Consider the following 288358-nt stretch of genomic DNA (forward strand, 5'->3'; position numbering starts at 1 on the left):
ATGAACTAAAGATATGAACCACCAGCTTAAAGTGTCTTTATTTGTAGTAACCTCAGTTTTTTATAAATGGTTTTCAGATGTTTGGGAATAGCTTTCGCTCTCAGTCACTCTGCCTGCAGCAGAGGAATGGGGGGGAAAAGGAAGGAAACCCCTCAGCCCTTCCCCCCCCCCAAACCTGCTGGAAACTGGCTTCTGTGTATTTTGTTCTCGAGTCATCGTGCCCCTGGAAGATTAACAGATACTTATTTAGAAAACCGTGCAAGGCATCCAGGAACTTGACACTTGATGAAAGGGAGAGTACGTGCTGCTGAACACCTTCTCTCCTCAGCGCCATGCAGCAACTGTCGCTACATTCTTGGAGGAAAGGAAGGAAATGTTTCGTGTGCCTATTATTTAGGATGTTCTCCCGTCTCTGTCACGAACGAGCCAAACCAAATACACACTCTCCTCTGAGTCATGCACAGTCTACGACGTAACACTACCCGTGGAAGGGAAAGAGTTTTCTTTCCTGCGAGTAGTCATTGTTCAACCATGTACATTGTATGAAGAACCATAACTGTGAATTTCCTTTCAGAAGGAAGTTGCAGATAAATAAAGGTTTTTGAATATTAAAGAGTATTTATTGATGTAAGCTGAAATTCAAATTCTCATGTTCTTTTTTTTAATAAAAATATGTATCTTTATTGATTTCAGAGACAGGAAGGGAGTGGGAGAGAGTGTTGAAACATCAATGATGAGAGAGTCATTGATCGGCTGCCTCCTGCACGCCCCCGACTGGGGATCGAGCCTGAAACCCGGGCATGTGCCCCGACCGGGAGTCAAACTGTGATCTCCTGGATCCTAGGTCGATGCTCAACCGCTGAGCCGCACCGGCGGGGCTAAAATTCTCATATTCTAATCTTCCTTTTAAAACTCCGTATTAGGGTGGGCTAGATTACTCTGTAGTAACAAACAACCCCCCAACCATAGTGGCTTAAAAAAGATGTATTTCCCAGTCAAGCCACACATTCAGTGGGGATTGTCAGCAGGGTTTGGCTCATTGTGTGTGCTCACGAGTCCACGTTGACAGCAGCTGCATCTCAGCCGTGTGCTTCCATAGCTGCCAGGCTGGGAAGGAGAAGCCACTCTGCCTCCCCCTGCCTGTTACCTGCTATCTACTTGAAGTGGCAGGTATCACATCTCACATTTTAGTGGCCATATCAAATTCGAGAAGGTTGAAAGTGTACTGATTTCACAAACCCAGAATGTTCTCTTTCCTGCTTTGGTTTAAACCTCATTAGCTTTTCCAAACTTCTAGGCTTCCAAGATGTGGCCTAGATGTTTAATGTTTTTGACTGTGTTCCTTATATGTGACTAGAGGTTCTCTGGCATTACTGTAAAACCATTTAATGTTATCTTTGACTTACCCATTTAAATTTTTAAAAATTTATAATTGGTAAAATATACCTGAAATTTACCATCTTAACCATTTTAAGTGTATAGTTCAGTCGTGGTAAGTGCATTCACAGTGTTATGCAACCAATTTCCAGAACTCTTTTCATCTTGCAAAGCTGAAACTCTATAGCCATTAAATAATAACTCTCCATTCCCCTCACCCCTGGCAATGACCTTTCTACTGTTTGTCTCTATGAATTTGACTCTCCTAGGTATGTCATTTATGTGGGATCATACAGCATTTGTCTGTTTGGTTCTCTTAGCCTAATGTCCATAAGGTTCATCTATTTTGTAGCATGTGTCAGAATTTCCTTCCTGTTTAAGGCTGGTTAATACTCTCATTCACCACATTTCATTTATCCATTCACCTGTCCATAGACATTTGGGTGGCTTCCACCTTTTGGTCACTGTGAATAATGCTACTGTGAACACTTGTGTTCCACCTTGTTTTATCTATGCTTCCTTTTCTGTATAAAAGAGAAGCAACACTTTCTTCTACAGACATCTAACTTACTATTTGAGAGGCCCAGGAAACAGTTATTTAAACGGTGGACTAACAGGCTCACTTTGGGAACCTTCTGCCAATGGTTACAACAAAAGCTGAGCAATATACCACCCACCTCCTGTGCATTTAACTGAACCAACAGAGCCAACTGACTCCTGGGCTTGGTCTTGTATGTAACCTGCAAATCTTGACATTTTCCAAGATAGGAGACAGTATGTGCTAGCACACTATTTTTCCTCTTAAGACCTAAGAGCATGGCAAAAAGAAATTATTTTCTTCCTTTTTGTACATCTGACTCAAATACTGTGTGAAGGGAGGTCAAATATGAACCAATATGTAAAATGTAGGCATGCAAATTAATTGCATGCATAGCACAGATGCGTGGAGGGGCAGGGTGGAATTTTGGGAACAGTGTTGAAAGGAAAGGAAGTAGAACAGGATCCAAACTCTGCTTGCTACTTGCTAATTGCATGATTTTGGACAAATTAGTTACATAGCCTTTCTGAGTTTCATTTCCTTCCCCCCTCCCAACCTCTGGAATGGAGAGCTTGGATTACATGCTCTTAGTGGGTTAATACCACTTAATCATAACTTCTAAAATGAATAGGGGTTTCCAACCTTTCTAATGTGAACACTTTTTTCAACACAAAAATATTAATAGGTCTGTTTGATGGATTTTTTAGAAATGAAATCAGAGTGTGGCAACTCCCCTTAACACCTTCAGTGGCTTTCTGTTGCCTTTAGACTTGTATTTCTGAGCATTTTTTTCATTATTGCCTCCCTTTTTAGACATTTAAAGACATTTCGCCCTAAGCCACCCCCACTTCCATGAGATTTGAACACCATAAGCTGTTTACATGTGCTGTGGCCCTTCGAAGGGCCTCAAACCATTGTTATTATTTAGGCCTCCCCTTTCCCACGGACCAGTTTCTCACCATCTTGAGGGCATGATTGCCCCCATCGAGAATGTGTGCTTTAGACTAAGATGGAAGATCCTTGTTAGTCGTCTAGGCCCAGCATGATCCATCGCCTGGCTAGTTCTCCAAATTCCCCTCCCCAGTTCCCTTGCTCACTACTGTCCATCCAGTCCACTGGCCTCCTTTCAGTTCCTCAACTGCATCAAGCTTGTTCCTACTTCAGGGTCTCTTCACAAAGTTGTTCTTTTTGCTGGAGGGCTCTCTCTGTATTTTTAATTGATTAGTTTATGCTCATCCATCTGTTCTCCAGCTTCAGTATCACTTCCCCAGAAGAACCAGTGCCTCTAGCTCACGTTGTCCCAGTCTAGATCAGATCTCTCCTGTTATTTTCTCACAATGCCCAGCTTCCTTCAAGAACTGGTAATGTGTAATGATACTTATTTGTGTTTTTATTATATGTCTCCCAATACATTGTAAGATGGAGGCCAGAGACTTATTTGCCTCAGTACATGTCACGTCTAGCTCAGTGCCTGGAACTGTTGAAAAAAGACTGAATGAAGTGTTTTTGAGAAAACATGCAGTGACAAAAACGGCTCTGAACTTCGTATTGCTTTTCAGTGAATGCATACACTCATGTTAAGTGTTCTTAACAAAATAAAAGTAAAATAAAATTAATTTATAGGTTGTTAATTACAGTAGCACCTGCGTTCCATGTATTAGGTAAGGAACCACTAGCTGCTAAAGCAATGAAATCCTGAAATACCAGCGTTTTGACAAAATAGTTTATTTCTTGTTCACATAAAAGTCCAATTGGCAGTGGTGAAGTGTAGGGAGAGGCTCTGCTCCAAGCAGTGATTCGGGGACTGGGCTGATGGAGACCATGCTGGCTTTGCTATATGGCTTCCAAGGTCACCCTGGTGCTGGTCTGAATGACAGAGGGGGAAGAGAATGTGGAGAATGGCATGGGCAGTTTTCTTGGGGGTAGTCTTGGGTGTGGAATGCATCACTTCTGCCCACATCCATTTTCTGCATTCCTGACCAGACTCAAATCTCCAGTAGAATCCCAATTCCTATTACCCCACTACAAGAACTCAGTCACACGGCCAGTCCTCCTAGCCAGGGAGGCTGGGAGGACAGCTGCTCACTCAGGAGGTAAGTTGGCTTCTTCCATCACACACTTACAAAGTCACACACACCTGCGCAAATTGATGTGTAGGTGTATATGGATTTTCAAATAATTTTCAGTAACATATGGGCCCTTGTGGAATCCAAGACCTGGAGAATGGGAACCACTAAAAACAGGAGTATGTGAGTTTTATTTTAGGAGAGGTTTTTGTCTTGTTCATCATTTTTATATTAAAAGGAGAGAAAAGGTGGATTGAGTTGGGGTTAAATGGCTGTTCATTAGAAATGCACGATGTTTATCTAACTTGGGTGGGGAAACTTTTTTCTGCCAGTGGCCATTTGGATATTTATAATATCATTCTTGGGCCATACAAAATTATCAACTTAAAAATTAGCTATGAAAAAAGCTCCTAGATTTATTGAATTTTGAGTCCTGCCTGCAGTTGCCTTGGCAGGGCCAGACCAAATGATTTCACGGGCCATATAAGGCCCACGGGCCAGACGTTCCCCACCCCTGACTAACTGAACAAAATTCATCGCCATAAAGCAACTAATCTTCCCAGGTTCTTCTTGTGTAGCTGTGTTCAGAGAGTGCAGATTAGCATCTTGTCAACTGAATGTCAGCCCAGGTGGGGTTCTGGTTGGGCTGCTGGCAGCATTGTCATTAATAAAATGAAGGTTTTTTTTTTTTATATACCAGTGGACTGTTTTCAGTTCCCAAATCACCTGATAAGCCCTCTTCTTTTGATGAACTACAAATAAAAACTAGTCCTCTGTCCCACGAGGCTGTTAATCAAATAGTGTCTGTTTGTTTAAAGAAAAAATAGAAAAAGGCCTATTGCATGTCTGGCTCATAAGAACACAGGGCAGTTGTAATTGAACTAGGAAATCATGATACTGTGCTTTTATCTGGGCTGAAGCTTACCTGGCCATCCTTCTGGGTTGCCATTCTTCCCCATGCCATGGGGTGGGAGTGGAAATATGATCCTGGGCATTTCTTTTGTGCACAGCTTGTGAGCCTTCTCAACTCCTCTCCTTAGCAGGGAAAGAAAAAAAAAAAATCTGAGCTTGGCGGGTTAGGTGGGCTGCCGTACTACTTCAATTTCATTGTCCTGAGGAGCTTTTGAAACCGGCCCCTTTCTTTCCCCTTCTGTCATCTATCTTACTCTATAACCTAGAGATCCCTTTAGAAAAGTTGAGAGAAGCAAACAGCATTTGGTGACCAATGGTAACCTCCAAATCAAAAAATATTACACGTTTTAAATTCTAAAATTTCAAACAAGTTAATGGGCAAATTGGATGTTTTTTAACAAGTATAAACATTTCCCACCTCCTGCCCCTTCCAGCAATTTTGCTTTTCCCTTTGCATAAGGTACAGTTTCAGATCAGCGTTGTCCTCTCTATGCTTTCGATGAAGCTGAAAGATGTTGCATGGACGTTATCGGGAAGTTGTGGCAGTTGTGAACAGAACCGCAAAGCAGGTTGGCGAGGTCCCACGGGCATCCTTTTTGGTGCCGTAGTAGGATTAGTGAAGAGGCCTATCCTAGTTCCAGCCAGGGCCAGGCCGGACGAAGGACCTCCCCATTGCAAGGGTCTGCAGCTTGGCAAATTTCCGAGCGGTGCTGACTTGCAGCAAATTGGTGGATAATCATCTTCTCCTGCGTATTATGTAACATGGTCTCATTTAGAGCAGGACAGCAGTGGAGAAGCTGGGCAGGAACAGCTCGGTGGGACTCCTGCTACAGCAGGAGTATTTGAGTTACATTTCATTCAGATCCTCCCATGAACAGCTTTAGGTGTCCCTGTGTTTGGCAGCATGCCATTTCCTGCTGGATTTTGTTCTAGGTCTTCCCCCAAGTAGAAGATGGCTGTTCAGAGGAATGCTTATTGAGTGGGAATTTGGGAGCCTGTCAGCCAAGCATGAGCTCAAGCACTTCTCCTTCCTTGCAGCTGGAGTCGATTATGTTTTTAGCTGCCACTGTTAATGAGTCAAAAGCAGCATCTGCGGAGAGTGGGGTTGGCACTTCCAGGGCGGTCTGCCACCCTGCCATCCATTACTCCAAAGCAGGTCCAGGGTGTAGAACCGGTAAAACTGCATGTATGGTGGGTGGTTCTTTGAGGCTCTTTTTGAGGGAAAGTGGAAATGATGGAATTTGGCACTGAGCGACTTGCCAGTTACAGTTTATATCACTTATGCTTTCTGTGTTCCTGTTGCTTTTGTTTTAATTAGAAGGTCTTCGGGTAGTAAACTTAGTTGGGGTTGAAGGTGCAGTAGAGTTCTCTCTGAATTTTAAAGGCTTCTCCTACAGTCATTAATTTTTGGGTAATTTCTGAAGCTGAGAATTTGGAACAGATGACAGGAAGTCCTTTCACTCAATTTATTTCATTCATTTTGTAAACCTTTTCTCTGGGTTGGGTGGAGATAAATATATTCCCTTTAGTGCAGGCTATCCCAGAAGATGTTTTCATTTTAAATCCAGTGAGCTAAGCAATCAGGTTATTACAACAGATTACTCTCCATGTTGTATTTAAAAACACACACACACACAAATAAAAGTAAAGCTCAAGCTCTTTGGAATTTATTCAGGAACCCATAGTCTAGATCACTTTTTTTTTTTTTTTTTTTTTTTAGGAGAACATACTAAAAACATTTTCTTTCTTTTTATTGTTTAAAATATTACAGATATCCCTCTTTCTCCCCCATTGACCCCTTCCACCCCTCACCCACTCCCCTCCCCAGGCCTTCACCACACTAATGTCTGTTTCCATGGGTCACTCCTTTTGTATTGTAACCTGACGTGATCTTTCCCCTACATTTTAGGACACATTTCTTCAAGTGATTTTATTTTCTGGATTTGACTGAGCACTTCTTTCAGATCAATTAAACTAGATAGTTAAAACCTTCAAGGAAAGGATTAACCCCTGTGCATCTTGAGCTGGCTCCCCAAAGCTCAGTGTAGCACCCTGTGGAGTAGAGACACTCATTAGGTTAAGTTTCATGCCTTTCCTTTGGCTGCTGCAATAAAGTGCCACAAGCCAGCTGGTATTTAAAAAGAGAGATAGTTATTTGTTTGCATTTCTAGAGGCCAGAGATCAGAAATCAAGGTGTCAGCAGGACCATGCTCCCTCCAGAGACCCTGGGGAGAATCTGTTCTTTGCCTCTTCTAGCTTCTGGTAGCTGCCAGCATTCCTTGGTATTCCCTGGCTCTAATCTTTGTGTGTCAAACCTGTCTGTGCCTCTCTCTTGTGGTGGCATTTAGGACTCACCTGGATAATCCAAAGTAATCTCCAAACCCTTAATTTAATCTCATCTGCAAAGACCCCCTTTTCCACACACCGGCCATGGTGGCATATCTTTGGGAACCATGATCAAGCCTGCTGTACCCATGCGAGGTTTCTGCATAGGCCAGACACTGGATCTTCACCTAAAGCACTTAACCACAAGGATATTTGCTTGTTTTATTTTTGGCGGGCTGTTGGCTCCAAGTCATTTCTGTTTTAATACTCTCTTGCTCTTAATTCTGTTGTCTTTAGGACATCAAATTATTTGCAGTGAAAATGGCTTTCACGGAAGGGAGAATGGCTCTGGTCTTGGTAGTCTGTGTCATTCATAGTGAGTGTCACATGCTGTTTGGCACTGAGGACAAAGCATTCTAGCTATTACCATGGAAACAAATGAAAAGCTGGGCGTGGTGTTCAGAGCAGGTTTATTGTGCATATAGAGGTCAGAGGGCATTAAAGTCTTGTCGTTAGCAGTACGTGTAATTCCCCCATAATCTCATTTTGGAGCATTTTACTAAGATTCACTCCTATTTTTTTCACAATTCACTTCCTCCAGATTACCCATCTCCATGATTCTTCAACTCTACTGGGATCTACAAGCCCTTTTTGCTACCACCTTTTCACTTACCTCACTCTCCTCCCTTCCCTCTGTGGCCAGTTTATATATCTTGGCCAACCATTATAACCACCCCTCAATTTCTTCCCCTCTCTTTGGTGCCCTCACTTGGCTAAACCTTAATCAGAGTTAGTCCCACCTGTGCAGCTGAATGCACTTGCTCTAAATTCATGATCACTGTCCTCACATGGGCTAACATACTGCTCAGCAGTCACAGTGTATTTTCCTAGTGCGTGCACTTTCTCTCTCCAATGAATGTGTTGTTTCTATTCTCTGAGTAAACCTCCCCTTCACAACTTCCTACTTGAGAAAACAAAACCTATCAACAGAAAGCTTCTACATTTTCCCACTTAGCTGCACCTAGTTCACATACTTGACCTCTCTCCAGTTATGATGAGTAAACCATCCATTCTCCTAACAAAGGTCAATCTTCCCACTTGGTGCCCCGGATCCCATCCCCATTTGCCTGTTCAAGGATACCGTCTAATAGTTCTTCCCTCCTTTTCTGTGTCTTCTTCTTCCCTTCCTCCCCCCCTTCCATCTCCTTCCCAGCTCCCCCTTACTGTGCTCTAGCCAATGAACTTTTGCCATCCTCCCGCGAGCATGCTCTTATTTCTGCTATCGTAAAGCTTTCTCTTGATACTACTCGCCCCTTCATTTACCACTCCAGCTTCCAACTCTCTTATACACTGAAACTCTTTGAAAGCATCGCCTATATTTGTTCTAATTATTCCTTGAGTACAGTGTAGTCAAGCGTTCCCGCCATTACGCCTCTGACACCCCTTTTATCAAGGCTGTCAGTAGCCTTTATAATACCAGATCCAGTGGACAGTTCTCAGTGCTCATTTGACTTGACTTATCACTTAACACAAATGGCCCCTCCCTCTTCCTATAACATCTTTTATCGCTTGGCCTCCAGAATGCCACACTCACCTTTCCTCTTGCATTGCAGGCAGCTCCTCTACTGTCTCCTCTGCTCCCCAAGGATTAGTTCTTGGACTCTGTTTTTTTTCTACACTTAGTCCTTGGTAATCTCATCCAGTATCATGGTTTTAAGTACTAATTAGATCCTGATACCAGATTTGTATCTACAGCCCTTGCTGCTTCTCCTACAGTTACCCCTCTCTCATCGAAAGGCAACACTTCCCTTTGCTCAGGCCAAACACCCCGGGTTGTTCTTGATTCCTCTATTTCTGTCACACCTTACACCCAATTCACTAGCAATGTTCTAAGCTCCTCCATCTATAGGTTCACAAGAAAGTCACTTCTTATATCTTCAGTGTCATCATCTTGGTTCAAATGACCTACCTCTTATCTGGATTGTTGGGAAAGGGCTGTCCACTGGTCTCAGCTTCTGCTCTTATCTACCTTTAGTCTCTGCTCAGCACAGCATCCTGGTGATTCTGTTAGCTGAAGTCAGGCCGTGGTACTCCTCTACTCAGTAACCTCCCATGATCTCATCATTTCCTCCTTTTCATCTTAGAGTCAAAGCTACAGCTTCAAAATGGCTTATAATTCCCTGTAAATCTGGCGACCTCTCTGATCCTCTCTCCTTCCTGTGTTCTGCTTTCTGTGCTCCAGCCATGTCAGCCTTCACACTGTTCTAGAACATGCCAGGCATGCCCCACCTCAAGCTTTTGTATGTAGTATTTAGTTCTTTACAAAAATAAAACAAAGTAAAAATGATGTCTTTATTTATACTCATACTTCTCTAGTTTAGGAATAAATATGCATGTGGATGTGGTTTTTCTAAGCATAATTTCCTTGCCGTTTGCAAAACAAAATCTAATTCTGTGTGAAATGTGTTTACATATACAGAATCTTGTGCTTTCTGTTATTTTATAGACTTATCTCTCTCTTTTGCAACTCCACAAATTAGTTGAAATCCTCATTGTCTTATGCATTTTTTTAACCACTATGACTAATTTCTTATGGTTCTCTTATGTCTAACTACTGTGGTTCACTCAGAGCTCATTGCACCATAGACTTGGAGGATTGAAGGTGCCCCTGACATAAGTAGAAGTTCACAGATGATAGAGGCCATGGTCAGGACAAGTCTTCTCTCATTTGGGGCCTTTGAGGGAAAGAACACAGGCTGGGCGATGGCTCAACCACATAATTGGCAGTGTGACCTCAGGCAAACCTCATCATCTCTGTGGCCTTTGTTTCCCATCTGAAAAGGGAAAGATGTGGAACCAGTTACTCTCTGAGGTCCTTTGTAGCCCTAGCAATCTGGGAATGTAGGCAGGGGCGCCACTCAGGCCATAAATACCTGCTGGATTATACGGAGATCTTTCCCTTTTCTTACCTGTGTTTTTGCCAGCTTTCATGTTAAAATTTTCCACCAAACAGCCATACCAGAGGCAGAGGACTCACAGAAAGTACCACCTCTGCTGACTGCCAAATATCTCCCCAGCTTAGCCACTGCCTGCATGGATGGACTTTTGCTAGAAGTTGGCCAGCTTGAGTCCCCTTCCACAAATAAACTTTAAAGTACTCCCTTGAACAGTGAGGAGCTGCCAGTGGTACTGGCAGTGAGATTTATAATTATTTTTTGATGCTTTCCATGTGACTTTTGGTCTGAGGACTGTGCGTTCGGTTGGGTTGTACTGACAGGTTTCCCATTGACATGCTTTACACCTGCCGGCCATGCAGGAAACAGTGTCATAGTAGCTCCCTGTTCCTCAGGCCCCCTGCTAGCCTCTCTGCAGCCTAACCTTTGCCAGCCTGTCCTCATGCATGCCTGCTGCTGAGGAAAGCCTGGGACTGCTCAGCTTCGACTTGCAGAGTCCCATCTTGGAAAGCGTTTCCCCTAAAGTGCTGTTGCAGATCATGATGAGGGGCAACCACACAAGCACATTGTTGTCAGCTAGGCTTTGGGTTGGGGTTATCTTTAAACCTCACAATAGCCTTTCCAGGGAGCCTTTATCTCCGTGTCAGGAATGATGAAAGTGAGCTAGGTGTTAGGAGTTGAGATAGATTGGAACCCAGACCTTTCTGACTTCACAGTGCATGTTCTCTGTACTGCTCTGAGCTCTCTTAGATATAGCTAGTGCTAGTCTTAGATCCTGTATTGTTAAGTAGGCTTGATGGGTTGATCAGGAACACAGATCTTCAATCTGTATCATTGTTTTATAGAAAAAAAATGAATTTCTATTTTTAAACTAACTAAAAACTTTGGTAACCCTTTGTAGGTTGAGAGGCGTGGTTTACTTGTTGATATAAGTGCCATTTTTGATAGGTACTCAGATCTCTCTTCTAAAAGATTAAGACATTTGCGGTTTGTCCAGAATTGGCCTACTGTATGCCATCATCCATATTATGTTTTCTTATCTTACAATAAAAAATAAAACCTTACCTCCACTAACAGAAGCACACAACTAGAAATTAAGAAAAAAGGAAGACTCTAATGCATTCTTTTAAAACCTGCATTTTGAGGTTGGAATCAAAATGATAGTGTTTTACAGCTCCTATCTGTTTAATTGTGACACAGTGCACCTGCTTGCTTTTAGGAAGAGAATTTTAAGGAGGAGAGAAAGGGACTTGGACACCCAATAACTCCTCAGTGATATCCTGATGAGTTAAGCACAAATGAATCAGAAACAGATGGATATATTTTTTCCCCTCTTGAAATACACATGGGTTTAAAAACCAAGGGAAAATATGCTTGGGGAAAAATGTTTTCTGTTAAAGCCCAAGTGTTTGAATTATAATTTTGAGATTTTCCTAGGTTCCAGCTAGTAGTTGTGTGCACTCATCTCTAATTTAGATGGGTGTGTGCATAAGTCGAGCATTTAAACTATTCTGTGGAGCTGCTGTCAGGGAGGCATAACAGTCCTGTAAAATGACATCAGGCACAAGGGCCTTATGTGCAAACTCGTTTCACATGGGTTCTTGGGTATTGAGTAACATGAATTTCATGTAATTTGATTCTTGAAAATTTCATAAGGTTTACCTCAATCTTTGTGTGAAAGTGGAAACAGTTTCAAAGGGATACCTCCAGGTGCTGTGCTGGGCATGGTATTCTCCATCCTCCTGCCAAGGGTGGAGTGTCATCTCCATGACCTTGTGTTTAACTGATTCGCCTTCAGTTTCTTTGGTCATTGTTTCAGGTTCAGTTGGAGCCAGTATTCCCCATAATTTGTTCCACTAGCTGCAGGTGTTCCTATGAACTTTGACTTAACTTTGACTTTACTGTAAACTGGAATATTGCAGAAAGGTGTCGGTTGGAGATCGGGAAACCCCCTTGGCCATACAAAAGCTGAGCGGGGACTGGCAGAGATTGCCCAGTGGCCCTCCTCTGATAAGATCCTTCCTTGTTCACTGGCTTAACTTGCTGTGGTGTTTTTGAGGAACTGTGGGAATGGTGGCCTTTTGAGAGCACAGTTTTCCAAATTATGAAGCTGTTAACTCAGGCACATCCATTGCTTTTCCTCAGTGTCCTCTGGGTATCTTGCCGCTCTGTCTTAACCTGGGCATGGAGAAGACCCATTTATTTGGCAAATTATTAAATATCTTCTCTGCCTAATCCCTCAGTCCCTGCTAGAAAGGAAAATATCCTTATGCTTATGCTCATTCCACACCGAACTTACAAATCTTTTCATTTTTCCCCCCTCAAATATCCATCAGTTCCCACTTTTACTCTCCATTTGTAGAGCTTGGTACCTTCTGTGTGTAGTTTAGTAATCTGGTTTCACAAAGACTGCTTTTCTTTCCTTCAATCTCTGGAAGATTCTACATCTCCAAACCATTTTTATGTTGTTTTTTACTTGTTCCCTTCTCTTTCTCTGTTGAACTTTTTAAAAAAGCATAAATGTAATGTTACTTAACCTTGTAAAGCCTTCCTTCATTAGGTTTTTAAAAACTCCTATGACCACCATTTGGTTTCCAGTTAGTTTCTTTTGTTCTAATCAAACTAGAGTCTTCTTGGGTTCCCTTTATTTCTTTGTTTACTTTGATTTGTGTTCTGTGTTAACTCTAACGTCTAGCATACTGACTTTTTTTAACCTCATTATTGTCTTTACATCTCATTCAAAAATCTTCACGATTTTCTTTAAAAAATAAAGTATACTTTACGTGTAACAATGATTTATGACCGTTAATTTATAAAATTCCACCTCAAGGGAAGCTTTAGCTTATTTAATGAAAGAATGATTATAATGTTCATAATGAATCTTGCTGGAATTTCTGTTTTTTCACTTGGTGTTTGATGTTCTGTATCATTCATTCATGTACTTACATAGAGCGCATGTATTGAACACACACCATATTCTACTATATTAAGCACTGGGGATAAAAACACAAATAATACATTACTCTGCCCTTGGAAAGTACATAATCGGAGGAAGACAGACTCATATAAATCTATAATTTTCTTGCAGTAGACTGTATCTACTATGATGAATGTTTTGAGTCCTGTGGGCACACGGAGGAGGGAGTAATAAAGTTGCCTCAAGAAGGGGAGGGTGTCACTGAGAGAGTGACATTGGACTTGAACCACCTTGGCTGAGTGGAGGAATGGGGAGAACCAGGGTCTTGTTAGAGAACAGCATTGCAGAGACATGGAAGCATGAAAAAGAAGGGTGTGCTGGGGGTGGGGGAAAGAATGAAATAATAAGATTAAAATGTAGAGTCTGGTAGGTCCAAGAACAGGACATAGGCAGGGTGGTAGCTTTGATTAGAAAACTCTTTAAACCTTTATAAGGAAATTAATGTTAGACCAGAGTTATTGGAGTTTGTTTCATGCTTTTGTGTATTTTACCACAGCAAATTGATCTAAATTGTTTTTAAGATTGTAACCCTTACACACATCACATCGTGGGAGATGGGTTTGAGAAGACAGAAGACTCCAAATGGGGAGATAAGTTGGCATATGTGTTTCATGGAACTGGGTGACAGTTAATGAGGGTGTAAGACTTCTTGCAATAGAATTTGGTAGCAGATTGAATTGAGCTGCCAAGTAGAGAGGGAGGAACAGCTGATGACTCTTAGATCCATAGCTTGTGTAGAGGGAATGCAGCTTACTGAGATAGGAGTACGGAAGGAAAACACAATTGGGGGTGGGTAGGTAAAGAGTTTAGTTGTTTACTGGTGGAATTGGAATTGGCTGGAGGGCATCCGAGTAAAGCTGCCTGGTAGGCATTTGGGATGCAAGATGGGCCTGCCAATGAGGGACTATGCATCAGAAAGAGCAACCTGTCCTGTCCTTTGGCTTCCATGGCCTGAACAGTGGTCCTTTTTATATACACTTAAAAGTTCTTAAGGACAGTACTGCTTATGCCTACATTGATGTTTTTTCTCTTGGCCATTTTTAAATTTCCTTGACAAATTGTTCCATTAATATCTCTCTGTGGCTCCAGATTTTGATGCTGATTTTTTTTTTTTTTTTGAGAGTTGTTATTTTTGGCCTTAATTTCAGACCCTTTGGAGAGATAACAGTTTCATTTCTTTATACCATTTTGAAGCTGCATTTCTTCAGCCAACCATGTTATTGTCTGTATCATAAAAGGGAGAAGCCAAACATTTTTTTCTTGGTCTACACGTTTCAGACAGGTGATTTCCTAGCTGTTGATTCTTGGAAATCTTTCTGTTCTTTTTGTTATCTCATTGAACAACATGGAAACTCTCAAGGTCTGTAATTTTCAATTTGTAGTTACAGAAACTCATGGTTTGGTTGCCAACCAAAGCCGCTAGTGACATAGTTAGCCAGTGTACTTAAAAAGGCTTCAAGCACTGATCAAATTTTTAAATACTTATAACTTATTCCCTAATTGAGGAGACCACTTTTTATACAATTTTACTATAGAACCTGGAAATTTTCTTAGTTGATGCAATCTCAAAAATTTGCCCCATCACTGGGGAGAATTTCCTGTTTGCTGCTATCAGACATACATCAGACTTCATTTTTCAAAGATCCTGAGCTTTGAGTTGTAGAGTCAGGGGTGATATTAAATACTTAATAACTGGCAGAGTAATATGTGCTATATGCAAATATGTAAATGTTTATGTTTATTCAAAAATATTGTATGACTCCACCCACCTATATAAGGTATATAACAGGCAAAGTGACAGAGACAGAACACAGAACAGAAGTTAACAAGGGGCTGGGAGAAATGAAAAGTTATTCCTGAAATGGAGAGTATTGTTGAAAACATTTTTGCCAGGATGCTATATTCTACCAGATCTGTTTGTACTTACATCACAAAACAAATGCTTTTATCTTCGATGATAACCTTTTAAACTGAATTTACAATAGTAATCCCACTGTTGTCAGCTGTTTCACTGAAGACAGTAAACTTCCCAAAGCTTTATGTTTCCCAGGAAGTGAGAAATCAAATGATTATTGACATATGCTCTCTTCAGAGCATCTGATGACAGTGATCATTTAACTGTTTGCAGTCATGTCCTTAGCAACTGGGACATGTGGTTGTGCTAATTACTAGTAATTCTCTCTACAGGGTCAGTATTATTACCCTATTTTACATTGGAGGAAACAGGTAGATTCTTATTTGGGATCATATTGCTACTTAGAAACATCTGTATGATTCTAGGCTTTTATCTCATCACAAATCACTGCCATTCTGACAACCTTAAGTATAAAATGAAGGTACAATGTTCAAGATGTTTACTGGGAGATAGATGTCTAATTTGCTTTTTCCCATGAGTCACCACGTGGCTAGAAATTCAGCTTGTTCTTACTGCTGCTATTGATGTTCTTACAGTGCATTTGTCACAATGTACACAAGTGCACTTGTCCATTCATTCATTTATTCATTCCATAACCTTTGATTGAACAAGAGCATGCTTCAGGCACTCTGCCTGGTGAGGGAGGTTGTATGACAACTGTGGCAAAAACCCCATCCTTGGGGGATTCATACTCTATTAGTGGAAATAGTTAAAATGCATGGTGCTCAGGGACACTGGGGTAATTCATCCTACCTGGCAGAATCTTGGGAGATTTCACAGAGAAGGCAGCAGTTGAGCTTGGCCCTGTATTTTAAAGGATAGATAAAGTTTCCAAGGGAGAATGGAAAACTGGCTTCACAAAAGCAAAGTGTTTTTGATCTGGACATTTCATGTATAGTAATTTGTCTTACAGATATAAATGTGTACAAAGATTTATTCATGAGGATGTTCATTCACTATTGTTCGGAAAAGCAAGGTAATGAAAATGATTTAAATATCCATTATTATGGGACTGGTGTAATAGTCTGAAAATTTTAACAATATTAAGAAAGTTTGTATGCATGCATTTAGAAAAATATTACATTAAACTTGAAAAAAAATCCCTCAAGACTCAGAATAAAACATGTAGAAATAAAAAGGATATGTTTATATATGCATAGAAAAATTCTGGAAGGATACTGTTTTAGTTATCTATTCCTGCTAAATCACTCCTAATCTTAGTGGTTCAGAACAACCAAGTTTTTTAAATTTTTAAAAATTTTTTATGCTCTTGACTTTATGCATGAGGAATTTAATCAGGACACAGCTGGGAAGGCTTACTTCTGCTCTGGAATAACTAGGGTCTCAGGTGAGGTAGCTTGAATGGCTGGAGGTGGCTGGACTGCTTGAAGGGGCCATATATCTGGCTGTTGGTTGGGTTCCTTCATTTCCACACCACATTCATATTTAATATGGCTTCTTTAGTCACTAGTCTGGTGTCTGGGCTGAGATAGTTGGAATACCTGGGGCTAGCCATGGTGATCAATCTCTCTCCTCTTACCTCTCTCCAAGTGGCATCTTCTTGTGCAAGCATGGGCTTCCCCACAGCATGGCATCTAAGGATAGTATGACATATAAGGCAGCTGGCTTCCTCCACAGTGAGCATTCCAAAAGGTCCAGGTGGAGGCTGCAAGGCTTCTTACAACCTGGCCTTGGAGGTTCCAGAACATTACTTCTATTGATCATGCAAGTCACTAAGACCAGCTCTCCTGATCATTCAAGTCACTAAGAGAACCTGGCCTTGGAGGCTGCAGAACATTGCCTGTATGGATCGTGCAAATCACTAAGACCAACTCAGATTCAAGGGGTTGGGTGCCACCTCTCAATGGAAGAGCAAAGAATTTGCAGCTATCTTTAATCTTTCTTAAATCTATATAAATTCAGATATATCAGAAGTTTGTTAATAAAAGAAGGATATTAGGGAGACTTAAAATTCATTGTATATTTTCCAGAACTGTTTAATATGAAAAAACATCATCATTATCTGTATGATGTTTTCAATAGAAAAAACAGTCCCCAAACCTAGCTATTCTTGAAAAGGTCAGGGAGTGTAAGATTGCGTGACTTGTGGAGGCATGACAGGGAGCTGTGCTCATTGTTTAAACTGTCCCTCAGTGTGCCCATGAAGCTTTTGCTCTCTTGCACACATAAGGGAGTTAGATCCTGAGAATAGGGGAAGTAGAGGGATAGGGTTGTAGTCTAAGTTAACAACCTTAAGTTCTACAAAGAGGAAAAAAGTTAGACACAGGTCTGTTTAGGGTTTTCACTTAAAGTGGAAATCACTCTGTACAGGAAGGGTTCATGTTTCCTCTAAACTTCCTGAATTCCCACTCCTTCCACTTCAGCCATCTGATGCTGCTGGACCTGGAGTCTGTCAAGCCAAAGGTGAAAAGGTACTGGGCTGCTCTTGAACTCCCGAGGCCCCTTAGGCAGTACAACAGTAGCATCCAGGGGTTAGATGCTAATGGATGTGGCCTCAGTTAAAAACCATGAAGAACTGGTAAATATACATATACACGTGTATATTTAATGTCGTCTGTGTATGTTTCATCTTGTGGACAGAAAGCCTTAAAAAGATTTATTCTGCCACCTTGCATACACATGCTGTGGCCCTCTCATATAGAAGTTGCCTCTCATGTGACCGTAGGGCCTGTTCCCTGGCCCTCCAGTTCTTGGCAGCCTTTGAGGCTGTTTGGTCACCAAAGTGACTCATCCCTTCCTGGGACCCAGAATAGGACCAGCAAAAGTAAAGGAAGGCTTTTGCTTTCTTAATTTGCTTGGTTTGCTGAAGCATGATCCCTTTGAAAAATTCCAGATTTAGGATTGTGGTTATAATGTCTTTTGGGCTTCTAATTTATGTTTATATATTCAATTTTATTTTGGGATTTTTATTTTATTGTAAAGCTTTCAAAGGAGAAAAGAACTTTAAAAATATTTGCTGAAGTTCTTATAAATGGCAGCCAAATACAATGGAAAATATGAATATTTTACTTTTTAATCAAATATGCAGTTATCCATGAGACTAATATCACATAAATATTTACTTGAACAGAAGTTTACAGTTTTCATGAACACATTTTAACCTATGTATAAAAAATAGTTTGAACATTCAATTCTGATCTCGTGTGGCTGAGTTGCTTGGTACAAATAACATGGATGGTAATATTGCTAGATCATTGGTAGTATTGCTAGAGTTGGTAATATTGTTAACAGTGTGCTCTTCTTTTGATATAAAACAATGAAAATCTCTAATGGGTTTTATGTGATTTAAGCAAATAAACGCTTGAAGACTGCAAAGAGTTTCAGAGTAAACGTATGATGGGAAACCTAGATGCCTGTAACAGTTTCGGTAGGTTTAGGCGCTGGCAGGCCTTTGTGTCTGGAGCATGACTCAGTTTCCCTGATCACTGTCTCCATTTGGACTACAGAAACCTCCTCTGTACAGTATTGCCGCAGTGAGCTGTTGTCCTTCCCTAGGCTTGAATGTGAAAGTTAAATATTGAGTTCACTGCTTTTCTTTTTATCATTAACCTACAACAATTAAAACCATCCTACTTGAGTACTTCCTTAATTGTTACCACTGACATGGGTGCTAAAATGGCACAGCTATCAGATGATTCAGAGCCTATATATTTTTTTCATGAAAAGGAAAACAAAGAATTTAAAAATGTTCTAGTGTTCTAAAAAAAACACCAGTATTAAAAAGATGGATTTGAATTCAAAGATAAATCAAACGTGTATACCTCTGTATGTGTGTGTATACACATATATACTTAAACATATAAAAATAAATGAAATGTTCCCGAGAAACTCCCCCATGGGCGCCCTCAGTTTGACACAGGCTGGGAGAATAGAGGAGCACGTTGTAACCTTAGAATATACTGTCGTTGCTTCTTTCTTTAACCCCAACCTTGTTCGTATTGCCGAGCAGTGTGCCTTACACGGCTGGCCTGTGACAGGCAGTAGGGCCAGGGCACGGCTGCCACCCGCCCCGCGCAGCCCTGTGGGCCTCCCCGCTCCGCCCTGCAGCCCTCATCTCTCCCGCCCCAGCTCCCTTGCCGGCCTGCTTTTTGCCTCTCCGAAGACCAGCCTCCAGTGGGAGGGGAAGCAGTCGCTCAGATTTGGCCTTAGTTCCCCACTGTAGTGGGCTGAGTAGTGTCCCCCCCAAGTTCATGTCCACCTAGGATCTTGAAATGTGACCTCATTTGGGATGAGGTCATACTGAAGCAGGGCGGGTCCTGAATCCAGTGACTGGTGTCCTTATAAAAAGAGGAGAGGACAGGAGACCCGGAGAGGATGGCCAGGAAGGGGAGCGATGCGGTTATGAGCCGAGAGTCACCGAGGGTTGCCGGGGGCCTCCAGGACCTGGGGAGGGGCAAGGAGGGTCCTGGCCCACATCCCGCAGAGGGGGTGTGGCCTTGCCAGCACCTCGATTTCAGACCTCCAGGACCGTGAGAGACTCAGTGTCTGTTGTGTTAAGCCTCCCAGGTTGTGGTGTTATGGCAGCCCTAGGACGCTGATGTGCACCCACCTACCAAAACATACTGATGGTTCTACTTTGTTTCACTTTTCTCCTTTTGCTTTTTCCCCCTAATCCTCCCTACAACTGCCTCTTTCATTCTTCCTCTTTCTCTCAAGTCCTTTCACCTCCTTCTGGTCAAGTCCACTCTTTGAGAAGGCATGAGTGAGACTGAACGATAGAGGGAGAGCCGGTTTTCAAACGAAACCCCCTTCCTAGTTCCTGTTGACAACAGTGTCGACAATAGAGCCACAACAAATGGCGTTAAGATTTATTTGTCCGCTAGACATTCTGATGAGATAATGGGGAAAAGAAGCTACTTGTAGAAACATTCCCTCCATCTTGGGAAATACTTAGCAGTCTTGTTTTTCAGAGGCTCAAGTTTTGTGAGCAAGTTTATCGCATTAATTTTTGTTACAGGAAGATTATTTTAGCCGATGCTTTGCTTCCAAGTAAAATTTGTGGAGTGCTAACAATGTCTTAGGCTGGATCCCGAGCCAAAATAATTTGCTTATCCCTTGCTGAAGAATGGCTCATTAATTGGGCATTGGACAAAATGTTCTTTCCATCTGCTTGGCCTTAATTACATTAATTAGCTGCAATTTCTGTGGCATTGTATGCTTGGTGCATAGCACATTCCAGGGCAGTTCAAGTAAGGTGATGTAAAAATTGGATTTGTGTATCAAAACCGAAAGCCAAAAACTAAACCCAAACCCACATTTCTGCCATGCCAATGAAAAGGAAAGACTTAATTACATTTGAAAACATAGGAGATCTTGCCTGCTATAAACACTATGTACTATTATAGAAAGATAACCCTATTAAATTCCATAAGAAATCTGGGTTTGTCATAACTCCAGGCAGTAGTTGAGAAAAGGAAAAAAAACTTATATCAGTTTGGTATTAATACTGCCATATGTAAAATCAGGGCTAAACAAAATTCTGACTAGACAGAAATTTAAATTTTTTATTTTATCAGGGCCCTAAAAGTATTGGGTTGAGTATTTCACAGATAGTTCCAGATTTTAGAGACTTTCTGAAAGAAAAAAAGTCCTTTTTAAAATTATTCTGAGGTTTTCTGTTTGTGGGAATATTATCTTAAAATAATTACTACTATAATGCATTATAATATTCAAGTGCTAACCAAAATTGTATTCATAGTTTAGAATGTGCAAAGTAAACTCAAAAGGGTTTCTAAATATCTTGAATATGTTTACGCTCTCGAAGGTAAAGGAAAAGTTAAATTTGTGTCTAGGATTTGCTGAAAAGCACTCGACTTTAGTTACATGATTAGTGTTATTTTCCACTCAGTATATGCCTTAATGTCATGTGTTCTCATCTTCTACTTCAGGGTTTGCTTCTTTGGGCTTTTCTGCATGATTACTTAATTGATACTGAGAAATAGATGACAGTGTTTTCGCCTTTTTTCCTACCTGCTTTACTGAGTATTCGATACGTATCACAGCCATGGTTACATTTTTAAGCTTACCAGCTTTTCCTTTTTATATTTTCTTTCTTTTACCCTGACCCCTGCATCCTGTCCTAGAGTATGCCTTTTTCAGTTTGATTTTCCAAGTCCAACCTAACTAATCCATGAAATGGGTCTTTAAGACCTCTGCTAGCAGTTGTTTGGACACTGCTTATGTTGCAGTTCTATCACAGGATAAATTCTAGCTGTCAGAGAACCCAAAGTTACAGAGCTTTAAACAAGATCCAAAAAGGCATTTCTCTAATCATTCTTCATTTTATAAACATGAATTGATCTCTGCTTCCTGCAGAGCACTGTGCTCAGTGCAAAGTGGGTAAGAAAGCACATAGCATTGTCCTTTCCCTTAAGGACTAACAACCTAGTGCTCACTTCAGCAGCACGCTTTCTAAAATTGGAAAGGACTAATAACCTAAATGGATGGGAAAGATGACCTTTTCTCTCCTTCCCTGTGCTCATCTCAGATTTTGTATTTAAATCTCACCTGGTGACGCATCGTCACCTCCACCTGTACTTTATAGACTTCTTTTGCCTTTTCAGAGTCCTTCATTTCCATTCTGCATCAGGAGCTTGCACAGTGACTGGCATGTAGTAAATGCTCAATGAACAGTAGTTATGTCAGGTATATGGACTGTTCATCCCTTCTCCTTTCCTGATCCTAAATTGGCGTGATTCTGGTTTACCTGTAGAAATCTTTACTAAGTTAATAAATATTTCAACCAGGCTAGAAACTGGTTTTAAAGTATACCTTATATCATTTACTGTGATTTAATGTACTTAAATCATTTACTGGAATTGTGTTTTAATTCCCTTTGGAATTTAGACCACCCTCTAGGGTAGGGACAAGAGAGCTTGACCCAAAAATGTTACCCACAGGAATTTCCTTCACTGTGCGCATCACAAGATACCTTCTGAATACCTTCAGCCTTTTTACATTTTCATCTTCTTGGTCTTTTGTTCAATGTCAAGTGTTATGATCTTTGTGTAGGGAAATAAGGCCTGGTTAGTGTCAATTTTCTGACATCTCCCATCTCTCAGTAGTCCTATGCTTTACCTTATACTTCCAATGTTAGAGCAAAAAATCCAGGACCTGCTTTTTATGTGTGAAGAAAACCTCCTAGAGAGCATGTTATCATAGTCACTCATGGCTGGAACGGTGACACAGCAGAAAATGATGAGGTCCTGGTACAAGCAGAGCTCCAAGTTCAGAAGTTCTCAGCTCTAGGTCTGCTGCTGATTCTTTTTGGAGGTTCCTTGAATTAATTACACAATTTCCCCCATATGATATTTTAAAAAATTATGATTCTTGATATAGTTGTATATTTTCAAATTTCAAGTATGTTATCTGTTTTTTAAAGAAATATGTTCAGTTTTTTTCCCTTTGATGACAACCTTGCACAGCATGTAATTTCATTGGCTCAACAGTGATGTCATACTCAAAGTACACAGCCTCGTAGCCAAGTTTCCTGGTGAAGTAATTGTCGGTTGGTATTTAAGAACCCACATCAATTGAAACTATTTCTCATGATGTCACCCTGCGTCAGGGCAGGGATCCAGAAGATAGGTTTCCCTCTGACCTGCAGGGCACAGAAACATGCAATTAGCTACCTTCTGGCAAAATGTTCTTGGAGATAAGTAAATGAGATTAAGAGATCCATTTGAACAATTCCATAAAAGTACTTTTTAATTTTAAATTTATGATATTCCCAATTCTGTCCAGCTTCCTTTCTGAGGCTGAATTTTTTCCTTTTATTATAAAGCATTCCAACCACACAAGAGTCAAATGTACAGAAAAGTACTGTGAAAACCCATAGCCCTCTGCATAGATGCTACAAATAAAACATTTTGTTATTTGCTTTATCACATATTTATTCATCTGTCCTTCTATATGAATGGAGTTTTTAGACATCATTAAGTCCTAAGGAAGCCTAGCTTTTAGAGTGTAGACCTTGGGAAATTAAAATTTTTAAAAATTTATTCATTTTTAGAGAGAAAGAGAAGAAAACATTAATTTGTTGTTCCACTTATGCATTCATTGGTTACTTCTTATATTTGCCCTGACCAGAGATCAAACTCACAACCTTGGTGTAATCAAGATGATGCTCTAACCAACTGAGCTACCCAACCAGGGCCCCTTTGGCGGTAGTATTGTTGAAACTGATATTAAAAGTGAAAAAGTTTCATATGAAAAATAGTAGGGAGCCAAAAGAAACGAATGCATTTTTAGGAAGTGGTCATACTCCGATTGTCTGCATGCTGCTGACTGTAAAGGGGTCGACGTGCAGTTTAGGAAGCGTGAGTCTAATGGCTTCACGCGTGTGAATACCAGTCACCTCTTCATGGAGCACCAGGTAGTCCAGATGGAGATCCAAGTTGAAGGACACTAACTGTCGTGGTTCTTTATCCCTCTGGTCTGACAGAATCCTTGTTAGCAGATCTCCTCAATTTTATTGTGGAAATATTCCCAGGAATAACAGAGTTCTATACTCTGTCTCCTTATTTTCCTACCGAAGAGCCAACATTTTAAGAAAGGAATCCTCAGTGATAGCTGGACTAGTCATGCTGGCTCTCACTTCTCAATTCCCCTCAGTGACATTTAGCTGTGCCTTTGACATGCTAGTAGATTTATGTCCCACAAATGGTTATTTTTTAGTTTAGTGGAACATGCAGCATAAAAATTAGACAAACTTTTACAAAGTGTGGTTAAACAAATTGAAAACTGAGAAAATCATGTCCCCTTGACTAGAGAATTGATCAAAAAGTTTACAAGGTTAATTATTAGTGACACATTATGTATAGAAAAATAGCTCTTTCTGGGTAGTAAAAGTGTTTTGTTGGTCTCTTAACGTAACGCCATATGCTCTGTGTGCCTTTAGTTACAAATGGCTGCTGTCTTGTTCATAAGCTATGTCACCCCTGTATCTTCCATCCCTAGATTTTTGCCTAGGACTTTAAAACTATTTGTTGGAACCATATAGTCTCCAAACTCTAAACACAATATTTCATATTGTATGATTTCATTTATATAACATTCTTGAAAAGACAAAATTGTAGAGATGGAGGACAGATTAGTGGTTGCAGAGGTTGGGGAGAGGGAGAGAGGCAGGCGGTGGGTATGGTTATAAATGGGCAGCACAAGTGACCTTGTGTGGTGCTGAGTCTTCTGGGTCTTGACTGTGGTGGCAGATACATGAACACACATATGACAAAATTGCATAGAACTAAATACACATATACACACAAAGGAGTATGAGTAATACTGTGGGACTCTGAATAAGATAGATGGATTGTGTCACGTCAATATCCTGGTTATGATATTGTACTATTGTTGTGTAAGATGTTACCATTAAGATAAACTGGGTGACGGGGACATGCATGGGATATCTCTGTATTATTTCTTACAACGGCTTGTGAATCTACAATGATTTAAAAAAAGTTAAAAAAATTTATTCGGTAACTTTCATTTTGGGGGAAATAATTCTCTTGTTTAAAAACAAAATTCAAGCATTCATTTCATCCGGCTTTTTTTTTCCACTTGGCATTTTTATACAATTACAATGGCATATATAGGACAACTTAGACATTAATTGGAATCAAGATAAAGTAAAACTTAAAATTTTAGGAATCTCATGTTAGTTTTTATTTCTATTTTTGATGTATAATATTTCAGTAGAACAGTCCCATTTTTTTAATCTGTAAACATTGCATAGGAGAAAATTTCATACCAGGATAAAAGTCATAATTTATTTTTAAAAAGAAGAAACATGATACAACTGAAATTTAGCATATATTGTACTTTGTATCCCTACAGACTATACTTACATTAAATAGCAGTGAATTATTATAGACCATAAAGGCATGCATGTTCATATCTCATTGATTAAATGCTATATTTCTGGTATCATGGAATAAAAAATATTTTATCAATGTTAATTACTAACTGATGTGCTGTGTGTAGCCCGACTTAAAAAAATATTAAAGCTATCACACTACTTATTATTTTAAGTTTATCTAATCATTAGGAAGAAACCAAACTGAGCCCTGGTAAAGATTGCTATGGTATTTTTAAAGAAAGTTCCATTATGCATGATAAACTGGGATACTCGGGTTTTGACATCTTCTATGGCTAAAAGCAAATTATTTTCAGAATTTCAATTCAATGGGGCTTGAATAATTGATTCTGTAAGAGTTGGAGGCCCCAAGGGCATGCACGTTACCCATCCAAGTACATGTGGTTGACTGCGTCTCCAGGATAGGAGAATGCTGGATAGTTTTGGTCTGTTCAGCACTCTAAGATATCCCAGGCCTCTGGGTGAGCTGATCCTATACCCCAGAACTAAAGCCAAGCAGATTTTTTTCTGATGACTGCACATCTACTAGCCAGGGACTGCTGCCTGCCCAATCATGTTTCTTCTCCGCTTTGTTCTTCTCTTGCCAAAATTTGAAATAGTGAAAAGAAGAAAATTAATATCATATTACTGAGTATCAATTCAGGGGAATAAAAGCTGTTTGTTACATTGTTACAAATTTAGTGTAAAGTATACACATTTTAGGAATGCAGAGGCCCATCAAGAGTTTGTAGGGTAGATCCAGATTAAAATGGGTCCAGGAGGCCTTCTGAACATATGAAATAACACTTCAAGGCACAGCTCTTGCTTTAAGGGAAACAAACCTACAGGGAAGATGGAGAATAAAAATTATAGTCATTGCCTTGTCAGAGTGCTATGATGGATGGAAGAAGTTTATTTACTTATTGACTAATTTTTTGTTTTTGTTTTTGTTTTAACCTTTTACTATAACCACCCTCCCCTCCTCCCCGCCCAGATGCAGAAAATCACAGGAATCAAATATATGACTTTAAGGTAAACACCATCCAAGTCAGGAAATAGGACTTTACCATGCTCAGAAGCCTCTTCCATGTGCCACATTCTTGTCACAACCCCTTCCCTTCTGCAATAAGTAACAATTATACTGCCTTTCTGTAGCATTTTTTTTCTTCCTTCTGTTTTCCTTTTTATAGTTTGATCACCAAAATGTGATTGCGTAAAATATGTATCTATAGATAATTTAGTTTTTGGTCTTGCCCTTTTAGTTTTCTTTTTATCTGTACGTCACCCCCTAGTCCCCCACCCCCTTTCTTTCTTTTCCCTACAAATTTCCATTATAAAACAGGGCCGTTTGACCAGTAGAGTTTCCCACATCTGGGTTTTGTTTATTGCCCATTCATGATACAGCCCAGAATGGTCCTCTGTCCTTGGTATTTCTGCAAATTGGCCAGGAGACCCAGGGACTGGATCAGACCCTGGTGCTATCTTTTTGGCATGATTTGATCACTTGCAACCCATAACATCTTGTCTTTCTGTTTTTTTCTTTTTAGCAAAAATGAGTGCTTATATCTCTTCATCCATTGAAGGTTGCAAGTTATATTCTAATTCTAGCATTTCTTTCTCATTTATTAGTTAGATTACTTTTTAAAGAGATATTCCCTCTCATCCTCTAATTTGATTATAATGTGGTACAGACAGTTCATGTAAGAAAAAAATAAGTGCTTAATATTTTATTTAGCAGTTATCAAGATAGTGACTTAGTTTTCTATCATCTTTTAAAAGTGACCAGTGTTTTTAGATATCAATATGCACTCATGGATTTACAGGTATTTGGGTTTGAATCCATTGAAATTTTTATTATTGAAATTTAAATTGACTAAGTTCAGATGTTTCTCCAAAACCATGATTACTTTTAGTGAGAATATGTCAGGATCATAATATAGGCACTAAGGAAAGCTTATTGCTACTGGGTTGATAATTTTCTTTAGGGTTTTCAGTAGACATGGGAGACAAAAAACTAAAGCACACATACACATTCATTCCTGGAATTGAAATTTCTGGAAACTCCTTGTATATTCCATTTTAAGACTCTTGATTAAAAAAAATTTTTTTTGCCACATTTCTTTCCAGACGGCTCATACCAACTTAGATTTCCACTACCACATTATTTATAATTCTATTGTAAATTAGATTCAATCCTTTTGCCAAACCAATTTGCTATGATTTCCTATTCTTATGTTCTTAATTTAGATTGTTTCTAAGTTGCTTAGTAAATTTTTAATTCTTTAAAGATGGGCAATACTAGTAATAATAATAGTGACAACTAACTGTTCTTCAGCAACTCCTATGAATCAGGTAGGCTGCATAGAACTTGACACACAGTCTTCCAAGCAATCCAATTAGTTAAACATACAGTGGGTGGGGCTAAGTAGGTTTACAGTTGTGACTACACAAAACAGAGTTTATTCTTGTATTATTATTTATTAATTTTTGTATTCTTTATTTGTATTGCAACTGTAAACCTACTTTTGTCCACCCCCATATAATAATGACTTTCTCTCTTTTTTTCCTTTTTATTGAATTTATTGGGGTGACTGGTTAAAATGATACAGGTTTCAGGTGCACAATTCTGCAACTCATCACCTGTACACTGTATTGTGTGTTTACCGCCTCAGGGAGTCAAGTCTCCTTCCAGTATAGACTTTCTTGATGATGAAATGAGGTTTAGGGAGCTTAAGTAATCCTGATGTAGATTAGAAATCTATAATTGGATTTTTAGCTTTTTTGTGAATTTATTGTATTGTAGTTTACATTTTTATCTCAGCTTTTTCTTTCTTTATAGATTTCAGTTCCTGATTCATACGGGTCGTTTTATGTCCTATTGAGAATACCAACTGTTTTTCTGAAATATTCTTTTGGTTCCTGTAGTAAATAATTTTTAAATGTGTACACTTTCTACATTTTCTCCAAATGTTGTCTAATTTTACTTGTTTTGCCCAAGTTTTTTTTTTTTTTTAATCCATTCTAGGACAATGAAAAGTCTATCCAGACTTGGTATTTGCCAGCAAACTGGGTGTGTAGCTTGCTCTTGGCCTTGCTCACTGACCACTTGTGAACTGTCAAATCTCATTTTCTGTTGTATAACCTGGGGGCACGTTGCTCTGCACTGCTCTTACTGCAATCTTTGTGGAACAGACTTTTGTCTAATGCAGCATTAGTTGTTTGAGGAGGAATCTTACTCCCTTCCTGGTTCTCTGAAACTGAACTGATTGCATCAAAGACGGCAGATCTTAACTGTGTGCTGAGTGCATCACCATCTCACTGCGCTGTACGCGCTGATGCTACGCTTCCCAGAACGCACGTGCCGCTAGCAGTTCTGGCCTTTTTTTGTGTGTGTGTGTGCACGTTGTCTGTCTGTGTATTTCCTCCCTGAGTATTGCAGTTTCTAAATACATATCGGAAGGGAAGAACGAGGGTGTGTGTCGACGTTTCACATTGCTCACTCTTGCTCCAGAGGCATGGCTGCCCAATTTTCTGATTAGTTCAGATGCTAGTCTCCCAGCCGAAGGCCAGGCAGAGAGGGGCAGATGGAATTGCACAGTCCACTTAGATCGGGGGCGTGGGCTTTCTTTCAGCGGGGGAGGCAGGCCTTGACTCCTGATCTTTGGTTACCCCCATTAGTGATGACATTAGGGGAATTGTCTTCCAGGTCCTGGCCATGCGTTAGGCTTACTCACAGGAGCTGGTTTCACCTCACCTGTTTCTAGATCTTTATAGAGATTTTAGTGTAATTTTAGGAAAGGCTGTGTTACATACTAGCTAGCACCATGCCACTTTAAAACCAGTATCCATAGATAAATATTGGTTTTCAGTTACTTTTGCAAGAGCTTTGGGAGACTTTTTAATATGACAGTTTTTTTCCTTGGGTTTTAAACATACTTTCTTTAAATGCAGAATGGTATATATCTGTCTCAGTGACATTTCATATAGGATTTTTTTCCTAGTTCAAGTACTAGAAAAAATAAACAAAAACTACTAGTACTGGCTTTTAATCGCATTGACCCATAGGAGACTTCTGATGTGCTTCATCAGTTCTTTCTTCTAAGACCTGTTTCTGAATCCTGCTTCAGGAGGTCTGTATGACAAAGTTCTGTTCCTCCTCCCATAGCTTCGGGAACTTACCTCCTGAAATTATATCACTCCCTACCTAGAAGTATTTTCTTTATGTGTATAGATTAAACTTAACTTTGATAATTTGCATAGACGTCAACTCTGCATAAACATTAGAGAACAAATAGAACAGAAATGGAGTGTTTCCTACATTGCCAGTTAAAATCAAAACTTTCTCTTCTGTTGGGAGAAGTAAGCTTTACAGGAAATAGGAAGGACAGGTGATGCTAGAGAATATTTGGTGGGCAGTTTTGGCTCTTCCTCAGCTCTGGAGACCGTGTGGCCGTGCTCCCCGCAGCAGCAAATGGGGCCGCTATGAGGGAGGGAGCCCTGAGCCAGGCGGGCTTTGCCTTCCCAGGGGAGCTGGTTTCAGACACCACTCAGCCCCATTGTCACAAACACAAAGAAATGATAGTCAGTGAATTAACACTGTTTGGAAGGATTTGAGGTCTTATGTAGTAATACTCTTTCCTGTATACATTGTATCTTGTTTTTTAGAGCTAAGATAATGTACATGAAATTCTTGAGTATTAAATGCTGTTTAAGAAGATCAGAAAAAATACTTGTGTGGTATACTAAATGAAGTGGAACATCAAGTTCTAAAATGTATGCTTTTACTTACACACCAATAAGTTATTAGAGAGTATTTTTAATAAACCGATAGAATTTTCAAAGGCTACTATTTGTTATAGTAACAAAGTAGAAAATAATTTTCTAAAGAAGTTATTTTAGCCATATGCAAACTTTTGTCGGTGTTAAGTGTCCTTATTACACACTATATTAAAACTCTAGCTTGGCCGGCCGTGGCTCAGCGGTTGAGCGTCGACCTAGGATCCAGGTGATCCAGGTTCGATTCCCGGTCAGGGCACATGCCCGGGTTGCGGGCTTGATCAATGACTCTCTCATCATTGATGTTTCTATCTCTCTCCCTCTCCTTTCCTCTCTCTGAAATCAATAAAGATATATTTTAAAAAAAACAAAAAAAAAACCGCCAAAAAAACCCTCTAAAATGAAATTCTTTGTAAAAGTAAAATCATGAAAATAATTCATGTAGCACAGTGCTAAGATGAAAAGTCACAGTGCTGTATATTGGTTTATGAAATAAAATATATGCTTCACCCCAAGGACAAGTTACATGATTTCTGATAAAGCCCAGTCACGGCCCCAGTTTTATTTGTTGAATTAAAGGCAGTCACATAAACTCTTGCATATAGAGGATTATACTCTGTTATATCACACTATTATGTTATAAAGTACTATTTAAATAGAAAATTGTTAGATTTCTCTTTCCTCAAATGCCCTTTCTAATGTCTTTTGGTGAGGAAAGTTATGTTAATTCAAGGACCTGCTTAGGGTTCCACAGGACGGGTACGTGTAATAAAAGAACACACAGTCCTCTTGCCTATATAATGAAATAAAGGCCATGGGAACATTTGAAAACAAAGGACAACTAGAATTTTCAGGCAGACAGTATGTGTGAGAATGTGTGTCTATATGTGTATGTGGCTTCATCCATAAAAGCTGAGTGACTTGGGGTTTATCCTGTGTGGCATTGTACAACTGCAATAAATGTTAGGTTCTTTATTTTCCTGGGAACAAGGAGGCTTATATTAAAGAAAGACATGCTTTCCACATTTATCTCATATGTTCTAGAAATGGTTTACAAGAGAGTCAGTGACAAGGCAACATATTTCTCTCAAGCATTCCGGCCAGGCGGTGTTTTAGTTGCTGATTTTTATCAATGAGTCTAAGGCCCACTGGGTTTAACTCGGTTTCAGTGGCAAATGTCCTTGTATCTGGTCTGGTGCCTCTTTCTTTTAAAGTTTAGGTTTAAGTTCTTCCTTACTTTTTACCTACCTACCTACCTAGAGAAAAATAGTGATGATAATATATCGCTGTGGTAGCCTTACTCTACACCTCGGGGCTGATCTCTTTCATTAGCAGCCTTCAACTCTTGGCTCATCTCCCAGTGGTGTGTTCAGATGCCTGCTACACATTTCCACTTAGGTTCTAAGACTGACTTTTCTTACTGAATGTGGCTCCATCACCTTTCCCCAGCTCCCACTTTAGGCCACCAGTATTTTCTGCTTCAATTAATATTGTGCCATTTCTCTGATGACGTCCATGAAAATCATGGGAGCCATCTGAGACTCTCTACATGGGCTCATTATAGCATATCAAGTCCCCCAAACCATCCTCTCCCTTTACCCCGCCTGCCTTGTTCGCTGTTACTCAGATAATGGCAATCTTCTCCTTACCCGATGCAAGTATTCACATGAGCATCTGTGCCATTTTTCTGTTTAAAACCGTTCAGTGACTCCCCACTATCCTCAGGGTGAAATCAGAGCAGCTGGGCATGGAATGCAGGTCTTGTGCTGACCTGCCTTGAGCCTCCAGGACAGCCTGTCCCCTTTCTCTTACCACCTTTAATTCCATGCTTCTGTGATTCTGAGCTGTGTGGACGTTCAGGCTACTGTCCCGACCTCCCTTCCTGGCCATTGCTGTTTTCTGCATAGAGAATGACATTCCCCTCCACTACCCAACATGCTCCTCACCCTTCACTCCTCAGCTCCTGTGTCATCTTCTCCAGGATGTGTTCCTGGTTTCACTCCTCCCCACGCCTTAGATTGGATTAGGTGCTTCTGCGTTCCACTGATACCACATGTTTAATCCTGTCTTTGCAACTGTCTGGGTGTACTTCTGGTTATATTATCTGCTTAAGTGTCCTCCCTGTTTGAGGGTTGAAATAAAATCTAATGTGTCTACTACAGTTCCTGGAGCATAGAAAGTGATCAGTATGTTGAATGATGTATACAATTATAAATATGCCTTGCTTTGATTAATGCTATACTAAAAATTTGCATGTATATTTTCTGTTTAGTAAATTTGGTTATTGGACACATGGTGCACATGTACACGTCAATAAGTAATTCCGTATATATACTAAGAGTTTGATTTTTGAAACATGACCTTTGTGCTGTTTGCTGTGTGAAGGGCAATCAGGTATGAGAAAATGAAAATGTACCATAAGAACACTATTTTCTTCAATTAATTTTTTGGGGGGAATGGGGTAAAGGTGCAAAAATGTATTCAAACAAACTGCCAAGTATCTTTTGAACATTAAAATAACCTTCTTCTCTGGAGCCAGCTATTGGCTTTGAAGAATAGTGCCTTATCTTCTCATCGGACAAGAGCAAACTCCTTGGCATCTCCAAATGGGTGACTTAAATTTGTTTTGGCTTGTTAGCTTCCAAGTGCCCGATAACTATCAATACTGGTTTAACTCTGATTTGAAGTGGTTTAAATCTAGGATACACACAGTCATAGCTAATTAGAAGTCTTAGGAACCTTAGAATTGGTCCATAATTAAATTAACCTATGAGTATAAAATTTTAAAAAGAAAAAAATTAATTCACAAAATACTTATGCTGTTACTGGAAAGGTAAATATTTATATGGCTTTATTTATTGAAGTAATTTTTTTCATGTCAGTGGCCATTTTTAAAGTGTGGCCAAGCTTAAGTAGCTCTACAAATTTAAATGGGGCTTCTATTCAATTTTATCTTATAAATTTTACTTATGTTTTAGTGGTTTTTCTGACTGCATACTTGAATGTGCTTGTCCAAAGGATACATTTTAACTACTTAAATATGAACATTAATCAGGAGAAAAATCATTCTTTTGTTGCTTATTTTATGGGGGTGATAAAACCATTTCAAAATGTTATCAGGGAAATTGGGGGTCCTCTTCCCCACTAGATGCTGGGGGTGGGGTCCTTACAATATCTCAGGTAAAAGAATTTTCTGAGACTTGCACTGGAGGATTAATGATATTTATTTGACTGGAAATACATCTTTGTATTTCCAAAGTCCCATTCCAGTCATAGAAGAAGTATAGCTGGGGCTTCAGTAAAGCTAGAAACAAAGCCAGTGTCTGGAGTGTCTGTCCCATGTTGCAGCTGGGTCCAGTTCAGCATCAGGCTAGTTGCAGCCCATGAGTCCATTGTGTGTGGGGGTCCACATGTTGGGGGGATCCACATGGCCATGGGCCATGTGAGCAAATGCAGGGGAGCCAAGAGAGAGCACTCCAAACAACAATAGTCCTAAGAGAGCCAAGAGCCCAGACTTCTTTGTTCAGGGGATTAAATATCCCAGATTTTGCACCCTCATGATGACCATGGGTGTTCTGGGCGGTGATCTGTTCCTCGGTGTGGCTGACAGCAAGCACCTTTCCTGTGCCCTCCCAACTTTATTGGGCATGCATCTGTCTACCTTCCCTTTGCTCCTTTCCTGCTGTAAATAACTAGGTTAATTCCAGCGGTATCATTAGCTCACTTTCTGTGCACTCTCCTTCCTGGATTCTCATCAGAACTAGGTTAGGCCTTTCCCGTGTCTTCCATATCTCTTTGTACTATATCTTCACATCTTTTTGTCTCTTTCTGCCACATTCTGTACACTTTTTTGTGATTATTATTATTTTTTCTATTCTACCTTCCAGTTCACTTATTCTCTCTTACCAAGCTTGGCTACTGGATTCTAATTTTGATCTTTATGTTTTCCATTTCTAGCACTCGTACTTAACTCTTGTTGTAAACCATCTGTGTCAGTTTTTGTGATTCCCGGTTCCCTGGAGATATTTTCAAGCTCATCCTTTATTTCATTAAACATGGCACTCCTGGTTATTTTGATAATTTTGACACCTAAAGTCGCTGCAGGACTCTCTCTGTTTTTCAGGCTGGAATTTGCTCACACCACCGTGTTTCCTATAGGCCTCACTAATTTTCACGGCTCACCCTCATCCACCGTGGAAACTGCTTGAGTCACCTTAACGATTGAGGGTGAATGTGCCCCTCTTCAAAGATGCTTTGCGTTTCTTCTGCCAGGCACCTGGCACACTACCTTTAGAAAGCACCTCTACTGGGTGTGGCAAAAGTAGGTTTACAGTTGTTTGTATGGAAAATAATACAATACTTAATAAATAATACAGAATAAACTGTGTTTCCCGTACTCACAGCTGTGAGTACTCTTGCCCTACCCTTCCTGTGTTTATGGTTGAGCTTCCCTGACCCACTCAGGCTGTTACTCCAGGTGCAGATCTACTCGCTGTCTAATCCTCCTGCGTAGCTACACACACTTTCTGTCCATTTTCTTATGCTCTGCTCTGTACTGAGGCATCTTTCTCTTCAGCCCCTGGCTGCTAATGGGGAGGGGAGAGGGGGGATAGCAGGGCTAGTTCCAGGTTACTCTTACTATTGGGTGTAGCCATTAGGGCACCCGTTTAGTGTGTGAGACTTCCCATGTGGGTGGGCCTTGGCTTTGACTTCTACAGGTCAAGAAACAAAAACTCAAGGATGAGGGACTAGAATATGCCTTTGGGGTAAAAGTACCTAGACACTCCTAGAAAACGACAATTCATGAATAAGTTGTGATACTTGCTTGTATGTTTTCTATAACCTTAATTTTATACTTGAAATATTAGCTTCCAGTTGTATACATTCACTACTGACATGGCATGACATTAGTTTTGTGATAAGGCCATGCAAATCATACAGCTTTCAATCAAATAACTTAAATATGTATAAGAGTTGAGGCCCTGCCACACGGGAAGGCTATGACTTAGAATTAAGAATAAAATCAGGCAGGAAATAGATTAGCAAACCACATGTATGAACTTGCAGATTCAATTCAAATGGCTGAATCAGTTAACGTGTAACCTGCCTACAGGACCATTGTGTTTGTAGGGAATGAATTGTTTGCAGGGACGCACCTGTCTTAAATTGCAGGCGCATTCAGCTTCATGGCCTGCTCCCCAAACCCCACTGGAATAAGCAGTGTCAGCTTATTGCCACCATGGAGAGAGGGTAAAGCCAGTTCTTTTCAGGTTGGTATAATTATTTCCTTAGCACAGAGGTGCTCAAGCCTGGCTGCATATTCACATCACCCTAAGAGATTTTGAGTTAAGTGGGTTGGATTTCACTTAGGTTTCAGTCTTTTTTTTTCTTTTTTTTTTCCTTTAAAGAATCCTGTGTGATTAAAATGTATAGTCAGGAATGAGCACCCTTTCCATATTGGGTGTGTCTTTTAACCCTTAAAATTTAGCATTAAATATATATTTTTAAATGCAGTGTATTAAAATTTTGCATTACATTTGAGAATTCTGTATGGGGTTAGTATTTAAAGTTTTTGTTAATATTTAAGAGAATTTGATGTTTTTTAATTGACTAACCTTGTGATTCCAATTTAAAATATGTAACTAATTAGTTTTGGACTTGGGATTTTAAAATTGAAGTGTAATAAGGTAATTGGGATAAATTTATAGACAGAATTAGACGACTAAAAGAACTTGAGAGAGATCATATTTATGTCTAATTGACTAGATTTATTAGGATTAATAACCAAGGAATGTTCCGTTTGTTAGTCAGGCTTTTGAAGTTTTCGAAAAGAAAATCCCACATATTAAATTTTAAAATGTAGTTCGAAATGTTGAAGGAGGTTAATTATCTAATTTATAAATGAGACCAAATGTTAAGCATATCCTCCCTTGAAGGTGATTTTAAAATTATATATTTGGTTTAGAAATAGATAATGAGATTTATAAGTTTAATTTAATTTAAATGCTTAAGGAATATTAGAAATTTTAATTTATTATTTTAGTTAATTGAATATTATTTTGAAAGTAGTCACAGGTGGCCTTTTGTGTTTGTGTGTTTAAGAGCCATTCTTAAGAATACCAAAAACTTTTGACAATTTCCAGGTTCCTGTGATTTTTCTTTTTTCTTTCCACAATTAAAAGTTTTTTCTCTGTTTATAAAAGCGACACATAACCCAGAATGCAGAAGTTTGTAAGGAATGAAGTAAAACTCACATTCACAGCGCCCTGATTGCAGTTGTTAGCAGTTTGGTGTATCCTGCCCAATGATTGGTTTGCTGACTGATGCTTTTAGCTGATCCATGTATTTTTATCTCTCTATCACTATTAATATTTGATTGAGTAAATGAGACATTTCATGTGTCATTTTATAACTCTCTTTTTTCTTTGATAGACTCTTTTGGGTATTTGTCCTTATACATTTTACCTATAATGATAGCATAGTATTCCATTATAGAGATTTACTATAGCTTATATGAGCAATATACCAAATTATGTCATTTCCAACTTTTTTTTAATATGTTTTTCTTGATTTCAGAGAGAGGGAGGGAGAGGGAGAGAGAGAGAGAAACATCAGTGATGAGAGTCATTGACCGGCCGCCTCCTGAACGCCCCCTCCTGGGGATCGAGCCGGGAACCCTGCTATATGCCCCGACTGGGAATCAAACCTCAGTCTCCTGGATCCTGGGACCTCTGAGCCATGCCGGCTGGGCTATTTCCAATGTTTTTATTAACCTTACTATGAGGAACATACCTGATTTTTTTACATTTAGAGACTTATGTGACTATCCCTAGAGGATTTTATAAGTGGAAACTTCTCCATGAATTATGAATTTTTGGATGTATTGTCAAATTACCCTCGAGGAGGAGGGCAAGATTCAGAGAAATAAATCTATTCTTTTTCATGGTGGTATAAACTGAAGTTCCACAGGAATCTTCTGAGGGATAAGAGAGAGTTTCATCCTGATATGATCTGCAAGTCAGAGAACATAGCCTTCGGCATGAACAGAAACCACGTCTTTTTCGGAGAACAATGAGGCAAGGGTTTTAAAGGCCAGAGTCAAAGGAATGGGAAACCAGACCATAAACTTGCATCATTCATTTTCTGATTGGTGGGGGCATCTGGACGTTCATGGGTCTGCTGACTCCGTGGTCAGCAAGTAGGGTTGTGAGATAAGAACGATGGGTAGTTTTGGTTGACTCAGCAGGGATATGGCCAACAGCTGGAGTCATAAGACATGGTCAGCAGGGGAGGAGTGGGTTGCAAGGCAGATGCCAGTGCCTCAGTTTCCCTTGAAGTCTGCAAAATAAACTAGTAAAACAAGTTTTGTGGTGAAAGGGACAATGCGAGGAATGCAGTTTGTCTGGTAGACAGAGTCAGAGTTTAAACCTCTAGTCAGCTGGAGCAGGGTCAGAGACCAAATTGCAGAAGGGTCTAGATATTCAGTTACAAAATTATGATATTAGAATCCTCAGCAGTTAGGCATTTTCAGATAGTTTAAGTCTCCTCCTTTTGAAATGAATTGGTAGCTGTATTCTAGTTCTCACTTAGGCTTTGCCTTAGAGGTAAGAGTTTGGAGGCCTGCATAGAAATCTTAGCCTTAACCCCACCTACCTTTGTTATTTTAATTGTTGCTTAAATTCTCAGTTCATAAGGTGAGGGTAATATTTACCTCAAACGTTTTTTGTGAGAGGGTAGTTTTGTGAAAGTAGCTAGAATAGAGCCTGACACACGGGAAGAGCTCAGGGGTGGATATTTATTTTCATTCTATTTCAGCATGAAGAGATGGAATTCAGTTAGTTCCTGTGAGTTCCTTTCCTGTTTGAATTGCATAAGGGTACAGTTTAATTTTTCAGCTCTAGCTTGAGAATTCGCTCTGACATGTTTTCCTCTTTTCACGTAGCTGATATTTAATAAAATTTTGCATAAAGAGAAGTAATCACTCTATTTACTACATGTTTTTTTATGACTGAAATATATTTTCCCAGTGTTAAAATTTTCTTTGAAAAGATAACTAGCAAGATCATTTGAAATAGTTCCAATAGTGTTTCTTTTCCTCCACATATCATAAAGTTTAAATGGGCAGATTTAACCACAGGGAAAATAAAACCTTGGAAAACGCTTTATAGTTCTGAGTATTACACAGAGAGGTACTTGGGCTAAGAAGGAAATGGATTGATTGAATGGAGAAACATTTTGCCTTATTGAGTTTGAGTAGATGCAACTTAGTGAAAATAATTTTTCCTCTGAATGAACAAGTTAGCATACATTGCATGATTGCTCATGGGGTCCTTTAATCTCTAAGTATCACATGGGAAGCAGGTTTAGAAATCTTATAATCTTTCCCTTCATTTTATGTGAGCAAAATGAGACTCAGAGGTTCTCTGATGTATATTGGATAACTTTTTAACAGAGAAACTCCTGGATTTTTTGTTAGAATGAATTGCAGACGCCAACTTCTTCATTTTCTGCAAGAGGAAACGTACCTGGAGAATGTAAAGTGGGTCGGTAGTGATAAGCCAAAATCCAGGCCTAGAACCTTTGTTCCCGTGTTCCTCTAACAGTGCTCCACACATGTGCTAAATGGGTAAGAATAATATATGGTTTTACGTACCAGCCTGAAAATTGTGAAGGAAAATTTAAAATCTATTGAAGAGTGCAGGAAAGCAGTTGGTCAACAATTAGTCAGTTGTTTGCACAGTTTTATTGATCCTTGGCTATTTCTTGGAGGCTCTGAGTTCTTGAGTATAGAGAGATTTTCATGGGAGGTATTTTAAGGAATATTAGAATGCTAGTCTCACATTTCCAAGTGTCTCAACCTAAGGTAAATTGGTCCTTAGGAAAGACATATTTCTTGAGCTGCCAAGCTGCAGTGACTATTGTCCTTGGTGACTCAGCTGCCAGCCCTCTCTGGTTGTTCATGTAAAGGTTGACTCATTCAGCTCAAGTGTCCACATGGTTGCAAGACCAGGAATTTGGGAAGAGATACCCAAAACAAATAGTTCTGAGTACTTACCCAAGTAAAACAGCAGCAGACATAAGTGGAAAACTCAATGTGAACACATATCAGAGAACAAGAATGACCCGTAATCCACCATCATTGTGTAAATACAAGTCCTTAAGTTCCCTACTTTCTATCACCTGGACTTTTCAAAGAAAAGATGCGTGCCTAAGTTAAGACGATGTTGAATTTAAAGAGGATGGGGAAGGGGAGTCATTTAAGATTGCGCTCACCGTCCCTACAGAGGTCTGAGGTGGCAGGTGAGCCCTCCCCTTTCCCGCAGGAGCAAGCCCGAACCGAGAGTGGAGAGTGCGGCACAGTAACTTATTTCAAACTCCAGGTGTGTATGCAGAACCAGTATTTGGCCTTAAAAAAAATTTATTACAGATGTCTGGAATTGAAGACTTGACTAGCTGCAAACATTACCTCATACTTCATTTGACACTAGCACAGTTGGGGGGAGATTATAAAGGTAAATAAAAATGTGCTAAAATGTAAACGTGTGCTATTTCTTGAGCAAATTGGGTTTTCTTGTTATAGCCATTTTAGTGTTTTATGAGTCAGATAATAGAAATCCTGAAATTAGGTACAGATTTACAGCTTGTTAGGGGAGCAGTTCCCATTAATCCCTTGAATATTTGGTACTCATGCTCTCTTTCCTGGACTTAATGAGAATAGCTTCTTTTATGTCATGTCTCTTGTAGAGTTTTCAGAGTCTCTGTAAATTTTGATGACAGGCAAAAAGTGGACAGTCTCGCATTGAGAGATCTGAAGCAATGGCAGCCGTGGGCACACCTGGGCAGTCAGTGCAGACTTGTGTTTCTTCTTGTGTCCGTGTCCTGTTTTCCCATCCTGAGGGCAGATCCCCAGGTGGTAAGCACCCTATTGTCATTACTTTGGAAGGCCAAGCAGGCAGAGCACAGGGAAGAGTTGATACCATCAGATGATTATCGGCAACAATAAGTGGCTAAAGGGAATTACATGGCCCAGCAGTCTGACCTTATTGTCATATTAAATAGTTTGAAAAATGACATGCAGACCTCATCTCTACAGCAAAGGCAAAGTGGATTTAAAAGAAATATTATGCATGAAGGAGGTGCTTAAAATATCTGGATCATTTTGGACTTGTAGACTTAGCATGTTTGTAATAGGTTACTAAGCAGCCTTTTTAAAGGGCTGGGCAAGGAGAGCCTGTCTTGGCCAATGAAACCACCTGAAATGTGCCTGTAGAGGAATCTGATCATGAAAGAATTGGTTAACCACTGAATCCTGTAGAAGTCAGCTAGCAACATGCTCTTGATAGTCCTAAATGCCCCGCTTTTGTTTTGGAGCCATTGCAACCTTTTCCTATCTCTATTCCAAAAGTCGGTAGAATCAAGTTCCGTAAATGTGTTTCTTGACTGTTGGAGTCAAGTGCAGACCCAGTCATCAAGAGTTGAGACAAATGGCTCTTGAAAGAACTCCTATATTCCTGTTAATCTCTCTGTGACAACCCAGGATATACCTGCTTGCCTGTGCTGAGACCCCATCCCAGGATCCCAGCTTAGTTTCGTATCTTTCTTTTAATTACACGGGCCATGACAAGTATGTTTTGGTCCACTAAAACGGTAATTGCACAAGTGCACTCTTACTTTCAGTTCCCTGATTTTTGACTTTGCGTTGCCTGGTGTTAATCACCAGTTCCACTGTTCTGACATTTATGGCTGCGTTTCATCTGGGAAACCATGTGCAGTTGTAACAGGGAGTTGGCAGGTGCAAGAAAAGTGTAAGTGAAGCTTTATTGGCATTGTTTTATTCCTCAAGATTCCTTTCAGAAAGTGAAATAAGAAATATTGACTGAATTGGAAGGACTGGCATGTTGAAGCCTGTTAAAAGTGTGGCCTGATTCTGAGTTCATATGTTACTCTCTATTAACTTCATTGCTGTAGTGACAAATGTAACACAGGGTTTCAATTAATTATTTTTTATTTTACCTCCATAATTATTCTTTTTCATAATGAAAAGTAAGTAACCAGTTAATAAAGAAATAGAGATCAGATGGCCCCTAACTACGCCTATTGTAAGTTTCCCTAGGGATAATTACACTGATGTGAAAAATCACAAGCTCACATCACACCGGCCCATGTGTTATGAGTTATGTAATTGTTTTATATAAAATCTCTTATCAGTCTTTTAAAAAAATATCAGTTTATTGGAGGAGATGGCCAAGAGTACCATCCTCTTAAAGTAAAAGATCTGACTTCACCTGCCAACAGGAGCCAGTTTGACATTAAGGTCTGTTAATGATTTAACTTTTCTTTTGCTGATGTCAGCATGAGCATGATACTGCTTTCAATTATCAGTGAGATCTTTACCTTTTTACACAGGAAGAGAATATATATGTATTGTATATGTATAATATACATATGTTAAAATAATAATTTAGGCCTTAATTATAAATTATGATTTTGTGCTTCGTGTGCATATTTGTAACAAAGTTTCATCTTGGTCTACTTCAGTGTCTGTCAAGTTCTTTTTCATTATTTTCCACTAAGGAGCTTATTTTTAGACACTTTCCCCCCTAATTTCTCTCCCTTTCCCCTGTGTGAAATTAAATACAAAGAAGGTTTTGTTGGGTAGAGTTTTTTACACACTTTTAAGACCCAATTTTCACTCTCTTGGGAGTGACATGGCTCCCACTGAAATGAGTGGTGTATTTGAAATGAACTTATATGTAATAAAATTGTGTTCAGTGCAGAAAATCTGAATACAGAGCAAAGAGAATGTAAAAGCCACCCATAAGCTCACCCTTCCAGCCATTGTCATTGATAACTCTTTGATGTGTACCTTTGCAGATCATTGTCTTGATATATTGTGTGTTTAGTATTTTAGACAAACCAAAAAATAGATTATACTATATATAATGTTTTATAACTTGCTTTACTCATTTAATAATACGCTGTGAACACCTTTTCACATCAAAAATATTTTTGCACAGTATCATTTTCATTCATTGCTCTGTTATTTATTTAATGAGTACTCTATTATTTCACATTTTGGTTGTTTTAAAAATCATTGCATTGATTCAAAATCATTTAAAAAGCCACTGCACTTTTTTTGTAACTAAAACTTTTTGCACATTAACTTCTTAAAATTTTCCAGAAGCAGAATGAAAAGCAATGCACACTTTAAGGATTTTTTTGCAAGAGTAGTGCACCAGTTTAGGTTCCAACCAGTATTGTGCTCCAATAAAAAGATAACCAGTAAAAAACTATCAATTTTTAAAATATTTGTCATTCTGATAGGTAAAACACTTATTTTAGTAGGTATTCCTTTATTTCTAGAAAGGGTAGTCATTTTTTTAATATATTTATTGGCCCTTTGTATTTTGTTTAGCCCTTTTAAATTTTATTTTTCAATTACAGTTCACATTCAATATTATTTGTATTAGTTTTGGGTTACAGGATAATGCAGTGATTTTCAACCACTGTGCCACAAGAATTTTTAAAACATGCGATACCACCCGGCCAGGCTTGTCTTGGCAGTTGAGCGTCGGCCTAGGATCCAGGCGATCGGGGTTCAATTCCCGGTCAGGGCACATGCCCGGGCTGCTGGTTCGATCCCCGGTTGGGGGCGTGTAGGAGGCGGCCGATCAATGACTCTCTCATCATTGATGTTTCTCTCTCTCTCCCCCTCCTTTCCTCTCTGAAATCAATAAAGATGTATTTTAAAAATAAATAAATAAAATAAAACATGCGATACCTGACTATTTAGTCAGGGCCACTGACCTCTTTTTCTTTAGATTTTTCAAATAAAAATACAAAAACAGCCAATACAACAGTAGCCCTCCGGTATCAACGAATCAAAATTATACCTATTTTTTTTGTTAGATCGTCAAAAAATATATTTATTGGTTTGCTGCAGAATTTTAGTAATTAGTTTATGCGTGCCATGAGATGAACATGGTTATGTTTAGCCTTTTGCTAACTTAAAAAAATGAGTATCCGATTTTTTTCTCTTTAGCATGCAAGTAAATGTACAAGGTCAGTGTAAAATTAATCTCTTGATGTGAGAACCAGCAATTTCTGATTATAAATTCATATTAAGGCAAAACAACTATTTGTATTTATGACACAGACCTGTTCAATGAAAAGTAGGATTATTTAGACAGAACTTTCTTTGGGGTAGGAGAGGATCATGGGGACCAAGCAAGAATCACCTTCAGATTTAAGGTTTATTAAGTTAAATATTCTTTTTCAAAGCTGAGGAAATCTTCTAAGTTGCTAACATGGCACAGAGAAATTATCTTCTATCATATGTCTATAAGCTTACCTTATATGTGACAAGCTTGAGCTTTTGAGGAGTTACAGAAATAGCTCTTATATTTGGGAGATTATGTATATGACCATTTATATAGTTTAATCCACATGATTGATCCCCCAAAGTTTATGTCTTTATCATTGGGGTGTTTGGACTTATTTCATTCTATTTTTGTTTAATTTATTGACTCAATGAATTTAATCAATTCATTGCCATAGAATAGTAGCTAGTTTAACTAAGACTCAGTGACCCTGAACTTTTACTTCATAACAGGAACCTCAAGATCTATGAATCTTTCTCACATCTTTTGTAATAAATTTATGTATCAAAATATGTCATTACACACATTTTATTGACCTTGCCTTGCATCAAACTCAATAATACTTAACTTTCTGGTTGCCATATTTAATTATTAAGCTCAGTTTTCACAAACAAAAAGAACCCATAAAGCCAAATGATTTTTTAAAAATGAAATATTGAGAAATTGTTATAACCATTGCTTGTTTTTTATTTTTAATTTTTATTGATTTTAGAGAGAGGAAGGGGGAGAGAGAGAGAGAGAGAGAGAAACATTGATCAACTGATTGCCACCCATATGCACTCCGACTGGGGAATGAACTCGAAAACCAGGTATGTGCCCTGATGGAATAGAACCATTACTTTTTGGTGTATGGGACAACACTCCAACTGACTGAACCACACCAGCCAGAGTATCATTTTTTTATTTCTAAGCTGGGGCATGTCTCTTGATAATACTGTTTTACTGTGTTACCAAAGGACTGATGATTGTATTATTTCTGTCTCACACTATAACATCAGTTCCTCACTCTTTGGCACATCAGATCTTAACTGCTACACCAACTTTAGCTGGAAGGAAGGTTTAGGGTCGAAAGAAGCACGCCCTTTATCTACGGTTAGGATCCTTTTATCAAAAATCTCAGTAACAGAGTATATGGTAATACATTAAAATCAAGGAAACATTAACTCTTGACAGAAAATCCCAAATACTTAGCTTCATTAAACATTTTGCTAAGACTTTTTCTAATATATAATACAGAACATAGGCAAAAGGTATATGGAACTCCATGTGGATGTGCTTAGTCTGTCCCACTGTGGCAGGAGTTAGCTGAGTACCTTTTAGCCTCTCGACATTATGACGCCTGTTTAAATTATGAGGAAACCAAAGTGCAGAGGGTTACCAGCTTCCCGGCTGGATCTACACACTGCATGAACAGAGTCAGTGTTACTGCAAAGCTTTGCCCTTGCCATGACCATCTGCATAAATGCACAGAAATATAATATTTGTGTAAAAGCAGTGATAAATGCTACATGGTCATATATGTAGGCAGGTGGGGCTGAGGAGTCCCTGGTAGAAAGGTTCTAAGCCTCTGACTGATTGAGGGACCATGGAATTTCCACCTCAGGAGCAAGGTGAGCTGTGCTGAGATCCCAGAACCGAATTCCTTAACCTTTCTTCAGACTTTGAAAAAGCCAAGTCTCCTAAGGAATGAATGGTTATGGTCTAGCACATACCTCCCAGATTCCCTCTCTGGGTGGCCCCAGTTTCCTACTGCACTGCCTGAGACCCTTCATGGAGAACATCAGTAGTAACCTGAAAATCTTGGCTTTTACAGATACGGTTTTACTCTTGTATGAAGCTGAGAAAGTGCTCATCAGCTCCTGAGATTTGCAGTTGTCTTTTTCTGTCCTGGGCACGTATATACTTGTGTGAGTTCTGTATGTTAGCCTCACATGGTATCACAGCCTGAACCTGGGCTGTATTGGAAGGAAAGAAAACTTAACGTTCATTGAGTCTTTCTCCTGTACCAGGTGCTTTCATATTCAGGGACTCCTCGGGTTCCACAGTCAGACGGTTTCATATTCATATTTTCCTTTCATGTGACATCCCTTACTAAGTGACAGGTCGTCTAATGAATGATTCAGCCACCTCATGAGCATTTCTTGCTTACTCTTGGAGGGGCTTCCATGGGAGCATGGACAGGCCTCTACGTCTCCAGTGCCTCATATCACCTCTCTCCCCACCATTTCTCTCCTTTGAAATGGAGACACCCCCTGCCCCCCATCCACCAAGGGCTCATCCCAGGAGAGGTCCCGTTGGTATATGGCCTCTCTCTTCCCAGCTTCCATCCCAATGAACTGATGTTCATTTCTGCCCTTTCTATGGCAGGAGGCCCCACTTGCTCACAAGATGAGCAGAGTGGGCATAGAAAGCAGCAACAAAGACCCCTTTCCTGCTCCTTGGTCTAGGTTATCCTTCCCTGGTTATATATCAGACCCCTGTGGAGAGGTTGGGGGCGGGCAGAGGTAATGGCTAGAGCTGGGCACCTTTCTGGGGACCAGCATCCTGTGTGAAGTTTATCTCTACCTGCTGTGTTGTCTGCAAATCTCATGTGTTTAAAAAAGTGGGTGCCTCCTGGTATTTGATGCTTGTAAAATACATCTAACGCCATTTATAATGTTTAATCTTGGCTCTCCCCCTTTTTCTTAAATGATTTAAAAAATTTTCACCAGCAGTGGTTTTGCTAACTTTGTTCATTTCCAGAAAAAATATTTGTACTTGGTCTCTTTAACCTGTGGGAACTAAATGTTACTTTCTCGTCTCTTATGATTAATAGACTGAGAAGTCACACAAGTAGGGAGTGAAGGCAAGATTAAAACCCAGGTTTGTGTAATTGCAAAAGTCCTACTGGTTATGTTACCCGTGCTGCTATCCCACATTATCCATGGCCCATTACTGAGTCTGGAAATCAGATGGAATGGAAAATTGCAAATAGGGAGAGAGGAATCTCTATTTATTTGAATTTACATACATGATAAGTTTACTAATGTGAATAGCCAACTAATGACTATAAGTAATATATTCCATACCAGTGCTATATTCAAAAAATGACAGAGGCAAATTTTACATTCTTTTTAGCATGGGATTTGTTTCTCTAGAGATTTGCATAGAGGCTCTTAAGGGGAAAGAAGAAAGATCATAAAAAATGCGGGTAGGTTATCTCGTCGGGTGGAGTTGTAAGAATTATGAAATCATGCAGAAGGGTGTAGCACACATCTGGCCTTTTATGAACTTAGGGGAAAGTGTGACATTCATTCCTATTTGGCATGTTAAATTACATATTTGGTCATGGATTATTTCTCTTTCATTTTAAAGATTTTTCTCCATGTGTATTTTCTAAGAATAAGTGGGTACCTGGAATACTCTGGGGGAAGTAATGACTGAAGTTCATGCCTTTCAGATTGTCCATAAATAATATAATAGGGGCCTGTCATAGCTCAGAGTACTGTTCAAATAGAAATTCTTTGGCTATTGGAAATGTGTTACATTCATGTCTGTTGGTCATAAATTTCCATTTGGGGGAAATCTGTCCCAATCTAATGACAAGTGACAAGATTCCATCACCATCGGCAGTTTTAACTTGATCACCATTAATCTTTCTCTTTAGTTAATTTTCTTGCAGGAATTACATAGTTATGCTTATTAATGGTGGTAATTTTGGGTGTGGTTGATCCGTGAAGTTTTCTAACTCAAAGTGCTGTTGGGCTCCTCATTTTTATTAATGAAATTGACTATCACATTCTGCAAAATTTGTTGAGCATTTTCAGATTTCTGTTTCCTCCACTTCAAGGTTAGAAAAGTGCACCCACATCTATAGGATGTAGATATGCCTCTGCTGAAGAATGGTTGAGTCTTAGATATTCCTTAAATTCTGGATCTCAGTATTAGTAGGAATCATACATCCTCATCTTACTTACCTTTGTCTATTTTTTGAGAGATCATAGAGGCCTTCAAAAACAAATTTACATTGGATTAATTTTTTTAAATTTGATTTTTTTAATTTCCATTTTTAGACCAACCATGATATTTTTTGCTGTGCTTCCTCTCATTTGATTATTTCTCCACCTTTGCAGAAATAGCCTTTAAATTTCTAGAAAATTTTTGTCATTCTATATGGTTGGCAAGGGTGATACTCAAAATGTTTAGCCACTGGTCCATCAAGGGCACTAAACAACCTGTACAGCCACCTGGGCCAACTACAAGGGACACTGACTGTAAACAGCTGGAGTGGCTGTGCTCATGCACAAGGGTTGGGTAGTTGCTGGTTGGGGATATTCGTGGAGCATCTGTCTCAGCTTTCTTTTTGCTTTTTACTCACTGTGGCTTCAGTATCATAGATCATCGAAAACGTTGACAGAGAAACCATTGCAGTAGTCATTTCAAGTGCCACTGATGAAAGAGCAATTAGAAAATAGCTTCTATGCCATTTTCATGTGGACTGGTAATAATTAGGTGGTTCAAGGCAATTCAGAAATACATTTGGTAGATTTTTGATGTGTTCAGTTTTACTTCTGTTTCATCCATCTTCCGTCAATGCAACATACTTCACAAATATTAATTTCCAGCACTTGTACCCAATATATGAGAGTGAACTCCCCTGTATTTAAGGTCAAGTTAACAAAGCAGAGAGGTTAAATCTGAATGCTGTCAGGTCAGTGGTAAACTTGGGGTCAAGGCTCAAAAGAGACAGTTCATTTACAACCCTGATTTTTCACATTCCTCTGAAGTCCAGGCCTGGGCTCTTCTAGGTAGACAGGAATGTTTATTTAAACATTTTAAAGTGATTTATTAAAGTCGATGTATCAGTATTTTCTCTATGCAAGTGAAATCCTTGAGAGGTTACACAATTAAAAAGGAAATAGATGAGACCTCGCCCTTTGCAAGACCAAAATTCCCTTCAGCTGAAGGCACACTTGGAGAAAGAAAGAGATTCACCATTTTTAAAGAGGAATGTAACCTGCTTATGTTTGTTTCTTTTCTATACCAGAGATTCCTTCTGATAGAACATGTTGCTTGGCACTACCGAGGGAATCGTGAGCTCTTCTTCCATTTTCTTCCTTACTTAACAGAAAAAGGGAGGCGGAAGCTAGGGGCCAGCAGTGTCTTTTTATTTTTATTTTTATTTTTATTTTTATTTTTATTTTTATTTTATTTTTATTTTTTAGCTACACTTTGCATTAGTACTTGCATCTTTCCTTTCTTGGTTAAGCTGCAGGACCCAGCTTCTTTCCCATACCTCCTTTCTGAAGGGCAGGGCAAGAGGAGATGAGAAACATCATGTTCAGGTCATTCTCTGTTAGGTCTGCCTGGGGCATGGGAAATAGGAAGATGCTCTTAGGATACCTTTGAACATCTGCTTTGACCAGATACTGCACGCTGCTGGGAAGACTGCTGTGTCATCTGCGCTGGCAAAAGAAGGGCAGCTAGTAAATGCAAGGCAGGCAGGTAGAAGTGAAGAGTTAAAATGAGGCAAAACGCTCAGGAAGGAAGAACTTGCATTTTTTTTTTTTTTTTTTTTTAACAAAAGGAAGTTAAGTGCTTAAATATTACGGTAGTATCACAAAACCATTTTATTTTAGATTAATTTGGAATCGTTTAGTCTACAGGAGTGAAAAGACTGAAGATAAAATTTTAAGTAATTTCAGCTTTATTATTTAAAAAAATTGTAGTAATATGCTTTAATTCTAACTTTTTATTCTGTTCATTTCTTGTCCAAGTGTTTCTTTATTGAAGGCATTCATGAGAAGGCCTTGCCAGCAATTCTTCTATTTTTTTTAATATGTCTTTATTGATTTCAGAGAGACGAAGGAAGAGGGAGAGAGAAACATCAGTGATGAGAGTCATTGATCTAGGCCATCACCTGGGCATGTGCCCCAACCGGGAATTGAACCGCGATCTCCTGGATCCGGCCAGGCAGGAATTCTTAACTAAATAGAAGATATACATTTATAATTAGTGGTATTTATATAATAGGAGTTGGAGTGCTAAAAACTTAAACATGCTATATTATGTATAGCATAGTAGATAAAAGTGCTGGCTCTGGAATTAGTTGATCCGGGTTTCAGTCCTGACTCTCCTCCTATTGCAGTTTGGGCACTGATTTAACCCATCTCTGCCTCAGTTTCCTCATCTTTAAAATGACATAATAAGCAGCTAAGTCACAGGGCTGGGGTGAGGACTGAAGTGCCTCAAAATAGTGCCCAGCCCAAAGTAAGTGCTGGAAAAATGTGAGTTATTACTGAGTAAACATCAGTCTTTTTGTACTACTACTAATTTTATCGCTCCCTTTCTTATGGGTAAACGTTAGTCTCATCTATATTAAGTTATTGTATTCTCAATTACCTGTGTCCAAAACTTTTTTATTAAAATCTTTTGCACGTTTCCATTGTGTTTCGACCCTTCCCACTCCCTACCCACCGCAGCCCGCCGGCCTTCCTGAAAGGCGCAAGCACCGTATTAATTATGGTGATGGGCACAGACCTTGCCTTGTTTGTCACTAGATTGCTTTCACTTCCCTGGCCCACAAACCAAGATGTTAGACAAGATGGGTTTGGGGATAGCAGAGACCCTTTTAGTATAAGGTGAAGATGAGACTGATTGCGCCACAGAACAGTAGCTGCCTCTTTTGTTACTTGTTCAGAATGAGCACTGAGCTGCAGATTAAACACAGGGATCATTGGGCAAGGCCGAATTATTCTGGAGAACTTTACAACGCGCTGCACCATGGTTTTGGAAGGTCACCACAGTGCTACTTAATATAGTTAATGTGCAGGGTATTGTTTTCCATATTGAATCCCAAAAGTGCTTTCAGCTGCTTGCTAGCCGCCCTCCCCCCCCCCAAGTTTTCCTCCCCTTTCCCTCCCCCACTCCCTCCACCCCACCTCCACCTTCTCCATCTTTAAGCTCCACATCTCACTCGGTCTCTGGACTTCCCTCTCACCACCGCCCCTGTTGCATTTTTTATGGTAAATAAAATAATTGTGCCGCGTACGCCCACTGGGGTAATGGGACTTTGGTTTTTGCATCTTTTTGGTAACATAAGCCAGAGAAGGATGGTGAATATTCTCTTATTTACAAACAATATACACATAATTCCATTTAACTGGAGATAACAGCTCTGGCTGCCTTCTGATTAGCCTCCTTGCTCCTTTAGATAAAGGACCTACACAGGCTTTCATTTGAGCAGGCATTTTGCCTAAAAATTGACCCTTTGATAGTGAGCCTCTTAGGGCAGCTCTGCATTCCACTGGTGCCATTAGCCTTTCTTATGCATGTTGAGCAGTAGCATACAGAGTTGGATTTCTCCCAATCAGTTTAGAGTCTAGTTGAAACTTGCACCGAGTATAAAAGAAAAAAAAATTAAGCCAATTGGTCTAAAAATAGGTTTCCCAGTTAGAATTTGCAGTTTTGGGTTAAGAGCCTTTCTTGCATTCTGATATTAACTGTAACAAACTAGGGTGTCAGTTACAATTTTATAGAGCCCAATTATCTTGTTGAATAAAGAATGGGCTGGTATTGGCTGTGATGAAAAATTAGTGTGTCATATACATGGGTGAGAGAATACATTGCCAGATTATAAATGAGAACATTTGTCCCTCCTAAACAGTCTAGGCAGGAAATTAATTCATTGGAAATCTTATTTACACATATGTTGGTGATGTGTATTACTTGCGAATTCTATGTAAGTGGCTCTAGTTTTATTCAAGGTAAGAAATCTATTTGAAAAGAAAAATGTTTCTCAGCAGAGCCCTCAACTCTGTGATGTCTGTGTTTCACAGAGCTTTAAAAACAAGTGCTGGCTCTTGGATTAATACATGAAAGTTCTGCAAAAAAGTACTAATATCTACCTTCAAGGGTTCTTTTGAAGATCATACGTGTAATGCGTGGTGTAGGCTAGCACATCACAAATGATAGTATTATTTTAAGAAAACAGATTTTCCATGAAGATTAGAGACCTGTGTGTCGACATAAGAAACCTGTAGAGAATTTTTGTAAGAGTTTATTTGAGCCAAACTGATGACATGCACTGGGGAGCAAGATCTGAAATGCTTCAGAGAATAACAGTTCTGCAGTTTCTTTTATGCATTTGATATTAGGGAGGCCATGTAAGGAAGATTCCATGGAGGTGGGAGAGAGCAAGACAGATTGGATTACAGGACAGTTAAGATTTTGTGCTCTCCTGAGGGCGGTTACTGCTTATTTCAAAGTGTTAACCTAAATGCACAAAAACAATGGGCAGGACTTGCTTAAGACAAATATAAGCTTTTACTAAAACATTTATATGCTTGGAGCATGATTACCCACCATGACCTGCCCACTTAGGAATTTATGATCTGATCACAGATCATAATGTTACTTTCTGTAGAAAAGTAACATTACTTTCTCTAGAACTCCCTTTTTTTCACCCATACATGGAAAAAGTCACATCTTTTATACTAGATCTCTTGTTTTCAAGCTCCTCATGCTCCACAGTAGCTGCTGCCTCCAGCTACAATCCCTAGTGAAAAATGTCACACTGACAGCTATGTCTTCATGTCACCTAGAACGACTGGCCCCACGGCGTTCTCCTTAATAATAAAAATAGCATTCACCGTTAATAAAAATTGGACCACGTAGGCATCTCACATAGTCTTAGCCTTTCCATTCTTAAAAAGCTAAAAAAGTCAATTGGACCCAATGAGTGGAAGCAGACACATGTTAAAAGAGTATTTAATTTATGCACATATGCTTACAAAACTTATGCCAACACATGTCCTCACAGACCTGTGCTTGTGGGAATTCAAGTGCCAGGCCATTTATTAATGGAAACCAATTTCTCCAGAAAAGGCAAGGCATAGTACTAAAAAAGTAGTAAAAATGAGAAAAGATGACAAGAATATGGTTGGCATACACATGATAAGGGAGTCAGGGGGCTGGGGGACAAAGCTAGGTCCATAGGGGATGGCTGAAGAAACACGAGTGGCTTGCCAGCAGAGTAACCCAGGCTGCTGGCCCATGAAACCAAGACAAATGTAGGAATGGTCATCGACTCACAGATAAAACTGTATTAATCGAGTAGCCTGTCTTGAAAGAAAGAAACAAGAAAAAGAAGTGTCTTCTACATGCTGTGAGAATTTCAGTAACATCAGGGGATGCTGAGCTATATATTTTTTCTCTTAATAATCTGATATTCCCAGGTCATCTGGGGAAGGAAATGTGTTGGAAAAGGAAGTGTCAATGAGGGGGAAAGTCTTAGAAAGTCAGACTGTGGAATGGGTTGGTGGGTTCACTGTAAGTATTTGATTTCTGGCCTAGGAGGCAGATTTCTGATTTTGTGTCTTACGAATGAGGTGACCTATCAGGTCGTTGCTGTGACGTCTGCTGCTTTCCTGCCTGTTTTATCTCCTGGATGCCTAGAATAATCAGAGAGGAGACAACAGAAAGCGAGCATATGTTTAATACAAAGGCTTCGTGAAATCTGTGGGCCTGCTGTGCGTCAAAGCGATGTAATTCATTTACTTTTTTAAAGCGTTGATGATACACCCTTTCCTCTGGATGACAAATTACAGAGCACATCTGAAAAGCCCTCTCTTTGGGGAAAACGTTTTACTGCTTTTTTTCCCCCTGCATAGCATCTTTATTATGTATGGTGAAAAAAAAAGCAACATTGACTGAATAGCCCCAAAAAGAGAGAGAAAAAAAGATAAAAGCAGTAAGTTTGAATATGTGATTGTAATAATGAGAAAAAGATAATACACATACTGTATATATAGCTTTGAGCTAGGCGAAGCAGTCTGTTTATAGTTTTTTGCTACTGCCTAAAGTATGAGTTATGGCTGAGTCCTGTTGTCTTTCCACTGTGCTGGGATGAGACTAGAACTGGTGAAGTCTGTTGTAGCAGGGGCCACAGTGAATCTTTATTTCGTAGGATCTAGTAGTTCAGCTGTAAATTGTGATAACTCCCTATGAAATATACCGAGAGAATAGCTTTACTTTCCTCAAAGAACACTTTTACTAGTTATTACAAAGATGTTTGCTAGGCATTGTACATTTTTGTTATACCTTCAATGGGAAAAATTTACCGCGGATGTGTTAATATTATGATATATTGGTATTTGCTTTCAAGCTGCTCGGCAGTCCTCATCATCTTTGATTTCTCAGTGTCCTCCCCAGACAACCATTTCAGATACTTTTCCTGTCTCCTAAAAACACCTGTATTCCTCTCTTCACATAATTATCTCTTTCTCTAATAAAAATCAAGGTGATCTAGAATGATCACCCTCATCTGCTTTTTTCTTTAGTTTAAATTTTCTCTCCTATGGACCCAGAATCAGAGGAAAAGGAAGGTCATCTCTCCTCTGAGCCAAGATCCTTTGTCACCCATGACTTAGGTTCTCTTGGTACCTGCTCCAGGGGTTTTCTGTGTTCATCATCTTTCTTTCTAGGGTATGTACTTCCTCCCAAACTATTATGCTTCTAGGATTTTATAGGCCCCTTTTAATTGGGAAAAACATTCCTTTGGTTCAGACATTCATCATCATTTATCCAGTAAACATTTGTTGAATATCTGTGGATCACTTAGTGTTGGTTGTAAGTGACAGAAATAAATGCGGGTTACCTTGAACAAAGAAGGAACGTGTTAGAAGGCTGTGCTGTAACCCATGAAATGGGTGGAAAAGTTTAAGGATCTGACTTTGGAGATGACAGGTCAGAACATCTCAGGAGAATCCAGGTACAAGGACTACAGAAAAATATCTCCTGAGGTGAATCAACTTTCACCACCCTCAGCTTTTCTGTCTTTCTGAAGTTTAAATTCCAGGGAATGACTCATTCGCTTGGAACACAGTCTCATCCCTAGACCTGAGAAAGGTGGGAAACCTGGATTGACAGTCTCACTAGGACTGCACTCAGTGGGGGTTAGGTGGATGTGAAGTTTCAAGATGTGATTGCTAGGAGATGGAGAATGTGTATCTGTGAAGCAAAAACAATGGGTAGCCACTGAAGCCTGCATTGTGTCAGGCAGCCACCATGCCTGCCTTTGGAATAGAAGGACAACTAAAGGAAAGCTAGCATTTACTAAATGGAAAATAATATGACAAAAGGGATAGAATCAAATGTGAGTGTGTAATGGTCTAAAGATGAAATGAGATTGTACACATATCATGAGATACATAGGAGAAATTGTCCTCTTTAAAGATCAAGGAATTCAACTGCCAAAACAGGAATCATGGCCCAATTACACTATCTTGACCCAATGAGAAAATAAGAGACTAGAACTGGTCCCAGGTGAATAAGTACCCGTCCTCAAGGAGCCAAAGTCAGTACGGAGTCTAGTGCAAGAAGAGGTAATTTTTTTTTTTTTTTTAATATATCTTTATTGATTTCAGAGAGAGGAAAGGAGAGGGAGAGAGAGAGATAGAAACATCAATGATGAGAGAGTCATTGATCTAGCCCACAACCCGGGCATGTGCCCTGACCGGGAATCAAACCCCGATCACCTGGATCCCAGGTTGACACTCAACCGCTGAGCCACGCCTGGCCTGGTGGGAAGAGGTAATTTTAAGAAAATATAGAAAGCTTCTGATATGGGGACACTGAGAAGGTGCACCTAATCTTAGGATGGGCTGATTCTGGGGAGGTTTTCGGGAAGAAAAAAATATCTCAATTTAAGATCAAGTTGTCTGTGGTAGATAGAATGGTGCCCTGGTGGGGTGGGCATTCCGGAGAGAATAGCCAGAGAGGCAGGGAGGTGAGAAACAATGTGTGTGAAAGGAACTGTGCCACCCTGGTCAGTGTGCCTCAGTGGTTAGAGCATCAGCCTGGGATTGGAAGGGTCTCGGGCTCCATTCCTGGTCAGGGGCATGCACCTGGGTTGCAGGTTCGATCCCCAGCCCCTGTAGGGTCGAGTGTGGGAGGCAACCAGTTGATGTGTCTCTCTCACATTGATGTTTCTCTCTCTCTCTCTCTCTCTCTCTCTCTCTCTCTCTCTCTCCCTCTCTCCCTCCCCCCTTCCTCTTTTCCCCTTCCCTCCCTCCCTCCCACTCTCTAAAAAAATATCCTTGAGTGACGATTAACACATACACTGTGGCGATTTTGTGGAGGAAGGATTTGAGGGAGGGGAGGTTGGAGGTAGACTCTTTGGGGCACTGTCACACAACCATCAAGGGACATGCTAGAGAGCGCCAGTGGGATGAGGTTTGGGAAACGCCTGCTGCTTTGGGTAGGTAGGAAGTCGGTGGTGAGCTGGGAGAGGGCAGTTTGAGAAGAGCAGGGCAGGTGGAAGCCAGATGCAGTGGCCTGGAAGTGGACTGGAGGTAAGGAGTTGACAGGAAACGGAGGCTACTGTGCAGAGAGGTGTAGATGAGAGGGAACAAAGGCAGATCCACTCACAGCTGGAGAGGATTGTGGAGTGAAGGCTGTACTTTTATACGCTGCAAAGATGAAGTCAGTAAAGAGGGAAAAATTGATGATACAGAGGGAAAGTGATGCTTTAAGATCAGAGAGAGAGGAAGGAATGTTAGCTTTAAATAGATGACATCTGATACTAGAGGTCGGGAATAGGTGTCATGGGGACATCTGTGAGTCGGAGGATGGGGCTGCTTCTGAGGGACGCTTCTGCGGATAGTCTCAATAGGGACTAGACGTAGTTTAGAATGAAAAGAAAACCTGGGTTCAAATTTTGGTTCCAAAATCTAATAGCTGGGAGACCTTGGGAAAGTTACTTACCCACTCTGAGTTTCAGTATCCTCACTTGTAAAATGAGACGTTAAAAACTGTCTCAAAGGGCCATGACAACATTAAAACATGGGGTATTGTCTCTGATGCCTACCAAATAATAATGTTTTTTAAATCATTATTAGTGTAAGTATATATGAATATAGCATTAGTGAATCATGTTATAATATACATGGTCTCATGTTTAAGAGTAGACCCTGGAGCCAGCGAGTCCAAGCTCTGCCATATACCAAGCTATGTGACCTTGAGGATGATAGTAATATTTACATTATAGCGCTATTGAGGTGATTCAATAAATTCATTCATAGAAAGCACTTAGGATTCTATAAATGCTAACTATTATTGGTATTTTAATTTTTATTCAAGATCCAAAACAGCACTCTTCAGTATGTATTGTTCTCTCTACTTCATAAGGGAGGGGCTCAAAGTTCAGAAGAGCTGAATGATGTAGCAGAGCCAGATAACCGGCGAATGGCAGAGTCGGACTAACACCCGGACTCCTTGTGTCCCCACACTCTATCCGCTTGGCAGTAGCTTTGACTTTTGACCTCTCTACCTTTGACCTTCAGTACCTGTTCACCTGTTTTCTCCATTGCTTACCGTCACCTACTCTGTGAGTTCCTCTTGACATTAGCTTCCAGGCTCATCCGTGGATCTAGCCAACCAACTTTTCACCCTGCCTTTGTGACCTGCTGCTCAAGCTCCAAGTACCGACAGTCTGTGTGCCTGTAAAGAAGCCTGAGGGTAAATATAAATTCGTTTCACCCAAAGGTTTTCTAAAAATGCATAATGGAGGTTGCAAATATTTAGGAAGGGAAGATACCGTAACACCTACAAATACCAAACATTACATTTTGTTTCTGTGAGTGTCCTCAAAGACATCCGCCCTGCCAGTTGCAAAGCTGCTGCACATCTGTGCACATGCTCTGCGTCCGCATGTCTGCGTTTCTTTCGCAGGAGCGCAGCCAGTTGTTTTACTGCGGTGCGAGTCGGCACGTTGGAAACACCCAGACACTTACCATTTGGATTGTGGTGTGGATGCTTGATGATAAAAGTCTGACCCTGTTTCTGCTCTTGTAGCAAATCTGATGGGAATCTCCATTCTAAACGTCATATAACATCATGACCTCTCTTTGATGTATCGTGGTGTGGCGGACAGATGTACTTAAGCACCAGCATTCAGAGCGTTTCAAACTACCCTGGTTCTTTACAACAGGATTAGGAGGGAGAAGGGCCTTCTGTGCAATCCAGCTTTGCCATGTGAAAGAAAATGGATGTAAAAGCGGACTCTCCTTATTTAGAAACGAGGTTCTTTAGGGTCAGGCTTTATTTAATTTAAATACACTTAGGTTTTACATTCAAAATTCATTCCCACTTCATGGCCTTAAAGAGTCAAACATTAAAGACTGAAAGAAGAATTCCAATAGTATTTTAAAACAATTACGCTGCAAAATGTCAATATTTGGACACCTCAAAAGAAATATTTCTTTTAATGAGTGTTAATGTAATCACAATATACCAAAGGAAGGGTTCATAGGGATCATCGAGAATTCACTAATGTTTTAAAGAAAGGCAGTTTTAGTTCAACCGCTGAGGAAACGTTTTATTTCAACTAGGAATGAAAGGGTTTTACATACGAATGAAATGATTTTACAACATGGGAAGGATTTGGAGGGAGCAGGAGAAAACCCGAAGGACCAGAAACGTCTAAAGGGAATGTGAAGGGAGGACAAGAACAGGAGTGAAGGGAGAGGCCGCTGTGTGCAGGGGCTCTGTTGCAGATCTCTGGCTGTGTGCAGGGGCTCTGTTGCAGATCTCTGGCTGTGTGCAGGGGCTCTGTTGCAGATCTCTGGCTGTGTGCAGGGCCTCTGTTGCAGATCTCTGGCTGTGTGCAGGGGCTCTGTTGCAGATCTCTGGCTGTGTGCAGGGGCTCTGTTGCAGATCTCTGGCTGTGTGCAGGGCCTCTGTTGCAGATCTCTGGCTGTGTGCAGGGGCTCTGTTGCAGATCTCTGGCTGTGTGCAGGGGCTCTGTTGCAGATCTCTGGCTGTGTGCAGGCGCTCTGTTGCAGATCTCTGGCTGTGTGCAGGGGCTCTGTTGCAGATCTCTGGCTGTGTGCAGGGCCTCTGTTGCAGATCTCTGGCTGTGTGCAGGGGCTCTGTTGCAGATCTCTGGCTGTGTGCAGGGCCTCTGTTGCAGATCTCTGGCTGTGTGCAGGCGCTCTGTTGCAGATCTCTGGCTGTGTGCAGGGGCTCTGTTGCAGATCTCTGGCTGTGTGCAGGGGCTCTGTTGCAGATCTCTGGCTGTGTGCAGGCGCTCTGTTGCAGATCTCTGGCTGTGTGCAGGGGCTCTGTTGCAGATCTCTGGCTGTGTGCAGGGCCTCTGTTGCAGATCTCTGGCTGTGTGCAGGGGCTCTGTTGCAGATCTCTGGCTGTGTGCAGGGGCTCTGTTGCAGATCTCTGGCTGTGTGCAGGCGCTCTGTTGCAGATCTCTGGCTGTGTGCAGGCGCTCTGTTGCAGATCTCTGGCTGTGTGCAGGCGCTCTGTTGCAGATCTCTGGCTGTGTGCAGGCGCTCTGTTGCAGATCTCTGGCTGTGTGCAGGGGCTCTGTTGCAGATCTCTGGCTGTGTGCAGGCGCTCTGTTGCAGATCTCTGGCTGTGTGCAGGCGCTCTGTTGCAGATCTCTGGCTGTGTGCAGGCGCTCTGTTGCAGATCTCTGGCTGTGTGCAGGCGCTCTGTTGCAGATCTCTGGCTGTGTGCAGGGGCTCTGTTGCAGATCTCTGTGTGCAGGGGCTCTGTTGCAGATCTCTGGCTGTGTGCAGGGGCTCTGTTGCAGATCTTTGGCGGCTTCCACAGACTGCAGATGGAAACTTCTGTAGGTGGTAAGGGGATTCTCACAGATAGCCGGGGGCCACCTCACACATTGGTGTGAGCCTCACAAAACACAGGGCAAGGGAAGACACAAAATGATGGGGAGCAGAGTAGGGGACCTGCCACATGCCAAGGGGAGAGGGGAGATGCACAGAGGTAAACCACACATGTGCCACACAGAAGGTTTCTCTGATACTCAGTTATCTCAAACCCATTGATAGATGCCAGTTTGAGGCCAGATTTACTAACTTGAAGTCCTAGGATTTTTCTACAACCTTTTTCTTATCACCAGTAGGGAATTTTGATGCTCATTTATCTCAGAGGGGCTATAGAATGGTACATTTGATGGATTACATAGTATGACTAAGGATAAGAACTTGGTACCTATATTTTCTTGGAAAATGTGGGAAACTAGTAACATTTGTTAAAAGAAGAAACATTGAGACAACAGAGATTACAAAAGCGTTGATTAAAGGAGGAAACAAGTAGAAACTTGGGTACCAAAAAAAAAAAAAAAATGAAGAGATGTGCCAAATGTAACCGTCTAAAAAGATCTAATAGCATTTATTTACTTAGCACATATTTTTAAAGCACCTACTATGTGCTAAGCACTGAGCACTGTGCTGGGCCCTTCATATGCAATGGCTAGTAAGACAGGCATAGTTCTTGACCTCATGGAGCATATGGACAAATACAGATCTGTGTTCTGATGGAAGATTACACCATAACAAGGCAAAGAGCAAGAGTATTTAACTTAGTTAATGGTGTATTGTGGATGGCTCTCAGGGGACATGACATTTAACTGATAACTGAAGGGGCAAAGATAGCCAGGGAAAAACAAGCATACCTGGTAGGCAACAGCTGAGACCTAGAGAATACTCCAAAGGCACACACAGCTCACTAGAGAAGTTGCCAGGAAAGGTAGACCATTGCTCTAGGAAGAAACTGAAGGGTGAGAAGTACCATGTTTTGAGCACCCAGGGTGAGCCATGTGCTTTACATGCATTATCAAATTTAATCTTCAGTAAAGCAGGTTTTGCTTTCATTTTACAGATGAAGAGAAAACAAGTGCAGGGAGGAAAAGTGCCTTGGTCAAGGACACGCAGTTTAGTTCAACCCCATCTTTTACCCAGCTTCCACCGTTGCAGGCTCTTAACTTATGTGCTTCCCAGGTACTATCCTGTCTCCCTTGGACTTAAGGGAACAATAACCTATTGCATGAAGATAGCTATTTAAATTATAAACCAAATAGCTCTTAACCTTTAAGTAATACCAAATCTTTTCTGTGAAAAAGTTTCATATCTGGTACATAGTGACACAAGAAATGAGTGATAAGAATATGGATTATATGGTACATGAAGATAGGAGCATAAAGACAGGAATATACTGGAAACCAAATGGTCTTTAGTTTCCTTGGATCTTCAGCATATTACCTCATTATGTGAATTTCCTAAATCTAGATCAAATAGACTCTTTTTGGACGCTCTTAGTTGCCGCACAGAATTAATTGCTTCCTGCTCTGTTCATCTTGTGACCATAGGAATTTTTTGTATTATAGTTTTGCACAGGTGTGTCTTCAACGAGTCATAAAATCTGTCATACAGACTTACTTGGAAGAGTGTGTGAGATTATGTGTATGTGAATTCCTAGTCCTGTAAACTACACACCACAGTAAAGTGCACTCCATATATATTAGTTGAATACAGTGGTGAGGAGATAAATGTTGAACAGCCACCTCATAGGAAAAGCAATTGCAATTTGTAGCATTTGCCAATTTCCATACAGTAAATGCTCCCCTGACTTCAAGCTAACAATGGGATAGCTCCGAGAGCGCACTAGGGAAGGGAGGTGCCAGAGCACTGTTCTGCTGAGTTTCCACTGTGCACATACACAAGAGGTCAATAACCTCGATAGCATGGAAATGTAGTAAGACAATTAGGAAGTACTATGTTTGAGTGCTTGTTACCTTTAATTTCAACATAATTTATTTAATTGCAGTTTATATAAATTAATTTTTAATAATGGCCGTGTTCAATAATTGACTCACAAAATTCCTGAGAATTTAACAATTGGCCCTTCCTTCCAGGCTGGTAGCAGCTGGCTATAGCCACTGCCTCATGAGCGTCTAAGGCAGGACCTTTTTGGGTTCATTTTTGTGGTTTTAGTGCTCAGTACATGCCCTGGAACTCTGAAGATGTTTGGTACATTAATAAATGAAATAAAAAAATAAACAAATGCAAATATAAAACCAAGTTACTGCTGTATATAAAAAAGACCTTAGATATATCCCAGAGCCTCTCTTGGCCTCGGTTTCTTCATCTGTAAGGCAAGGGGCTTGGGTGATTTTTGACTGACATAAGGCTCCCCCCGGCTCTCACATTCTGCATGTTCTAATGACCAGAAGCAAATTCTGAGATTATGTCAACTATTTTCTTAGCTGTATGCTTATATTGTGATGACAACATTATAACTACCTCATGTAGGACTCGAGCAGTAAGTGAATGGGAGATTCAGAGCTTATTTACTTTGTCTTGAACAGAAATGAAGGCTACTTAATTTGCTTTGGTTTACTATTGAATCATTAGGACATTTGTCTAGATTTGCTGCAACAGCATCATTATGTGCTCTTGTACATTTGGATTTAATAAAAAAGTGACTATTTCTGTAAATGACAGAAAAATAAAAACAGAAAGGCCTAATTTTCAAATGTTTCATAAGGTTTAAATCCTAACATTTTGGAGCTGCGAGCTTAAGGATAATTTTGCCAAGTATTTCCTTTAAAGAGGAGATCAGAATAAATGTTAAAGGTACAGTCTTTAGCAGAGTTTAAGCCCTGTTCCTAGAACTGATCCTAGAACTACCCTTTTACCTGGAAAACACAGTACTACCTCCTGGGACATTGGTGGTTCATGGAACTCAGTTTGAAAAATGCTGCTGTTGATGCTTCTCTCTGATAACTAGCCCTGAACTGGATAAAAAAAAATGCCTTTACTACTTGTTTATGTATGTTGAATAATTTATAATTTTGAAGTTTTATGTTTTCAATTACTAATTTAGAATTCTACCTCTCCAGGTATCATATTATCAAATCCATTAACGTGATCTGTAGTAAAAAGCAAAAACTGATGGTATACACTGTGTTGACATCAGAGTGAAGGCAGAAAGACTAAAGCATTTCCTCTTCCAGATTTCCTGAAGATGTTCAGTATAATTTGCTACCTCAGTCACCTTATTTATCAAATGAGGCAGGTGGGTTAGATAAGCCCCAGAGTCTAGGGTTTATGCCATTAGCCCGTGTAACCGCTGCCTAGGGAGCTCGAGCAATGGGGAGAATTTTGGTCCTGAAGATTTAAACACATTCACAGAAGTGAAGGGGGAACCAGAAGTGAGCTTAATTAAGCTAAACGTTCTGATGTTTGAATGTTGACACACTCAGTCATACTTAGGTCCAAGAGAATTTAAAAAAATTTCCCCCGTGGGAGAATAGACTTGATTTACATGGGACTTCTTTCATTAAATTCAGTGAAGCCTGCAAAACTTGCTAATGAAGGAAAATTATGAAGTATGCTGGCTCAGTTTACTCTTTCCATAATAATTTGGCCTCTAACCATCGTACTTACATAGACTCTAAAGCAATCAGATTTCAAAGAAATTTGCCTCATTCTTTAGCTGAAAATTCAGAGAAGCATGTTTTGCTCTTATCAGAAAGATTATGAAGATATGGTAAAAATGGATAGGTAATATCACTTCATTGTAAGGTATTTGGGTTATGTCAGACATGAGATTTTTAGCATATTTTCAGAATATTCTTAAATGCCTTTTAGAGCTTTTCAAGTTTTCTGATGCAAGTTACCACTTTGTCAACTCTTAGAAAATAGGTCTGAGCCCTGGCTGGGTAGCTCGGTTGGTTAGAGTGTCATTCCAATGCACCAAGGCTGTGGTTTCGATTCCTGGTCAGGGCACATTCAGGAATCGACCAATAAATGCATAAATAAGTGGAACAACAAATCCCTCCCTTCCTTTCCCCCTCCCTCCCTTTCTCTAAAATCAATCAATACATTTTTTTCTTTTCTTTTAAAGAAAACAGGTCTGGAAGAGATGCTCTTCAGGAATTTATTTTCATATCACCCCCTCCAGTCCACTCTGTACTTTGCAGTCAGTGATCAATACTGAGACACAAATTTTATTAAAATCTTCATTAAATCCTTTATTAAAGGGTTCTCAGCATATGATACGAGCTCCTCAGTGTGACTGGCGGCTTGCACGGCACAGCTCTTGTGTGCCACTCTCATCTTGAATTTGTGAGGAAGGCTTTAGTTTGGGTGCTGGTTACTCCCTGGTATCAACAAGCTGCCGTCTGGGCAGTTTATCTACCAGATGATTTACCTACCAGAACGACGCGGGTTAGCAGTGCCGATGTGCCCATTGTCGTTCTCTCAGGGACTCAGGTGCCTGGGCGTCGCCACCCGGAGTGTTGCTGGTTGGTCAGGCGGAGGGGAGAAGAGCTCTGGAGGGTCCCACCTCAGCAGTTAAGTGCCTGGAAGTATCACTTTTGCTCACAACTCATGGCCATAACTAGCCATGTGGCCGCATCCAGCTACTGAGAGGCAGGAAGACACCCCTGCTGTGTGTCCACAGGGAGGGGGACTGCTTCTCGGTGAGCAGCTCAGATGACCACCACAGCTTCAGGGTGGAAATTTGCCTCAAGGGAGGTCCCTTGCTGTTGACTCTCCCCTGCAGAGCTGCACTCCAGCTCTGCTCGTGTGGTCGCTAAAGCGTCATTCATGTGGTCGCTCAGGCCCTCATCCTAGCACCAGATCTCTTCACTCAGCCAGCTCACCGGTGCAGCTCTTTCATTCTTCCCTCTCCTTTTCTGTCTCCTCTACTTTGCACCGATGCTCACAATACTCTTCCGCTTCATCTTTCTCTTCCTGTACAGCTCAGTGTTTTTTATCACCTTGCTCAGGTTTCTGTACCTGCACCCTGCAAAACTGACTTAAGGGTCCGTCCTTTCTCTAGCCTCACGTAAACCTTAACACACCACATTGCGAACACTTACTTACCCGTCCCTGCCTTAATCAGAGTGTAAGCTCCCTGTCTTACTCACTGATACTCTCTGAGTACCTTGCATGGGGCCTGGCAAAGGGTCAGGCAGTAAGAACTTAATTACTGTTTGCTGTTTGAGTGAATCAGTTAGAAGAGCTCCTTCCTCAGTACCATATGGATACAAGAAATTCCTTTCCTCTGGTTCTCAGACTGGTGCTTTGGTTAAAAATAATTATGCACCGATAGGCCTGGTGATGGTATTTGATGAGAACATTCAGAGAGTGAATTTTAGATTTCTCAGTGGCTGAGACACGTAACTAGTCGTTGAGGCTAGTGGTATAGGAAATATGGGTGAGCAGCAGTGTGTAAGATCGTGTTTAAATTCAAAGCAAAATGTTCTAACTTAATGGCCCATATGAACATGAGGCAAAGGGTCACCAAGCAGCTCTGCTTGTTAAAATCCAGCCTGGCAAATGTAGGTGCTCAACACAGATATGTCCGATTTCTTTACACAGGTTACTCTCCTTCTCTGAACATACAGAAAATAGAGCAGAGGAAGAGATTATATAAACATTTCTTGCTCTAAACTTCACAGTCTTCAAGAGAAACTTTTAGCCTGTGCATCAATTATATGGGAAATTTAAACTCAAAGTAAGAATAATTCTCTTTCTCATTCGACGATGGCTACTCTGTGCGGTTAAATTACCTGAGGGGGCAGCTCAGAGCATCAATCCCTGTACACTGGCCTGTTTGTTTTAAATTCTTTTTAAACAATTTGCCAGGTTTCTCAGATGAAGCTCAAGCAGCTCTGAGAATTAACACAATTGTTAAGGCAGATTCTTAAAGCATTAGGGATTAGCTCTGAGCCTTATGTGGAAGAATGGCCCGAAAAGTAAGGGGATAACAGCAGAGAAAGTTTTCTCGCTGCGCACGGGCGTACATAATCACTCACATAAAATTGTGTATGCTCTAAGGCCTGGAGAGATTCTCACTAAGGCATTAAACCCTGGCGGAAGTAATTTTATGTAAAAGGATCACAGCCAAATAAAGGATTAAACAACAACTAGCCTAATTCTGTAAAGTATTTTACTTTACAGGACCTGTACTGGTTTCCCTCAGAACTAGAACTGGGACTGATTAATAGTAAACTGCAGTAAGTTCTGAGGCCAAAATTTAACATCTGCTAGGGATAGGTGTCAATTCCACGGGGTGTTGTGGACGGGGAAGGGGAAGCCCCTGGACGTCTTCGGTGCTGCTCCTCTGCTTTCTCGGCCCAGGAAATGCCCCGGCGTGAGTGGAGCAAGCTTGGCCAAACGGGGCTCCCAAGTCTAGATTCGTTCCATTTGGGCAGCGTAATCCTAGACCTGAGGGTATTCTCCGCGTAATTACCAAATCCAAACACCACTTTGCAACGCACCCAAAGTCTTTCAACTTTATATGTCATACACAATAACGCACAATTAATTTTGCTCAAGAATTTTATGTGATCATTGTATCTTGCTATATAGTTACTTTTTGTGAATCACATTTGTTTAGATTACTTTATAATTTCTTTAGTGGGTTCTTGAAGACATGGGACATGTGCAAAATGAAAACTGTAAAATTTTTTATAACAGTGTCAAGTATCTTATGAATGGTAAAAATGTGCATAAAAATAACAATGAGGGGAAAAAAACTACTAAAAAAAAATGACATGAAAGTGCCGAAAAGTTCCCAAGAGTCTATAGATAGCCTAGAGTTAATGTTTGATTTGGGGACAAAAAAAGAAACAAGTCAGAAAAGATCTTTTTTAACTATGAAATTAAATTGAAGGTAACTTGAGAGCTCATATTTATGTAAAAGAATACCTAAACTCTTGTTTGAATTATTGTGCTAATATAATCCTCATCTCAGGATTTTAACAGAAACATGTTCAACAATTGAAATAAACTCTTACTGAGTCAGGGAGTGGGACAGGCAAACAGCCCTTGCACCCAGTGACGAGGAAGGGTGTATTTACGCCCTGAAAGGGAGATCACTTTCATGGCCATGCGGGAAGGATGGGAGATGGCAGGCCGCTGCCCCTAGTGTCGGGACTTGGATTCTCACAATTAGAGAAGACAGGCCTAGATGAGGTCACTGGCTCTGGAAATCAGCCTTCTCTCTTTCTTGACTGCTTTGCTAGATGGGTCTTGAGCTTGCCAGTGTCCAGGACCTAGCTGACGCTGTCAAATAGGGAACACACATCGCAAGGCCTCTAAAATTCAGTGTTTTATAGCTCAAAGGAGTAGTCAAGTTCACTGAGCCTGACTCTTTCATTTTACAGATGGGAAACCTGAGGCCAGAAGGGATTCTGTGACTTGCCCAAGCTCACACAAATAACCCAAAAGCCAGACTCTTGACTTCTAGCCCAGTGTATTTTCCGTGACACAACACAACACATGAGTCATAGGGAGAGAGGAGCCTAGAATTATGAGGGTGGGGCAGCAATTGAAGAGAGATTTAGGTATGTAGCTTTGGCAGAGGTCTGCCTCTTAGACAAAAGGGCCATTCTTGAGAAAATGTCCCCAGTGTTAGCACTCAGAAATCCAAAATCCCCATTGGGACCTTTAAGCCATCAGGGTAAGAAGGTTCCCTTCTAGAGAAAGAAACAAGTTTGCCCTGGCAGGCGTCCAAGCGTTGCAGGTGCTCTCCCTGGGACCGCGTTCCCGGAAGCTTGTCTTGGCTTGTCAGACGGAGCCCCACCATTCAGGGGTCTCCCCAAGGTCTCTGACCCGCAGGCCCTTGAGGCAAGTAAGAAGGGTGGCTTTGGGAAGGGTGGTGCCTTCTAACAGATGGCTCCCATCTGACCACCAAGTCAGAGCTGCTTTTACGAAAAGGCTGCTGCTTTCCAGGGTTTCTAGCGTGTGCATTCCAAACAGGATCAAGAACATCTGCAGAACTTGGAACCAGAAACACTCTGAGGTCATGCCCTCTAGGCAAGCGATCAGCAGATTGAGTCACCAAAATCTCTTTTATGAAGCATTAGCTGTAGGTCTGGAAACGGCACTTAGGCGAGCCCATGTCCGTGGAGTCGACTTAACCTCCGCCCATTTCCCTGGGCTGGGCTGGGCTTGTACCGGAGCCCAAGTTTCATATGTGAACTTTGCTTTCCAACTGAGGAATTTAAAAGCATGAGGAAGGAGAGTAGCCACGGATTCGTGGAGGTTGCTGAGACAGGTGACAGACGACCGGACCCTAGAGCCCTTACAAATGTCCACGCTGGGTATTCGGAGGGAAAATGTGGGGTGTGGGCTGCTGCCAAGAGGTTGAGAGACCTGTGCAATACTTTGATCCTTCATGGCATCTTCCACAGTTGTTTTTCTTCCTCCTCATATTTTCTGTGCCTGGAAAGAAAGAAAAAGAGAATGACAGGAAACTTAATGTGCATAACACAAGTTTTACTCAGAGATGGCATTTGTAGAAAAGTATCTCTATGGTTAGGGCTAGGAATCCAAGATAGTTATCTTAACCCTAGACAGCTCCCTACCACCGGCACCATTGACTCATGCACCAGGTCACGTCAGCACATACTTCTCTGTGGTTTTTTATTTTCTTGTTTCTGTTACCCTTAGATTCTCAGGGGGTTTATTCCATAATCCATCCATTCCTGTCCCCTTAGCACCTGGCATTGTGCTGATTAAGACCAGAAGTAATGATAGTAATGAAGTAATAATTGTCAATGAAGGTTGCAATCAAAATAACAAGTATACATGTGCAGCATTTTATAGGTAGCTTGCAAAAGCATTTTCACATATAGTATACAATTTCAAACTTTGAGCCTGTGAGGTAGAGAGGGATGGTTTCCTTTGAGGAAATTGAGCCTCAGGTGGAAGCGCCTGCTCATGGGCTCTCAACTAACAACTGATGGAACTTCGATTCCAGCCCAGGTCTTCTGACTCCAAATCAGATGCTTTTTTAATGGTCAGGAGTTTATCTAGACTTCAAAACAATGTGCTAATCAGAGTGCAGACTGACTACGGTTGATAATTTTATATGTATGCATCATGAGAGATGGATGTGTGTACAGTCTTGAGTGTTTAAGTAAAATTTAAGAGCATCAAAGTTTTGTAAGTTTTTAAATGAAATACCTCTGTGATAGTAAAGAGCCAATTCAAAAACCAAACCAAACAAACAAAAAGCAACGGGACTATAAAACCTTAAATGAGAAATTTTTATTGGTTTTCAGTCCCTATTTTTGGTGTCACAAGCAATTATGTCTTTAGTCATATCACTTAACGTTAATTTTTCCATCTGAAAAGTGATGGAATTGAACCAAATGGTACCTCCTTCGTGTCTTCTCTTAGTGTGTTCAGGCTGGTGTAACAAAAATATCACAGACTGGGTGGCTTAAACTACAAACATTCATTTCTCATGGTTTTGGAGATAAGATCAAGGCTTGAGCAGATTTGGTGTCTGGTGAGGGACCTGGTTCATAGACAGCCATCTTCTCATTGTATCATCACATATCGGAGTGTGAGAATTCTCTGGAACATTTTTTATAAGGGCACTAATCCCATTCATGAGGGCTCTGCCCTCATGACCTAATCACCTTCCAGAGTTTAAAGGCCCACCTCCAAATACCGTTACATTTGGGTTAGGATGTCAACATATGCATTTGGGGGGTGGGGCACATCCTTCAGTCCATAACACTTCCCATGACAAAATACCATGCTTCTGTTATTCTAATTATAAGAGTTGGAAGGTAAGCATTTATATAGCTATACAAAGCATGGTACTCATTTCTAGTTGGGGGACCTGCCTTGCCACCTGAGCGAGAGTTACTGCGATGCTCTAGTTAGAACTCAACAGATAAAGTTCTCCATTTACACAGTGGTTAAGAATTAGAAGCCAGGCTTTGAAAGGTTAATTTTTATCAGTCCATAATTGTGGGAAAACAGAGAAATGGGAGGGAGGGGCATGTTCCTCTAGCATTCAAAACTCACACCTCTAGAAAGTTTTCTTGTGCCACCTTCCACAGATTACCATCAGTTAAGGACACGGTCAAGGACATTTGGTGAAACTGCAGTGAAGATCATATTCTAAAAATAAGAGTTTCATTAAATATACTTTTTTACATTCTACTTACGGTGTTGCCTCTCCTGAACCCCAGGACCTGAGGCTACAGGGCTGCGTGCCACCACTTGCCAGTCACTTCAAGGACATTACTTCTAAGCAGGACCAGTGCACCACTGGCGAGATGTGGGGCTAATAAGTCACATGCAGAACCTGAAGTCCAATGTCATGTGAAGATTCAGCACTGTTTCAGTAACCTCACAGAATGGGTGTACAGTCAGAGCAAAGCCTAGTTTGGGAATGGAAGCCTGGTTATTTAGGAAATGTGAGCATAGCAGTGGTTTTTGTCCACTCACACAATTTCCTACAGGGCATCTATTTAAATCCTCTGCTGAGAGAACTCAGAACCTAAAATTATTCCAATTGTAAAATATTAAGATAGCCTAGTGAAAATGAATTCACTGAGGGCTTGTACCTCGTGTATTCAAAACTCAACAGTATTAAGGCAAGCCGGGTATGTGTGAAAGGCCCAGTAAACTGCAGGCTGAGATATTAACGCAGTCATCTCTTCCTGCAAAATCTTCTGGACGGTGGGTTTCACAGCAAAAGCTGTTAACTGTTAATGCTGGAGGATCATGTTGGATCTGCGGGAACTGCTTACAGAGGAGTAGCAGGGAGGCCAAGGCAGTGCAGGCCGATGACAGCTTGGGCCTGAATCATCCCGATTGACATTAGCTAATGCCCCCAAATACATCAGAACCATTTTCTCTGAGTTTTGAAGTCATTTCTAGGAGTGTATGGAGCTTGTGGAAAAATCACTCACTCTGTAGGGCCTTCCCTTCTCCATTTATATTTTTAATGAATAAAACCCAACTACAGTGAGCCTCAGGAAAAATCAAGATAAAATCCATCGAGAGTGTAGACATCAGGGGCAGCCTAGGTGGTCATGGAAAGAGGGGCAGAGGCAGCCTACAGTGTATGTTACTGTGCGCAGAAAGCGCGCTGCAATGTTATTTAGTTGAATCCTCACAGCACCCACATGGGGCAGGCATTCACGTTCCAATTTTATGGGATGAAGGAACCGAGACTGGGGAGAAGCAGCAGCGTGCCCTCGTCCACATGCCAGTGAGCTGCCAGTCAGGTCGGAACCCCGATGTGTCTGTGCCCATGCTCTCAGCTCTGCCCGGAGGGATCCAACCACAGGGTGATTAGGTAACGAGCCTAAGGAATTCTCTAGAGGAGAATGGGGAATTTACTTGATAATGATGATCTCATATGTTGATGAACTGAATTAAAATTTGGCTTCTAATTAATAGCTGTCTTTTCTTCCTATTCCTGTCACTGCCTTGGGGTCCCCCAGAGCTTGGACATGAGCGATGGACCGAGGCATTTCGATCCTAGAGCACATTCTGTGTAGTGCCCTTTATTCCACACTGCTGGGAGCTCCAGGAACGTGTCCCCCACTCAGTATGCATTGTTGCTGAGTCTCACTATGACCCAGCAAAATGGGTATTGCTCTCGTTTTGCAGTTGACAAAACAATCTCAGGAAGTTTAATATTTCTAACATCCCCGCCCTGTTTAAGTGCTGGGACAGGATAAGAACTGAGGGCTGCTTGACTGAGAATCTTCCCATAGGACAGGACTGGTCTTCTCAACACAGCTACTCATTAGAAACATCTAGCACTTAGAAAATAAAAATACCCGAGTCCCTCCCCAGACCAATCCAATCAGAAGATCAGGATGAGGGAGGACCTGTTCCTCAGTATTTTCCAGAAGCTCCTCAAGAGAGTCTAACGCGAGATCAAAGTTGAGAACTTTTGTTTTATGCAGCTGCTTATTATAACTCTTAACACATAGCGAGTAATTATAAACTGGTATAAAAATTCTGTTTAATAACTTAATTCTGATTAAATTATTTTGTAGAACATAACAATCTCACAATCTCTTTTAAAGGTACAGTGGCTGAATAATTAGCTTTTTTTTTTTAAGCTACTATGACAGATCTAATTCCTCCCAAATTGTCTTATATGCCACATAAACAGTGTCCGATAATGGATATAATCTAGTAAATTCTTCAACAATTTGAATAGGCAGGAATTTTCCTGGTATGGGTGTAAACAGAGAGGAGTCAGAAGAGGCACAGTGAATGTCTATCCATGCTTGATGGCTGTTTCATCTCTAAGTGGAAATATAAATGAAATTATTCACCATTGAATTCAGGACTCACGTCCCTGTGATTACGGGAGTACCCAGCCCCCAGGGCGGCTTACAGAACCTTAGGTGACTGAAGAGAGAGTTGTCATTGTCCTGGTCTTTAGCATCAGTGAGCCCCTTACTCCTGATGTCAGTAGACACAGGTAACTCTTGTGTTTTCAGGATCAGTCTTCCTTCTGCAAGATGGTCTGCATGGTATGGCATGGCTAAACTCTCTTATACTCCTGAGATTTTTAGAATCATGGAACAAAGAAGCCTATGGGTGAATAATGTCCCCGACAACATTTGCAAGATATGCGCCTGCAGAGAATCTGATGTGCACAGTATGTCTGCTGTATCTCTCTTCCCACCCCCGACTCCCATTACAACTCTTAACACATAGTAATTATAAACTGGTATAAAAATCCTGGGACAGAACTATTCCAGAAGTAAGAGACCCAGTTTTGTTTTTAAAGATTCCCCGAGATGATTATCCCACGTTCCATAAAGGTGCCATGTAGAAAAAGTCCCTCATGATTTGTGTTGGTAATTATGATGTTAAATTTAATTTCAGATGGGTCGCTGGCCAGGAGAATGTGGCCTCTGAGTTTAAATGATCAGTATTGTGTGTCAAGTTTAAAATCAGTCTGTTCAAACTGTGAGAGCTGGCTTTGCGGTAGAATTTGTGATTGAAACAGTGACCGTTTTTTCTGGGGTTTAAACGTGAACACGGTGGATGGAATAGTAGCATCGCAATTTTGCATACCAGTCAGATGGCGGGCACCTTACTCCATTCTCCCACGCCCCTGGAAGGTGTTACTAATTGATCCTGGTACTTTGTACCCTCTTTCTTTGGTTAAGCATAAGCATGGACTCAGAAACTTTTACAACACTATGACTTACACAGTGACTACCAATCCATCAGACTTGGCACAAAAGATAAAACCAAGTTACAATTTACAAATGATATTCTCGCCCCATACCTTGTTACTGTTGCTCTTCGCAAAGTTAAAAGTCCCATAAGAGAGAAGGTGGTGATGACTGTTTAAAAGACATGGAGTTCCTCACAGTGGTTCTGAGTGATAGGTAGAAACTGAAATTTTTATTTTTGAACATGTTCCTAAATCCAGCAGGGGGAGTATCCTGCTTTTCTAGACCCTGCTTTTAACACCTGCTTAGTTTCAGTGCTGACAGTTTATTTTATAATCCCCTAAAATTGGAGGAGCCAGTTGGGAAAAATCACATTTAGGCCTTGCAGGATAGACCATCAAGGAAATTAGAGCTCAGTCCCCTACAACTCACGGAGTCCTACCTGCAGCACCTCTCTTCTCTTGATTTGGCACCAAAGCCACGTATAGGTCTAATGATGTGGGCTGCAGGCATTTTTGTTGGAAGTCCTATTTTTATAATTGAACATGAAATCATGATCAAATTTTGTCTTGAGTCTAATAGTTTGCATGACGTTCTTCCCACCCCGCCCCCTGTGCTGGCTAGATTTCAACTTAGGCAATTATATCCAACTTCCCAAATTCCAATATAGTTTATATGGTTCTGTTTCTTTACTTGCTCCCATTAAAGCTGTATTGGCAAGGAAAGATTGTGGCATTCCTTATAGGAACCGGCTGGGCTGCCTTTCCCTGGCATGTGAAGTAATGTCCCTTTGCTAAAGGGCATCATACCCATCAGGTCAGTGCACAGGTAATGGCATGCTGTATCATATAATCGCATGCTGTACAATACCAATCTCTTTGTTGCCCTCAAAATTGTGCCTTAATATCAGGAATTAGTGAACTGTGGCCCATGGGCTAAATATAGCCTGTGACCTCTTTTTGTGCACCTCTCAAGCTAGTAATGGATTTAATATTTTTAAAGCATTCGTTTTTAAAAATGCACATGAAGAAGAATATGCAACAGACTGTATGTGGCCTGCAAAGCCTAAAATGTTTCGTAACTGGCCCTTTGCAGAATGTTTGCTGAGTCCTGCTTAAGATGATCATAGCAACAATAGTATGAATAACAGCTCACTTATGGAGCACTTACTTTGCACTGTCTTAAGCATTCTTCATGTTTTAACTCAATCTATAGAAACTCTGTGACTGTGGTAGGCAAGCAGGCAGGCTTAAAAAATGTCTGCATAGCCTGGGTGGGCGTGGCTCAGTGGTTGAGCATCGACCCAGGATCCAGGTAATCACGGTTCGATCCCCAGTTGGGGCACATGCCCGGGTTGTGGGCTCGATCCCCAGTTGGGGGCATGCAGGAGGCAGCGGATCATTGATGTTTCTATCTCTCTCTCCCTCTCCCTTCCTTTCTCTGAAGTCAATAAAGATATATTTAAAAAAAAGAAGAAAAAAGGAATGTCCGCAATAATCCCTACCTCTGGCACTCATGCCCTTAGTGTGATCCCTTCCCTTAACTAGCGGCTGCCTTCTAATGAATAGTGATTTTCCTCTAATGGACTGTGGCATGGGATGTTGAAGGCATACCTTGGAGATATTGAGGGTTTGGTTTCAGACCACCCCAATAAAGCAGGTCCTAATCTTTTTTGCTGGTGGAGGGTCTTGCCTTCAATTTGTAAAAATCAGAACATACATGAAGTGCAATAAAAGAAGCTATGCCTGTACTGAGGTTAAGTTACAGAAGACTGTGGCTTCCTCCTTGGATTTTCTATAGGGCTCTCCCTGGTTCCCTCCCTCCCTCCCTCCCTCCCTCCCTCCCTCCCTCCCTCCCTCCCTCCCTCCCTCCCTCCTTCCCTCTCTCTCTCTCTCTCTCTTCCTCACTCTCCTTTCTCCCTCGTTCATCTGACCTCCTCCGTCTCTCCTCCTTCCTCTCCCCTAGCCCCTTCGCCTCTCCCTCCCCATCCCTCTGATTTATTACTATGGAAGAAGCCAGATCCCATGTAGAGATGTCTCTGTGGTAATGGATTGAAGCCTGACAACTCTGTGTGGCTGAGGAACCAAATCCCCCCTCCCTCGCCCCAGCTGAGCCTTCAGATGAGACCACAACAACTTGACTGAAACCTTAGTCAGCTAAGTTGCACCTAGATTCCTGATTCATAGAAACTGAGATAATAAATGTTGCTTAAAGTTACTAAATTTTGGGGTAACGTGTTAGGTGTCAATAGTTAAATACAGATTCTGGTACCTGGAAGGAGGAGTATTATTATAACATACATAAAACGAGGGAGTGGCTCTGGAACCAGGTAGTGGACAGAAGCTAGGAAAAATGTAAGATTTTTAGGAGAGTGTTAATGAAAGTTTAAAGTACCCTGAACACATTGTTCATAGAATTTGGGACTTTGAGGACACTGAGGGTGAGAAATTATAGGAAAGTGAAGAAGGGGGAGGAAGGGGGTCTTTGTTATTCAGAGGCAGAAAGTTTAGCCACACTGTGGCCTGAAGTTCCATGGAAAATAGAAAATGTGACTATGAACCAGGTGATTTGCAAGCAAAATGTTGAAGATGCTGCCTTGTTTCTTCTTGATAATAGTAAACTGTGAAAGGAGAGAATTGGGGATAAGCAAAAAGGAGTCAGGACTTGATGGCTTCGAAAATTCTCAATCTCTTTAAATGGCACATGATGCTTCAATTAAGAAATGGCTTCTAAGCAAAGATCAAACATAGGGCAGGAAAACAGTCTAAAGGTAAACCTGAGGGTGTAACCTATAACCTTTTGTTAAGACCTCAGGAAGACAAAAAGTTGTAGCAGTGCCTCAGTGTGCTATTCAGCTACATGGAAGGCTCTTTAAAGAAGTCAAGGGTGCACCTAACACCCTATCCATGAAACAACAGAGCCTTTGGGAAGTTTTTACGGTAGTTGTCTCTTAGCCATCTTAGTAAGAGCCCAGGGAGAGAGAGGCACTAACTTGGAAGATTTGTAGGTGGGGCTTTTGTCTAAGGGAGTGAACTCAATTCGATTCACAGGAGGCTCACTAAGGTCTTATAACAGTTACATGGGCAGAAACATCACAGCTGAAACTGAGCGGAACAGAGCCCAGGCAGAACGAAGGAAAGGCTTTGAATCCTCAGAACTCCATTGGTGGGAATCAGGGTGGGTGAGCCCTTCAGCTGCAGGAGCTTGCTACCTTCCATTAATAAAAGGAAAGGACTCAAAGAGCAGAGCGAAAAGCTTGGGAGACGCAGTTGAGAGCCATGGAGAATTATTCTCGGGCCTTGAGACCCAAACCCAGCATCCTCAACATTTTTCTGGCTAGATTTTAGAGTTCCTGAGGATCAGTGGCCCCCCCCGTACGTCCCAGTTATCCCCAGTTGAACAGGAATCTGCACAGTGGTTGTCCTCTGCTTGCCTCTCCACTGCATTTTGGATGTGTGTGGAGAGGAAACTTTTCCCTTCAGTTTTGCACGTTTAGCATTTACATTGGAAGGGCTGTACTCAGGAACTACATCTGAGGAGAGTCATCTACACCTGGCCCTGATTTAGATAAGATTTTGGGCTTGAGTTGATGCTGTCATTAGATGAAACTTTTGGGAGTCATGGGAAGGGGTGAGGTGTGTTTTCCATATGGAAGGGATGTGAGTCATTGGGGGTCAGAGAGAGGACTGTGATAAGCAGCTTCTACGGTAGTCCCCGAGATTGGCATTCATGCCCTGGAGTGTAAACAGGATCCCGTGACTCATTTTTAACAAATAGGACATCACAGAAGTGACAGGTGTCACCTTCAATTGGAGGCTATGAAAAATATTGTTCCTTTTATCCTGGATGCTCTCCTCTTATTCTCTTTTGCATCCCTGGCTCTGGGGAAAGCCAAACATTGTGAAGGAGTCCTGTGTGGAGGGACTGAGGCCTGCCAACAACCATGTGATGAGTCTGGGAGTGGATCTTCCCCTCCCCCCAGGCAAGCCTTCAAATGAGACCATAGCCCAGGCCAACAGCTTGCCTGCTGAGTGACCATGAGCTAGAAGCTAAGTTAGTAGCAACTGGACTGTTGACCAAAAGAAATTGTGAGATCATAAATGCTCTCATTTTTAACTGCCAATTTTTTGAATAATTTGTTATGTATATATCATCAAATAACTAATACAGATAGGTACAATTAGAATTCACTTTTATAGAAGAATTTGAAGTATAGAAACTATCCAAGGCCATACCACTTATGAGGGGTGGAGCTCAGGTTTGAACCCAGGCATTCTGTCTCCAGAGTCTGCATTTCGAATCACAAAATTCATAAAGAAATTGAAGTAGATGAGAATGTATGTTTGCTAAATGAATGAATAGGGCACATAAGCATTGAGTCCCTTTGCTGATGTGTGTGTATATGGGTAGTGAGCACACAAACAGAGATACAGTCACTGTGAACATTCTTAGAAAGCAGGATGCTGCCCTTCCGGGAACTTCTGTTACTACCAGGTGATGCTAGGTACAAGCACATATTTGTAAGATGGTCCTTTTCTTGCAATACTTACTAAGTCCAGGCTAGCATTCTACTGCAACCTGGGGTTCCTGAAACAAGTCTTTGGCCTCAAAATTTAGGGAGAATATGTGGGAGTAAGAAAGCTTATGACAAAGGTACAAGTCCTGTAGCTGAGTCTCCCTCCACCCTCACCCACCCCTGCCATGAATGTTTGTAATATTGTATACATTATTAGTAAAATATGCATTTCAGATTACTGATTTCAGTAACTTTTGGGCACGTTTGTAAGATGATTGTTGTCAAGTAGTGGCTTGCTTAGAAAAGAAAGTCACAGCATTAATCACTTTTGTTTTTAAACTAGTATCTTGAAAATATTTTATCAATAGACTATTTTTTAGAGCAGGTCTAGATTCACAGCAAAACTGAGCAGAAGGTACAGAGATTTCCCTTAGATTTCCTGCACACACACCACCCCCCCAGCCACCAACTAATCCCTTTTCAAATTGAAGTTGAATTACCAAGTTCTCACTAGGAAATCTCCAATGCTACCATCACGTATAAATAATTTAGTCAGTTCTTCAGGTATTAATATGCCAGGGACACGTGTATTCTCTTTCATCCCAGGGCTACAATAAACTGCTATGTGATAACTTCAATTTGAAGAATTTAACAAACCACACTAATTTGCACGTTCTGTGAGTTTTCTGTTTTGTACAAAATGCCACCAGGAGTTCAGATTTTGTAGACACAGCTCAATAAATAGTTACACAGTTCCCATTCACTTCTCTTCTTCTAAAGAGGTTGAGGTGGGGGTGGCGGGACCCCAATGGGAGTCGGGGAACCTGACTGTCCGCTGGGGGCGGCTGTTCCTGTCCGACTTCTGTCTTATATTAAAAGGCATCTGTCAGTTGTCAGCTTGCTTTCCTGGGTTCCTTAGAATGTGTTGACTGACACAGAACGAACCTCTGTGTCTGTCCAGCTCATTGCTGCTCTTGAGACAACTTCGTGTTTGCGTGCCGACCAGCTACCGGTTAAAGAGCAAGCAAGGAAAGCATCGGTGTCTTAGAAACTCATGTGCACTGTCCCTTTTTCAAAGTCACGATTATATTAAGGAGAGAGATACAGATGCTCTTGGCAGTATAACTTCGACCACAGCTTGTCTTCTCAAAATGCCTAGTTTTCAGGGGGTAGGCCCTGTGACATTCAAAAGGGGGTCCACACATCAGGAGTGTCCACACCACCCGTGAACTTGTTAAAAATACAGATGCTGGAACCCCAAACAGGGGGGATGAATGGGAATCTCTGGGGCTGGGCCTGGCAAGCTGTGCTGTAACAGATGTTCTACAGAGCAAAGCTTGAGAAGCAAACTAGTAAGTCTGGACCAGAGGTTTGATGAACATTGCCACAGTTTTCTGAAGTCCGAAAAGCACAGTCTGAGCTCTTCTGGCAGGCGTTCCTTTGTTCACAGTAAATTTTTATCTCAACACCTCATTTTTTTCTCCTGTGTAGTAGGGACATTTAAGATGTGGTTTGCAAGAAATCATTTTAAAAAGGGGAAAACTCCTTAACAAGTTGATACTCATATAACTCTATTTCCCCCTGTAGACCATCCTATAATTTTTGTCTGTCTAGAGATTAATTTTTCTTTTCATTTGAAAAATGCTGCTAACTTCACTCATTGTAACAGCTTCAGAATTTAAATGTGTGGTTAGAGCTGAAATATCTACCCTTAAATCCCTTCTTTACAAAACAAGTGATTGTTGTCATGGCTTTCCCTGGGACAAATGTAAACTTTCAGTACCGTTAGAAAACAATTATTAGCAAGCTCTGATAACCGCTTATTAGAGATAAAAAGTTATTTAGTCATGTAACTTCTCAGATGACTCTATTTAAAAGAAAATAGATATCTCTTAATCTATCTGGGGGTCTTCTCACTAATTGTCAGTTGGACTGTGCCAGGAAATTATTCTGCCATTTATATAGTATTTTAAGCCTATTGCAGATGTGGAGACTCATGTCAAGGCTGGAACATTCTTAATCTCTCCTGTCTCTTCAGAACAGGAAGATAATAAACATTTCTGACAAACTAATCAGGAACTGGCCTGGTAGTTAATGAACGGGTCAGAGGTGGCCATCAGGGATGTTTCTTAAGAATGTTCATAATGAAAGCTTTTGGCTTAGACCTACATCTCCATAAAAGTGGTGATAAAAGACTTTGGGGGGGGGGATTAAAGAGGATAGGATTCTACATGGCCTCTAGGAGTCATAGTGCTCACTTTTCTCTCATTTTGCTCTCCAGATATTTCAGTGGGTTTGGGCTGTGTCTAAACCACCCATCCTGCCCCAATCACCACCTTGGAGAGAGGGAAGTTTCAGCACCTCCTCTGTGGCCCTGCGGGAAAGACCACCATAAACTAGAAGGAAAGAATCTGAGGTTGAATTTGGGTTTGGGCACTGCCTCTGCCTCAGAGTGGGCTTAGGGAAGTTGTAGATGTCTGAGCAGCTGGCTGGAAGGGCTGCCGCACTGAGGCCCTGCAGGAGGCAAGAGCTTTCGTCCTGTGTTTTCCTCCCTTAGCAGTCCCATTGCTGATCACTGATGCAGAGACCTCCAGCATCTTTGCCTCCTGGGGGCGGGGGTTGTCTTCAATCCTGCAATATTGCCTGCTCCTATCCCCACTTCTCCAGATTATAGCATAAATAAAACTTAATGTTACTATTTCGTTGAAGAGTGTTTGTGTGATTAAGTCTGAATACATGCTGAATCTGATTTTTATGTATGTCATACAAGGCTCGTGAATTTTAAGTATGTTACATAGAAATAAACATTTACTTACTCAAGGACACCATAATGAAAAAGCAATTTAAAAAAGCTAACACACCTGATAACCAAAATATGCACAGAGAATGATTTATGTATATGCTAAAATATTTCCTACTGTGAACATGAACCAGAATTGTTTCTTCTGTTTATATTTAATTAGAAAATATTTATTGAGCACCTACTGTTTGACCATTTTGGTTCTGGGACTACCATGCACGATTTGGTCTCTGCCCTCTTGGGGAGCTAGAAATTGATCAAGGTCACCAGTTTGCAGTGTCCCGAGCCTCCTTGCCCTTCCTCTGTTCCCCTCCTCTGGTCCTCTTTCCCTCTGTCTAGATCTCCTTGTGTCCTTAACATTTTTTCCTGTGACTTAGTCAGTGGTATGACTGGTTTGGAAGCCATTCTAAAGCGGTTACTTCCTGAAAGTAGTTCTTACAGCCACGGATTTCTAGATTTCTATGTCAGGATCATTTACCATGTTTGTAAATTAGCAATTTTCCTAGGAAGGTGGCTTGCAATTTGTAGGATGTGTTAGAATCATCTGGAGGGTTGTTAAAACACATATTGCTGGGTTCCACTCCCAGAATACCTGATTTAGCAGGTCTGGGGGACAGCTCAAGAATTTGCATTTCTAATAACTGTCCTGCTGCTGCTGCTGCTGCTGCTGGTCCTGGAACCACCAACTTAGGATGTGGTTTTAGGAGCAGTTTTTTTTTGTTGTTGTTGTTAATGTCTCTTTCTTTGTAGAATAATTTAAAAAGAAAATATTGTGGTATGATGTTTTCTCAGAATGAATGACCATATGTGGTTAAGACCCCCAGGATCTTCTACTTTCTCCAGACTTCCCTTAATCTCCAGGAAATGCACTGTATCTGGCTCATTAACACTTAAATTTATATTCCTGTTGGTGGAGCCAGGGTGGCGGTTGGTTTTTGGGTTTTATTTTCATTGGGTGGGAATGGAGTGGTAGTATGGAAAATCATCTTCCCAAATTTCTCCTGCTGGGTGGATTGTGGCCATCTGTGCATAATATTCCAGCTTAGGACACTTGCATACTTTTTCTGTGTTTTTGACTTTTGCATTAAAATTCCAAATAACTGCAGTTAGTCTTCAAAGACTTTTTTAATTACTTGCAATGAAAGCAGACATGAAATTTGCTAAACAATTTGGTCATTCAAACAAGTAGTAATATAGAGACTTCAGAAGAAAGTAGTTTAGTAAAATTTAATTATTGAAGAATTTCAACTAAACTGTCATGTTCAGAAAGAAAAGGGAAAACATTTACTTTTTATAATACTGATATTTAATTAAAATTCTTTTTCCTTTGTGAGTCTTTATTTAAAGGTCTTCCCTCCTTCCCTTCTTTCCTGTTTTAAATTACCATTTTGTGTCTGGTTACATCTTGTGGATCAAATACTTGAATATAGTTTACTGCTTAATTTTTTTATTGGTATAAATGGATTGATAATGTTTTTTGTCTTGATAATTTTGCATGTGCTATAATTTCTATGGTCAGTAAAGCAAAGTAATTTTGTTAAAATTAAAACAAAGGTAAAACAATGCTTTCAACTTGTACGAATATTATTATTTCCTTATTATTGACCCTAATAGCCTGTGATAAGTTGCCCATTTGACCCCTTCAAAATTAGTGAATATTCTTTTAGACTCAGGCCATGGTTTGGTAGCAACGTAGATTCATTCATATGGTACCACATTAATGATAAGAAGTCATTTACTGAGGTTGAGTTTACTAAGTGCTATATATATAATTTTGGCACATAGTTTCCACTTCTTTTCAAAGCTCCTTTAGTTGTCCAAAGTGGGCTTCACGTGCAGGGGTAGCCGGAAGGTTTTAAGGAAGGAAGCTCTATCCTGCCTGTTTCCTGGACACAAGGCTAGAAGTATGACTCTGACAGTGACCCTCTGCTAAATAAAAAAAAAAGAAACCTCTCAACATGGTGTCCGAGGTCTGAACTTTGCAACAGCGTAGTTTCAGATATAGTTGACAGTGAGCTCTTCCTCTGTTGCCCTGAGTCCCATCTTTGCATTTTGTGCTGTAATAAGCATCTGTCATTGAACCTCTGGCACATGCCCCTTAGCTTAAGTTCCTTTTGGGGAGAGACTACCTTTTACCTATGTCTGTATCCCCCATGTAACAGTGCAGAGGGGCTTCAGTATGTTTTTATTGGTTGCTTTCTTTTCACTTTCACAGAGATTATCATAAAGTCCTCTTGTCCAAGTCATGCTTTATCTGTGTTTCACTCCCTGCACTTCTCTGTCAGAGTAAGAGGCAGGAAATCAAATCTAACATTTCTTACTCACAGGGTCCTGATCCCTTCAGTATTTTATCTCTCTTCTTCAATTGCGTCGTTATTTCTATCATATTTTTTTCCATAAATGTATTTTTGTCTTTCTCACCTTTGAAACAACCACAGAAATTTTTTTTTTGAATCGCTAACTCTTTCAGTCAGCACTCTAATTTCCCTCCCCTTTACCACCTTCCTTCCTGAGGCTCTTGCGCTCCAGCATCGGCCCCAGGCCTGCACCGAAACTGCTCTTTTTAAACACTGTTCCTGACTTTCTCATTCCCACCCTGGACTCTCTCAGGCCACATTTTGTCTTTCTTGAAACTCGCCCCTCTTGGCTCTCTGGCACAGCACCGTCTTGATTGACTCCACCTGGTGGAACATTCTGCCTTTGATTCCATTGTCACCTTCTCTTGCATCATTTAAATGTGGCTGTGCTTCAAGCTTTTGCCTCCCGTCTTTTTCGGCTATTTCTCTTCTCTCTTCTGTTCATTTCGTGCGCTCCCGCGAGGCAGCTTTCACTCTGTACCAATAACTCCTACAGGTTTATCTCAACCCCACAATCCTCTACCAAGCTCCCATCCCATCGCTCTGTCTGGCTCGTGGGAATGTCCATTTGGGTTTGTCAACAGGATCGTCACTTAAGCATATGTAAACATAAACTCATCGTTTTCTTTCCCTTCCCTTAAACCAGTTTTTCCTCTTGGCTTCTCCTTCCATACATCTATGAACAAACTGTCATTCTCTGAGTGACCTTAACACGAGACTTCAGTACTACTTGGACAGTTTCCCCTCCCTCTTCATCGAAACCATCAAGTCCTGGCAGTTCTTCCTCTGTCACTCCTGCCTTCGTTTTCACTCCCACTCCCGGCTCCGTGCCACCTTAATTCACACATGAACTATTCTACCAAGATTGCATATGTGGTTTTGTTTCTATCTTTCTCTATTTAATATTCATTTGAGCCTTCCTGAAGACTTCTGCTACTCTTATTTTTATAAAATGACACAAAAGTTGTTTTCTTTGACACGCTGAAAATGTTAGTCTCTAAAGCCTGCCATTTAAATGGCCACCTTCTCAGTTATTCCTGCCATGGTCACCGTATTTAAAATTGCAACCTCTTTTCCTTGGGTGCTCCTGTTCCTCTTCACCCTGCTCTATTCTTCCCACAGTGCTCCCCACCTTCTATTACTCTTTATAGTTTACTTTTTCTATGTTGATTGTCTGCTGTCCCCACTAATATTTAAGCTGTATGAGGACAGGTTTCATTTACTGTTTATTATTATGATGTATCTAGAATGATGCCTGACATCCAGTAGGTGTTCAGCAAATATATATTGAATTAAGGAAGAAATTATTCAACAAATAATTTTTGTCATGCCAAATACATGCTAAGAACTGTACTAATTATGGGAACCTATAGTGGAAAACAAAAACAGACTTGGCCCTTGCCTTTGCCCAGCTTACAATCTAGTTAGGAAAACCTACCCCAACATTACAATGAAATGAGAGGAATGTTTTACTCTGAGAACACGGAGCTTACCCGAGGGACCTTGTTTGGGAGGTCAGGGAAGGCTTCCCTGGACAGATGTTGGTCAGGCTGTAACCTGAGGAGGATTAGGAATTGACTAGGTAAAGAATGACATTGCAAGGAAGAAACCTATTGGCATAGTTTAAAACATTGCTACTTAAAAGAATTGCAATAGGCAAATGGCTGGATTATAGGAAGTGTAAGAAAGACTGGTGCTAGAGAGAGAAGCAGGTTAGAGGTTGGAGTGGTCCTTTTAAGTTCATCTAAGGAGTTTTAACCTTTCTCAGAGGCCAGTGGGCTCTCGGTACACACTCCATTACCCCATGTAATAGAATGCATTTCAGAGTATGAACGTCTTCCAGTTAACCTTCCTTGTCAACAGATCAGAAAAATACTTTGTAAAGAAGCATGCACTTGGTCAAATTAATTCTAGGTATAATATCACATTTTTATTTTTAGCATTTGTGGCTGTAGAGCAGACACAGTTCTGACCGTGGTATGTTGGGTTTGGCATTAGCCAACAGCTTGTTGTTTAAATAATATTCACATCTTGCTTAAAACAGCATAGCACAATTTCATATAATTCTCAAGGGTAATCAGTTCAGTGACATGTATTGGGAAGGCAAAGAAAATTGTTTTAGGAGGTATCAAATATCTTTCTTGGTAAAGATTTACTGTGATATAGGTCTCTTCTAATTAATTTTGTGTTAAAATTCTGCATTCCGTATATAGGCCAAAGTCCAGACCATATTGAAATGGGTAGAAGTTTGCTTTAAACATTTTTTTATTGCTTTCCTTTTAGACCCTTTCTCTTCTTTTAGAATTCCCTTATGGACAGATTAGTGTTCTTCGACTTTCTGGTTATGTAGAGGGACACTCAACTGCCATCATTACACACTGTTATTGGTTGTTCACCTGACTGCTCTCTGCCACTAATAACCTCACAACTTACTCCTCTGTCCCATCCCTTTTGAGTCTTCCTAGGTATATTTTTAGCTACAGTTGACCCTTGAAAACAACTCAACTCAGGCATAGGCGAGTATCCATTGCTCTCGCAGTAAAAAATCCGAGTATAACAGCCCAGGCCCAGCTGACGCTGGAACCACATGTTTTAACTGTGTGGGTCAATTGAACTCTGGGTCAGTTGAAAAAAATCTGCATATATGTGGTCCCACAAAGTTCAAACTCACGTTGTTTAAGGGTCAATTGTAATCTCTAACAATGATAATTCATTCTGAGGCATTTATGATCGCTACACCTTTTGGAAGTATTTATACTTGAACAATGCAAGATGCATTAATCAATTTGTACTCATGAAATTCAAGCTTCAGTACAGCACAGTTGGGTAAATCTTGTTTCTAAGGTAAAAATAAGAGTACAAGGTGGGACTTGTACACCGTTTAATTTGATCCTTGCGTGTCTGACAGACTCTATCTAGGTGACAAAACATCACAAGAGCTTTCCCGTCTCCTGAGTGTTTGTGGCAGACTGCACTATTTTGGGTGAAGCTGCTTAGTTGTAGAGAGCAAAAATATCAGTGTTAAAGGTGGAGGAGCTCCGGTTCCTGACAATCACAGAAATTGACTTGTTGCCTAACTTCTTGGAAGCTTAATTTTTTCTTCTTTTCTAAAATGTACTTTTTTCCACAGAGTCTTAAGTATTAAATGATTATCAAAATATTTAAAAATTATGACGTGTATACAAATAGGGGGTGGTATCTAAGTGCTTTCTTTTGGTGTTCCAACGATCTGATTTGTATAAGGTTTAGGATGGCTGAGCAAATGAAGAATTCCAGCCTATTGAGACTCAAATAGTGATATGTATATAATAAAATTTAAAGGCTTATATCTTTATTTATCTAACTAGAACTCACAGTTATAACTTCTTACTTGACTGAAGTAAAATTGTTTCATATAAGAGAAATATGCTCTCTCCAAATAGAATGTGCAGAAATAGCATCTGAAGATTTATTACAGAAACAAAACAAATGGTGCACAATTAAAATAAGCATGTTCTCCAGGCAAAATGCCCCTAGCAGGCCCCAGACCCCTGACCGTACTTTTGGATTTGTCTCGTCTGGCACATATACCAAGAATATAAAGTATTTTAGGTTGATGCAGCCTTTTAGTGACCATGATACATGAAATCAAAGGGAACTCGGGAGAGTGTGATTCTAAACCTGGCCCAGCAGGAGGTGGTGTCCTTGGGCATCAGTGACCTGGCCTGACCCAGCTCCTGGGTTGCCATCATCATGGCCTTACTTGTGCCTGTCCGTCATTGGATGTGTCGGCCGCACCTCTGTCATCAGGTAGACCAGCTGGTCCTGCCCTCTGCCCATGTGAGCCTCGGTGGTTGATTCCAGGTGGTTATTAATGGGACAGCAGCTTGAGGACATTTCAAAATGGTGTTTTTGGCTGTTGTCCTTTTCTGGGCTTCTGGGGATCTTAGAATAGTTCATTCTCCATATACTCCAATGCCAAAACTAGGATCAAAACCAAAACTATTCCTGCCAACATTTCAATTAATTAGGAAATCAAGAAGTCCCTAATCTCCTTGAAAGATCAACTTGCAAAGAGTTTTTTTAAATAAGTCTGATTTCAAAAGCATTAAATGCATTGGTAATCATAATAGCTTTCAACTTGCTGGCAGTTTAATATTTTTTCATAACCTGTCACTTTTATATTTGATATCTTGCCTACAGGATTTCAAAGGGGAGAGTGTAGAGAGATGACAGAGAATAGAGACGTCAGCTGAGTGAAGTAGCATGACCTGGGGAAAGAGAATTGGCGTGCGGTTGGCCTGCCTTGGGTTTGAATCCCAGCTCCACTAGTTCCTAGTTGCCTAACTTCAAAAAGTTACCACTAATTCCTCACATAGAGTTTTGGAGAGGATTGGTTAACTAAGGAACATAAAGTATCTAACAACAAAGTGCAGAATACAGGCTAGTTCTACTTCTTCATACGAATAAAAATGTATGGAGAGAACACTGGCTAAAATGTACTGATACCCTAACACAGCAGAAGGTCAGATTTCTGACAGTGATTACCAGTGATGAAGCTATGAACACATTAGGAAGTTAAAGAGTGGATGGATCACCTGCTGTAAAACTTACGAACTCTTCATAGGAATAACAAAGCTCTAACCCTACAGCCTAACCAGATACTTGTGAAAAAAAAAGTGGAATCCCAAGGCCTTAGGGAGAATAGCAACAAGGAAAAGCTAACGCCAGCTGAGAAAGAACTTTACAGAAGAAAATATGACACTAAATTGTCTGGGTCATCATTTTAGGAAAAGTGTGTTGCTAAACTCAGCAGAATGGATGGTTATCTCGTGCCATTAAAAGAAGACTGAACTATGTTTGGTGTATTTATTTTATAATGTAATATCATGCAGTGATTCAGATTTGGACACATGCGGGGGGGGGCAAAAGTAGGTTTACAGTTGTTCCTATGAAAAATAATAGTGATTAACAAATAATACAAGAATAAATTCTGTGTTTCCCATACTCACAACTGTAAACCTACTTTTGTCCCACCCTGTAAATAGTTACATTTATTTTTCTGGAAAATGTTACCATATGCAACATCCCATGGACAGACTAATGAGATATTACTATATTTTATTATCCTCTTAATGACAAATAATGTCTTGCTGTAGGTTATGTAAAAAAAAAAAAAATCCCTCCCTCAAAGAATCATAGTAAGTTAAGAGAGTGTTCCAGTAATTTTTCTGGGCTCAAGAGTGAGCATGAGTCTATTATATTTTATAACTTTTTTGTTATGGGATGGAGTTTCTTTCTGTAGAACAAACATTTCTCACAAGGAGCTTTTCTTCTTATAATACATTGAGCTAACTTAGTTTCCAAGGCTATTACTGGTGGGAATTTAAAAAATTTATACTGGGAAAACTGTCAAGTTAACCCTATGGAGACACATACGCATAAACACCCAGAAAGAAACTTGATCATTTCATCCCATTTCTCTTAATGACTACTATAGATCAAATAGTGTTGTTAAATTAAGATTTTAGGTTGCCCATTTAAAGAAATTTATTCCTGAGTCAGAGTAAAGATTAGGGAAGGAAGGTTGATTCTGAGGATGTTTGTGTATTTAACTAGCTAATCAGATGTTAGAATCTGATTTTTCTCTCTTCTTGGCACGTGGAAACTGGCAATTTTCCTCCTTAGGCATATGCTGCTATGTATCGCTGTGACAAAATATATATGTAAAGGGTAGGGTTACCATGTTCCCCATTTCCCTGGGGCGGTCCTGATTTATGCCTCATGTCTTGGCATTTTTGTCTGGTTTAGCGTTTATCCAGTATTTATTTTATTTTTTAACTAAGTGTTATTAATGTTGTATTAAACATGAACCAGGTTGGGTTCTACCACGGTCTTGTTCAGTAGTGCGTGAGATGCGTTTCCAGTGGACAGAGTTCTCCTTTTAAATTGTGATTAAATCTGAAAGACAGCTAGTGAGGACCTGCTGCTTTTCCCCAACCATTTTCAGAAAGAAGGTAAGTAACACCTCCCTTTCAATGACAGCATGATCTCTGGTAAAAAACAAGCCCTCAAGGACATGAGTAGATAAGGAGAGCTAAGGGCTTGTGCTGTGATGGAAGCAATTCTTGATGCTACTGTCCCTGTTGGCCACTTGGTTTTCCAGCTAGTTGGGCTGTGGCCCAGGCATGCAAACTGCACAAACTTTCAGGCCATCAGTATTCCAGGGCAGTGGGAAACAGAGTAAATTACACATTAGGGGTCTATGAAATATGTGTGGGAAGTAGAGGTTGTACAGTCCCATCATGGTGTATATAGAGAGAAATCTGAATACTTCTGCTATAGTGATTTTGTCATTTATTGTATGGTACAAATCTATACCTAAGTTATTTGTTTTATCAAGGTAGTCAGGACTCTTTCAGAGTTATCAGAGGAAGTTCCTACAACCCGAATGGTTCATTGTTTCAGTTCTTCTTTGGTTGATGTTTCTTTGTGGAAACCAGGTGAAATGGAAAGTTAATTTTGGGGCGATTGGATTAATGAAAGCCTGAAAATGTAACTTCTCTGTAGGTGTCAAAGGACTGCCCAGTAAGATATCCCAAATGTCTGAGGTCAGTTTAAGTTGTCCTTTTGCTATTGTTTTACAACACTTCTGTTAAAAATATGTCAATAAACCCATTCGACTCTAGTGAGCTTTAAGTGTAGGACAATGAACATATCCATTTTTCAAACCACTGATAGATAGTAAGTGGGAAATGTGTAGAAAAAGCTTATTGACATTTAATACCCACATGGGGGGCTGTAGTGATATCAGTAACCACGTGAGAAACAAAGACACCAATCTGCTTTAGGAGCATCAGGAGCTATTTCAGAAATTATTAGTTATGTTAAGAAGATTTAGCACATACAGCTGTGGAAAGTGCTTTTATCCTCAGTCTGTGAAGCCTGCACTTTCATTTGCAATAAAAGGCTGTTTTCCTGAATTAATTTAGCTCATTTATTTCAAAATTTGTTGTGCAAAAAGGGAAGCAAAGAACTTGATAATGTGTTAATTCCATCAGCAGAAGAATTTTGCAAATATTAAATGGTGCAAATGTTACAGCAGTATCATCAGTTGCTTCCATTAGAAAAATATCAATTAAGCTAATTCCAGTAATGTTTTGATTATTTTCATTTATTTTATAGAATAGAGGTAAATATTTGGAGGTTATTCTGTTGAAACACTTGACACTATTGTAAATGCTGCTGTAGATTCAGTTAAAAATACAAACATCATGATGAGATTATTTTTTGCCATAATAACACCACTCTGCATGTTGGTGGAGGACTCAGTCATCCTCAGGATGGCCTTGTTAAAATCAGAAGAAAAATTACTTGGAATTAATTGGGTGTTGATATAACTTGTAAGTATGTCCAAACAAGTTTATAGCCTACCAGTTGTTATATTCTACCAATTGATATGAAAACTGTAACTTTTAAAATTTATAAATACAGGGTGTCCCTAAAAAAATGTGTACATACTTTAACAGCTGATAGCTCAGTTTTGAAAATGAATTGTATTTGAATAAACACTGCCTTTATAATTATTCAAAATGTGTATATACATTTTTGGGACATCCTATATTTTGTACACACACAGTTAGAATAACTAGTATAGAAAGTCAACTAATGTTGACTGTAAAAAGAGAACAAAGCATTTCAGCATGGTACTACATGCTTTCTCTCTTTGCTGTCCATAAGTCAGACTTTAGGAATGTTTGAAACTTTGCAGAACCTCATGGCATATCAACTTTAGATTCCTATAATCACATTGAAATATTTTGTAACTGAGTATTCTAAATTTGGGTTTTATTTAAAAAAAAAAAGCTTGTAAACAGTAAAAAATTGGAATTTACTTTCCCACAAATATTGGAGGTACCAAATAAATTAAACCATGAAAGATTCAATGATATACAAATTATAAATCATAGAAATAGTTACAGTTCATGGGCAAAAGTCTTCCTCACTTGACTTAAGGAAAATTGTTTAATATAGCAAATGCTAAAAACATTAAGATTCTCATTTGGATTGAACTTAGCAAAATCAATAAATTTCTGACAGAGAAAATTAAAAAAATAACACGTACTGAGTGTTCATTATATGACAGCCATGTTTCATGGGACAGCTCATGAATCCTCATGACTGCTCTCTGAGATGGGTTAAAATAATCTCTTTTTTAGATAAAGACATCAGGGGTTGGGAAGTCAAGTCACTTGTTCAAGATCATCACTGATACATGGTACCTGAAACCAGACGTACTTGATAACAAAGCACCTCTCTTCATTGTTTCTCTCTACTGCCTCTGTGTAGCTAGGATTATATCACAGTTATCACAGAAAACTCTTACAACCCCAATGGTTGACTATTGCAGCCCTAATTTAGTTTGTGTTTCTTTATGGGAATTATAGTATTTTGGAGAGATTAGACTCATGAGAGGCCGGAGTTATAGCTCCTACTTAGTTGTCAAAGGAGAGGCCAATAAGATATACTTAAAAGTTTTGTAGATCAGTTTAAGTTGTGGCTAATATATAGTACAGAAAGGCTTGTCAGGTGACATCTTTCCAAGTTTGCAGTGGTCAAGATCTCCTTACCTTAGAAATCTGCCAACCAGGAAAATATCTCCTAGGGAACCTATGTAAATGTTTTGTGATAAGGAGTGATTGAAGCCAACATTCATAGCTGGGTAATTGAGAATTCCTTCTGTGTAGCAAAAACAGGAGGAAAGAAAGTCATGAAACAAGAACTTTTCCAGTCTTGAAAACTTGAGAGGCTGAAACTGTGATAGTGGCCAGTCTTTTTCAAACATGCCATACATCAGAATTACCTGGGACACTTAAAATAGTACATATTCATACGCCCCCTTAAGGAAGACTGAACTTCTGTCAGCAGGTTCCATGTATGTTTTCATGTGTTTATAAGGTGATTCTTTTATCAACCAGGATTAGGAACTACTAGGCTGGCATATTCTCAAGCTGTTGTACTTTGGTTAGATGGGGGGGGGGGGGGGATTACCCTGGGAAAGTAGTGGAGCTCCTTCTAAAAAAATATGTATGGATTTGGAGGATATTTAGAGCCAGAGAGACCTTCTAGACTAATTAGACAATTCAAGTTACTTTACTTATGCTAGAGCAAGCAAAAGATAATTTGGATATATAAGAATAATTCCAGATTTTAGTGAATTCTCCTGAATTAGACATTAGTTTGATGGATAAGAAAGGACTATAATTTAATGATGGTGAACTACTTTATGGACTCCGATACTAACTGACCTTACGGTCATCCTCTTCTTTCACCCCCTTCATCCAATTTCTAGTGAATTTTTACAACTCCATGGTGCCCATCGTCATGATGTGCCTCCTCCCACGCAGCACCTTACTTTCTGTCATTTCCTTGGTTTGTCACCCCTGGGAACCATTGTCATCATCATGATCAACAACAAATGTTTGTTAGGCACCTGCTGTGTGTAGGCTATTGCACAGAGTATAAAAATAGGTTTCAGTCGTTTCCTGTAGAGCGTGGACTTTGATCTAGTTTGGGACAGAGGGCGCTCACCAAGACCAAGCGCCAAGTGGCTGAAGACCAGGCAGACAGATGGCAAGAAAAAAGAGATTGCAGAGGACCAGGGAGAGGCTGTGTGGAGTAGCTGGGGCTCAAGTTGGGCCTTGGAGGAAATAATCGGGACTTAGGTTGATGGAAATGAAGAGGGTATTCAGGAAAAACCCAGAGGCAGGAAGCTTAGGGGTCTCTGAAACAAGTAATGAGCCAGGTGGTAGGATGGCTGAGTTGTTTTCCTTAAGGGGAGGGTCTGAGCTAGGGGCTTAGGACTAGGCTTTGTAGCCTTTGACCTGTGTTTTGGTACAGGGACTTTAAGGTAGAGGACAGTATTAAGAACTGATCCAGCTGATAGGACTGGCTTTTTTATTTCTCTGTTTCTTTCTTTAGCATCTTATTACCAAGTAGTGAGAAATTAGAAGACAGGGAAGATGGATAAATTTGACTTCAAACTGCCAAGTCAGGGTGTGCAGTGAACTTTCTCCCAGTTCTCGAATCATAGAACCAGAGCATGTTAGGGGCCTTTAAGAATAGTATTCCTTCCCTTCATTTTACATTTTTGAATTGATCTAAGTCAACGCAGAAGATTATTAGCAGAGTTACGCCTGGAATAGAGATCGAATGGCTCACATTTCAAGGCCTTTTCCTCTGCAAAGTGTGGCTTTCCTCAACTATGCAACATTAGAAAGTTTTATTCTTTTTTCAGTTGCCAAATTGTGACTAATTTGAGAGATTCCAACTCATTTTTACTCATTTGATTTCTTTCCTGATCTTGAATGTGAAGCAATGGGGAGTGGAGGTAAGAGCTCTGTTGTAACATGGAAGGCTGGGTTCCACTGCAGGCCCTGCCTTCTACTAGCTGACAGTACCTTAGGTAAATTCTTATAGCCACAGAGGCTCTTTGGGCCTCATCAGCAGAAAAAGGAGGTTATATCAGAAGGGTGCTAAAGTACTAGGAGTCTTTAATTGCACTGAATTTAATATTTTTTCATGTTGGAAATATCACTTGCCAGAAAGTTGGACTGTGTCACAATTGCGTATATGTAGTTTGAGTATTGCAAGATTTATTCTCTTGCTAAATGTATTCTGATGTGGTGGGTTATTCTACCACTTGTCAAGTATTTCTTAAATCAGCAGTTAGAGTTGGCATTAATGAATGGGGCACCAGTGAGTATAGCTCTGAAGCCTTAGCACAAAGAAAGTGATTTTGCCTTCTTTTGCTGACTCTAGGCAAATTCAGCAAGAAAGGAAAAATCTGCAGAGATGGTTTTGACTAAAACTTGGCATTTTGCTTTGTCGGTTCACAAAGATACCCATTCATGATCAATGAATGCTTATTAAATTAAATGAATGGTTAAGTCCAGAGGGAATTTCATTGCCCAAATACAAAAGCATTGCCCCTCCATAGACATTCTCACATATAGAGTGATAGGTTGTAGCTTTTTGGAGTGATTTTAACTCTATTTTACCCTCAGACATTGTGGTTATAATTTTCCATGGATCAGGCTATCTGCCTTTTTCTAAAATCTTAGATTATGTTTTTAAGTTGTATGGTCCTTTTCTAATCTGGGTCCTGGCATCTTTATTTTCTGTGTGATATTGATATAGGTAAGTTCAAATATGTTAACAGTTTTCATCTTAACAGTTTTAGAGCCAAAAAAGCCCCTAAAGAGAAAATAAAAATAAAAAAGAGTTAGAGACATAGGGGAAGTCATTTGTAATTAAGAGAGTTCTAATACCTAATAGCCATTGTGGAGAGAGTCATCTTATTCCTGTGTGATGATTCCTGGATAATTCTTTCTTAGTGTTTAAATCCATCAAACAAAACGACAATGGATTTTTAAGGAAATGGCAAGTGGAGGTAAGTTATGGGAGGCACACATCATAAAGGAGATGTACTAGCTAAAATATAGGTTTGGCTACAGTAATGAAGAGACTCAAACAATAGTGGCTTAAATAAGACACCGATTTATTTATGTCTTACATAATAGTCAGCTAGATGATTTCAGACTTCTGTGGTGGCCCCGCAATCTTGAGGAACACAAGCTTTTTCTCTCTCGTTGATCTGCAGCCCTCAAGGAACGGCTTCCATCTAGGGGTTCAAGATGACTGTTCTCATTCTGGTCATCACATACACACGTCAGTCAGCAGGAGAAAGAAATAAAGGCAGGCAACCTCTTTTCTGTGAAGGATGTGACCTAAGTTGCAGTATCACTTTTATTCTTATCTCAGTGGCTAAAACCTAGTGACATGCTTATATCTCGCTTCAAAAAACACTAGGAGATGTAGTTTTTAGCTAGGTGACTATGTGCCCAGCTAAAAATTGTTAGCATGTTAGAAAAGAAGAACTGTCATGTCTGCCACAGGAAATTAAATTTATCGAACCCCTATTTTGTACACTTAGCTATTGACATAAATAATATTGATGAAAACTCTAAGAATAGCAATAGAATCTACCTTTTATTGGACTGTACCTGCTTTATTACTTACATTATATTTAATTTTACAACAATCCTACAAGTTAAGCAGTTATCTTACTGGGAGAAAACTGAAGGTCAAAGAAGATAATCAGCTTGCTGAAGAGTACAGAGCTAGAGTAACATCTTTGGAATTGCAGGTAAATTCTTTGATTCCTGGAGGTCTCTCAAGGCCAAGTTAAAGAAGTTGGATTTTCTTCTGTAGGTTATCAGCCATTGAAGAAAACGGTGAAAATTAGATGAGGGATGTACTTTGAGGTCAAGATGGGTTACAGAAATGAGAGGCAGAAAAATGGCTGAGGAGCTGACTACATAGGATCATTACCATTAGGTCAACTGACAAGGGTGAAAATAAAGATACAGGGACATAAATGCAGGAGATATTATAGAACTCTTTGGGGATCTGGTCAGAAGACTAAAACTACAGCAGTGAGTTGAGTGAGAGCATTTTATATAAGATATGTTAACTAGGTATAAAATTATTAAATAGGCAATGGAAGGGTAAAAACTAAAGTCTAAGATAGTGGTCCTCTACCCAGGGTGAATGCTGCTTCTCCTCTTAAAATATATAAAACAAACCTCACTATCAAAGAAATATCCAGGCAAAATATCAGTAGTGCTCAGGTGGAGACACCTGCTTTTAGGAATCAAGAGGTAGAGACTGAAGGAAGCAGCTACCACTCCAAGGGCTTTGGCAATAAAGGGTAAAGGCCCGGCCGGGCGTGCCTCAGCGGTTGAGCGTCGACCTAGGATCCAGGCGATCGGGGTTCGATTCCTGGTCAGAGCACATGCCTGGGTTGTGGGCTGCAGCCGATCAATGACTCTCAAATCATTGATGTTTCTATCTCCCTTTCTCCCTCTCCTTTCCTCTCTCTGAAATCAATAAAGATATATTTAAAAAAATAAATAAAGGGAAAAGATTGGAATGATTAAAATTAGGTGATTAGAGAATTGGCTTGTGATGCTGAAACTTGGCCCTCTGAAGGGGGGATATTGATTAGATCATATCGTGAAGGTGCAGGTGGGACCATGAAGCTAGTGTCCTAAGTGTTTAGAAAACTACCAGCTGAATCCAGTTGAACTGACAGACTTAAAATTGGCATACCAGTGTGTAATCAGATGCGGGTGCAGGCAAAGAGGAATGAAAAACGACTTTGAGGTCTAATGTTCAATATCACTAACACTGAGAGAAATATTTCCCTAACTACTTGATTTTGGGAAAAAGATGAGTTTGGGTTTTAGATTGTTGCCTGCCAAGAGAAATCATCCAGCAGGCAGGAGGAGGGCTGTGGAGGATAGGGAACGAAGATAAAGATAGGAGTCCTCAACCAGAGGTCAAACTCGTGAAGCCCCAAGAGGAGATGAGATCAGCAAGGCAGAAACTGTGTGGCAAGAGGAACAGCGTTGAACTCATAATTGTCAGAAATGCTTCATTTAGTAACAGGGAGTAACATCATGCTCCTAGCATCATCATCTTGGAAGAGTTGTTAGATTTTTTATTTGGAAATGCTGCTGCTCTAATAATGATTGTTCTGTTGGATCATGGTATTTTTCATGGAATTATTAGGCTTTTATCTTTGAGTTATTGTTGGAACAAAGTTTGTTTTTACACCCACCCATATTTTGTTTATTTGTAGTATGTACAGTCTTTTTGTTTGTTTTTTGTTTTGTTTTTGCAAGTCGCTAATTTTATTTTTAATAAACTAATTTGAACAGTTTTACACTTATAAGAAAACTGCAAAAATATTACAGGTAGTTTTATAAACCTGCACCAGTTTCCCCTGTTATTAACATCTGTCATTCAGAATGTGTTGTATTTAATCATCATTTCTCGTTAGGCTCCTCTTGGCTATAAGAGTTTCTTAGACTTTCATTGTTTTGGAGAGCTTGATAGTTTTGAGGATCACCAGTCAGGTATTTCAGAAAATTTCCTTCGACTGAAATTTGTCCGATGGTTATCTCATGAGTAGACTGAGGTAATAAATTGTTTGCGGGGGGAGAAGATCACAGAGGTTGCCATTTTTTATCACTTCATGTCAAGGATGCGTACTATCATCGTGACCTGTCAATCCTTAGGTGACTGACCGTGTGACAGATATTGTTTGTCAGATTCCTCCACTGTAAAGTTACTCTTTTTCTCTCCTTTTCATACTTGACTTTTTGTAAGGAAGTTACTATGTGTTGTCCACACTTCACTGGTAGTGAGATTCTCCACTTCCTCGAGCATGGAATATTCATAGAAATGCAGTCTTGTGATTCCATTCTGCCCATGTTTCCTTTATATGAAAATGTGTGAATACACACATTTCATGATAATTTTTATAAATATGCTTTATTTTACAAAGAAATAAAAAATGGTTGAATTTCCAATTGGTTTTATGCATATTATAACTATTGTATACTGGAACACAAAAGGTATTAGATAAAAAAGGAAATCTGAACCAAGTATGGACATTAGGTGATAATAAGGCATGGATATTGGTCCATTAATTGTAACATTAATCTAATGTAAGATGTTAATAATAGGAGACACTCAGTATGGGATATATGGGAACTCTTTGTTATAGCTTCACAATTTTCTGTAAATCTAAAACTATATTAAAATAAACATTTATTTTAAAAAGGAGATTTTTCGGAATGAAAATTTCTGTTTGAAAAGCAGGACGATGTCTCCAGCAGACATCCTTAGTTGCCCCTCTCCTTCCTTACCAGCTCTGTTCACACATGTGCTGTCTTCCATGCCAGCATGTTCTTCAGAAAGGCTAGTTCAGCCCCAGAGGGTAGAGCCTATGTATCAGCTTCTGGGGCTGCTGTGGACACAAACTGGGTGGCTTGAAATAACAGGAATTTATTCTCTGACAGTTCAGGAGGCCAGAAGTCCAAGATCAAATTGTTGGCAGGATTGGTTCCTTCTTAAGGAAGACTCTATTCCATGTCTCTCTTCTAGCATCTGGTAGTTGGCAGTCTTTGGTGTTCCTTGGCTTATAGCTGTATCACTCCAATCTCTGCCTCCAGCCTCACTCACCCTGTCTCTGTGCTCCCTCTTCCTTCTCTCATAAGGAATCACTGGATTCAGGGCAGACCCTAAATCCAGGATGATCTCATCTCAAGATTCTTTACTAAATTATGTTTCCAAGGCACTATTTCCAAATAAGGTCACCATTCAAACTTACCAGGGGTTAGGACTTGGATATATATAATAATATAATCTGTTGGGGGACAGCTCAACCCACTAGACCTCAGATGGTTAAAATTAATAGTGACCAGTGAAGAGTTTTAGCTTGTACCAGTGATCATTTTCATCATGGGAATTTGTCACAGTTCTGACTGATGAGATGAAGAGTTTAATTGGGGTTTTCTAGAAAAGATTTTATTTCTCTTAAAAAGTAACAGGGTAAAGACAGCCCCTCTTCTTTCTTTGGACATTGGAATGTATAGATATAATGACTGGAATTACACAGTCATTTTATGACCATGTGGGGATGATAAAGCCACTATATGGAGAAGGGCAGAGCCAAGACTCAGAAAGAAACAGAGTTGAGCCCTGATTGTACTATACCTGAAGCCTCTTTTTTCAGACTTCTTATTCTCTAGGAAAAAAATGTCTGTTTTGTAAGGCATTTGAGTTGTGAGCTTCTGTCACTTGCTGCCAAAGACAGTGCAATGGACACGTTATCTATATTTACATATTTCCCAAGAGAAAATGTAATGGTTTCAGTCATTTAATGCATAATTTTAGATAGTGTGTGAGTTTTTCTCACAACCTAGTATGACACTGAGTAAAGAATAAATTGGTGTTAAAGTCTCATCATATAGAAGATATAAAATATCCTGTTTAAATTATTAAAATTAAAGATATGGTCTCTTAAGCACTAATTAGTAGATTTAATATAACAAATACTTCCCTTAAGTTTACTTTTAAATTTTCTGTTAAGTGGATCATCCTTCCTATAAGCAATGTGAGAGATCTGTAAACCACTTTACTTGAGTTTTCTTATGTCTGTATCAAATTATTAAATACTTGGGTTGGGGGTCAGTAATATGCCGGCTTCCAAGTGACTTTTTAATAAAAATTCCCGTATAAGAAGAATAAAATGTAATTCCATTATTACCTAAAGGACTGTAGCATCAGTTCAGTAGTCAATTCTCTAAATTGGTACCACTGCAATTATATATTGGAAGAATCTCCTTATTCTATCAAAATAAGCCCTCTGTGAAATAATATTGGAGCTTGAAATATGTATTCTTAAGATTGTTGCAAAAAACCCAATGCTGTGGGAAGTCTAGACTTTTGTAAATCTAGTTAAGTGCTGATTTTAAGGTTAATTTTACTTAGTTTTGTTTTATTTTCAGACTGATTATCTTTTATTACTGATTATATTGATATTTACTGATTTGATTTTATTACTGATTAATTTTTATTTTTTAGAGAAAGAGAAAGGGAGAGGGAGGGAGAGAGAGAGAAACATCAATGAGTGAGAGACATTGATTGGTTGCTCCAATATGCATGCAGCCTGGGTGTGTGCCCTGGCCGGGAATCGAACCCGGGACCCTTCTGTGCGTGGGATGATGATGCTCCATCCAGCTGCACCACAGTGGCCAGGGCTTTCTTACTGATTTCCTTGATGCAAAGTTTTTGTTAGTGTGACTCTTATCTAGGCCCATAGGAACATCTAAAGTGACATTACCACAGGTGGCACAGGCTGGGAGCCTGACAAGGTGAGGGCTGCGTATTCATGGCAAAATGGTTGGGGTGCGAGTTTCCACGTCAAAGAGCTTGTTGTAGGAAAACAAGGAAATCCTTTTGTAATCCAGGTGTTGGTAATATGACCACCGCACATGAAGTGTGATGTGACATTCCTTTCTACACACTGGAACTTTACACTAGTGCTTTTAAAATTCATTCTAATAAGTGAAATCACTTTACTTAATCCTTAAAATATCCAGACTATAAAGACCAGTCGTCATTTACTGTGTTAGTTTAGGCTGGAAGCTGGTGGACCACATGGGAGGGAATCATTAATGAAGGAAAAGGTAGGAATACTTGCAACATCCGACCAGGGGGAGATCTCAAGGGGCCATTTCAGCGGCATGTGTCCTGTTGGGCTTCATGGCTTCAGGCCCAGAATTAGCTTCTCCCTGGAGAGTGAGAAAGATGAAAGAGTACAGACAACACTTTAGGATTTTTTTATATATATACAGGGAACTCCTGGATTAAGTGGGCATTCTTCAAATATAGTTAGGCTTTTGATTTTTTGCATTTTCTAATTATCTGGCACATGCCTACAAAAATCACTATATAGTATGGCAGAAATGGCAGAAATAAAATAGATGAGAAGAGGTTCTTGTCTTGAAGCTTTGGGAAAGAAGACTGACTTTGTCAGAATTTTGATTCACATTTATATTCTAAGTCAGCCACTCTATTTCTCTCCCTGTTGATTTGCCTATTATATACCTTGTCTGCTTAAACAGACACTGGGTGGACCTAAGCAGATTTTCTCACCTCTCATTGGTGGTCTGTATCTGTGGATCTAAGAAAATATGTAGAATAGCACCATTATGCTAAGTGAAAGACCACATGTTATCTGATTTGGTTTATAATATGTCCAGGATAGGCAGATCCATAGAGACAAAAAATAAGTTAGTGGTTGCCTAGTGGAGAGGGGTAATGCAGAGTGGCTGCTAATGAGAAAGGTTTTTTGAGGGAGGAGGGAGTAGTTGATATAAATGCTCTAAAATTGATTATGGTGATTGTTGCACAATTCTGTGAATATACTGAAAACTAATTACACAATTTAAAAGGGTGGATTGTATGATATATTAACTGAACCTCAGCGAAGCTACTAAAAATGTAAGGTATTGAAAAATAATAATTACCCCCCTCCCCAAAGAATAGAATAATATAGCCATTCTCAGATTTTTCTTTTAACAACCCTTTGTCCAGACATCTTACAAGATAGTTCAATATACAAACAGATGAACACTGAGCTCCCGTTTGTAGGGCAGGCAGAGTGCAAGTGCCAGTAGCTCTTTACCTCCATCTTTTGAAAGTTATTGTTATGCTTATTGGTTTCAGTCTGTGAGTCAGTCAACAAATATTCATTTAACAATTATATTTGTAGATGTGGCCCTTGCCTGTCTGGACCTCACAGTCTCTATCAGAAAGCAGGCACAAAATACATACGCACCCAGTGAATATATGTTTTGCGCTGAGGTAGATGTCCTGGAGGAAAAGAAGATGCCAAGCAGGGGAATAATGGGGTGCTTACTTTAGGGGGGTGCACAGGTTAGGCTCTTCGGAGGCAGTGGTGTTTGAGCTGCACTCTAATGGATGGGTGAGAGTCGGCCCAGTGGAGAGATGGGGCAGAATGTTCCCGCAGAGGAGCCGGTATGTGCAAAGCCCCGTAACGCAGACTGATTTGCTGGTCTTGAGAGATTTGGGGTCGGAGAGGCCCGGCTTAGATTTGCGCTTCTGGTTCTGTGCTCACAGCTCTGTGATGCTGATGAGGCCACATGCCTTCTCGGTACCTCCTGTCGCTTCAAGTGAAACGTGAGGCCAGTAATACTTTTTTGCAGTGTTGTCCTGAGGACTAAAGATGATTCCATAAAACAGTTTTCACAGTAGACACTGTATTATCATTATCGTTGTCATTGTTAATTTGTTTTAGTTTACTTTTGAGGAGTCTTTTTTACATTGTTTCGTGGTTAACCCAGTCATGTCTTTTAAAAATATATGTTTTTTATTGATTTTAGAGAGAGGAATGGAGAGGGAGAGAGAGATAGAAACATCAATGATGAGAGAGTCATTGATCAGCTGCCTCCTGCACGCCCCCCACTGGGGATCGAGCCCAAAACCCAGGCTTTTGCCCTGACTAGGAATTGAACTGTGACCTCCTGGTTCATAGGTTGATGCTCAACCACTGAGCCATGCCGCCCGGGCAACCCACTCATGTTTTGTATTGAGGTCGGGGGGGGGTGGGGTATGTGTCATATGTTTGGAACTTAGAGCAGGAAATCCTCTGTACATTTTGAAAACTATTAGAATTAACACAAATCAAAGTAAAATCTTTACAGCTCTGCCTTGGCTACCTTTTAAGCACCTAATAGGTTTGAACATGGGAACCTAATTGAGAAATGGATTCTCTTTCTTCATGTGGTATCCCTTCTGTTTCTTCAATCTTTTGAGTAAACTTTAATGAAACTTATTATTGCGTATTTTTGCCTTGGTACTACTTAGTCAGAATCAAAATTTACAAAGCTAAGGAAACACCACATATTCTGTTCTTGCACTTTTGAGTGGACATGGCATCTCAGACTTCCTGGCTTTGTTGCCTGAAGGTGCAGACTTGCCTTTAGGGAGAAGGGTCTGCAGTTGCACCTGGGGTAAGCACTGCTCTGATTTTGTCCTAGACTTTACAGTGAGACAGAGAGGGCAGGAGAGGGAGGCGGCATCTATTTCATTGCTCCTTATGTTGTACTTCTCTTTCCTCAAAAAATGTCCTTTTGGGAATTAAAATTTTTCATGTTCCTTCACAACAAAGAGATAAATTGACTCCCAGAAATTTTGAGGAAATTGGTTCAATGTGTTTTATAATACGTGACACTCTTAATTTTTAAAAACATGGGATATTTTCTGATTTCATGAAAAGTTGTATATTGTAATAATCATATAATGTACTTCACGCTCTTTCTTTTCTTTTAATCCTCTTATCCTCACCTGAGGATATGCTTTTATTGACTTTAGAGGGAGAGGAAAAGAGAGAAACACTGATGGGAGAGAGAAACATTGATTGGTTGCCTCCGTAACATGCTCTAACCGGGATTGAACCCTCAACCTGGGTATGTGCCCTAACTGGGAATCAAACGCACAGCCTTTTGGTGTGTGGGACCACACTCCATCCAACTGAGCCAACCAGCCAGGGCTCCGCGTTCTTAATTGTCAACCATTCTTGACTCATTCTGAATATATTTCTTTGAACACTGCTTGTCCAAGTCTCTTTGTTAACAAGAGAAAACAAAACATAACAGAAACCATGAGAGCCGTTATGATTATCCATCACTCCCATGCTGCTTTCATTTATCAGTTCTTTGAACAAATATTTACTGAGCACTTACAGTGTACTGGCGCAGAGCAGGCTTCAAGGGTAAAACATGGGCAAGACTCTGGTTACTCTGGTCGGCATCTTTCAAGCCCTAACAGTTATCAGACAGTGCTGTTTTGAAGTGATGTCTTTTTGTTTTTTCTTTAACTGTTGGTGTGCAGCCTTCAGTATTTGTGACATTTTGGCATTGTTCTGATGTGTTAAAAGTGTGGAACATCCCTGGCTGGTGTCACTCAGTTGGTTATCATCCCATGTACCAAAAGGTCACCAGTTGTGGGCTCGATCCCCAGTAGGGGGTGTGCAGGAGGCAGCTGATCAATGTTTCTCTCTCATATCGATGTTTCTCTTTCTCTCCCTTCCTCTCTCTCTAAAATCAGTAAAAAAATATTTTAAAAAGTGTGGAACAATGGCATGCTACTTTTTTCTTTCAGTGTCTCAGTAGCATGTCTAGCTCTAGATATAAAGGGACACTGATATTTATAATAGAAACTATTTGTACACCTTTAATTTATTTTTTAATTACAGTGGATATACAATATTATATTAGTTTCAGGTGTACAACACAGTAATTAGACATTTCTATACCTTACAAAAGTGATCTCTCTATTAAGTCTAGTACCCATCTGACACCTTTCATAGTCATTACAATGTTATTGACTATATGTCCACATCTTTTATATAGCATATTTTTTGACTACACAAGATATATACCTGTAGACAAACAAATACATACAAATACACACATATGTTGTAGGTAATTGAGAAACTTTGGAAAGTCCCAAGGAATAAAGTGACTTGCAATCCTATCTCCAAGAGACACCCTCCTTTAATATTTTGGATTATAGTCTTCACGTTTTATTGTACACATGTGTTTATGTGTTATATGTATGTTGGGGGGTGGAACTAATATTTATTGAGTCTTTTTACATTTTAGGTGCCATTATGCTTTGGTACACAGGTTTTCTCATTGAGTTATCCCAACCACCCTTGGGAGTGGAGGAACAGTGTTTCAGCCAAGATACGGTTAAGGTTAAGGGGACTTACCCATAGTCTTTCAGCTATTACATAAAAGAGTTGGGGTGGCACGCACACGGATAATATTTTACAAAACCCTTCCTGTCAAGGCTGTCTTTGCATTATCTAGGTAGTTTCATATGTATCCAGATGCTTGGCAGACTGAGGATAAAGTCAGAAATTGACATTGTCCTGGTGGTCACGGAGGGGGGCTGATTTATAATAAGTGAAGTTTGTTTGTTTGGTTTCTTTTGCTTTCTTTTACTTAAGGAAGCATTTTTTTTAAACAAACAAACAAACAAACAAACAAACAAGTCCTTCCATAGGAAAAGTAACTGCACTGGTTCAGTTGTTACTTGGAACTTCCTACAGAGGTCTGAAGGACATTTAATTTGACATCAGGGTATGTGCCTGGTCCCCCCACTGGCACTGCAGGAGAGGAGGGGATGGATTCCGGGCTTGTCAGGCACCGTGCCCCAGAAGGGTGCAGTCAGCTCGTGTGACCTGTCTCTCCCTGCCCCAGAGCTCAGATGCATCCTGTGAATGGTCTACATTGCACAGTTTTGCCAAAAGCAGGGTAAAATGACAAGACCTTTGGTATTGAAACCAAAATCCTAAGGTAGTAACAGTGTTCTTTTTAGCACCGATTCATAGGCAGTTTAGTAAAAGCAGTTATGTAGCTATTCTTCCAGACCGAGTGGTAAAATGTAAGACTTTGGGCCTCACAATCATAGGCAGTTTTACTGGTTCTGTTTTCAAAGCATTTGTCTATAATCATTGTACTTGTATTTCCTTCCTGCCACGTGCTAAATGCCGCCACACCCAAGTCAAGGGAAGTATATAAAAGTCAGGTCAATCTCATTGCGCTTTCATGGATTAACGTTTTCTCATGGAAAATCTAAAGGCTCGTCTAAAAAGGCTTTCTATAAACTATAAATGAGCCCCTAAGACCTACTTGAATGTCTACATATTAAATGCTTTTGTACATACAAAGACCAAAGTGATTTTTGCTTTTCTAGAGTTCCCTTCTAAAATTCTGCAGAGTCTTTCAAAGTTGCAGCCGCAGGGAATCCTGATGCACGCGGCCTTCATCTGCCCAGCACCTGACCGCGGGGCGCTGTCTCCGAGCCGGCCGCGCGTGCAGTCGGCGAGGCCACGCGTGCCTCTGGCAGCTTAGGCCGTTTATGATAGAAGAGTAAAGAGGTAAATTAGGATGGAGCTCTGGCTTCGGTTTTAAATTTCCTAGATTTTACAAGCACAAGTTGTTATTTCGCCATCCCAACAAGGTTTAGTATTCAAATATCAGCTTGAAGCCCTTGTGAGGGTAATCAGATTTTATACCTATGCATTCATGTTTAGTTCCTTTTTAAAACAAAGTCTTTCTATTTTTTTTTTTTTTAATGTTTAATTCTTAAAAGGTTTAAAAATACACCCAGTAATCTGAATTGCTATTATAGCAACACACATTTTTGGAGAATTTTACTGCCCGGGCTATTGAACATATAACTCTGGCAAAAGCACTTTCCCAGGATCAGCTGTACATTTGGCCCTGAGAGGGGAAAGGGGCCTTAGGAACTGTCGAATGTTTAGGAGGGGTGACATTTGTTTCTAGAGAAACAAATAGCTAGAGAAAAAACTTTTCTCTTCCTTTGCTCTTCTCCTAAAATATCAATATCATAAAGCAGTCTCTTACACTTTGAAAACATGTTTTCTTTTTTTTTTTAAGTTACGGAATGTTGATACGGAGGTGGAATTTTTAGTGAGGAAATAGGAACGCCTTCTGTTAGGAGTGTGGAGGCAGGCTTGGGTTCACCGCATGTGTAATGACCAGGACAAGAGCTCGTTTCCGATCCTTGGCCCTTCAGTGTTGGCTCCACCAGGGCCGCCTACAGCAGCTCAGAGGTTAATGCTACCCAGAGCTCAGCTGCAGGAGAGTGAGTAATTCCACCTTCCGAGGGCGACCTGCTGGCACTTCCTCACACGCTCTCAGTATAAACAACGTGCAGGGAGCTGGGTTATTTGTTGGCAAGGTATATTTCTGTGGGAGGTAAGGAGCGAAAGAAGAGGCAATAAAAAGAGACTTAGATAGTTGAAAACTACAAATCTCAACGTGGCAAGCAGTTCAGAGCATGATAGCTGGCCAAGAGGAGGAATCTTAAGTGCACAAACACACGTCTAATCTCTGAGACCCTCCAGGTAGATCTACAGCGGGGAAAGGTCCTGCTGCATTTCATCTAGCGAGTTCTCTAGACCCCACAGAGGAACCACCTCTGGGTTTCTGCTCACATTTCTGTCTTCACTTCATCTCGGCCCTTTCTCCGGTTCCCCTTCTCCACGTTCATCTGTCTCCCTATGTGTGGTTCTTTGAAGACTGGAGCCTGACCTACACATACCACTACTTTATAATATATCTGAGTCTCCTTTTCATCAACCAGGAATATCTCGGGATGGAACAGCTTTAAAGAGCATCTGGAAATATCCAGTCAGGCTTCACACTGTCCTTGTGCAGGGGAACTTTTACATCCATTAGGGCAGAGACTCCCCCCTGCCCCCCAGTAGACAGGCAGTAGCCTCTCTAGAAGGCAATGTTTTTGAGAGCTTATAGACCACAGACTTTGCATTTCTCTACACAAAGAGTTATTCTGCACTTAGTTTTCCTGTGTGTGGAACTGATGTGCAGTATTGGGTCAGATGATTTTTCCTTCCATAAAGAGTATCTTCTTGAAATACCATAAAGGAGGCTTAACTATTTCCCTATCTGAGTCATTTTGGGGAAATTGATTATATGATGTTAGTCTAAGGAATGGTTTTACAAACATCATGCATGAAGTAATATGTTTTTTAAGAAGTGCAAAGCTCATTCTGTTCTCCCAACATGACAGTAAGAAGCATGTCCCTTAAATGCCTGCAAAGACTCAGGGGAAGTTGGCTACCAGTAGATTTGCAAGTTTCCATACCCCAACTGAGGGGTATTTGTGACTCAAGTGTTAAAAACAAGGGAGAGATCATATAAGCATTTTAGTACCTAATCCCCTGATAGAGCAGTTAGAGTGATCTTTTTAAAATGAAAATCTGATCTTGGCCTGACCGTGGCCTGACCGTGGCCTATAGATCCTAATTCCAGTCCAAAATCATGTCTCCTCACTACCACCCATGTTCTCTGGGCTCCCACCCTACCTGCTGAACCCACCAAGTTCCTCTGTAGCTCAGATCCTTGTTCCTTTGTCCCTGATGGCCTTCCCAGCCATCCTTCACCTGCCGAATTCTTCCCCACTCTTGAGGATTACTTTTTTTAAAAAATATATCTTTATTGATTTCAGAGAGAGGAAGGGGGAGGGAGAGAGAGAGAGATAGAAACATCAATGATGAGAGAGTCACTGATCGGCCGCCTCCTGCACGCCCCCGACTGGGGATCAAGCCCGCAACCCGGGCATGTGCCCTGACCGGGAATCGAACCCCGATCGCCTGGATCCTAGGTCGATGCTCAACCACTGAGCCACGCCCGGCGGGGCGAGGATTACATTTTATTATCATCTTTTCTAGCAGGCCATCTTCTTTGAACCCCTAGTCTTGATTAGATTCCCACATTACCCATCTTCATTGCCTACGGTGTTTCTTCTCTAAAGTATTTATCTCAACTGTGAAGCCGTGGCCATCTAGATGGTGGTTTTTCACTGTTTCCCTTGCCAGCCTGTAAGTTACGAGGGCAGGGATGCCAATTCCATGTTCATCATTGGGTCTTTAGCTCACAGCACAGAATGTGATACATAGAAGTATCTAAATAAACGTTTGCTGGATGGATAGGTTGAAGAATGGATAGCTGGAAGAATGGATGTTTTGAAGGGTGGATGAATGGAAGAATGGGTGAAAGAATACAAAAATGTTTAGAATAGTAATCTAGAATAATGTTTTTGTTCCTACCCAATTAGCAATCTGACTACAATCACCTTAATTACAGACCAGGAGATAGACCTTCCCATCCCTAGATGCCAGATGAATCTATCTTCTTAGTACCTGAAAATAACATTTCTACATAGAAAAGAGACCACATGGGCACACTGCCTTCCTGGGAATCTTTGTTCAGTATGTAATGCCCTGTTTACTTTAGTCATTGTCCAATCATAAGATTAACCATTGAAAAGAAAATACAGCGTCTCATTGGTATGCATGCCGTTTGTTGCATTTCCGAATGTAATGCTCCAACATTATGAATGTTGTGAACATGATATTTTTTTCAATGAAAAGAACTATAAAAGAGGATTTGGGAATGAATGGCCTTTCACTGATACAATATAAATACTGGCCTTGCTGACATAGGGAAAACTATGTAAAATCCCACACCATTTCATGGGTCTTACTGATTCTTTCCAAAACAGAGAACTTGCTTTGTCCTTACGTTGTGAATGCACAGAGAGACTATATGAAAACATTTTTATCTGTACATCTATTGTATTTCTACACCATTTTATTTTATGAATAAGCCAAGGAGGGATGTTTGCCTCTCATAAATCTTTTACAAGAATAATTCTAGCGAAAGAAAGTGCAGATGTAACTGCCAGTTTTAAGTTTCTAACAAATTACTCTGCCAGCCCTACACGAGCTTCCAAATTGAAAACTTACAATGCTGGGAAATCTCATGGCAATTCCTGCTTTTAGCTTTGGGATGGACTTTGCCAGTGATAAAATCATGTTCTTATTTAAGCCTAAGGAATGATGGTGTTTAATGTTAACTTAAGATTAACCTCTGCTACTTTGTCTCTGCCCACTATCTTGCCCTCCTCTGCTTCCATCTCAGACATCCCTGGTTTTCCATTAAGTTTTATTCTCTTGGAGGGTTTTACAAACACAAGCCCCAGTGTCAAATGTAACACTCTTCATATAGTATCCCCAAAGTTAATTTTCCTGCTGGACTGTTAGCTCCTCTCGAAGGTAGAATACACATCACTTTTGTCCCTCTCAGGCTGGGACAGTGGCTGGTGTCTTAAGGATGCCCCAGGAAACATTTGTAGAATGAAGCTAAACTGAGTATCTTTTTTTGGTTGAGTCACTTATGGTACTAATTTTGTGTCATATACTTTGCAAACTTTGACATGTGTATAAAATTGCTATCTCTTAACATAGTGTGATGATGGTGATATAGAGGCATGCATACTCAAGCCTGCTAGCATTTTGATATACATTACGTACAATATAATTTATGGTATGACTTTGATATACTTCAGCAGAACATGGATTTTTTTCCTCACAGACACTAATAAAGAGGTGGATATTTTTACACATACACGCACATGACATTAGGGTCAAGGGCTATGCATAAAAGCAGGTACAAGGTCTGCTCTTAAATGATTTCTCTTGACCTTGTGAAAACTTACCAAGGGATGTTTGTGTCCCATGTTTTTATACTTTCTAAGCTATAAAAGTGGATTTCTACCTCACCTCATTAAATTTTGGACCATTATAGTTTGGAATTAAATAAAAATACAGAATTTGGCTTGATTTTTCAGCCTGTATTATAAATCTTACTTTGGTACCATTTTAAGTTCTCTTTATGTGCATTTTTTCTCCTAACTCAAAGTCCTTAACAAACCTTCTTTAAAAAAAAACAACAAAAAACACTTCACTTTTATTCATTGAATAGGTAATACAATCCCATAGCACAATCTTTAAGAGGTTCAAATAATATTTAATATGTTTCTTTTCCTCTGTTGACACCTAGCCGCCCAGTTTAGCTTTTTGGAATTAACCACTATTGACTGTGACTTATGTCTCTTTCCAGAATTGGTTTATGCTCACACACACACATACGCATTCCATATATATGAGCGTGTGTGCATGCATGGCTATGTATTTTTTAAAATGCCAGCAGGAGCATACCATACACACACTACTTTGCACTTAGCATATATGTTTAATCCTTTCTTTAACCAGGGGTCAAATATTTGTGTTTATAATGACTCTCCATTTGTGGGTTCGTGTGAATGTTTATTGCAAGTCTGTTCAGTTCCTGTTGTGTGTAACTCAGATAATCTGTAAAATGACCCCACGGACTAAGCCACCTGCAATATTTTGTTTTCTTCATTTCAAACAAGGGAAAGAATCTGGCTTCTGTCCATTGAGGGTCACAGTCTCTGTGATTATCCTTGTTACCAGCTTTAGCTTCTGACATGTTGGGCAAGACTAAACAAAAAACTACTTGAGTAAGCTCCCTATAGAAATTTGTCAAAGAAACAAGAAATACCTATTATTTCTATTATATTCTACCTCCTTAAAAATATCCCCTTTTGTTTTTGCCCTGACGTGTCTACCCTGGTTTTAGTTAGGTTAACTAATTCTTCTCAGCACCTCCACCCAACTTTTAGAAATTCTAAGGTCCTCTGTTTATGTGCTTAGAATCCCATTGCTAGCCTTTTCCCACACTTACTAGATGTACACATTACCTTATTTATTAACTTTCTGGCTTGTCCTTGCTGGACTAGAAAAAGTCTGATGGAAAAACATGTCTTTTTTTCTTTCTTTAAATTTCTTTACCACAGAAGTTAAACAGGGCCCTGGCTGGTATGGTTCAGTTGGTTGGAGTGTCATCCAGTACATCAAAGGCTGTGGGTTCAATTCCTGGTCAGGGCACATACCTAGGTTACAGATTCAATCCCAGGTTGGGGCACGTATGGGAGGCAGCTTATCAATGTTTCTCTCTCACATTGATGTTTCTCTCTCTCTCTCTCTCTCTCTCCTTTTCTCTCTAAAAAATCATTGAACATGTCCTCAGGTGAAGATTAAAAAAAAAAAAGCTAAACAGGTATTATGTCACCTAAGAAAGTGATTTAAACCAACTAGAGCAGAATTCTAGTTAATTAATAATAGCACAATAACAATTCTAACTGTGCAAACTGTTACTATTAGGGTATTAGTGTCATGTATCCTAAGAGTAGTTTTCTGTTTTATTTTATTTTTCTTGTTGTTCAGAAAATCTAAATTCTGTGCCTCCCAAGGAAGGGAGTGGGAGGAATAGAGTGATGACTTAATATCAGAAAGTCTTGATGAAATCTAAATAGTTGCACTTAACTAGTTGTGTGATATTAGGCGGTGACTTAGCATCTCGGATGGTAGCTTTGACAACTACTACATGCAGAAGAGGGGATATTAAAGTGTTTATGAAATGCTTTAGTGGTTAAGATTGGGTAGTTTTTTCTTCATGTAGCCTCCATATGTTTCGCATCAAGTTTTCATTTTTTTAATGATCTTTTGCTTGTACCAGAAATCAGAGTAGCCTCAGTTTTTACTCCCATGTAGGGTGGTACTGCTAGCCCTTTCCCTGACTGTCTTACAGGATTGCTGCGGAGATCAAACAAGGATAATATCTGTGAAATTGCCCCATAATCTTCAAAGTACTCTGCAGATGTAAAATATTAGTGTGCTATTTCTTTACACGTGGACTGGAACTGGGCTCTGAGTGCTTCATGTGAACACTCTGGTTTCCTCCACAAGGATCAGGTTAGGCGCCCCCAGAGAGGCTGGGATTGTGCTGTATGCTCTGGTCTCATTGCGTTCAATCCTCTTTGAAATGAGTTTGTCTGAAGTTGGTGTCATACCATTTGAAAACAACTTCCAGTTTTCAGTCTTGTATAAATCATTCTTTTTTTGTATTTCAAAGAGATCAGTTTGTGGTCAGCCCAGTTGAATCTGTGCAATAGATAAAATGCATTAATTCTTTCAGTGTTTCTGATAATAGAAATGCTTTGAATTACTAAGTGGCATTGGTATCTTCAGTTTTCAATAGAAAAATGACTAATTATTCATGCACAGAATCCGAGGACCAGTTAAAAACTACACATACTTGCTTTGTCATTTACCAGGAGACAAGGCTGAGGAAGTACAAGTCACAGCAGTGAGTTGGGGCCAACTACAAGCTACACCCAACAGTTCTATTCACTGCTATAGGGACACCTTCATCCTCAATGGTGGATTTATAAAACAGGAAGACTGGGCATTTTATGAACCATGTAGGTTCCCCAAAGAGATATGGCGGAGATAGGCTTGGAGAGAAGCTAGTCATTTAGAGCAACATAGGTTATTTCATCTTTATTTTCTGAATATTTTAGCATAATTTCTTTTCTGAAATGTTTCAGGTTTATAACATTTTCCTCTGAATGAAAAATGTCATGATTGACTTGTGTATGAATGTTGGAGAATATGTTCATTTTATGTGAGTCTTTTCAGATAAAAGCAAATCAGAATTTAACATTGAGTTAAAATGTTCGAATTGCTGAGCGTTAAAACAGCTTGCAGAATATTGTACTGTGTACTTGATCACTGCTGTTAATGTTATTGAGTAAATACATAATAGATATATATAACAGAATAGAATAAACATAAAAATATGAGGGAAGTTGTAGATCAGTTCTTTTACTCTGCAAATACTTATTAGACAGTTACATGATCTATCCTTAATGGTAAATGAATTAAAAAAGAAAATTAGAATTTTATAAGAACAATAAGCGATGATTTTGAATAGTCTGTAAGAAGAGTCTCAACATATATTTGGAATTAAAGAATTAACAAGATTCTAAGAATTTATAGTGCCTAATAGAATGATTGTATTTTCTCTTTTCAATCTGTGGCATGTAGTGATGGCACTTAAAAACAGTTCTTATGCTTCTAAAGATTCAACTTTTTTAAAAAAGTAGTTTTTAAGTTTTTCCTGTGATTTGTGGTTAGATACCTTGATGAAACCTTTCATTAACAGATACTTGCTAACATTACTTCCTCCTTGATTTTGCTAATTTTCTTAAATTTAGTATCATTTTGCTCCTTAAGTTGTTTACAGGGAACTATTTTGCATGGCACGTTGTGCCAAGAAAAGTTCACCTTATTAAACAAATTCATGTAATATACTGTATTCCTATTACATAAGATTTCATATTTTTAAAAAATAAGTTGGTGTGTCCGTCCTTTTACTTTGAAATAGTTAACTAAGGGCAGCCTTTACAAACCAAGAAGAAAACATTATATTCTGAAATGAGTAACTTCAATCTATTTTCTCTTTTATCTAAACATGGTTGTGAACTATTTATTTCCAGTCCTTGAAGAGGCCACAGGGACACAAAGTGTTTAAAACAGAAATAATTCTGTGCTCTTTTCTGGTGCTGAAGCCAGTGCAGGGGAAGGGCCAAATTGAGTGGGACATGTCAGAATGATGGGGACATCAACTGGGACAGGACAGGAGCCCTCATTCATTGTGCCACAGGGAGAGCTTGTGGGCAGTGCATACAGATCGTATGTCCTGATCTTGTTCACTTAGATAAATAATTGGAAAAAGTAACCTAGAATCATCTTTTGAGTATCTGCCCAGGCGTAACGTCTGTGGGCTGAGTGGCTTGGCTGTCGCAGATCGCCATGTTTCCTTGCAGCGTCTGCCTCTTGCTGTTGCAGACACGCTGGGCCCTGCACCTCCGTTATGAGCGGGTGTTCCACACCAGAGCCAGAACTCCAGTTTCCCTCTGGGTTCAGAATCGGCAACTGCAGGACTCACATTTTATTCCTCCATTGCCTCTCTTCCGACCTTTCATTTACAGCATCATCTATATTTTTATGAATCCTCTCCCTTTTTCAAAGTTAAAAAAAAGAAGTAGGGAAGCACAGATGCTCCTGCTGTAACTCCATATGGAAACCCACTTTCTAAATGAGCAAGTTGTAGATCTGGGAAGTACACTGAGCTGTCTCAAGCTTTCCCCCCGTGGGAATGTGCAGCTGGAGGGGATTCTTAATTCAAAAGAGCAAAGGAGACGGTATGTGTGTTGCAATGGAATGATCAATGTAGTCCGTAGGGACACGCAGGAGAAATCTGCAAAATGTTCATCTCTTCCAGCCCAAATGGTTCTCAGCCTACCCAACTGTAAGTTTACAGTAGCATCCTAGAGACACTTGGAATTTGAGGAGTCACTTTTAAATGAACTTTCTGTCTGTTTCTTTTACAGTTCACACCTTAGGAGCCTTTTTCATCAGAATTGATTCCAAAAGGCTATCAGTAGAAACATAAAGTGAAAGTTCTGTTACCACTTCCTTGATCCATAATTTCTATATTCACTTTTAAGAATCCAGTGTTTTGATAGAGATATAAAGTCTTTGAGAGCAGGAACTCTCTTCCCTTTTTTATATGCCCTTTAGCATGAACCTAACACTGTGAACATTCGTGAATGAATAGATGGGCCAATGAAAAAATTATTACACATTGCTTAAAATTAATGATCGGACTGGATAGCTGTGAAATCTCATTGGCTTCTTTTAATTTATAGATTCACAGACTTTTTGAGGTTTGTTAGTGGTTAATTTCAGATTATATCATTTCAGATATATATATGTAACATATATGTAATTCCAAATACATATATATTATATATAATTTCAAATATGTACGTATCTATTTGAAAATCTTGCAGAAATTAGGTAGGCTATTATTTTCTGGAGATATCTTTGAGTCATGACGTTGGAACAAAATACCAAAGAGAATTGTTGCTCATTCCCAGCAGAATCACACTGGTATTTAGTGGTTGATTCATAAAAGACAATTTGCTGTAGATTTTGTTTGGTGGGTTTGGAATAAATCTGGGAACAAGGAGAAGGTTGATAATGATAAGGAGTTTTTAGTAAATATGTTTGAAGCAATTCAGTACCCTGGGGGAAGACAATTTCAAACTTCCCAGAGCTTCTCTACAGCTGGGAAAGTGAATTCGTATAAAACCTTTTCCATGGTAACTCCAGCCCGTGAGGCTGGCTCTCTACACTGCGCTGACTCACGCTTACCCAGAGGGACAGATTCCCTTCTCTGCTGAGATGTGCCTGCAAGGATTTCCTGTGCATAGAAATGGAATAGCCATTGCCTCTGCTGGCAGTTGTAATCACAGAGTAAGGAGACTCTATGTCTTTAAGGATTTAGGTTTTCATCTTTAATTGCAGTGGGTTAACTCATGTTCTTCATCATCTCCTTCTCAAAGGTCAATCATTTGCATGCCCGCTTTATAATTATTGCTATTTTCATGTACCATTGTAATTTTGATATATTTCATTAAATCAGATCACTTTGTAAATCAATTAACTTAAAAGTAAACTTTATATCACTACTATAAATGGAAAGTCAGTGCCCCAGGCCACAGATCAAAGGTAATTATAAAAAGACACACAAAGAAAATAAAACGATGTCATTAAGTTCTACTGTGTAGTGTTGTCTGTCCAAGTCCCTGTGCTTGAGGTCTGTTCACTGTTTTCTTAAAGATAAAAAAATTACTTACTGAGCAATGAAATGTTCACTCTTCATTAAATATAAGATGATCAGTGTCTGAGAATTTAAAGACTAGGACCACCATAATGACCCACTCACTTTCACTTGATCAGAATGACCAAAAGAGAGGAAAATAATAAGCCGATGTGATGTTATTTAATACAGTCCCACAGTGTTCTTTCCAATCATCTTGTATACGCCACCAAACAGTATGAACATACCTGCAATCCTGGGTACCACCAGTGGTGAGATATCCCACATCTTGGGAAACACTGCTCTAAAATAAATAAAGGATTTCAGCACAGAAACTGAAGCAGCGATAGTAACATTACTGAGAGTATTTTTTTCATTTCTCGGGATGCTAGCATCATTAGGTAACTAGTTTTGAGTTGCATTGGGTCAGATAGTTACAAATGTTCATAAATTTAAGATTCAGGAGGTAAGATTATTTAAATCAGATTAACTTTAAAGTGACTTAATATATAATAATGACTTTATCTTAATTATTTTATGTATCTATACTCCAAACATTTTGAAAATCAATATGGTACCTTTATAGAATATGAACCTATTGTACAGAATGCATATGATTATTAAAGACTATTCTTTATTGAAATATTGTGTCTATATTTTTAGGTAATTAATGACTTCTATTCTTAGTAGGTATTTTGTTGAAATATTTTGTTACTGTTTACTCCTTTAATTTCAACAGCACTTCCTACAGATAACAAAAAATTATGGCTGTGATGCCCTAATAAGTATATAGCAGTGGGTTCAGTAAATAAGCTGTTAGATTAGAAACCAAAGTGGTTCAGAGTAAGCCAGGCTCTTTGGATTCCAATCCCAGCTCTCCCATTTACTTACCATGTAACTTTGGTCAAGCTTCTTAATCTTTTTGTGCCAATTTTCTCCTTGGCAAGGTAACAACAGTAATAGTAGTGTCTACCCCATTTGTTTTACTGAAAGAGTTAATGTATATACTATATGGAACAATACCTGGCATGCAATCAACATTGAAAAACATTAGTTGGTATCACTGCTGCTACTGCTACTACTCACCCTTGATGGCCTTTTGCCACAATATCAGGTGAGAAATATGACAGAATGAAATTCCACACACCTACATTGAACCCATAATCATTGTCATCCCATTGTTGTCCCATTTTAGTGCGCCTAAGCAGCGGGCAATTTAGGCTGAACATGAAAAAAATTCCTGGTTTTGAGAATGACCGTCCTGCTAGTTCAAGTTTTCTTGAGGGCATTACATAACAGGAAGGGTGCTATTCATAGTAAGGCTGGAGTAACACTCGGCACAGAGCTGTCGGCAGCGCGAAGCTTTACAACAGCAGTAGGACATCAGAACTTGGAGAGTCTAGTTTGGAGGCGTGCCACCGTGGTGATTAAAAGCTTGTAAAATAAGATCTATGGAGGAAGGCTCAAGAAATTTGGATCGTTTACCCTGGAGAAGAGAAGACTTAAGGGTGATTTAATGCTGTTACTGAAGCATAAGAGGGTTCTTTTTCAGAGTCTCGCGGTAAGCTCTTCTGTAGCTCTCCTGAGATCCAAACAGGAGGAGGTGGGCTGACAGTGCAGCACAGAGGATTTAGGGTAGGTAAGAAAAGCTTTTCAATAGGGAGAATCTAAAAAAAAAATCTGAAAGGGAGACCGTATGACTTTTCTCTAGAGGTTTTCATCATCATCATCATCATCTAGAATGGTTCAGTGTGGTTGTGCCTGAGGCAAAGCGGGTGGGATGTGTTGCTGGAGAAGGAGCCTTCTGCAAATCAGTAAAGGGCTGGCCTACCCAACTCTCAGAAATAGCTACTTTAGTAAGATAGCTCTTGCCATCAGTAAGAGCGTAAGGAGACCCATAGTGAAGCCCACAAGGAAGGTCTGCAACCTGGTTTAGTAAGTAGGAACACAAACACATCGGTCCTGGGGACTATGGCTCTTAACTCGAGCCATGGCTCACTGTGTTCCCCTGGATCCTTCTGTGAGTTTTCCATGTTGTGAATCTAGAAATTTTAATATATTGAACACGTTTTTGCTAAACAGTCTCTATGTGGCAGTACCTCTGCTAAGTTCTGAGGATTTTTATAGAACAAGTAAGATGCACTCTGCCTTCAGGAAGCTCAGACTCTAACTGGGTGAGGCAGCAGGAAGGTATTGCCTTAGGAGCTCTGCGCTCTGGGACCCAGGAGGGGAGCACCTAACGTGGCCTTGTTGGGGAGGGGATGTTTCCAATGGAGGTGGTCCTTAAGGTAAACCGAAAAGAACTAGTAGGATTGACCAGATGGATTTAAAAACCAAAGAAAAACATTGAAAGAGATTCCAGGCATAAGGAGCAGCATGTGCCAAGACACGAAGGTACAGGGAAGGTTTGACTGCGTAAGTAGGTGACTGTGTGTCTAGAACCGCTCTGTTAGTACAACAGTCAGTAACCACATGTGGCTGGTGAGCACTTGAAATGTGGTATCTGAATTAAGATGTGCTTTAAGTGTAACATACACACAGATTTCAAAGACTTAGTACAAAAATATATATATTTCACTAAATTTTCAAATTTATTATGTGTTGAAATGGTAATATTTTAGATATATGGAGTTAAAATATGTCATTAAAACTCATTTCACCCATTTTGTTTTATTTTTTTTAATGTGGTTACTAGAAAAATTTAAATTACACATATGGCTCACATTGGTGGTTTGCATTATATTTCTGTTGGAATGGCCTGGTCTAGAATATAAGGTTTTGGAGGAAGTAAGGAAAGTGGTGGGAGATGAAGCTGGAGCGGTATTGGTGACTCAGATTACTGTAGGGCAGTAGACTTAGAAATGTTTTTTACTGTATCCTATGGTATGAAGTACTTATTACACTGCAACCTGTTAGCTACATAGATACATAAATACACAAACACACACATACACAGAAACATGCGAAAACCGAAAAACTTTGCAAGTTTACCCTTTTGTGTTGCAATGCACTCATATTATCTATCCTATTCTACTTCTTATTATTTTATTGTTTTTTTTATCCTTACCTGAGGATATGTTTTTATTGATTCCAGAGAGAGAGAGGAAGGGGGAGAGGAGAGAGACAGAGAGAGAAAAACACTGATGTGAGAAACATCCATTGGTTGCCTTCAGTCTATGCCCAGACTGGGGATGGAACCCGAAACCTTTTTGGTGTGTGGGACAATGCTCCAACCAACTGAGCCAGCCTGCCAGGGTTCATATTCTTTTAATGCTGGTTGAAACCTATTGAAATGGTTTCAAAATCCACTAGTGGGCCATAATTTACAGTTTTAAAAACACTGAAATAGAATATTACCCACTAATCTAGGTTTCATCCTTTAGTTCCTAAAGTAGTTTTTTATCACTATTCTGATATTATTGGATTTATCTCTAGAAATTTTTCATATGTGTAGGACATATTGTGTAGAAGTGAGGAGATAACCAGAATGCAGACATGGAGTTGACACCACTGTAGGGGCCATGAGAAAGATCAGGAGGCTGTCACTGGAGCCATGGCACTGGTGGTGAAGAGAAGAGAATGAATGAAAAGATGGCGAAAGAAGGGGAAAGCTATTTAGAAGGTGTATTAATTTGGCATTTGGTGAGTGAGTGGATGTGGGAGAGGAGAGTATAGGAGTCTATAGTTGAGTCTTCGGTTTCCGGTTTGAGTAACGAGATGTAGGTTGTTCCATTTGCAGTGACAAGAAATGTAGATAGAGCCAGTTTGGGGAAGGTAAGGAGAAGAGATTTAGACATATTGGTTGAAGATGTCTGCTTGACATCTAGAGTAAACCACTGAGCAAAGTCATCACATGTGTTTAGCTTACATATGTAACTGACCCAAGGACAGTGTGTGGAGTGAGGGGAGACTACGGAAGAGGGCTGAATTCTGAAAAACATGAACATGTGAAAAGCCAGAGGAGCCATAAAAAGGGCAGCACAGGAGAGCATGGTCTAGTGAAGCCGAGGAGGAGAGAGCATTAAGAAGGAGGGGACAGCTAGTCATTCTACAGAATGGCCGGTGCTGGGAAAGGCTCGTCTGACTTGGTAGAGAAAGCTATTGGTAAGAAACACTTCCATAGAGGCACAGCAGGGCAATGCAGTTGGTTGAAAAATTAAAAGAAAAAGAAGAGAGATGATAGACTCTTATGCAGTTTTTCAAGTATTCTGGCTGGGGAGGGAATGTGAGATTAAGGAAAAGCCTGAGGGGTAGGGAATAGGAATGCATGCCTCAGAAGGATGGAGAAAGGGGCAGGTGCAACTTTGACAAGTGTTTTGGCCATGATCATTATTAGTCTTTATTTTAAGAAGGGAAATATTTGAGTATCCTGGAAAGCTGAACTAAATGAGCCCATGGGGAAGGAGAATTGGAAGATCAATCATGGGAAAACATAATGAAGCGAAGCCCCTCAGGAGAGAGGGGTCGTGTCATCAAACTAGAAGCAGTGGGACTCACCATAGCTCAGTGAAGAGTGAAGGCAGCACTAGGTATAAAAACATGGGAGTGGGATGTTTGTGGGATATGTGATGGGTTGCTGAGCAGAACAGCAGGACCCCACCCCCACCCTGGGGATCAGACTCTGGACAGCTGGTGGCATTGGATACATGGATGTGCCTTTCTTCACAGGACTTATAGACCAGATTCAGGGGCAGAGAAAAGGATGGTGGGTTGATTCAGAATGAGAGTCATGTCAGAGCTGTCGCGTCTGAGCAAGAAGGGAAGCTAAGCAAAAAGAGATGAGGGGCCGAGAAACCAAGGACCTTAGTGAGGTCAAAGATTGAATGTATTTGGAATAAAAGAGGAAGAGATCAGAATGGACAGGAGATTGTAGTCCAGATTTAAGGTTTTAAGATTCATTTTTTGAGATAGAGGCTTTATGGAGAATGGCATGTACTCAAGTTGATGATAATCCCATAAAAGCAAATGAACAGGATGTAGAACTATAACTTTTATTTGTTATTCGATGTTTTCAGGCCTAAATTATTTAAAGATTTGGTCCCTCCAGAGAATGTCCATGCGAGCACTTTAGAATTGGAGAACGAGAAGTGTGTGTGTCCCTCATTCTGTCCAGATACTTGGAATGACAGAAATTCCTACCTTGTACAAAAGATCTCCATGGTAAAGACACAGTGAACTGTAGTTGAGGATTCAGTTCAAAGATGAGTAAGTGGTTATGTATTTTTATAAGTTCTCAAAACTGACAAATACTTTTTAAATTATTAGAGTATAATAAAAATGCAAGGGATGCTAATATACTTAGAGAGCAGTCATGATAAACCCAGTGGCAGGTACAAGCGAAGTGATATTTGTTAATTGCATTCTGGTTTTTTCCATTCGCCTAGCAGAGCACAGATGAGCACACAAAGGAGTAGGTTCTGTCAGGAAGCTTTTCTATATCAGAGTGTTTCCTCAAAGGAAGTAGGTAACTGTTGTAAGCATGTTCCCATACCTCCGAGTGCAACCAGTGAATTATTTGATAGGCTACATGTTCTTGGATGACTCAGGTTGGGAGATTGGATGCCAGTGCTGGGAAGATGCTGGGAGATTGGATGTCAGTGCTGGTGAAGGTGCTAAATAGTGAGATTCATCAGCCTCATTTCCTATGTGCTCCTTGCTAGAACATAATCCTCAACTTCATCCCCATTTGAGAAAAAAGACTCCGCGTTCTGCTTTAACATAGAACAAGCTTAGCAGTTCCAAGCCCCTGACAGTGCCAGAAGCTTCCTAAGACTCTTAGCTATTCTGGCAACTGTTAGAAGGAGAACATTGCCCCTCAGGTTGCCAAACTTGTGTTTTCCGGGTGGTCCAAGAGCTGTGGGCCTTGGGGATCCCACTTTTGTGCTGGTTTTGTCATTTTTTTCTTGTTTTTCAGGAAAATGATAGTTACACAAGAAAAAAAAAGTGAAGGCTTCCCTGAGTATTTTTCATTTCTTTCAATGCCAACTGGTGGGTTTTATGTATCTTATTACTCCTGTACAGAGCATGATTTCATGTGATAGTCACGTTGCTGAATTTGCAACAGGAATACAATAAATGTGATACTTAAATGTGAGTTGCAATAGAACAACTCAAGCCCAGAGTGTTACACTGTTAGATAATTTGCTCAAATCTTGTAGAAGTTTCTGGATTTATATTTGAGGAGCTAGGTCCTGCAGATCTTGACCCATTTTTTAACACTAACATAGTTTGCTAGTACACTATGTGAGCTATGTGTAAAACTCAGGTAGAATGTGTTTTGTTTTTGTTTTTAAAGTAGAGAATGTTATTTTATACAGTACAAATAATGTGCCTTAAACATTGGTCATTAGTAGATCCCTCAGAGTCAACAGTGCTCAGACAGGAAAAAAAATCTGAGACCACCTGTATTTTCATCCAGACATTTGTGTAAAGTCCACTTCTCTTGGAAAGGTCAGTAGCTATTATGTGGACAATTTTCAGTGCCTACTAAGGGCTGAGAAGGGTAATGAATAGAGCAATCCCCTTGTTCACTCCTCTGGCTTAGACAATATCCTCTCTTCTAAAGACAAAAGGATATTTTTCTAGGAAAATATGTACCAGTTATCCATTTGCAGCTAGGGGCGAATTTAACGGTATTTCGTGTGCTGTTCAGTTCAGTGTTTGTTCCCTGTTTAGGAAGTGAGATGATGAAGATGATATGTAGATCATTTCCCTCTGTGTAGATTAATAGAGTTGTCATCGTGGTCGTTGTTGTCTTCATCAATGAAGTGCACTTAAGTTCATGATATTATAAGAGGAACAGAACAGGCAAATCTTGCATGTTACCATATGTTTTTCTTTCTTCTAAATTCCCGGATTCCTTGGAATTCATGGATTAAATATACTCACTGTCAACATCTTGAAGATAACCCCCAAAGTCCATGACATCCAACAATTCATAACTTGAATTGTGTGGAGAAGGGCGTTTCAGTCCAGATGATGAACATTCGCATCTCAACTGGTTTTTGCTGCCTTCTACTTGGTCACATGAAGTCTTTAAAGAACTCCTTTATAAACAATCTAGGTGATATTTGTAGAACCATTAGGATCTAAAGGGCTCATGTGAATTTTTCATTTGTATTTTATACATTTACAAAGGAAATTACATACTGGAGTGGTATTTCCAACAGGGGGGTTGTGCATGTCCAGAAGTAGCACAGTTCTGAAGAACAGACACTTCTTTTTCCTGAGTGAAAATAGGAACACTTCACCCATAACTAAATTATGCTGTTATTTTTTAAGGACATGCATGCATTTTTGATGTACATGGCACTGTACTGAGACGAGTAACAACATGTACACTTGAAGAAGCCCAGGCAAGGAATTAAAAATAATGGTGCTGCTTCCCACTAAGTGAGTGACCTTGAGGAAGTCATCTAGCTTCTAGGGTCTGGTTGTTGTTTGCTAAATAAGGTGGTCTTAGTTAGAACTTCAGGATGTACGTGGGGACTAGGAATTGTCCATCAGAATCTTCAAGCGGTATTTTAGGTTAATGCTCTAAGAAATGGCTTTGCACAGGGGAGAGCCCCATCCTGTTTTATGCCTGGCTCATAAAACTGAATTTCTTGCATTAAGAAGGGTGAAGTTGTAGGAGGAAGAAGGCTTATTTATTTTTAGTGAACAGCAAACATTTTTAGGTTCCTTTTTCAGTTCTTGGAGCATCTGAGAATTCCCTAAACTTTGAGCATTGGGGTCAGGAGATTATAAATCAAGTCCCTCTGCCCTGGTGCAGGTCCACGGTGCCCACCAGCTGCCCCATGCCACATACGCTCTATCGAGAGGCAACTCGGGTTTCCCTTTGGTTTGATAAATATCTCGTGAAGCTTCTAGGGTCATTTCCTTTTATAACACTATAAACACAATGCAGGAAGCACCATCCAGGATATCCATGGGCTGCCAGAGAATGTGATGCTTGGGGTGGAGATGCTTGAAAATAGATGTGACATAATCAGAGAAACAAAGGGGGTGTTGTCTGTTCGCAGGTGGCCACAGAGGAGAGTGCTCACCAGCAGTGGCAGGTGTGGGTGAAGGGGGCTGTTGGCCTTGCGGAGGCCTTGTCTCAGGCACTGCCCTTGACCCCGCATGCCCTGGAGTTCATCCCTGGGCTCGGAAGCTTCCTGCTCTGCTGCTTGCATCACATGAAGTTCATAAACCCCTCAGGTTCACTGCTGCTCTGTTGTGTTTTCACAAGAAAGATTCAAGTGTGGCAATTAGCTTCCTTCCTCTGTAAGCCTTCTTTTGTCTTTTTGGCCATTTTTTTTTGTGTGTGGGGGGGAAGTTTATTTATTTCTCCATTTTGTTGACTCCACTTTGTGTTCTCCATCTTCAGAGAGGGATACTGTTCAGCCTGGCAGAAGACATTTATTTGAAATGAATGTACATTCCTTATTTCCCTTCCTACTTCCCTTTCTCCCTCCCCTCCCTCCCTGACTTCCTTCCTTTATAAAAGTCCTGTGAGAAAAAATAAATATACTTCCTTCTGAGCCCTGATACAGATGTCTTTACTATGACTGTAATTGGCATCTGTATAATTTCTCACTTATTCTAATGAAAATATTGCAATAGCTGTTACTAAATATTAAATAAAACTGTAACATAAAGACATACTTACAGTACACTTATTTGCATTTTTAAAAACTATGTACCTAACCTGAGGTCACTGTCAATGCCCAAGAGTTTTATCTGATGCAGGTAGTTGAACCTGCGCGGGAGCCACTAAGGACCGGAGACTCGTACTACCCTCCCTGATCCTTCCAATCCTTCTCGAACTGTGTGGTTTAATTACTGTGTAATAAAGCCGGTTTAATGTGTAGTTTGAAGAAGTCAGTTTCAGTATAAAGATTTTATAAATGTCAACTCCTGTATTACTTCATAGCCACCAGAATCATGGAGTTTGGGCAAATACCCTGGCTGACTGCACTGATTTATTGTTTATTTATTTATTTATTTTTAAATATGTTTTTACTGATTTTAGAGAGAGGAAGGGAGAAGGAGAGAGAGAGACACAGAGAGATAGAAACATCAATGATGAGAGAGTCATCGATTGGTCACCTCCTGCACATTCCCAACTGGGGGTCAAGCTCACAACCCAGGCATGTGCCCCGACCGGGAATCGAACCGCGATCTCCTGGATCCTAGGTCAATGCTCAACTGCTGAGCCATGCCTGGTCGTATGCACTGACTTATTTAAGAAGGAAAATAGTTTCATGTCTAAAGGAAGAAAAGGCAAATCATAGCCAATGTCAGGAAATGGGTCAGGAGAAGAGAGGAACATCCTTGACCCTGAGTCCATCTTGGGAGGCCAATGTGACCCAGCAGGAACCCATAGCTCTATAGAGCTGGCCCAGCTTTTGATATGGAAAGTTCCTGCTGAGGGTATCCTGTGCATATAGAAGGTGATGAGGGAATATTTATTGATCAAGCTGTTAATTAAATCCTAAGGGACCCAAATTGGCACTCAATCCATCTGAATTCCAAGGGAAGTAGTTTAAAAGTTTACACAAATAAACTGACCTAAGTTATGAGCAAACAGAAATGTTGCACAATTTAAACATCACCTCAAGCTGAGTCCCTGATTCAAGAATGAGGATATTAGTTTTCTTCTTTTATTAGGTTTTATTTAAATGCCTAAACAGTGTGGCATTTAATAATCGCAACTTCCTCAAATCCTTCAAAACACAGGTCTGTTCCTGTGGTTTGGCTTTTTCTTTGCTTTCCCTTTCTTTGTGTGGATGGCTGAGTCCTAGTACAATCACTGCTTAAAGTAAGAAATACCTGGACAATTTTATAAGATATAGGCCATGGCCATGTTGATGTGCTGCCAGATCAGTACCTTATTCTGTACGTATCATTGAGAGCCTTCTGTAGGCCGGTATTGTCCTCCTTGTTCGGTGGGCACAGGTAAGCAACATGGTTCATATCTTTAAGGGGCTTAAAGCTTATTGCAAAAGATAAGTAAACCTCCGCACACATGGCTACAAGTGGTTGTAAGTGCTACGACAGAAATGGTGAGGACACAGTGATAAAAAGTAGTGCCTAGATGCGGTGGTCAGGAAAGGCCTCTCTGAGGAGTTGAGTCTTGAAAAGGAATCAGAAGCAGCCTATGTTTGGACATGAGTGCTTGGAGGTATGTAGCAGTCAGAGAACAGGACATTTTTAAGGCCTCTTAGAGGCATGCACAGGCCACTGAAGTTGGCAGTGTGACTGTATCTCATGAGCCAGGATCTGGAGTTAATGTCTGGAAGACAGAATTTCACTGAATGAATGGAGAGCCTTTTCATGTGTTGAGAGGAGTTGGAGATGATATGTACATTGTAGAATATCACTTTTGATAATGTGTGGAGTGTGGGTTGGCAGAGAATAGGAGGAAATTGGGAGGGTCGTGAGGAAGCTTTTGCTCTAGTCCAGGTGAACCATTTGATGACAGTGATGATGGAGATGAGTAGGTTAGGGGGCTGGTGGGATGGGTGAAAAAGGGAATGAATTAGGAAGTACAGATTGCCAGTTATAAAAATAGTCACGGGATGTGAAGTATAGCATAGGGAATATAGTAAAAAATGTTATAAGAACTGTCTGTGGTGTCAGATGGGTATTAGACTTATCAGGGTGAACATTTTATAGGTTATATAAATGTCTAATCATTATGTCCTACACCTGAAACTAATATAATATTATATATCAACTATAATTGAAACACAAAAATATTGATAAAAAATATATATTTGGAATTACCATTTGACAGATTAGCTATAGGAAATGAGGAAAAGAGAGAAATACAGAATGACTCCCAGGTTCCTGGTGTATGGAAATGGTGGTGACATTTACTGAGATGGAGAGTGTGAAAGGGAAACAGTCTAGGTGGGGGAGGAAGGTGGGGAATTCATGGTCTGCTTTGGACAAGTGGAATTTCACATGCCTCTGAAATATCCGAATGGAGGTATAAAATGGGTGGTTTCATATGAAAGTCAGCTTTGCAGGAGAAATTTGGGATAAATGTAGTTATCGATACGTGGGTGGCATTTAAAACCATGGGGAGAGAGGGCAGAGAGTAAGGACACAAAGGCTCCGAGCAGGCCCTGGACCCCCCACATTAAGAGGTCAAGTAGAAGAGGAGGAGGTGGTAATGGAGACGAAAGCAGTAGCCAGAGCGTGGGAACTAACAGTGTGATATCATGCAAGTCAAGAGTAGAAAGTGTTTTGCCCGGCCAGGCGTGGCTTAGTGGTTGAGTGTCGACCTAGGATCCAGGCGCTCGGGGTTCGATTCCCGGTCAGGGCACATGCCTGGGTTGTGGGCTTGGTCCCCAGTTGGGGGTGTGCGTGCGGGAGGCAGCTGATCAATGACTCTCTCATCATTGATGTTTCCATCTCTCTCTCCCTCTCCCTTCCTCTATCAGAAATCAATAAAGATATATTTTTAAAAAAGAGTAGAAAATGTTTTGAGATTAGAGAGGGAATGCTAATATTGAGATAATGAGTCCCATGACTGAAAAAAAATCCCTTGGAAGTCAGTCACAATGACCTTGTTGAGTGGTTCCCAAGAACGGAATGGAGGGGAGTGGCTGAGGAGTATATGGGGGGGAGAGTGTAGACATCAAGTAAATGCCACTCTTGTGAGAAGATGAATTATGAAGAAAAGCCAAGAAATGAAAAAAATAGCTGAGAAGTAAGAAGGGACCCAAGGAGGTTAAATATGTTTGCCTTCAGTAGGTAAATGAATAAATAAACTGTGGTACATCCAGACAATGGAATATTATTTAGCACCAAAAAGAAATGAGCTATTGAGCCATGAAAAGACTTCGAGGGACCTTACAGGCATATTGCTAAGTGAAAGAAGCCAATCTGAGAAGGCTACATACTGTATGATTACAACTATGTAACATTCTGGGAAAGCCAAAATTATAGAGACAATAAAAAGATCACTGGTTTCAGGGTGTGCGATTTCAGTGTCGACTTGAAGATGTAGGGATCCCTAGAACCAGTTCCGTTGGTGTTGGGTACTAGGTTCAGCATTCCAACAGTTCCTACCAAATACATCTTCTCCTTAAAATGCATTCTCAGTCTTTACTACCATGGTCAGAAATGAGGGGTATGTAAATGTCATGAAATCACTTTCACTCTTTGAAAATTTGCATTCTGGTTAACACTTCGCACTGGAATTTTCAATTCAATTCTCTCATTTCCTGGTGCCTCAAGTTAAAGTTCTATCAAGTTAATATACTTTTAACATGTTCGTATAATGTTTTAAGTGAGCCTTGGTACATAACTGAAGAGCACCATGATGGAGAACATACAGGTTTAGGTTTTTCAGGCAAGTAGTATAGGCCCATGAGAGTTGGGTGTGTTCCCAAAGGGATGACTTTATTGAAGGATCATAGGATCCCAGCTGGACAATAAGAATCACTGAAGACAGGAGAGGACTGATGGGTAGTGAGGAAGTGGATGCATTAAAGGTCACAATGAGGTTGCAGAATGTGGTAGTGGAAGTACTTGGCCAGATGGGCTAGGCAGGGCGGAGTTGGTGGTTAGAGTGGATTGTTTACTGTTGATGGTTAGGGTCAAAGGATGACCATGGGAGGCATGGCAGAGATTGAATGGAGAAAGGTGGTCAAGAGATGAGAAGCCAGATGATGGATGGCTCATCTGCAGGTTGTTGCAGTCGGTGATTACTGTGTGGGAGATAGATGGGAAGATTGAACCAGAAGTCAGTGTCCTGAGTGAACAAGGGGTAATGACCATAAAGTTGGTAGAAACACTGAAGAGATATGGGGTGGAGGGCCAACTGTTTGCATGGTGTGAGGCTTAAAGGAGCAGTGACTTTGTAAGACTGAAGGGGAGGAGTGGTAGAAGTGACAAAGGGGGTGCTAGGGAATTACCAACAAGGTGCCTCTGAAGAACAATTTTAAGATGCTATTATGCATTACAAATTCTGAAATGAACATACAGTGCAAGAGGTACAATGTAGTAGGAAGAACATAGACACAGCCAGGAAACCGCATTACTACAAATTATGCTGTTTCTACAGATAACTGGCTGTGTGACCTGGGACAAGTCACTTAAAACCCTGAATGCCAACCCTCCACATTGAAAGAACAACTTACAAAGCACTTTCATATCAAGTAAAGTTATCATTTTGTAGGGAAAACTTACCTATATGTTAGACTTTATTTTCTCCTTTTTACAGTTAGGAAGTTAAGATGCAGAAGCATTAATTGATTTGCCAAAAACGTAGGATTGGATTTGAAGGTAGATATTTCTGTTTCAAGTGATGTGCCACCCATTCTCTGTGCCACCCTGTCATCTTTCACTCTAGACCCCACAGTACCCATCTGCAGTAGTAAAACTTGTCTTTTGAGTAAAAAAAAAAAATATATATATATATTTATATATATTATACTGTATTTATATTGTTAGCCCTAAAAACATTTTTAACTAGAGTTTAAAAATATGTATTAATATTTAATGTATTTGTGAGTCAGTCATTTTATATTGATCTATCTGGCGATATCACACCTATGTTTAAACAAAAAGAAATCTAGTTGTGCCTTACAGATTATTTGATATCTTGGACTGATCATTCTCCTGGAAAAAAAGAAAACTTTGTACAACTTGTTAAAGTTTTGCAGCTGGCAACTTTGAGTGTGAAGGACTTTGGGCAGTCTAGTCAGAGTTAGTAGGCAGAGAATTAATGTGGTCCTAGAGTGGAAACTGCTCTTTTAATTCTGAAGACTACTGAGATGCCAGCCAATCTAGTGCTTCCGGCTGTAGGCCCCAGCATATATTTACTACTGTTTTTTCCATGTTTAGTTATGCTTTATTGTGAAAGAGTATCCGTGTGTTTTTTAAGCTTGCAACACGAATACTTCTTACCCATTGTTTTTTCTGCCTTATATTACTCTCACTTTATAAAACATTCCCAAGCTTTAAGAACAGTTAACCGTCCCACAACTGACCTTGTAAACAAGAGTACTCAGTAGTCCTATTAAACATTTAACAAGCCTCCAGGAAAATTGTATGCAGGTGGATCAGAGCAAAGCTCTTTAAAATCAGTATATTGGAATGAGACATTTTTGCATATTTTCTTAGATCCAGTGCATTCATCATGGGGTCAGGCTCATCTTCTTTAACTAAAATAAGGAAATGAGAAAATGACTTTCTCATTTTGTTCCCATCTCCCCCAAATTGAAGAACAAAAGCAAAACCCTTGATTTTTGTTTATCTGCATCTTTAATGTAATTTTGATCATTTAGTTTTTACAGACTATGAAACAAGATTATTTAAATGGTTTTTGCATTATTTTAACCAGCTGTTTTAATAGAAGAAAAATATACATCTGTGAAAATACAAGGGTATACTTGTCATGGATAAACGCTAGATAAACTCTGGATGCACTTACTGCGTAAGTACATGCTTAAGATTATTGAAGAGTTTATTATATGATACAGGTTATAAATGAATAGCTTAATATATGTTAAAGTCTTTTTAACTTTCTTATGATATGAATCACTCTTTTGGAATATATTCGTTGGAGAATTTTGTAACAAAAACATAATGTGAGTAAGCACATTTTCAATTGTAGTTATTTTAAAGTTGAATTCACATTTTTTAGGACAGCAGGCTTATATAAGGGCATAGGAATACCTTTATTTCGTCAAATAACATATAGAGGAGAAAGAAGGTGAAACTGAATATGTGCTCGTTGTAAGTTTTGAAGGCATAGAAAATATATACTAAGGTGGAGATTTGCGTTTTGATTAATTCTGTTTACCTGGATTTACCCCCTCCCCCCCATTTTTAGCTCCTCAAGCACCCCTAAGAGACACATACTAGCCTTCGTTGCCCACTCTTTCAGCCTCTGCAAAGCAGAAGACCCTCACAGTTGTCCAAAAAACTGAGTACCAATGTCCTATCTCTGCAAGGTCTGCAGGCTCAGACAGATGCTGGCTTGTTCCTTTCATGTCCCTCTGCTAGCTGAGGTGAAGGAGGTGGCAGAAGGAGAAGTGGAGGAGGGATAGAGAAGGAAGGAGCACAAGAGGTTAAGGGATCAAGGGACAGTGTCTGGTCTCCATTATCTAAAAGTTCTTAGATGCCTTAGGACACGAGAAAATTGGTATAAGGAGGGTAGAAAAGCCCATAATTAGGAGCGAAAACCAATGTGACCACTTGTAAATGAAAGTGATTTGTCGCAACTTATATTGCCAGGAACTTGGACTCTGATACAGTCAGTTACTAAGCAAACTATTATTAGATAAAGGCTGGATAAATGGAGAAATTAAATGCATGTCTTTACTGCAGTCATGTTATATATAGACAGGCATATGTAACATAAGACTTGAGACCAATAAAAAGGCTTTTTTTTTTAGGATTTGGGGCCAAACATGAAAATTTATATTTTTTAGTTTGACTACTATTCAGGTCAATATGTAAGGTTCTTAGAACCACTGAAACAGGGATATTCTGAGGAACCTGTGAGAATTGGAAAGACAGTGGTAAGTGTAGATTCAGACCCTTAAAAGCAGCTTTTTCCTGTGTAACTTCAAGTCTCAAGGTTAGAACTCTGTAACACTGAAATGATATCTCAAGATACTCATCTCAAATTCTCTGAAGTCATTGAAGATGAAATTTGTGCTAGGAAATCTTTCAATGCCAGTGAGACTAGGCTTCCCTGGATAAAAATGCCCATAAGCTTGACTATGGCATACATCACCCAAGAAAAATCTGGTTTTAATGTTGATATTTAGCCTTTGGCTTGGTTCAAATGCTGTAGGTAATTTCAGGCTTAAATCCTCACTTGTGTAAAGCTCTGAAAATCTCACAGCACTTAAGAGTTATATGAAAGACAGACCTTCAGACATCTGGAATTCTCATTCTAAACCTGGTGCAACCAGGGCTCTTTATGAGAATCAATTTGCTGCGTTGTACCTGCTATTTAGAATTGTGTGAGTAACCTTGTCCATAAGACTTTCGTTTGAAACCATGTTTCTGGATATTTGGAGTAACTTGTAAATATTTCTGACATTAAGGTTGGCTTCTCCCCCCATTCCCAATACAACATTCTTGCTCTAGCCCTGAAAATGGGGTCGTTTATTTCTCTTTCACATGGTTCACTACCTTAGACCGTGGTCCTGAGTTCTCCATACTCAGAATTCTGGAAGGGAGTCAGTGAAGATGAAAGAAAACATTCTGAAAATTAAGGGAGACCAATTAAAAGATTTACCAGGGAAAAAGACTTGCTTCTGATGCCTAAGGAGAAGTCTCCTCTCCTCCCATTTCCCATCATTAGCAAGTGCCCCTGTTTCCCTAACCACTTCACAGAGTGAGCTCCGGATCCTTGCCTTCCCTAACCCTGTCTTGTTGTTTGTTGATTTATTAATGATAGCTGTTCTGACAGGTGTGAGGTGATAGCTCATTGTGGGTTTTTTAAATTGAATTTATTGGGATTACATTGGTTAATTAAATAGGTTTCAAGTGTACATTATGTTTTTTGTATTGTGCTCATCACCCATCATCTAATCTTTTTCTGTCACCATTTATCCCCTCCTTTACCCCCTTCTACCTGCTCCCCACCCCTCTTCCCTCTGGTAATTACCATGTTGATGCCTGTGTCTGTGAGGTTTTCTTTTTTTTTTTTTTCCTTAGTCCCTTCATCTGTTTCACCCAGTCTCCAACCCTGTCCCCCCCATGGACAGCTGTCTGTTCTGTGTATCTGAGTCTGTTTCTACTTGATTTATTTTGTTCATTGGATTCCACATATAGATGAAATCATATGGTATTTGTCTTTCTCTGACTGGCTTATTTCACTTTCCATAATACCCTCTAGGTCTGTTCATGCTGTCTCAAAAGGTATTTCCTTCTTTTTACAGCTCAGTAGTATTTTATTGTGTAATCCACTCATTTACCCATGGCCATTTTGGCTACTTCCAAATCTTGGCTATTGTAAACAATGCTGTAGTGAACACAGGGGTGCACATATTCTATTGAATCAGTGTTTGGGGTTTCTTCAGATATATCCCCAGAAGTGGAATCACTGGGTCATAAGGCAATTACGTTTTAAATTTTTTGAGGAAACTCCATACTGTTTTCCATAGTGGCTGCACCAGTCTGCATTCCCACCAACAGTATATGAGGGCTCCCTTTCCATTGTATCCTCCACGGCACCTTTATTGATTTATTGATGATGGCCATTCTGACAGGTGTGAAGTGATAATACTTCATTTTGGTTTTCATTTGCACTTCTCTGATAATTAGTGACATTGAGCATCTTTTCATATATCTATTGGCCATCTGTATGTCCTCTTTGGAGAAGTGTCTATTCAGGAACTCTGCCCATTTTTAAATTGGCTTGTGGTTTTTTTAGTTATTGTTGAGTTGTACAAGTTCTCTATAAATTTTGGATATTAACCTCTTATCAGATATATCATTGAAAAATATGTTCTCTCATCCAGTGGGTTGTCTTTTCATTTTGTTGTTGGTCTCCTTTGCTGTGAAAAAACCTTTTAGTTTGATTTAGTCCCATTTCTTTATTTTTCCTTTTGTTTTCCTTGCCAGATGAGATACATCAGAAAAAAATATTGCTATGAGAAATGTCTAAAACTATACTGCCTATGTTTTCTGTTAGGATTTTTATGGTTTTGACTCTGACCTTTACGTCCTTAATCCATTTTTGTGTTTATATTTGTGTTTATTTTTGTGTATGGTGTAAGGAGGTGGTCTAGTTTCATTTTTTTGCATGCATCTGTCCAATTTTACCAACATCATTTATTGAATACGCTATCTTTACCCCATTGTATGTTTTCCCTCCTTTGTCAAATATTAATTGACCATAAAGGTATGGGTTTATTTCTGGGCTCTCTACTCTGTTCCATTGACCTATATGTCTGTTTTATGCCAATACCATGTGTTTTTGATTAGTATGGCCTTGTAGTATAGTTTCATATTAGGTAGTGTGATACCTCCAACTTTGTTCTTCTTTCTCAAGATTGCTGAGACTTTCTTTTGTGATTCCATATAAATTTTTGGAATATTTGTTCTAGTTCTTTGAAATATGCCATTAGTATCTTGATAGAAATTGCACTGAATCTGTAGATTGCTTTGGGTAGTATGGACATTTTAATGATGTTAAGTCTTTCTATCCATGAATATGGTATATACTTCCACTTGTTTTTATCTTCCTCAGTTTCTTGCTTCAGTATCTTATAATTTTCCAAGTACAGGTTTTTAACTCCTTGGTTAAACTTATTCCTAGATACCTTACTTTTTGTTGCAGTTGTAAATGGGATTGTTTTCTTAGTTTCTCTTTCTGATAGTTCATTTTTTGTGTATAGTCATACCACTGATTTTAGGATATTAATATTGCATCCTGCTACTGTACTGAATTTATCAGTTTTAGTAGTTTTTAGGTGGACTCTTTAGGGTTTTCTGTATGTAGTATCGTGTCATCTGCAAATAATGACAATTTTACTTTTTTCCAATTTGGATGTCTTTTATTTCTTTTTCTTGTCTCATTGCTGTGGCTAGAACTTTCAGTACTATTTGAATAAGAGTGCTGAAAGCAGACATCCCTGTCTTGTTCCTGATCTTAAGGGAAATGCTTTTTGTTTTTGCTTGCTGAGTATGATGTTGGCTATGGGTTTGTTATAAATGGCCCTTATTATGTTAGGGTATATTCACTCTATTCCCAGGTTGCTGAGACTTATCTTATGGCACTGCTTCTCATACAGGTTAGGTGGGTGTGATCAGCTCTTTGTTGTCAGATCAGGAGGTGGCAATGGGATTCTCCTAGCTTCTCATTAGTGTTTAATTCATAGACACATCTAAGCTGTGAAGAAAATGGATTAGTTACAACGTACAGCTCAAGCTGTCTTCTTCACTCACTTTTCTCTCTCCTCCTGCCTTTTTTCTTCCTTTCAACTGTCAAAGACTATTCTAGGTACACAGGAGTGAACAAAATATACAAAAATACTTGCTATCATGTAACTTACATTATGGTGGGGCAAGGCAAAAATATACACAAGTAAAATATGTATCTTGTTGGGGGACGCTAAGATAAAAAAAAATGCAGGCAAGGGGGACAAGGAGTGAAGGGAGAATAGGACTGTAGTTTTAAATCAGGTAGTTCACTAAGACCCTAAGTTATAACCTGACATTTAAGCAAACCATGCAGGGTCTGGAGGAAGAGTGTTCAAAGATGGGGAAACAGCACTTACCCATATGCTGATCCAGGAGCATGCTGGTGTATTTGAGAAAGAGCAAGGAGGTGGTGAGACTGGAGTAGAATGAGAGGAAATTAATAGGAAACATGTTGAGCGAGGCCTAGATTATATAGGACCTTGTACACTTTGTTTTTACTCTGAATAAGATGAGAGCCCTCTGGAAATAATAGAGGAACTAATGCCCAGACTGCCTGGGTTTAAATCCCAGCTTTGCCACTTGGGCATAATACTTAACCTTTCTAGACCACAGTTGTCTCTTCTGGAAATAGGGTTGATAATAGTACCTTCTTCATAGAGTTTTGATGATGAAATGAGTCAATTGAAGTCAAGCACTTTCTACAGTCCCTGATATATCATAAGCATTCTCTATGTGTTAACTGGCTGGTTGGCCTTTGGAGTCACTGGCTGCTGTTTGAAGAAGTGACTATAGGGGAATCAAGGACAGGAGCAGGGACAGTGCTTAGGGGACTATTTGTGTAATACAGGCAAGAGATGACAGAGGCTCAGACCAGGGCAGCAGGAAGGAAGGTAGTAAGAAATGATTAGGTTATAGATATGGTTTGAAAGAGTCAATGAGATTAGCTGTGATATTGGATTTGAAGTGTGAGAGGAAGAGCAGAGTGAAGGAGGGCTCCAGGCTTTTGCCCTCAGCAAACTATCATTTACCAAAAGGGAGGAAGAATATGTGAGAAGCCATTTTTGGTGGGGAGTGGGGTGGAATCAGAAATTCCTTTATAGCCATGTTAAGTTTGATGTACCTATTGTTCATCTAAGCAGAGTTGACTGGGCAGAGGCTGCCTTTGTTACCGAGCAAAGCAGGCATCAGATCGAGACCAGACTGAGGGAAGGGTGGACCTTCCCAGAGAGAGGAACCACCAAATAGAGAAGGGAAGCCTTCAAGCATTTGGGAACTGAAATTACAGTTTGGAGGAATGGAACCTAACCTTAAATAACAGAGTGACCAATGACTTGAATTCTATTGCCTGTGCTTGGTACAAAGGAACTTATAGTAAATAAAAAGGCAAATAAACAGCCCAAATCATTTTCTTTAAAAGCCATCACATAATCCTAAATCTCCTTAAAGTTAGTTTTGAATCTCCCTAATGCTGCCTCTCTGAATTCCATGACTATGATAAATACATTCTTCTACCTTCTAATTTATTTCTGTAAAAATAAAAGTTATTATTAAATAGTAAGGTAAGAATTTGTACTATACATTCTGTACACAGCATATTAAATACAATCTTTTTTAAAATTATTTTTTATTTTTTATTGTTCAGTGTTACAGATGTCCCCTTTTTTCCCCATTGACCCTTTCCACCCTGCACCCACTGCCTGCCCCAGGCTTCTACCACACTATTGTCTGTGTCCATGGGTTATGCATATATGCATATAAATTCTTCGGTTAATCTCTCCCCATCCACCCACCCCCTCACCCCCACCTTCCTTCTCAGATTTGTCAGTCTGTTCCATGCTTCTATGTCACTGAATCTATTTTGTTCGTCAGTTTATTATGCTCTTTAGATTCCACATATGAGTGAGATCATGTGATACTTGTCTTTCCTGCCTGACTTATTTCATTTAGCATAATACTCTCCAGTTCCATCCATGCTGTCCCAAAGGGTACGAGATCCTTCTTCTTTACAGCTGCATAGTATTCCGTGGTGTAAATGTCCCACAGCGTTTTTATCTACTCATCTACTGATGGGCATTTGGGCTGTTTCCAGATCTTAACTATTGTAAATTGTGCTGCTATGAACATAGGGGTGCATATATTTTTTCTGATTAGTTAAATACAATCTTAAGTGATTGGTAACTGTGTTCCTTAATTGATTTATGTATACTTTAGAAAGCTCTTAAATGATTTTATACGATAAGGATAGTTATAATTGATTAAAATGCTGCTTATGACACTTTCTGTAAAATGTCGGGAATTGGCCCTTGATTAGGGCTAAGTTATGGTTTAATTTTTCATGTGTTGGCTTTGTCTTTTTTGTTTGATTTCAGGCACTTTGAAAACAGTGAGTATTTATGTTTTTCATATTCAGGACTTAAGAGTTTGATGATTTCCAATTGCTGATTGCTTGCAATTTTAAGAAAGCTCAAACACCCGCCTATTATATAACTCCATAATCATCTCCCAATCAAAATTCTCCTGGGGTTGACTTAATTTTGTTATTAGATATTTAATTCTTGCTTTGCTTGATTTGGGTTAGATAACTACTTTGTTATGTAAACTTTATTTTTTTGCTTTTTTCCCCTCATCATAGTTTCAGTCATAACCCTCTCTTCACTCTCTCCTTGAATACTTTAAAAACAAAACAAAAGGCTTTTAGTCAGAATATTTTTATGCTTAATTTGATCTCAAGCCACTCTCTTTAGGAAAGTTTTAGTAAAATATGTTTAGCAGTGGGTATATTTTATAGAGGAAAATAAATTTTTCTAAACTTAAAAATATTTTAAAGCAATTAAGCTTGTGCATAGATAATTCTTGAATTGATGAACAATAGATTGGAACTATCCATATGTTTAGCTTGTTTTAATGAGGAATTTTGGGTCATTTAAAGTAGAATAATATGAAAGTGGTGAGTTCTACAAATCAGGCTGAAGTCACATAAATTTTTTAAAAATGTGTGTGTTTCTATAAAACATACTTTCTTATTAATAGATCTAGAACTGTGTTGTTAGGTAATGTTAGACTTGCATTTTATGATAGAAAATTTAAAGTTATGGAATGGTAGAGCTACTTTGGAAAATTATATGATAGTTTATAAAAAAATTAAACATAGAATTAATTAGCATATGATCTAGCAATCTACTTCTGGATATATAACCAAAATAATTGAAAGTAGAGAGTCAAATAAATATGTGTTGACCCATGTTCATGGCAGCATTATTCACAGTAACCAAAAGGTGAAATCAAATCAATGTTCATCAGTGAATAAATGGATAAACAAACAATAGAATATTATTCAGCCTTAAAAAGGAAGGATGTTCTGGCTCATGCTACATCACAGGTGTACTTTGAAGACATTGTGGGAAAGCATGGGAAAGAGAGAGGTTATCTTCCTCAGGAAGGCAGGGAAGGCTTCAGAGAGGAAGTGACATTGGGTCATAAAGGGTGAGTGGACTTTGTCAGGCAGATGATAGTGGCAAATCTTCCCAGGCAGAGAAAATCACTTAAACAAGAGTTGAGTAGGGGAAATGTGTGCGTGCTCACTTGTACATTTGTTTCAAAGTCAAACGTGTAGAATAATTTGAGGATTATCTGCTATCTTTGGTCCGTACCACTACTTTTTTCTTAATATAGATAATTGAGAGATGATTTTAATGATATAGGAAATTTTAGAAAAAGCTCTTATGCCTGGCATTTGCATGTTGAATTTTCCCAGTCTTTCCCCAATGCTCATGGTCCAAGGGGCTCCTAGTAAGGAATTTTTCATTTGCTCTAGAATCACCCACTTCCACCTCCCACAAAGATAGTCTGGTCAGGATACTTTGGGGCCACCAACAGAACAGCAAGTTGCCAAAATAAATGTTTTCCATCAAGATTTCACACTTGCACTTAATGAAATAGACATTTTCCAAACAGTTTCTTTAGAGCTCAGTTTTTCTTTAAGATTTGTAATGAAAATATTTCATGACCTGTTGACATATTCATATGGTGATTTTCAAAAGGCAGATTTCGTTTACAAAATGGACTTGGCAACAAGTAGGAATATCTGGGAAGCTGAACAAGGCTGTTGACAGGGAAAATTAGGGCTGAATCATAACTGACATTGTTTTGCAGCTGTGCCATTTTTTGAGACTGACCAATGAGACAGGCTTTATAGAGTCCTCATGGTAATAATGCCTAGATTGGCGGCTAATGAGCATTCATAATGGAACTGCGTAGGTAGTAGCTGACAAGTACAGAAGAATTAGTTCCTGTAACTGATTTTTCTTGGTAAATGCCAAAGGAGAAATTATGTCATTTAGAAGAAAGGTAGTAAAGAAGAAATTTTGTAGTCTTTTTCAGAGGAGCAGATTAAAAATCAGAAAACTTTCTTTGTATTCTTTGTTCTGTGTTTTTTTATCTTGTGTTATCTCATTGTTAGCTCTTTTGCTAGTTGAACTAATCGACTAACATATCTAATTTAAATGTATAGTATCAATGCAGTTTTCAGTAGAATATATTCTGTGTTCCCTCCAGTAGTTGAAGATTAACAAGTAATATTCAAATTCAGATGACACAAGGCAGCATTGGAAATAGTTCTAAAAATTAATTAGCTTCAACTATTCTTTTAGGTTTATGAAATTTATATTAGATCTGTTCTCATTTTTTTTAAGTTTCTGTTTTCCATATCAGTAGGCTAAGATATAAGAAAAAATATAAATAAACTTTAAAAATCTAATTAGATTCTTTAAGGACTGAGAAACAAGTGTGTATGTCTAAAGCTTTTAGCCATTCCTGGAAGTGGTATCCTAGTCTTTGCAAAGAATGTGGTATTTGAGCTTTGGTCTTGGAAGAGAAAGAAATCACTCTTCATTGAGAAAGAGATTATAGCAGGCTTCTTGGAGAAAGTAGTATTTGTCTCAGGCTTTAGATAAGGAGGGTGGGCCTAGGTGATGATGGGATTCACTAGGGAGGGACAAGTGGGAAGGTCATTGTGCAATGTGGCAACTCCAAGAAGAAAGGACAAGAGTTAGGTAATTATGAGGCATGAAGGGGAGCTGGAAAGGTAAAAAGGTCCCAGGTGGAACTTCAGGTTTGGAAGTTGATCCAGTATTTTATTTTGTCAGATACTGGGGAGTCATTGAGAGAGTAGTTTTCGTTGGATAATGTACCCATAGTAAATTTCAAAAGTTAGAAACTGGAGACCAGGAAACCTATGAGTAATAGTTATCATTTTTGATTGGCTATTAAATACTACCCACTGCAATACAAAATTTGGATGCATTTTTAAACCTTTTAAAGAATTTATTTTGATTTTATAGATGAAGAAATTAAGATCTAGGGAGAATAGATCTCTAATCTATGGTCCCTCAGCCAGTAGGTGACAGGCTGACACTACAGCTTTATCTGACTCCTTCACCATGCCCCTGACCACCAAATATACGACGGCAATGAGAGCTGCTCAGTTATGAGCTGATGTTATACTTCGCTGCCTACTTGCTTTCTTCTTCCCCCATACACTTTTTACCTATACACTTTACTGTTGTCCACCTGATTCCTCCCAACTTTATTGAGATATAATTGACATATAACATTATATAAGTTTAAAGTGTGCAATGATTATTTGGTATATGTATATATTGTGAAATCATTGCCACATAAGGTTAGTTAACTCCTCCATTACCTCATGTAATTACCTTTTCTGCATGTGTGTGAGCCCATGCTTGTGTGTGGTGAGAACATTTAAGATGTACTCTCTTAGATAATTTTAAGTACATAAAAGTATTTTAAGTATAGTCAAGTATTGTTAACTATAGTCACCCTGCTCTACATTATATCCCCAGGACTTAATCATCTTTTAACTGGAAGTTTATAGAGTTTGACCAATATCTCCCCGTTTCCTACACTCCCAGCCCCTGGCAATCAGTATTCTACTCTGTTTCTATGAGTTTGGCTTTTTAATTTTATTTTTTAAATTTCTTTTTATATGTATTTTTTGAGACTAGTGAGAGCAACTTTATTTACAATAACCAGAAACTGGAAACAATAGAAATGTCCATCAATAGGTGAATGGATAATTCAGTTGGGGTATATGTATACAATTAAATATTCTTCAGCAATGAAAAGGAATAAACTGTTGGTACACACCGCAACATGGATGAATCTCAAAAACATGTTGAGTAAAAGAAGTTGGACACACACTAATACATACTATATGAAGTCCGAGATAGGAATGATGATAGAAATCTGATCAACAAGAGACGGGAGAAGGGAGAAGGGGAGTTGCTGGTCATTGTTGACTGCCAAGGAGACTGGGGTGAGGGAAGTGTTATCTATCATCTATCTATCTTCTATCTATCTGTCTATCTATCTATATTTTTTATTGAATTTATATGAGTGACATTGGTTAATGAAATTATATAATGTTTCAGGTGTACAATTCCACAATACATCATCTGTATATTGTATTGTGTGTTCACCATCCCAACTCAAGTCTCCTTCCATAACCATTTATTCCTCCTTTACTCTCTTCTGCCACCCCCACTCCATTTTCCTCTGGTAATCACCATACTGTCTGTGTCTATAAATTTGTGGGGGTTTTCTTGCTTAATCCCTTCACCATCTTCCCCAGCCACCCAACCTCCTCCCCTCTCACAGCTGTCAGTCTGTTCTCTGTGTCTATGAGTCTATTTCTATTTTGTTTATTAGTTTATTTTGTTCCTTAATTCCACATATAAGTGAAATCATATGGTACTTGTCATTCTCTGACTGGTTTATTCACTTAGCATAATGCTATCTAGGTCCATCCATGCTGTTGCCAAAGATAAGATTTCCTTCTTTTTTATGGCTGAGCAGTGTTCCATTGTGTAAATGTATCATAGCTTTTCTATCTACTCATCTACTGTGGGCACTTGGGCTGCTTCCAGATCTTGGCTATGATAAATAACACTGCCATGAACATAGGGTTGCACATATTCTTTCAACTTAGTGTTTGGGGTTTTTTCAGATATATCACCAGAAGTCGAATCACTGGGTCATAAGGCAGTTCCATTTTTAGTTTTTTGAGTTAACTCCATACTGCTTTTCATAGTGGCTGCACCAATCAGCAGTCCCACCAACAGTGCACGAGGATTTCAGATTTCACACACAAGTGAGATAATTTGTAGTCTTTGTTTGACTTACTGCACTCAGTGTAATGCCCTCATTGTCCATCCCTGTTGTTGCAAATGGCAAGATTTTCTTCTTTTCATGGCTGAGTAGTATTCTATTGTATATATACAATACATTTTCTTTATATATATATTCATTGTTGATGGGCACTTAGGTTGTTTCACATCTTGGCTATTATAAATAATGCTGTAGTGAACATGAGGGTGCAGATATCTTTATACAATAGTTCATTTCCTTTAATTATATACCCAGAAGTAGGATTGCTAAATCATATGGTACTTACATTTTTAATTATTTGAGGAACCTCCATACTGATTTCCATAGTGGTTATACTAGTTTACATTTCCACCAACAGTGCACAAGTGTTCCTTTTCTCCACATCTTTGCCATCACTTCTTATGTTTTGGCTTTTTGATACTAGTCATCCTAATAAGTATGAAGTGACATTTTATTATGGTTTTGATTTGCATTTCCCTGGTGATTAGTGACGTTGAGCACCTTTTCATGTAGCTGTTGGCCATTCATATGTCTTTGGAAAAAAATGTCTATTCATGTCCTTCACCCATTTTTTAGTTGGGTTATTTATATATATATTTTGCTATTGAGTTGTACAAGTTCCTTGTACATTTTGGCATTAGCCTCTTATTTGATATAATGTTTGCAGATACTTTCCTCCATTACAGAGGTTGCTTTTTCATTTTGTTGATTATTTCTTTTGATATGCAGAAGATTTTTAGTTTGGTGTGTTCCCAGCACTTACTTTCTATTGTGTTGCTTGTACGTTTAGGGTCATACGCAAACAATCATTTCCAAGACCTTGCCAAGGAGGCTTACCCCTGTATTGTTTTCTAGGAGTTTTAGGGTTTCAGGTATTACATTTAAGTCTAATCCATTTCAGGTTAATTTTTGTGAGTGGTGTTAAGTTAGGGGTCCAATTTTACCCTTTGGCATGTGAATATTCAGTTTTCCCATTGAGTATTCTTGGCTCTCATCAAATATGTGGGAGTTTATTTCTTGGCTCTCAGTGCTATTCCATTGGTCTGTGTGTCTATTTTTATGCCAGTGTCATACTGTTTTGATTACTATAGCCTTATAATATAGTTTTAAATCTAAGTATGAAGCCTCTAGCTTTATTCTTCTTTCTCAGGATGCTTTGACTCATCAGAGTCTTTTGTGATTCAAAATCAATTTTAGTATTATATTTTTGTTTCTTTGAAAAACGCCATTGGAATTTTAATAGAGACTACATTGCACATGTAGATAGTTTTGGGTTGTATGGACATTTTAATGATATTCATTCTTCAGTGTATGAGTACAGAGTATCTTTCCACTTATTTGTGTTTTCTTCCATTTCTTTTATCAGTGTCATATAGTTTTCAGTGTACAGGTGTTTCACCTCCTAAGTTACATTTATTCCTAGGTGTCTTACTCTTTTGGTGATATTCTAAATGGGATTGTTTTCTTATTTTACTTTTTAGATAGTCTGTCATTAGTGTATAAAATACAACTGACTTTTTTTATCCTGCAACTTTGCTGAATTTATTAATTCTAATAGTTTTTTGGTGGGGTCCTTTTCATACCATCTGAAAACAGTGACAGTTTCACTTCTTCCCTTATGATTTGAATGCCTTTTATTTCTTCTTCTTTCTTGCCTAGTTGCTCTGGCTAGGACTTCCAGTACTGTGTCCAATAAAAGCGGTAAGAGTGGGCCTCCTTGTCTTATTCCTGATCTTTAAGGAAAAGCTTTCAACACTTTACCACTGAGTACGATGTTAGCTGTGTGTTTGTCATATAAGGCCTGTGCTATGTAGAGGTATATGCCTTCTACACCCAATTTGTTGAGAGTTTTTAAACATGAAAAGATGATGAATTTTCAAAGGCTTTTTCTCCATCTAGTGAAATGATCATACAATTTTTATCTTTTATTCCATTAATGTGGTAAATCACATGTATTGATTTGCATGTGTTGAACCATCCTTGCATCCCAGGGATAAATCCCACTTGATCATACTGCATGATCCTTTTAATGTGCTGTTAAGTTGGGTTTTCTAGCATTTTGTCAAGAATTTTTTGCATTTATATTTGGCCTGTAGTTTTCTTTTCTTTTGCAATGTCCTTTATCTGGCTTTGTTATCCTGGTAGCGCTGGCCTTGTAAAATGAGTTTTGGAGTGTTCTGTTCTCTTCAATCTGGGGGAAGAGTTTGAGAAGTATTGCCATTAATTATTCTTTAAATGTTTGGTAGAATTCACCAGTGAGATTATTTGGTCCAGGGCTTTTCTTTTTTGGGAGAGAGGTTTTAATTACACATTATTGGCCAGTTCAGATTTTCTGCTTCTTTGTGATTTAGTCTTGTTAGATTGTGTATTTCTAGGAATTTATTCATTTCTTTTGGTTATCCATTTTGTTGGAGTTTAATTGTTCATAGTCTCTTATCCTTTGTGTTTCTGGGGTATCAGTTCTAGTGTTTCCTCTTTCATTTCTGATATTTATTTTAGTCTTCTCTCTTGCCCATGAGAACAATAGTTCCTAAGGTTTTATTAAAAAATCATCTTTTTCTGAAGTATAATTTATACAAAATGCCACACTAAGAATTCACTTTAATGGATATTGACAAACATATATATTATATAATCACTAACAAATCAGGGTTAGAACATCTTTAGATTGGGAACTCTAGAAACTTCCCAAATGCCCCTTCTCAATTAATTTCTCTTTACCTTTGCTCTAAATAACCATTGATATGATTTCTATCACTATAGATTAGCTTTATCAGTTCTAGAAGTTTATATAAATGGAATAATATGGTATGTACTTATTTTGTGTCTGCTTCTTTTAATCAACTGGTTTATAAATCACCTTTGTTGAGGTATAATGTATACATAATAAAAGGCATCAATTTTAAGTATACATGGTGATGAATTTTGACAAATGAGTCTACTTGTGTATCAGATATACTATTAAGATACATAGCATTTCCATCATCAAAAAAGATTCCTTTGTTCACCTTCCTAGTCAGTTACCTATCCGTACCTAAAGCAAACACTGATATGCCATGTCATCCTAAATTAGATTTGTCTTTTCTAGAATTGCATATAAATGCAGTCGGGTCACATGTATATTCTTTTGAATCAGGCTACTTTGGCACAGCATAACATCTGTCAATATTGCTATGTAGCATTCCCTTGTAGGCATGTGTCACAGTTTGTTGATCTAGTCACCTGTTCATAGATATTTGTGTGTTTTCTAGTTTTGGGGTATTATAAGTAACAGTGCTATGGACTTTACCATATTTTGGTAGCCATATATTTTCATTTCTCTTGGGTAAATTCTTAGGATTAAAACTGCTGGGACATATGAAAATTGTGTATTTAACTTTATAAGAAACTTCTGGACTATTTTCAGAATGAGTGCACCATTTTATACTTCTACCAGAAACATGTAAATGTTGGATTGTTCAACATATTTACTAACACTTTATGTGGTAATTTTTTGAAATTTTAGTCAATAAGGGGTATTTTGTGGCATCTCTTTGTGGTTTTAGTTGTCATTTTCCTGATTAATGATGTTGAGCATCTTTTCACATGATTATTTGCCATTCATGTATCTTCTTTTGTGAGTCTTTTACAGATTTTTTAAATTTAGTTTTTTTCTTTCCATTACTGGTAGTTGTAAGTATTCTTTACATATTCTGGATATGTCCTTCATCAGATATATTTTTATAATTTTTTTCTGTTATGGTTAGAACATTTTTGTGTACTGAGAAATTTTTGTATACTTTTAAGATGGTGAAGAATTTCTCGTACACTTTTCCCAGAAGTTTTATACTTTTAGCTTTTAGATTTAGGTTTGTGATCCATTTTGAATTAATTTTGGTATATGATGTAAAGGTCAAGGTTTATATTTTTCACCAGATTGATATCTAGTTTTTACTGGATTTATTGAAAAGATGATCTAACCTCTTACTGAATTATATTAGTGCCTTTGTTAAAAATTGTGCAGGTCATTTCTGAAATCCATTTTGTTCTATTTTTGTATATGTTTATCCTTACTCTAATACCAAAATGACTTGATTAATATTATTTTATAGTGAGTCTTGAAACCAGGTGGTGCAACTTCTCCAACTTTTTTCTTCCCTTTTCAAGATTACTTTGACTAAGTCCCTTGCATTTACATAGGAGGTTTAGAATCAGTTTGTCAATTTATGCAAATCCTGCTGAGAATATAATTGGGATTATGTTGAATCTACTGATAAACTTAAAGGGAAAGTAGGTCTTAACAATTTTGGGTCTTCCAATTGATAAACATGATATATCTGTCTTTTAATTTAGACCTTCTTTAATTTCTTGGAGCATTATATTGTAGTTTTCAGGGTAGAGAGCTTGGATATCTTTTGATAAATTTATTCCTGGTTATTTATCTTTGTTGATGCTATGATTAGTGGTATTGTGTTTTAAATTGAATTTTCTAGATGTTGTTGCTAGTCTGGAGACATGCAGCTGATTTCTGTGTATCGACCTTGTATGATGCAGCTTTGCTAAATTAGCTTATTAAATTGAATAGTTTATTTTTATAGATATCCTTAGTATTATTTATGTAGACAATGATGTTATCTGTAAACAATGACAGTTTTACAATGTCTCTTTCTACATCTGAGCCTTTTATTTCTGCACCTTGCCCTATTGCATTGGTTGGAACCTCCAGAGTAGAATGTTGAATATTAATGGGGAGAGTAGATGATTTTTGCTTTGTTCTTTATCTTAGGGGTAAGCAGTATTTAATCAAGTATGACATTAGTTGTTGGTTTCTGTGGAGATGTATCAGGATAGAGGAAGTTTTCATCTATTCCAAGTGTGCTAAGATGTTTTTCATAAAGAGGTATTGAACTTTGTTACATTTCCCCCTCTGTAACTATTCACAATACTCTTTTTGTATTTTGATATAGTGAATTATCTGAATTAATTTTAATTGCTTTAATTGATTTTGTGGATTCCTGAGACAAACCTTATTTGGTCATGATGTATTACTTTTTTTATATATAGCTAAATTCTTTTGACGAAATTTGGCATTGATGCTCATGAGAAATATTGATCTGTAAATTTCGTTTCTTAATAATATCCTTTTCAGATTTTGGTAAGGGGATTTTTCTACATTCAAAAATTTAGTTGGAATGCATCCTCTCCTCTATTTTCTTGAAGAATTTATATAAATTTTAAATATTTGATCTAATTTACTATTAAAATAATCTGGGCCTTGAGTTTTTTGGGGGGATCTCTCTGATTTTAAATTCACCTTACTAGCTAGGGTTTTTGAGATCTAAGTGTTTTGTATTTTCTCTCTTTATGATTAATTTTGCTAGGATTTATTAATTTTATTAATATCTTCAAATAATCCAACTTTGTTATATTTCTCCATTGTTTTCCATTTTATTGAGCTCTGATTTCATCTTTATTATTTTTATCCTTCTTATGTTTGTCATAATTTGCTCTTTAAATTTACTGTCTAGCTTTTTAAGGTAGCATCTTAAAAAAGTAAACATGGAGGTCATTAATTTTTAACTTCCTTTTCTAATAAAGTAGTATGTTTTCAACATCCTGCATTAGCTGTGTCTAGTAAGTCTTGATATTTTTCATTTTCATTAAGTTAGAATATTTCCAAATGTCCCCTGTGAATTCTACTTTAACCCATAGTAGAAGTATGTTATTTAATTTTTAGACATTTGAACATTTTCTAGATACCTTATTTTTGTTGATTTCTGTTTAATTCTGTGGTGATCAGAGAATGTATTAAGACTCATTTTAAGACTCAGCATATGGTCTATTCTGGTATACATTTCTGGGCAAGCCTCATATAGTTTCTCTCTGCACATGTATCGTCTAGCTCTTGGCCAAGAACTCTAGAGGACTCCCCCCCCCCCCCCGCCCCACACACACACCACATTTACAGAATTCTGGTCACCCTCCTTGTGCCTCTCCTTTCTGGTGTTCTTTCCTATAGCTTTTAGCCAATTCACCTACTTTAATCTTTGATCCATGTCTTCTAATCTCTACAGGACCATAGGACTCAGTGGGGACTCCAGCTCACTGAACTGTAACAGAGAACTGAGAAATGTCTCTAAACAGACTCAGGTCACTTCCAGGGCTCACTTTGTGAGCTTCTCTTCCCTTAGGAATCAGTTTTATACTGTCTGGTGAGTAATATTTGAAAATAGTTGCCCTATATATTTTTTTCTGTTTTATCAGTATAACAGAAGGACTAATTCACTTATTCCATCATACCTGGAAGTAGAAGTTCATGTTGACAACAGTTTTTTTGTGTGCCCTTTATATATGGAAGTCAGTTTTTCTGGATATGAAATATTTGGCTCATATTTTCTGTCCTTGAGTATTTAAATATGTTGCTCCACTTTCTTTTGGCATAATGTGTTGCTCTTGAAAAAGGGCTCATGATAATTTAATTTTCTTTCCCAAATAAGTCACTGGCTGTTTTTGCTTTGATGCCAGATGGATTTTTAACTTAAAGTCCAATAATTTTACAAGTACATATCCTGCTTATGTTCACTCTGAAGTTTGATATTTTCCAATATGGGATACGTTCTTTCAATAAAAGCTTCCGTATTTTCCCTTTATTTCAGAAACTTTTAAAAAAGTATAGCTTTAGTATTTTTTCTGTTTTCGTGTGGTTTTCTCCAGGAAATCATCTGCATTTTGGATTTTCTTCGTCTGTCATCAATATTTGTTACTTTCTCTCAAATCCTCTGTATTCTTTCCTTCCTTGTTCATTTTGAAAGTTTCCTCCTTTTCACCTTCCATTTATATTAAGGCATTTATCTCTTATGATCATATATTTTTGTTCCTTTTAATTTATTTTTATTTCTCATGTAATTTTTCTCGTATTTCTAATTCTTTCCTGATGCAATTTATTTCTGAGTTTTTCTAATTCTGATTTATGTTAACCTTTTGTGTATTGTATCATTTTAAAAATATGCTTTTAGCCTAGTTTAGGTTAGTTAAATAGGATATTACAATTTTAAACTAGTCTATGGATATGTTTCTCAGGCATATTTTCTTTCTCCATAGAGTGTCATTTAGTTCCTGTGTCCTTACTTTTATTTTAAATAACTTTGCATGGGAGTTGACCTGCATACTTTTATGTTACGTACTTTTATGTGAAATTTGTTTCCCTGGACTTTTAGAAGAAGAATTGGGATAGTTTTTCTAACTTCAAAGAGCTGCATCTTCTGGTTTTTGCTTTTGTTGTTTTGTTTTTAATGTGCTATTAAAAAATATGGCAAAAGTACAAGTGAAAGACGGGACTAGTAAGCTGATTTGGGAGTTATTTTTATAGAGGTATTGGCTGAAATGCTTGGGATGGATGAGATCTCTAAGAAACAAATGAAGAAAAAGAATAAAAGTTCAAAAACAGGAATTGCTGAACATCTACACTCTTTGGCAAAAGAAGAAAAAACAAAAGCTTGAGAAAGAAATAAGGTAGTCCTAGAGTTAAGAAGAGAAATAGGCCCTGGTCAGTGTGGCTCAGTTGGTTGAGCTTTATCCAGTGCACAGAAATTTTCATTTAACCTCAAAGTATATGGGAGGGTATTTTATGTTTCTCTTGCATTGTTCATTGAATCCTTTTTGGGAAAGGTACTATATCATTTTCAAAAACATTTAATTTCTTAAAATATACTAGAAAAACTCCTTAAAAGAATGCCATTCTGAATCCTTATGAATGTAATTGGCTACCTCTAACTTAAATTGATCTTTGCACACATTCAGATTTCCTAAAGGGTTTGTGTATGTACTTTATTTGATACAGAAGTCTTCTAATTCATTTACTCCTGAAAATATTATTTACCAAGTACCTGAGATAAAGACGTGGTATATCATGGTCTTTTCCAAAAAATCATATACAAACAGAGCAGATCATAAATGCTTCAAAAAAGTGTTCAGTGTGGGAAGGGGGTTTTGGTTCAGTCACTTAGCGGTCACGTCTGCATGAAGGAGATAGAATCATTAAAGAAAGAGTTGGAAGTGAGGAGTGTTTTAGGTGATGAGTAAGGTTTTGACCAGCAGGATATGGAAATGAGGGAGGAAGGGAGCAGCCCCTGTGGCGGGAGGGCCTGGCCGCACCACAGGCACCCAGGAGGGAAGCGCGGGGCGCGCTCAGGTGACACCAGAAGGACCAGCTGGGCTAGCATGTGTGACGTATAAGGAATTAGTGAGAACTAGCATAGAAAGCATGTCCGTATTATCAAAGGATGAATGGCATGTAGAGGAATCTGTACTTAATTTTATAGATAAAGGAATCCTTCAGAAGTTTCCAAATAATAGACTTGCATGATCAGAGCTAGAAGATGACTCTGAGTGGAGGGTGGGTCAGAGAGGAGAGAGTGGAGGTCAGGGGCCCTCGGCTATGATACCTTTGGACTTGATTATGACAAAGCTGGTTGTTTTTGTTTAAATCTGAACTGATGCCCTTGACTCAGTGTTCTCCCTATGGATATATACATACGTCACTTTTATGTCTGTTGTCTGAATAGTAGACTGTTTAGTGAGAAATTGTTTCTTTATGTTCCTGGGCCATTTCATAATAAGCAGAGATGCCAAAAAATCCAGGATGAAGAAGTTTTTAATGGTATATAACAAATTAGATTGTGAAAAGGAAAATACAGTTTTTTTCATTGAAAATTAAAGACATCTGGGCTTTCCATTGTAAATATTTTACATGCTTAGGACTAGGCTAACATGATTTTGGGGACAGTTTGAGGTAACACATGACTTTTTAAGCTCATTACATGCTACATATATTTTAAAAATCAGAGTTGGATACTTATAACTATGTTCTCTCAAGAGATGATAATCTTTTCTGGGGAGTTTTATGATGTCAAGAACGTGAATGTATTTTAAGACAGAATCTAAGGAAGAGAATACAGCTCAACTTTTTTCTCTTGTCCCTCGGGTCAACGCTATGAATTTCTGAAAAGGAGATACAAGACCATTCTCAGATTCCCATGGAAAGTGGGCATTATAGGAATATGTGCTCTGCTTGACCAGCAGTTTTACAGTGGGAGAGCTGCATATTTTAGGCTTAGCAGCTATAAGGTATTCATCATTGTAGATTTATAGTAGCATTTAAGTGCCCACTATAAAAGAGCAAGGTTGTATGTGATGTGGGCATTTAAAAAAAAATGAAATTTAGATTCTTCAACCTACATTACATGGAATCATATTCAAGAATTTAAGAGCTGGAAGGGACGTTAGATATCTTCTAGGCCAGTGTTTTGTGGAATGCCAGTCCTATAGATAGTCTGTAAATAAGAATCTCTGAGGGAAGTTGCTGCACACTACATCCCTCATCTTGGAGTTGTACATGCTTAGTAGCATATTGAAGACTCTGGGTTATTCCTAATGATGAAGCCAGTTTGATTTTTATAACTTAAGTTTCTCAGACTTACTTGATCGTGTGTATATATAAATCTGTATATGTGTTTGTGTATTTGTGTGTGTGCATGCATTCAATAAATATTAATATCCTGTGGAACTTCTGTTGCCTAGAATATGCTTTGGGAAGTAACCGTTCAATCTCTTCATTCTGGGGACAACTGAGACCTAGGAAGATTTATTCCCCTCTGCAGGTCACACAGCTCTTGACAGCACTGTGAACCGTGTTCCCCGGTTCCCATCTCACCAGTTATTTCTTTCAGTGATCTCATCGATCCATATGTGATGTGGCATTAATAGTGCCGTAATTATACTTTTCCTTTTTCCCTAGTTCATACAAACTTCCCTTCTACTGATAAATCTTTCACTCAAATAGAAGATTGAAGTCAGGGATGAGCAACTCCATCTTAATTACGTGATTCCGCAGGGCTTAGTGCTAAGGAGACTGGAGTCTCCATCATCTCCATTTCAGTTCTTCCCCTGATTTGCCCTCTTCCAACTACTCCTGTAGGTGACCATAGTTGTGGCATTGGACTGCCACTTCCATTGCTGAAATTAATGAGTCCCACCTTGGTAATTTGTGAATTACCAGTATCTTAGGCTTTCTTTACCCTCCTGCGCCTCTTTGTCATTTTGTCCCTTACGTGATGCTTCAAGCTAAGGGAGACTAGGAGCCAAGTAAGGCAAATTAGACTTGAAAGCGTGTGTTAGGGTCAACTCAGCAACTATGCCCCTCAGAACTTTGATTTTGGGGAAAGAAGGCAAAGTTGTATGTTAAAATGAATGAGTGAATGAATGAATGACCTGTAAAAATAATTAAAGAGAAAAGTAAACTGAGGCAGAAGCTCTGTTCTCTTCTAGGCTTTACCCCTTATTAGGTGTGTAAATTTGTTCAAAATGCTTAACTTCTCTGATCTTGGTTATTCCACCTGTAGAACAAATAAACTGGACTGAATGCCCTCTGACTTCCCATCGAGCTGTAACTTTCTGGGAGTCTATGATCTGTGAGTGTTAATTAGCCATGACCTGATTACTATGGATAATCAAGATTTGGCTGCCGTTGTTCAAACTGACAGCATCTTGATGGAATGGTCTGGAAAAAGAAGGAAAAATAGAATCTTTGTTCATGTTCCCACAGCCTTCGAAGCTATACATTTTGATATTTCATTTAATATTATATAATTAAAATCACCTGATTGTTTCTGATAGAGTATTTTAAGCCCTTTATTTTATAAGACATCATCCTCTACATTTTTGTAGTGTTCTGGCCTAGAGAGACAAATAAGGTACTTGAAAGAATATTGTTGTACTGGCGAAATCACATAGCAACAAGAGAGCAGAAAGTAAACTGGCCTCGCAGGGAGTTCTTTGCAGACCTCACCCATAATGCCAAATGCAATAAAGGACATGGACTGTTTCCATGGGGAAGATGTTGTAGAAAGATACAACTCTATTAGAATGTATACATAGTCATAATTCTATTTAAGTTAGTGACATCTTATACTGTGTAGTTTTTTGTTTGTTTTTTTTCATTTAAAAAAAAAATTGCACTGACAAATTAGTCAAGTAATCCTCCTTGGAGATTAGAACAAAAACACAGGCCCTCTGGACCTTTTCAGGGTTCTAAAAATTAGGGAAGTTCCTCAAACCAGTTGGCTGTGGGACAGGTTTATTATAGCAGTTGGATGCTCATTTCCGTAACTGAACTTATGCTCGATTCTGTAACATCCACCAGGAGGTTCTTGGTTTGTTCTCTGTCCAGGTATTTCTTATCTTTGAACTCCTAGGGTGACTCTCATCACCTCCGTTTTCCCTGGGAGCTTCTTGCAGTGCTTGTTCAAAGCAGTCCAGTGGTCACTGGGCAGGCCAGTGGTGAGAGGATTGTGCTTGAAGGGGAGTAGAATCTCACTGCTTAATGCTAGCATCTCACTTTAGCCCCCTGACTCCACATCTAGCTGTCCCAGCTCCTGAATGAAAGCAGCTAACTAGGAGAGAGTCTGACATGAATGGACATTTGTTTTCACAGAGAATGCTAAACTGGAATTGCTGGCCCGTGCTGTTTTGTATCAGTGGATGCTTTAAGAATGCAGTGAAAACATCTTATAAAGTGAAAACCTATCATTTGTAGAGCTGCAAAGAGAGAGCTTTGTTTGCCCACACAGCATTTCTCAGCGGAACCCCTGAGGCCATGAGTTTTTCAGGACAAGTTTCAACTCTGCTTAGCGCACACTCACTGTGCTCAAGGAGAAAAGACCCGAAGAAGCAGGGCTACTATTGTGAATCTTGTAAAGACTGCATGAGTCTAAGATCTCTGTCTGTCTGTCTTTGAACTAGAGCCAAATTATAATTACCTGTGATCAAAAAGAGTGTAGACAAATTACAAAGGAATCAACATAATCTCTTCTTGACTCTGCAAATGCCACCCTCACCTTCACTTGCTTAGTTATTTGCAGCAGAGGAACTTGCAAGTAGCAAGGATTGTACACCTGAGTTTTTGGATGAGGTTCTAGCCAACAGGAAAAATGGTCTAAGTTTAGATGATAAGAATGGACTGGATATTGAATCCCAATATAATCAAATAGCCTGTGTATTGCTAGGGCCATTTTTTTAAAAGGAAGAAGATTCACAAAGATGTGATACTATCCACATTAAAATGCTCTTTATTGACTAATGAGAATAGGTTGTAGACTACATAGATTTGGATTTTGTTTTTTTTATACAATTTCTCCCAGCCATTTGGGAATAGAATTTTATATTTGGTCACTATTCTTGTGCATTTCTACTAACTTTTTTTTTTTTTTTGAAATTTAAAGAAAAGATTTAGCAATGATCTGAAAAATGATTCCTAAAAGATTGGTTTTACCAGAAAACTGTTGCTACACCATGCAGTGCATCTGTCATGTTAAAACATGCATTAGACACAAATACAAAAACCGTAAACAAGCCACCACACTTCAACAACCTGAGCAAAGACAAAAATGCCTAAGGAACAAAGTAGATGACCTGCAAAGGATAAGCTCTTTACTTTAAACACCAATAACAACAGACAAAAGGGAGCACAAGTGGATGCGTGCGATCGGTTACATACACCGAATTGGACCTTTGGCGCTAGGAGTCGGAGCGTCTCGTCATGTAGCATGAACACACATTATCAGATGCGTAGCGCCGCAGGAATAGGACCACCAGCATTCAAAAGCAGCCTTGTCCATCGGCAGTAGAGCACTCTACAGTATGCCTCTCCATTGTCCATCGACACACTGGCAGCAACTTTGAAATGAAAAAAAAAGGAAAAGAAAAGAGGAGCCACTTCATAATCGCCGGCACCAAACGAAGTTGCAGAATTCTTTGTCAGGTGCTTTAGGAGATCATGAAGACAATTCGGTAATAAAGCAAGGCTGCTCTCATCCGGAGGCGTATAGGCCAACATCGCTTGAATTCGTACAAATAATCGCAGTGGATGGGGCGCTCCCTAGGCCCGGGGCACGGGTGCATGGGGGTGACCTGCGAGGACTTCAGCGCACCGCCGCTCACGTCCGGACACTAGCCCGGGGCCCAGCGCTAGGCTGCGGTCTCGCTCATCCCCAGAATCACAGTCTTCTTGGCAGGAAGATAAAAGAGCCGTTTCTACCTTGTGATTAAGCCTCAGTCATCAACCAGCCGTGGTTTTAGTCCCGCAGGAACCTTCCCTTTAGCTTCAGCTCTGTTCTCGCAGGCTTCCTCGTTGGCAGCAGTAGGATCTGCTCGCGTTCCTGCGAGGAGGCCGAGGCGTCTCGCTGGTGCTGCCATCATCTCCGTTTCCAGGTTTCCCGCTCGTTCCCTTTCTTCTGTGTTTGCGCTTCAGCACTTTTCTGGTGCAGACCAGATGCGTGCTTCCCCGGGCCAGGCCCTCGCCTTCCCCCTGCGCCTTGCTCCTGATGGGTGTTTTGAAGTTCTCGCCGTTTCTGCAGGTCGGCGTCCACCTGTTTGAATGCTCTGCTCTCTGGAACCCACGCATCCCAGTGTTTATTCCAGCCGCTGTCATGTATGAAGTCGCTCGCTTGTTTGTCCTTATGGCAGCCTTTACACACTTCGCGTCATTGAAGGAGAGGCCCGTGAAAGCATAGCACTCGCTCACTCTCCTGGAGCTTAGGCTTCGGGTCCTGCTTTGGTGCCATTTATGGGGTTTCACTGCCGCCTCCTTCTGCTCCTCCCACCACCCCGACTACCACCCCCCACGCGCCACCCCGCCCAGCTCAGTGTCAGACTCGGGGGGCAGCCTCTTCTATCTTTTATTAACCTCACATCCGCCCTTGTGCAGCTGCGGCACCATACCCTTCCCAAGGGGTGAGATCTTTGTAGGTCCCTCCTGTGATCTGGAGATAGAATTGACCCACATCTAGGGCTAGGATGCTTCTTTATTTCCCTTCACGATCTGTGAGCTGGCTGGCTCCCAATCTAGCACTTTTACGTTGATTGGCTCCATGTACATGTATTTTGCAATCTCCAGGATCTAAATGCCGGCATGAATTATATTAGCACAAGAATTTACCTCTATCTCTTGTAGTGGAAGCATTTTCTTGCATGTGCAACGCTGAAACAAAACTCTTGGGTGGAAATCCACAGTGAGAGACACTATTAAATGAGATTGGTATTTTGTTGTGGCGCTGAACACGGCAGTACTTGGGGCAAAAAGGCATTGAAGTCCTAGGTGGATATGGAAACAACATGATTTTTATAGCCAAACTCTGAAATTTGAGAAGAATATAGAATAAACCAAAAGGAAACAGAGAAGAAATAATAGCTTGTAGACTAAAGAATAATTTAAGCAAAAAACAAAGACCCGTTTCCTTGAGCTTCAGACCAGACTCATGAGGTCCAGACTGTGTTTCATGTGCTGCTTTTTCCCCTAAAACACATTAAATGATCATTGTGGATATAATGTCAGTAGCATGGCTTAGGACAGTCATGGTAAGGCAGGTGTATAACCTGGCACAGATGAGAAAGTTGTACCACCAGGTGTTAAACACTGAGCACGGGATGAGTCTGGACTAGCCCAGTTCTCATGCCCATGGCACCAAGCCTCTGGTGCGGTTTCCTGGTGGGCAACAGAATAAAATGATGCCTGAAAAAAGCCTGTCTCTAAAATACATAGGGAATGGCTTTGTACTTAGCTGTTTTAGAAAGTAGGTTTTATTAGACTAGAGCAAAGGATTTCCATAGCTAAAGCCTCCTTTGGAGAAAGAATATGGGGTGTTGACATTCCTGCAAGGCCCCAAAATCGTCACTTTAGGAGAAGTGTGCAAAAAGTATTCATATCTTAAAGGCAAGAGATTTGAGAATGGTGATCTTATAGATGTTTGGAGGCCAGATCATGGAGAATGTGAAAATAAAAAAAATATGCATTTGTGTTTAATATATAGGAGGTTGCAGAACCCCTGGAGTTCTAGTCTAGTTTCTTGCATTTATTTTTTTAAAAAAAACAATGAATCCTCAGTCTCAAGAATATCTACAGCTATTTTTCGTTTTACTCTTAAAATCTACTTGAACATTGATAAATAAAACTCAGACAGTGGGATGAACTGTCTAACATCCTCTGTCATGGACTTTGGATGAGAAGATTATCAAGATTTAAAAAAAATCATATAATGATTTATCTCTTGAAGTGAAACTCTTTCAGTATTAAAATAAAAATTATAAGAATGCACTTGCAGTTTAAATTCACCAGCAGGTACCCATGAAAGCATTGGTATGTGCAAGTGGGGGAGGGGATACATTTTATTGTTTTCCCTGACAAGTGGTATAGAATGATTAAAAGTTTGGGGCCGTAATTAATCCAGCAGTTTTCTCACAACCCACCACTAATTTCATAAAATGAATTAAGAGGAAGTATCTTGAAAGATTCTTCTCATTTGCCTACATAGATACTAGAAGTTTAGGGCTTGTTGGATACAAAAAAAATATTTTGCACAGATTTCTATTCCTTACTTAATTTGCAGTTTATTAGAAGAAATAAGTTTCCATTATAATCTTTTCTCCCTTATGTTCTTAGCTGTTTATTTCTGCGTTTTATACCTTTGTTTCTGTTCTCTCTTTCTTTTCTAATTTTAAGAAGTCAGGGATTCTGTAGATGTGCAGTGATTAGAGGGGCTCTGATGCTCCAGAAAGCAGGGCTAGGAATTGCTTGGACACAGTTGTCTCCTCCTACGTAGCAGATCATCCAGGAAGAGTTTAGACCCTGGGCACAGTTGACTGCTGTGCTGTCTTGCATCATATGGTTGGCCAATTTGGGGATGTTCTGAAGAATATGGGTGCCTTGGGCAATGAATTGGCCTCCTGACTTTTTACATTTAACATAAGTTTAAGACTCATGTGTTTTCTCTTTCCTGCGGGTAAATTTAAGGCACAGCCAGGGGGTCTCTTGACCAAGTCTTTAAAATTCCAAGGGTATGAATAAAAGAATGTCCTTGTTGGAGTCCCTGGGACAAACAGATCCACGATAACATTAAAACACACATCTGAAATTTATACTGGACAATCTTTTTGTCCGCCTTTACTAAAAACATGTAGCCAATTCCTAGGCACTGTGAATCCCTCAGAATGCTTAGCTGTTGGCAGGAGGCTACCACTCTTGCAGTTGCTCAGTGCGCACAGTCCTCTGACACGTATGTGGGAGTGATTTATAGTTACATTTTCTCCCGCTTGCCCCTGCCCGTAAAACCAAAGAGCAGGGACAGTGAGAGGCTGATATATTTTCTTTCATTAGCAGTTTCACCTTTCACTGCTCTGTGCAATTAATTTGGTTTATGAAAGGAATAGAGTGATCTTGAAGAGAGAACAAACACGCAAGAGAGGAGGTTAAGCTGCTCCCCACTCGCAGCCACTCAAGGCAGACAATGAGCCCTGGCTTCCAAAGGCCTTTCCTTTATTCATTGATGCTTTACTTTCCTCTTTCCCTAAAGACTGCTTTCAGTTACTCAGTTTTCCCTGAATTGTGTTCTCCCCACTGGTGCCTGAGGGCTTTATTTCTTTGAATGTTTTCCACAGGCATCTGTTGTTTGTTTCTAACCTGAATCTGAGGACAATTGGCTACAGAGTGTCTCGTTCTCAGCTCTCAGGCATCTCTTGGTTGGTGAAGGCTTATCCAAGATCATTCAATCTTCTTTAATTCACATTCATTCTTGGTTGGTCGGGAATCCTCAAGAAGGAACTGGTGCTGAGAACTGTGGCCCAGAGAATGCTGAGGTCAGGGAAGGTATAAGACTAGGGAGATGTGGAAAATCTCTGAGAATTCAGGCCACTAGGTAGGATCTAGGATTAAAATCAAGATCCTCAGTTCAAGGAGTGAAGCTTAAAGATAGATGATTTCCTGGGACCCCCGCTTCCTTCACACTGTTTTTGAAACAGCCACAGCTCTGGCTGAGACATCCTAAGCTGGAAGCTTTTAGTGGTCCAAATTTGAGCCAGACATTTATTGTGTGTCTTCTGCAGAAGAAATGCTGGTGGGATGGAATTGTGGCAGTGGCCATATTTTCCATAGTGACTACAGGGCTTTAGCTCAGGCATGAGGAAGTCTCTAGGCTAAATGGAAATAAACTTTTTTATGCTTACTGAAAAGCTACCAGTTTACACAAAAGCCACTTAGCTAGGCCCCAGATCTCAGTTTCTCTTTTGATCCTACTCTGGAATGTTCACTCATAGGTGATAATTAAGGAGCAAACCGGGTCTGGTTGCACATGAGCAGGGTAAGTTAACCCAATCCATCACTTGCATAATATGTACTGGTTGACTTGGGGGAAAATTAAAACTTAGTTTTTGATCAACTTTGTTTAACAAACAAGTGAAGCAAACACCCCTCTCATCTACTTCCAGACTATCAGGTAAAAAAGTGACAGCAATAACAATTTCATTCTCTAAAACGATGATGCCTTTCCATGTGTTCATTTTTCAGAGTGAAGTACAAAAATATGTTCCTTTAAACCTCCCTTGCTAAAAATAACAGCAAGAAAATTGACCTTTTTGCTTTTAAATGAGACAGAGGAATTTACTCTGTCTTAGGTCAAGGTTGAATTCTCATAACTGTCTATCGATACTATCTTCCCAATCATTATGTGACAAGCATTATTTTAGAAACCAAGAGCTTATACTCAAGCTAGACACATTGAATTGTAATTTGTTTTAATATCCAAAACTAAAAATAATTTTCCAGTGGGCAAAACCCCAGATGTGTTTTGTCAGTCTCTTTTTCACTTAGTGGCTAAAGCTTTATGTTTTTAAGGAAAATGTTATCCATGTGTTTCTCATTTATTTACACTTAACTCATCAGTATGTTTAGTATGAGTTATTTGATGTCCAAGAAGCCTTTTTAACTATTTTATGTGCTTATTTTATGCGCCAGTGAAATGGGAAGTTACTTATGCCAACAAAGCAAACTGTAAAGTCTATCACCGTCATTGTCAACAAATATTTACCCTTAAAACTTCAAGATTGACTTAAAAATCTGAAGAAGAAATTTCTGAGTATTTCTAGACAAATCAACATAAAACTTACAACTCTTTCCTGATATCATTGGTGGGCCCACCTTACCAGTAGTATGCATCTTTTCAAACATGATTGTCTTAGTTGGCTTGGGCTGCCGTACCAAAAGACCTCAGACTGGGTGGCTGAAACAAAAGAAATTTATTCTTCACAGTTCTGGAGGCTGGAAAGTCCAGGATCAAGATATTGATTGGTCTCTGATGAGGACCTTTGCTGGCTTGCAGACAGCTGCCTTCTCACTGTGTCCTCATGTAGTGAAGAGAGAGCCAGTGCAAGCTCTCTGGCATCTCTTCGCATAAGGACACTAATCCTATTAGATAAGAGCCCACCACCTTTATGACCTTATTTAACCTTAAATACCTCTATAAAGGCTCTATCTCCAATCGTCACTTCGGGGGTTGGAGCTTCAAAATATCATGGGGGGCGGGGGACAGTGCACAAATATTCCATCCATAACAGTGGCCAGTGGTTAGAAAGAAAGAAAGAAATCTTTTCAGGCATATAAATCAGTGAGTTTCATATCTGGTTATTTCACCAAGACAACTGCTTCCCCAACCAGTGCCTCCTTACCTGTATCCTCTTAGCCTTCACTGTTGCAGAGCAACAGAAACCTGTTGAGAGTATTTATTTTATCATGTTGATGTAGTGGAGATTGGTCTATTCATTCAGTACACTTATTGAGTGGACACTTTGCCCTGGGCGCTCCGGAAAGTACTCTGAATAGGAAGATGGGTAATGTATATTTGTTGTGATGCTCAGGCTGGTAAGGGAACTGGACAGTGTAGTAGATGTTATTGAGGACCCACCCATGGTTGCCTTGGCCCACCTGAATTGACCCATATGCAAGTGCAACCTGGAAGGGCAGTGGATTAATGTTTCCAAGGGGCCACAATGAATTAATAGGGACGGGGCGCATGAGTTCTCACTCCTGCTGCTGTGATGATTCTGAGATAAGTTCCACACAGTTTCTCAGAGAAACTTCAGGGGGTTGCCCATAGCAGCCATCTACTCAGTAACATCCCCCTATCATATATTTTCCCTTTTTTTTGTCTTAATTCTCCTCATCTGTGCTTCCTGAGATCATCCACCAAATAAACCACCTGCACCCAAGTCCTTGTCTCATGATTTCTTTTGGGGACAAACCTGAACTAACACACACAGAAAACCAGGAGTTGCAGTACAGTAATATGAGCCGCAGCAGAAGTGTGCACAGTAGGAAGAGGCAGTAGCAGAACACAGACCAGTTACTTCTTATGTAGAGATTTGTGGGGAACTCACTGGCTCGGAGTCAACAAGCCAGTATTCCCCTTACAGCATAAGCCTCACAAAGGCAGGGGCACCATCTAGTCCGTGCTCCATCCCTAGAGGCTAGCACAGGCCTGGCATAGAAGAGCTTAACACTTACTTGTTGACTTAATGGTCCTTCTTCGACAGAGGGAAAACTGAGGGGTTTAGAAGGTATTGAATCATACTTGTTCTATTGTCCAGTTCAGGGTTGGTCCCCCCCAACAACTCTAAAAGGATAAAGAATTAGCTAGAAGATTATGAGGGTTAGGAAGCGGGGTAGTGTATGCTAAGGCTGAGTTCCGAGCAATGGTGATATACTTGGGAAAATAAAATTTGTTTGGATATGGTTGGATTGTAGAAGGTGAATGTTTGCTGGAAAAACAGAAGTGAAGGGCAGTAAATAGGCCAAGCAGGAAGACGTAGTAGATCATGCTAAGGCACTTAGGGTCTCACTGAAAAATGGTGGCAGTGGAGGTAAGGCATCATGGAAGAATTTTCATGGGAGGCAATATCCGATTAGAAAGAACTCTTAGAAAGAAAACTCTAAGCTTTCTCCTCTGCAGTGAAGAGGACAGATGGGGTTGGGCAACCTGGAGATACCAGGATGGAGACCAAATATGTCTAGGAAAGTGAATTAATAGCATTGATGATGAGATGTGTAGGTTTTAAGGCAGAAAATACAATCAAGGACCGTGTCCTGGCGTGGGCAACTATGTAGTGCCAGTTCTAGAGACAGAGTAGAGATGAAGGTCGGATTAGGAGAGCTGATAGATCTTGAAGTATTCATGGAGCTTCCAGGATAGAATATCTGGGTTCTACAGAAAGAGATCTTGGTTGAAAATGTAGGTCTGAAGAGTCATCAGACATGGGTGATGATTTGAGGCCATGAGAATTAATGAAAAAGAAAGAAAGAAATGCTTTAACAGTGCTTACTATGTCAATCACTGATCTGAATACTTATAAATATTAACTCTGTTAAAGACTTAATATTAAGTAGCTCTACTTAACTACTTGTAACTATACTTGTCGGTTAAGATACTAAATATTAACTCAGTATCTAACTCAACAACCTCATGAGGTAGATGATGTTATTCCACTTGGAAGATGAGAACACTTAGGCACATGGAAGCTAAGTAACTTTCTCAAAGTCACACACCTAGTGGATAAGGGAGCTGGGATCACTCAGTTCAATGACATGAGAAAGAAAAGACAAGTGTCCTAACTCTAACTCAAGGGAATGAAATCAGAGCTTGAGGTCAATTAAGATCAATGAGGAGCCTCAAGAGAAGCAAGAGAAATACCAGGGAAAAGGTGGAGCTTTAGGAGCTTGAAAAAGAGAAGGCTTTCCTTGGGTCTCATCCACTGAGAGATCAAGTTGCAAGAAGGCTAAGAAATATTCATTGTATCTTACACTGGGAAAAGTCACCGGTGATAGCAGTTTTAATGAAGTCATGCAGGTTGGTCATTCAGCTCAATTACTTTCCCTAGAGGAATCGATTCTAGAGAATGAGTTCGCCTTGACAAGTTTGTGCTGCAGATATTGAAGGAGGAAATTTAACAGGAGCCCAACTTTCTACCTACCCTGATACCAGAATGGGCAAGCCTTAAACAGCAATAATGCTAAAAATGAAGGTAGGAGGGAGGAAGGAAGGAAAAACCTGAGTGAAAAACACAGTAAAATATGAAAATTGAAGAAGATTCCCCCATAAAGAATATTCTCAAAATTATTATTTTGAAGACCCTTTTTTTTTTTAGTTTGATGTTGCTCATATGTGAAGAAATAAAAGTGTTACATCAGACTCCGGATCTCAAAATATCAAGAATACAAAGAAGATTCATGTTAAATCCCTTGCTGATGGATATTGGCAGCCGACGAGAAACGTGGGAGAAAGTTCTCAAGTTTAGAGTACAAGTGGAATGACTTTTGCACATGCCATTTGTCAAGCATGTCCAAGGCAGTGGTGAAGGCCGAGGGGGCTGTGGGAGTTGGGGGTGGGTGTCGGCAGGCCCAGTGGGGCGGAGGCAGGTCAGAAGTGTGGGGCGTGAGCTGCTGGGGTCCCCTCTGTCCGTAAGGGACTTGTGCCGGTACCTACAGTGAATCCATTAGTTGTCAGTGATAATTGAATCAGTTTGGGGTGTTTGCCTGCAAGAGACTCCCCTCTCATTCCGACCTGCCAGATTTGCAGAAACGCAGCTTTCCTTCAGTCAGCTGCAGTTGGTTTATGAGTTGCTGGGAATCCCCAGACAGACTTCCATCAATTGAAAACATCACAGACGGCCCTGTATTTGCAGTGGGCTTTTAGTTATTCATGAAATCCTATTGAACATCTTTTTTGCATTAATTTAGTGATATTTCTCACTGACGTCAAGGTGATGAAAAATAACGCTAAACCTTACTTGGCTGACTGTGGAGGAGTTGGAACCCCACCAGGCGCGCCGCAGGCCGTCGCTGGGAGGCAGGCGGCCGGCCTCAGGGAGGAGTCGCCGAGAAGCCCGAGCCTGCAACCATGGGACTAAAACTCAAGCCTGTGACTGCTGCAGGCAGTTTCTGAAAAGTTATAAAAGGTCTGAAAGACATGCACAAATGGCAGAGGCACGCAGAGGGAGGTGCACTCCACAAAAGGAAAGTCAGCATTTTACTTCATTGCCAAACACTTCTAGAGGGCTTACTATTTCCAGGAACTTTTTAAGGGACTTTATCAATATTATTTTATTTAATATTTTTGGCAACACTTAGGAGGCAGGTACTGTGATTACCCTCATTTCCGGACAGGGGTGGTATGGCACAGAGACGTTAGGTAGCTTGCTGATGGTCACACAGCTGGTACTGAGCTGGGATTTGGGGAGTCCGGCTGCAGAGTCCCTGCTTTCAGCTACCATGCATGCTCCCTTTCATACAGGAAGGCAAAGGAAACAGCTTTTGCTTTCGAGAGTCTAAACCTATTTTCTCTAATAATACTCAGAATGACTTTCACACGTGGTGGCTTCTCCTTGATTCCAGTTTTACTGCATTGTGCCTTATAAAGCTGTTTTTGGTATTGGGGAGCTAGCCATCTATGATGTCATACCAGCAGTGTTGGAGGAAGCAGGGACATGACATTGATAATCTGACATAGTAGGGGCTGGGGGGCTCGCTTCTCTGTGCGGTTGAGACCTTTACTCTAGCACATGTGGAAAGGTTATAAATAGGAATAATTTCCCCTGCATAAACTGTGAGCACAGACATTTATGGACCATTTATGGACTACATAGTTCTACCAGACTGCCTTCAGAGATTCGGAAGCTTCAAGAAACAGTGAAAAGCAGAAATTGAGAGGGGGGACATGTAAATTGCTTCTGCACAGCATTTTTCTGTTGACACATTTTTTTAGAGCAACATCATTACATTTGCATCAATTATATTGATTATTTTGAACAAGATTTATGTTTTTTATATAAAGACTCTTGGTTACTAGGTTTTTGTTTCACACAAATATCTGTCCACCTGATGGACACATGCTTAGAAACTAGGTTCTTCCTATGTTACCATGAAGTCTCTCTATCAATTCTTTTCATCCGACGTACTTTTCCCAGGGGTCAGGTGGCTCATATGGCGGAGACTTATACTTTTCATAGTAGATGTTTTATCTAGTGGCCAAAGGAATAAGAATAGGCTATCTTAATTAAAATATCCTATCTCCAGTCCACACTTCCCTCCTCACACTCTGGCATCCAACCGCCTGTTCAAGTCCACATGGACTTCTAATTGATGTCTCAAATTGAAAATGCCTAAAATGACCATCCTTCTACCTGCAGCCTTTCCCATCTTACTTGAAGAGGGCTCCATTCTTCAAATCGCCGAAGCCTAAAACCTCAGAGGCATCTTGACTTCCCTTTTTCTCACACCCATCAGCCAATGCAGCAACGGACGATGGCTCACCTTTCAGAATGTCTAAAGCACATTCAATCCTTCTGCCGCATGCGCCGCCTGCTGTGAATCCCCGTCTTCTCCAACTTGCGTTGCTGCGATAGATCATCTGCCAACAGTCTCTGTACAGCAGCCCAAGTGATCCAGTAAAAATATCAGCTGACAAGTGTCACCACTTTTCTAAAAACCCTGTAGTAGTTCCCCCTTCAGGGTGGAGGTTGAAGTCCTTTGAATGACCTCTGTTCCCTCCTCTCTGATGACTGTCACCCTTGCTTCTCTGCCCCAGCCACTCTGGCTCACTGCTGGTCCTTGTACATCAGGCACACTCCTGCCTCGGAGTCTTGCATTGGCTGTTTGCATTGACTGGAAAGTTCTCCCAGATATCCCTATGAAAAATTCCTTCAGCCTCTTTTAAATCTTACTGAAACATCACTTTCTTAATGATGTTCACCCTGACCATCTTATTTAAAATAGGAATCTAGCCCGGCCAGGCATGGCTCAGTGGTTGAGCATAGACCTAGGATCCAGGAGATCGAGGTTCGATTCCTGGTCAGAGCATATGCCAGGGTTTCAGGCTCAAACCCCAGCAGGGGGCATGCACGAGGCAGCCGATCAATGACTCATCATTGATGTTTCTATCTCTCTGTCTCCCTCTCCCTTCCTCTCTCTGAAATCAATAAAGACATATTTAAAATAAAATAAAATAAAATAGGACTCTACCCCCTCTTTTCCACCATGGCACTTTTCACCTAACAAATAGTATGTTTACCTATTACATTTGTCATTTAGTGTCTATCTCCTCTGACTAGAAAGCATATTCCTCAGTGGCAGGAATCTTTGTCTGCTTTGTTCACTGAAATCTCCTCAGTGTCTGGAATGGAGTCTGACACCTAGTAGATACTCAATAAATACTTGCTGAGTAAATCAACGAAAGGATGAATTTTAAAATGTGTGCTACATTGGACTTCCAATGAAACTATCTTGGTTATACTGCTGCTCCATTTCCCCGTGATGAGCCACACAGGTGTTCCAAATATGTACTAACTATACATTTTGCTTTAAAATTTGACTATTTAAAACTTTACATTCTTTAAACTTCCATTTAATGTACTTATTTACAACACAGTCTTAAAATAGCATCTACAATTTTAATTAAATCCATCATAAATGTATCATTATCTAAAACACAAAAGTAAACTCTTAGAGAAATATCTGGCAGGTAGTGTTAGATTTGCTATCACTGCATGAGTTTCCTAAATTGTCTTTCCACTCGGAGAGTCAAAAAGGATCACTGCCTCTTGATTAAAATAAGAGAAGAGCTATTGCTGCTATTCAGAAATGGAGAAGATGGGCAACAATTGTGACTCAGTTGATTCTTATTTTATTTTTATTTTATTTTTTGTTAATCCTCTCCCAAGGATATTTTTTTCATTGATTTTTTTTTTTTTTTTTTTGAGAGACAGTGGAGGGGAGGGAGGGAGGGAGAGGAAAAGAAGAGAGAGAGAGAGGGAGAGAGAGAAATATGGATGTGAGAGAGACACATCCATTGGTTGCCTCTGGCATATGGGATCAAACCTGCAGCCAGGTGCATGCCCTTGACTGGGAATTGAACCCATGACCCTTTGGTGCCTGGGCCAGTGCTCTAACCACTGAGCCACACTGGCCAGGGCTCAATGATTCTTATTAAATAACAATTGGCTATGAAAGGATTCTACCCTTGCCTAAGGAGATGTGCACTGGAAACAGGGGATCCAGGGTGAAACCTCCTTCTATTTTGATTTAAGATGCTGAGCAATAAATAGTCCTTGAAGCTACCAGTATCCAAGGACACAGATGTAGTGTTTTCCACCGTGTTTGAATGTTCAGTTTAGGCAACACATGGCAGCTGGACTCAATCCTGTTGTTGGGAACACCCCTAAAGGAAAGTGCCCAGTCATTATTCATGATCCGACTGGTATGCTCAGAGAGGTGGGCCAGCCAGCTTTCAGTCTGAGATCACCTTTGATGGGGGAGAGGGAGAAAACTTTGAAACTAAGAGGCAGAAAACAAAGATAAACATAGAAACAGCATGGCCAAGTGTTAAAATCACAAAATGCAGATGGACAATTTTATCTTTCTCTGCTCAGCAGTTAGGATTAGGTGGGACTTAGGAAGCCGCAGTGCCATCTGCACTGTCAGTTGGACACAGTGAAAGTAATTGCTCATAAACCCCCCTGGACTCATATGACTTTAATTTTATTCAACATTGTAGTTGATTTGAAGGCATCAGTGTTTCTTAATAAGGAGAGTAAATAGTGAAAGCATGTCACTTTGACTTTACCTTGATTTTTGAATTAATAGCTTATAATGTAGTAAGTATATGTGTTGCTTATAAGGGCCAGTATAGAGGGGTTGAGAGCATGGACTCTAGAGCCAGACTGGTTCCATCACCTAACTGGCTGTGTGACTTTGAGCAAGTACCTTAATTTACAGCTTCTTCATCTGTAAAACGGGAATTAGCACTGCCCCTACTTCATGAATTTGCAAGAACAGCAGTAAATATATAAAAAGGGGTCAACACAGTAATAGTAAGCCTTAGCTAAGCAGTTGCTATTATTCCAGTGAACAATCATTGTCATCATAATGCTCTTAATTTTGATGTAGGATAGACATTATTACTTTTACCTAAGAATTAATTCTTACCTTTCTAGATAACTTGAACATCAGATGGTTTTCCTTCCTTGGCATGATACGTTACAGATAAGGTGGAGTGTTGCTTCCCACTACTTTAAATGACTGTTGAGTTTCCAGCGGGGTCAGGCCGGGCTGCTGAGTTGGGAGAATGTGCCGTGATAGCCTTGCCAGGTGTGGAGCTCAGGGCATGAGCGTGTGAGGAGGGGCCGGCTTCACTCTCGCCTTCTTCCCGCACTGCTCTGTGAGTGACAGAGACAGACACACAGAGATTGATAAGTCATCCTAAACATTATACAGTATGTTTTTTTAACCATGGGATGTTAAAAAATTCCTAATAATTTTTTAATGATAGTAATGAAAAATCTGTGAGTTCTAGAAGCAGACCATTTTCCATAGATTCATTACTATATATATCATTTTTGGCCATGTATTTGTTACCTATAGCTATGTATGTACCCCACAACTTGGTAGCTTAAAGCAACAAATTTCATGCAACTAGAGTTTCTGAGGGTCAAGAATCTAGCAGTAGCTGAGTGATTCTGGATCAGGTTGCCTCTAAGGTTACAGCCAAGATGTAGGTTGGGGCTGTAGTCATCTAAAACCTTGCCTGGCTGAAGGATCACCCTTCAAGGTCACTCACGTGGCTGTTGGCAGGAGACCTCAGTTCCTCACCAGGTGGGCCTCTCCCTAGGACTGCTGACACCATGCCAGCTGGCTTCCCCCAGGGTGGGTGACCCTGAGAGCATGCAAGAGAGCCCAAGATGGAAGCCACTGTGTCTTTTATAACCTAATGTTAGAAATGACAGCAGTTTTGCTCAGTGCTGGTACAGTATGTCAGGGGACTACAGGAAGGTACCAGAGGCAGGGGTCATTGGAGGCTATCTTGGAGACTGCCACAGCCATAGATAACTCTTTAAGAGGGATTTGTATCTCCTTTTTTAATTAATAAGCCTATAGCCATAGAGCAGTCTGCATTAAAAACAAAATGGCAAAAGTTATATCTAATCCCAGTATTTTTCGTTGAACATATAATTTTGTCTGTATATGCATGATATTTTCTGTATGTACACACACACTCACACATATTAGAAATGCAGAATATTAGCCCTGCCCAGACTTACTGAGTCAGAATCTACATTTTAACCAAAGCCCCAGAAAATTTCTATGCACATTACATTTGAAAAACACGAGTATAAAATATATATAAACTTTTTCAGTCATATAATCCAATATAGCCTAAAAGTTAATAATGAAATGGAGCTAACAAAATTACCCATTAAATTGATGTTTGATACTAAAGCTCTCTGTTCTCTCTCCCCTCCCCTCAACCTCGATTTCTTTCCTACACACACTCTACACAGAAATACAGTCTGGCCCTCCAGAATGTGGAAGTCAACCAAAGCTTTTTTTTTTTTCTTCTCACAAGAAAATAGGTGGAGTACTGCAATGACATTTCAAACAACCATGTTTTGAGATAAGGTTTGTTTTTATTGATGGCAGATGGGAATAGACTTCCAAAGGATACAGTTGGCTCTAGGAAAAAGAAATAGTTTTGAAAATCATCAACTGGTATTTGCAAAATGTCATCAGAGACTTTCTTTTCCCCTCGCCTAAAACAAATACAGACAATTCTACATAAAGAGCAAGACTGTGTATGAAATTCAGCCATGTGTTTGAAATGATTCCATTTTTTAAAGACAGCTTAAAGTGCTATGACAATTGTGCAGACAAAAAACTCAAGCTAATTTGTTTTTGTGGTATTAACGAATTTCTGTTGGTCTTGTTGCCTTTGGTGTTAATACCCACCCAGTAGTAAATTACAGGGTTAGTCCCTAGAGGGGGAAACCTTAAAGTAAAAGCGATTATACAGGCTGATGCTTGTTCCAAAAATCATTAAGATGTATTTTTCTCTGATTACAAAAGGAATATAAACTCATTATAGAACGTTTAAGAACTACCAAAAAACTATAAGGAAATAAAACTTATTTGAAATCCCACTGAAAAATAACTACTAAAAAAAGAGACAACCTCTGTCTTTATTCCCTACCGTCTTTTTCTATGGCATGCCTCATATATGTGTGTAGCATATGGATGACATATATACAGTATATGCACATACCATACAAGAAGGAAATGAATGTGTAAGACTCCTGCAATGAGGGAAAAAACTCTAAAAGGATAATATATTTTTTACCTCTGAAACTGGGGTGAGTTTCTAGGTGACAATTTCTTGCTGTCCATATGCTGCCAGACTGCCTTTGCATGCAATGTTTGCGACCATCTCCACTCTTAGAAGTCTTTAGCACATTTTCATCACATCAAAAAGAAATCTTGTCCAACTGGCATGGCTCAGTGGTTGAGCGTCGACCCATGAACCAGGAGGTCACGGTTCGATTCCCGGTCAGGGCACATGCCCGGCTTGTGAGCTCGATCCCCAGCAGGGGCCACGCAGGAGGCAGCCGATCAATGACTCTCTCATCATTGATGTTTCTCTCTCTCTCCCCCTCTCCCTTCCTCTCTCTGAAATCAATAAAAAAAAAATTAAAAAAAGAAACTTCATGCCAATTAACAGTCATTCTTCGTTTTCTCCACTCCCCAGTTCAAAGTAATCAGTAACTTTCTGTCTGTGTGGTTTTGACTATTCTGGGCATTTCATTTTAAGAGAATCATATCATACGTGGTCTTTTGTGTCAGGTTCCTTTCACTAGGCATAATGTTTTCAAGGTGCATCCATGCTGTACCACGATTCAATGCTTTAGTCTTTTTTATACAAGAATAGTATACCATTGTATGGCTATACCACATTTCATATATCCATTCATATACATATGGGTAATTTCCACTTTTTAGCTATATAAATAATAATGCTATGAACATTCACTTACAAGTTGTGGTATGGATATAGGTTTTTAGTTATTTTGTGTATAGGCCTACAAGTATGCTTACTGTGTCATACTAAACTCCATCTTTAAAGGGACTTCATGTTTAACTTTTTAAGAAACTGCCAAATTGTTTTCCAAAGTGATTGCATAATTTTGCATTCTTACCAGCAGTATGTGAAGGTTCCTATTTCTCCAAATTCTTGCCAAGATTTGTTATTGTCTATGTTTTTGATTATAGCCATTCTATTGGGTGTGAAGTGGTATCTCATTGTGGTTCTGATTTCCATTTCCCTAATGACTAACAATATTAAGCATCTTTTCATGTGCTTATTGGCTGTTTGTGTATTTTCTTTAGAAAAATACTGATTCAAACCTTCTGCTGAATTTTACTTGGCTTTTTATTGTTGAGTTGTAATAGTTCCTTATACTATATTCTGGATACTAGACTCTTATCAGATCGATGATTTGCAAATATTTTCTTTTATTCTGTGGGGTGTCTTTTTACTTTGATAGTGCCCTTTGCACATCTTGATAAAGACCAATTGCGTATGCCTGATATATGTGATATTGCAAAGGATGACGTACACACATGTATATAAAATTAGGACCTTTAAGGAAAGTACTTATTTGAATTGAATTTCTGGGTGCTCAGAATTTATTTCAGAGAAAATAATGGAAAACCATTTTAAGGCAATTTGTACTTGACTCCTTTGCAACACAAAAGGCAATTCAGTAAGTTCAAACATTTCCTAATGATTTCAAAACATAGCTTTCTGGTCCTCTTTCTAAATATTCTCTCCTCTGAATATGTAAAGAGTAATTCCTAGTGTCCAGTGCTGAAAACATGGTTGAACTCCAGACACATGGTTGAATTCCTAGTGTCCAATGCTGAAAACATGGTTGAATTCTTCTTTCTTATGAATCTGTTGGAGGGACTTATTGTCCAGTTTGGTATTACTTGGAGGGGAAAATGTTTAAACTTCTCAGAGTAGGTTCTGTCTCTTCTTAAAAAAAATCAAATGGAAGTGCAGTGTTTTAATTTCTTTGTTTTCTTGTGCTTTTGGTGTCATATCTAATAATAAATCATTGCCTAATCTAAGGTCATAAAGATTTACCCTATGATTTCTTCTAAGAGTTTTGTAGTTTAGTTCTTTGATCCACTTGATTTATATTTTCTGTATGATAAATTATGGTTCCAAGTTCATACTTTTGCATGTGGATATCCAGTTGTCCCAACACCATTTGCTGAAAAAACTGTTCTTAACCCATTTGATGGTCTTGGCACCTTTGTTGAAAATCCGTTGTTCATAAATGTAATGGCTTTTCTATATTGAATCTTTTCTCCACACTATTGCCAGTGGTTATTCTAAACTGTAGATGTGATCATGTTTTTCTGCTACTGAAATGTCTTCAATGACTTCCATAGGTTATAAGAAAAAGACTAAATCTGGCTGTGTGCAGTGTGCTAGAAGAGAGCAGGGGCTGTGGAATAGACATAGTTAGTTTTGAATCTGGCTCAGCCTTTTATGAAAAGTTTGACCTGGGACTTATTTCTGAATTGCAATTGGAGTGTGAACCTCACACTGGCAGGGATCCTCCCTGAACTCACCACTAAAAGTCTAGCATGATCGCAGAGCCCGGTACATCGCCCACATTCAGAAAATATTCATTGAGTGGTGAATGAATCTCAGTTTCCTCCTCAACAGAATCAAGATTATTATAACTTTCATAAGGTTCTGATCAATATTAAATTACATCGTTCACCCATTATAGTAGCTATTCAGTAAACACTTGGGAAGTGAAATCAACTGATGTCACTTTGAGCCTGGAAGACAAAAACTATTTAATTTCAAGCTATTATTATAATATTTTAGAAAACATAAAGCAACAACGGTTTGGCAGAATAACATAGAAATGGGAGAAGACTAGATGAATTAATGATTTGGGTAAGATGAATATTAAGCAGTTATCTGAACAAGTCAACATGGGTTTTAATTAGTTATCTTTGAATCTTAAAAAAATGTGTCTATGATGATGCCTCTGGAAGCAAAAACAGAGTGTTGAAAACCCAGATTGCAACGAATAGTTGCGGTGTGAGAAGATAGAGGGAGTTTCCTACACAAGCGATTTCAGTTTATCAGCAGCAGTATCCATGATCACAACCAGGATGACTTTTGCCAACCTGGGTGGGGAAGGAGGAGTGACAAGGGAGATCTCCTAAACTGTGTCCACCAAAGTGCAGTGCAGCCAGCAGGGAGGCCTCTGAGTTGTAAAGGCAGCATTTCAGTGTGTAACCATCACTGTGAACAGTGTGTGACACATGGCACAGCTGTGGGTTTTTGCGCCAGGCAGGGTGAGTTAGTGGGAAAGCGTGCGGAGGCAACCAGACCATTAGGCCTGAAGAGAGGCCTGTGCTGCCTGTAGGAAGCAAACAGGTGATAAAGCCATTTTCCTCCACAGCCCCGGGAAATAACTTTGTGATTCATGATCTGGGCCACCAGATGGATTACACTGTACTTCTTCCCTGAGACAGCATTTTCTGATGTAATAGCAATGTGGAATGGGTGTGGGTGTATGTGAATGGAGTGGGAGTGGACTGAGGACAAATGGAAGGGAATTCTTAACAAATTGAGTGTGTGGAGTGTGTGAAAACACACACACACACACACACACACACACACACACACACACACACACACACACACACACACACACACGAGAATACAAACATTTTCACCAGAGCCAAAATGTTCTCTGGCTTGGTGGGCTTGAAAAGTCACCCGTCCCGTTCAGACGTTTGGCATGCCGCGTGCGGAAAGTCTGGGCCCTCTGTCACCCTTGTTTAAAGGAGCCTTCACCGTCACCGCGGGGAGGGGCAGAGCACTCGCGGCCGGGTGGGGAGAAAGGAGAGGTGCCTGTCAGTTTGGCTGGATGCAGAGTATGGACATGGTCGCCAGGAAACGCTCCAGGGTCTCAGAAGTGCAGTTTAAAGCAGACACTCTAAGCACAGCATCGTGTAGTTTCCTTTTTTCCCCACATATGTTTCTCTCAAGTTTCTATGGCAACGGTGCGGCAATCCAGTTCATAAGGACTGGACCTTCCCCTTGTTTAGAAGACGCATCTGCAGATAGATTAGGGCTTAAGCAGATGATCGATTTGAGATGTTTTCCATTAGGAGCTGACAAGTTGCCTGATGATTGCTGAGGTTTATGTAAATTTGCCGTCTACCAGATGACTAGATCTGTAAAGTCATCCAGTGGTGTGTGTCATGGGAGAGGTTTAATTAGGTAGAAAGACTTCTTAGTATACAGGGTCTCAAATAGAGTTTAAATTTGGGGAGAATTCTATTAGGCTATGATTTTAGTGGGATGCAATCATGGAAAATCAGAAAATTGCTTTATATTTCCTGTTAAGCTATTAATGGGCCCCCAGGGTAACGAGAGTTGCATTTATATAAACACAGCACCAATGATATTTCTGGATGTCTCCTGTGTTGGTAGAAACATCCTCAAGTTGTAGAATTTGAATTAAAATATTGAATGTGTTACATAAATCACCATCCCTAATGAAATTGGGAATCACTAGGATTCCACAAATTCAGCAATTCTGCTGTAAACAGAAGTTAAGGATCCCTCCCTCTCTCCCTCCCTATCCTTATCTCTCTTTCCTTTACTGCCCCAGCAAATAACTAAGAGCGTAGGTATTTAGGCTATGGGAAAACCCTAACATATAGATAACCTTGACAAACAAGAGCAGAAGGAACGTAACCTTAGAAGACTTTTGTGGATCTTACTAAAAACATACCAAGGTATAAAATTATTTTTTAAAAGGAGGAGGCTATATTTTGCATGCATTAGAATAAAAACATAATCTATAAAAGTTTTTATAAAACAGACCATAAATACATTAGGATTATATGTATATCTCCCTATTGTTTTGTCCAAATAATGTGCAGAAATGTCTTATTTTAATATTGCATTATTTTACTAGTGGTATAATGTGTTTTATATCTATATCCAGGAAAGAATAAACTCTGGTCAGCCTAGTATAATATGATTAAAGGAGATAGAAAGCTTACCTGCTAAATGTACTTTTTATTTTGAATGCAGTTCTCACTGGTGTTAAATTGTGAAATCGTAAAAGCTTCTAATAGGAATATATTTCCTGGTGCTCTCCCTCCAGGGAGCATGCCCCAGCCTTTCCCTTCCCTGTCCCTATCCCCCCAGGACATCACCTTTACCTTCCTCACTCCCAAGATACAAGGGCCCTTACTTTGCCTCTATAACTTATTTCCTAAGCCCATTTCTTCTATGAATTACTTCTCCTACCTTTGTGATTTTCTAAATAATGTTCTCTTATAGTTTGAGTCTTGGCTCTGAATTCTTTCCTAGCCAGAACTCAAGACAAAAAAAAAAAAAAAAAGAAAGAAATATGTTTCCCGAAAGTTTGTATTATCACAGGCGTGGGATTCAGAATCATAGACTGGCAGGGCTGGAGGAGAATTCAGAAGCATTTTTGCACTACACCCCTTTTACAGATGAGAACACTGTAGTCCAAAGGAGAACAGAGGTTTATCCTAGGTCACATGGTTTTCTGGGGCAGAGCTGGGATGGCACTAAAGTGTCCTGAAAGAACTCAAAACACCCGCAGAGACCTCTTTCCTCATGTCTTTCTTCATCTTTTCAATCCCATCCCTTTTCTGCAGGCATTTGTCTTTTGTTTGTACCAATTCATAGATGAAGGCTGGGCCCATACCCAGGAAGACATAGGAAAGATACATTATTTAAGTTTTTATAGTTTTATTAATTTAATTATATTTACAATGAAATAACAGAATATTAAATACACCATAAGCAGAAAAACATCTGTCCTCCATAGATAGCACCATCTTTTTTCGAGAGAGGGTGATGACTGAGTTCCTTTTTAGCCCTGAGATTCTGAAATTCTGAGTCAGAACTGTCAAATGGCTGGAGTACGGGGCATTATCTGGTATGTGGTCCACAGCCTGGAGGAACTAATTTGAGGTTGAGAAATCTTTCCTGTTCCCCAAGGAAACAGAGGAAGGGAATGCTTATCTAAGGAGATACTTCCAGGAACGGTTTTTTGTGTACGCTCATTACTCTGAGCTCCCCCATTGCAGGCTCACATAGGCTTCTTCAGGGCCCATGCACTGGAGGTCTTTGACAAGGCAACGTGTCCCTGAACGTAAGGTGCAGGCACCCTCATTCCACCGCAGGGCACTGGCTCAGAGACAGGAAGGTAGGGCCCCGCCTCCTGTGGGACTTACAGCCTCCTGCTAACTTCTTTCCATCACAGCAGCCCCTACAGCTTCTCTCTCTCCTTGCTTGACAGGCCTCCTTGTGCCTCCTGAGGCCTATCTTTACCTGGCGTCACCTCTGGGAGTGCGAGAAGCACCATGGCCATTAAGCAGCTTTTGCTTCCTGGTCATCTTTCTGAAATGGAGAAAAGAGGTTTTCAAACAGAGTAATATTTAACAGGTGCTGCTATTACATTCTCTTATTCTGAAGCTTTGATTTCCTTTATCCTTTTAACTAGTTGTCCTGCTGATGTTTCTTATGAAAACCTAATCAATTGTATACTTTTGTATACACATTTGCCATGCCCTATTGGGTAGAGTCAGGCTGGTGGGGGCTGGACTAGAGCAATCATTCAGTTGTCCAGTGAGGGTCAAGACTTTAATAGCCCTAACTGCAGGATTTTTTTTCTATATCACAATTTATGTTTATAGAGAGAAGCTATCAAGTTTTTATTTTTATTTTTTATTTATTTATTTTTTAAAATATATCTTTATTGATTTCAGAGAGAGGAAAGGAGAGGGAGAGAGAGAAATAGAAACATCAATAATGAGAGAGTCATTGATTGAGCCCACAACCCGGGCATGTGCCCTGACCGGAAATCGAACCCCGATCGCCTGGATCCTAGGTTGACGCTCAACCGCTGAGGCACACCTGGCCGGGCAAAGCTATCAAGTTTTTAAATGACACTGGTTAAGTGACCATTTTAGATGGTCAGGAAAATATATTACTAAAGTATTTAGAGGAAATTAGGAATATAAACTACTAAGTAAGATATAAAACTCAGCATTATCACTAGACATGTAGGGAACATTTTTCTTCCAATAGACAGTGGTCTCCGCCTGCTCCCTTAGGTACAGTGAATAATTCCTTTATCTACCACAATCTTAGAACATGAGCAGAGATGGCACAAGCAAGGGCAGTCCCCCTATGGTTGGGCAGCTTACGTATCCATCATCAACTTTTCTGGACTTTCTGGAAAAGTTGTTGCCATTCTCAGCTCATGGTTTTCCTCAGTTCCATCAGAAACTAAAACGTGGGTGGCCTGGAAGCCCCATGAGCATGTTAAGAAACCAGAGAACCCAATGTCATCTAAGTATAACCAATCACAGAACTAGAAAATGCCTTCCAAAGGGAGTTTGGCCTAGCACCCTGCTCTTGTCAAGAAAGGCCCCATTTGGCTCTAAATCCTGTCTTCTTTCCACAACATCACTCTGCCTAAGGCATAAGTCTTCGTGTCTGGCCATTCTGGGGTCTTATTTATTTTGACTAAGTTATTTAAGAACGTTTTGATAAATTATTTTAACTTTTCTCCCCACATTTTATGGTGTAGAGGTCATTTGGGGATTCTCTGGGAACAAAACCCAAAATTATACCAATATTTCTATGGGAAATTGGTCTTTGAATAATATTGTTTTAAATAAACTGACATCTCCAAGAACATGACTGCAGCATTATTGAAGTAAGGATTGTATGAGCACTGAGGGATCCTGAGCAGAGGTGTGGTCACCTTTGTGAAGGCTTCTTGGAGAAGGTCAATGTCATGTGATGTGGGCGGACATCAAGTGACTAGAGAGTTAGGAGAAATGAGGCAGGAGGTTCTCTTCTGAGCTTTCCTTTGAGCTTCCAAGATCACTCTCTTCTTGAAGTTCTCTCTGCCAGTCTCCCATAGATTCTCTAGGGCTTCTCATTTCTCCTTTTCTTTCACTGCACCCTATTGTGGCCATTCTATGTAGTAATTGTCACCCCCCTTATCTGTTCCCTTTATCATCTTTCCCAAGGAGTTTATGTTCTTAGCAAATCTAGGATGGTCAGTCCTGAATAAATGAAATGAAGTAGAAAGACCACTGAGTTGGGCTTCAGGAAGCCTCGTTTATTCTCTGGGTGAACTTGTGTGAGCCAGCTCATCTCCTTCAGGGTTGGTTTCTTCACCTATAAAAATGACCAGATCAGATGGTCACAGTGGGTTCTTTAGAAGGAAAGGGAAGCGCTTCAGCTCTAGGCTTCCATTTTGTAACTTCAGTGATAATTTCTGAAGTTATAGAATTACTTCTGAGTTCATCTACTAAGGAAAGACATCTTTTCCCTAATTTGTCCTTCTAACCCTGAAGTGCGGGATGTCCACCGTTGCAATTACGGTCTTCCCACTGAACAAGATCCCCCTACTTCAGTCCTTATTTCCCAGAATTGCTATCCCCAGGCATCCAGTGTAAATCCTCATGGTCTTTTCTGAACCATCATTTTCTTTTATCACCTACATCGTATCAGTTACCCTGTCTGCCATATTTTTCTTTAAAATACCTCCTGTTTCTGTTTATTTCTTCCTGTCTACTCTGTGTGTGTGTGTGTGTGTGTGCGCGCGCAAAAATACATGTAACACATAATTTATCATTTTAATCCTTTCTAAATGTACAGTTAACTGGCATTAAGCAAATTCACACTGTGTGTAACCATCAGTGCTACCCATCTCCAGAACTGTTCCATCATCTTAACTGAAACTCTTTATCCATTAAACAGTATCTTCATGTCTGCTCTTAAATGGTATGTTAGGGCACCTTAGCATGTCAGAGCAAAATGGGTTCTTCAGGATCATCTACCATCACCCTTTATTTGACAGGTGACACAAGGTACTCACAGCCCAGATGGGCTAACTCACCTATGCACTAGGCTATTATTCTACTCCTCCTGGATTGCATCACTGCTCTCCTAGCTGACTTCTTTGCCACTGGCAACTCCAGCTTCCCAACTATCATGCGTATTGCTTCAAACTGAATCTACCTATTACCCTCTCTTTTCATTTCATGCCCTTCTCCCAAACTGAAAGCTTCACAGTCACATCACCCACATACCCAGTCTGATCTCCCACAATTTTTGTTGCATACCCCCTACTAGGTCAGGTTAATGCCCCCCCACACACACACAAACATACACACACACACATACACACATTTTTTAATTTTTGGTGTGCATAACATGTTTATTTTCTGTCCTCTTAGGTTCAGACAGGTTCAGGAACTTGCCTGGAACTTCAGAGCCAGGGTTCCCATTGTCTCCCAGAGGGCCCCGTTCAGCCTGTACCTCATCTGATGCAGAGAGGCCGTAACTAAGACTAGCTGGGCAGGGCCACCTCAGTCAGCTTTGCTCTCCCTCCAGATGGTCAGTCCAGCTCCGGCCACTGCCCCTTCTCTATATTCTGCCCTAGCAACAATAACTACTAGCATTATTGAGCTATGGGCCAGGGGTCCAGGCTAGCCCTTTTCATCAGGTATTTCATTGAATTCTCATAGTTATCTCCACTTTACAAATCCAACAACTAAATATTACACTAGTGGTTTTTCTTCCTGGCTGCACATTAAAATTGCCTGGGGAGCTATTAAAAATTACCAATGTTCAGGCTTCACTGCTTGAGCTTTTGATTCTGTTGGTCTGGGATGAGACCCAGAAGCAGTGTAACTTATTCAAGGCCACACAGCCAGTAAATGGTGGAACCTGCATTTAAACCCAGGTCACTGTGGCTGCAGAACTCAAGCTCTTCATTCTAGGTTCTCAGCCCTAGTTGTGGATCAGAACCACCTGTGAATCTGTAAATTTTATATATGGAGAGATTACAATAGGTGTAGGGTAAGAGCTACCTTTAAGATTAAGAAAAAAATTAAATAAACAAAAATGACCCCTTAGATGACTCTAAAGGTCAACTGAAACTGAGAACTTGGCCTTAGCCATGATGCAATATTACATCGCTTTGGATGTGATTAAACAAATGCATGATCTCCTCATCTTTGAATAAAAGGCATTTATGGGTAGGGTGGCATGTTGGAAAGGGTTGGGGGAAGATGGAATAATAGTAACGATGTTGGATTGTTCAATATTAAGGAATGAATATGGGACCTGTAATTCTTTAAGTAGCCTACATTTGCAAGCCATTATTTGAAATAAACTCCCATCAAACCCTATCTTTGTAAGTCTAATTTGGCACAATGCAATTCTGATCATTTACTAGGAACTCCACATATGGAAATAAGTATCCGTAGTGAAAGGAAATCAGCCTATGACCCAAGAGCTTTTAGTGTAAAGATTTGTGAGGCTCTGAATGCAAGAACTGACAAGGACGTTCAGTGTGTGGCTACTTGTTTGAACTTCTGCAGAGGCAAGTTTGTTGTTGCTGTATGTCATGGGTACCACTTGATTATTCGTATCATTAAGCTGATGTGTTTGGAGCTCAGCCATTATCCTATTTTGGCTTCAGATTCAATTCTGGTTATTGACAAATGGTGGGATGGGAGCAGATTGACTGCTGCAAGAAAGAGGCTGAAAGAGTCTGATGTCTCCAAGGGCCCTGTAAAAAGGGCAGTTGTATAATTTGTTGAGATGAGTTAAGTGGCAGTCATTTTAATGTTTGACATTTACAGATTCTTCCCATAGGACTAGATATTCAATTTAAGCACACAGTTGACACTGAAGAAGTACTGTTCTATGTAATGTACTAAAATCTTGTCAGTGGGTGTGGTAGCTTTTCCCGTAAGTAAACAAACAGCCTGGGATTTACCAAAGTCAGTACAGAATACAGGTAAATGAATTTATTAGAGAAATGAAGCCCAAGCATCGGAAATGATACTTGGATCTTCAGAATAGGAAGCAGAATGGCAGGGTTTGTTGTGAAGACAAGGCCCCTCTTTCAGCAGTGACAGCAAGGGCATTAGACAGCCTAGGGAGACTTGTTGAGGATGACCGGAAAGACTAAGCCTGCCACAGTCACACCAAAAATGGGAGGGAAGGCAGTGTCAATACAAAATCACATCAATATTTCATCTAGTAAATTACACTGGTCTCGTCGCTTAGAGAAAATTCCTGAGCCGGCAGGGGAAGCAATGATGCTTGTTTTTGCTTTTCCTATTGTCATCACTGGGAGCACCTGGTTTTCACCTGGGGCACATTCTGTCTCTGTTTATTGTCTGTTAAATGAGATATTTCAATATTGCTGATTATAAACATCTGACTTAAAGCTGGCCTGCATGTATATAACTCCATATATGGCATCTGCTCTGGTTCAGTGATGAAAATAAAACAGTACAGGAGGGAAATGGGTCACAACTGAATTGTTATAACGGAGCACTTCATACATATTGTACATTCAGATCAAGTTTTCTGTGATCAGCTTCGACACAATTACAGTGTTTAATAAGATTCACGAGACTATCAGGAAAGCAACTATTGCAAAATACAAGAACGGAGACTCAGAATGAAAAGTGCCTTTGAAAATTTTGTTTTCTAAGGAGCTAGGCTGCGGGAAAGGAAGGAGGGCAGTGCCCACTAGCGAAAATCTTATCAAAACAGTATGAACAAGCGAATATTTGAAATCAGCTATCAGTGAGATGGTTACAAAGAAACATAATTTTAAAATAAAATAGTGATCATTTAAATAATGGATTACAGTTTAAAGAATGCCTTGCTTATTAACAGCATGTCACTTGATATTTTTTCCATTGAGGTGCAAAGCACTAATCATTGCTTACAAAAATTTAAGACGTATTTCAGTTTGATGCAGGCTGTTAAATTTCAACTTGTCCTGTAGACACTCTGCAGGTTATTAACGTGTGTTTACTTGAGCCTCAATTTTCCTACAGTCTAACAGTAACTTTGCAGAGGTATTTGTTCACAGGCAGGGGACGATGGCAGCTGGGAGATGGTGACAATATGGCCCTTCTTTCCCTCTTTTTTGCTTCACCCCTTTGTCTTTCTCTTTCACTATTATTGTCACTGTCTTTGTTTCTTCCAGCTTTTGTATTGTGTACAACTTTTGTCAGATTTACAGAAAATGTTACAGAATGAGACTGTCAGGAAGGCAACTATTGTGGAATGTAAGACCAGTGATTCAAAATTTCATGCTTCTGAAAAAATTTATTTACTCTGAGCTGTATTGCTGGAAGGAAGGAGGGCAGTGCTCACTAGCCAGGAGGTGCACAGTTACCACGCAGTTACACGTCGAGAGTGCAGGGCTTTCTTTTATATAGACAGAGCTTTCATGCATATACAACCAACGGGAGAGCAGCAGCCTCAGACCCTCCGCAAGGGAGCGAGGGTGGGCATAGCCCGTCTCTACAAGGTTGTTTGCAAAGTGTGAGGAAATAATGCATTTGAAAAGGTCATTGTGTTTGTCCATTAAAACGTTAAGGATGTGTTGTTTTGTTCCGACTTCCACTCTCTTTCTCTAACTGTGAACAGGCAACGCTGTCGCCTAAGGAGGGAGCAGTGTTGTCATCGCAGCTCACATGTAAGCGGTACCCTCTGTTCACGAGATGCTGCACCGCGGGCTGCACCTTCGCGAGCAGTCCCGAGAGAGCATTTCTCTCACTTACAACAGAATCAGAGGCACAGATTAGTTCATTTATTCGCCCAGGATCACGTAACTGGGACGTACAGAGCCAAGATTTAAACTGTCTTACTCCGTGCTCCATGCCTGCACTGCCTCCCTCTCAGGCATGACACTGTGGGAAAGGTAGGAAGAGTATTTACGAGACTCAGCAAATCGAGTTGCGCAGTGGTTCGCAAATCTCTTTACATCAGAATGACTTGTGGAGCTTATTAAGAACGAAGATTTCCGGGGAATACCCTTGGAGAGTCCGATTAAGAAGGTCAGATGTAAGCCTTGGGAATCGTTTTCATAACGGCTCCCAGGTGGTTCAGACATAGGTCATCCCCGGGGCATTCAGAAAGCGCAGGATTCGGTAATGCACGGAAGCAAAGTGCGTTCAGGCAAGGGGGCTGCCTTCTCTGAAAACACTATATTCAGAAGTCATGTCGGTGTTAGCGGTAGGAAGTGGATCCTGGAGACGGCCCCTGACTGATGGTGTGTTAGGAGACAGGTCGGTAGCAGGTACCCAGAGTGCCCAGGTGAAGTGCTTACCGAGGTAGGCACCAGGGGCAGCGCGTGTGGAAGCTCGCAGGGGCTCTGCGGAAGGGGGAGCATTTAAGTGGAACTCGGCCTTGTCGCTCTAAAGGGCAAAAGGGCAGGAAGGGATGCGCTCCACGCAGGACGCTGTGAGATCAAAGGCTGGAGCAGACATTCGGGCTGCAGCTTGGAGCTGTCGCGTGGTTGGCCCTGCGGATTGTGGCGAGAAGCGAGAACTTGTCGAAGTGGCCGTCAGCCACTGGCATATTTAAACAAGGTTGTGAAATTGTGTTCCCTATGTTTTCTTCTAGGATTTTTATGGTTTCATGACTTGCACTTAAGTCTTTCATCCATTTTGAGTTTATTCTTGTGTATGGTGTAAGTTGGTGGTCTACTTTCTTTTTGTTTTTTGCATGTGCCCGCCTGTCCAGTTTTCTCAACACTGTTTATTGAAGAGGCTGTCTTTACTCCATTGTATGCTCTTGCCTCCTTTGTCAAATATTAATTGAATGTAATGGCTTGGGCCGGTGTCTGGGTTCTCTGTTCCATTGATCTATACGCCTGCTCTTGTGCCAGTACCAGGCTGTTTTGATTACAGTTGCTTTTAATATATATATATATATATATATATATATATATATATATATGCACATGTGTGTGTGTGTATATATATATATATATATATATGTTTTTATTGATTTCAGAGAGAGGAAGGAAGAGGGAGAGAAAGATAGAAACATCAATGATGAGAGAAAGTCATTGATCAGCTGCCTCCTGCATGCCCCCCACTGGGATCCAGCCTGCAACCCGGGCATGTGCCCTGACCGGGAATCAAACCTTGATTTCCTGTATCGTAGGTTTATGCTCAACCACTGAGCCATGCCGGCCAGGCTGATTTCAGTGGCTTTGAAGTATAACTTGATATCCAGTGTTGTGATCACTCCAACTTTGTTCTTCTTTCTTAAGATTGCTGCAGTTATTTGGATCTTTTTTGGTTCTATATAAATTTTTGGAGTATTTGTTCTAGATCTGTGAAATAATGCCATTGGTATTTTAATAGGGATTGTATTGAATCTATAGATTGCTTTGGGTAGTATGGACATTTTAATGATGTTAATTCTTCCAATGCATGAACACTGTATGTGTTTCTACTTGTTTGCATTTTCCTCTGTTTTTTTTCAATGTCCTATAGTTTTCCTAGTACAGGTTGCCCATGTTCACAGACAGTGGTGCGGTGAGAGCCTGGGGTGGAGTGGGAACTGGGTGCAGGGGGACAGTGGGGGGGGGGACATCTGTAATACTCTCAACAATAAAGATAAAAAAGCAAAAACAAAGAAGAAAAACAATTTTGTTCTCCCATGTCCCATTAAAAAAAGTTTATAATAAAAGTAAAAAATAAAAAACAAACAAGGTTGTAAGGCATAAGGACTATGTTTGAAAAAGATCACTGTGGATGAAGTGTGGGAGGGCTTAAAGGTGGTGAGGTTGGAGGAGAGGCAAAGCAGTAGGTAAGATAAAGTAGGACAAAGCTCTAACCGAGGCAGGATGAATGGGTATGGAGAGAAGGGAGAGGGTTAAAGCAACACATCCGAGACGACATACACAGAAAATGAAACAAATTGGGTGGGGTGGGAAGTGGGAAAAATAAGGAGGAGTGAGGGATGAGACAGGGATTTCTAGATCAGTCCAGACAATGATAATAGCCCTGATTTCTGGGAGGAACACCTATTGTTGGAGATGCTAAGTCTAATCCTAGGTGGGTTTTTTTTTTTCTATCTTATTGGCTGAGTCTATAATTTTAAATAGAAAATAAATTAACGTCAGTTTGAACACAAGTGAAAAAATAAACAATTTTATTATAGAAATAATTATAATACTTATAGAAAGAGAAGTGTGGTTCTTTATAATTTTATTCATGCTAAATTGGGACTGTCAAAGTCTTGGGCTTTTAATATTCATCTTTGAAAAACACATGGAGATCGTTAAAAAATATTTTAAAAAATATTTTCTGATAGATTAATATTGAAAGCCCAGGCTCCATTAGTCCCAGTGGTCAAACTTAAATCTCTTAATGTGTAAGTCTTTCTGTAGTTGCTTTCCAGTAATAAAGTGGGTGATGGAATTTTTAAGAAAACACTTTATAGCTCTGCAATAGATGAATTTTTCCACTGGGGTTTATATAATGACTTTGGAGAAAGCTAAAACAATGTATAAAATAAAACCCTGTGGAAGAAAAAATAATTATAAAGAATTCCCACCTGAAATGATGGAATGCCTATAGTTGTAGAGTTCTATATTTTGTTTCAATATCTATTTAATAACAAAAGGACCCTTTAGTAACCAGAAGTCCCATTTTAAAGCACTTTATTCTAGGGTGCTAAGAATTCCACTGGTGGGGAGCAGTAACTTTTTCCAAATGTAGAGAGAGAAACATGCACAAGAGAGGTATCTTTGGTCTGAGACGTACTCAAGTGAGTACAGACTGGGGGATCTTTCCTGTTGGGTGGAGGAGTTCTTGAGGTAGGATCACTTAGTGGACAGCTGGACCAAAAATCAAGAAGTCCTGACATGCAAAACCTATGGCTCTGTTTCAAAATACTAGAGTTGGACTTGGGTCCCTGCTGTACCACTTGCTGGTTACATGATCTGAGGCAATCAACTTAAATTTTCTAACCTCATTTTCTACCTCTGTAAGATAAGGGTGATACAACTTGACTAATGGGAGTATTGTCAAAACTATTAAATGAAATGAGGTAATGTGTTCATATTGCTTTGTAAATCAGAGAGACTTATGCAATTGTAGTTATAGTTTAAGAACTTTCTTAAAACTGAATAGTGTTTATGTTAAAATACTTGCAAGTGTTTTTTCTAGATAGATTTCTCCCAGATTATTTCTTCTTCACCCATGTAACTAGCAGCTATGTTTTGATTTTTTTGCTAAATTTAGGGAATAATGAACTTGAGCAGGCTTTCAGTTTGTGTTATTTGCATTTGCAAAATAAGTTACTTGCAATTTTCAATATAACTTAGCAACCTCCAGCATGATAGTATACAAACAAGCTGATGTACTACCATGTGTCTGGCTACTAAGGTGAACCATAGCTTCTGCTGTGAGGTTCCACCTATGGGAAACTCACTCTGAAAACAAGTGTTCTCATATTTTGAGTGTTTTCAGTATGCCTGGATGCAAAGGGAAGCACTGGAGAGACACAGCGAGCCAGTTAGGAGTCCCAGAGTGAAAAGAAGCATGGAGTTTTGTTTTTTGCAGGATTCTCATTAACTCCCGCTAGAGTGCCAGCATCCAAATAAGATTGTTTAGTTTAAAGTGATCTTGTCTTGCGTGGTCACATTGCCAAAACCTAGATCTAACACTCTGCCTCAAATGGTTGGCACCATAGCCATGAGCCTCTTCTATGTCCCCATGAGCATGGTGTGTGTAGTTGAGAGTGTCTGTGTATGCATGTGCATGTATGTGCATACAGTAGGAAGACTGAGAATCTGGAGACATGGATCCTACTCTAATATCTGTCACTAAGGAACTCTGAGATCTTGGGGGAAATCATCTCACCTGTCTGAGTCTCAGTTCTTCTCTTACCTGGAAGATAAAGGGCTGGATAAAATGATGTAACATTTTATGGTCTTGTGACCAACTGACTCACTGTTTGATTCAGCAAACCTTGGACCTTATGGTATTTTCATTCTAAATGCAGTGTCGAAAGGGTAAACTTCTGTCTACCTGATTTCTGCGCTCAGTTTCAAAGGCATAGACTGTTTCGTTAGTATTCAGGTCTCTCTTTTTCCTCCAAGGCAGTAGGGGGCGCACTGGGGCATCTACACCTGATTCTACACAGCCCCTGTGCCTTAAAGCAAAACCAGTCACATCACTTCTCAGAAGATTTCAAAGCATCAGCACTGTCTTCATTGTGATGAAAAAAGCTTCCTAACTTGGTGATAGAGGGTAGAGTCAAATAAAGGTGGAGCCAACTTTCTTCTGTTGCCTTCTGCTATTCTCTCCGTATTCTGATAAACCCCCTGAAAATTCACAGGAGAGTTTTCCGGGCCGCCAAATGAGAATCCTCCTAAGGAAAGAAATTCTGTCCAACTTTTACATGACCAGGAAATCATGAATTAATAGATAACTGAATATACATTACATAACCCTTATGCAAAATTATAAATATAGTCATCTTACGTAATTGCTGTGTGTGTGAGTGATACGTTAATCATATCAACTTCATGACTCAAGACAAGCTCTACGCATAAAATCACAATTTTTCCCTACTGAGACTGGGTTGAAGTTTTAAATTTGAATTCTACAGTAGTAAATTTCAGAAGTATATCTTGCATTCTTTCCTCTAAATCGAAATGTGATTCTTCCTTATTGGTTTCTTATGGTCTAAAGCTAATCATAAAAGTTTGTATCTTTCTCTATTTCCAGAGACTTATGGAATTTTTAGTTCTGTAAGTTTAGGGAATGCTAATGATCTCACATTCAAACATCAAATAAAAATATACAATATTTTGAACTAGGCACTGTAATTGAGAGGAATATCTATGTGGTATTTATGTATTCATGTACCAACATTTAATAGGTATATTGTTTGTATAAGGCACTGGACTAGGTGACACAGAGCTGAATCAAGCCCCAGTCTACTCTTAAGAAATTAACAACCTTATAGTGAGGTTAGGCTTATACAAAAATAACCAAAATACAAAGTAAAAGTGTTGAGTCCAAAGAGGAACACAGTTGACTTAGGAAGAGTTTCCAAAATTTTAGAAAAGTTGTGTTTTTTTTCCTTCACCCCATGTATTGAGTGTTCCCAAGACCACTCTCAGATTTGATGATTTCCTAGAACTCACAGAATTTAGCATTTGATCATATTCACAGCCATATTACAAGTAACATTAATGAGGAGAAAAGGTACATGTGGCAAAGTCCAGAGGAAGCCAGGAGCAGGCTTCCAAGAGTCCACACTCCCAGTGGACTCACACAGGATGAGCTGAATTCCTCCAGCAACAAGTCGTGAAAACATATAAAATGTTGTCTGCCAGGAAAGCCCAGTAGATACTCAGCGCCAAAGGGTTCTTACTGGGGGCTGGTCACGTAGGCTCCCTCTGCCTAGCACATACCAGGATTCCAGATTCCCAGAAGGAAAGCAGGTATTCAGCATAAATCACATTGTTTGTACAAACAATTGGGGCACCGCAAGCCCTTTTATCACAGCAGGGGGTCAAGTAAACCCATGGTGAAATCTTGGGATGGCCGCACTATAGGTATAATTCTTCTCTGTCTTGCAGACTAAAGCTAGGATTATGGTGTTCTCTTATGACACAGTGCAGTCCTTCTTCCCAAACACTGCTAGAGTTGTGTTCTGCCCCACTTGCTGCCAACACAACCAGCTAGTCCATGAGCAGGGGTGTTAACAAATGGTTCAGTCCTAGTTCATTTGCCCTGCAGTGGTTCTCTGTATAACCCAGAGAAGCAGGTTGGATCCTGGAGAATGGTTGTGTTTAATCACGCTTAATCACAATCCTTGTTTGGTGTGGGGGTCAAGGTGGGGGAGGCAATGGGAAGAGCAAGTACTAAGTTAAAGCCACACTGGTAATATTTGAGAGGCTGTGTGCATGTTTATCTTGATTATGATAAAGAGTTAAATAACAAACTAGCATGAATTGTTTTTGGTTTGTCCTGACTCAACAGGTATATTTTTATGGACCACCCCCCCACCCCCCCCCACCCCCGGATTTGAAGTGTGACTGACTGACTGCAAGCATAGCTGGGAATGCAGTCAAAAGAGAGACATGACTCAAGAGGAAGAGGAGTGATTGAGCATTGGGAATTATGGGTTGTGTTTAGTCTAACTATTGATTTAACCTCTGAGCAAGTTACTTAACCTCTTGTCCTCGGGAACTCTTCCCCATCTCTTGTATAATAATTCTTGACTAACAGATGTTTTAACAACAACATAAAATAAATTGGCAAGACCATTGACTGACTCCAAATTGACTGGCTCTGTCCACAAGCACAGCTCAGGACTGTCAGACCTTCAAAGCAATGACATGACAGGACTCAGAGCTGATGTTTGTATTTTCCAACTTTCTCTATAAAATCTGGACTGTTTTTAATGCTTCTCTCTCAAAAAACTCTGAGCATCAGGAGTGATTTCTCTGCTTTGCTATGACATGCCCTTTCTTCATCAGACTCATGTAAGGCAAACAATAAGAATAAACATTTCCTGAGTGCCTTCTACGTGCCAAGTACCCATCTAATTGCTTCTAATTTAGCCACTCATTCCAGTCTCATTTACAACTTATGAAGTATGAGTATCTGAGGAAACTGAGGCACAAACAAGGTAAATAACTAGCCATAGTTCCTCAGCTAGCAAGAGGCCGAGCTAGGTTTGAAACAAGGAAGTCCAGAATCTATGAACTTACCTATGTCACTGTACTACATCTCTAAAAAGGAAACCACAACAAAGTCACATCACAAAGCCACCTTCCTAACAAGTGACCAAGGACAGGTGTTGATGCAGTAGAGTATAAGAGTGTAAAAAACTCCAACTTTTGGAATGAGATATGCATGAATTCAAATCCTGCCCTAGCCAGTTCTCACACTAGACTTTCTGAGCATCAGTTTTCTAATCTATAAAACTGGGTGAATTATATGTACTTCTGGTACAGTTTTGAAGATGAAAAAGGCTAAGGTCCACAAAGCACTCGTCTGGGTTCTGGATGCCAGCAGGGGCTCAGTAAACACCAGCTAGACTGAGGATGGTGATGGTCTGCAGGTGGCAGCTTCACTTCGACTTTGGGTGGCACTGAGCCTGGATAAAGTAGAACTGTGGTCAATCAAGCTTGTCATCAGAGGGTTTCATCACCTTCCACTCTCAGCTGCCATCCAGGAGAATGCACCCAGGGCCACAAGGACACACTTATCACTTTAGTACTCAAGATTGCAGTCTCCCACCTACAGGGTGTGCTCAGAGGAGCCCCAGGGGGCCTCTGGAGCAGGTTCCCTTCTCCTTCATTTAGCAATTACTGATGAGCTCGGGGTCAGCTGGCTCTAACTGAAGGATTTTAAAGGGCAGGTTTGCAGCTTCTCTCCAGCCTGAGTTCATCTTCCTTTCCCACAGTCAGTAACTTCCACTTCACTTTATTTTTTATGGCGGTTGGGGATAGGGGCTGGGGAAGCAGGACAAGGTTGCTTAGCAGCGAATCTCGGAGCTGCTGTGTGCTTTTGTGTTTTGCAAGCCCGGGTTTTGTCACCCTGGCCCATGGAATCATTCTGGCGTTGTCCCTTGTCAGAGCCCAGGGGTCAAGTGTAGGCGTGCGCGTGCTTTAGAGAAGGGCCCCGTTCCTGCCTGGTGCCTGCTCAAGGGGGCGGTTGCTGCTGGTTTTGTTTAACAGACACTTCATGCTGCAAATTCTCAAGTGCAAATCACCTTTTGTTTCTTTTATCTCTGGCAATAATGAAGGGCTGAACTGGAGCTTAAATAATTCTTTCAATGAATACATTAAACAGACTCTTTCATTATGGATGTTAGAGGAATGAAAATAACCCGCACAAAGCCACATTTCCTTCACAAAGTTTTAAAAGAAGTGAGGGAACTGCCATTGAGGGAACAATTAATTTTGTTTCTGTAGGAAAATGGGGAAGGGGGTGGATGAAATATGTTTCAGGACTTTCGAAAAGATTTCTGGTGGGAACATTTAACAACTGAGTAAAACATTCCCTGGGGAAGGACAGTGCCTTTCGGATCTGCGTTTTGTGGCAGTTTCTTACTATCTTGCGAGCAGATGAAGAATAGAATTCCTCCTGCGTCTGAGAGTTAAGACTCACTACAAAGGTGAATTTTGAGAATGGCGTTTCTGTGAAGGCTGTGGAAGCGACTTAACGTGTCAGAATATTGTATGTATCTTTTATGGCTGAACTTAGGCGGGGTGGCTAGTTAAACCCTATTTCTCCTATTTCAGTGTTGCTTCCTCCTTCCTACTGTTTTCTTACTCCCCAGGTGCTTTCCCATTATTTACTTTTATTTTTAATTGATTTAAAACTAATTCTTGCAAATTTACTAGCAATTTTAGAAGCAGAGGATTTGAAAGCTTTATTTTCAATGAAGGAATTCAGGCGTATGGGGACAGCGCGCCTGGCACAGAACCGCCCAGCTCAGACTGGTGCCTCGGGATCTTTCATGGAGTCGGTGCTCCTTCCAGATGCCAGGCCGAGAATGCTATCTGTGTTTAAAAACGATGGGGCTCGGACGGCATTACCTGGAGACGAGCTCTGACTAATGAAGAGATCCCCCCTGGAGCTGTGAGGGCAGCAGGGTGCCCCATGAGGAGACAGATCTGTAGGTAATAGGGGTGCCCCAGCAGAGGCTGTGAGAGCCCCTCTTCGAGTTAGGGGGGAAGCGAGCCTCATTCTAGCTGAGGTTTACAGTGCTGCTGTTCAGGTGGATTCTGATTATTCAAACAACCAGAGGTGAAACAACTCTCAGTGGTATGTGTGTGTTAAAAGTGGACTGTTGAAGGCAGAAAGGACTCTAGAAGCCCAAAGAAACCATAAAATGTAGTAATAATAAAAAACTTGAGCCTTCTTGAATAATAGTCGATAGGTACTATGTATTATGCACAGTTACTTTCACCATTTTTTTCAGTTTTTTGAGGACCGTGTGTGGCTGACTTTAATAAATTACTATATTTACTGAGCTTCAGTTTCTTTGTAAATGGCTCATGTGAACGCCTCCTAGTGCTTTACAAACTCGGCATTTTAATCATCATGTTAGTATTATTTATTAATCCATTAATAACCAATATAACCTACAGCAATCTGTTCATTCTACTGATACTAAAATTGCTCAGTTATGGAGCTGGAGCAATTATATGTCCATATTCAGCAAAATGAACCCAGACACAAACCTCACAAAAATTAACTCTAATAGGGATCAAAGACCTAAATGTAAAATGGAGAACTATAAACTTCTAGATTAAAGCTTCCAAGAAAATCTGTGTGACCTATGTTTGGTGATATGTTTTTAGATATAACACAAAAAGCATAGTCCATGAAAGAAAGCACTGAGAAGCTGAGCTTTATTGAAATAAAAGCTTCTGCTCTGCAAAATATGCGCTAAGAGCATCTAAAAACAAGCCAAAGACTAAGAGAAAATATTTGCAAAATATACATCTGATAAAGGACTTAAACCTAAAATACGCAAAGAGCACTTAAAACTCAACAATAGGAAAACAACTAAATGAGCCAAAACTCTGAAGAGAATATATAGAACTCACAACTCACAGGAAATATATACAAATGGCATAAGCAGATGAAAAGATGTTCAACATTATTTATCATTGCGGAAATGCAAATTAAAACCAAGTAGTTACCACTACACATCTATTAGAATGACTGAAACCCTAAAATCTGACAAGACCAATTGTTGAGGAGGATGTGAATCCACAGGAACTCTCATTCTATGCTAGTAGGAAACAAAAATATAACAGCAACTTTTAAAAAATATATCTTTTTTGGTTTCAGAGAGAGGAAGAGAGAGGGAGAGAGAGAAACATCAATGATGAGAGAGTCATTGATCAGCTGCCTCCTGCGCGCCCCCAATTGGGGATCAAGCGCGGAACCCGGGCATGTGCCCTGACCAGGAACCAAACCTCGATCTCCCAGATCACAGGCAGATGCTCAACTGCTGAGCCACGGCAGCCAGGCTATAACAGCAATTTTGAGAGATTAGCAGTTCTTACAAAGCTAAACAGTCTTACTGTATGATCCAGTGATCATGTTCCTAGACATTTACCCCACCAATTTGAAAATTTATTTTCACACAAAAACCTGCAAGTGAATCTTCATAGCAGCTTTATTATCAAAAACTGGGAGCAACGAGTAAGTTCTTCAGTAGGTGAATGGAAAACAATTCAGCAATAAAAAGATTGGAGCATTCAAGCCATACCAAAACATTGATGGCTCTTAAATATATATTACTAACTGAAAGAAGCCAATCTGAAAAGGCTGAATATTGTATGATTCCAATTTTATGGCATTCTCCCAAAAGCAAAACTATAAAAACTGGTGGACAAATCCGTGGTTACCAAGGGTTTTGGAGGAAGGAGGAGGGTTGAGTAGGTGAAGCACAGGGGATATTTTAGGGTGGTGTATTCTATATAATACTCTAATGGAGGATAATTATGTTGAGAACAAATATATTTTGATTAGATGCTATCTGCAAAGCATGTGCTCAAAAATATTTATTGAACATTTTAGTCTTCAGTGAATGTGGTAGTGTGCCCTTATGATGAAGATATAGGATTCAAGTCTTGAGGAAACTTTCATTTTATACTCTCTATATGCTTCTATGTTATTATTTTAATTTTTCAATTTTTAATATTTTCATTGATTTTGAGAGAGAGAGGGAGGGATGGAGAAAGATAGAGAGATAGAAACATAGAGGAACACCATAGATTGGCTGCTTTCTGCATACCACCTACTGGGGATTGAGTTTGCAATCTGGGCATGCGCCCTGACTGGAAATTGAACCGGTGACCTGGTTCCTGGGTCCACACTCAACCTCTAAGGCACACTGGCCAAGCTATGCTTCTATATTATTGAAAATTACTTATAACAATGTCATCATATATTATATGTATTAAAACATAGACTTTAGTGTGTAGCTTTTTATGGCGATTTAGTAGAAATGGATGTGCTTCGCCTTTTATAGGTCTTATTTTCACAAGTATCCAGCGTGTAGAATAAAACTTTCCATACAGCCTGTGCACAGAGTAGAGGCTCTGTTGCTGTTTGTTGATTGACCCATCCCTGAGTTTGTTCTAAAAGACCAAAGTAACTAAAGCAATTATTACTTAAAGGCTGTTCTCCTCATTGATTGGGCTCCAGGCATACACATGAGCAGGCCTGAAAATGAACAGTTCTCAGAGGACGTGTCATCATTCTTTAAATTATTCTATTTCACTATTTTACATAGATCTGAGGCATGGTGCTTATATCTCCATATAGCTGATAATCTCTTTTTATTTTTCGACATCTTGTTATTACTGCGCCTTAAGGAAATGCAGATGACACCCAATGAAGTACCCCTACACACCTGCCTACCATGGTCACCTACATTCTCTTTCGCCTACTGGACTGTAAGGTTATGAAGATCATGGTCCTCCCCCTTCAGCACCTGGCACAGCTCTCACAACATAGAAGAAGCTAAATAAATATTTGTTGAAATAAAAGGTCATAAAGAACCCAAACCTGTTTCATCAATGGAATGAAGGCTTCAGAACCTTTGAAACACAGTAATATTATCATAGCAGAAAACCCGACAAACTTTGAGTTTAAAAAATACAGTTTTGGTAATGGAGGGAGTGGGCTTTTCGAAACTAAAGGGAAACAAGGCTCACATTTTTTCATGTTTACATAGTATAAACAAAGGGAACATCCTATTTTCAGTTTGCATTTGAAAAAGAATGTTTATTTAACATTCAGTCACCCACACTTTACTGACGGGGAAAAAAAGATTAACAGAGCACAGGAATTTATTTGGTAGTTATAAAACAAAAATGCCTCTTAAAGTCAAGATCAGATACTAAAGTTAAGTCAAATGGGGATCTGCAAAAATATAATTAAAATATGCAACATTTAGGAGGAGCGAGCAAAATGCTGGAAGTATCCAGAAGCTCTGTCCAGGAAAGACAAGCGGGGCCAGTCACGAAGCTCTAAGGAACCTTACTTTTAATAAGTAAATAAATATTTACTTTTTCCAGGATATTGATAACATTTGATGATTAGGTTCCCAGCAATGAGGCCGTAACAACTAATAAGCAGAACCTTCAAATGACTCATTAGCTAATCCTGCATCATCATCCATTTTGTAATGGGTGACACATTTAGCACATTCAGTAATATACTCAGGGGGCACATTTAAAAGAAAGAGTTTGGTGAAGCAATTTGAAAAACATGAAGATATTTTTATTAGTGATAAATTTGTCTAAATTCCAGTTGATTAAACGTAAGATAAGATCTAAGTCTATGTGCAGTATGTGTTTATATTACAGATCTTTTCCTCATCTACTCCCACTTTAGAATTTGTTTTAAACTCCAAAAGGAAAAAAAAAAATTACACTTATCTCATTGGGGCTTTTGTTTTATGATTATTAGCCAACATCTTCTCCACTAAGAATTGTTGAAGGAGCAATGGGAATTTTAAGAGGCTTCTGCTGTAGACAAATAGATTGAGTACTAGAGACTACGCCTCTGGGCCAGGAGACTCTACTAGTTTGGGGCCTTGGATATGAACCGGACCCCCTCTCTCAAGGATCTCATGGTCTGGTGGGAAGACAGACTTGCCAAGGTAGAGTTGAACTGAGTAGGAATTAACCAACAGCCTGCTGTAGGTGGGCATGCAGAGCAGATGGAAAGGACAGTGTAGAGGCAGAGAGGAGCAGGTGATTGTGGTGTGTTTGGGCAGCCACAAGCCATTCAGTATTGCTGGAGCATTAAAAGCAAAGAGAGACGCGTTGGAGAAGAGGCTGCAGGGGTAATTGGGGGACCAACGGAAAGGCTTTATGGGACTTTAAAAGGAGGTTGGGTTATAATCTGTAGAACCTTGTTACTGAAAGTATGGTTGTTGGACCACAGCATTAGTATCCTCAGGGAGTATATTAGAAATGCACATTTCAGGCCCCAACCCAGATCTCCTGAACCTCCTATATTATAATGAGACCCCTGATTAACATTAAAATTTGAGGAAATTCATGTGGAAGATAAAGAATTGTGAAGCATGTCATGTCAGAGAGAGAGATGCTCAGAACTGTTTTTTAGAAAACTCACTCCAGCCCGGCCAGGTGTGGCTCAGCGGTTGAGCATCGACCTAGGATCCAGGCGATTAGGGTTTGATTCCCGGTCAGGGCACATGCTCGGGTTGCGGGCTCGATCCCCAGTCAGGGGCGTGCAGGAAGCAGCTGATCAGTGGCTCATCATTGATGTTTCTCTCTCTCTCCCTCCCTCTCCCTTCCTCTCTCTGAAATCAATAAAGATATATTTAAAAAGAAGAAAGAGAACCCACTCCAGCAGCAGTGCAGGTGTTGGACTGAAGAAGGGATAAGATTATAAATACAGACTACTGAGCAGAGTGCTGTGGTGGTGTAGGGGACAGGAGGGCAAACCTGGAGATGGAGAGGCCAAGTAGGTAAAGACGTTTGGAAGAGAGCAACGTCAGAGTTTGGCAATCAATGTAATATAGGGGGAAGAAAAAAAAGACAGATGCTAGGCAGACTAAAAGGTTTTTGGCTTGGGATACATGGGAGGATGTGGTGCCAGTATAGACAGAGTCTTCTGGAGGAGGAGTATATTTGGAAGAGGTGGGCACTGATGAATTCTCTTCACAATATTCAGTTGGAGGTACCTGTGGTTGGAGATTCTTAATAACTGCGTATATGTGTCTGGAGTTGGGGCTACAGATATAGGTGTATATATAAAAACATACATATGTTTAAAAGTTGTCATCTCATTAGTGCTGTCTAAATCCATGATCATGGAAAAGATTTCCAGGAGAAACTTGTAGAATAAGACATAAGTGGTGTGAGGGTGGAGCACTAGAGAACACCAGGGTTTAAGGGATGGGCAGATGAATATCAAAACATGGGGGAGACTGAGAAGAACTTGAAAGGTGTGCAGTCATGGAAAGTAAAGCAGAAGATACTTTTAATCTAATTAGATCATGGTTCATGAATGTAAGATGAGGACTGGAAAATGCCTGGTACCTAGGAGGTCACTGATGACCTTAGCCTGAGAAATTTCAGTTGGATGATATCAAAACTCATGGTTGCTGTTTGTAAAGCTCGTGGAGCCATTAAGTGTAGTGAAGACTTAACTTACAGAAAAGTGACTGTGAGAGGAATGAAAATGTTGGAGACTAGATACAAGAGCACAGCATCAAGAAGAGACATATTTGTTCTTCTCTCATTCTCCCTTTCTTTTCCTGTCTCTCAAACATCTTTGAACACAGAAAAGAGATAAATAATGACAACACATTGGGGAGAGGGAAGAAGAGAGAGAAATTGCTAAGGGAACACAATACCTGTGGGGACATCCATGGATGGAATTCAGAGTATAGGTGGAGGAGAATCCCCTTAGCCAAGAGGAAAGACATGTCAATGAATGAGACCAAGGTTAGCATGGGGACAGAAGGATGTAATTTTGGGAAACCAGTCATTTTAGAGTATTCACATCTAAGGGCCTTAATTTTTTGCTGTGAAATAGGAGACAATGGCATTCATATAGAAGGGAAAGTGACTAGTAGAAAGGGGAGCCGCAGAGGAGAATGGAAAAAGCTGAGCAGAAATGAAATGTGGGTTTGGGTGTCAGCACTAAGTCGCTCATCTCAGATTCTCTGAGTGGAGAAGATGTATCATGGTAGAGTCTGCACTGTCTAGCCCGTGTATTTATGAATACAGATTCATCTGTGATACTAAGGCGTGACCAGAGAGTCCATTGTTTAGATGCCAGGGAAATAGAAATTGCTCCAAAGATGCCAAAAACAAACACAGAGACCTTTGCACAGATGTGGTCTAAAGGAAATAAATGGTGCCACCAATTGCTGAACATCTATGTCTATTATAGAGGAGGTGGGGAATGATAGCCGAAATAATAGCATACATTTTAGCTAATTAATCCACAGATTCTCATTAAGACTCATAATTTGTCTAACTGCTTTCTTCAGCTCCTGACAGCGCAGAGCCTGCAGCGCGAGTCTTTGTTACCTACCAAGGAGCCAACTTCATGCTCAAGACACCATATTTAATTGCTTGGAAAATCTATTTTATTAGGATAAGTTATAGAGGAATTTCACTCCCCTGAAACTGGATGTGCCAAATTTCTTTTCATTCAATTCAACAAGTAGTGTGCACATACTAAGTTTAAGATATTGTTCTTGGACTTGCAGGGTGATCAACAGGTCAGGACCCCTGACCTTGGTATCTTTAGCCTAGTGGAAGATGTAAGACAAGTTCCCAAGTGACCACAAGAGCAACGAAGATACATGCCATTACAGAAGTATTAATATGCTGTCCTTGTTTAAAATGAGGTGCCAGCACTCGTATCTCAATAAATTATGACATGTGTCTCCTACACCCCCTCCCCAATCCTGTTTATATTGGAATGTCCACATGTTTTTCCAGCCAAGTGAGTCAGTCAAGATGAAAGTGTTAATTTATTTACTGGACATATTCTGCTAGCTCATACTGTCTCTCTCTCTCTCACACACACACACACACACACACACACACACACAACTTGTAGTAATGATACTACCAAACTCTGTATAGCACTTTATAGCTTACAAGTCATTTTCCCTGTGTTAGTCCGTGTGATCATCAGAACTCAGTTAAGTAAGTAGGAATGTTCTCCCCCATTTACACGTGAGGGACCTAAGTCCCAGCTTAGGTAATTTACGCAAATCACATAGCGGGAGAGTTAAGCTAAGACCTCCAGGCCCCATGATTCGTATCTAAACTACAGGAGTGGAACTCTGTGGATTCAGTGGGGATATAGGTGCTTAGGGGGATGGAGAGGATTCATGAAAGAAGCAGTGTTTAAGGACTGCTGCAATTTTAGTGCCAGGCGATGGAAGGTGGGCGTTCCAAGCAGAGGGCTTGGCAAAGTCCAAAGTATGGATGCAGGAAGTGAAGAACATGCTAATGCAGCAGCCCCGTTCCGTATACAGGTTTTAGGATCATCTGTCTGGAAGTGATGGCCGACTCTCTGAGGGGTAACCAGGATCCCAGGGCAAGAAACAAGAGAGAGAAGAAAAGCTTCCCACGGACAGAGCCCTGGGATCACCTATGGTTATTGGGTGGAAAGAACAGAAGGAGGAAACAAATGAGAAACTAAAGGAATGGCCGGAGGGTTAGAATCATTTCTGGTTATTATAGAAACCAAAGGAAGAGACTTTCAGAGAGAACATGTGATCATTAGGGATGAAGACTGAGGACTAGTGGGTGGAAGACCAGTCTTGGTGAGCCTGGAGAGAGCAGGAAAGCCAGAAGTCGGAATGTAAGGAGCAAGTGTGCGGGAAGGAAATGAATATCATGAAGGGGCTGAGGACTGGACCTGGGCAAGTAAGTTTCCTCTGTCTCAGAAGCCAGTCTTCAGGTACTTGAAGACAGTTCTCAAATCTTCCCCCTCCCTTTCTCAGGCAAAATGCTCATAACTGATTCAGCTGACTGTCACATGCTTTCCAGATAATAACCGTCATGTATTCTTTTTGTAGGAATTATTGGTTTGTCAGTTGTCCTCTTAAATTTATCATCTAGAAATGAACTCTGACCTCATGTTTATGGTCTGTTGAGTATGCGGGAGAAGAAAGCTGTCGTATGTTTTGTTTCCTGTTCTGTATTTTTATTAGCAGCTCACATTTAAATTCGCCACGTTTCACCGCTGGTTCATTGAGCTCGCAGTCAGTGTTGATTCCACATGATTCCTGCACTTGCCAATATTTAGGGAGACAACCCAAACAGGGGAGAAGGACACTGGAGCCATGAGGTGGAGAGGGCGCCGGACTTGCATCCGGAAATCTACATTTTAGTCTGGGCTTTGACACTTATTAAATATATGTTCTTGGGAAAGTCAGTCTGCTTCTCTCTAGGCTCCAGAGGGGGCAAGATTGGATGATTTCTAAGTTTATTTCTAGCTCTAAAAATTCTGAAATTAACAACTAAAAAAGAGGCTTCATCAATTTACTACTCAGCTATTTATAGAGCTCAATGCTGTGCCAGGCATGTCTAGGATTTCAGGATATAGTGGAAAATTAAACAGAGGTGGTCCTGATCCATGGGGCTTAAGTGGTGACATTTTCAGGCTGAAAAGTATTTGGTTAAATACAGGGAAGAGCGAGTGAAGAGCCAAGACACAGATAGTGCAGTCAAATTATAACCTGCCAAAAGGTGCATGGAAAGGCAGTGGCCTTGAGGACTTTCAAAATGTGGAATGAAAAATAAAGTCTCTACATTTGTAGTTATACCAGGAAGTGATAATTTTATATCATTTTGTAGCTATAAAAGTTATCTATAGAATACCATGGTGAACAGGAGAGTAGAAGAGTAGGGCACTGAAACTTTTTCCAGGGACCTAGAATTTACAGGGACTATAGTTATTTGTATGTGGAGGAAGCAGATGTTAATAAATATACCACCCATGATATGGCAACATAATTACCTGGTTTTGATAATTTGATAAACATAAAATTAGTGAAGCATACAAGCAGGCGATCTTGCAATTTATAGCATGAGACACAAAATTCTAGAGGTCTACTAAATGATCAGTATTTTTCCCAGAGAGTGTCAATTGGATATCAGCACCTATGTTGATATTAAAATTCAATTTTCAACGTATATGGGCAACCTAAAATGCAAATGACTCCCTTTGTGTGCTTCTGAAAGCAAATATAGGCTATGAAGATGAATTTCTCCCTTCCCTCTCCAACCTATGGTACCACAGTATTTCAGTTACCCATTGCTATTGTAATAAACTAACCCAAAACTTAATAGTTTATATTATTAATGTTACTTAAACTTAATGTTAATATTACTTCTCATAATTTTGTGGATTGACTGGGCTCAACTGGATGATTATTCTACTCCATGTGACACCAGCTGGGGTTACAGTTGTCTGGGAACTTAACTGGACTAGACTGTCCAAGGTGTTTAATCACATGTCTAGAAGCTTAGCGAGGATGGCCAGAAGGCTGGGCGTAATTAGGATGCTGGAACACCTGAGTCCCTCTCTATACAGTCTTAGGACTTTTCCTGTCCCTTGTGGCCTCTCTACATGGTTGCCTCGTTAGCTAGGAGCTGGGCACTCTTGCTGGTCCATGCTACTGATCCTCCAAGACTTGAGGGGTCAGAGCACCTCCCTGGATGGAAAAGCAGGCTTCCGTGCTCTGTTAGAAGGGTTTTTAGCACACATGGGTGTTTTGTGGGTTTTTTTTATGTTTGTTTGTTTGTTTTTACTTAAAGAATTCTTCACTAGATAGAATCTGAACAATAATCACTATGCTGAGTAGGATTGCTCTTTTTTTCTTTGATATCTAAAGTTCTTGGACTAGTCTAAGCTGGCGTGAGTTCTCTTCTGAGGCTCCTTCATCCCTCATGCAAATAGACCAACATCTATGAGACATGCCTAGGTCTCACAATTTAGGGGCACATTGGGACTTCCACTACTCATACAAACACACACACATATAAATTCATAGATCAGTATACACATGTGCCTATAAAGTCTTTCATTTCCATACAAAGATCATGCTTCTTTAATAGGAACAAATTATTGTTAATATAAAAGAATGACTAATAATGCACAAGTATAGTCAGCATTCCACTTCTCTTTGCACAAGAAATACATGGGCTGGATTTCAGAAATAACTTGGGAGTTAAGAGACAAAAAAGTTTTGAAGAACCAGCTGCCACCTGTATGAAGTATATAGAGAATGACAGAAATGACTGAGGAGAAAAGAGTGGACATTTAAGAATGCTTGCTATGCATTAAGTATAAACCTCCCCACTTCTTGGGCATTTTCTTGAGATACCAAGTAAATATTTGAAATTCTTTAAGTTACATATAAAATTTAAATGCTGATTACATTCCTCCCAAGTTTTTATGTTTATATTTTTCAGAGACTGGGCCATGGGGTATGTGTGCTGTGGGAAGGCAGGCATGGTGAGCTCATGTATATCTGAGTTATACTATTGATCCTATTAAAGCACTATCTATAGAATTGTGCTTGGATATTTTTTTAATGGTGGGATAAATTTGCATGGGTCCAGACTATCCTATTTTCCCCCCTGAAATATTGGCACATGTTGGCAAGATCTAGCCAGGAATAAAAGAAACTTCTAGTTTGTGAAACAATAAAGGCTTAACTTGCTAACTTGCCCTCAAAATGATATAATTTATTACCTCAACTCTTTCATGTGTAATTAAAACCATTGAACCAACTGAACAGAGTTAGTGTGTGATGTACCTCTGCGTTTCAGTGGTAGAATGAAGGGCATGCTAAAATAAGGGTGAACTTGGATCTAGGTATCGGCAGTCTTGGTGAGAATCCTGTGGGCATAATCGGAGCTGTCTCTCATCTACCTGTTCTGATCCCTATTTCCCAGTACTCTAGAGATTTAACTGAGACTTCAATGCAAAGAGAGGAGAGAAAAGCCCTAATAGTGTTCCATTTCTTTGGCATCATGAAGACTGGGTAGCCCATGTGTCAGTTAAGCTCTCTGCAGCAAGAGACCTCAGTGGCACATCTTTATGGCCCCAAAGAAGCTAATGTATACTAAGCAAGGGTGATGAAAAAGTCTCCTGCCCTAATTAATTTCCATTCTAATTCAGAATATGAGAGGTATCCTGACTTCCAATTTCTCTTAGCTAAGCAACTCACTTTAGAAAAGCTTAGATAATAATATTGATCTATGTTAACATTTGCCAACTATACAATCAAAAAAGGTTAATTTCCACCACTGCATATGTACCTAGATAACTTTGTCTTTCTTCCATTTTTTCTTCATCTTAAAATTCACTAACTGCCTAACTCTCTCCCTTAATTTTTGACATTAATGAACATTTCATGTAAGATTTAAAGCTCGCACACACGTGAGCAATTTAAAGACCATTTCTGTTTCCCTTTGTTATTAGAACATGTGACAATAATGTGCTCATTCATCTAGGAGCAGAGCACAAAGGATTCCACCTTTTCTGTTTCATATGTTCTTTCTTTGCCTAAGTATAGATCTGAATCACAGCTGTTGTCAGCTTTCTGAAGCTGGGTGTCTTTAGAACTTTGGCATTGTACTGTTCCTCTCTTTATAGGAATGGTGTAAAAATGTGTCCTAAAATATTTGAGGAAGGTAAGGAAGAAGAGAATTGGTATATATTTTGGTAAAGCTGATGCTTTCCTTGAGTTAGTTGGCTGTTTTCCATCTTATATATGTCAAGGGTGATGTCTTACAACCCACATGTTTCTCTACCCTGTGCCTAGAGAAGGCATTTTTTTGTTTTCCGTCATCTGAAGATGTCAGAGCTTGGTGAAGATGGTCTGGAAAGCTCTTCCAAGCACTTTCACTTCAGTGCCTGTGTTGATAACAAGTTATGGAAATGCCACAGTTGACCTATAGGTCAAGCCCACGCTGTACACAATGCATACCCTCTGATGGAGTCCCCTTCGCTGCTTTTTCTTTATACATTGTTCTATGAGGGTAAATTTCTCTACATGTTGTTTGTTTGTTTTAAATTTTATTTCATTTTTATTATTTTTTAAAGAATCTTTTTCTTGTCCAGGTAGCCATCAATCTACTTGAAAGATAAAGTAGATATTTTTTTAAGCATGACTCCTCCTCCACCCTCATAAAGGTTATTTTGCTGGGGTAATGGAGTTTCTTTTCATTGACATTCTGGGACAGATCTTTAAATTCAGCTACATCTGGTCACCTTGCCTGAAACCATATTATAGCTGTTTCTCTAAATCAGACCTGAACTAAGCAGGAACATCTGTACCAAGAATTATGAGGCCCAGCTGAACATTTTGGACCAGCATGTTCCATCTCACTTCTTTCTGCTCTAACCTTTTAGCAATTATCTTTACAGTCCTTAGAAATGGTAATTAAAGTTGGTAGAAGAACAAACAGAATACTGAAATGTTTTCAAGCTCCAAACACCAGGTATATAAATGTCAGTGGCTTAAATATGGTTATAAGAATGTTTTTATTAACAACCCCCACCGATCTTCTTGGGGATCACATTTAGACTTTCCTTCAGGGAGTCTAACACTGCTAATCAGCTCGCATAGTTGGCAGCCATGAGCTAGGGACACCTGAAGCTACTTCAAGGATCATTTTGTTACCCCAGTCAAGCCCGCTGAAGCAGTAGGTATGGATAGGTATATTGGCATTGCAGAGCCTCTGTCTAGAAAGATTTAGTCACTCACCAATACAACAGCCAAAAATACTTTAAAGATTAGCAGATAGTCTTCTAAGTGGACCCTTTCAAAAGTGAAAACAGTTTATTCAGAGAACCTGCCTCCTAGCTCTCTATAAATTTGTGAATGTGTGCAGACATATTTGCTGATTCTCACATATGAGAAGCTGATTGAGCCTCTTCTGATTGGTGACTGTGAGTTTGGAGACATTTGTAAATATTATTTTAGTACTTACTCTCATAAGCCTCTGAAATGTGTTTCTTTCTGCTTTATGATGAAGAAATTTCTTGATAAGATTGTATGCTCATAGCTTTTTCCTATCCTTCACAACTGAAATGCTGTTCACTTGTTCCCCCATCTCGCTACATTAGAATATTCCAACCAGGAGTGAGGTCATTGGGGTTGATGGAAAAGAGGCCACTGAGAGTAGACTGGATTTTTGTTTTCGTTTTTTCATAGCATTTGAGTTCATTAGAATAGCTCTGTCAGGAAGAAACTGTCAAATGATTAATTCCCTTCCAAAAACCAGAGATCCATTTTTATTGCCAAGTGTAATTTACTGGTATTAGGCAAAATCAATTGTTGGTACCAAATATCAGGACATTTAATAAAGTTAAAAGTATCTATATTTATTATTTATATTTAGAATCTTTTTTAAAGTAGTTTAGATAATTTTTAAAATTTCACTTGGGACTATTCTCATTTTTGGTTTAATATATCAGTACCTTAAGGGCTAATGATAGCATATTGATCCTTTGGCTCGATTTCCTTCAAACTAGAAGTTACTTATACTTCCACATTGGAACCAGATTTCTCTCTTCCTCCCGCTTGGTCTCTGAGTCACTTTGACTTTTAGGGTCAGAAGACAATGATATTGAAGGGCAGGGCTACATTTGAGCTCTTTGAATCCATGTAAGTTTTCATCATTTCCTCTTATTAGTAGCAATTCTCAGAACTGGAGCTAGAGATTTTTATTTTTCTTTGGCTCCAAGAAAACTTTCTATTTAGTTATTATTCAATAAACATTTGAGTGTCTCCTTAAACTTATAACGCTGACATCAGTCATCATTTCACTTTCACTGGTATTTGATTATAGGTGTATATCTAGATAACACAGTGGCCAATTATTTAACTTGTTTAAATTATTTTTCTAATGTCATGAACATTTGCACCTTTATTGTCTTAATTCTCAGTAAACTATGAACCAAAATATGGACATAAATATACCTTTCAAAATCCTAAAAAAATTAATGATGTGGTTTTCAGCACCATAGTTTGTAAGTAATATTGAAACTTAAATCCTACCCAGGGGACATAAGCCTGGCTACATTTCAGTTTTCACAGAAAAACTAAATGAAGAAGAAAGAACAATGGACTGATAATATGAGGGCACGTTTGTATGTTTAAGTTTCTATTATTTCTGTAGCCCTTTCACCCAGTCTGGCAGTAAATGGCTGCCTCACCCAGAGTTATAAGAACATTATAGCTGCTTGAAAGCTGCAGCGATAATCCATTCCCATTGTCACCATTACAATTTCCCTAAAAATTATGACTCTTCTATAATGATGGTAGAGATTCCAAAATGTGAACTATTTGCTTTGTATTTGAACTTTCCAAATTCTAGCCACAAATCATAGAGCCAACTTGTAAGAAAGTAAGACATTCTGAAGGGGTATTTTTCACTTTTCTTTCACCAGGCAAGTTCATTGTGAACAGGTGAATCCGAATCCTAACCAGTAGTCTCTCTGAAGTCGCTGAAAGTCAGATCGAGGAGGGAATGGTTGGTACCAGGTCAAGATGGGAGCAAGTGCGAAATAGAAGATGAAAGTGTACTGTACACTTAGCTTGAGGTTCTGACTGTCCCCAAAGCCAAATGCATAAGCTTTTCTTACTATCCAGTGGCTTTTGTTTGGTTTTGGTTTTAAACTACCTTTTCCTGCTAATGGGGTAGAAAACAGAGAATTATTTGGAAGATTCTCTTGTTACCTGCATTTACTTACCTCCTTCTCCAAGATCTCTATATAGCTGATGGCTCTGCCCCACAAGAGAGAATGTTTACCGCAACAATAAATCACTCCCATGCCTTCCTGGGGCTGAGATTCTATTCTAAGAGCAGGTATTTCTACATTCCTGGTTTCTCTAAGGAGTACTTTGGTGTGCCAAGTACACCAAAGAGGAGTCACTGGCTGAAGCAGGAAATCAGACTATAATTGGAGAAGCAACCTTCGTCAGAGGGTACAGATTCTAGCAAATTAGTCTTTGTGATTCCTGGGGAGCAGGCCTTGGGAGTCTAGAAATCCTATAGGAACATATAGGTGTCTCAGCAATGATTACTTCTTTCTTGCCGTATTCCTGTGGGCGGATATTCGGGTTTGAATTCAGCAGAGACTCGAGTTTTTAAGAGACACTGTCTCTGGTTCCTACTAGCCACTGGCCATGTACAGAATTCCACCAGTTCTCATATTTCTGTTTTCCTATCTGCAAAACTAACACCACTGAACCGTAAGACACAATGTTGGGGTGCTTGTTTTGATGCCTTTTTATGGTATGCTAACTACCATATAACTGCAAGGGGAGTTTTGACATATCAAATGTAAAGTAACCGTGCTTTCAAACCAGAAGTCAGGAAACCTGATCTGACCATAGAACTTTTAAAATCTGAGTTATCATGGAAAATTGCAAATTTTAGTCAAAGTTTAGTTGAATTTGGGGCTGGGGGTTGATAGCCCGATAAGCCATGGTCTCTGTGTGCAAGGATCTAATTGTCTGCAATAAATTTGATATAATGCTGTCATAAATGTGTTTTCATAGAAAACAATAAAAAGAAGACTAAGATTGATGAAAATCAACATAAGTCTGGGTTCTTCTTGTTAATATGTTCCATCGGCATAAATGGGCCATTAGAGATAGATCCATCTTACGTGTTAAACATCAGTGCTCCCCAGGGTTCTTATCTCAGCTCTCATATCTTCTCATTCTTTCTTTTCCTTAGCAAACTTATTCATGCCAACTATCAGCTACTTCCCATATGATGTCCATACCCACGTATCTCCTAGTATACTAGTCTCTTTCCTATGCATGAAACTCACCTTTCTCTTCCCGAGGCACCTCAGACTCCACTTCTCTGGAACCAAACTCCTCTTCTAACCCATACACCTTACCCTCCTCCTATATTTCCGATTTTGTTGAATGTACTACTGTTCACTTTGCTCTTCTACTGAAACCCAGGCAGAAAATATAGACATAACCTGAGACTTACCCCTGTACTCAGTTGGCCACCAAATCTTTTCATCCTTTCATCCTTTTTTACCCTGTCAGCCCCTAGGGTCTTCATATGTTCTCATCTGAATAACTGCAGTGTTCAGAAAGCTGGTCACCTCATCTCCAATCTCACCTCCTCAGAACCACTAGAGTATTCTTCCAAAGTCACAAGCCCAAGCAAGACTCTGGCTTAAGTCTTTCAGTGACCATGATTCATAATCTGGCTCTTTCCCACTGTACAGATTCAGTTCCCATCACTTGTTCTCATGTACTCCACGCTCCTGCCATTTTAGACTAACTATTTGAGACACACCAAACAGAGGAAAATGTCTCCAGCCTCCATGCCTCTGCCCGGGCTATCAACTTCTTCCTGAACAGAAATCCTCCCTTCTTCACTCCTGTTCTCCTTGTCCAGCTGGCAAATCCCAGCTCTCACTTTACCCCACTTTAGAGCCTTTCATAGTCCTTTCTGGGAGAGGTAATCACCCTTGCTCTGCATTCCTGTAGGGTCCTGTGCTCTCCTGGATTTTTCCATTGTATTAATTAGGGTAGTTTAACCACAGTAACAGATTGTCTCTAAAATAGATAATGGTTCCAACACAGTAGACTGTTACTCCTTGAGCACTTAACAGTATTAGGGAAGTGAATAGGTCATGGGATGGCCTTCCCGTATGCAGTTATTCAGGGAGCCAAGCTAATCACCTCTTCCACAGTTCACAGTTGATTCCAGCATTTCCCTGAGGTTGTCTCCATTCCAAACAGACCTGGGGGCAAAAGAGCATGGAGGAGGAGGGGATGTGGGAGATTTTTATGGGCCAGGCCTGGTAGTAGCACCCATTGCTCCACCAGCTAACACTCAGTCTTGAGCACCTTAACTGGAAAGGAAGCTTAGACATGTATTCTGGGTATATACCAAAGATGGTGAGAAATGATGGCTTTTGGGGAGCACCTGAAATATGTCCTGTATTGATAGGACATTGTATCAATTGCTCCTGGCAATTGATAGGACTTGAGTAAATGTGTACGCTGTGGTGCCTCAGTTTTCGAACGTCTCTGTTGATGAACATTTTGGGTTACGAACGCCATAAACCTGGAAGGAAATGCTTCGGTTTTCGGACACGCCTCGGAAGTCGAACATGCCGCACGGCTTCCGCTGAGGACAAGATCCGGAGGCGTAGCTGTTGGCTGTCGATCCCTCGGTTTTCGAACATTTCAGAACTCGGGCGGTCTTCTGGAATGGAGTACATTCGAAAACCGAGGGACCACTGTACATAGGAGTGAACAAAATAATGAATGAGTAGAAGTACTACTTTGGATTTAAATAATAAATTTTTAAGTATAAGATTTACATATTTATGTATCTTGATATCTCTCCATTATAACAGTGTTTCTAAAACACAGAAAATATAATTGTTATTCATGGTTGGTAGATACAGATATTCAAAACTAACTTAATATTGACCAAACTAATTTGGGTATTTTAAATTGCCTAATTAGTAATAGTGTTCATGGATAGAAATTAAATTAGAAACAGATATGTACAAGATATCTATAGGGGTAAAATGGTTATAATTACATTCATTTAACTTTCACATTCTTATCTGTTTTCAGGATTAAATTGAATTTTAGTTTAATTAAAACCTTCTGCCTTGATATCATATAACAGTATTTGATAAATTGAGTATCTTGATGAGAATTGTGAGACTTATAAAATGTCAACATTCTTGGGGAAAACAAACAGGCAGAAATTCTTTTTTTAAACAAATACATAATATGATTGAGAATTAAAGTATAAACCAAATGGACAAAATGCTGATTGTCCTTCACCATCGTGAGTGTCAGTGAGCATTCAGTCCTTTTACTTGACATCTTACTGTCTCTCCCGGAAGAGATTTGAGTCATTTTTGTCTGTTTCTCTAATCAGTTCAACGAAAGAAGTTTCCCACAGGCACAAAGAAAACACACCTAAGTTTATTTGTCTACTTTTCAGACTTTAAGAACTCTGGCACTGGATGACTAACGGTGACCACCATTTTGATGAATAGAGTTAGAATTCAAAATAGCCTAGTTATTTTGGAGAGATGATTCATAAAATGTGAGATTCAGTAGCAATCACCATACATTAGTTCCTTTGAAAACGATAAATTAAAGCACGTCGATTCTAGGTCACTTTAAACTCAGTTGCTGATCATTTTTAGAGAGTTTCACAAGTGCTGCCAGTCCTTATTTAGGACTGGAAGAGTGGTGAATGGTTTGACCACCAAGCCCGTGAATTTAGAATGTACCCAATAGGAAGTGGGGAGTCCCCGAAATAACATGGTCAAGACAGGTTCTGAGGTGTGTTTGATACCATTGCAATCAACCTAGTTATTAATAACAGGAAAGGAGCAAAGGGAAGGCCAAATACTATAGGCATGTCATTTGGGCAGCTTCACCAGGAAGCTGCAGCTTTACACTCCCCAGGGAGCCACTGGTCTGTTCCCTGCAGATCGCTGGGGGAAGGGACTGGACAGGGAGGAGAACAGACGCATGCCCAGGAAAGCTGGAGCGATGACAGGAAGGTACTTGTCTGTCAGTCACATTTGCGGACAGGTCATTGGCCAGAATGGGCATAGCCACTGCAAGGCTGCAAAATTTGGGATATTTAATCCCCTAAACAAAGGAGTTCTCTCTTGTGCTCTTGTACTCTTACTGCCCTTGGGGCTCTTGTTGCTTTGGCACACTCTCCTGTATTCGCCCCATGGGCCACGGCCATGTGGACCCCCACACAAAATGGACTCATGGGCTGCAACTAGCCTGATGCTGAACTGGACCCAGCTGCAACATGGGACAGACACTCCAGACACTGGCTTTGTTTCTAGCTCTACTGAAGCCCCAGCTACACTTCTATGACTGGAATGGGACTTTGGAAACCTAGGGATATAATTTCATGCAAATAAAAATCACTCATCCTCCCATGCGAGTCTCAGAAAATTCTTTTTCTCAAGATATTGTAAGGACCCCACCCCTCATACCCAGAGGGAAAAAGGACACCCCTTTTTCCCAGATAGCATATTTAACTACAGACTTTAGGGATGATTGACCTTAATGACAAAGAAGTAAGAGAAAGTTAATTTTAAATATAACAGGAGTAAGTTAAGTTACCTGGAGGGATACGTTTCCAAGAATTAGTTCTTGCAAATTCTACCTCTACTTGTTTAGTGCTGGTCAATTCTCAAGAAGCTTAACGTAGGAGAAGAAACAAGGTAACCTCCCATGTCACTCTGCCTCTTGATGGTTATATCAGTTTTCCATTGCTACCATGATTACCACAGATTTAATGGCTTAAAACACTACAAAAGTATGATTTCACCATTTCTGTAGGTCAACAGTCTAGCAGGGCATGGCTAGATTCCCTTCTCAGAGTCTCATTGGGCTAAAAGCCAATTAGTGGCCTAAGATACAGTTCTCATCTAGGACTCAGGACTTCTTCCAAACTCACTCGTTGGCAGAACTCATTTCCTTGTCTTGCTCCCACGTGCCCCGCTCCATCTTCAAGCCAACAGCATAGCAATTCAAATCTTTCTCATTCTTTGAATCTCTCTGACTTCCTCTGCTGCCCTCACCCCACTGAAATTTCTACTTTTAAGGCCACAGGTGATTATACTGGGCTCATGTGGATAACCCAGAATACTAATCCTATCTTGAAGTCAACAATTAAGTAAATGTAATTATATCTGGAAAGTCCCTTTTACCATATTAAGCAATATAGTCACCAATGTGCTAGTAGGGAGAAAAGGGGCCCAAGATTTGGTCTACTACAACAATACCAACTATACTATATATCAGCAGAGGCCATTTACATATAAATTAAAGAAAATGATAATCTTTTCCAAAAGACTTAGGGCTTAAAATGATTTAAAATATTATTAATTATTGCAGATTTTCAAGACAGTATAAATTAATGTGATAAATACCCACATAGTCATTACTGATATTACCAATACCATGAAAAGGTATAAAATTCAAAATGTGTAAAAGTTGAAAGTTAAAACAATAAAGATAATGTGAAGGTAATATAATACCCATTTTGTAATATCCATGACAAATATAAATATGCTAAAAGAACTTCATGTATGTGAAAAGCTTAGATTTTAACTTGTTCCTTGAGCAGAATGTGCTTCTGTTAATGATGGCTGTTATTTATTGAATGCTTACTATATGCAAGTCCTTGCACTAAGTACTTCGCATGTATTGTCTCCTGTTTTCTCAGTAATCCAATACTGCTGGTGTCACTCCTATTTCATGATCGGTACCCTGAGGCTCAGAAAGGTAGAGGGTCTGGGTGAACTGATTATTCCTTGAATTCATAGGAGGTACTTAATAATTTGCCCTTCACCAAAGGAGGTTTGAGTAGTTCAGTAGCAAAACGGTACAATGAAAAGGGTTTTAGAGTCAGACCTGTATTTGAGTGCTGATTTCAACACTCACCAACTTGGCAAATTCCTGAAACCCTTTGTGCCTCCAGTTCCTAATTTGTAAAGTGTGGTGAATAGCAGACACCTCCTGGGGCTGGTGGGGCTGGTGGGGCTGGTGGGGCTGGTACAAGATAACACGTGTAAAGAACCTGGTATGTGATAAGCTCAAGATAAAAGTTCTCCAGGACCTCCCTCTAGAGTAGCTAAGGTGCATCTGGTTCTAAAGCCCTTGATTAACCCAGGAAGTCAGTTCTGGGCTCAGGCCAACCCCTCCAATCCCAGATAGCTCATCCTAGATATTTAATAGGACATCAGGACCCACCTGGTGCTCAGATCTATGGGACTCCGATCTATGGGACTAGGGATAGATCTCCGTGGGTCCAAGACCCCGCCGATGTGCCACACACAGATGGATAGCCCAATGGAATGAGTCTAGGAGCCTGACCACAATGGACCTTGCCACACAGATAACCTATAATCACCGAATTTTGACATGCACACCAGTCAATTAAGAGGCACCAACTTAGCAGGGGACTTTCCTGGCATTCAACCAAGGCTTAGCCACATGTCAGAATATTTTAGTGGCTCTCACATTAATATGTATTTGCACGCGTTGTTTTTGATTGCTCTAATCAGACTTGACAGGGAGCCAAGTTTCTACAACCCTGAGCCATCAGTGCCTCGGTGCCCCCTCCCCCCAGGCTCTGTCTGAAGCTTAACTCAGCTATCTTATCTCTCTAGGTATGTGGAGACCAAAATGACGGGCTCGTTTTCCTGAGGGAATTCCCACTGGTTGGAAGAGCGAACTTATACGAAGATTTCCTGTCTGACCTCTTGAACACTCAGAAAACTGAAGACTCGGTACAGTGTCTCTCCTATTTATTCTTAGAAACACGGGAGTTCAATTGCTAATTCTGACTCGTGGTGGTGGTTGGTTTTAGCAGATCTGAAGAGGTTTGGGTGGCATTTTTCATATCTGTGACAGGGAGAGGGAAGCAGTGAGAGGGCCGTGGACCGGCTGCATGGGGCAGCTTTCGACTTTTTCTGTGTCTGGCAAGCTTCAGACATCTTACTGAAGCGCTAAGGTTTGTTTGGGGCAGCATGTGGAAGATTCACATGAAAACAACTGATGTTTTGCCAGCGAGTCTAAACATGAAATGGTAATAATTTAAATGAGTGAAGAAAAAAGGTTTATATTTAAAGCCCAAATTGTTTTATGGGTCAATGGAAATTCGACCGTCTTCCAATCCTAGCTTCTTTGTGGATATTTTTACTTCAGAGTGTTAGTCGTATTTATTTTATGTAAGTTTGTTTCTCTGGTGGTGGTTTTGAGGGGGAAAAGTCTAGAAAAGTGAGCTCTCAATTGAAAACAAGTAGTATTGATGGGAGAAGTCAAGCTGCAGGTCTCTCTTACTTGCAGATCGAACTGCGATGGGTAATTTGTATTTTATTGTGAGCATTGGATTGGTAACTTCAGAAAGTTCTAAGTGTGGCTCTTCGTGGTGGTGACCTTGAGCTTAGAAGGACTCTCACTGTAGTTCGAGGATGCTGTATGCACAAGACAGTGGCTTTCTTGTCCAGTCATAAAATGGTAGGATCGCAGAAAAAAATGCCTTAGAACACCTGCAAAGCAAACACATATGTGTCTTTATTCCTGCCTCCTCTACTCTGTCCCCTACAGCCCCCTCTCAAGAGTGTTTTTTGCATATTTGTCTCTAAACTTCTCTTCCAGACTTTGAGTAAATTCGCTGTCTCAGTCACTCAGTGGCCACCTCTTGCCGTTTTCGCCATCCCACCCTCTCTATAGTGGACATTCACACCCTTCTCAGAGCTTGTGCCCAGTATGGCCGAACAGTGGCAAAGTTTCCCAAGTGTATTATAATTAATTTTCATGTGGTGTATGTGTATATATGTGTATATCTTTTTCCCAGTAAACTATGAAAATGCAGAGCTTTAAGCCTTCTAAACTTTTGTTGTTTGCTCAAGGCTTTTTATTGTGTGATCTCCTCTGGTACACACACATTACCGCTTAAGTTTTATTCCTCCTTTCTATGAACAATATCGTGTAGTTATGTTTTAATTTTGCCCCATTTGATACTACGTAAAATCTGAAATGTGTTAGCCGATTTTGGATTTGGTTTATAGAAAGTCCTGGAAAGTGTTGCTATGTGGATACTGCATTCAAACTTCATTAGCAAGTCTAATTATTGCATAATTTACACCATGAAGGAATGGAATAATGTGAACTAATTATGAACATAATGGAATTGTTATGGTGGTGCCACCTGAAACAGTTTTTGTCACTTGGCAAGCATTGGAGGTGTCACGAACATTATCGGTACATGGCGTTACGTTGATTTACATCACAATAAAAACGGTGTGTGCTGCTGAGTTTCCTGAAACCTACCGAGGTCATGATTAATCGAGCGGGTTGAAGCGTTAAACCTGAAAGAGGAATTCCCTACCAACACAGCGAGAACTGGGGTTATACAAGAAAATGTGAGGGAAATGGAAAGATCAAAGCTTCCTAAATACCAGAAGCTATTTCAGCCTCCGAATTCGTTTGTGAAATTCTAACAATTTCTGTGGAAGGTGTGTCTCTTTCTCTGAGCACTTCATTTGGGCCAGAGGATATAAAACTTTTAAAGTGTAACTTTGTGTTCTAAATAGACATGAAATGATGAATCACCATCATCTCTGTGTTTGTCTAAGGTGAAGAATTTAAACATGAGTTGTTACTTGCATGAATAGCCAGAAAAGTGGAAATTCCTCTGGTGCCCCTTACTTAGGAGTTTCTGCTGTGTTGGGAGGAGGCCCTGGCAGAGAGACTCATCCAGAGAGCTTCCTGGTATAGGTCACACACGCCACTTGGCAAGCGCAGGTGGGTGAGAGGAAAAATAGTTGAGCAACATAATCTGTTTGTACAACTCCGTCTGCTTTCAAGTAAGTCCTCTCTAGTATCCTAAACATTTATGCACTTATTTCACCTCTCCTACTGGATTAGTAGCTCTGCTCCTTGCGGTGGGGATCCATGTGGATTCTCCCCTCCCTAGCATCGAGAGTCTGCCCTTGAAAATAGTAAGTGCTCAGTTGTGCTAAGTGTTTGTTGATGGAAAAAACCCACCATGACTATTCTCTATTGCTCTGTCCTTAGTATTTTATGTTGAAGACACTGAGAATTCCATCACAGACTATGCGTGAAAAGGGCCTTATAAATGTGAAAACCCTTCTAAATGCAAATTATTGTTAAAATAGTATGAATAACTTGTTCTGAATGAGGTGAGGAAGGAACACTGGCGATTATCTCCACGATGTCCTTTCAAGTCAGTGCATAGGTTTATAGTAAAGAATGTAAATTTATAGTTGTGGAAGTAACAAGTTTATCCCCAATACATATAGCGTTTTGAACAGGAGTAGCATTAACTGTAGAAAACATCTTGTGACATTTTGGGTAAAACTATTGTTATCTTTTTAGGTCTTTAATTTTTCTTCTTTTTTACCTTTATTTTTTTCAACCTAATTTTTGAAAAACAGAACAGCAACTTCTTTGTGAAACTCTTCCACCTAAAAATTTAATTTGGGGTGGGGGTGTCATTTTTGACCTTTAAGTAACATTTCCTCAACTCCTTCTCAATTAGGGCCTCTTGGCACAATTAACTTTTACACTGCATTAGAGAAACTTTCTAGTTAGCTTCCTCTCAGAGGGCTAATTCCATTCATTCACCACACTGAAAAGCAGTCCAAGTGAACCATTTGTCCAGAATCCACAGCAGGCAACTAAACTTGGAATCATTGCCGGGAACTCTGCATGTATGTGATTTGCATTGTTTACAGAAATGGGATGTTTGTCAAAGGCTGTTATTCATTCTTGGAATAGTCTAGGAACAGATCACAGTTGTTTTTGGTTGTCAGCCAGATACAAAATCAGGATAATAATTAACATGAAATTCATTACTGAATGGGAGTTTCTTCAGTATGTAATTAGTGCAAACCTCATTTGTCAGTAGCTTTGTGGTTCACAAACTGGTTATTTAGGCCACTATTGTACCTTGGTAGAAAAGAAAAGTTATTTAAATATTTATTCCAGTTGAGGGTAGAGTGGTCCTTTTAATGACTGGTAAAATAGAGCAGCCCTTTGTGGAATAGAGGTGAGCTTTCAGGTGGGATCCTCAAAAATACTTGTCTTTAAAGATTGTGTGTGAAAAGATAGAGTTTGTTCTCTAGGTCAAGTCAGCAATTCTCTGAAGCTCAACTGAAACCAAACATGCAATTTATTAAGAATGATTCTGCCTTTGATCGATTTTTTTTCTCCCTCAATTTGGCAGGGGTGGGAGATGGTTGGGGGCAAGTATTATTTCCATGAACTGAAAATTAGTTCAACCAACACACATACACTTATGCAAAATGGAATATAATCATTTCCACATGTTTCTAAGGTGTTCACTAACCTCTTCCCCAACCCTGCCAATGGAAAGGAAATATTAAAATTTAACTGATAACATCTGAAGATAATTAGCTTAATTATACTTCTATGTTGGCTACTATTATGGAGTATTTAGTGGATGTAAATACAAGGAAGTAGCAATGTGTCAAGAACATTGATGTCACTGAAGAGTGACTTCCCTTGTCATTCTCTCATTAGCATCTTCTAACCTGAATTCAGAATTACCTTTTCCTCAAACAAAAGTGTGATATGCTTGTTCTTCATAAGCGCTTGTGGAATAAAGAGAAGGAATTAACATTTAATTGCAGAAGCGCACATGCTCAAAGCTGCCTATAGCTTCATAAAGCCTTATTGATTAGTGACTACTATATTTTTTATTAAATGATTTTTTATAGCTTTACACTTCCTGATTATCTTTTGGTACCTAAACTAATACTTTTCATCATTTCTAGATTTCTGTGGAAAGGACAGAGGAAGCTTAGAGAAGGCCCAATGTGCATCTACTAAGGAATTTATGGAAATTCCTCAGAGCAACCCAAGGCAGACAATGATAGCTCTTTTTGCAGTAGTAATAATCAATTGGAGATATAATTTTTGAAAGATTGCACTCACAATTGTAACAAAACTATAAGGATGTAGGTCTGAAAGAGGTAGAAAATCCTAATGGAGTATCAATGAATAATCAAAGATAAACAGTTTATTAATAACCTGTTATTTACTTGTATATAAAAGAAGGCAATGGAACCAGTAAGTGACTTTCGCTAAGAAAGGCAATAAGATTTAAATAAGAGATAGAGAAAAGAGGAAGAGAAAGGAAAACCACAGATTGTTTGCAATAGCAAATCACATTTTCCACTTCTTAATGCTTGAAAGTTGTTGATTAGTTGGCAGCTACCAAAAAGATTGATCAGTCTCCTGCCTTGAATAACTCACTGGGTCATCAGAGTGAACAATAGCTGCCTGTGGATTCTCTAAGAGAGCTGAGAGTTTAACTGTGTGTGCACATGGCAAGCTTTCTCTGTAGTATGGCCAGTCAGGTTTCTAAGTTAGTGCCTCCCTTTCATTATGCCAAGACTACATCATATTCCCTATCAAAATATCTCAGGGTGAAATGCTAAATCTTGACTGAAGGATTAAAGAAGACTTAAATGAAGAAAGACAATGTTCATGAATGGGAAGTCAATATCATAAAGGTGCCGATCTCCCCACAAATTAATCCACATATCCAGTATAAGCAGAATAATTTTGAAAAAGAGAGATGTGCTCTACAAATAAAGATTTACTGCAAAGCTATAAGAATTAAACAATGTGATTTTAGAATATAGACAAATGGGCCAACATAGATGAGTGAAGAACCTATAAATAGACACACACATAAAAGAGAACTTGATATATGATAAAGGTCATGTTACAAATAAATGGTCACTATCCATAAAAATAAATTCTAGATGGATTGAAAGCCTTTATGTGAAAAGCATGACTTTAAAACTTACAGATGAAAATGTAAAAGACTTTGTTTATAAGCTCTGAGTTGGGAAGGTTTTCTTAAACTTAAAGAGTCCAACTTGTAAAGGAAAATATTGATTCTTTAAATTATATTAAAAATTTAATATGTCATTAAACATTTAATGTCTAAAAATTCCATGAACAAAGTAAAAATACAAGACACAGCTGGGAAATATTATTTGCAATGTATATAACTGGCACAAAAAAATCTATACTATTTAAAGAGCTCCTAGAAATTATGTTTAAAAAGACAAACTGCCCAGTGGGGGGGGGGGGCAGGGTCAGCAGGCATGGATGGCTCAGACAAATTAAAGATGTTTAATCTTAAACCATCAGGGATTTACAAATTAAAATAACAAGGATATGGCATTTGATGGCCACCTGACAGGCAGTGAGGAAGAAAGGTAATGAGAGACACTTCTATGATGCTGTTTAGTATAAATTGGTATAACCAGTTTAAAAAACAACTTACCAATGTCTATAAAGCTGAATATGTATATATATGTCCTAAATACCGCCAATTTCACTTTAGGAATCTACTCTAGAGAAGCATTTACACGTATGTGTATGTTCAATGAAGTATTGAATGTTATAGCCATAAATCGAAAGAAAATCTTAAATATCCATTAGAAGGTAAATGGATGAACTTGCGGTTTATTTATATAATAAAATATTATAGAAGCAATTAAAGTAAATAACAAGATCTACATGTATTAGTATAGATATATCTCAAAAATACAATGTTGAAGGTGAGATTATACCATTTTATGGCATGACACATTTGTATCAGTTTTAATATTACATATTTGTAGATAGTTTAGAGAAAATGATTATAAAAACGTATGTGGAAAATATGTTCCAACTTTGTAATGTTGGTTACTTAATAGACAGGGAGAGAAGAAGGGAAACTGGACCAGGGAGATGTACATAGTTCACTTTAAGCATATCTATAACATTTTATTTTTTAATATGATTAAATGTTAATATCTGTTTAAATAGCTAGTGGTTACAGAGAAATTTATTATTTGCTGAACTTTTTATGATTGAAATATTCTTAAATACATGCATAATAAAACTTTCAGGTTAATGGCTGGCAAATCATCAGCCCCAAATCAATGCTCTTTTTATTAGCAGTGGTAGAAATGGCATAAAGTGACAAAGCTCAGTGCCCAAGATGTAATATATACACTATTCACATTTTTGCCTCACAGTGCAATTAAGGAGTAGTCAAATGTAGGACAACAGAACACACGATCCTGAGGCCTTCTATCAGTTCATGAACTGCGACTCTGGTAAATAATGTCAGGATGATGAATCTCAGTCTTTAAGGAGAGGGACTACTTTTTTACACTTGACCTTTAGAATTTACTGAGAAAACCATTATCCTTAAGGGGAAAAAAAATTCCTTTTCTTTATCAAGTTCCAGTTTCCTTACAGCTTATACAGTTCCTATCTGTTGTTTATGAGATGTCCGCTGTTTGCTAGGATTCTGTCACTTAGTCCAGATAACAAATAGACATCAAGATTAATTATCTAAAAGACACGAGAAGTAATAAAATGGGAAACATTAAAAATCCCAGCACTCATACAAGCAGATTTTTAAGGTCAAACAGCCTCTCAAAATATATAATTCTGTTACAGAAATTTAACATCGCTTAGAAATAGTTGAAAAAAATGTGAATTTTAGGACTTTTTGAACATATTTTCAGGTTTCACACTGCGCAAAGAGAACTTTGTCAGTAATGGTGAAATTTCAATACTGAATAAATTCTTCCTAGACATGAACTCCGACTTTGTTCCTTTGAGTTACCATTTAAATTCCTGAGATAGTCTCCACTTATAGTTATCCTAAAGTAAACTAGCATACTTCGAAATGAATATCAAATATCTTTAGCAACAGTTATAAATGTGAGGAGCTATTTGCTGCTTAACTTTCAAACTTTCCTAATAAGCATAAACTAACTCTACAGACTGTGATTTAAGATTCATGCACTTTTCTCTATGCATGTTATACTTAGATAAAAAGTCCAAAAAGTTAAAAAAATAATAATAATACACTTCCAAAAGTCATGTGGGGCACCAGTGAATAACTGATTGCTTCCTCGTACTAAATGTCCTTTACTATAAAGAATTAATTCATCTCATGGAAAGACAAATAACTTTCAAAGGAGTTCCTTAGTTGTTTGTAAGGCGGAGCTGAAACGATCAGCCTCTGTGAGGAATTTAAATGCCTGTGTTTAATAGACATTCATGGCTTAGCTGTGCATGGAGGCGCTGTCCATCAGTAGGTGAAGGCAGCTAGAGAGAAATGGTTGCCCCTGACTCCAGCAGCTCGCCAAGGTCATTTGGCACCAGCCTTCTATCACCTGGATTTAAGAAACTGTAAGAGGATACTGTGGGTTGTAGGCATGGGCAAAATGTCCCCTTGAGGCAGCACATCCTCTTAGAGTTTATTTTTTTAGTCTTCTAATTTAGATAGACATATTTTTTAGAGTAGGTGCTATTTCAGAGTAGGTAGAAATTTAGGCCTTTAAAACTGAGATTGCAATAGGGTTGGCTAATTGAAGCAAAACATTAGAAGGGCATTATTTACCAGCATAGTATTACTGAGTAGATGTAATATCTAAATGTCAATTTTAAAATTCCATATATCATGTTACTGTTGTTAATAGTAACTTTTATGGAAGAAGAATGTCATATTTTGGTTCAATTTAAAAAGTAATAGCATTGTCACCAATGGACAGTTCTGAAAAGGACCACATTTTAGTTTTCTAACAGTCACACACTATTGTCTGTGTCCTTGAGTTCTTTCTCCTTTTTTTACTTTTTTTCTCCATCCCTCTATTCCCTCAACTCTCCCCCACCCCCACCAGAACTGTCTGCCTGCTCTCAATCTATGAGTCTGTCTCTATTTTGCTTGGTAGTTCAGTCTGTTCACTAAATTCCACATATGAGTGAAGTCATACAGTACTTGTCTTTCTCTGCCTGGCTTCTTTCACTTGGCATAATGTTCTCCAGGTCCATCCATGATGTCGCAAAGGGTAAAATGTCCGTCCTGTCTATGACTCAGTAGTATTCCACTATGTAAATGTCCCACAGCTGTTTCATCCACTCATCTACTGATGGGCACTTCAGATATCCTAGAAGAAAACATAGGCAGTAAAATCTCAGACATTTCTCATAGCAATATTTTTTCTGATATATCTCCTTGGGCAAGGGAAACAAAAGAAAAAATACACAGATGGGACTACATCAAACTAAAAAGTTTTTGCACAGCAAAGGACACCATCAACAAAATGAAGAGACAACCCACTGAATGGAAGAACATATTCTCCTATGATACATCTAATAAGGGGTTAATACCCAAAATTTATAAAGAACTCCTACAACTCAACACCAACCCCCCCCCCCAACAATCCAGTTAAGAAATGGGCAAAAGACCAGAATAAACACTTCGCCAAAGAGGACATACAGATGGCCAAGAGACATATGAAAAGATGCCAATGTCACTAATCATTAGAGAAATGCAAACTAAAGCCTCAATGAGATATCCCCTCACACCTGCCAGAATGGCTGCCATCAATAAATCAGCAAACAACAAGTGTTGGCGAGGGTGTGGGGAAAAGGGAGCCCAGGGCTCTGTTGGTGGGTGTGCAGATTGGTGCAGCCACTGTGGAAAGCAGTATGGAGTTACCATAAAAAATCAAAAATGGGACTGCCTTGTGACCCAGTGATTCCACTTCTGGGAATTTATCTGAACAAACCTGAAACACTAATTTGAAAGAATACGTGCACTTCTATGTTCATTGCAGCATTATTTACAATAGCCAAAGTCTAGAAGGAGAGCTCATTCTTTTAATAGGAAAGTCTTCAGAAACAGCACTTGATTTATTTTGGTTCTTTTTTAGAAGGTTGAACTTGATTACACATGAAGCAGGTTCAAAGGAGCTGCTAAGCACATTTTGGGTGGACCTCATTTCAGTTTGTGATTAGAATCCCATGTGAGTTACTGCTTTGCACACTCCAATGAGCTTTAGTGGATTTAAGTGTGGCTGTGTGTGCGTTCACATGGCCGCTTGTCACCAGTCTGAAAGTACGATTTAGTAGATTGGTTTGAAAGTATGACCAGTTACCCCTGTAGGCAAGTGCCCTAAGTTTCTATGGGGACGATTGATTTTCATGTATTACATGTGCCCCAAAGTATAAATGAGGGAGCGTGTGGAGCGTATATGTAGGAAGCTAAGTTACATAAGTTGCTGAAAACTACGGTGCTCTGTGATGCACTCCAATCGGGTATAATTCTCAAGAAGAGCGAAAGAAATTGGCTTAAGCTTTTCAAGTACCCTACCTTCTTGGCAACTCAAAAGGTATGGCATGGGTGGGAATATGACTAAAAGGTTATGTCACTTAGTATCAAGTCCACTGTATATGACGGAAACCTCCCCAAATAATGACGTAAACATAGACCTTTGTTTCTCTCCTATGTAAAAGTCATTTTCCAGAGATAGAAATTTCAGAGCCAGTGTAATCAAAGGTGGCAGGGACCCAGGCTCATTCTAATTTTCTCATAAATCATTCCAGCCTCTGACTCCCATTCTCAAGGGCACCTTTGTGGTCCAAAATGGCTACAAGAACTCCAGCCATTACAACCCATATCCCAGGCAATGGGGTGGAGGCAGGGGCAAACTGTAAGGTGGTAATGGAGAAAAAGGTATACATCAGCTGGCTCATGAGGACTCTCCCAGAAGCTGCCACTTAGTATATCTTTTAATAGCTTTGGCATGACCTTAGTTACAAAGCCCTGGCTGGGCTCAGGGGTGTCTGGGCCGCGCAGTTTGTATCCTGGGCAGCCGCATACCTAGTTGAAGTGAGAAAGGGGAACACAGTTTGGAGCGAGCAGCTGGCAGTCTCTCCCAGCGTGGTAACAATAATTGCACTCAACCCCCAAACTTTGTATGCTGGATGCGGAACGCATCTCCCAGTGGCTTTAGGATGGGGGGGGGGTGATGAAAATGTCCGAGGTGTAGATAGTGGTGATGGTTGCACAAGATACTATGAACCATTGAAGTGTATACTATAAAAGGGTGAATTCTATAGTATATGAGCTACGTTTTAATTTAAAAAACAGCTCTGTAGTCTGATGTTTCAGTCTAAGAGGAGAAGACGAAGATGCGAAAACGTTTATTCCGACGGATGTAAGGAGGGTAGCTCAAAGGAGAGACTGAAGGTTATCAGGACGTATTTCAGTGGCTCGCTCTTACGGAAAGAGAGCTGCCCCCCCCGCCGCCCTCGGCCTGAGGTGGGGGTGTCCGGGGCGCGCAGGGCGCCTGGGTGAGCTGCGGGCAGCCGGTGTGGCGGAGATGGCACTGAGCACAGCAGAAGCAAACGTATCATCTCCCAGATGCCGGCTAAGTTTGTTGCGTAGCTGATGATGATAACGGCGAACACTTGAGATAATAGCAAGATAATTTTATGAGAAAACCGAGACACAGACTGGTTACCTAACCTGTCAAGGTCACACCCTTCCTGAATAGTGGAGCCTGGTTTGGAATCCAACAGTCTGGCTCCACCATCCATGCTCCTAACTGCTACGCTAACAGGCAACTTGCTATCAAAAGTGATTGCTCTGGTTTGGAAGAAAAGGTCATCTTTTATGGATTTTGTGGTTTTTATAATATATACATTTAAAGTTAAGTTTGATTGTAGTTTTTCAAGTGATTTTATGAAGTAGGACTGGATATCTTCTGTTCCGAACTGCCTCATTCTTACTAAAATGCTTTCCTGGCCTAATTGAAAACAAGATGTCAGTTGTCAAGCCACACACACACACAGCTGAAGAAAGTGACCTGCTTTATTAAGCTGACTTTTACTCAGATATTTAAAGCACGCATTTCCTTTGTCAAACCTAATGTGATGCAATAGACAGATTTACTTTTTCCCCCCCAGGTGATCCCACATGGTCCTGGTAAGTGTATGAGTGGCTTTTGACAGGGATGGCACCTTTTTAAAAAAACAGGTTGAAGCTCTTTGTTGTTTTTGACCATTTAGGGGTATAGATGTTTGTTATACTCTTATTGTTATAATTAAACAATACATATTTATCTGAAGAGTTTATTTTTCAAGGCAATTCAAAATTCGGGTTTGTTATACTCTTACTGTTATAATTAAACAATACATATTTATCTGAAGAGTTTATTTTTCAAGGCAATTCGGGCAGTCATACCTTAGAGCAGAAATATTCTCTTTCAAATGTGTGTATACATGAAGCTCTGCTGTATGTAATCAATGTCCGTGATGCGTGCAGCACACATTAAAATGTGGACAAATTCACACTCGTAGGAATTCCCTGAGCTTCCTCTTTAGACAGGTTCTGCCTTATACCCATGAAAATAGGATGTGTTGCGTATTTATGGCATATCTGATTCTACACCATAATTTTACCTACTCTGTGTCTATGTTAGGGTAAATATTGGGGCAAAAATTGAATATTTTGATGGCAAGACCAAAAAATCACACAAAGGAACATGTGATCTCAAAAGAGATATAATGAAGACTGGTTTTAATGGGAAGACAGTAAGAATCTACCTGGCTTCTTAAAGTTTAATGAATACCCATGATCTCCAAAGAGATAGAACTGTTATCGTACACTTTAAAAAGTTTTTTTGAAAATTTGTATTTCGGAATTTATCATTTTTCCCACTCAAACATAAATATGGTAGATATAAATGTCACAGTCACACACTTAGGTATGCAAAAGAGTGACTTCGGTTCCTTTTTGTAATCAAATATAATTTTTGGTTTACCTCATGCTCTGTCCCATTTGTCCTGATGCGGGAAGTTACTTTAGTTCCTTCCAGGTAAACTTAATCCATCAGTTATTTGGGTGTAGGACTGTCTGTCTGTTGTATGTGCTCCTCGCCCCCACTCCCTAGTGCTCTGGGAAGTGAATGGAAATGCCACACAGAGAAGGGGGGAAAGGTGTGTGATTCTAACTCGGCCTCTCACTCAAGGTTTTACCAGGGCGCGGGAGCAACCTCGTTCATCAGATTCCTGGTGGCAACTTTCTAGGTCTTGTCCATCTGACCAAACATTTTTAGCAATGAACATTCTGGCAGACAGGCCATCATTTTCGCTTTCTTTGATAATTCCTGAGTTCCTCTGGAATCCATAGACTACTCTCAAGCCAAGGGAATCCAGAGCTAAGGGTGTGGACTTATCTCCAAAGCTTGATTCCCCTTCCACTAAGACAACGTAGACAGTGTCTTTTCTTCTCCAAGATCCCAAAACATAAAACTTAAAGTAAATATACATGCTTCCTTTTTCCGAAGCAAGACTCTTTTTGCTGAGTGAGAAGGACATACAGTTTCTAAACATGTCCATCTTGAATTCTCTCCATACTCTACCTCCTCAGCTTCTCTAGGTTCTTATAATGTGGAGGTAGTTAGGAGAAGTGTGCGTGGAGGAAAAATAGTGTGATATATTATGTCTGCTATCAAATAATTGATTTCTCAACCTTCCTTGGCATTTGAATTTAGGACTCAGTAATTCAACTTCTTTGTTCTCTGGCCTGGTCTGATAATCTCTTACTTGTGGTTATAGGTGACCCCATATCTTATGGAGAAAATGAAAAAATCAGTAAATATCTCAAATAATTATTCTACCATGCTAATTTATGTGCTACATAACCCAGCCTTTATTTACAGATTTAGGGACCTTGGGCATAGTTTCACTGTTGCAGTTTTGAAGATTCATGTACTGCTAAACTTTTTATTATTTTGAATCTGCACTACAGAATTAAATTTTACACAGTTGTAATAAGCACAAGGTAATTAAATACCATGACTAGGTCAAAAAAGCTTTAATTGTGATTTAAAATATGAGCTATTGTTTTTCAAGTAAGATTTGGTCATAGAACAAACTCACCCTGTTGCCTTATTTCCCAGTGCTGTCTAAAAGAGGGAGAGATTATGTCATCACCCAAAAAACAATTCCTAAATGTAACAAATGCTGACAGAAGTGACAAGCATTTGATTTTCTTTGAATGAATTCCAAAGTTCATTCCACTTGGTGCATACATTTCTTGTTCTCCAAATAACTGCTCCAAAAGAGTTCAAATTCTGATCGCAATGGTGGTCTAAAGTAGTTAAGCACACTCCATATGATGCCTATGACCTCTACCTCATGGTACTAAAGAAAGCATAGGGAGAGGAACTTTTTTTTTTTTTTTAATATATATTTATTGATTTCAGAGAGAGGAAGGGGGAGGGAGAGAGAGATAGAAACATCAATGATGAGAGAGTCATTGGTCGGCTGCCTCCTGCATGACCCTTGCTAGGGATCAAGCCCACAACCTGGGCATGTGCCCTCACCGGGAATTGAACTGGGATCTCCTGGATCCTAGGTCGATGCTCAACCGTTGAGCCACACCTGCCAGTCGGGGAGTGGAACTTTTAATGCTTGGAAGAAGGAACTAAACAAGTTCCACACCAGTGGGTATAGTGAAGGACATACCAATTTTATTCCAGTTTACCTAGGATTGTTGAAGTATTTCCTACGTAGAACTTTTACAAGGATTTAAAAACACACACATCAATATCAAAATGTTTTATAAGCAGTTAAAAACAGCACAGGGCTTCAGAAGATAAGCTTCTCTCCCAGGAGTCGAAGAAGGAAGATGCCCACTCTCACTTTGCCCATAATCACAGGAATTTCACCATAGAAAATGCTTAGTCCTGGCCTACTCCAGGGTGTAGACAGTCGTTAGTTACTGAGCAGTAACCAGAGACAGACTCAACCTACTTAATAACAAACTGTTTTAACGTAGGAATGTCAGTGAATTGACCAGCATTTTCACAACCCATCTAGAGAAGAATGTAAAGAGGAGGCAGCCTTGTTATTCCTTGAAAGTTGTGGAGTGTGACCTGAGAACTCATCCATGTGTCTAAAAATCACGTATCGAATAGCTTGGACTATCCAGAACATGTCAAGATTCCAAGTGATTAAAATGGAAGTCATAAAAATAGTTACAGTTAACTCACAAAGGCCCCTTGGTCCCTTGTTCTGGGTTTATTACTCTAACTTTCATTCAGTTCTAAGTGGATTAGTTGGTATGGCTGACAGATTGGAAGGCAGTCCTCCAAATCCCCATCTCCTGGTATTTATGGCCTTAAGTTTTAGGCAGAACCTGTGACTTGCTTCTCACCAATAGAGTACGGTGAAAGTGATTGGGTGTCATTCCTGTAATTACATTATGTTAGACTCCACCTTGTTAGAAAATTTGAGCGTCTTGCTCTCTTTTCTCTTGGGTATGAAGAGATAAACTACTGCATCCTAAAGACACAGGAAATGAATTGTGCTAACAACCTGTAAGCTCAGATGTGGACCCTTCCCCAGTGAGCCACGAGGTGAGAACCCGGCCTTGGCTGGCACTCTGCCGGCTTGCAGAAGACCCAGATAAGTTGCACTCAGACCCCTGGCCCATAGAAACTGTGCGGTAACAAGTGTGTGTTGTTTTTAGCCTTTGAGTTTGTGGTAGTTTATTATGCAGCACAGAACACTAACACATTGCTTTCTTAAACTATAAAAGAGAGCTCTTGTCACTTGAATCAGGTATCAATAGCAATGAGAGAAGATACTGGTGACAAGGAGATAGGCATGTTGTAAAAACAAAAATCACATAGCTGTCTAAACCGATTCAGCATAGAAAGTAGTAGCCTTATACACCAGTATAGTCTCTCGAAGCACAGTTGAACAATAAACGGTGTTTATAATTATGACTTGAGTCCACAAGCAGTGGATATATCAGTCAAAGTACAGTCTGTGCCAGAAGGTAGAGGCCTATGTAAAAAACTGGGGGGGGGGATCATAATTATTGAGATAGCATTAGACATGTTTGACCTTGTATCTTGGAATTGAGAATTTTGGTATTTATCCTATAAAATTCAAAAGGATCCAAAAATAACTAAATATCTATGATCAAAGGTTACACATGCCTTTCTCACAATGTTAGAATGCTTATAGAATCTGGAGTGAGAATTTTGAGTTATAAATAAATACGTGCACTGAAAGTTCATGTATCACTTCCATGCAGCTTGTAACAGCATGGCCTCTGTTTCCGAGCAGGAAATCCACCTGGAATTGGAAACAAGGACTTGCTGATAACCATCCTATAAATATGCTTAAGGTTTATGCTTCATGGTCTTCTCTGCATCTCATGAAGTTTAGAGAAGGGAGAGGTCATGTGAGTAAATATTGAAATGCTCTGGGTGCTGCAGAAGTTTGAAGCCCTGTTACCTAGCTCTACTTCAAGCACATACTACTCATGTCACCTTCCTGAGACTTAGTTTTACCAATTGTAAAATGGGAATGATATTCCTTACCATAAAAGCAGACTGTGTACCATTAACTCCCATTTAAAAAAAAACAAAAACAACGAACTATTTTTATTGAATTAGAGAGGAAAGGAGAGGGAGAGAGAGAAACGTAGATGCGAGAGTGTAACATCGGTCTGTTGCCTCCTGCACGTACCCCATTGGGTATAGAGCCTGCAACCCGGGTATGTGCCCTGACTGGGAATTGAACCAGCAACCTTTCCATGCACGGGACTGATGCCCAACCAACTAAGCCACACCAGCCAGGGCCCATTTGTAGAAACATTTTTTTGCAATATTTTTTGTGACTGGTGCTGATAAAAATAAAAATAAAAAGCTGCCTAACATGTTTATGAGATGCATAAGATGAGGAGTTTTGAGAAGACTCTCTTTATGTAATTTGGGTTTGAGATTTCATGTCACAATTTGTAAATCAGTTTTCCTCGCATCTAATCATTGATCTCCCTGGTCACCCTGGGAGGTAGGTTTATGTGTCAGCGGTGCTGGAAGGTTGGAGTTGCCCAGTGTCCCACCGCTGGTGCATGATGGAACCAGGACCGAGACCAAAGACATTAGACTCTAAATCCCATATCTAACTCTGCACTAATTCGATGGGAAGATATCACTTACCTAGGAGCAGAAGTAGACATCTCTCGAGAGCAAAGATATTTCTGAGTCACTGCGTTGCCTTTTCATCAGCAACTATTATGTCCTGCCCCCAGTGACTGACTCCCTTGGAGTGACGCAGCAGCTCAGCCAGCAGCCTGCTCTTCCACGCTGAGTTCTGGGGAGCCAAGGAAGCCCTCGTCACCTTCCTCTTCCTAGCAGTGCTTCTCGGCGGGGCCACGCCTAGGGGACGGTCAGAGCACGCTCTTTAATCTTGTCCCTGGAACCTTGAAGCTCACTCACTCCCATTTGAAGTGTTGCTACTCCAGGAAAAACTGCATTAGATTTTAAACAAAGAAAAAAGTTTAAACACAACCTGCCCATTTGTTCATATTGGAGATCGTTATTCCTTAACTTTTATTTATTTATTTATTTATTTATTTATTTATTTATTTATTTATTTATGTATGTATGTATGTATGTATGTATGTATGTATTTATTTATTTTAAAATATATCTTTATTGCTTTCAGAGAGAGGAAGGGAGAGATAGAGAGGGAGATAGAAACATCAATGATGAGAGAGTCATTGATCGGCTGCAGCCCACAACCCGGGCATGTGCCCTGACCGGGAATCAAACCCCGATCGCCTGGATCCTAGGTCGATGCTCAACCGCTGAGCCATGCGCGGCTGGGCTTAATTTATTTATTTAAAGACCTAAAGGATTTAAATAACAAGAAAGAGATGCAGAGAAGAGAAAAATAAAGAGAAGAAAGGAAGGAAAAAGAACCTCCTTTGCTAACTCAGATATAATTTATTTTGTTTGTCATGAAGGAAATAAGAATTGCGTATCATTAGGCAGTGCCTTTATCCTGTCTAGCAATAAATTTGCTTAAATGCCGTACATTTCCCGTGATATCTATTGCTGATATTACTGAAATTTCAGAACGTGACGTTCTGGTGGATACTGGGGCATGTGTCAAGTGTACGGTAAAGCCATTCACTCGCTGATTCTTGTAGCAAGGTGCAGGGGAACATAGCATGAGCACAATGCAACCCCAGCTTTCAGGGGAAAAAGACCTAGGAGGGCTCCCAGGCATTTAACAGGGATGGTGAATAGGTGGCTTTCTCGCCACCTCCATACTCTCTGCCCCTCATGTGAAAGCCTCTGACTGACTATGTTGCTCTTTGCTGCTGAACCAGAGCATCCTTCAGGTTCCTTCTCCACCCTGGGCTGGAGCAGCCATTAGGACTTGGTTGGCATTGGCATTCGGTCTGTTGTAGAATTTAAAAGTTCTTAAGAATTTGAAGTCGACAGAGTCTTTCTGTTTGGCTTTCCCCTTGTGTTTTCTCACGGGCACATGAAAACATAAACTATATAAGTGGTCTTTCATGAGAAGATGTCTGGGAACATGATAACGGTCCACAAAACAGCTGTAACAGATGAATTTGACGTTCCTGGATGAAAAAAGGGGGTAAATGGGTAAAAGTCAATGGAAGACAACTTTTAGAGAATTTTAAGATTTCTCTTTAAGCAGAATAGTGAAATAATTAGAGCTGGCTTGTAAAGTAGTGAGTTCTCTTTTGCCAAAGCTATTCTAATGGATTCTGGGGAGGAACTGCCAGGGAAGTTGTAGAAGTGACTCATGGCTTAACCCTCCCCGGTGCTTTCACTGTGTTGAGCACATGTCCTTTATGCGTTCTTTATTTCCTTGTTTGGTAATTAATTGCTTATCTGTTTACTCGCCTATGGTAACGATTAATTCATTGAACACTCTGATGAGCCAGGCAGCCCTATGTGCTGATGGCCTATTTTTTTCATTTAACATTTATAGTAAGAATATGAAACAGAAATGATCCCTGTTTGACAAGTGAGGAAACTGAGGCGTAAGAAGGTTAAGTAACTTGCTTAGCTCATGATGTTGGCAACTCTGCTCTCCACCACAGCACAGTACAGCTTCCCAAGACGATTAGTGGCTGAGTGATGCTTGGATGAGAATTGTAATAGGCTTGAATAAGTGGGAAAAGCTGTCTCTTAAGTAAATCATTTCTATTTCCCACCAGCTAATTGGAGACAGGCGTTAAGAGGAAGGAATTAGTTCCACTCCACAGTTCCAGGCTGAGCCCTGTATTGCCTCCAACGGAGGTGGGGGTAGGGGCATGAGAATATTGTTCTAATTGAGATCCTAGAGGAAACTGCTTTTGAAAGGGCTGTGAATGGCTATATTGAAATCTAATTTGATATAACTTTAATTTACAAAGCAAAATTATTAGGTAAATTTTGCCATTTTAATTTCACAAAGCAGCAGACTTCCAGATTGATCTACACTTGCTGTATAGTAGGCCAGGCGATGTCTACATAAGACTGTTCTCTAGATGCCAACTGAATACAAGTCTTTACATCGAGCCAGGTCCTGCAAACTAAGAAGTCTTTTTATACTATTCCAGAGGGCAGGATTGAATGCCTGTTTTCCCCAGTTTTATTTTATAAATCAATAAAAAAAAGTTATGGATATGACATAGTTCAAAATACGTATGCCCTTCTCATTCCCCCTGCACACATGTCCCTGCAACTGTAAGAGGAAAAGCCTGATGTAAACTAATTTTTGTTAGGAATTAACTTTTGGCTCCCAGAAGTATCCAGGGCTTTTACTCTATTATAGACCTGTTTGGCAAGATAAGTACTTTTTTTAACTTCTCAAATTTCTCTCTCTTTTTTTTCTTTTTTTCTTTTTAATGCAGGCTAGTTTTGTGGACTTTTAAACTCTCTGAGAACTGCCCTTTGAAAGGTTTTGTACTCTCTCTCTATCAAGTATTATTCAATAAATCATTCTCAACAAGTAAGTCAAATAAGCATATTAGTCTATGTGTCGCATTTAACCGGGCCTGTTAAACTGGCTGCATTTTGGCAGTGTGCCCAATTAAAGGTTGTCATAATGCATCTACCTAGAACAGGAATGAGCCTGGTCAGGTTTCAAATGAAATGTACGTTTTTGTGTAAGTAATCTCAGAGGGGCTCCAGCACTGTAAATTGCATAACGTGATACAATAGTCATAGGAGCTCAGAAATGCAGGCCACTGAAGGGCGGCATAGTCTTCCAACTATGTCATATATTAATCACAATGGTTTAGTGTCAGCTTTTGCTTTCAAATTCCAGTGACTAAGAAGACAGCTTATTTTCATAGGGATATCATGATGTGTATGTGTATTTTAAGTGGAATGTTATATGAATGAGTTACGCTTGTCCGACCAACTCCTTTTAATCCTTGACCATTTAAATGGAAAACCCATCTAAGCTAACTTTATTCCATGGAAGTCACTTTTCAGTCCGGGAGATTAGGAACTGTCATTGTGATCAGCATACTCTTGCGCTTTAAACAGAGAGCTGTGATTACGCTTGCCTGAATGTTATCCTTTATTTTGTTCATTAGAGTAGCTATTGCAACCAGATTTCAAGCCAGGCTTTTATCGGTTGTTCCCAAACAGGGAGAAAATTAAGCTATTTACAAACTAAGAATTAATTTCTGGCTCCGAGTATAGCAACAACTTTCTCTAGATTTGACCTCATTAAGTAAATGGTGGGGGTCCTGATGAAGAATTACAATTGTTATTTGACATGTGGCCAAAAGAAATTTTACTGCATGTTAATTTTTAAATTAAGCCTACCCTATTCAGTTTTCCCGGCCCATCTCTTTGGTTTAAACAAACTGCGGCGTGTTCTCATCAATGTTCTTAAATTCCCTGGCAAGACTGAAAAGAACAGTTCTGATAACCTACCACGAGATGGCGCTATGCCTTTGTCGTCCCGGAGTGGTGGGTTTTGCTCTAACGCAACCCTAGGGAAAACACGCCTTCCCATTTTCTCATTAACCTGCCTGCAGGTGTCAAAATAATCCAAATTTCCACATGAAATCTGGGATGATGTTAGAAATAAGCAGATGAAAATTATCCTCTTATAATCGTTTTTACAGTGGTAGAGGAAACAGGAGGGGACTCCAAAAGAAATATTTAGGTCATCTCTTTCTGCTGGAAGGTGCCAGTTGGGGACTGGGCTCAGTGAGGAATGCTTATGAGCAGGACTTGATAGTTTGCCTGGGTTGCTGCCTGCCAGGCAGTCTTCTGGCCTGACAGATGAGGGTGAGAGGAAAAAGAAATGAGCTTGTCCCTCCCTTCCATTAGCCCTCTAAAAATTGCTAGTAGGAGCTTCTGATGATACGCCTTGGAGCTCAAGTCTCTGCTCCTGAAGCCCCAACAAGGCTGGAGAATGGTGACCCCTCTGACAACAGAGTGCATTCGTCCAAGGCCACTGTTTCTCTCCATCCCCAGAGACACAGACCTCATGCGAGTGTCTGGCAGTGTGAGTTTAGCCCACAGCCTGCAGAAAGCGGCCTGTTACCTGGGACAGAACAGGGGCTCTTAGCTGGGCGTCACCTGGGACCCTGAGCTCAACGAAAGCTCCTTAAAGGCTCTGCAGGAAGACGTCTTCATTGAATCTAATTACTGGCTGAACATACACTGGCCAGCCCGAAGACCCAGCTTTCTTGAGTTTCCAGGACTGCTTATTAAGATGTCACTTCAGACTGCAAATAGCAGTGGTAACTGACATCGATTCTTAGAGGGCTTTGTGAAGATTATTATTCCAGGGACTTGTCTTACTCTGTTTCTTGACATATTTTATTATACTCATATTTTCTTTCCGATTCTGAGGTTATAATATACCATTTCAAGGGAGGCTTTGAAAGAAGAGAGTAATAAAAGGGATTCTTAGGATTTTGCCATGGAAACTTTATTGTTATTTTACTCATAATTGCATAATGGGCCCTATAATCAATGCAGTTAAGATCTACTTGTGATGAAGTAAACATGGTAGTAGAGTCATGATATTGATAGTTTAGTCTTTCCTGAAAATGGTGTATTTTTAATGGTCATTTTATTTTCTTGCTGTCTTTATGCATAACATTAATTAATTCTGTTTAGCTTTCCTAATGGGAATACTTGGATTGTTGGTTTCTACCCTTTCTACTCTTATCAAGATTTATTCTGTTACATAGCATCCTTCTATATTTTAATAAACCAATAATGGTTTTCCAATAAGAATTTCCTCAGGCTTTATTTGTTTGATGCTACCACTGGGAGCATATCAAGGAGACTAAATTGTAAATTGAGTTGCTTCTGATCTGGGCAAGAACTGTTTATATTCCAGTTCCTTCAAATGCACTAAAGAAATAATATCAAGTTGACTGTCTGAATTATTAACAGATCACATGTATTACAACTTGAACATATCAGTGGGGGGTGCCCAGAAATTCATCCTGCCATATGGGTCTAATGTTGAGTAGGGTATTAAGCTTGCTGAACCCTTTTGAGGTTTAATTTTCATAAAGAGTTTTGGAGAAAAGAAATTAAGATTTTGGAAGCTATAATATCCTCCAATGCTCTCCCATGGCAAATGATAGTGACCTATGGTTCTTGGATAAGGCGTTGCTATATCCTTTCGTGGTATAACTTATGGATTACTTCACAAATGTTCAGTGCTTCATTTTAAAAGACGGAGGAAATATTTAGAGTACTGTTTTGAGTACTTAATACCAAAGAAAATATGGAAACAAATAAAAATACTCATTGTGGGGTTTTAAGGAAAGGAGAAAAAGCTTTCTATTTATATAACTCCACTTCTAAGAGTTTTACTCATTCAATATACATATATTGAGCATCTTTTACCTCAAGCACAAACTATAACAGTAGATTGTTCGTGATTTCTATAATTCTTATTTTAATGATATATATAATGTACATGAAAATTATATAACCTGAGAAATAAAGGATATAAAGATTATTTAGACAAAATGTGCTGAAGGAATTGCAGTGAGAGGTAGGTCAGTGGCCACTGAGTCATTATACCAGATCCAGACCACCTTTTCCAAGGGTGCTGTTGGGCAGGTTTCCTGTTCCTCTAACAACACGCTCCCAGCAGATTCAAACTAATAGCAAGATTGTATTCAAACCGTACCAGTCACTGCAGAATTCTCAAGTCAAGAGGTGAACCAAATAGAAATTTAACCAAAGCAACAAGTGCACCCTGTAAGGCGCTGTTCTCTCCCTCTGACTCCACACATCTCATGGTCCCCCTCCTTGGGCCAGTGGTAATGTTGATACGTGGTCCTTTCTCACTCCCCGTGTCCCCTCCCCCAGCCCAAGTGGATGGGGCTTGCTGAAGGGGTGGGACGCATTAGTGCCAAGGGGTCAAAGATTGCTGAGGAGCAATGATGTTGCTATCCCTGCCGTAGAGGTTACCCTCTCTGTGCTCTTTCTTCCCCATGCTTTTCCATCAGCCCTGGCAGTGTTCCCTCCTCATGGTCCAACTGTCAAGGATTGTAAAAAAACTGATGCTGTAGAACCCCAGCACCTGAGCCCAAATGACAGAGGTCAAGCAGTGTCTCCCCTGCCCTCTTCCACAGCCCGGCGCCCCACCCCAGGCCCACTGAGACTTCACTCAAACCGAAGTTCTCCAAGTTGTACTCTTTTACTCCCTGACAAGTTCAAGTTTCCTGTGACTCCCTCCATGGGGGTGTTATCTGATTGATATTTCACACTAAGGAGTGGGTGACATATGAGCTTAATCTTCTCAGGAGTGATTGGCTTCGCCACAAAATGACATTGCTACCTCTTCACAGTGTCCAACTTAAGAATGCATGGAATACTAGTCACCAGTCCTTGTTTAACTATAGTACCTGTTCGTTGTGAGGGTTAAAATAAATAACACAAACACTTAATATGGTGCCTGGCATACAGGAAGCACTCAGTAAAAGTTAGCTGTTATTATTTATATTATTTTATATTTATTTTTGGAAAGGAGGGGATCTTAGCCACCAGAGTCCATCAGAAGTAAAATACATAGAATACTTGAGTGGCCCAGTTCTCCACTGAAGTGGTCCTCCTCCCCAGTAGCCTGTGTCTCGTCCTTTCTGTGGTTGGAACAGGCAGCACTCAAGCGCCCACGTGGGGAGGTCTCGGTGTGGTCCCACCATCACCTTGTCAGTGGTGCTCAGGATCCACATTGCCCCTGGGAAGGCCTTCCATGAGCCAGGCTGTGGGCCGGGCAGTTCCACTCCCACGATTTCATTTCACCCTCCTGACAACCTCAACAACAGGCCGTCACAGCCTCATTTTAGGGATGAGGAGCTAGGGTCGAAGGGCTAAGTGACATGCTGGTGAGTGGCGGGACTGGGAACCAACACAAGCTTTGTGACTCCAAGTCTGATGCTATTTCTAAGCACACGGTTGAAAGTTTAAAAATGGTTCTGAAGAAGTAGTGAGCATTCTCATGGAGACATTTGTCTTCACGGTGTTTACTTTGGCTTCATAATCTCAAAAGGGCTGGCACTTGTTGATCTTTGTTTGATAGTTTAAAATTCATCACTGTAAGACAATTTATGTACAAGCAAATGCCATGAGTCGTAAGCCTTATTTGTTATGGGCATGAGACATTAGTTTCACACTTGAAAACTTGTTTATCTCAATACCCTTTTAAGTTATTTCTATTTCCTTTGCAGAAATGGAAGTCATATGTTCATTTGTTAAGATGTTTAACAGATTTTTAATTGGATGTCTATACAGGGTGGTTTTTTTCCATATATTTCTGTCTTTATTCTTGGAAACAGTTTTAGCTGATTCACATTGTTCCATAAAAAGTTAAAAGCACATTTTTGAACCTTAGAACAACAACAAAAAATGCATATATAACTTTTCATTTTCTATTTAGGACCAGTCAAGTAAGTTTGTGTATTTTAGGACATTGAATGGAACATGCCCCGAGTGGAAGTTTTGTAACAAAACTCCAGTCTCAGGGACTTTGCCTTTCATCTAGAGCATAGAGCTTTTAGTTCAGTTGCATCTTTGTGAAGTTAGAGAGCTCTCCAGATTTGCATTCCCCTCCCCACCCCACCCCGCCGGCCAACTGTTTCCACATAGATTCAGACGGCTTGGGAAACAGATGAACTATGGATGTGAATAATTTAAGAAATAACATGAGTTTATTTGTGTTTTCAGGTGTGTGTGCATGTGTGTTTCATTCTTTGCCTTAGCATGAAAGAAGAGTTTGTGAAGTTAGAGTTCTGGGAAGCTAAGTTCAGAGATATTATGGAATAGCTGTAGTCAAGCTCGGTCGTAGAAACCTGGCTATTGAAGCCACCGAACTGAGCAGATGGGCCTCCTTGGGGATTCCTTGATAAAATTTTAGGAAAAGCAGCCTGGTGGGGTAGGGATGCAGAACTCTGAGATTACGGAAAAAATCTGCATGAGTGATTCTGAGATGCTTTTAAATCTTTTCTAAAACATTAGTACAGCCCAACCTGCGTGGCTCAGGGGTTGAGCATCCACCTAGGATCCAGGAGATCCTGGTTCGATTCCTGGTCAGGGCACATGCCTGGTTGCGGGCTTGATCCCCAGCAGGGTGCTGGCAGGAGGCAGCCGATCAATGACTCTCTCATCATTGATGTTTCTATCTCTCTCTCCCTCTCCCTTCCTCCCTCTGAAATCAATAAAAATATATTTTAAAAAACAATTAAAAAAAAAAAAGTATGTTTAGCTTTAGTTTCTTCAGTGGTCAAAATCTCTTTAATCCTCTTAAGAAGTTTATAGATGCCATTGAAATATTGATTAGTGTGTATATATTATAATAAATGTTAATTTTATGCTGGGAAGTTATCCCGAGAAATAATTATCAAAACCCCTAAAAGTGATACCAAGGAAAACACACCCATATGCCTTCCTTGGTCTGTATATGACCTAACTTAGACGAAGCAGAGATGGCTTGGAGTGACGTGCTACAGTAAGTGTTCACTCGGGTAATATATTCTGCCCCTCATGCTTTTGCTCTTCAGGGAAACATCGCAACATATAAATAAATGTAGATTAATACAGCATTGCTTCAGGGCACAGTTTCCAAATGAGTTATGTTTAAGTTGAAAATCAATAGGTTCAATGAATATAAAAAGATTCACATATCTTCTTTTCCCCTTCTTCATGTGATCCTAGCAATAGAATAAGAAAATAGAAGAGCTAATTAAGGAGGAGCAGTCATGAAGTCTTCTTTCAATGTACTTTTCTTGTTCTCCAGAAATAAACGTGATGGCCCCAGAACCACCTAATTTGCATGCATTAGGAATAGTGCTGTCCCTGATGCTAGAGTTTTAGTCGTCACCTCTGCTGATATTTTTCAACACTGAGAAACTTTATCAAACTGTGAAATATTTAATCTGGAAAAATTCCTGATTGTGTCCCTCTGAAATCTCATCTGTGTTGCTTGGTGTACTATAACATGTCTTTTTTTCTTTTCCTTTTTACTGAAAGCATAGACAGTTTATCAAACAATGGTTTGGAATTTGAGGAAAGAAATTGATTTCCCACAGAGAGTAAAATTTGGTCCAGAAATGAATTCAGCACATTGGCTCTGTTAAGGAAATGCTTGGCTGTATTCATTTGGGAATTTCCTTGAGCAATAAATTTGGTGGTTTAGCCATGTACCTTCCAGTATGTCTACTGTGTTGGATGATGTTGACTTATCTCTGATTAAGGGGAACATGCCTCGTTATGCTAAGTTGCTTTCATCATCATTCATTTTTTTAGCTGCTTTCATGTATTCTCCTGATATTCTCGCATTAATAGTAAGAGTCAACTTGGATTTTGCCAGACATATTTGGAAGGTTCCTAAGAACATTCCTCCTTCATTTTTTCCCTGCATCACCTTCCCTACTGCAGAATATACACTCTTATGTCCTTAGGAAGAGCAGTGGACTAAAAACCTTTTCACCTTCCTTTATTGAGATAAGAGCATGAATTTAAGGAAATAGCCCAGGGCTCAGGATATGTAAAACTAATAATAATAAGATTAATTTGATCTTCCTTAATCTTGTTCTTATAGTGTAATATGTAAGTGTATGGGATTTGGGATCTTGAAACCTCAATTTGAAATCTGGCTTTGCAACTTATTGCTTGTGTGCCTTGGGAAATGTTATTAAACCTAATAACCCTTAGTTTCTCCACCTGTGAAATAGGAATAATAATATACATATCACTATTTTGCTTTGCAAATTTAGTGTGGACAATATAGAAGAAGCACCTACAAATACCTGATGTATTAATTTAGCAAATGTGGACTTTGTCTTTTTTTTAATCTCATATATTAAATTTATATACTTTCTAAGAATATAAGAAAGTCACTCAGCATGATTTGCTGTTACCATATTATCAGGACTATGATTGTGATTGTTGGGTAATTTGCAGTGATTGTTATGATAGATGAAATAAAGCAGGTTATTAAAAAAAATAGATAAAATCCATGTGTTTCCCAGACAAACATGAATTATAGAGGAAAAACATGAATGTAGATTCAGATAGAACTGGATTAAGATTCTGCTTCTAACATATTAAAGCTGTGTGACCAAGAGACATTTCAACAGGTTTCTTCAATTTGAAAGAACAAAAAGAATAAAGCCATGTGAAACTCAAAGAATTGGTTTAAAGATAATATATGTTAAATACTCTGTGTTTGGGTGATGTTTGGGGCTTCATATAGAACTCAGTTAATGTTAATATTTTTCAACACACCTACTCAATTTTCAGTGGACCCCGTATCCAGTCCTACAAATGACGATTCCTGAAATATTTTAATTATCTTTCAGCGTGGTCTCATCATTGGACTTTATATATTGTTTTACACCCATCTTCCCACTGGAATATATTCTGTCTCCCAACCCTCTCTTCATGCCCAACCTGCAGATCCTACCTCCTCTGTCAAGAGGCAGACTAAGGCTTTCCTGACTCCCACTGGAATGATGACTCCTCCTCTGTACCTTCACTGAATATACCCTTATCCTGCACTTGTAGCACTTTTGTCCCTTTATCATTTGCATATATGCTTCCCTCTTCAAGGCCAAATGCATTCCTTGGAGGCCAGGATCATGTCTTGTCTGGTTTGGGCTCAAGTGCTTAGCACAGAGCTGACATTCATTCTTCTGTTGAGTGGGTTAAGTGGATGGATAAGAGAAATAAGCAGATTGTCAGATAAATGACCCGGAGAGCTCTTTCTAGAGTGCCTAGAAATTAGCTAAATGGAACCGAGGATGCTGCCTCCCAACAGGAGTAGTTGTACACAGACTTATTTCTCATGGTACACAAAGCTCCAGGTCTGCTAAGGTCTCCAGGTCTGCTAAGGTCTCCAGCTGTCAGCTCTCCTCCGACCAGGTTATATATAAGCTCAGACTTTGGGTCCAAAGTAGTCCATGAATTTCAAAAGGCCATACCAGCCCTTGCTCTATAAAAAGAGGACAGTGAACTCAGCTGGAGGTCCCCTCCTGGAACCTAGCACCATAGTGCACCCAGCTGCACCTCAGCCCCAGGCACCTCTAATGGGGTGCCAGGAGAATGGGAGTGACACTGTGTTCACCCGCCAATGCTTCTTGCCAGACATGAATTCCAGGCGGTACTGTGTGATGCTGTTGGTGCTCTTGCCAAGTCCCTTTAAAGATGGACAAGTTGGTTTGACAAAGGCATACGTATTACATCTAATAAATGACAATTAAAAATATAAGGTCTTTGTGATTAAGGAGTTTGGGTGATATAGAAAGGCAGGCAGATAATTGTACAAAAGAAGCATAGGCTCGGATAAAAACTGGATTGGAATAGAAATTTGATATTGGAATTCCGAAAACATAAGGTCCAAGAGCTGAGCCCTCAAGAAAATAAAACATATTAAATTATATACTTACGCATATACATTTGTATTCACAAAGGATTTGAGGAAGCTCACAAGTTCACATATAATAAGATAGAAAAACATGAAACGATAGAAAATGGACAGGAAAAATACAGATTATTCTGAAAGGTAAGTCTGGAGGAAATAGAGTGAAGTTATGTAGGCCATAGGCTCAGAGGTGGTTAGTACAAGTGTGACTCAGATTCGGCCCAGGCTTCACAGACACACATTGTCAGTGAAAGGATCTGATCTGTAAGGAGACACTGTCCTATATGTACATGTCAGAAATGCAGTTGAGAGGAAAGAAGACCTTTGTGTCCTCCCTGTTTGCCACATGAGCAAAAGAAACACTGAGAATTGATTTTGGCAGGAGGGAGGGAGAGCAGTGTGACTTACTGAAGTGTTTCATAGATGTAAATAGGAGAATCTGAGATCCTGTCATCTTGGGGTGGGCACTAAGTGTCATGTCTGATTATTTTAATAGAACATATAACAATACTAATAATACTATTTAGTGTTGGCTGTAGGCTACCTGCTCTTTGGAATTTTCTCATGTATGCCTTAAACAGCCCTATGCAATGGATACAATATGAACTTGAGAAAATTGAGAAGCCCAGTGGTTTCCATGCATAGTCAGTAGATGTACAGAGACCTGCAAGACTCTTAACCTTCCTGTTCACCATCATATCATAGTGCTTCCAGGTGGACCCACCAGAAGCCTTATATTGCTCAGCATGATGTATGTGTGTTCACCTAGAGAATCACAAGGGGAAGAGAATCTGTGGGCTATAGTAAAACAAATGATGTCCAAAGCCAGCAGTCTGATTGCCCTGGACAATAACTCTAGCAAGATTCGAGAAGCTCCCTCTGTTCAGACTTGTTTGTTCTAGAACAAGCTTATGAGAACATCTCTGTTCATTTTTATCCACTGTATGTTGTGGCCCTGGTAAGGAGTAATGAGTGTGATTGGGTTGAGATTGGAATTGGGGATTACAACAGTCAAAATGCCACAGCACAGTCATACTACCATCTTTTTGTAAGGTTCCCACAGGCTGAGGAGTGTGGAACCAAATCCACAGGGGAGCCACCAACATGAGTGGTGGACTGGCCTTGTGTCTCATCACAGGGCTCTCTTCCCAGGAGAGATCAAGCTCAGTCCTGTTTTTTTAGTGAGATCTGACAGAATAATTGCTTAGGGTGGTATATAAACACTGATTTTATTCTTTTAAAACAATTAAAAAGCCATCAAAAGACTTTAAGCATTAATTATAATTATATACGCTGTAATGCTCTTAGAAATACGAATTACCAGTTTAATTGATCTCAGAACGAAGAAAGGTGAAAATGAAAATACACAGTGACTTCTGAGGATATAATTTTACAGTTCTCAGAATTTGTATTTTCAAAACAAACTTATCTTCTATTGTCACTTTTAAATAAATACAATAATGGATTTATGTCCCCCTTTTCTGTTTTGAGTTAGCCTCAATGAAATGTCCTAGTGTCTCTCACATTTCATCACTATTAGAGGATGTGCCATTATTGGGCTTAATTCTTATGTCAACTTTGAGAAATCTGAGGCACAGAGGGGTCAGGAAACATGGTCAAGGTCCCACAGGGGAAAACACAAACCCAGGTCTCTCTGGTTCCAAAGGCTGTACTCTCCCCATACCCTGTTCTCTTCTCTCTTGTGAATGTACTTACATTTTCTGGAGCAAGTAAATATTAACATTCACTTATGAAATCGTCGTCTCATGAGATTTGGAATCAAGAGGCTTTTTCATAAAAGCCAAGTTCTTGGATTTTTGCATGGAAATGTCCGAGCATTTGTTTTGTGATATCTTAGTGTTCGCTAAGGATCATCTTTGCAGTGCAGAAGCCAAAACCTGGAAGCTCTGTCCAGGAAGGTGTTGGAGCACACCCTCTGTCCTTGACTCCTGCCTTCTTGGGTTCGAGGCGTTTGCCATGTGCATTATTCCATTTACTTCCTCAGAGCTATACGGGTGACATGGAGCCAAGGGGACTGGGAGTCCTGGTGTGTTCCCTAGTCACTGGTCCACGTATTACTCTCTTTCCTCCTCTCTCAGTTTCTTTTTACTTCACTCAGTTCAAGTTACCATATTTCCTTATTACTTCATATTGTCCCTCTCATCTCCATGCTCCGGAAACACTCTGTGCAGACTCCAGCCTTGTGTTCATCATATTGAGTTGTCGGGATGATCTGTTCCCCAGAGTCTCTCTTTATACTGCTTTATCTGTTCTCATATCCTCATATTTTAGGTATATATATATATATATATCTCCACCTTTGTTAAGAATATTAATTTCTTTTAAAGAGAAGGCATATTTACTTATTTTGCATCCCAACTTTTCCTTAGATAGTACTTGACTGTATTTGGCAGTACTCAAAAGTTGGTTCCTAAAGTATCTAGAAATCTCTTCACTTGGACAGAATTGAAATGAATCCTGTAGGTGCCCAGCCAGCAGGAAGGGAAAGGAAGAAGGTAAGAGAGGGAAGAGGGAATTGCAAGAATTATCATGATAACAATAGCTGTCAAGTATTGAGTCTTTATTGTTATTTGTTAGACACCATTCTTTAAAATATGGAATCTCATTTAATGCTCTCAATCACCATGTGGAAAAAAAAACTATATCTTAAGTTCAGTAACTTAGCTAAAATCACCTGGCTAGTTACTGGCCAAATAGAGATTAAAACTCAGGTTGGTTTGGCCAATTAATGGTGGATTTTGAGTAGTTCAATACCACCCTGTCCAACAGTAACTAGCATGTGCCTACATATGCATCCCATTGGCACTGTGCATAATCTTAATAGTGCATGATTCTCCCCAGGTACAGGGTAAGAAGTTAGATACTTCTAGTCATTTCACATCCCTTATAGCATATGTTTCTTAGGGTAACTTTTTATCTGGCCAAAAACTCTATTTTCTCTTTCCTGTTTTTCATCCCCTTAGAAAATTGTTATTTAGTTTATATATTTGTTTAAGAGGTCTCAGTTTGTTTTGAAACAATATAGAGTGAAACAAAAACAAGGTAAATTTGGTTTGGTTTTAGGATAAAACAAGATAGGATAAATAAATATTGCATGAATGGGCCCTAGGAGGAAGCACTGGGTGATGTCATGGGCCTAAGTTTGGGAATCAGACAGCACCTGTAAGCCATTTGAACGTTGCTTTCACGACTTGCTCTGTGTCTTTGGAAAAACTAACTCCTCGGGGTCTCACTTATTAAATGGAAATAATGCATACCTTGTAAGGAGTACAAAAATTGCTGAAAACATAGCACAGGGTTTTGCACATAGTAGGTGTTCAATAAGTAGCAGCTACAGTTATTTACAGTAAATCAAAATATAAAAGAATGTAGCTTCTTGAAATATATAATTATTACCCCATGTTAGAAGGAGGCTATGAATCCAAGAGGCAGAGTTCCTCTGTGTCCTTGGGGAGGGTACCATAAAATTGCTCAGTGAAATGTAGAAAAGGGAGCCCCGAGACCCCTCCTGGCAGAATTCCTGAGGACTGTGTGGGCATGGATGCTGGAAGCTCTGTCCTGCTGAAGTGTGGGGTCGCGCCTGCAGCCCAGAAGTCATCGGGTTCATGGCCATATGTGAGTGTCCAGGACAGCCACTAGGCCCTCGGGGTCAATGTGTTACTTTGCTAAGCTGAAATCTGAACAATTTTACTTTTATTCTCTATGTCGCAGACACTGTTTAAGTGCTTCATTAATATTTAAACCCTTATGACAATGCGATGAGATAGGTGATATTAGTATCCCCAGTTCATAGCCGATAAAACAGGCACAGAGAGGTTAAGCAACTTGACTAAGATGACATAGCTAGTAAGTGGTGGAGCTGGGACTTTGTCCAGGGGGTATGAATGGTTTTCTTTGCAATGATGAATAACATATCATAATAATTTTTGTATTACCTGGATGAGTTACATTTAGAGGATAGAACATGCCTTGATTGATGTATAATTTTGCCTTTTTTCAGTTCTGTGGTTGCAAACCAGACTTCTAACTTAGATTTTATCATCTGTAAAATGGGGTTGATAATAGTGGATGGATTGTTAGGCTTGTTAGGAAGATAATTTGCTCAAAGATGTTTTGTGAATTGTGACATGGTATATAAAGTATTACTTACTACTTATAATTTAGGTTTCTGTTATGCAAAGATGTGTGTGTCTGTGTATATTGCAAATTCAAATCTACATGGTATAAATTTGTAGGAACTTTGTACAAGTTCCCTTTTTTTGCCTTTTTGAAATATTTGTGTTTTTTTGTTTTTACAATTGAAAGGAATCTTTGAGATAAAAATGCATATAAAATTCATGCCAGACAGACTTGATTGTGATTTGATAATTTTTGTATTACCTGGATGAGTTACATTTAGAGGATAGACTGAGAGAAAGCACTTGCATTTATTATCATGCATCATGTCCTTATTGGAGCCTTCACTATTGTTCTGCTTAATATGGCACATTTATGCATTCTTTGTTACTGCTGGGATGTGCAGCATAAGGCCTTTTGTTATTGAATTAGTACCTGTTACTCAGAGGTATGTGAACACTCAGTTGAGACCTATTATAAATATTTAGACCATGGAACTAAAACCAAACTCTGCTCAAACTCTGTGTCCAGATTTAGTAAATGAAACTTAATTTTATAAAGCTATAGAGCAGCCCTGATTAACTTAATTCTTGAATCTAAATAAACCACCTGAATTCAATTTAATTATCTTAGCCATTCTAATTAACATAATAGGTGAATTTTAAGAAATGCACGTTTTAGCTGTACCAATGTAATTTTTCTAATTGAAAGATACCCTTGTTTATTTAAAAACACTTCCAATTACTTTTTGCTGGATAATACTGACTTTTCACTCTGTTGCTTCCTCTTTGCTCCATTTGGGTGACACAAAATAGATAAGTAGTTCACTTCGTTGGTTGGTGATTTTGGTGGTAAGTGCGTAGGACATATGCCAGTGTGCACACAGGCAGTGGGGGAAATGTAACTCTCCTCTGAAGTCAGGTTCTCTAGGCTGTGGATCCTACAGATGAAAAGGCCTCATCAGCACAGAATACATGGGAAGAGCATTATTGGTCCCAAATGTTATGCTTATGTTGATGTCTGTTTAAAGAAACCTCTGTTTTATGAGTGCTACATTGCCTTCTCATCTTAAGCTTGTAAAACGGGTCTCCTTCCTGCTGTCTTTCTTCCCTTCCCTTCATCAGACTTTCTCTTAACATAACCCCAGCCAGGTTAACCAGCCCTCTAGCATGGGGCTCCATTTTCTTTCATTCCTCCCGTCTTTCCTCCTATTAAGGTATACATTTTAAAAAAAATAAAATCATGGCTCTTAAACAATATAAGATGAAGACATTCCAAAGATTTCATGCAACTCAATTAATGAGAGGAATCTGTAAAATGTTACGATTGGTTTAAAAGAGAACTTCAAAAGGCATTCAGGAATGCTGAGATGAACTTGTTAATAGATGCAAAACTAGTCGTATCTATTGAGTAATAATTGCTTATTCACCCAAACCATTTACATTTTATGGATAAGAATCACTTATATCAGTTTTCTACAACTTTTACAAAGCTGAAAATAACTCAGACGGTGAACTGCTCAGATGACCCAGAATGGTGCCCTAGACAGAACACCCAGGACTTTCTCACTTATTAAATCTTTCACAATTTCTTCTGACTCTCTGTTCCTTAAATATTAGCTGAATGCCTGGCCAGGCATTAGGGAGCAATCAAAGACAGAAGAAAAACCTGCCATCATAGAGCCTAAAGCTGATTTAGGAACAAAGTACATTAGAGAAACACAAATCAATATATAATGACGCCCTGTGTAAGTGCTATCAAGAAGAGGTGAAAGGCAGAATGAGAGATCATAACCTGAGGAGCAGCAAGAAGGGTCTGAGGGAGTCATATTCAAGCCACCTTAGGAGGAACCAGGGCTGGCTGGGCAGACAGAGAAGGGGACAGCCCAGCTTCACAGACCAGCACCATTGAATCAACTCCTAGGCTGCAGGTCTAAACCCTGGAATACCATTGGATACTCCCAAATCTTTAAATCCTTCAATTCATCTTCTCTCTCCTTTCCTCCAAAGCAGTGAAATGTTCGTGTCACCAATATCTCTTTATTCTTAAAGACTTTCTAATTCTGTAGCTTTTTTTGGTTAACTTCTAGATCAGAGTTTTTTCAAAAATTTTGATACCATGACCAATCCAAAGAGAAATACATCGCTTCCCCTAGCCCCCTCCGTGCGCAAACTGAAATAGGTATTTCACAAAATAACAACACCCTTAGCATGTGGGATGTTCTCAGATATTTTCTTTCTATTTTTTTTTCTGTATTTCATTCTAAAGATACTAGTTTGAAGACCTACTAAATTGATTTCATAAAGCCATTTAAATTTTGAAAACCACTGTTCTAAAACAAAAGTTGTATTTATTTAGCCTCAGTATCTCTGACATAGGATGTTTTATTACAGAACAGCAAACAAAACAAAAACCCTTCTAGGATCCTGTTCTGAACTCTGTGCACTGGTTCAGGGATTGAGAATCTCCTGATCCTTCATTGGCCAGTGTCCAGCCTGGATTGCGAAACAGAACTTTCAGGAACATACCACAGTTCTGTACCCTGAGACTAAAAATTGAACCTCAGTGCTAAAAAGACCCTCTTTAACTTTTAGTTTCCAAGTTTCCACGTGTATTCAAATACCTGTGTATTTGGACGGGCCCTTCCAGTCTCCTAGACCCTCTCCACCTGTCATTTCACTGGACGACTTCTACTCCATCCTTCAAGGTCAGCTCAGGAGACTCTCCCAGCAAGACTTGGGGCTCCCTTTTGGATGCTTGTTCTGCCCTGCAGAGCCTCAGGTTCACCTTAATCTTGTACCTTAAATGTCTGTGGGAAAGTTGTCTTCCCGCTAAGAATTCAACTTTTCTGAGGGCAAGAATCAAATCTGTCTCCCAATATCATGGGAGAGGGGTGGGATGAAGGCCCCGTGGTCGAGCCCTCACATGCTCAAAGGGCTTCAAATGATCTCACAATTAACTAGGATCTCATAATTCTATACACAGGGAACTGAAAGGTGTTAATTATGTAATTGTAGATCTGTGTCTTTTTACTAGATTACATGACCTTTTTAAGGTTCTATAAACTTTTTTTATATTTTATAATTATCCCAAAAATAGCACAAATCATACTGTATTGTGTTTTTACACTGTTAAATTATTGTTATTTATTTTTGAAAATAGATGTAGGAGTTAAAAAAAAAAAAAAAAGTAGAAGTGGGCCAGGCCACTGTTCACCTCCTAACAGGGAGATATTGTTGAGTGATTAAATGAATAATATATAGACCACATCAACCTGATGTTGGGCAGGAAGCAAGGATTAGGGTAAGGATAAGAAACATTATTATTGTTACTCTTCCCCTTTTTCATTTATGACATGTCTGTGTGTTGAGACAGTGATTTGACCACCCTGGACGAATGTTTCTTAGGTGACTAAATTCCAAGTGTGCCCAAGATTTTAAGCTTAGTGTAGATCATGTCTGACATGTGTATTTATTACATGTGTATTTATTTGTTTTGTTGACCAACCGAAACAAATTTTTAGAAGTCATGTTTTACCTATCGGTTTTGTCAAATGTCAGGTTCATTCTGCTGGTCCTGAAGAAGACTGGCTTGATCAGCCTGCAGTGTGATTTAAAAAGTCGTTATTGTAATCACACAGTATAATCTTCTCTTTGAAATTTTATATGCAACTGCAAGTACATATGCAAATTGGTATCACTTCTTTTTAAAAAAACGTGTACATATTGAAAGCACAAGAGATATATATTATACATTTCCTATAATATGTAGTTAGTTAATATGAGTTGTCTTCCATCCAAAGATAGGACCACTTCTGGCTCTAGAGCGAGTTTCACCTTTGTGGTGTGGACCATGCCAGTCCAGTCAGGCAATGAATGCTGAAACCAGCTGAGACATGCTTCAACATAAAAAATAAAAAAAGTTTTCACATCAGTCATAACGCTAAAAAGACTTGGACAGAATGATACCTGAAAATCGTATTTCAGTTTTGCCTGTTTATAGAATTTGCAGCTCCTGGTCCTAAATGCAAATTACCTGTCCTTAGAGAGGTTATTATATGGAATTTTCTCTATGTATGCTAGCAGTATTTTGAAACATCAACTCAGCCTGACTTTAAATAGTGCAGTACTTGGTCATTTGCAAAAATTTTTAAAGGTAAATGAGTGTTTGATATTTTTGCAATAACCCCCCACCTCCCTCCCTCCTTCCCTCCCCTCTCCTTCCCCCCCCCACCACACCAAAAATTGACTCACCTGCACAACTTGAATGAAAGAAACTATAAACTACAAGCTCTGTTACTGCCCCTTTGCTCCCCTTGGAATCTAATACCTTTTCCACCTGGTTGGATGACCGACTACCCGAGCCAGTATCATTCTTGTCCTTTCTCCTTTTGAGTTCTGGCCGCACCACATTTATAGGTCCATGATCTTGTCTCATTGGGGCCGTGACAGTGAAGGACATTTTCAGGGGCTGAATTAGAGCTGATGTCTGTCTGATAAGCCTTTAAGTTGCAAACTGCCGGCGCCCTCTAGTGTTATTTTCCCTCCGAATTCTGCAAGAGCTGAAGCTTTTGCTTTGAAAAGACGCTGAAAAGGAGATGCAGGCTCCAACTCTTGGATCCAGTGGTTTGACAATAAAATATAGAGATATCTTCTAATTTTCTGTTACTCCATATATATAACTCCATATATATATATAACTAGAGAATGAGGGTCCACTTTTTTGAAATTTTAATGAGTAAAACAGCCTTCATTATGCCTCTGAGAGGTTTTAAGAAAACACATAAGGAAACACCAAGGTTAGAGAAGGCTGTACTCGAGAGACTTAAAATATAGAATCTGGGTCCAAGGAAATTTAATTGTAATTTTAAAATTGTAATTTATTTAATATATTTAGATAATGTCATAAGAGACATACTTTACTTTTAGTGATCTATAGGCTAATTTTTCATGGTCAAGTTATCAACCCATATTTCTATTTTCTCTTTATAACAACCAAATTCCTCTATTATTTCCATCAATCAACCCCACATCATGTGTACAAAGTAGATGTTAAATTTTCTTTTTTAGATGAAATTAATGGTAAGCCATAGTTGTACTACATGTTATCATAAAATATATCCCAAAGTCAAACACAATTTATTTTCAGGTAGCTTATTTGAAATTACTTAGAGTATTTGTTATTGGGAGGTATAGCTTCTAATATGCTCATAGTGATGATATTCTTTGGAACAATTCAGAGATTATGTCTCATGGTTTGGGGTCCATTCAAATACAGAACATCTTGATGAAATACATACCAAAATTGAACTTTATAGCCACTTTGGGCACCTGATGTCTGGCAGTGCAACTCAATGTTATGAAAATATTTAGATTAAATTTAGGAAAGATACACTAAAACAGTTACTTGCCATCACAAAAACCCATAAATGAAGAGTGAATCACGGTCTTTTGCACAAACTACATTTGAATTTGTACCACCCATGGCCATTTGGTTGCTTGCTGTTAACAATGTTTGCAAAAGTTTTATTCCATAAAAATCCAATAATGTCAAAGCTTGGCTACTTCATTTGATAAAGGACTTAAAATGTTTTAAGACATTTTAGGGAAAAAATGGTTTTACTAAGTAAAAAGAAATTGGGAAACACCAACAAAAGTGGAATTCTAATAATGTCATAAACACTGTAAAGAAGAACATTTATGTATATGTAATCCTGAAACTATTTTCTGTAGATATTTTTTTCTGCCTACCATGGACCAAGGGATAGTCTATTGAAAGAATATTTTAATAAATTGAGTAAAATACTGGTGTTTTGGATTTCTTTATATTAAGTCCTCATTGGAAAATTTAAAGAAGAAATCCTAAGTGCTTTTCAGATCTAAATATTGCTTTAAGAAACAGTGAAAGTTGAATATGAGATGGTGGTTTGAATTATGAAATTAAAATATTGTTTTCCTACACAAATAAAAAATTATCACATATGATTCCATTACATTCTTTGAACATTAAAGCAATATGTAAAACTATTGGATAATTTTTAAATTTGTTTTTCTTTAAGAATTTTATTGATAATTGTAATAATTATTGCCTCAGCAAAAGGAAGTTTGTCTAAATTAAAATTAATGAGAAAATATAAGAACTATGATGACTTAAGAAAGATGAACTAATTTAGCATCACTGTCATTATAAGACTATGTGAAAATCTTAACTATAATAACATAATTGTATAAAAAGGCAGGGAAAATTAAATTTTAAAATAAGTACATAATGTCTATACATTATGTATTTATTTATTTTATGAGTCGTTTAAACATTGCTGGCCTATCAACAGAACCCTGGGACAGTCACAATTATAATTAACATTTGTCATCTTTGATGTCTACTGACTGTCATGCATAAAAAAGTTATAGCTTTAAACCTTTTTCAGTTTTGTTTTCATGGAGGTTTATTTATCAAGGTGAGAAGGTAGAATATTTTATTTAATGGTTTATTTGCTTGACTAATAACCTTTGAACTATTTTTTATTTTTATTTTTAGTGTTTTGTTTGTTTTTTTATTAATTTTTATCTTTATTGTTGAATGTATTACAGATGTCCCCTTTTTTCCCATTCGGGGTGTGAGAGCGCTCTTGTGTTCTGTTGTTCCTGCTCTTGCAAATGCAGGGCTGAGCTGTAGAGGGAGTTTCTGGGTGTGACCCCAGGGTCGGGACAGCTGCACCTGCTGTCCCCGCAGAGAACTCAGATTCACAGCTGTCTGCATAGGGGAGCTGTCTCCAGAATGAGAGACTCCACAGGTCAGTTTTGTCAGTTCACTGAGTGTTCAGGCTTGTGAATTCTCTTCTTCCTGAATGAGGGAGAGTTGATCATGAGAACAGAGGTGGGACCTTAAACCTTAATATATAGTAGGAAAAAGTCCTCTGACAAAGTTCTGTGATAGCTCCTCTTATAACACTACTACTCCTGGTAACATCCTAATTTATATTTAAATACATTTCCCCCCACATATTGCATTGATTAATTGAACCAAGGTTTATCTCTTTAGTGAAAGGATCCTCAAGGCAACTACATAAAAAAAAATACTAGGCTTGTACTAAGTGAAAAAATGAGATCCAACTTTGGTTGCTATACTTTTCAGAACTCCTTTCACACCCTTAGGTGTGCCCTGTTTTGAAGAAAAGGTTGACTTTAATCTGAGATGGGAACACAGCATGAGGTGTAGTCCTATAGTATTTCATTTTAAGTAATTGGCAGGTAGGGCTGGAAATAGACACCCTGCCAGGTTTCTATAATTGTTGATTGGGCAGGCAGTTTTCATCACTGCTAATTCTTTTACACTTGCGTTGCATGCCTCTAAAAGAAACACATATAGAGTATTAAGAGGAGAAGATATTAGCATAGGCATGAGAGGAGTAAACACCATGCTGATTAGAAGGTTGGCGGCAACATCAAGTTCACTCTGACAGTTAGGACTCTAGAGCCAAGACAGTAAGCCTGGACAAGCCAGCACTCCCCCAGGCCGATCTGGGCATGCAGCAGCGCACTACTGATGCCCACGGGTGCTCAATCCTGTGTGCCCTCGCTTTCTAAAAAATTTTTGTTTTCTTTCAAGAAGACAAGCGTTTCATAATTCTCTTTTTCCTTCACTCACATTCCACTCCCTTCTATCCCACCCTCTTGGTGATTGATGAGTTCAGATATTAACATTTTTTGTTCTGTTAATTGCAGTTTTAAATTCAAATTCTAGATCATGTAGTTAAGAGCAAGGATGCTGGAGCCACCCTGCTTGGGTTCAGATCCTGGCTTACCCCTTACTAAATGTGTGGCCTAAACTTTTCTTGGACTCAGTTTTCTTACCTGTAAAATGGGAGTACTTTAGTACCTCCTCATGAGATTGTTGAGATGGAGAAATGAGGAAAACAAATAAAAGGCCCAGTAGAGAATAGCAGACACTTACTCTAGATGGTGATGGGGAAGGCTGTCTAGGGAAATGACATTTCATTTGGGTCATAACAGAAGAGAGAAAAGGCCAGTTACTACATCTATCCTGAGAGGCATTCATGTGAGGTTACTGTTTTGTTTTGTTTTAATTAGAAATTTAGTCATTGGGTGCGACAGTCATGAGAGCTATGAAGGTGCCTTTCACATGTTATATCCATATACCATTTGTTTTTCGTAACAATCCTATGATGTTTAGAGGAGTAGTTCAGTTGTTTCGCATATGTTGTTTCTGTGACATTTCCATGGTCCCTCATTGTGAATGGTTCATGCAAAGGCTTCTTCAGGTTTTAAGGAAGCAGCCTCACTCTCACTCTCACTCCCCCTCCCCTTTTTTATCACTTTAAAAATCTTGGGATCTTATATTGTCTTTCCTGTTTGGGGGAACCAGTGAAGGATCCCATGGCTTTCTCATTTCAAAAGACTTAGCTGATATCTCCACCACCCTGCTTCTTACCATCGCTTGTCTCTGAGGAGATGTGCGGGCAGGACTGGCCATGTCTACGATGTAGTTTGGGTTCATAGCCATTCAACTCTTGCTCTCTTGCTTAACCACCTGCACCTGACCCTTTGGTCACTGTTCACCATGATCTTGGCCAAAGTGGATGCTGGCTTTCTAGAAGAAGTGAGGTTACCAGAAAACGTGGCTGATGGCTGAGTTCCTCACCACAGCAAAGGCTTCCCTTTGATTCAGATGCAGGAAAGTTTTCTTCCCTGTACCCTGACATGCAGGGCTGAGAGGCCTGTGGAGACCCTCAGCTTCAGGAGATCATAATTGCTAATGGCTAGAATTTGACATTCTTTTAGCAACCAACAAGTGAAATCATAATCAGCTTTTTTTATTGAAGTAGGCAAAGGAATCTAGTTTGGAGAAATATAAAAATTAAGAAAGTTGCATCTTGCCTCTTTTCTGACATTTTCAAAGTGCTTGCTTAATATAAGGGGAATTTAAGGCTTTTGTTCTTTAATCTCTCCAGCTACTGTTGTCTTACAATTATTCATGTTCATAAACTGAATCATAGGCTGAAGATCCATCTCTTATATAAAAAAGATACTTTCATTTTTTCCTGACATATTTTATAGAAAAAAAGTCCTCCCAAATACCAGTATCTTATATCCGCATACACAGTTTATCAGGCATCACCATCAAAAGAAGTATTTCATTTAATTTTGGATAGTAAGTTTACGCTATTTAGCTGCTAATTTTTATAGTAAACATTTTTCTGTCACAAATGTATTAACTACTTGATAATTTTTATGATAAAATTAATTATTCTTGCAGTTTTTAAAAAACTTTCAAATGTTACAGAATGGCGTGAAATGAAAAGGGCAGCTGTAAAGACTTCTTTTGATTACACATGATGTTGGGCATCTTTATATAATTTATTAACCATTTCCCCTTTTATTGATTGCTTGTTTTTATCTTTTGCTTGTTTTTTAAATTATGTTGGTTGTCTTTATCTTATTGATTTGCATCTGCTCTTTATATATTCTGCACACTAATCATTTGTCTGTATTATGAAGATACCTTCCCTTAGGCTGAGGCTTATTTACTTTTGTCTTTGTAGCATTTGGTTATACAAATATTTTAAAATGTAATGGATTCAATTTGTTACCTTTTTCTATTATTACTTAAGCTGTTTTGCAGTTTTTAAAAACCTTTCTCTATTTTGCTTCATAAAAATATTATGTATTTTCTTCCAAAAGGAGTGATTTTTATATTTTGATATTCAATTAATCTAGAATTTACTTAATGAATAAGTTGATATAAAGATTTAATTTTACCTATTTTACCTCTTGTAATATGTGATACCAACTTTCCCATCTTCTGTCCATGTTGATGTGTAATTCTATATCTGTCAAAAATTAGTTCTATATATATTCTCTATTTAGGTTCATCACTCTATTAGTTTATACTTATACCAGCATTACATTGTTTTGATAGCTATACATTTATAAAGTCCTGCTATATTATTTTTTCTCAAACTTGTCTCATCTCTTTACTGTTCAATATGGATTAGATATGGCTTTTCAAGTTCCATAAAAACCCTGTTGGACTTAGTATAGGATGGGCTTTATAGATTATGGATAATTGATATCTTTATGATATTTTATTCTCTTATCTATTAACCTACCATATATATTCACTTAATGAAAATAATTTTATATCTTCTATTAACGTTTCTTAATTTTTCCTGTAATGACTTTGAATACTCGATTATTTTGAAAAGAAAATAGGTTGCACTTGAAATCTCATCTCCCGAAAATAACCATCATTTACCCTCTAATGGTTTCCTCTAGCCTTCTGGTCTGTGGGTTCCTTGTCTACATATCATTGACGTCTTGGGTGAGCAAAAGGGAAGGGAGAGCACTTCAGAGAGCAGGCTGAAGGATTACGCAGCGCTCCTGTCAACTAACAAAGGATACCAGGAGATGGAGCTTCTGCCCTTTCTGAAGCCATGGTTCTTTCCAGAAAGCACTCATCATAAAATTTATAAGTTAGTGGAAAAATAAAGTCAGTAGTAGACTATTGTGCTGGCAGGTTCAAAAGTTCTTTTTATATTTAATTCAAATTCTCCAGCTCCCTTACGTTATCATTTGTAATGTACTTAAACTTTTCAGATCGCCCCCTAGAGTAGGCTACCTAGGACACAAGTGGTCACTCCTCCAATTACTGCCTTATTTGCATGTAGTTTATCTCATTAGACTATTATACTCTTACCATAGGGGAGAGCAGAGTGTATGCATGGTCACATTCCTATTCCTGGACACTGGATATAGTTGAAATTTTATCACACTGACAGTCTTTTGACCTACTTTTTAAATTTAACAACATATCACATAAGACTATTACCATATAATTATTGTAACAAACATAGCATTCTGTTATATTGGTGTTCTGTAATTTATTTTCCACTTTCTTTTTGTTGAATTTCCCCCCATTTTCTTACTGTGGTATATATCTCATTATGAACATCTTCATACATAAAGCTTTCTCTAAGTTTCTGATCTGTAAAAAAGCACATAAAATGGTTTCTATAAACTACCCTTTTGTAGTTCTAAACTACCCTGGGATAGGAAACCTGAAGAAGCTTGTTAGAAGTAAACCTAAGTTAAACCTAAAAGTTAATAGGCTTCATGGGAAGATTAAACCCAAAGGCCTTGTGCATTTTGATGTCACAGAAGCCTTTTGTGTTGTTTTTTTTCCAGCTTTCAGGCTGGTCCACATGGTGAGTGTGGCCTAAAATACCTTCCCCCCAAATGAGACACGAAATTGCTGTATACCTGGTTGAAAAGCAAAGGGTATTTTGTAGCTCAGATTGTTAATGTAATTTAGAAGAAGCATAAGCATAAAGTAAAACCTCATTTGTGGAGATCCTATTAGGTCATTATTTATGTATTGTCATCCTAGGCAAAAATTTGCCTTTTCGTAACAAATATCTTCATAATGGAAATAAATATTATAAGTGAGCATTTCTAAAACTTAGTATTTACAAAAGGTACATATTTATCCCTTAGATATATCCTTGTTAAAAACATTCTACTAGGCAATTACTTGTTAGCACAATTTGAATTATTTTTTTGTATTTGAAAGCAATAAAATCACATTTTTCTAAAATAGTAATAATGCTGTACTATGACCCATTCAGATGATCCTCAATTATTCTAATTACTGAGTTTATGGACTACTAGCTCGGTAGAAATATTACCTTGTTCAGAAACATTTTTAATAATGCTGAGAATAATTAATGGAGAAAAAAATTGAGTTTGGCTCCCAGGTAAAGTTAAATACGATCATTTATGGAATAATTATTATTTTTCATAGTTTAATAAAATCCCTAGATACATATCTGGCTTCATTCTTGCATGAAGTATGTGTTAAATAAATATTTGTGAGTTGGAGGAATATATTTCATTTCTGTTTATGTCTGATTAATCTTCTTTCTCTCTTTTTCTGTCTGTCATTACTTACTATCCCATCTAGGTAGTGCCTATTTCGTAGGAAAATTTATGTTTTGAGAGTAAAAGTTGATGTGTGGTGGGCATATAGCAGTTCTCTTCAGCTGTGCCTGCAGTTTATAATGAGAGTGGCAGAGAGGGCAAAGTAGCAGCGGGGTGCTAAAGAGAGTTTCATTTTTGAGGCAACATAAATTAGTAGTTTCTTATTTTAGAAATAAATTTAGACCCTGTATCTTAGCAGATCCATCAAGTCCACTCACCTCTTGTCTTTTCTCTCCTGGCCTTGCCATTTCTCTGGTCACCCAGGTTTTAAATGACAGTTACTTTCTGCCCTTCTGCCCTTTCTCTCCTCACTCAGTCGGGCTTCAGTTCTCCCAGATTCTATTTCCTTCGTGACCCTCTACTCAGCCCCTTCATGCTGTCTGCCAGGGCAGGGTCTTTTACGCACTCCCTGATGGTTGCCATCCTATCCTAGTTAGCCTTTTTGTTTCCAGAACCTTCCATCTCTTCCTAGATATTTTCGTCTCGATCCTTTCTTTGCATGGCTCTGATCATGTCACTCCTCCCTTACTGTTCTTTACCTGCCTCCTTTGACCTTAGCATGGCGTTGGTCATTCAGCCCTCACCTGTCTTCCAGATCTCTCTTCCCCGATCTCTTTACCCACAGGGCCAACTTATCCACCATGTATGATAGCACAGTGCCCAGGGCCCAAGATATTTTTAAGGATTTATGAAAATATCTTATTTTCATTCATTTTAAAACCAGAAGAAAAAAAATGAGTATAATAATAATGAATGATTATGAATCCATCCTGAATGTATTTAGCTTCATACCAACATATTTTTTAATATGTGTTAGTGGAGGAAGGGATTCACAAATGGGAAAGTCCCCAGGGCCTGTGAAAGTTAAAATGCATCTCTCCTTCCGTACGTTAAATTCAGCCCGGTTAGATTTCTCACTGTTCTTTCTACGCCTTTTCTGCTTCCATGCTTTCATCACCGTGTTCTCTTGACCTGAATGTCATAGCCAGGCTTAACCTGTCATATTTTTACTAAAAAAAGCTGTACTTGTACTTCAAAGCACAAATAACTCTTTTCATCTTCCCTAATCTCTTATCTGTTTTATATCAATCCTAAGTCATAAATATTCTTCACTGTCATCCAATTTTAACTTGGCAGTTATTTCTTGAACACCTACTATGCATCAGGCTCTATGCAAGACTCTAGAGTTCAAGAGGGATCGGACACCCAGCCCTCAGAGCTTTCTCATCTTATGGGAGCAGAAGGACAAGAAAGCATGTGATTATTAGAAGATCATGTGCTAATGCTATAGCAGAGGGATGTTCAGGGTGTTCCTCTAAGGCTTTCTGTAGGTTGTAAACTCGCTGGGGATAAGCCCATCTTACTCACTTGTGTGAGGATGGTCCTTACCGTGGAAACACAAGCTGTGTTCCAAGTTATTTTTAAGCTCATACCTCCTTCCTGTACTAGCCCTGACTCTATGCAAGGTGACCATCTATCTCTTGAGTGGGCAGCAAATACCCCTGCAATTCAAACCTCTGTGTTTTTTCATGCAGGAAACGATGCCTAAAATACACGTTAGGTCCTTTGTGGCCTATTAAAGATATAGCTTGAAAGTCTCTTTGAAACCTTCCCTAACACCCCAGATAGCAGTGATTATTCCATCTCCTCCATTCCTATAGTATGTTATATGGCATGTGTTGTCATACAACATTGTCATGTTCTGCCTAAATATCATGGATTGTGTGACACAAGTTTCTATGCAGAAGTTATTCAGAACATGGATGAAGAATATAAAAAGCCCGTCTTCCTTAGAGAGAGGACATTGGCCTCAGCACTTGCTGGCTGGTGGAGAAAGAGGAATATCTTCTAGATCTTAAGGTTTGATGATGGCTTCTGTGTGGTCTGGATCCCAAACTCTAGAAAGATTGGCTATGGGAACATGGGCATAGAAGCGACAGAACTCTAGAGCCTTGAAAAGGAGGAATTGGTGAGACCTGAGACTCCTGCTGTTTATAAAAAAATCCCATCCCCATCCTCACAGCCCAACAAAGGCAATGGACAACTAACTCCCCTTCTGCTTAAATCTATGTGCTCATGTAAATGTCAGTTGTCCTCCTTCCATCTTTATCTCTCTCTCAAGAAACAGAGGTATAATTAGAACAGAAGCTTCATTTTTTCCATGCTTGCCTTAAGATGAAACCATCTGCCTCGAACAGTAAGCACTTGCCTCCTTACTGGCTTACTTCCTTGATCTCTTCAGAGCAAATAAAACCTTGTGAATGTTCTTAGCGTATTTTTTGCAAATCTGTCATCCTTCTATGCTTCTAAATCCATGTCTGTTCTATATATTCACCCTTGATTATGTACCCCCCTATCTCTGTAATGTCCCATAGAGAATGTAGTGGTCGTCGTCATTGCGATCACCATTAGAGCTGCCATTTGTGACACATCTGTTAGATGCCGGTGCTTAGCAAAGAGTCCCAAGTGTACCATCACATTTAATCCTCACTTCAAAGCACAGACAGTGGTCAATTTCCCAGACAAATGTCAGTTTCCCCCCAAACTTTCCCTAATCCCTCAACTGCTTTATAAATTTATTTTTTTATTGAGATATGGTTGACATATTAGTTTCAGGTGTACAGCATAGTGATTCGTTATTTGTATATCTTGATCACCACAATAAGTCTAGTTAATATTCATCACCACATATAATGACAAATTTATTTTTCTTGTGGCAAGAACTTTTAAGAGTCACTCTCCTAGCAACTTTCAAACATACAATACATATTATTTACTATGGTCACCATGATGTACATTAAACCCTTAGCACTCATTTACTTTGTAACTGGAAGTTTGTACCTTTCGACTTCATCTTCTGCTTTGTATTTATCCTAAAGCACTTGCAGTATTCTGTATTGTCATCCATCTTTGGAAAGTGCCCCAGATATTAAAATTTAATGTGTTCTGGGTCTCAAACTATAGAAAAGTTGGTTATGGGCACAGAAGGCTAGAAGGACGAGAACTAACTTGAGGGCCTTGGGAGGGAGGAAATGATGGAGACCTGTGCCTCTTGTTGGCTTGCACCCCATCCCTCTTCTCCATGCCAAAGACAAGTTCAGTTATCCTAAATGAAACTCTCCAGAGTTGGTGATGTTTTTCTAGAGTCCAGAATGACAGCTGGAAGCTGACTGGGAGAAGAGTGGAGAAAAGGCTCCTTGGGCTGACCAATAATGTGAGTAAAGATCTGGAAGCCGGAGAGAGAGCGTCAGTACTTGGGGAACTGCCCTCACATGGCCAAATGTAGAATGCAAGGGAGAAAACAGAGATGGATAGAGCTCTGGCACATGATGGATGCTCAGTAAATACTAATATATGAGTATAAATATTTGAATATATGAAAGAGATGATGTACCATGAAATCCGCCTTACTAAAACCTCAGGAGGAGTCATTGCAAGAGGGATCCTTAGAGCCATGTGCATACCAAATGCTATCTGTAGACTGAAAAGATAATCCAGAATGTCTCACACATTTGTGGACTACATTTTTTTCCTCCACAGTATTGTGATTAGTAGAACACAAATTCAAATAAAAGGATTACTGAACCCACAGTAGCTTTTTGTCATAAATTTTTAGGCAGTCGATGTTAAAATTACATCATTCACCCCCAAGTGACCGGGGATATATTTTGTTTAAAATGGGAGTTGAAAGGCTGAAATTTACTAATCTATTGAGGTAATTTCCTTCTATTGCTAGTTTGTTGAGAGTTTTTATGATGAAAGGGTCCTGAGTTTTGTCAACTGCTTTTCTGCATCGATTGAAATGATCATGTAGCTTTTTGGTTTTCATTTTGTTAAAGTCGTATGTCACAGCAATTGACTTTTGTATGTTGATGAAATTTATTAATCTGGAATACACATTTCTGTGTAATACTATCCTTCTTTGGGCATTTCTCAATTGTTCGACTGGACACCATTAATCAGTTTTGTTTAAGTAGCTCTCTGCTTAATGTACCACTCCCTTTCTTATACCTCCTCATGAGGCTGGGCGGAGCTTTCTCACAGCAGACTTCCCGTCACCAGCTCTGCCTTCCTTGATTTCTCTGCAACTCCCAGACCAGTGTGCTGCTTTTCCTTTCAAGTGAACTACTTGGAAACCGCCATGGCCCACTCCGCCTCCTATCTACTCCTCTGGACCCTTTGATACCACACCTTGCAAACATGTTCTACAATTGCTATTTCCATTTCTACTCCTTCCTTTTTCTCTTAATTTCATTTTAGTCAGGCTTTCACCCCCACCGTTCCACCAGAACTATCCTCGTGAGGTCACCAATGGTCTCCACGCTGTTAAACCCGATGGTGAGTTTCAGGTCTGTGTTCTGTGACCTGGCGGCACCCTTTGACCGGTTGACCAATAGTCCTTCCTCCTTGGAGCCCTCTAGTACTTGGCTCCAGGATAACACATTCTCATGATTATTCTCCCACCTCTGGCTGTGCCTTTGAATTTTCTTTTTCTTTCTCATATCCAGGAGTCAGAGCTTGGATTGTTTCTTTATCTACATTCTTGCGTTTGGGATCTCAGCCACTCTCATGGCTCAAAATATGATCAATACACTGAGACTCCTAAAATATCAGTGCTAAAATTAAAACAGTAGCTGCAGACTGCAGAAACCATGTATTTTACACAATAAAATAACAAGGCCCTCTTTAGATTACAGCCCATACAAAGGCTCATGTAGAGAGCCTTGTGCTTTTTATTGTGAATTAATTATTCTATATTTTAGCATAAGTTAATTTTTTCCCCCTGGTATCAAGGCATTTACTCATTAATGGTACAGAAATTGAAAAGTACAGAAATGTGAAAAAAGTACCTCTAATTCCATCAGTAAAATTTAATTACCATAAAAATTTTGGAAAATTTTATCTTTATTTATACGTATCATATTTATTTACATTAAATTAGGATCATTCTACATGTCTACCTTTTTTATGGTGCTTTTCTGGAGAATTGAAAGATACCTTACTTACTGATTCATTCATTTATTTCGTAAACTGGGTACCTGCTGTATGCCAGGCAGCTTTCTAGGTGCTGGGCCTGTATCAGTGAATGAAAAGACTATTCTCTTCCCTCTAGAAACTCACAAAATTGTGAAGTGAGACAGACAGCAAAGAAAGAAAGCATGATAAGATGTGTAAACTACTATGAGAAAAATGAACATGGAACAATTAAACAGGAAAACCAGGCCTTGAAAATCTTGTTTGGAGGGATGACAAGAGAAGCCGTCAATCCCTGAGGGCTGAGAAGTGGGCAGTTGTGGGAAGCGCTGGGGGAACAGCTCTCCCAACAGAGGGAAGGGCGTTGAGACTGAGAAAGGTCCTCGTGGCCCTGGGTGGCGAGTGAGAGGAAGAGTGGCATGCCAGGGGGCAGGGGTTTGACTTTACTCCAAAAGTAATGCAGAGTCCTTGAAATCTGTTAAGCGTGGAATTAATATGCCCTGGTGAATGTTTTTAAAGCTGTGCTCTGGCCAGTATCTGGAAGATTGATCGCGAGAGGCAGAAGTGGAAACGAGCCCTGCAAAGGCACTAACTGCTTGGAGTAGGCTGGTGGCGAGGCAGATGGAGAAAAGGGGACAGATCTGAGAAATGTCTCCCGGATAAGAAGGGCAGGCTTGCTGAAGGATTGGCTGTGCGGGGTGAGAGTGACCAAAAGGAAGGATGACTCCTACCTCGCTGGCATGAGCACCCGGGTGTCTGGTGGGCTGGTGGTGCCATTCTCTGAACCGGGGAAGTCGAGGGGGAAAATGTATTGGCAGGAGAAGGAGAGAGCGAGGAGGTGTAAGATGAATCAGGGCTTTAGTCTGAAACCCGTGAAATGTGAGATATCTGGAAGACATCCAGGCAGCGATGGCAGAGAGGCGGTTGGATGGCAGCCGCTGAAAATAGAAGCAGAAAGGGAGAAAACAGACATTTCTCGAGCATCTGCAATGCTAGACACTGCATGTGTGTTCTTTGGTACTCCTCAGGACCTTGTGAGATAAGTAAACCTGTTATAACAGACGGAGAAACTGAAAATCAGAGCGGTTGACTTAACTTGTCCTAAATGGTAAGAGTATAAATGCCAGAGCCAAGACTTGAATCTCAGTTTGCCTGGCTCCAAATCTACTCTGTTTCCACCCCACCAAGATTGACAGTTGTTTTGATTTGATTAACATTTAATTCAACTAGAATTGGCTAGATGGGCATTCAATTAACCATGCTATGGGAATATTTAAGAATATACAGTGTATTTATTTGTTTAACACAGCAAATTAAGTCAGCCTGTGGATGACTTAGAGACAGACTTGTCCTCAGGAATCTCATCATTGCACTTCCTAGCCTTCTATTAAAGGCGTCAGGTGTGTTGCTTCAATAGGTTGAGAAGCAACTTGTCCCATGGGCCCTATTTTAAAATAAATGCTTTATTTTAGAATAGTTTTACATTTATGATAATGTTACAAAGTTAATACACAGCTTCCAGATTCCCCTATGGTTAACATCCTACATTACTGAGGTACATTTGTCACCAGTAAGGAACCAACATTGGTTTATTATTATTATTAAATTCTAAACTTATTCACATTTCACTAGTTTTACACTAACATTCTTTTTTCTTATTTAGAATCCCAGCAAGGATACCACATTATATTTAGACATCCTGTCTCCTTCGGCTCCTCTTGGTTGAGACAGGTTATCAGACTTTCCTTGTTTTTATGACCTTAATAGCTTTGAGGGGAATAGTCAGGTATTTCATAGAATTTCTGCAGTTTGGGTTTGTCTGGGGTTCTTATCATGACTAGACTGGTGTTGGGGTTCTTGGAAGAAGACTGCAGAGGGAAGTGCCCTCTTCATCACATCCTATCAAGAGGACCCGCTATCAATAAGACTTCTCACTGACGATGTTAATCTTGACCACGAGGCAGAGGCAGTGTTTTCCAGGTTTCTCCACTGTTAAGTTATTACCCCCCTCTCACGGGGCATATATTTATTGTCTTGGATTTCCTTCATGCGCTTCTGTGGCTAACATGTTGCACCCCCATAGGTATTAGCTCTAATAATTAACAGAATATTGAGTACTTGCCAAGCACCAGGCATTGGGCTTACCTTGGAATGAGCCCCTAGATGGTATTTATATTTCCGTTTTACGCGTGAGGAAAAGTCCCCGCCCAAGCTGGGAGAGGTTATGTAGCTTGCCCACTGCTGCACAGCTGTCAGCTGCAGCCTGTGTGACTCTGCCCACCCTGCAGGGGCGGGCGGACCCCTCACTCTGCCTCCTCCATTGATCTCAGCGGAGCCCAGGACAGAGTAGAAAGGCCAAGCTGAAGGCCCTGGAGACTTCACCATCTTCCTGTTGGGAATTTCTCCCTGTCGTTGAGGAAGTCTTAGCCTTTCGTTCTCTGTTCCTTCCCTTCTAGCATTAGCTGTTCATGGGCACATTGATAGAAAGTAACAAAAAGGTACATTCGTAGGGAAAATAGTACTTTTCTCAGGTTTCTACTCTTGGTGATTGCTGCCTTTCTATTCAAATTCCAAATAATCAGTACCTTCACTCCAAATAATCAGTGGGTTTTTGTTTGTTTTTTTGTTTTTTATTTCAGAGAGGGTAGGGAGAGAAAGAGAGAAATATCAGTGACGAGAGAGAGTCATTGATCGGCTGCCTCCTGCATGCCCCCAACTGGGGATCAAGCCCAAAACTTGGGCATGTGCCCTGACCAGGAATCGAACCATGACCTACTGGTCCATGGGTCAACGCTAAACCACTGAGACGTACCTGGGCAATCAGTGGTGTTTTGACTGTGTCACTGACAGTCTTGTGCCTAGCTACATCGGTACATGTCAGATTCCAGGACCCAGTTGGATGTCTCTGAATGAAAAGGCTCATACTGTTCACATCAGTGCTATTTCTTCCTTAGCAGCATGCAGGCCTGCTTCCCTTTCCTGTGATAGTGATGGAAAAATGTGTTTGCACTTTTCGTCAAACTTGGGGAGAAATTCCATCCAGTTGTTATTTTTAGGTTGCTGAAAGAGATAAGACGCTACAAGTCTCTCTACTAAATTCAATACCTATTCATATCGCCAAGATTGGATGTATTAATTTAATTTATCTCAGCAGCACAGGAATTAAATTAAAGCTTTGATATATTTTCAGAGGACTATGAAGATAAACACATCTCATTCCTATATATTCTTTTGGAAAATGCAATGCAAATAATCAATATTCTTGACATTCCAGTGCTATTCTGTTCCCCATAATGTAATAAATCTCCTACCTTACATCATAAAGGATATGGTTCAGAAAATTTCCAGATTTACGTGCATCTACACTTACAGAAATAATCACGTGTTGTTAAAATTTTTATATCTTACTCCAGTATGTGGAGTACAATCTTCACACAGTTAATCTTTCTTCCAGAGGCTGACTCTTACCTATACATTTTTTAACTGCCTAATAAATATTTAGTAACATTTCTGTTGTCTCCAAGTGGAAGCAGATCCAGATAATAAATGAATACCACTTTGTGCTCATCTCTGACTTTATACCCCTCAGGTTTCCCAAAAGATGTCATGTGCCAGAAAGGTGCATCCTGAGTGGCAGACCATGAGCCCTTGAATGTGGGCAATGGGCCACCTGCCCATTTACATCCCAAGAATGGCACCATTTGTCTTGTATCACCACATATTCGGGCAGAGTCATCTGGCTTGGACTATCTGTTTACTAGCTCAGGAGTGACAACAGGACAGTGGTGTTTACAGACATGTGGGGAACTGTGTGCGGAAAGGGTCCATTCTCTCCACGTTGGCATGTTTAGGTCTATCTGCGTCTACATTTCTGTTCTTGTTCTCGTGCTGTTCTCCTATTCCGGGCTCTGCTGTTTACCTGAGTTGCTTTGGGCATTTCCTTTATATATTGTTTGGTATCCTTTATATAAATGTTATGGATAAAGAAAGCACTTTGAGCCTTCAGAGAAAAGTCACCATGTAAATCTAATAAATCTAAAATATCCTCTTGTAAAGAAACTTAATACAGACCACCTCTGAGATACATATATTTGATTTACTTGTATGTCATATAAATGAAGCGGGAGTATTTAGGAAAAGTTAAGTAACCAATTGAATCTTTTTATTTGTTGCATCCTGCTGTGTTTGAAGATTCCATCATCCCAATAACTTGCTCTGCCCCACTTTATATAGGGCATTGACACTTACTGGTATACCTTTTTCTTCCTTTATTTATATTTTTTATTTTACTTGTATTTGATGCATCCTTTGGTTAAGATAAAGCAAAATTAAATATAATTATCCTGCTGAAGCCCTGATATTTTCCCCCTACGCATTGTTTGAACCTGTCCCAGGCACATTATAAAGCGTAAGGGGTTAGATGGCGGGATTGGGCCATTGCTCGCACTGTACCGCCCTCTAGAGGCCAGAGGAATTAGAAAACTAAACTCCCCTAGTCTGCCTTTTTGCCACACTTTGAAGCCTGTCATACATGCTTTTGCTTGACTCAGCTGTGTTCAGGGTGCTGGTCGACCAACAGACATGCGGTCAGTCAGGCCTTTCCACCTGATAGCCTGAATAGGCCTGGAGCTGTGTGTTGCTAAACGGAGAAACCATTAAATAATATTTCCAGTGATTAATACACATGTTGCCCATTTACCTAAAGCTTCTACATCTAAAGTACTATAGAGTAAAAATTAATATTCACAATGATTCAGTCATTCATTAATTCATATACTCAGGAAACTTTGGCTGTCTGCTTCAGCCAAACTCAATGCCCCTTTCCCCAATATTCCCTACACCTCCCCGCCTCCTCCTCTTTACTCAGAGCTCCTCCTACGAAGCCCACCTCCCCTTCTCTCTCCTGGCTTAGCTCACCTGCCCTTCCCCTTCCACTCGATGGTAAGCTCATTGCAGGCAGGGGCAGTTCCTGTGCCTGTGCCTGCCTTGCTTCCTTGCAGTCTGTGCGGTGTCCTGCTCAGCTTGTTGCATGATGCCACTGGGCTGAACTGTCACAAACAACTATTATAAAATAATGCTGTGTATTGCTTTTTATTTGCATTTCATTGAGAACATCTGAAACGGAGCTTGTATCTGGCAAAGAGCCTGACCATCAAGGTGGGGGTGAAAAGTTGAGGTTGGGTGAATGGCAGGAGTTGGATCAGGGAGTTCCTACCAGGGAAGCAAGCTGCCTTAAACCATATGGAAAGCTGAAATCCAAAATATCATTAAGGGAGTCTAGTGCAGTGCTGTCCAATGGAAATATAATGCAAGCCACATATGTAATTTGAAATTTTCTAGTTATGTTTTTAAAAAGTAAAAAGAAACAGGTGAAATGGATTTTAATAGTAGATTTTATTTAATCTACTTAAAAAATATTATTTTGGTTTTTAAGCAATATAAAAACATATTAATGAGATATTTTATATTCGCTTTTGTCACAGTAAGTCTTAGAAATCCAGTGTGTATTTTATACTTAACAGCACATCTCCATTTGGCCATTTACATTTCAATTGCTCCATGGCCCCATGTGGCTTATGACGACCTTATTGGGCAGTGCAGCTCTAGGGTACCATCCAACCAAAGTTTAACATAGAAACTGGACTTCAGAACTAGGAATCCAAGAATTCTGGGGCTATGAAGGAATGGGTCAGGATATAACTGGTGTCCCTTTGGGAAGTGAGGGTGGGAGAAGTGAGTAGGGCCTCTCTGGCTCAGCTGTGGTATTTGTGTAACAGTTTGTTCCAGAATTGTTATAGTGACCACAGCAGCAGCTCATTTAACTTTCGAGAGTCAAGAAACAAAATTGATTCCAAGCCCTGATTCCAAAGTCTCAGGCTCAAGAATGCCACAGTACCTGCCTGTTGCTGGAAGCTTAAGGAAATTCAGGAAGTGATCATTTTAAGGGTTTCAGGGAACTTAGAACAGGGAATATTTACAAGGGAACTTGGCCAAAAATTAGGGTCGACTGGTTGAATTCTAAAGGAGGGATTTGGTGTCTTGATTAAGTTATTTATTTGGTTGCAGGCATGCATTTATATGTGACTGAAAGTAAAATTAAGGGAAAAGAAAAGTCATTAAGGGGAATAAAAAACAAAAACCTTCATTTTTTTTCATTAATATCCCTTTCTTCCTCCTGTCCCTCCTGTGCAAGACAATGAACGATGTTGCCTCCATGAGGACAGAGAATGTCTGTTCTGTTCTTCACTGAGTCCCAGGACCCAGAACAGTGTCTGGCACAAATAAGAACACAACTTTTTATATGTATGTGTGTGTGTGTGTGTGTGTATATGTATGTATGTGTGTATATATATATGTATGTGTATATATATGTATGGTGTGTGTGTGTATATATGTATATGTATTATGCACATACACACATATATGTCTGTGTATGTATAACAAAATAAGGCACCGAGTCGAACCTAAAGTTCCTTCTCAACACATTTTGAGGAGCTGCATAATTTATCACTCTGAGTTTTTAAGCTTTGAATTGAGCACCTACAAGCAAAAGCTTTATTTATTTTTTGTCCTTTGACGTTAATTAGCAACCTGAGTGTCACCATTTTTTGGTGTGTGTTCTACGTGGAAATCTTCAAATCTTTCTAGACTGATAAACCCAGACTTTTGTTTTGAAAAGAATGGCAAATTGTTGCTGTTACCGTAAATTAAACTGCATTTCAGTCCTGTGTCCCTCAATTGGTTGCTGAGGGTAAATTACAGACACAGATTAGACACAGATTAGACACAGATTTTGCCCTTGGGGAAGGTATAAACAATCAGGGCTCTAATTTTTTTTTAATAACCGTGTCACCCTAGAGCCATCTGGTGTATATTTAGAGTAATGTAATTTCTACTCTTGCTTAATGATACTGATGTTATACAGCAGATATATTGCCATTTTAAAGGATAATTGGGTTAATTTCTGCATGTAACCCAACAGTGATTTAATCTTTCATTCTTTGTGAGCTGCAATAAATTCTGAATTAGTTCCATTTTTAGAAAAGTCATGGAGAAGAGGGTACACTGAAAGGCCAATGTGTGTTACTATATGGGAACACAAAACGATTTTAAAAACATGTTCACCTAGTTTGTTGGCCTGAGGGTTCCCCAGTAAGAGGGAGATGAGAACATCGGGGAAAGGGAAATGATATCAGAGCAAGGATGGTCATAGTCAGCTGTGAGCTCACCTGTGTCAGGGACACAGGTGACAGTGCTCTAACGTACAGGCTGTTGTCCTCTTTTTGAAGATAAGAAAATGAATCCGAGCCCGGCCGGGCGTGGCTCAGCGGCTGAGCATTGACCTGGGATCCAGGCGATCGGTGTTCGATTCCCGGTCAGGGCACATGCCCGGGTTGCGGGCTCAATCAGTGACTCTCTCATCATTGATGTTTCTCTCTCTCTCTCTCCTTCTCCTTTCCTCTCTCTGAAATCAATAAAGATATATTTTTTAAAAAAAGAAAAAAAAGAATATGAATCCAAGAGAAATGAAGTTACTTGCCTGCAGCTTGACAGCTGCAAAGTGACCTGACATGCAACCCAAGGTCCCCCCACTCCTTTCCCATATGTTTTAATATTTGAATCCTGGTGGGAAGACACACACACGCCAACACTTATGCACCACCACCACTGCCACCACCATCACCCGCATCAGAATTAAAATAATACCTCCAGAAGGGATTGAGTCATTCAGTCGGTTGAATGTAACGAGTGTATGGTAGTGGAAAGAGACTTTCTCATTGTAACTCCGCAAGACAGTACGTACAGGGTCGGGCAAAAGTAGGTTTACAGTTGTTTGTATGGAAAATAATATAATAATAAATAATAATTCAAGAACAAACTGTTTTTTCTGTACTCACAACTGTAACCCTACTTTTGCCCTGCCCTGCATAGAGCTCTTTTTAAAGCTCAGTAAGAGAAACTTCTTACCTAAGCAATGGGAAGGCTTAGGAGAGTTCACAAGCCCACACATTGTCTAGAGAATGTAGGTGTGCACGTATTTTTCTGGTCTAGGATCCTATAGATTTAATCAGATTCTCAGAAAGATACATGACGGCAAAAAGGTGAAGAGCAGCTGTAAGAACAGCTGTGAAGAGTGGAGAGTTAGAGGCGTGGGATGCATCGCACAGTTACCCCTTGTTGTAACATTAATATAAAGTAGCTGTCTCCCTAAGACCCTTATAAAATGTATTTGGGTGCCTTAGTGAGGAGCAGGATATAATAATTATATTGTTTCCCTACGTTTTGAAGAAACAGGAAGAAAATGCCCTTTATTTGTCTATATTTCATTCATTTGTTTAACAAACATTTATCGAGTGCTGATGTCCTAGGCGTTTGGAGCTCAGCAGTTCTGAGTTCCCACTCTTGTGACGTTAATGTGAAAGAAAAGACGGGTAAATATAATACACAACTAATGCTTATGTGGTGGGAAATGCTAAAATGAAAATTGAACAGGTGAGGTGCAGAGTGGGATGGCAAATGAGGCTGAAAAGCGGTGTAGGCCTTGTGGGCTTGGTTAAGAAATGTGTATTTTATGCTGAAAAAGGAAGGACATGGAGAGTTTTGTGCAGAAGGATGACTTGACCTGTTAGACTAAGTGGTGTTTTGGTTTTTCTTGTCCATGGACAGGGGAAGATATTCCAAAGGTGATCATATGTCACAGGTTTCTCATGTGTTTTGGCTAAAAGTGAGAATCTCCCTTATGTAAGTCTCAGTTTAATTGAATAGAAAATCAGAGGGATGCAACTTTGAAAATCTCTAGATGCTGTCACTTCAGTATTTTAAAAGTAGCAAAACCGCATGAAAGCTTTCATTGCAGCAGCTGGGGACAGAGGCAGCAGGCACCCTGTCCCTTCCCTCTGAAAGCAGCATCAGGCCGTCAGAAACGCAGGACCAAGGATGCCGTCGTATATAACATCTCGGCTTCCACATTGGCTGTTCCGGGGGCTGCACAGGGACCGGTCAGCCAAGGTGGATGCAACCAGTCCAGGGGCCTCCAGGCAGTGTCTAAACACTATTCTATCTTGTATTCAGAAACGCTAAGTCTGAACGTTAAGAAATGGCCTAAATATCTTACAGTGGTGACCTTTAGTATAAAAAAGGAAATGGTGGCATTTAAACTCTTTAAGCCAAGAGCAGGAAAGGAGAGAAAGTGAAGCTGCAGGATGTAAACATCACAATCAGAAGGTTTCAGAGCAACTACAGGGCTTGGACTCTTGCAACATTCTGTTAGGTTCCTGAGCTGCAGCAAACACATCGTCCATTAGAGGGTCTCATAACCCCGCTTTGATGAGTGGGCCTCGTCATTGCAGAGATCATATTATTCACTGCCTCCCGCCCTCCCTCTCTCTCTCCCTCTCCCCCTCTTCTCACCCCTGTCCCTGTTCCCCCCTCCTGTCATTCCTCTCCCTCTACCCCCCTCCTCCCACCCCTCTCCCTCTCCCTCTACCCCCCTCTTCCTACCCCTCTCCCTCTCCATCTCCCCCCTCCTCCCACCCCTCTCCCTCTCCCACCTCTCTCCCTCCCCTCTCCCTCCCCCTCCTCCTCCTCCTCTCCCTTTCCCTCTCCTCCCACCTCCCTCTCTTTCTTTCCTCTCAGGTTTCTCTGTCTCTCTCTTTCTTGTTGAAAAATAGTTTAGGAATGTGTTATGTTGTATGTATTTTTTTCCTACATGGTTATATAAGTATCAACTTTTGAGCAAAAAAAACAAAGTACTATGTGATAAAAGCAAGGGTAAATTATGCATGTGTCACCTTTATCTACACTGCCTAAATAAACATTTATATCATCAGTGTTGGCACAGTGTCAGTTTGGATTGAGGGAGAATGACCTGTTCAGAGGAAGCTTGGGCACCTAAGGACAAGAGCTCTCGGCCCCCTGGAGAGCCCTGTGAACAGGGCAGAGAGCCTGCTTTACCCCCTTCATCTTCAGGCACGAACAAGGAACCACCTAAGTGGTTGTTCCACTAATCCTCAGGTAAGAAGAGCAAGTCACAGCCAAAGAATAGACATGCTAGAGTGTAGGGAGAGCACTGAAAATATTCCTGCTTGCTCACACCTCAGACGCCTGCTCTGAACTTGCGGAGTGGAAAGTAACAGCCTCTAGGTGCATTTTCAGTGGTTTGATCCTCAGCTTGTTACCCGAGTCTACAGAAAGGCATCACTTCTGTCAGTAACAGCCTTTTAAATTTAATACAAAAATACTCGAAACCTACAGAATAACAGAGGGACTGACATTACAAACACCAACCTGGCTGTTTCTAAATTTTAATAAACCTTAGCATTTTGTCGTATTTGCTTTAGGTTCCCTTTTAATAAGGCAAGGATTCCAGAAAAAATGTAGGGCAGTTTGGCCTACTGCTAATGTTTCATGCCTAGTTAGAAGATTTTATATTTACTGGAAATTCTTATGTGGTATTGCTAAAGCGCTGTGAATCAAGAGTAATCGAACATGATATTTCTTGAAAACCCTAAGGATATATAGGTCTCAAGGCTCCTCATGTTACCCTTAACCAAAAGCCAAAACCAAAACGCATGCCTCAGAAACTATTAGGCTGAAATATTCCTTGGAAGGAATAGTTGAGGCAGAGAGGTTGGCCTGGACTCAGGGCCTCGTGAGGATGCGGTTCACGGTCATGGACGGGATTCTCTCAGGGCCAGTTGCTGAGCTCTTTGGAATCCCTGTATATTCCTTGACAGAATCTATATTGTGAGGCTTCTCAAAATAGATATACTTCTTGCAACTAAAACAGCATACCCAGATTTATCTACATTAACTACTTAGTATCCAGTCTCTGTCCCTTGGCATAGAAGTGTGAAGCAGTCATGTGGTAGAAAAATGTCCCCGGCTAAGTGACCGTTCTGATTTCCTTGATCTAGAGGATACCTGTCTGACAAGCAGCACCCGTCTTCATTCTGCGCTCTGTTCAAATCCAATAATGGGCCTTGCGAGGAAACAGCTGAGTGCCATTCCTGCCGCCCTCCTCAGGAGGGGACAGACGGCAGGCAGGAGGGTGCGGTTTCCTGGGATCTGCAGGGACTAGGCAGGTAGGGACATGGTTGTTCCTGATGCCCACTTGGAAGACAGACGCAGAAGAAAAGATTGCCCTTTCCCAAGACAAAACAAAGACCAGCCTTAGAAACTCCCTTCTGGGCCTGAGGATCCCCTCCCTTGGGAAGGACCCTCACCCACCCGGCTGCTCCGCGGGACCTGGGAAGCACGCACCGCATGGTCACTGCCGGAGGCGACGCCCACCGGGAGGCAGACGGGCGCCGGGCCTTGCCACTGGGAAGGCGGCTGCCTGCCCCGGGGGCCTGGGGACCGGAGCGGCGGTGCTTCATGGCCCTCGGGTTGACTGTTTGCAACCGATTCACTGACAGAAAGTAGGGGGAGAAGCTAGTTGTCTTCCTGGCTGGTTGGCCACTGCCCGAGAGACTTTAAAAGCCTGAGCCCCGCGAGAGCTGAAGGAGCACAAAACCCCTCAGGAGAGAAAACGGCAGCTCGCTGGAGAGAAAGGGACCTTGACAGCGTGTGGCCATCTCAGAACTGCGAGCCTCGGTGAGAAATAGAAGGGCCCTTAACGAAGAAACAGCAGAGAACTGTCAGGAAGAGGTCATCAGAACACCAAAATTACTTTCTAACACTAGAAAATAAACAGACAAACCAGTTAATACCCTGATTTAGGAGACTGATTATTGCTGAGAATTGAGTTTGTGATGTAGATGATGAAGAGGCAGAAATAACCCAAGATGGAGTGAAGACCTAAACAAAGTAAAGGCATGAGAAAACAGATAGGAAAGTTGGAGGGCAGATCTCAGGGACATAACACGAAATAATAGAAGTTCGGGGGGGGGGACGGTGATAGAGGAGAAATAATTAATAATAGGAAAAATTTTTCCTGAGCTGAAGAATTATTGAACGTCTAGACTAGAGAGGTGTTTTGAGTACTGAAGGAAGATATATTTAAACATTTGCTAGTAACTTTCTAAACTCCACAGAACTTTAAATATATATATGTATGTGTGTGCGTGTGTGTGTGTATCACAGTTTTCCAGACAGAAATCATAGGTTACTAAGAATGGATGTGTTCCTAAATGATAGGAGATTTTTATATGTGCTTATCCTTTTAAAATTATTGTTTAAATTGAATTAATTTTCCAGTAGAACATCAATTGGGGTTTTGTTTTGTTTCATTTATAGGAAGGGACTGGATAAAATGATTTCAAGGCTCACATAAAAGAAAAAGGGTATAAGAAGATCCAAGAAAATTATGGAAGAAGAATAGTGTGAGGGAACTTGTCTTACTGGACATTAAATGTTTCTATAAAGCTACTATAAAACAAATAGATGTGGTGCAGGCACAGACAGAGATGTTAGTACAATATAGTAAATGTCCAGAAATAGACGCAAACATGTGTAAGACATTACATTTGACAATGATGGCATTTCAGTTCAGTGTGGATAGTTGCATTCAGCTAAACAAAATTGGATATCATTGCTGACATAATTTACTGTTCAGCATTGGAGAAAACAAAAGCTAAATAAATGAATTCCAGATTAATTAAATGTATAAATGTAAAATATAAAATAATTAAAATGTTAGAAACTTTGTCCTGCCAAGACAGAAAACAATAAAGGCAAAAGAAAAAAATATTAGACTGTGTGACTTTTATATTGTATGCTAAAAGATACTATAAGAAGAAACAAGATAAATGACAGACTGGGGGGAAAATTTCAATGTATATGAAAGACAAAGGGCTGATATCCCCAATATTAGAAGAATTTCTAAAATTAAAAAAGACATATAACACAATAAAAAATGGTCAAAGTATATGGATGTGGAATTCAAATAGCTTATAGACATGAACATGCTCAACCTTGTAGAAGAAAGGGAAGTTAAATAAAAAATGAGATTCTTTAAAGTCTATCACACTTACAGAACTTAAAGAGTATAAAGTATCCATTACTGTCAAGAATATTAGGAAACCGCCACTCTTACACATTTCTCGTTGGAGATTCAGTTGTCACCATTTTTGAGTTATCATTGCAATATTAAATAAAATTTAAAATATCCATATGCTTTGACGAAGCCATCCAACTTTGTAGACTGTCTAGAAAGCACCATGAGGTAAAGGTGTATGTTACAGGTCAGTTGCCTCAGTGTCTTCCAGTGCTATAAACCAGAAACAAAATCAATTTTCATCAACAGGGAACTATTAGAACTACTTGTGGTATGTCCATATTATGGAATATTGTGCAGCTCTTTCAAAAGTATCTTTTATTGATATCTGTCAATTTGGAGAGATGCTCATGACGTAGTGATGAGTGAACACTATGTATAGTACATTTCATTTTCGGAAAATGAGATCTTGCATATGTCTGTGTATGGGCGTATATGGCTGCACTGTATAGAGTGGGAGGATGGTCATCGGATGTTTACATTGGTTATCTCAGGAAATAATGGGGACTCTGAGTAGATGGAGATGACCCGCTTTCCCTTTATACATCTTTTGATGATTTTACTGGTAACAATGACCGTGTATTAGTTGAGTAATAAAAAATAACAATTAAGAAATTAAAAAAAAAAACTAATTGTCCATTTTTTATGAAAGCTAATATAAAAAAACAGTCCTCAGTTTCCTTTCTGGAATTAGAGCTAAAACTCTCACTTTCTCCATTACTATAGGAATTGTCAAGGATTACTCTCTAAATTCTAAGAACAGAAGTGGCTTACAAGGAAAATTCAGCCCTGGCCAGTGGGACTCGGTTGGTTGGGCATGGTCCTGTGCACCAGAGGGTTGCTGGTTTGATTCCTGGTCAGGGCACATGCCTGGGTTTCTGGCTGGATCCCGGTACAGGGCCATATGGGAGGCAGGCAATCAGATTGATGTTTCTCTCTCTCTCCCTCTCCCTCTCTTCTCTCTGCACCCTCCCCACCCTCCCTTCCTCTCTCTCAATGATCTAGGTCATTATCTCTGGCTGCTGTGACAAATCCAGAGAAAATGCCTGTTTCTTGAGGCTGTCAAGCCTCTCTGTAGTTAGGGCTCCAGTCTTCTCAACATAGATCCCTCTGGCCACTTGTTTCTAGCTAACAAGTGGAACTGCTGTTCAGGATTTTCATGTCAACCTGATGTTATGCTTTAAAAAATGATAGCTTGTAGGAGCAGCCCCAAAATTTCCACATATATCTTCCCATAGATAACCACTCTACTGGAAACTCACCTTCAGCTGAGCCTTAGGGGAAAGACTGCAGCTGCAGTTCATAGGTGGTGGAATGAGGCAAGTGCCAGTGTACGTAATGGCACTCCTTTTTCTAGGTTGATGTTCATACACAACTTTCAAACACATTACCATCCCTGTCTTGGGTCCTTGGCACCAAAATTACATATCAATTCATGTGCTGACTTACCTATATAGCCTTGTCCTGCAGACTCAATGTAGTATCATTGCATTCGGGAGGCAGGATATCCCAGAGCGATTCAGCTCTAGAGTCAGACTCCCTGGGTTTGAATCTTATCTCAGCTACCCCTGTGAGCTTCATGGCCTGAGCCTCAATTTCCTCCCCTGTAAAACAGGCTAGATAATAATGCCTCCATTACTGGTTTGTTATGAGATAATCTGTATAAAACTCCTGATAGATAATATGTTAGTCAGTCATCATCATCACCATCACCATCATCACTGTTTGAGGGCTAACATCCATTAACAGATAGTATGCTTTTTTTAACCAGTGTTTTAAACAGCCACATCTGTGGACCTATGCTCGACACTCTAATTTAATTAGTGGACTTACAATAAGGTGAAAGTACAGGAAGAAGAGAAATGTGAGAGCAGCATTTTATAACCTATCGGCATGCCTCATTTTAAAAATAAAAACGAACCACTTATAAGATAGAATGCTAGTATCTATGTGACAAAAAGGAGAAAGCTTAATTATCTCTACTGATTGACTCTTTAATAAGTTTAACTCCTGTATAAAAAAGTCAAGTTTGTCACATTGTATAGAGCAAGAATTAAATTAACTTTCCTTACCCTGGCACCAGGAACCCAGTTTCTAAAAATGAACTCACCTTTCCCTGAGCTATATGTTGTTCTGTATTCCAAGCATAACCCTACTGTATTTGCAAATGACATTGCATTGGTCATCATTGCTGTAATAAAAAGTGTTATTAAAATGTTTAACAGACAGTTCATATTTTTGACTTGTGATCACTTTTTTCCTTTGAATAAAACTTCACATTGTTTGAGGTTTGGTTTGGAACTGTAGTATTAACAAGTCCAAGTGTTTGGTGTTTTGGTGTCCTGACAGCGTAAGGATGAAAACTGAAAGGTCCCGTCTAATTGCACATTTGTAACTGGACTCAGCGAGCACTAGGGGGCGCTGCTACCCTCCTCAGCCTGCATGGCGCGTGTGTGAGTGAGCTAGCTGGCATCGCTAAGCTTAAAGCATGATGTGTGTGCACATACTCAGACAAAAAGAATGAGGCTTTCAGAGTAGAAACAGATGAAACTCTCAGCAGGTTTCACATGTCAGTACTTAATTTTTGCAGAGTCAGAAAGAAGGCTTTGTGTTTTAGGCTGTACTCCTGTGACCAACTACTTATGTTAACTTCTCCTAGAAAAGCTTCGAGCTTTTCTGAGAATCCCCAGTGCATTTAGCATTTCCTAAGTAATAAGAAATAGGCCTTTTACATTACAGGATATGTATGAATAAAGGTGTGAAATATGAACCAATCATAACTACCATGGTTTCCTCGCTAAAGGAAATACCTATGTTTGCAAATCCAGAGACAGGTGAAAATGAAGACTTTGTCGTTTCATGTTCCGCTATTAAGTCTTATTTATTTGGATGCAATTCATTGTTCTGTCAAAACCCCACCGTCTCCCTGCCCACTCTCTGGCACTCCCTGACTCTTTTCTGATCTCCAGCAGGCCTTGGTTAGCCTGACCCTCAGACTGTATTTGTCAGGGAACCCGTTGAGTATTTGACAACAAAACTGAGGAGAAATTATAATCTGTTTCTATATCCACTTGTGGACTTGTTTCTGAGATGCCACTGACTTTTGCTTCATCAAAGGGCCCTTTGGCTTTTCACGTCTGGGTGACTGTAACATTCTCTGTGGCAGTCTTCTTTTTTCCTATGCTGACATGTTCTTCCAACCAAAAAGCATGACTGCTCTTACTCTTATGAGATTCTACTTCTTAAACCTCCCCTGGTGTCACTATATTTCTCAGAGCATAGTCTACATTCTGTATCTTTGTGTTGAAGGTCCTGTCCCCTTCCAGCCTTTCCCAGTTTCCATAACATCTCATAAGTGGCCTGGAAGATGGTTTTTGTTGAGCTGGGACAAAGTCCAAATGCATCATGCGGGCTGGGAGGCTTAGCTGAGCATGAGGAGCTTGATAAAGGTGGAAGATACTAGACAGGCAACAGATTGGTTGTAATAAGAAGGAACAGCTTGAGCCCATGAGGTCTTGACAGGCTTTCCTAGGAGTTCCTCAGAGGCAGGATGTGAATACAAGAAAAGAAGCCAAGTGCAAGGTGAAATGGGCCCTAAGGTTGGAGTACATAGGTGCTTGAGGGGGTTTCTGGAAGTTCACAAGGTACCTTATCTGTCTAAAACACTGTTCTAGATGGTGGGTGATATAATGAAAACGAAATGGGTGTAGAAATGAAGAAAACATGGTCCCTGACTTCCAAGGAGTTAACAGCTCAGTGGGTAAGACCAGAGAGTCAGTCCAGTGGGAGAGGAGGGACAGAAGCTCCCAGCCTCAGGCAGTTTTCCTTCTAGCTCCAGGATTCATTGCTCCCATGTGCACCAGATGAGCCTGCGGTATTGTCCAGCAACCACAGTAATATACAGCCCGGGGGCTGTGACGGTGACATCCCCCTGCCAGCACTGCCTGTTCCCTGGGAGTATTTTCTCTGATCCATTTTCCCAAGAAACTTCATTAAGGCATGTTCAAAGTAAAGGAGCTCACCTCCCACTGACTTTTAACCCGTGTCTGCGCTTATACTGTATCTGCAAGAGAAGTCCCAGAGACAGCTGTACCCAGTCTCAACCTTACTTATACATTTTATGAGACAGCATTTTTTTTACTCATTAAAAATTACTTCTTGATACCTGTAACTTATTTTGAAATGTACCCACGAAATAAGCTTGACTGATAAAAGATGGTATAGATTATGGATAGGTGTGAGAGAAGACAAATGTAATAAAATATCAAGTATAGAAGCTGGGTATTAGGTACCGTGATGTTCACAATGTAATTGTTTCAACTTTTCTGAATCTCTGCCATTTTTCATAACATCTTGGAAGAATCATTTTTTAATTCTGTCGTTTACCAAGAGCACCTTGCTATGGGCTACAGAGGATCCAGGAAGAAAAGGCAAAAGGCAGAGACAGACATCTTTCCAAAGAAAAGCTACACAAATGGGCACTGAGCACGTGAAAGGATGCGCAACATTAATAATCAGAGAAAAGCAAATCAGAAGCACAGCGGAAAGCCACTTCATGCTCAGTACTGTAGCTGTTTTCCAAACTAATAACATATAATAATGACAGCAAAATAAGCCTTGGTGAGGATGGGCAGAAATTGGAATACTGGTGGGAATGTGAAGTGGTGCAGCTACTATGGAAAGTAGTTTAATGGTTTCTCAAAAAGTTAGAATTACCGTAGAATCTCGCTCTTCCCCTCCTGGGTATGTACCCGAAAGAACTGAAGGCAGGGATTCAAACAGATACTTCTACACCTGTGTTCATATCTGCGTTATTTAGAGTAGCCAAAAGGTGGGAACATCAACGGGAATAAGCGAAATATGGCAGATACGGCAGAGGCACATGGGAAATGTTATTTGACTGTAAAAGGAATGCAATTCTGATACATGCTATAATATGGATAAAATTTGAAACCGTTACGCTAGGTCAAATGAGCTTGATATGAAAGGATAAATATTTTGTGATTCCACATAGATGAGCTACCTAAATTAGCCAGATTCTGAGGGACAGAAAGTAGAGTGGAGGTTACTAGGGCTGGGGGAGGTGGAAAGAGGGAATTCTATTTTGGGGGATGAAAATGTCTGGAAATAGATAGTGGTGATGGTTGTGCAACACCGTGGGTGAATGTACTTAATGTCACTGGATTGTATACTTAAACACGGTTAAAATTGTAAATTTTACATTATGTATATTTTACCACAATTTGCTAAAAAGGCAAGGAGTTCCTTTCCCAAACATAATATATACCGAAGACAAAATTAAATAAAGAGGCGAGGCAGTATGCTCTTATGCAAAATGAGGTAAATGGGTAATTGTCTGTAAGAGAGAAAGAAAAGGAATTGGAGACAAAACAGAACCCCGAGGAGGAGGTGGTCCCACGCCAGATATCTAAGCAAAAGAATGGGGTTGGGAAATGTATGGAGGGACTGGCCAAGGAACTTTTCATCTGCAGCCCTCCCAGTGTCTGTCTCCTTCCCTTCATCTGCCCGTCATTGCCTCTTGCCATCCAGGGCAGGGGTCCCACCTGGCAAACAGAAGCACCTTCACGTGGCCTGGATGTCCACACACCTTTCGTCGGACCTTGGGCCCCCGTGATTCCCTCGCACATCACAGCCTCTCCCCGGCTCTTGGGTTCTCCCGCCTGCACTTTCGTGTCCAGGCTGCGCTCTCAGATGAACAGGCCAGCAGAGCTGGCACGTCTCTGCTGGCTCCCACCCCCGGTTCTCGCATCTTTCTCCTCCCCCTCACCACCAGGCAGCTTCGCTTGCCGTCTACACTTGCTTGATTTTTATGTAGCCCTTAACCTGTTCTAGCCTGGCTTTTCCCGTGATCATCCAGCGGAATTACTGTTTCCTGAGTCAGCAATGACCTTCATCTCACTAAGTGGCGTGAAGACTCCTCAGTCCCTATTTTATCAAAACCGCCAAGAGCAATCAACACAGTTGCTAACTCCAGTCTCAAGTATTCCCTGTCCTTGGCGTCCTGTGAAGCCTCCTCTCTTTCACTCTTGTCTTCAGTGCTGGCTTCTGGTTTTGCACGTTTCCCCTGGCCCAGTATGATGTCTTCTCTCTACATTCACTTCAGAGGCAATTTTATCTCTGGGTTAAAATACCATCCATATGCCTGCCAAAGTCATAGTCCCAGCCCAAACCTTGCTAGACGATGAAGCCCAATAGCCAGACTGCCTCCTACCCATCTCGCTGTTAATTCCTCAGCTAACACCTCAGATTCAATAGGCTCCGGTAACGAGGGTCCAGGCCTCCGAGTGAGCGCAGCCGGCCTTTCTGCCCCACTCCTCCTCCGTCACACTTCCTTCGGCTCCCTGGGTTTCTGCCGCCACACTCTCTCTCACCCCCAGATGTGCCAAATTCGAGTTTTCTCAATAAATGGGGTCTAATAACACCTACCCTGTATGGTTTTGTTAGATGAAATAAGATAATATGAGAGGAGCTTAGAATAGTGGGAAAAGATAAAATCATGACTAGTATTATTCATGCTGATCTACTCTGGTAAAAAAAAAAAAAAGGCAGAACAATTAACATACAAATTCATAATTATGGGTTGTTTTCTAGTCACTGAGAGAACAGATATGCTTGATAACTACTTGGCATTTTTAACTCATTCAAGGAGTTTGAAATAATTTGTTCATACGACCCCCTCTGAAAATCTTGGAAATCAGATTTTATCCATATTTTAAATTTGAGAAAACTAAGGCTGGCAATTAGGGCATCAAAGGAATCAGCCAAGTCAGGGCAAATAGTCACGCTATTATGTATTGTTTAGCCTTGGGAAAAGCTCTGGTTCCATTTCAGCCTTCCAGCGAGCAATGCTGGCATTGTGTAGACACTACCACAGATGCTAAAAATGGTGACTGGCCAATGAAAGCCCCCTGCTGAGGCTTCCACCCACTGAACTGGATTCCTTACTCTTTCATGCAGCACAAAGCAAGAATGTTTCAAGTATCAAATCATTTGGCAGTCTTCAGTGGCATAAAAAAAAAACAACTGTTTGTACAGCAAAATATTTTCCAGAGCTAGAAGCCCATAAAGATTATTGCCTTCTTTTTAGTACACAGACATATTCCACAAACATGACTCTCTCAGCTTTCTGCAATATGGCACCCGAAAGGGGGAAGTCCTTCTCCTCCTCCGTTGTGGCCTTCTTTACTTTGTCATCAGCTCTTAGGCTACTTGGGTCCAGGACCCTCCACGCTGCCTGATCGCTCGCAGCCCATCTTCCCACCAGTTGGACCGACTGTTGGTTATCCCAGCTTCAGGAGAGAGAAAATCCAACTTGGCGAAGCCGGCCCCTCCCTGCTGATGCCGGGGCCTTGGCATTGCTTTTACTGCCAGTCTGGTTGCTTCCTTGTTGCCTTTGGAAGCCTGCACTTTCTCTGTGGCTTTTGTGGTCGTTTCCATCCGCCAGTGTGGTCCCTCTCAGAGGCACTAGCGTGCCAGACCAGCCTATTTGAATTGGTGCCAGGCCACTTACTGGGGAGGTGAAGCCAAACCCCATATATTTAAAACTGTAATGCTTTGCTTGTCCACCTAGCTCCTGTCTCCTGAAGTCATTAGTTGTGGTTTTACTTTACTGTTAAAACACTCTTCTTTTTTTCCTTTCTCTCAGCTCTGGCTATTTTCAGCTCTATATATTTAGCAAGTTGTATGTAGGTAGAGATTCTGCTGTTCTACTTAAATCTCTTTATTTTTTTTCTTCCTTTCTTCCTTGTGTGCGTGTGTGTGTGTCCTAAGGAAAGAGAATGTGTTTCTTATTAAATGAGGGAGGTAGGAGGGCGAAGATAGAGAGAGCTGATGTTTGACTAGAATAGAAAGTGAGACAAGAGTGGCAGCCTCTCCAGTAACACAGGAGTGGGGGAAGCCCATTTATATGGCCACAGGACAGATGTCACACCTTATCTTGAATTTCTTCAGGAAAATCAACTGTGGTTGCTTAAGAGAGGTCTTTTGCGTTTCATTCTGCTTGGCGTGTTTTAAGATCCTTGGAATGTCAGAGGATTCCCTTTGCATCGTGCCACGTCTAAGGCTTTGCAAAGATCAAGCATGATTGTGCAATGTAAGGCAGACAAATAATAACATTTCCATTCTCCAGCTGAATCAGGGAAGTTAAGTGCTTTTCCTGAAATCCCGGAGTAAGCTAGAGACACATCTAAGAACACACCATGTGAATTCTAAGTCTCAGGCCTTTCAGCCATGGCCCCATCTCCCTGTCTTTATTTACTCTAGAAATCAGCACATATGTTTTTCAAGTAAATATTTGGTTCTGGGGAGTTTTAGGGTGGAATCATCTTCTAACCTTCGCAGTGGAAGGTGCTGGATTAACAGTGCTGTAGACGTGAGTCTGCCATCCATCAACATGTAGCTGCAGTTTGACTAGCAGCTGTCCCCGCTCTCCAAGGGGCCTACACTGCGGTCCGAGCAGAACACACATTTACCAAAAGCAAAATGTGTTTTCTGGAAACACCCTCAATCAAGAATAATGGAATGCAGAACATGCAAAAACTAGCCGCCTTAGGGTGATAAAAAAAACAGCTTGCCCATGGTGGGTAAATGTGAGCACTTCATGAAGGAAACATGGATTTGTGGGTCTCTAACATAAAACCTATGAAACTCATCCTCGGAAAAATATGTGAATTTTCCATCTGGCTTGAAAGATGCCATTACAATATATATAGTAGTTTTAGACATGCCAGACTTTGTAAAAAGTGAGAATTTGACTAATGTGTTGCGTGATAGATATAGTCTAGCAAATTCTATAACTTCATTTTGAACGGGTCTTTCCAGAATGAGGGTTACAAATCCAAATATGTTAAGAACCCAGTAAGAAACTAAATATGAGTAGAGGCTGGTGGAGTATAAAGGAGCTGTGTGCCTCTATTAGGGAGTGGTGGAGACTGGCAAACTAGAGCATCTACGATGCTTGCAAAGGGTACAGTGCCCACAGCTCTAACCAATGCTTGTCAAGCACAGTGTGGTCAGATTGTCTGATTTTTCAAAAGAACATAGAAATTCGATATTTATGTAAAAATATCCCAATTTTTAAATGTTAGAAATAATTTTTAAAAAAATTACACCACAGTGTTGGCCAAAGAAAGCATATTCTACAAGACACATTCAGTGAGTAGGCAGCTAGTGAATTTCTTTTGACTCTTGAAGGTGACGATTTATGTGGTGAAATACGGGAGCTTGGGGAAGTGGGTTAGTAGAGAATCTGCAAAGCAGGGGAGAAATGGATGATTTGATACAAGCCAGAGATTCTCATTTAACACCTACAAGAGCAATACATTGGTGCACAAATAACAAATCCACCAAAAATATTTCAAATAGAAAAAGAAAGGAAACTCAGGAGAGTTCATCAGGGTATGCAGACTCAAAAGACAAGCTGGTCCTGGTCAAGTTCTGCAGGTGAGAGAGTGAGAGACCATATGGAATATTCAGGTGACTCGAGAGGGAGTGCTTTTAACCTGGGTACAACGGGGATCCATATTGAAAGAATATTTTATTTGAGCAAGTTAAGAGCAAAGCTTGGAACTAGAAAATGAAATATTAGTAACAGCCTGTTACACATCTGATTAATGAGTTAGGCTATGCTAGGCTAGTTAAACCAAAGACACTGGGTACAAGCACTGCACCAGCAGATATAGGAGCTCAGAGCTTTCTGATATCAGTAAAGTATTAAGTGTTTCACTATTAAGATCTTTGAAGGCAGATGTTATTTACTTTTTCCATCGCTGCCCCATCACAGTGGTTGGAACAGGAGTAGCTCAGGAAGTGACTTCTCAGTAAAGAAACCATAACCACGTCACAGTACATATTGTGCTGAAGGAGACACAGGTTACTAATGACTCACTTGGTACCAGATTTAGCAGCTCCTTCTCAGTGTACATACTACTCAGAGAAGTTTTAATGTTATTCCATTTGCAGTCGTCCTCTCCTTGAATGCCTTAGCATCCCTCTTTCCCAATCTTACCTTTCCTTTCTGGGTTTTAAAATTTTTTCCCTTTAATTTACTGGCTCCTGCTGCTTCCACTATGTGTTTCTTCAACAATGGTGTCACCTGAGGTTGTAGAACTTATCAGCCCTACTCTTTCTATAGTGTTTTGCAGTGATCTGCACTGAACACTTACTGGTTCAGTTTCCATGTATATGTTGACATCCCACATTTCAGCCTGAACTCAAATTCCAAAACCAAAGTTTCAGCTACTATTATGCACTGAATGGTTGTGCCCCCACCTACTTCATATGTTGACGTCCTAACTCCAATATGACTGTTTTCAGAGATGAGACCTCTAAGGAAGTAATTAAGATTAAATAGGTCATAAGGTGAGTCTCTGACCCAGTAGGATTAGTATCCTTATAAGAAGAGACACCAGAGAGCTTGCCCACTCATGTTTCAGCTCTCTCTCCCTCCCCCTCCCTCCCCTTCCCTCCCCCTCTCCCTTCCCTTGCACACGTGGAGGAAACACCATGTGAGCACAGTGAGAAGGTAGCCACCTACAAACCAGGAAGAGAGCTCTCACCAGAAACCAAATTTTCTGGAATCTTGATCATGGACTTCTAGCCTCCAGAATTGATAAACTAAATATCTGTTGTTAAGGCCACCCAACCTGGTATTTTGTTATGGCAGCCCAAAGTTCCCTCATCTGTATTTCAGAATCTCATTATTGCCTGCCTGAGATTTCTCTAAATTAATCACTAAGTGCCATTCTCTTCAGACTCAAGTTCATCTTCCACCTTGTCTCTAGAGTTATCTTTCTGAAATATCTGATTATCTACCAGTCCTCATTAAAACACTTCCATTTCTACCTAAGTCTAAATTCCTTGGTGCAATAAAGGAAATCCTTTAGCTACAGATATGTGTCATCCAGAAGGAGAAACTGTAGGGGTTGAACTGACATCCACAGATGGGACTTGGAGGAAGTCAAAAGCCAGAAGCACTGCCTAAGAAGCCCCCTTACCAAGAACCCTGAGGAAACTGAACATTCCCCATTTCTTAGCCAACAGGAGGGAGGTGAGAGACATTAGAAAGTATGGCACTTATGTGGCCTGGGGGATTTCCACTGTAATGTAGTGACAATGTTTTGGGATTTTTTTTAAAATGTTAATATTTTTAAATTTCAAATAAGTAAAATTTTTAACTAACATTTTTAAAAAAATGTTTCTTGTTGTGGTAAGAACATTTAATATGAGGTCTACCCTCTTGACAGATATTTAAGTGTTCATAAAATATTGTTGACTATAGGTACAGTGCTGTTCAGCTCTCTAGAGTTTATTTAGCTTGCGTGGCTGAAACTTTATGCCTAATGATTAGTAATTCCTCATTCCCCCTCCCCCAGCCCCTGGCAACCACCATTCTACATTTTTATCCTACGCTTTTGACTATTTTAGATACCTCATGCAAGTGGAATCATGCAGCTTTTGTTCTTCTGGGCCATTCTTTCAGTTAGCATAATGTCCTCAAAGTTCGTTCGTGTTGTTGAATATTGCAGAATTTCCTTATTTGTAAAGGCTGCACCCCACATCCATTGTATGTATACACCACATTTTCTTTATCCATTCATCCACTCGTGGACATTTGACGTAATGCTTATCACAGCCTATTCATGTATTCCAGAATCGGCCTTGCCATACCAAGGGGGAAGTAGGCACATGTCCACCCTCCTTAGGTATAGGATATTAATTCAAATAGGAGGCTCTGGATTCAGATTCAGACTGCCTAGGTTTAAATTCTGGCCCCACCACCCACTGTATAACTGTATGACTTTATTTTGCCAAGCCTTTGCTTCCCTGTTAAACTATTATAATAATAGTATGTTTTGATAACAATAATAGGGATTAAATAAGGCAAAGTCCTTAGCATAGTGCCTGGTTCATAGTAAGTACTCAAAGAATGTTTGTGCTGCTAGAACAACATATTTGACATTGAAGGGAAATAATTTAAATTTAAAGTAAGAATAAGGTACTAATTTTATCATTAAAAACATTCAAGTTGAAAATAGAACAGCCTGGCTTATCTCATTATTTTATTAGGCATTGGCATCCCAGAAAATTATTGATAAGGAGTGTCAGAGCCACTGCTGTCTCTAGTTGTGCACTTCTACCTGTCTTGCTGTCTGCCTAAAAGGATTGATATTTTCTCACTTGTATGTCTTTGCTAGCATAACTTTTACCTAGGTAAATTGTGGTTTGTGGGGAAGGGTATTACAGTGAGAGGATAGGTCTGACCTTAGTGAAGTCACCGTGGACCACGGTCTGGTCCTTGGTCCAAAACCAGTTATATCTCGTAATCCGAATCAGTCATCCAAGAGAACTGAATGAGACTTAGTAACCAAACTGATTTAAGTAAATAGAGATTAATTTGGCTATCTATTAAAAATAAACAAATGATATTTCATAAGGTCCGGGCATCATATAAACTGTCAAGTGAAAGTCAAGCTCTCTCCCTATGGGTGAGCTCTGGGACTGCTGAAATTAGAAGCAAAGTGTTATTAGTTTGCTGAGTTTTTACAGAATAAGAAGCCAGAACAGAGGAATCAGTTCTCTCTAAGGGGCTACCCTCAGGGAGGACAACATACAACTGTCTTCTTCACTATCGTGATGGTCTCACTTCAGGGGCCATAGTGATGAACTCTATTGGCTGTGATTGAGTCAACATGACCAACCTGTAGCTCTTTGAAATTTTTTCATTTCTATGCTCCACATTACTGGTTCCTTTTTTCCCCCCTTAAACCTTTCTCTGAATGTGTGAAATATAGCTGATTAGTCTTGAGCTTGACAAATTGCTATTATACTTCAGATCCAGGCTCCTTGAGATGACTACTCCCGGGTCTTCACCATCAGAACTGGACTGCCTCTAACATTTTTCTGTTCCTCACCTGCATACACTTTGCACATCAGGGATGAGCTTGCTCAGGTACGGGATGGATTGCAGGCCATGGCATCTTGCCACTGCTTCACTTGATCTGACTTCTATGTGCTATGCCTAAGAAATTGCAATGGCATCTAGCTGGCCTTCCACGCAGGACCTTGTGACGTCACTTTAAGTACTTGTCTCCCAAGTGCATTGCAGCTATTTTGAATCATGTCTGGGCTCCCAAGGCCAAGTTAGGTGCAGTGTCATTTGGGGACTATTTTCAGAGGCAATATAGTCAGTCATGCAGTGATTTCTTACCTCATTGTATGGGTATCAGCCAAGCTCAGTTCCAGATGGTATTTAAAAGGTAAGGTTTTGAGCTTTTATCTTTTATAGTTCTTACAGGTAAAAGAGCTGGTAAACAGAAGACCCGAGTCTAACAAGTGGTCAAATTGAATTCAGATTAGTTCATACTAAGAAATTTATCAGAAACACATTTTTTTTTGCCACCAGAAGAGAGGACAAATGGCAGGAAATGTAAAATTTGTGCATTACCATGCTTCAGCGCATGGCTTACAGAAATGAACCTGTCATTGTATTCAGGTCCACAGGAGTTCTAAATTAAGGGACAAGCACTCTATGAAAGCTAGAGAAAGGACAGACAAAATTCAATCTATATATGTTCTAGCCGTAAAGAACTCAATTCCTAAACCATCTTTTAAAGGATGGTTGTTTTTTCAAGTTTAGAAAAGTAGTAGGAAATTAAATTATGAATTATAAATATGTTGCCATTTTCAGATAACTCAAAAGCTGTCTACCTTCCCCTTAAAAAAAGTTAATCCTTGAAAAGTAAGACATTGAATCCAGAAGCCAAGATATTTCTTGTGATGTCTGATACATTCATTCCTCTTTGAATAACATTCCTTAGAAGTCTTTTTGCCCTGAGTTCTACTTTCCCATAATCTCACTCATCTCTCTCAAAGTAAACTCTGGAATCAATTTTCTTTTTAAACAATTTAGATCTAGCAATTTCTAAGCTGTATTTTACAAAACAAATGTGCAGATTTAAAAATGTATGTATTGTGCTGAGAACCAAAATTAATTTAAATAGGAGAGAGATGTTTTTATTAAATAAAAAGGCCAAAAACATATGACCCTTCTGTTGGCATAACTTGCCACATTAAATTATGTCTCTGAGCATAAGCTTTGGAAGCTGAATATTCTGCTCAACATTTGCAATGTAGTTTACTAGATACATTTGGTCACTGTGTTTATTTCGATCTCCCTTATTTCCTGTCATCGATATTTAAGAATTTGAGGTTGGAGTCACTAGTACCTGTATTGATTACAAGCTCATACCTCATGAACGAAATAACTTCTTTTGATGTGCATTAGTCCCAAGATTACTGACTCCCCCCTGCCTTTGCTAGTTTCTTTATACTTTGATTTAGTTAACCAGTTTTAAATGACAAAATCAGAGCAGCTCCACAGAAGTACAGAAGACAGGATTTCAGAATTGCTCTTTTATATCACTTGGTAAGATATTAGTCATTTGGAAATATTTTGGGGGAGAAGGGGAGGGGACATTGACAAGGAAGCTCTGACACACGTGTGAAGCATTGCTCCCCTCTCTGGGCTAACAATGCCTCCATTCACTTCTCTGGGCCCTACGGGATGTGTTCGTCCTTTCTTCTAGGGCTGTGGGTTGGCCAGAGAGAGAGAGGAAGAGAGAAGGGCAGTTGAGTCCTTTCTAAATCACCAAATACCTTTTCAGCTGACAGACCAGCGCATTGTCAGTGTGCACTTCAAAAGAAGGAAAGCTGGGATTGGTGCTTTATAAATAGCTAATGCTGATTCCTGTGCTAGTTACATCTTTTGTCTATTCTTGACTTTGGAAAAGAAGGCAATTGAGTGATAGTTCACTGGATATTTTCTTATGTTCTTTTTCTCCAGTGGTGCATAAAATTGAATATCAAACTCTTTCAAACTGAGCATCTATCCCTCAATAAGCAAAACTTTCAGTATCATTTAAAATTTCCAAAAACCCCATAGCCAGAAAATTTACCACCTACAAAATGGTATTTTTTAGAGTTCTGAGATTCTATGTAATGCATTGTATGTCTTTTAGACTGTCTGTTATCACAGAGATATAGGAGAGGGAAGAAAGAACCCAGATATGTGTTAAAATGCTTCAGGTCAACATTTATATAACAATGATAAATAATCTTTCTTGTGCTGTGGAAAGTATTGTATAGAGTGAGGTAATGTGATAGGATATCATGCCAAATAAAGTTTGTAGACTCTGCTTTACAGTTACTCCTATAAATATCATCTCTCCAGCTACATTGTAAATTTCTTGAGACAAGGGGTCAGTTCAGTTTTGTATCTTTCGAAGACCTTAGCAAAGAGTCTCTCTGTCATAAGTGCTCAATAAACCTGTACCAAATGAAGGAATGAAACTGTAGGATCCCTCTGCGAGGATTTCCAGAGACCTTCTCTATAGGTCCTTCAAATGTATTTGAAACTTGGAGTTCTATGGAAGTACATAAAACATCAAATAAAATTACCTGACAATTAAATACCAGTAAAAACCACCAAAATGAGACTATATTATGGTTTTCTAAGAACAGATAAATGTGGTCTCATTATTGATAAACTTGGCAATAATTTTTCTGTAAAACACCGAAACAATTAGAGCATAATCATCTTGGTCACTAATTGGTTTTGAAAAATGTCTCTTTTCATTTCATAATTGAGCTACTTGAAAACGTGGTGAACCATAATGGGCCATTTCCTCGGAGAAGAGTATGGACAAGCCCCTTGCAGTTTTGTTTGGGTGCTGTTCAAAGCCAAACCCTGAACCTTTCCCAGAACCTGAAACAAGTGTAAGTGCCAGCGCAAACCAAAGTGAGAAAATTTGACAAGAGATTGTTTCCACTTCATCTTTACCTTTGTGTGTGCGTGTGTTCAAACTGCTATTTAGACGTCTCCTACTTTTTCATGGATGTGCTGCTTGCTCTGGACATTAAAATCTAGGGGACCAGGATTTCAGAACTGCAGCTTTTGGGAGGTTTCTATTCTGGTGCTGTCTGGGCAAGACTTTTTCCATAAGAAGCCAGAGGGACTTTCAATGGGACAGTTCCACAGAAATAATAAAATCCACAAAGACAGAATTATCTTATTCTTCTTCCCTAGAGCCAGAAAGCATTTGTTGGGGAGCTAAATCTTTGATAAGATCTTTATAGGGTGATGCTTGAATGGAATGAATGCTAGCTAAG

Source organism: Miniopterus schreibersii (genome assembly GCF_964146895.1).
Source record: "Miniopterus schreibersii genome assembly, chromosome: 11".
NCBI classification, from domain to species: domain Eukaryota; kingdom Metazoa; phylum Chordata; class Mammalia; order Chiroptera; family Miniopteridae; genus Miniopterus; species Miniopterus schreibersii.